At 51.3% G+C, this 281,487-nt stretch overlaps 7 protein-coding genes across 24 annotated transcripts; 3 read left to right on the forward strand and 4 right to left on the reverse strand.

Annotated features, from left to right (window-relative positions):
* Positions 1-5,141: 5,141 nt before the first annotated feature.
* ATL1 (atlastin GTPase 1) lies at positions 5,142-36,427 on the forward strand. Of its 3 annotated transcripts, XM_063333806.1 has the most exons (14): positions 5,147-5,339; positions 16,429-16,676; positions 17,015-17,149; positions 17,996-18,100; positions 18,829-18,879; positions 20,744-20,800; positions 24,888-24,980; positions 25,916-26,054; positions 28,008-28,135; positions 28,815-28,871; positions 29,660-29,731; positions 30,767-31,198; positions 33,569-33,583; positions 35,647-36,427. In XM_063333806.1, exons 1-14 carry the CDS (start codon positions 5,306-5,308, stop codon positions 35,755-35,757), a joined length of 1,677 nt encoding a protein of 558 aa, XP_063189876.1. In that variant the 5' UTR covers positions 5,147-5,305; the 3' UTR covers positions 35,758-36,427. The 3 variants fall into 3 exon arrangements, with proteins under 3 accessions (XP_063189875.1, XP_063189877.1, XP_063189876.1); XM_063333805.1 differs by lacking the exon at positions 35,647-36,427 and having other exon boundaries at positions 5,142-5,339; positions 33,569-33,853; XM_063333807.1 differs by lacking the exon at positions 33,569-33,583 and having other exon boundaries at positions 5,146-5,339.
* Positions 36,428-36,682: 255 nt separating this feature from the next.
* Positions 36,683-58,776, reverse strand: SAV1 (salvador family WW domain containing protein 1). 2 transcript variants are annotated; one of them, XM_063333809.1, is made up of 6 exons: positions 58,494-58,776; positions 56,024-56,470; positions 46,194-46,464; positions 45,085-45,228; positions 43,215-43,271; positions 37,781-37,918 (listed from the first exon to the last, which is right to left on the reverse strand). In XM_063333809.1, the coding sequence occupies exons 1-5, from the start codon at positions 58,585-58,587 to the stop codon at positions 43,259-43,261; spliced, it is 969 nt and encodes a 322-aa protein (XP_063189879.1). In that variant the 5' UTR covers positions 58,588-58,776; the 3' UTR covers positions 37,781-37,918; positions 43,215-43,258. The 2 variants fall into 2 exon arrangements, with proteins under 2 accessions (XP_063189878.1, XP_063189879.1); XM_063333808.1 differs by lacking the exon at positions 43,215-43,271 and having other exon boundaries at positions 36,683-37,918; positions 58,494-58,775.
* A 758-nt stretch (positions 58,777-59,534) lies between these two features.
* On the reverse strand, positions 59,535-126,382 carry NIN (ninein). 9 transcript variants are annotated; one of them, XM_063333820.1, is made up of 30 exons: positions 126,332-126,382; positions 119,084-119,287; positions 112,716-112,797; positions 104,836-105,005; positions 99,121-99,160; positions 97,440-97,630; positions 96,116-96,262; positions 94,782-94,949; positions 93,322-93,458; positions 91,747-91,887; positions 91,395-91,569; positions 90,299-90,409; positions 89,423-89,512; positions 87,892-88,045; positions 87,464-87,585; positions 85,651-86,177; positions 82,847-84,895; positions 81,512-81,637; positions 80,808-80,877; positions 79,627-79,842; positions 79,123-79,236; positions 77,911-78,033; positions 77,212-77,325; positions 76,334-76,480; positions 74,868-75,047; positions 74,167-74,316; positions 73,542-73,640; positions 69,893-70,084; positions 64,485-64,598; positions 59,535-63,497 (listed from the first exon to the last, which is right to left on the reverse strand). In XM_063333820.1, the coding sequence occupies exons 2-30, from the start codon at positions 119,264-119,266 to the stop codon at positions 63,288-63,290; spliced, it is 6,342 nt and encodes a 2,113-aa protein (XP_063189890.1). In that variant the 5' UTR covers positions 119,267-119,287; positions 126,332-126,382; the 3' UTR covers positions 59,535-63,287. The 9 variants fall into 9 exon arrangements, 8 of the variants coding, with proteins under 8 accessions (XP_063189890.1, XP_063189888.1, XP_063189889.1 ...); XM_063333818.1 differs by lacking the exon at positions 126,332-126,382 and adding an exon at positions 126,113-126,183; XM_063333819.1 differs by lacking the exon at positions 126,332-126,382 and adding an exon at positions 122,840-122,926.
* Positions 126,383-131,241: 4,859 nt separating this feature from the next.
* ABHD12B (abhydrolase domain containing 12B) lies at positions 131,242-137,254 on the forward strand. The gene is made up of 13 exons (XM_063333828.1): positions 131,242-131,403; positions 133,201-133,328; positions 133,824-133,926; positions 134,030-134,149; positions 134,490-134,520; positions 134,681-134,726; positions 134,816-134,945; positions 135,186-135,226; positions 135,516-135,595; positions 135,751-135,833; positions 136,401-136,479; positions 136,650-136,774; positions 137,122-137,254. Exons 1-13 carry the CDS (start codon positions 131,324-131,326, stop codon positions 137,141-137,143), a joined length of 1,068 nt encoding a protein of 355 aa, XP_063189898.1. The 5' UTR covers positions 131,242-131,323; the 3' UTR covers positions 137,144-137,254.
* Positions 137,255-137,393: 139 nt separating this feature from the next.
* PYGL (glycogen phosphorylase L) lies at positions 137,394-150,840 on the reverse strand. The gene is made up of 20 exons (XM_063333827.1): positions 150,499-150,840; positions 148,896-148,997; positions 146,014-146,092; positions 145,634-145,737; positions 144,369-144,500; positions 143,538-143,649; positions 143,363-143,445; positions 142,201-142,344; positions 141,924-142,016; positions 141,507-141,653; positions 140,742-140,905; positions 140,521-140,635; positions 140,284-140,385; positions 140,045-140,192; positions 139,873-139,931; positions 139,407-139,548; positions 139,035-139,242; positions 138,821-138,955; positions 138,204-138,270; positions 137,394-137,997 (listed from the first exon to the last, which is right to left on the reverse strand). The coding sequence occupies exons 1-20, from the start codon at positions 150,739-150,741 to the stop codon at positions 137,809-137,811; spliced, it is 2,568 nt and encodes an 855-aa protein (XP_063189897.1). The 5' UTR covers positions 150,742-150,840; the 3' UTR covers positions 137,394-137,808.
* Positions 150,841-154,805: 3,965 nt separating this feature from the next.
* Positions 154,806-220,702, reverse strand: TRIM9 (tripartite motif containing 9). 7 transcript variants are annotated; one of them, XM_063333830.1, is made up of 13 exons: positions 219,792-220,700; positions 184,517-184,612; positions 183,969-184,091; positions 175,542-175,652; positions 174,803-174,956; positions 171,651-171,796; positions 169,504-169,642; positions 163,938-164,126; positions 161,645-161,686; positions 160,954-160,977; positions 159,613-159,916; positions 158,688-158,850; positions 154,806-156,491 (listed from the first exon to the last, which is right to left on the reverse strand). In XM_063333830.1, the coding sequence occupies exons 1-13, from the start codon at positions 220,605-220,607 to the stop codon at positions 156,429-156,431; spliced, it is 2,370 nt and encodes a 789-aa protein (XP_063189900.1). In that variant the 5' UTR covers positions 220,608-220,700; the 3' UTR covers positions 154,806-156,428. The 7 variants fall into 7 exon arrangements, with proteins under 7 accessions (XP_063189900.1, XP_063189899.1, XP_063189901.1 ...); XM_063333829.1 differs by having other exon boundaries at positions 171,651-171,808; XM_063333831.1 differs by lacking the exon at positions 163,938-164,126 and having other exon boundaries at positions 171,651-171,808.
* A 35,628-nt stretch (positions 220,703-256,330) lies between these two features.
* Positions 256,331-265,218, forward strand: TMX1 (thioredoxin related transmembrane protein 1). The gene is made up of 8 exons (XM_063333836.1): positions 256,331-256,505; positions 256,622-256,737; positions 257,529-257,574; positions 258,086-258,214; positions 259,867-259,912; positions 260,000-260,101; positions 261,809-261,878; positions 262,625-265,218. Exons 1-8 carry the CDS (start codon positions 256,363-256,365, stop codon positions 262,801-262,803), a joined length of 831 nt encoding a protein of 276 aa, XP_063189906.1. The 5' UTR covers positions 256,331-256,362; the 3' UTR covers positions 262,804-265,218.
* Positions 265,219-281,487: the final 16,269 nt, after the last annotated feature.

Below are 281,487 nucleotides of genomic sequence, written 5' to 3' on the forward strand. Positions count from 1 at the left end.
AAGAAAGCATCAGTCTCCCGTAGACTGAGGATCTCTCTGGGGGTTGTTGCTGAGATGCTCTGGGAAGAGAGAAAAGACAGTAAGGGAGCACAAAGCCTTTGCAAGCTGTCAGGAGGCTTGTGTCCCTTGCAGGAGCAGGAGAATCAAGTAAGACATAGCTCAGACCCTCACGCCAGCTCTAACGGAGGCCCTTGTGCAAGGATTTGTTTTTCACGGAAGGAACGGGAGCGCTAGCAGCTATACATTATTTTTGTGTCACCCTGTTTACGTAGATGTATCTCGGGGGACTTTGCAGCTGATTGTGCTGTTTGCATTCAAAGGAAGGAAACCAGCTGGATGCCCTTCCCTCCCACGTGCACACGCGGGAGGGCAGAGGTGAAGCAGCTCCGCCGACAGTTACTGCTCAGCATGAGGATGTGGGAAAACGTGACCATTAAATTAAAAACAGCATTAACAAGAGGACTTCAGAGCACCGCCTGGAAACCCGGTGGCTCCCCCTGTTTCCAGGTGCCCGAACCTGGATGGAACATATTGCAAATATCTTGCTGAATCATGCAGGCAGGTGGATTCGGTTGTTTCTGCCAAGATGCAAGAGGAGCTGGAAGCCTTTCCCTGGACAAAGTGTGTCTTCAGGGGGAAATCCTAGAAACAAACTTGGCATGCACAGATTTTTGGCTTGGACTTACTAAAGCCACATTGCAAAAAAAAAAAGAGACTGGCGAGGAAGGATGTTTTGCATATAGCGTCCATCTGCCTGTCAGTGCAGGAGAGCAAGAACAGATCAAAAACAATATTGGAAAGAGGTGGGAAGCTGGGCTTAGAAGAGATCTTCCTGACCTCTGAAGGGAACTAAGAGGAAGTGTCTGTGACAGAAAGGAATAACCTGGGTCTGTGAGGCAGTGAGGCTCCAGAGAAAGCTCCAGGCACACACAGATGGGTCTACAGTATTATGAACCCACAGCTGAGAGTGGGATATTTTATTCAAATCCAGCAAAACCTTGCAAGAGTCCTGAGGATGTTGTTTAGGGTGAGGAACCTACTGGAAACCGGCCTGATAGTCTCATTCAGGTTAGAAAAGTTGCGTTTCTTTATTGCTGGACTTCTGCGATATGTCGTCGTTTCGGTGCAAAGGCAGTACCTGAGGTAAAAACCAGACCTGTCTCAGAATGGATGCTGGGCTTGGCCTGGTTGGTGTATTGGGCTGATGTCCCTTTATCCACCTGGCTTTTTGTATTTTTAGGTAGTTCTTTCAGTTTACAGAGCGTCTTCCAGAAGGAAGGACGTTCGCACAGACTGATTAAACAAGTCATTTAATTAACCGCTGAAATTCTGCCTCCTCTATGAGTGAAATACGATGGCTGTGTTACAGCCATAGCGTGCAATCATGTTTACAGAAGAAGCAAAGCTAATTCTTCTGGTTGCAAACCCCGTGTAAATGTAGGCGGTCATAACACTACTCGGGGTGAGAAATAGGAACAGCAGGAATAGAAGGATTTCCTAAGCAACAAAGATCTGCTTCACTTAAAAATATTTCAGTAAGAAAAAAACCAGAAAGATGTTAGGAAGGCTTCAGCTTTCAAGAAGAGCAGGGAAAAAGCTGCTTCTGTTTTATCACTTTTTGATATTTGCTAAGAATTGTGGCCTCTTAACCCAAGAAAAAGGGTACAGAAATTAAAGTAGTGATGACAAATCACCGCCACAGAGTGTAACTGCTTGGGAGAAGTCCCCTTGCAATGCTCTTCAAACACAGTTGAGATCTATATTCCTTTTACTTTGCCATGCAATTAAGCAGAAGCAGTGAAAGAGTGAAGACGGAGAAGGCAGAAGTGATAATAATAACTGCAGGGAAGAAGCGAACATATTCAAGAACCTTGTATAACCACCGTTAAGAACAGATCTGTCACTCGGGGTTAAGACAGCGCCTTCTCTGTGTTGTGGCAAAGAAAATTCATGGGAATGGCACGGCTTCCCTCAACAGCAAGCCCCGGCAAGTATTTGGTGGCACCTGAGAAAGAGAGGAGATTTTGCAGTGTCCCTTCCCCACCTCTTACATCAGTATCGCACAACGCGGCCGGTTTCTGTTTGCTCAGGGCTGGGGACATGAAAAGCAACTGTAAATGCTGCCTGGGTAAAGTGGGCCAGTCGAATCAAGGTGAATTATGAAACTGCCCCCGCAAGCTTTGTGAGCGGTACACATCATGGATTTAAATCCAGGTTCTCTCCTAATTTTGGGGTTTTTTCAGCTCTCTGTGTCCTGGCGTGGGGGACCCCCAGCTGCGGTTTCTCTCTGCGGAGTATTTTCTCTTTTTGCCTTTCCCCCAGTTAGCATAATTATTCCTCGAGAATCCTTCCATGGCATGCCTGTTCAGCACGTCTGCTGTGAAATTAGCTCTTTGGGGTCTGGCAACTTGGGCAGCAAGAACATAAGGGTACTTCCTAGGAAGGGCTGTTTGCAACTGGAAAAATAAAGGAAGGATGAATCAATCGGTGGAGCGAAGGGATGGATGGTGGGTGAAAATGAACAAATGCTGAGTCACTCCCTGGAAACAAAGTCATCTGCAAAACCATGACTTGGGATCATAGGAAACAATGCTGGAAAAGGCCCTGGGAGTTCATGCAGACAATCTCCCCGGCACAGCACATGATCAAACCTCTCTGCTCCCCTTTCCTTTTGATACCATGTGCCATAATGGAGAGAGAAAGCGAAAAAATGCCAGTAAATGGGGCAGTACGAGCTTGACCTAAGCAGCAATTATAAAATGGAATGAGGAAAACAGGACCTGAGCCCATCTCAGTTTAATTAGACTTTCAAATTAACAGATCTCCTTTTCCATCCTCCTTTTTTTTTCTCCCCTCTCCGTTTCCCAGCTGCTTTTCTTTTAATCTCCTCTTTCAATCTATTTGAACCCCTCTGACACTCTCTAGCATGAGAAATACTCCCTCACGATGCCGGTCGCTTCTCTGCGGCTTCGAAGAAGCAACAGGCACGTGCGACTTCAGGGATTATTTATAAAAATCATAAGCAGCTTCTGCCAAGGCCAGGAGCGGCTGAGCTCCTTGCGGCCGCGGTGCCGGGCCATTGTGGGCAGGAGGATTCAGCTGCCTGCCACGTGAGCTGGCACTTCAGTGAGCTGAAATTATATGTTTCGCCTCCGATGCTGTAAACACGGGGAGGAAGCCAACGGGAGGCAGTCGCCGAGTATTGGAGAAGGCACTTAAAAATTAAGTATCAGCATATCAATGGAAGTGCAGCAACACATGGCTTTGGTGCCGATGAGCTGCCTGGAATGGAAGATCGGTCCACTTTTGAATTTTTTTCCCGCTTTCAGAAATGGAAGAGCAGATCATGCTGGTTCTTGTGCATCCAACAAAGCTGGACGGCCATCGGTTTTCCCTGACCACTGCAGGCCAGCGTGCAGAAACAAGCAGCATTCTCCCAAAATCTCCTCTTGCAGACACAGTCTGGTGGTCAGTTCCCTTCTCACCCTTCCAGATTTCGGCCTGTACAATCCTCTAGTGGCTGCCACATTTCCAGTTTAGAGATCATGCCTCAAGCGCTGTGCTGAGCTTCGTCCAAAGAGCAGCACAGGGCTGTGGCTTCGGAGATGGGTGAACCAGCAGCTTGTTGGCATCAAAAGTGTGGGCAAGCATTAGCCCATTGAGGATGGGTATGCTCACCTACACAGTGGTCTATGGCGTGCGGGTGGGAGTGGGTGAGCTCTCTGCAGTCGGCATTGCATGGACTTCAATGCTCTTCCTGGGTTTGCACAATAAACACAGGCCTGGGATGCTGCAGCTGGCAAGAGAGCAAGGGAAGGCAAAGAAAAAGAGATCAGCACGTGCTCCCTGTGTCCCTCCAGGTGGGATATCTCCACTGAGGGCACAAGGGGCACCTCAGGGCAGTCGGGGAGCGGGACCAGTGTTCCTGCTCCCCTGCCGAAGTGTTATGCCTAGGCGTTCCCATGCACTCAGGTTGAGTCATGGTCTCACGTTGCAGAATGCTGAATCGATCCCAAATACCAGGAGGCAAGCGCTTGCTGGGAGACGGAAATGTGGAGGGAGGATGCATGTTATCAGTCGCGCTGCAGCTAAATTTTCCCCTGAGGTGCCAAACCTCATGTTCTTGAGCTGCATCTTTCGTGCTGCATCTGCACATGTACAACATGTATCTCCTGCTGCCCGCAGATGCTTCTGGCACAGGCAGAATCGGGGCAGCAGGAGCTTGTTGACCCCTGCTCTGGGGCAGGATCCCTCTGGTGATTTCTCAGCCCACGCTTGCCTATGTGCTCGCTGTGTCCCCCAGCCTGTCCCATGCAGGGCAGGCTGCGCGGGGACCTCTGTGCCCAGTACCCCCATGCAGGTATGTGCTCATGGGGGTGCCCCAGATGAGGCTGGTGCCCCAGGTGTGGATGCCTCCCCAGGTGTGGGTGCCCATGAGTGTGCTTAGTGCACCCACACACCCATGTGATGGATGGAGCCCCTCTGCTGTGAGGACAGGCTGAGAGAGTTGGGGGTGTTCAGCCTGGAGAAGAGAAGGCTCCACGGAGACCTTCCAGCCCCTTCCAGTCCCTAAAGGGGCTCCAGAAAAGCTGGGGAGGGACTCTGGATCAGGGAGGGGAGCCCTGGGACGAGGGGGGACAGTTTTAAACTGAAAGAGGGGAGATTTAGATGAGATCTGAGGAAGAAATTATTTATGATGAGGGTGGTGAGCCCCTGGCCCAGGTTGCCCGGGGAAGCTGTGGCTGCCCCATCCCTGGAGGTGTTCAAGGCCAGGTTGGACGGGGTGTGGAGCAACCTGGTCTGGTGGGAGGTGTCCCTGCCCAGGGCAGGGGGGTGGAATGAGGTGGTCTTTAAGGTCCCTTCCCACCCAAACCACTGTGATTCTATGACATTATGTGGGTACCCCTCATGAGCCCAGTGCCCTGGTCAGACTGACCCGGCTGTGGGTGCATCCTGGCTCTGCTGGGTCGCTCTCCCGTGGGTGGGTGCCCGCGGGGGTGCCATGTGCCCTGGCTGTTGTTGCCCCGGCGGTGGATGTCCCCCCGTGCCGGACCCAGGGGTGTCGGTGCCCGATGCCCCACGCCTGGGTGCCCCGGGGCTGCTGCCGCCCGTGGGCGGGTGCGGTGTGGGCGGGTGCCCCGGGGCCCGCCGTGCCGTGCCGTGCCGTGCCGTGCCACGCCGTAGCGGCGGGCGGGGATGCTGCTGCTGCCGCCGCCGCCGGCTCCCCCGCCCGCCCCGCGCCACCGCCGCAGCCGTGCCAGACGCAGCGCGGCTCGGAGCGCGGACGGAGCCTCCCGCAGCCGCCATGGCCCGGAACCGCCGGGAGAGGAGCAGCTGGGGTAGGCGGCTGGGGGCGGCGGAGGTGGAAGGGAGAGGGGGGTTGGATCGAGCCCGGGCGGGGCGGTGGCGAACAATGCCGGGCCTGCGGCGGCCCGCGGCCCGCTCCACGCCGGGGCGGGGCGGGGAGGGGGGAGGCCGCGGGGGGCTCGGCCGCCCGGGGAGGGGGCTGAGGGGCCTGTGGGGGCGGAGGGCCGCCTTCACCCTAGTCCCTCCGTGGGGCCACAGCGGCTTCTTTTACCCCCCTCATCCCTTCTGGGGGTCTGGAGGCGGTGGCGGGGGTGTCCAGCTGCCCCCCCCGGGAGGGGGGTTTGGGGTGGGGGTGCCGGCGGGGCCCTGCGCCCCACTCCGGGCCGGCCACCCCCGTCAGCCACCTCCGTGGGGAGCCCCCCGGCTCTCCTCCAGCCCGCCATGTCGCCCCTCGCCCCATCGCCGCTGTCCCCACGGCACCAGCCCTCAGTCCTGCTGCTGGCAGGGGATGTCACTTCAGCCACCACCCCAGATGGTCACCTCAGCCACCACCCCGGGGGTGTCACGTCTGCCACCACCCCACTTCAGCCGGGGAGCAGGAGTACCGCTCACCCCACCTTCTCCTTCAGACAGGAGCCATCGGCCTTCCCTGGCAGGTCGCTCCTACAGAGGGTTTTTCCACATTTGTGGAGGCTGTGGGGCTGTGTTGATGTGTCGGACCCTCAGAGAGGGGCCATTTTAAATCCGTCCCTTTGCAAACCCCGCCTGAGCCCGGGGGAGCTTGTAGCAGCGTGGCCAGGCAGCGGAGCGGGGAGGAGGAAGTTCTGTGGCGTCTTCCTTCAAGGTTTGCCTTCTCCTCCAGAGCCTGCAGTGGGCCTGGACCCACCGGCAACTGCTGCCAACCCACCGGAGCCAAAGCTGATCCCACGGGAGCCAAAGCTGGTACCGTGGGTGGGCTGCACCAAGCAAGCAAAGGGGCTCCTGGTGCCTTTTAAGCCACGTACAGACAGGGCTGTGGCCAAGCCTTCTGTGTCCAGCGCTCAGCGATGTACCGACTTCCACTGACTCTCTGTCGGTTTTGTGGAAAATCAGGTTTTATACAGCCATTTGTCGTTATTTGAGGTGGCTGAGGAGCATAATTTGTGATTTCCCCTGAGTTGTATTCCATGTGAACTCATCAGTGCTCGCAGTATCTTGTCTCATCAGGCAGAGCAGGTGAGCTGAGCTGTGATGTTTAGATACACAAATTATACTGTAATTTGTATAGATGAGTGTAGTATTTCCCATGGTAATGATTAGCAGTTGAGGGACACGTTTGCGGAAGCATTCGGATAACGGGAGTGTGTTATTTGAGTAAATGGAGCGGATGGTGGTCCTTTTGCAAGAGAGCAGGGAGAAAATGAGCAACGCTCATTTGAACGGTGCCATTTTTAACCGTGGCTCTTGACGAAGGTCGTTAGACCCTTGGGTAAACTGGAGGGAAATCTTCCCAGTGAACATGCTGACGTTCTCAGCTTTGTCTCACAGAGCTGTCAGTCCCGTCTCTCTGTGTGTTGAGTATTGCACACACGTACAGGCGCTGGTGCTTTCCCGTCAGATCTTGATAGCACGAGAAGAAAATGCAAATGATGCCGAAACAGATATAAATGGATAAAACATCATCTTGGAAAGTATAGCCTTGGTCCAGCAAGACAATTAGGCAGATCCCTCATTCTGAACGCGCTGCTAAGCCATACGCGAGTGAAATGTGATGTGTCACTGATTTGCTGAACTCTTCCTTAGATTCTCTGTAAGTTTTGCAAGAATCTGGAACCATCCATGGATCCAAGTGGATCTTGGTGGGATCAGCAGCCTTCCGTTGCAACCCATCCACAGGTCAAAACCATACCCTGTATCTTCCACAGAGGTTTACCTGTTCAAAGAATTATCTCCTGGTGCTTTGCCAGGCTGGTTGACAGTGCAGGTAATGAATTAAAGTGCAAGATGCCTGTATTTTTTACTGGAAAAAACCAACCACCCTTTAATAAAAGTGTGCATTTATACAACAGAACCTCGTTGCCCTGAAAGATGTGTTCACATCCAGTGACTGCAGCATTGTCTGGTGACATCAGTCCGTGGGGTGACTTAGTCCACTGCTACGTTTTTCAGCCTAGCTGGTGAAGGAGGAGTCTCAGGCTCTTACTCAAACTAAGGCAGAAAGTAGAAAGTCCTTGCTGTGTTCTAAAACTGGGCTTATGGGTCATTAAAAATATTACGCTATTTTGAAATGGATCAAACTTTGTCCTAGTTACTCACTGATTAGTCAGGCCTGAAAGCAGGCACCTGCTTAGTGCAACCTTTCTCCTTTGTTTCATAAAGATGATGTGCTTTTTTAAAGATCACAGGGCGAATTAGGGTGAGTGATGTATGGTACCCAGAAGAAACTGCCTCCGGTCAGCTATCGAAGCTGGGTTACTGTCACATACATACATCCCCGGGAGCTCGTGCAGGGGCGTGTAATGCATCAAGCGTAGGATTTAGCCCTGGGCAGAAGGTCAGCATAAGGCTATGCATCATTTAAGGCTCTGTTACTGAACGTGCTAAGTGGTGCATAGACCTCACAACTGCTGCGAGTTGCTGGATGAATGGCTGAGGGAGCTGCAGATGAAAAAGTCATATATAATTTTTGGTAAGAGTAAGGGACCCTGTTTTTCTCGAAATAAGGATTATTAGTCTAAATCCTGATCGGTGCGGTGAAGTCCAGCCAACTTGATGAAGGCTTCCAGTAGGTTACATCGATGTTTTCCTGAAATTCTTTATGCTTGGCAGTTGCGGATGCTCAGCAGCCTGCTCCCTCGTTAGAGTAAAGCCATTAGAGACTTCTGCTCCCAGTCAATCATTTAAATAGGATAGACTGGAACAAATTGTGTGAAATCTCTCATGTTTTCCGTCATGGCCCATGTTGTAATTGGAATGACCCACTCGCCAAGAATTCGGTTTCAAAACCATAGAAGGGATTACAGAGGTTATGTATACTTCTTGGTCAGGATTTTCAAACTGGACGTGAGATTCGTGAGTGGTCTTAAAGGGGCCTGATTGCCAGGAAGGGCTGAGCAACTGTTTTGGGGAGAAGGAGCTCCTCCAGCACAGGCCAGGGTGAGCTCATCAATGCCACACTTTCAGACTGCACAGCAATGGGTTAAACTGAGAAGAAAAGGATAATAGTGGTAGTCCTTTGTGTTTTTTTTAACTAATAGTGCTAACATTCTTTCTGTTTGTCATTTGTTTTCTGACCTATTATGGTGGATTTTCAGATTCCACTTCCTGGCATTTCTTTGTGAGTCTGAATGCTGGGAACCTCCTGAAAAGTGAGAGCTGAGGTGTTTCAGACAGGCAGGCCTTTACACAAAAAGCCACTAGATAGGAGAAGATTCACAACCAAATTACTAGCTTGTAAACGAGAAAAGAAAATGAAGTGTTAGGAATTGAAAGAAGAGACATGACAACAGTGCAAGCTGGAGACCCACATTGCTCTACGTGATGCTTGGCCTTTGTGCCTTTGGTTTTGAGGCAGCAGCATTGTATGAAGAATTTGAATAGCATGCTCCTGCAAGATGAGCAGGAGCAAGATCAGCCTGCCTTTCCCCTTTTGGGGGAAGAACCGAGATGCCCTGAGCCTGCCTCGCAGGGCATGGTACCCTTGCCATGCTTCATGTCATGTCCATGCCGTGAGAGGCTTTGGTGTTGGCTGCCTGCCTGATCAATGGCAGGGGAAAGCCGCATAGGGAGTTGGTTTATCTCGCTGTATTTTCTCCGTTAAGCCCATGGGTGAGAAACAGCATACATAAATATTGTTTAGGACCTAGGTGATGTTCACAGACAGCAGGCCTTATATTGACTCTTGCATCATTGACCAGAACCTTCTCCAGCAGCTGAGTGCAGGTATCAACACGCTCTGGGAGGTTTGTGATGTCCTGTGGATCGCCTCCGAAAGTCACTTCAGACTAGAGGGATCCCAATTCCTTTGGTCCTGGCAGAAACACGCACATTTGTTATCGCTTGAAGGAAGCTTAAGTGTTACAACAGTAAAGTAACTGAACACAAATTTCCCAAATGATGTACATGCTCCAGAGAAGGCACTGAACTCTGCCAAGCCAGTAAAACATATTTAAAGCTCTCTATATACATAAACATTTTCTCCAGAGTGTAACTGCCTTTTATCTCTATCCTAGGATTTCGTGGCACATTTACCAACCTTTATTTTCAGGCAATCGTAACAACGAACGGGTAAAAATAATTTCATGTTAGAAATGACTAAATCAAATACTGGTGGTGGAGGAAGGCTGGCTGCTGACAAACAAGAGCGGATGAAGGACCATGTAGAAAATGCCTGCTGGGGGTGAAGTGAGTTTTGGAGATGTATTCTTGCAAGATGCATTTCAGTCGTCGTGTCACACCTGGGTCTGGCTGGGCTTAATGTGGGTAAGTGAGCAGGCCCAGGATTTGTACCTGACAAATAGATGATGGCCTTTTGGTAGCGCTCCCTTACAACAGTCTTTTGACAAACACAGGTAGGAATAAGATTCCTTCTGAGGGTTGCCCACCTAGCTTTTGAATCGGCCCGTCCTGGCACATGAACTGGCATGGACATAGCCATGTGACCTCTAACTTCCACGTGGACCTCAAACTTCCTGAAAAACTTGTAGAAAATCCTCTGTTTGATCTGCTTTCTTCCCAAGGTAGTTGTGTGCCTGTGTCTCTGAAGCATGCTAATAAACTCAGCCAGGGAATTTCAGAGCCACCTAAGGGACTGTAGCTTCATGTAAGTGGTAGTAGGTGTCGTCTTTAAAAAGTTTCACATTGGATTTTGGCATTTGAGATGTGTCTGTTGTAAACAGATAGGTTTGGTAGCCAGTAATCATCCAAGCTCTTGTTTCTGTCAGCAGTCTTCTATGCAGGAAGGTCCCAAACCACTGGTGTTATCAGCATAATCATTCATCTCCTTCTTTCGGCTGCCAAAGGGAAAAGGGACTGAGTTGGCCACGCTCTAGCTGAAGCTGCTGTGCTGCCAGCTGGATGACTAAGGGCTGGCGGGAAGAAGGTGCTCTCTACATTTTACCACCGCTCCAAAAAAAGCAAAGGATGAGTACCAAGCCTGGCAGCAGTAGCCACCCTACTCAGCTCCCTGCTGCGAGCATCCTGGGGTGCGGAGAAGTGGGGTGCTCGCCAGGAGCACATGGGAGTGCAGATTGCATGGGGCAGAGGTGTTAACGCTGCTGTGCGGCTGGGGTAGAAGCGTTCACCCCAACTTCGGAGAGGGTAGCTTGGGATCTCAAAACAAGACCCCAAATGACTACCAAGTGTGGTCTTTTACCTCCCATACTTGCTTGCCAAAGGACAGGGCTAATTTTTTACATGACAGTTTTCTTCACCTGTTTCTAAGCAGTGCCCTGCAGCTCCCTGGGTGGAGGTTTTCATCGTGGGCTGTGTCATTTACCCATCGTTTCCACAGGTGTTGAGAGCCTGCCTTGCACCTTGGTTCATGGCAGAGCTGTAATTGCATCTGTACATCCAGTTTGGGGACGTGCAAGTGATTTCCCATTTGGGCACGAGAAGGTCTGGCTCTGCCTTCCCTTTCACTGTGCATTTGCCACACCACCAGCCCCAGGCGTGAGGAGGCAGCGAGCCAGACTGGGGCCTGAGGGAGGTACATGTGGACATGTGACACTTCAGCGGGGCTCCGTGGCTCTCCGCAGTGATGGCTAGTGCCTGGTGTTACCCCTCCCCGGGTGTGGGGTCCTCCGACTCCATGGGGCTGCTAAAATCCCAGAAGAGGTGTGAGCAGGGTGGAGGGAGGGCTGTGTGGTCAGCTGGGCCCTGGGTGTAGGAGGCACAGGTAGGATGTAGAAAGGGGCGGTGAACGTGTGTGTGTTGTTAAACCCAACTCAGGAGGCCTTCTGACCTGCTGGCTAGGAACCCTCTGGGAGCGCGGCGCAGGCAAGACCACAGAGCAGCGATGGGCGTAAGAGAGGGCTTTACCTAGCCAGGCTTCCCTGCCTCATCTTCTCAAAGACACTGTCTCCCAGGAGCACCTCAGTCTAGACACCTTATGGCAGCTCTGAGATGAGGGAATTTGCTAACTCATAGGTGACCAGGCCAGGCTGCCCCGGCAGTCTCAGCGCTTCAGGATGCAGCTGTGCCCTGCTGTGCATCCTTTGTGCAGGATCTCATCTGATCCTTTGCGCAGGATCGATACAGGTTATTGCCCTACCACATCCCCTCTGCCCTGGCTGTGCGGTATATGTGCTTTGCTTCAATGCTTTAATTCTCGTCGTTTTGTCCCTCATTAGCTGGATAAGATGCAGAGCTCTGCGCAAGCCCATCTTGGAGAGAAGGAGAGGATGTCTGGTGCATGCTCAAAGCGATGCTGCCTTTCCCAGCCTCCTCAGAGCCTTGCTGATGATTGTTGGCTGGTTGTGCGGCGGAGGTAGTACAGCATGAATAGAGTGAGCAGAACTCCTGTCACAGCAGCAGCCGTGCTGGATGTGATATGCACAAGGGAGACTGCAGCTTGGAGAGAGATGTCTTTCTTTGCCAGCACCGTTTGCGGAGGGCAGATAAGCTTCCTGGAAGCTGAAGCTCTCTGGAGAATGTGCAGAGGGATCAAGCCTGACTGTAAGGGCTGTTCAGCGCTTGGCTCATGGTATCGTCAGCAGCACTGTGATATGTTTGTAATGTAAACAGCTGGGGTGAACACAGCTTCAGAAAGGATCCACACAGCTTCAGAAAGGATCCACACAGCTATCTCTGCTGATCGAATTAATCCCTAGAGGACTGCTGATAAGCAACCCAACGCAGTCGGTACAGGGATGCTCTGTTCCAGGGAAATAAGTTAAAGCTTGCCATCAAACCTCTGTTTTCTCTCTTTGGTAGTTTCTGTTTTCCCATGCAGTAAAGCAACCTGGTTCCAAGACCCTCAGAATAGCAGCACCGCATGACATCTGTGTATTTTAACGGGGGGATCGGGGCCCAGGCTGCAGTCTCTGCTTTTCATGGGCAGTGCTTGGGTAGGTAAGGCTCCTGGGGTCCAAGAGAGCACAAGAGCAGGGCTGACACATTGGCTTTCTCGGGGTCTGGTTAGGCAGCCTGTGTTTGCACAGGTGAAGGGTCATGGCTGCGTTTTGTTCTCTGGAATGAAATGTATTTATTGTGCAAACTCATTTAAGGAAAAAGCTGACTTTATTAGTTGGTCTCTGGAATGCAGTCAGCATTTCTGTGACCTGTTCTTCCATAGCTAAAGGAAGAACAGGCTTAAGCAAGCACTCACCAAAGGTACATTGCATAATTAGTGACATGTAATTTATCTAATTTATTCTTCTGTAGGACCTTAAATACATTAGACATCAGCAGTCAGTCCGTACACAGGCACGATGTGAAATATGCTGGTTTAATTTATTTAATTCTAACCAAAAATAAGTCCTAGAGCAGTTGAGGAATGCTTTATTTTTTCCTTAGATTCTGATATAAAGTGAGCAGTATGTCCTGTACTATGGGGCTGTCTGCGTGAATTGGGCCATTTCCTTGCTGCTGTCTGACAGCCCAGTACGTATGAATGCAAATTCTGATCTCCTTCACCTTTCCACTTTGAATCACCATATGGAAAAGAGACGTGGATTCCACCCTGCTTTAGAGTCATGGAAATGAGCTGTTATGAAATGGGGAAAAGGAACTGTATCCTGGCAGTTTCTGAATGAGCAGCTTGAGAATTGACGTAATTGCAAGGCGCCGGGAGAGAGCCGACAGAAAGGAGGAGTCAAGTTAGAAAATGAGTAAAAACAAAAGTGTGTTTAGGAAAGCTGAGGTCTCCTTCCTTTCTTTTTTGGCCAGATGATGTTTTGTCATTGCCAGGTACAACTTCCTTCAAAGCAGATAACTAATTTGTGACGGAAAGGCTAGTTAAAATAATTGATTTCCAGTAATGCGCAGCCATCTTATAAAATAATCTCTGGCTCTCCAATGTGGTAGATAATCTAATAAACAGAACATGGAAATTTCATCACATGGAAATAAATATGAAAGATAGAGTTGTGTCTGCAGATGGTATACATGAAAGAAGCGGAGATAAAAGGGCTGAAATTAGTTCAGAGACCTGCTTAATATAATGCCTTTTCTCCTGATATCTCCAATGAACTGGGAAATCAACATATCCTGCTCATAATAATTTGTATTTTGCCCTTGTGTTGTGCAAACAGACTGGCTTTCCTGGTGTTCGGGTGATGGAAGCAAGGATGTCCCCTAGGAGACCATGGCTGCTTTGGAGTGCTACTTGGGTCTGGAGATGTTGTCCCAAAATCTGTCAATATCTGCTAAAAAAAAATATGCTCCTTACAGATTCTGATGTTTTGAAGGAACAACACAATCTTTTCTCCTCTGCAGTGGTTGTCACTCTTTCCAGCAGCTGAACCGGAGGGAGAGGAAGACCTGGGAGATCCTGTCCAGGCACCAGCAGCAGCAGGAGGGGGAATCTGGCACTGACTGTCCCTTTGGTAGCAGGACAGGAGGGACTCTCCTCATTCCCCTGACACGGTGCTCGGATCCTTGCCCAGGACTGGCAGTACATTCAGCTGTCTGAGCTGGGGGAATCCATGCTGCCTTTTTCTGTGCTTGAAGCAGGGTTTTGTGCCCGTCTTGGTACCCAGCTGGGCCCTCTGACTGCAGCTCACTGCTAGTGTGGGACAAGTAAAATGCTGGTCCCCCTCGCCCTCTGTCTGCATCCCTGGAGGTGGGACTCATCCAGTCCTTGGAGGTGGCACAGCTATTTCACCTGCACCCCTGATGGCTTGGCTAGAGTCAGAAATGTTCAGATATAATTTAATTTACAAATTTTTTCCTGCCTCTGCCATGACTCACATCCTATACAAGGATCTCTCCACTCTCCTTTCTGTGTAGTTGTAAAAAGAAAAAAAAAATTGGACTCGGTTAGCTGAGCAGGGTGTTGGGAAACGCTGCAGGAGAGGAGGTATTTCCTACCGTAGACTTTATATGGCACTTGCAGCATGGCAGTGCTTAAAAAGAGCACGTGAGCTTATGGGCCTTTGGCATCTGTCCATTTGTATGTGATCTTAATGCTGGAAACGGTATTTGTTGTGTGCAGCAAGAGGACTGGATGCTTTCAGAGGCCTTCATTTTTCAAGTCATTTGGCGATGTGTGCCTGGATCCCGGGAAGGTGTATTTGAAATGGGAAGGTTTTTTTTTTGCTGGAGGCCCCTCAGCAGTGACGCGGGGCAGGGGCTGGTGTTGGAAGGGAGTTGGGTGCTGCTGGGCCCTGGCTGCTGCAGTTTGGTGGAGAATCTAGCTTTTCAGAGTGTTTGGGACTTTTGTTTTGCTAAAAAAACCTCCAAGCATCGGGAAGAAAAGATCTTTGTCTTTCAACTGTGAGCAAAGAAAGCTTGTAGTATATGTCCGAGAGCCACCAGAAATCCCCTAGCAACCAGGCTTAATGATCCCGATATTTCGTTGCAGGATCATAGGAAATCACAAACTCGTACAAAAGCATGCTGTTATTTAAAATACGAAGTTGCTGCTGGAGGCTTCTTTATAAAGAGGCCCAGAATGGGCAAACCCTGTTCCTCTTGGTATTTATAGCTTGCCTTTTAGCATGTGCACACATAGTCCTTGTGCTTTGAAAGAACTGGGACTGGCTGAAAACTGGATTTCCGAGGTCAGGGTCTGAAACGGAGACCGAGGAGTTTTAACTTAAGGCTACCGTGTTTGGAAAGTTGCAGACAGAGCCAACAAACTGGAAAGTTTTTGAGAAAATGCCGAGGAACTTTCCATCACACGCTCCCTTCCCGGCTGGTGAGGAGATTTCACGTGGCCGTAGGTGAGGTGACTGGCATGATTAATCACCTTTGGCATCTCTTTCCTGTGCTGGGAAGTTTGGAGACAATGAAAGGAAAATTACTGGAGCTGGCCTGTTGTTTGCAAACCCCAGGGCTGCCGTCTCTGTGGATGGCAGGTCTTAAAATGCATCTGTCTCCTGTATTGTGGCAGGTACACAAAGCAGCCCAAACGGGCCATGAGGCCATTAAAAGCTGCAGTCATCTCAGCTGCGTTGGCCTGGAGCATCACGCAGGCGATACGTATCTGTCTGGCACCCTGCCATTGCCCAGCGTGGATGCAGTGACCAAACGCTGAGTCCCTCCCCATCCCCTCCAAAGGCTCCTGCTGCAGCGTTGTGCTTGTCGCTTCTCCCCTGTCCCCACGGGGAGGTGAGACCTTCTTGTAAGGCTGCATGAACACTACGCGGCCTGGGCAGCACTCGCCTCTGTGCCGGGAGCAGCTCCACAGGGAACCTTGCCATTTCGAAATGGGAAAATGAGCACTGCCTGCGCTTTGCATATGTTTTCTGCTTGGGAGTGAAGAAGTGGCTTTTATCAGGATGGGCATGTGTCTTCGTGGCCTGGTTCCTGCTGGGGCTGTCTCGGGGGAGGCCGTTGATGGGGTCGATGGCAGAAGCAGCAGATTACACTTGGAGCATTAGTGCAGACTGCAGATGGAGTGGGACTCTGCTGTTGCCACAGAAACAGCAGTTGCACAAGATGCATAAAGGCAGAGTCCTTTGACAGAGACATGAGGTCCTTAGACACCTCAGCTTGAATGCTGCTGCCATTTTTGAGACAGCCTTCAGGAAGGACCTGGTGGGGAGTGTCCAGAGGAGAGCAGTCAGATGCCTAGATGACATGGTAGCAAGGGGTGATTGCAGGGCTTTGGACTTCTCTTTTCTATCAGCGGATAAGCTAAGGGAGGTGTTATGGCAGTCTTTGTGTATGTAAGAAGTTGTTGCAGACAAGAGAGCGATCTGTTGTCCATGTCAACTCTTGGGTGTGTTTTGTCAAAGGAGATTCTATCGGGGAACTCTCTGCCTGCAGGGAAAACGTGGACAGATGGCCTCAAAGTGGCATGGAGTCTCCACTGAGATGTCTGAGAACAGGTTTGACAGACATCTGCTCTGAATGATGCCGTTTTGGAATGGATATTTGGGCTAACTAGCCTGTTACCACCGTGTCCAGCCCTGCTGTCTGTGACTGCACATTGCAGAAGAAGGAACCTAACAGCTCTTGTTTTACTTGTTTATGCAGGTAGTTTTGCAGAGAAGACTTACGAGTGGAGCTCAGAGGAGGAGGAATCCGTGAGGAAGGCAGGACCAGTGCAAGTCCTCATTGTCAAAGATGACCATTCCTTCGAACTGGATGAAGCTGCACTGAACCGCATCCTCCTCTCAGAGGCTGTCAGAGATAAAGAGGTGGTGGCTGTGTCTGTTGCTGGAGCTTTTAGAAAAGGAAAATCATTCCTGATGGACTTCATGCTGCGGTACATGTACAATAAGGTATGGCTCCAGCTCAGGTGGCTCTTCCCAGGGGTATGGTGCTGCTGCTCATTGCTCCCACGTACCGCCCAGGGATGAGCTGGACAGGACATTTGGTGCTCTAGGAATGCTCAAGCCTCTCATTACCATGGGCTTCACAAAATAAAATAGAGCAGATCCTTCCACAGCCCTGGGCACCAGTGACTTTGGAGCAGAGATGTTCACATTTGCTGCCCTGTAGGAAACCTCTCTTATAGGGGCTGCCCCCCTCCAGCACTGGAGTGAAAGCAGCACAGAGGGAAAGTGTAGAACCAAAGTGAGATGAGAACTATAGCAATTTCTTGTGTTCCTGCCTGCAGGAAGCAGTGGACTGGGTTGGAGATTACAATGAGCCTCTGACTGGTTTCTCCTGGCGGGGAGGATCTGAGCGGGAGACAACCGGCATTCAGATATGGAGCGAGGTTTTCCTGGTGGACAAACCCGATGGTAAAAAGGTGAGTGCTTCTCTGTTGCATAGCTGTGTGTCACTAGTCAACTCATTTTTCTCTTCCAGACTCTTCTGCCTTGTCTTAGGTGGCCTGTGCAAGTTTAGAGAAGGTCTTCAACACCGTATCCCTAATCTAGCAGGAATGGGTTTAATGCAATGAATTGATATGATGTCTGGGTGTCCCTGATGTGCTGTCTGGGTGTCCATTCAACACTGGACGTCCCAGAGTTTATTTCTCTGCTGCTACCAGGGATGTTGAATCTGTGGTCCTTGCAAACTACTCCCCTTTCCTAGAGCAGTAGCTGTAAAATGGAGCGTTCTTCATTCAGGGTGGTGAAATACAATGCAAACTGGATTTGGGGGCATCCTGCAAATTCAAGTTATAGCCAGGAATATTTGTATTCATCTCCTCTTTAACGAAGAGCGCAACACCCAAGTGACACTGAATTATTCATGGTGTGATCTCTAATACTGGCTGAATGTATTTTGGGTTAAGGAGGTGTGATATGCTGCTGTGTTTGGCTTCTGTGACGTGAAGCTAATGAAGACTCAGGAAAAGACCCATCCATAGTGACAGCAGGTATTTGAGGAGCAAAGCAGTTCCCTTCTCTGCATTGCATAGCATTTATTTCGCTGCCTGATGGAGTCGTCACGCTGTCAAGAGTGACTGGGCTGTTCTTTTCTTTTGTTCTCCACCAGTTATTAGTCTGAGGCAGAAGCAGCGAGATTCCCACTGCAATAATGCAGCTGACATTCACCCACACACACACTTTTGGCATTTGAGAGTGATTTTGCTTGGATGCAGATGCTGAATGGGTGCACCCAAGCTGACATGGAGCTTTCTGCCTCTCAGGTTGCAGTGTTGCTGATGGACACACAGGGGACCTTTGACAGCCAGTCCACCCTGCGGGATTCGGCCACTGTATTTGCCCTTAGCACAATGATCAGCTCAATACAGGTAAGAAGAGGGATGTCTCCAGGAATCATTTCCTAAAAGGCAGTGGCAAAAACCCAGTAACACTGCAGCTAGCCAGGGCCTTTGGTGGGAGAGAGAAAGGCCATCATGTTGGCTGCACCGAGTGCAGCATTCACACGTGACTCCATCATCACAGGGAACAGTCTCATCTCACCCCAAGAGCAGGGCCAGCAGCAGGTGCACCCCTTTGCTTCCAGCTACCAAAGAGGAAAGGACCTTGGTCTGGGGAACTGGGTGTGCTTTTTGTCTCAGTGCTGCTGGAGAAGCCTCTGGGCTGGAGGTGTTCACACACCAGTAACCACATAGCCTGTTAGGGCTTCCCTTCCTGCCATCTGGCCTTTGCACTTGGAGGACGGTGTGAAGGAGCTGGAAGCTGCATCCTGGTACAGAGCTCAGCACGTCATAAAAATGTAGATAAAGGAACATTACATGGACCCGACGGCTTTGAGGCTGGGGCAAGACTGGTCCTGATGCTCCCATACTGGAGTGTTTTGCTGCACAGGGAGCAGCAATGTCTGTCTGTCTGACAGTGTGAGTCTGTCCAGCGGTACAGCTGTGCTTGGGGCCTGCCTTGTACTGGCACCACGGGCCAGCTGGGACTTTGGCTGTGTCCCCATGGGTAATGTCATAGGCTTTAACTACACTGACCCACGCATTGGCCCAAAGAACAACCATTGCGAGTGCTCTGAAGTTTTTGTTTTCAAATGCAGGTTTATAACTTGTCCCAGAATGTGCAGGAGGATGATCTGCAGCACTTGCAGGTAAGACCCTTGTCCCTGCTGCTCTGCAGCACCGGGGTACCTGGATTACGCTCCACACTTGCAAACTGTTTTGCTCTGGAAAGGCACTTTTGCATTCGGACCCACAAAAGGGTTTTTCAGTTTCCCAACTCTCATATTGTTTCATGGGCATAGAGGAACAGTCATTTGGGTTGAAACCATCTTGCCTATGCTCTCGTAGCATGGCTTCTTGGGGGCCTGGGTCCTCTGGCAGGGCAGTCAGAGAGACACTGCCAGGAGGGACCATTCCTGTCTCTGGGATGCTTGCATTCCTCAAGGCTGATCACCTGTGGAGCTCAAAATGGCCCATGGCTTTGCTTTGTGCTGCAGCGGGAGGCTGGACGGCGCAGAGAGGCTGAAAGAACCAAGCTGTTAAGTCCAGAAAAAAGTAGCCGAGAGGGGAGGTGGTGACATCTTCAGCTGTGTATGACGCCGCTGCAAAGTGGAGGGCAGTATCTCTTCCTATGTCCACAGCGCAGCCAGAGAGGGTTAAGGTGACTTTCTAATGGTGAGGTTAGAGGAGCATCAAACAGACTGTGTAGGGTAGAGTACCCGTCACAGAGCATCTCGGTGCGGAGTACCCATCACAGGTCTGCCAGGAACAGTTTGGATACAGCTGACACTGGCCTGTATGTCCTTCCATGGGATTATACGGGGTTCCCTCGGAGAGCAGAGCCCCATCAGAGGCCAGGACTGACCCATGGGGCTGGAAACACACAATGACTTGCAGAAGGGGCTAAAGTGACTAGTAATAGGGAGGCATCCAGGGTAGTTAACCATGTATTGGCTGTACTCCTGCTGCTGTTACCGTCCGTCCGCTGCTCCATGAGTAGGGGCAGCGAAAGTGCTCATTTGACTTAAGTGATGGGGAAGCTGAAGGTAGAAGTTGCACTGTTCGTGCTGTAGGACGGGATCCTTGGCTTGTTAGGAGAAGCCCAAAGAAATTGGGTAGCAGTTTATAAGCCTGAACATTGACATCTGGTACTGGCTCAGTACAGGTGACCCCGAAGGGTAATTACAGCCCTGACTGTTAGAGAGAAGCAGCTAATTGGATTTTTGTGGCACAGGTGTCCTGCCCATTTCGTGATATTACCTCTAGCTTTTTCTTCTGTTTAGATGGTTGATTTGTTAGGTAGGTTTTTCCATGAGGTTAAGAGAAAGGAAAGTCCATCTGGAAAAATCAGCATTTGAAGAATTCCATATCATTTCAGTCAGTAAATATTTATAACAATAATGTCTTTTTAACGTTGAGCTCATCCAGTGTTACTCTGATCTTCCAGTTTGGGTTTTAAGCCATTATTGTTTAACATGTTGACCCATTTTAAGGCATCTGTGAAATACGTTATTGTGCCTTTGGTTAGAAATTACAGTCCAGAGAGACTGGAGAGCCTTCAAATCTTGCTGGTAGGCTGATCTTACAGTCTTTGCACAGCAGGGGTTTGCAGGGAAAGTACTTATTTCTGAATTCATTTCCGCTTCTTCTTGGAGTGTTTAAAGAGAGCGGGGCTCCAGCAGTCCCCTGCAGCACGTGAAGTTTCTGGTTGGTAGGAAAGCAAGAGCAAGCAGCTGATTTGAGCCATTTTTCACAGATTTGGCAGCCAAAAATTCCAGGCTGAGATCTTTCATGCGAGGGCTCAGAACGGTGATTGTCTGTAACAGCTCTGTGTGCCTTTCAGATGTGAACCAAAAGCACAGCCAGCCAGTTTCTATTCCAGCTCTGCAAATGGTGCTGTTAGCCCTGAGACAACAACCGTCCCTTGCCACTGTGCCTGTGGCCTACAGCCGTCTGTGTGTCCATGAGGACCGGCAAACTAACAGTCCTGTTGTTCTTTGCTTCTCCTTCCAGCTTTTCACCGAGTATGGCCGGCTGGCCATGGAGGAGACATTCTTGAAACCTTTCCAGGTGAGTCCAAGGGTCCTGGCCAGCATACGTCCCCTCTGCCAGAGGTGGCTTGGCCCTGAGCTGATTGGCTTCACCACGAGGTGTCACTGCAGTTTGCAGGACGGGGAGGAGATGGGGATGCCTGGGGACTGGCTCAGCTCTGAGAAGGAAAGGCTTTGTGCTTCCTTGCCCCTGAAGAGGCTTCCAGATACATCCAACATCGCTCTTTCATTCCTCTCTGAACCCTTGCCATCCCGAGAGCTCTGCCGTCTCCTGCCAGACGTCCTGCCAGGCTTGGAAAGCAGTCAGGTTTTGCAGCAGGTTTGTCACACCGTCTTCTCAGGGACTTGGCCCAGCCTTCACTCTGAGAGGTTTGAACCCTCCTGCCCTGGGAATCCCTGCTCCTGGCAAAATGAAAGGATGAGGATTAGCTCAGAGCTCTCGCAAGTGACAGCAGAGCTGTGGGAAGGCTCTGTTTAAGTGGGGTTTTAACTTCAAATAAGGGACATCTGTTCACCCTGCTGCTTCCCAACCCGTGAAAAGCTGGCGTTCAAAAAAAGGAGAACATTGGGCAGGCAAGAGCTTGCTCTGGACACCAAAGCTGTGAGCAGCTGGGAGGATGGAGGGCTGGGACAGCCCCTTCTAGTAGGAAAGCGAACATGAACAAAAAGAGACAAAGCAGAAGGTAGCGGGGCAGAAGGAACCTGTGACATGGCTGAGGCAGCTCACTAAACCTCCTTTAGCAGATCAAGAAATGATTTCATATGGCTTTGATTATGGCTGCACCGAATCCTGTGCACCTGGGAAGGCGGTGGAACAGTTTTTAAAGTTTTCGGGGGTCTGTGGTACCAGGTGTGGGGCAGGGAGCGGGGCCTGAGGGGATGGAGGGAGCAATGCTGCGAGGTCCCCAAGTGTCCTCAAGCCGCAGTGGAGATGGAGGACTCATTGCATGATCAGGGTGGTAAACAGAAGGAAAACACCTTCTGTGGGGCTCTGGCCTTATCCTGTACAAGTTGTTCCTTTAACCAGACGCTCTTTGGCAGTCCCAATGGCTTGGTCCAGCTTCCAGCTGGCATCCATGGGAGGGTTGGTGGCAGCTGGATGGGGGTTTGTGAGCTTCACAAAGTGGAAAACAGCAGAGAACAAAACATGCTGTAAAAACGCACATAGTAATTGGGAATGGATTACAGTTGTTTTACTTTTTCCTTCCAATACAAAAAGAGAATTGCCATCCTCACCACCATCCTGGAAGGCCTAAGGGGTTTATAGAGTGTGTGTGCTCAGGAAGTGGAAATAAAATTGAAAGGTTAAAAAATACAACAAATGGACAAATTGAAATTTCGGGGAGCTTCGAGGGTATATTGGATGCTGGCATGGGCACATGACTGATAAACGATATGAAAGCTACCAGTAAAAATATATGACTTGTAGTAGCAAGAGCTAGGAGAAAAAGTTGTAACATGGTACAGAAAAAAGCCAGACATTAAATAAATATTCCTGTTCCTTATTTAAAAACTATCAGGATAATGTAGACAAATATTTCAGTGAAAGTGAAATACTTCTTACTCCGTCAGTAAAAAGGAGGCTGTAAAGGGAAACTTTTAAGTATGCTTAAGTCATTAGGACTGGATAATAGGCTCTGATTTTACCAAAGACCATAATTGCTGTCAAGTCACCCAGTTTTGTTCCTAGCAAGTCTTGTCAAACAATCCCATTATCAATTTTTAAAAGACCATGAGTTCGGTTGATAAAGGTTACTATCACCATGATATGTTGCCTTCTGTAAGCCTTATCTCCCTACGATGCTGATTAAAAGCAAGTGAACAACATACCGAGTCAGCATTGTCTGTTTTAATCCATTGTAAACGGATTAAAAACTCATTAACTGATAGATGACAGAGCACGCCGAACTAATTTTAATAGGGAATCATCATCCTTCAGAAGTGTTTCCTTGGGGCTACCCCCAGGGTCTCTCTGATTCACTGTCATCTTCATTAATGATCTGGGGGAAAATATCAAACGACTGGTGGAAACCCTTGCAGATGTGATAAAATTTGGTAGAAGGAGCAATGGTGATGTGGCGGGTGAGCAATGGAGACCTCCTGCCCACATCGCAAGGTGGGCTTGTTTCTGCAAAGCACATTTTTAAAGACGTTTGGATTCGGAAGCAGGAGCAGGGCGATGGTAAATAAACTGCTTTTCCAGTGGGGAGGATGAGGCAGCGTGCAGCTCAGTGTCTGCAGCTGGGGCTGGACAAAGTCAGAGGAGCAACGAGGAGCATGCTGTTAATGAGGGGGCAGTTTAATGGTTAGGGTGGCTTAACGAGAGACGCAGGGGCTTCTGTAGCTGCAGGCTTTAAACCGAGACAGCTCTCTTTGCAGAAGAGAGTCTACAGCTTGAGTTTCTTGGGTGAGATTCTAGGCCCGTAAGTCAAACACGCTGAAACTCTTTTGTCCTTAAAATATACAAATCTGTAAGGGAGGCTTTGGAAAACAGCTCCTATAGGAAAACGCTGCCAAGCAGGGAGTGCAGAGAAGGTGTTGATGGCGAGGCAGTTGCATGGATCCTGCTGGGAAGGAAGGAATACTTGGCAGTGAAAAATTAACATTGCCCTTCGGCTCCCTCCTCTCCACGGTGTGTCCTCGCTTTTGTGCTGAAGCGGAACCACCCATTCTGCCCCGTGCGCCCCCACCGGACACCAGTCCCGTTCGTGATGCCTTCACAAAGGCTGGCAGTGTGCTGGGCTGGAGGGGCTGAGGTTGGGTAGGAGGCATGGTAAAGACAGCCCGTCTGGAACAATTTTGCTTAAGAAAAAAAGAAAATCATTCCAGAGTCAAACAGTGCAAGGCACGCGTAATGTGTTTGTGGAAAAGTCCTAAACATGGACATGTCTCTTAAGCATCTCATGGTCTAAGAAAGAACAGCGTGTCCTGAAACAGCTAACTGGGTGCAGTCGCTGTGGCTTGTCAGGCAGTTAGGAATGGCCAACTGACTGTTCTCTCTCTTTTTTTAACCTTTCCTGATGTTTTATGGAAGAGAAGTAAGGAGGGGAAATATTTTCCCTCCCTCCACTAAATCTTTGTTCTAAACATAGACAATTTTTAGGGAAATTCCAGTGAAATGGATTCCACTTGCTGACCTGCTTACTCATGTGCATGAGAGGAACCCTGGCACCCCTGCCAGGCCCTCCTGGGCTTCGGCGGTCAGGGCTTCCCCCTCCAAACCGTGTGCTCGTTACACGGCACATAGGTCCCTTGCACAGACAAGACACTGGGGACAGGATTTTTTTCTGAAAACATTTTTTTTTTTTTTAAAGATTAAAAGTTGACCGTACTGGTATTTATTTATTTATTGCATAGGAACTTTGGTTCTTCAATAAAGATTACAAAAGCCAGTGATTTCTTATTCACCCTCGTTATCCTGCATCTGCTTCTCATTAAAAGTCTGTCTGGAAGGCTGCCCAGTGAAAAAGGCTGAAAAAATGAGCCTGTAAAATTCCCATAGGATGGAACTAAATGTAGCTGGAATTAAAAATCTCGCTGCCTTTTGTCCTGGTTAGCTAAAATCTCTTTCTTGTTTTGCAAGTTTAAATGATTGACGCTATTTTTCAGGCTAGGGAATCAAACTGCTGCCCTGCAAACCTGTACAGCAGTCCTGGGTTTGCTCCCCCCTTCCCCTTGTGGGACACAGCCATACATGCCGTGGGTCTGCATGGTCTCAGCGCCATGGTGGGATGGCCCTGCACAGAGGGGTATTTCTACCAGTAAAGGCGTGAGATGCTGCTGGAGCTGGGCAGAGACTGGGGGCCACGTCTTGTTGTGGCACAAGGGTGGGGACGAGGATACTGGGGGGGGTCCTGCCACCATAGTGGGCTCCAACATCTGCTACGAGTGGTGGTGGCAGGATGGGAGGCCCTGAAATCCTTTGTGATCCCCCTTTTGATAACGTCCAGCAGAATTGGAGGTGTCATGTAGCCAGTCCTGGTCCTACAACTAGCAACACCCTTGAAAAATGAGTTTTTCTGAGCTGGCTCTGGAGCAGCTGCTAACTTTGACTCAGTGGGTGCTGTGTGGCACTGACCCTGTTGTGTTTCTGTCTCTTTTTCTAGTCCCTTATATTCCTTGTTCGTGACTGGAGCTTCCCTTATGAATTTTCCTATGGATCTGATGGTGGTGCAAGATTTCTGGAGAAGCGACTGAAGGTGTGTTCTTTCTGATCTGGGTTCATCTAATGAGCAATGCAAGTCCGGGGGTACGCTCATGAGTGGTGGAGAGTGAGGAGGCAAATCTGGCTGGTGACCCAGGGATGATACACTGCCATCCCCTGCCTGGATGGAGAGTGCACAGGGCGTGAGGGTGAGACCCTGATTTTGGGGACAGCCGGCACTGGCAAGCGTAGTCCTGGGCAGGGAGCAGGGAATGGGGTGCAGAGCACCGGCACCAGAGAGGGTTCACTTGGGGGTGGGCCACAGTGTGAGCTGTTAGGTGTGAACTGTGGTGTACAGAGATGCTCGTGACAGTCACACCCAGTGCCTTAAGATCACAGAAGAGGCATTTTAGGAGGCTGAATTCCCTTGCCACGTTCAGTGGAGGGCTGGGGCCGCCTGTGCTAGGCTTCTGCCCAAGCCCGGGCTCCCTGGGGCTCACTTTCTGGGAGCAGCTGGGAGAGGCGTTAGAGATGGGAGTCAGCAGATTCCCCAGAGATCAGGAGCGATGCTTTAGTAATAGGCAGTTGTACAGTAAAACTGATGGGCGAGGGCTCCGCTGGGATTAATCAGGAAATGCATGGGTGATTTGGTAGTGCAGAGACCTAATTAAAGGGGAGACAAGAAAGGCCCTAGTGGGAAATCTCAAATGTTTTTATATTCCAGTCATACACAGACATACACATTTTCCAAACGATAATAACATGCCCCAGGGCACGTGGTCAGAGATACTCTAGTTCCTTGGTTGCTGGAAGAGCCTTGTCTTTGTCCTTGTATGCCATGCCCCCATGGGATGTCCTTCTGTGTTGCTTTTTCCCGCTGTGAGCAGCCACAGCGCGGAGTACCCTGTGCTCCTGCCAGCACCGCTGCCCCAGTGTTACCAGTGTCCCCATCAGAAGGAAAGCCCCTGATCCCAAACTGGTGTCTCACAGGTCTCGGGAAATCAACATGAGGAGCTGCAGAACGTCAGAAAGCACATCCATTCCTGCTTCACCAAAATCTCCTGCTTCCTCTTACCTCACCCGGGCCTGAAAGTCGCCACCAACCCTAATTTCGATGGAAAACTGAAAGGTAGGAAGGCAAAGGTCTGGTTTTTAAGCAGATACCTTAGATGCCCTCCTAGTTCCTGAAACCTCTCTAAGTATTTTCCATGAAAAACTTCTGAGAGAGGAATTGGATCCTCTTCCCAATGAGGTACACACACTTGGCTCATTCTTCCAAGTCCAGCAGCTGCCTGTTGCCAGTTGCTTTTAACCTAAGAAAGAGGTGGAGGCCGAACAGATGGGAAAGCTGAAAAGGTGTGGGACGCCAAAAAGGTCTCGGAGCTGCTGGCAATAAGCACTATCGGGACAGATGGCTGATAGGCAACCGGGAAAGGGCAGGGCTGAGATAGGAAGTTTATGGACTCGGTGTTAAGCCTGCAATTAACTCCTGTGCCTCATTTGCAGTTCGGCGCAGACGCAGAGTGGTGCAGACTGGTGGCTGCAAGGCAGGCTGGTGCTTGCAGAGGATGGAAGGCCAGTTACACATGCTCTCAGGGGAACGTTATTTCACTTTGAAAAGCTTTCCAAGGAATATTTAATCGTCCTGACTTATCTGATCAGTGGTTTCCCTACAGGGCAGAGTTAGTTCAACAGGTACCGAAAAAAAAAAAAGAGAAAGGAAAAAAAGCCATGGTAACATTCTCCACCCTGAAAGGAGCCACGTGCTGTGGATTTTTTTAGTCGTTTGTAGTGAACGAACTGCTTACCAGCATCGCTGCTTGCAATCTTAGCAATAGAGAAAGTGGCCCATTAGTCACTTAAAATAAATTAGCAGACAGAAAGAAGTTACTTTTTCCCTGGTTTTGTCTGGCTGGTGATCAGAATTGTTCTTCTGGCAAACTCTGTGCTAACCAGCAAGCAGGAGAGCGATGCCGCAGAGGGAGGTGTGCTGGTGGAAACGGAGCTGATCTCTGTTAGTTCCCTCCTTAATTTCAGGTGCTGAGTAGTATTGAACAAGTGGTGTGTGCCAAACTGGCACAGGAGTTGGCAGCGGCTTCTTGACACCGTTTTTCTTGTTCCCTCAGAGCTGTACACAGCTTTTTGTGCCCTGATGGAAGAAATGGGCACATTCCCCTCTCTCCTTACCTTCCAAGTGTGTTGTTTTTTCTGTCTCTGGCCTTGTACAAGTTTAATTTAAATGGCAATAAATGGATGTCAGACACTAAGAAGGCATAAGAATGACTGTTAGGAGATGAGTCTGTCTCTGTTGAAGTGACACAAGCAGCCTGTGGACCCCTCAAACAGTGCCCTGTGCCAGCTCTGTGCTTTGCCAAAGGGGAGAGGCTGGTAGGAGCCGAGATTGTACCTGTTCCTGGTACCTGCACCAAGGGGTGCCCGATGGTGCGATGTAAGCGCACAGGAGTCTTTAGTGTATGTGTACCAAAATGTCTAATGGTTTGCAAAAGCTTTAAAATGCTTTGCAGTGAGAATTTCACATATGGGTTCATAGAGGACCAAGAACTCGGCACAGAAGATCTTACCTGCTGGCACGGGAGGTGGGGGGGTGAGAGCCAGAGAGCCTAAGCCCTGGCAGCAGATTTCTACTACGGGTGCCATAGAGCAATGCAAAGGGAAGGCACAGCACGTGTCTGTGCCCCGTACGCTAAAGGTCATGATTTGCAGAGTGTATGTGTCTAGGCAAGAAGATGATGCTCTCTGGCTGTCAGCGTTGCGTGCACTTTACCCGTGTCATCGGCAAAAGCAGAGCTGTTTTTTTCCCCCGGCAGTCACATTTGTGTTTGCACAAGTATTTTTGAGACCATGAAGCGAGTTTGTGGGTATATGCACAGCTCTACATTCTGTCCGGGGGTTAACTAACAACTTAAATGGGGCCACGATCATTTATGCTTGCTCGCATCACTAAGTTGTAGGGTGTCTGAGTCTCTGGCTTTGACTCTCCTGCTCCTGTTTCACATGAGTGCACACTGAAGCACAAGTCTGACGGATCGCTGGTACTGATGACCTTGGGTTTTGTTTTCAGAAATAGACGATGAATTCATCAAGAACTTGAAGATTTTGATTCCTTGGCTTCTTAGTCCCGAGAGCCTGGACGTTAAGGAGATCAATGGAAACCATATCACCTGTCGAGGCCTTGTGGAGTATTTTAAGGTATTGGCTTATTTGAGAGAAATTTGGTTTATTAATCTGTGGCACGCTTTCACTTTTGCTGTAATTAAAGGGGAAAGCAGCAGCAGGCAGAGGAAACGTTCTTGGTCTAGCTAATAGTCCTGGCTCCCATTGCTGCAGAGAGCAAACACCTTGCAGTCGCATGTTTGGCCGTGCAGTAAGCACAAGAAGAGGGCAGGGTTGTTTCTCCCCATTCCCTGGAGAAATGAGGACCGGGGGAGGTGGGCTGAGGGCCGTATTCCCATTGCCTTTGGAAAAAAGCTTATTTTTGTTGTCATGACTACTGGGACATTTTAATGCAAGACATCAGTGAGTAAGTCTCACCGCCTACTCTCCAGGGCTACCTGACTCTGGCTTCTTCTCCTTCAGTGAAGGACGGAGGTAGGTGCAAATTTGATGGTAGAGATACTCAGCCTAAGTGATGGAATGAGAGCCTTGAGTGACCGACCCAGGCCACCCAAGGAGTCGACCTCGCGCCATGCTACGTAGCATTTTCTGACAGAGCATCCCCTGCTGAAGCCATCTTGTGCCAGGAATATCCTCCTCTTCTGTGTTTTTAACATCCTGTTAAAGCTGTGCCTGGAACTGGGTGGGGGTGTTTGCGTGTTGCTCGTGAATGCCGTATTCAATGTGTTTTCATTTTCTGTGCGCTGTTTTGCAGGCATACATAAAGATCTACCAAGGGGAAGAATTACCACACCCAAAGTCAATGCTGCAGGTACGTGAGTGTGAGCTGGTGGGCATCCAGGCGCTGCAATTGCCGTTGATTTGCAGTTAACTGTCAGAGGTGGCCAGCTAGTGCAGCACATTGGGTCTTCTGTGAACTTAGTTCAAACGCCTTAGTGTAACAACCCAAGAAATGGCCCTTTTGGAAGTATTTGGCAGTCAGGAGGCTGATACGGCTTAGCAATCGCAGCAGCACAGCTCAGGCACCTCGGCCGGAGTGTGGTGTCTCGCTGTCTGTGCACACAGCAGCCAGCTGAGCCGAATTTATTCCCCTGTAGGTGAACAGCATCGTTTTTGGCTGCGGTGGGGCCGCACACGGAGGTGACGCGGCTCCACACACGGGCAGCGGCTGCCGGGCTGCAGCTCTGCTCTCCGAGCCAGACGGCTTTGCGGGAGGTTGCAGCTGTAGCTGTTTACATACGGCTGAGCCTTTTATCTGTTCTCTTGCTGTTTCCCACAGCCAAAGCCAAAGTTTTCGTTGCTCTGGCTTGGAGGGTAGGAATCCTCTCTTCATGCAGCCTTTTGCCTGAGGGGACTGGACATGGAAATACGGGGTGATCTTTTTTGGCACCGGTCAGAGGCTGGGGAGAGTACACTTGGCTAAAACAAGGGAGCTGTTTAATTCTGTACATGTGCACCAGGGCACCGTGCACGTCCTGGCCGCGTACACGTGTGGCCCATGGGTACCCAGGCAGCCAGTGGCTGCTGCTCTCTGCAATTACACTTCTTAACCCTGTCTTTCTGCAGCTGAACTTTGTACCCCTTTTGTCCTTCGTGCAGGCCACAGCAGAAGCCAACAATTTAGCAGCGGTTGCCACTGCCAAAGATACCTACAGCAGGAGAATGGAAGAGGTAGGTGGTGCTGAGCACGTCGTTTCACAGCGCTCATGTCTCCTGGCTCTCCTGTCCTCATGGGGAAGCCTCCCTGCCTGGGTTCTTGGGAGAAAACGTCCTGCATGGACTTGTCCAGGAGCGGTTACATGTCCAGTCCCAGTGTTCATTGGTCCCAAAAAGGGTCTCTCCTATGTTTATGGTGGAAAAGGGGCTTTCTCACAGGGTGGAGCAATGCCTGGTCAGGGTGTCATGACAGGACAAGGGAGGGTGGTTGACAAAGGGTCGCTGTTTCATCCGATGGCAGCTTTTTGCAGACCACGTGGCCTCTGCTGAATTTGCATCCTCTTCCCAGTGTTCCCCAGCACGGGTAGATGGAACCCAAAAATGTGATGTATTGGGGTGGCAACGCTGCTTGACCGTGCAACCCGTGCTATGGCTGGTGCTAATTAGGAGATAAAGTCATTATAACTGGCTTTTCACCTGTGCCCTGCCCTGTCAGCCCATCTCTTTGCTCTGGTGACCCCCAGATGTTGTGATGTTTTAAGTCAAGCTCAGATCCCAGCCTGTCTCCAGCCGCTTCCAGGCCCCCTCTCTGTTCACCAGTATGCGAGATTACTGCCTATTGGCAGGAGAGGGGTGTGGACCGCCCGTGGACTGCTCTGGGCCTTTAAAACTAATGTGTCCGTACTCTGAAGCAGAAGGAAAATGCTGCGGAGTTTCCAGCACTGGAAGATGCTGGGGTTCAGGGTCCTGCCGGTCAGCGTGGCTCAGCCATCGGTGTTGCCCGAGATTCTGGCTAAGGGTATGAGTGAATGGAGTAGGGGAGCTGTGGGACGCAGCTTCACAGTGCAGACACCTGCCGCCCCGTTTTCACCTGCACCTTGCAGAGCTGTCCCAGATGGACAGAATCAATATGGAGGTCTTCCTGCAGGATCTAGCGGTCCGTGCCAAACGGGAGCCTGTGGAGCCCTAATTCCAGTGGTTTGCATGGCAGAGCACAAGAGCTGTGGGTGCTGAGGTTTCTGGAGTGATTGGACTGTGTTTTCCACGCAGGTCTGTGGTGGGGACAAGCCCTTCCTTGCACCTAGTGACCTCCAGACCAAACACATGGAGCTGAAGGAGGAGGCCGTGAAGCTGTTTCGCGGGGTGAAGAAGATGGGTGGGGAGGAGTTCAGCCGTCGCTACCTCCAGCAGCTGGAGAACGAGATAGATGAGCTCTACATCCAGTACATCAAGCACAACGACAGCAAGAACATCTTCCACGCCGCCCGCACCCCCGCCACGCTCTTTGTGGTCATCTTCATCACTTACGTGATAGCTGGAGTGACCGGTTTCATTGGCTTGGACATCATAGCCAGTCTGTGCAACATGATCATGGGCTTGACACTTATCACACTGTGTACCTGGGCATATATCAGATACTCTGGGGAGTACAGAGAACTGGGCGCAGTAATAGACCAAGTGGCCGCAGCGTTATGGGACCAGGTAGGATAAAGAGCTTTTGATTTAAAACAAAAAAAAAAACCACACACCCCTCCCCCTACAAGTTCTGAAGTGTTTGCGTTTCCTGGGACTTTTCCTCCCCTTTGAAATGGCTTTTGCATTTGTATTTAGGGTTGTTAGATGCTCCCTCCTGGCCTGCCTGGGCAGATCCAGCTGCTTGAGCTGGTCGTGGTGTGATCAGAGAGGGGAGACCTGTGCCCTTTCTTCTTCAGGCAGCAGGATGATGAGTTTTAGGCCATTCCTTAGACCTTCTAGATGGGGAAAGCAGGGAGAGAGGAAATCTTCTCAGATCAGTTTGTGGAGCTGATTGTAAGAGGGAGGTGTCGTAGGGACCGGAGATGGGCCTGGGTGGGACTGCGCTGTGGTTGTAGCGCGGGTAGGCAGGAGGAGATGGGTTGGAGAGTAGGAGTGACCAGCAAGGCTGGAGCTGCGTATCAGCCCACCCTGTCCCCTGCTCTGAATCCTGCCCAGTGTGAAAGACAAGCCGTGTAGATCCGGGCTGGGGATGAGAAAACTCACAGCAAGCTATTTTGTTTTGCCTTTTTTTTTTTTAATTCTTGCCTCCCCCATCACCAAATGCCGATCTGTGGAGCCTTAGACCTTGCGGGAACGGGGCAGCTTTGCCTGGGGTCCTACAGGAGCCGGGGCGTGTGGGTTTTGTGTGCACGCCTGTGTATGTCAAACAGAAAGAGCCGTATCGCTGTCCTGGTTCAGGGCAGGGATTTTGGCTCTCCCCGGGTCTGCTGGAGACTGAGGCCAGGTCTCAGCTCTGCCTGTTTTGGCGCTGGGCCCCGCTTTCCCTTTGCAGCCGCGCTGCGCTGGCTCAGTTGGTCTCACCCCCTCTATTTTGATTGATTCATTTTTTTTTTTCCAAACAACATGGGAAGGTCTTGGTTGGACCCTGATGTCCAGAAACACCTCTAAAATCTTAAAAATGGTCAGAGTGAGTAAGCGTGTGTCCCCCCGCACCCCCTGTATTGCTCTGCCGGTGTTCTGAACAGTGCCGTTGCAGCGGCCGGCCCTGGCAGGGTTATCTCACAGCCCACGGCCGCGGTATTTTTAACGCTCGGTCCTTCCTGTTTCCCTTTCTGCAGCAGCATTTTCCTCTCCCCATTGCCGAGCTGCTGGGGAAAGCCCAGACCCTGCAGGTTCCTGCTGATCCCCTTCACCCCGGCCAGGGGAGCAGCCCACCCGAACGCAGCTGCCGCCGTGGGCCCGTGTGCCAAAATAACCTTTAAAGGGCTGCGATGACATCCTGTCCTTCCCGTGGCACAGCCGCGCTGGGCTCGTTGTTCGTTCAGCCCTCAGAAGCCACCAAGCCGCAGTCGTGGGTTTTATTTCTGTAGTGCCTCAAAGGGGAAAGGGCCGTTCTCAACAGCCTTACCTGCTCCTCCCCTGATTTTTATGCACCAGCGACGTTTTTGGCGAAGAGTGACCACGTTTGCCTGGTTCCCGTCGCTGTGCAGAGAGCTGCAGCTGGGGCTAAACACGCAGCTTTGGGCTGGGGGGGAAGGTCAAAAAATAACGAAGCGTTTATTGTTCAGTTCCTTCACCCCAGAGCTGGGTAGAGGTGTTGCTCAGCCGCGCTGCCTTTAAAATAAGGCGGCTTGAGAGCAAGAGCGGCCCCTTGCCTGCGTCCCGGGTGGGTTCATCCTGCCGGCCCTGTCCTCAGCATCCACAGAAAGCCCTGCTGCGCTGCCGACAGTGCCCATGCCGCAGCCTTTTTCTCGGGGATTCTCCCCGGGGGCGGTGGGGGGGATGCTGGTGTGTTTAAGCCCAGCGTTTGCCCATCCCTGGGCAGGACCCAGCCCGGGGGGGTGTTAAGCGAGGACAGGAGGTGGCCAGCAGGAAGCCAGAGATGCTGCCCACTTGCAACCTGCCCAACTGGTTAGAAAAATAAAGAGGTTAAAGTGCCCGCAGCTGCTCGCCGGCCCCCGCGGGCTGTGCGGCACGGCTTTCCAACTGCAGGGAAAGGTCTCCCGAGACGGAGCTGTGCGGCCGGGCAGTGCTGGCCCCCCTGCAGCCACCGGGGCTCGGGCAGCGGGACTCTGCTCGCCACAATGCACAGGGCTGGGTGGCCCAGTGCCCCGGGTGGGTTCAAAGCCCCCGTGGCTCTGTCCTGTGCGAGCGTTCGGTGTCCCGTTATGGTGGGACCGACTGCAGGAGGGGTGGACGGAGCCCTGAGGGGTCCCGCAAGGGCTGGGCGAGGACACAGCCATGTTGGCCCCAGTAAGTGGCTCTGGCCGGAGGCGTGAGCACTGCGCGCTCCCGCGGGCGTGCATGATACACAGAGATGCTTCTTTTTTCCTTTTCCTTTTTCTTTCTCCTCTTTTTCTCAATGCCTCTCCCCAGGGAAGCACGAATGAGGTAAGCGGCTCTCGTTCCCCCCATCTCCTTGGCATGCCATTCCCCTCAGCCCCCCAAGGCCGTGGGCTCCTGGGGGAAAGTGTCTCAGCCCCAGCTGCACGTTTTGGCCACATCGCTGCCTTTGGGCTTGTGGAGGCCGGGGGTGGGGCTACGAGGGCTCTAGGGAGTGTCTGGCATCCTGGCCCTGTACCAGAGGATGAGCTCTGGTTGTTCCCTGTGATCCAGATGCCCGGGGAAGGGGGTTAAATGTGGGCACTGGGCTCCAGGCGGTGCTGGGAGCCAAGCTGGGGCGGGGCGGGGGGTGGGGGGTGGGGGGGGTGCGTGTGTGTGTGTGTTTGTTATGATGGGGATCTTCATCTGTCTCCCATCAGTTCTGGTCGGGGATTTTCCCGTTGTGCTGAGAGGTCAAACCCAGCCACCAGCTTGTTTTGCAGCACCAACGCTGCAGGCGCTGGCGCAGGCAGAGCAGGCAGAGGCCTCTCTATGCTGCTGCGCGTTGTGTTTTGGGCAAAAACACCCCGTACCAGATTGAGTAAGCCGATGGCAGAGCCCGGGAGACATATTTCATCTCCCCAGGCTCTGGCCGGGGCAGCAGGCCGAGTACGGCCCTCGTACGCCGGGCTGGCCTCCGCTCGCCCAGGGGCACAATGCCGGGCTGCTGGCCAGGCCTGCGCCCAGGGCAACGGGAACCTCATTTAGGTAAAGCCTCCTCAGCAGCTAATTAAACCGGTGGGAGCATCCCAGTCTGTATTCCTGCACACATACGTTAATCCTGCGTTGCAGCCGGGTGCCGCCCCAGTCTGGCAGAGGTGCGGGACAAAAGACAGCTCCGTCTTTTAGTGTGTCACCAAAGCCCGACAGCTCCATCAGCCACTGAGTTTTGTGGGCAGTTCCTCTGAAAAGAAAGTTGGAGCAGCTCGCACAGGTCCAAAAGGCCATTTAAAAAAAAAAAAAAAAAAAAAAAAGGTAGTTAAAAATCAACCTCTTCCTTCCCCCGTGGCCGGTTTGGTACTTGCTGTGCCACAAATGCTGAGCAGCTACATGGGCAGCGGCTTCGGGGTCCAGGGGCTTTGCTCTGCCTTGTGCAGCAGCGAGAGGCAGAACTCGGGCTCGTCAAGTAAAAATCAGCTCTTTGAGACTGGTTTGGCACGTGGGGGGAAAAAAAAAAAAAAAAAAAAGCCTAAACTAGCACAATATGCTGCAAGGTCGCTTATGTAGGATTTGAAGGTATATTTTCAAGAAAGAAACCCAGAGAAGCTGCGTGAAGTCTCCTCCGTTGGTCCACTGCATTCCCAAACAATCCCGAAACACTCGCAGGCAAAGCCCCACCTGCGGTTTCCTGCCTCTTCCCACCCTGTCCCCAGCTGATCCTGGCTCACCGCCACTCTGCAGGTCCCCATGGGTGTTTGGGTGGTTTTTATATCCCAGTGACAATTTCATTTGAAATGGAAATGTCAGAGCCGGTCACGGCAGGTCCTCTGCAGCCAGACCCGGATCTTGGCATCTCCTGTGCCATTGGCACTCAGTTTTATACCTGCCGAGGGTGGGGGATGGGGAGGGTTTGCCTTGTTAGACGAGCAAAGGCCGGGCTTTTCTGTCAGACAGGGGAATGTGCACCTGGGTACAAATGGGAAATGGTAAAATTCGAAGAAAACGAAAAAAAATCAATCGGCATTCATACGGAGAAAAAATCATCCAGCCAAGGCAGGTACCTGTCACACAGCAAAGCCGCCGGTGTGGAAAACACGGCGGTGTAAAACAAAATGCTGGCGATGGAGAAATTTAAACTCTGTGTCTGAAACCTGTAAGAAAAACCCAACCCCCCGTAAGTCCCTTATTTGTCCTCCAGGTGGTCCTTGACTGAATACAACTCCAGGGGGCTCCTCCTCAGCTGAGTCGTTTGAAAAATTAGCAAACTATTGATCATTCTTTTCCCCGTTGGACACTTCAAGAGTCGGTGCCCAAAAACAAGCGGCGGCTGGTTTGAAGCACAGCCCGTGGGTGGCACCCGAGCGGGGCCGGGGCCGTCACCGTCCTCTCTCTCTCTCTCTCTTTTTCCCCAGGCTTTGTACAAACTGTACAGCGCGGCGGCGACCCACAGACACTTGTACCATCACGCCTTCCCCGCACAGAGCGCGGAGCCCGCCCCGGGCGCCGAGAGGAAGAAGGTGTAAAGCGGGCACGTTCCCGGCGCCGCAGGAGCCCCCCCCCCCCGGGTTCCTCGCTCCAGTCCTTGCACCCATCGCAAGCTCCTGCTGCCGCCCGGGGAGGGCGAGTCGCCCCCGAGGCCCTTCGGTGTGCAACGGGAAGACGTGGGCACGGTTTTCCTTGTGTTCATATGTACATATTGGTACCGCTGCAACTACAAAGTGCTTTTAATTTGTAATAGCCAGCGTACTTCCCAGCTCGGTTACGAAGCCTTATGTTTCCCTTCTCAATTAGTCACGAATTCACTGAAGAAATCATAATTTACATACGATACTGCAACTAAAAATCTTCCAGACCTTAGCGTTATTCAAAAGCCAACTTCTTTTCAGATACTTGAACGAGTACAATGTAACCAAGTTTTTTCTTCAATTAACTGTTTAATTACATAATTAAAAAAATGTATTAACTTGCTTTATCAGAAACTGTAAGGGCACTTCAGCTGTGGTATGTGAATGATCTCGTAGGGAAAGCGTCCTTCTCTGTCCGTGCCTGATGCACCAGGTGTCACTGTACATGTGTTGGAGAAAGCGTCACTGTATTTCTGTACATATATTCATTATAGTGCATAGAACGCGTGGTCAACGGTTTATTCTTTTATCGTCAGAACTATTAAAGTTTGCTTTCGGTTCCTAAGAAGCTGGTTATACAGGAAGCAATTATTGACTAACGAGGCGAGAGCTTCCCCGCTTGGGTCCTTTACCTTCTTCCTTACCTTCAAAGGGTTCCCTTTGCCCACCCGGACAGTGCTTTGCTTTTAGCTTGATACTCCAAAACCACCAGTTTCCACCACCCCGATCAGATCTTTTTACTGATTATAAGAATATTTTATTTGACATTCTAAAAGGAAAAAAAAAAAAAAAAAAAATAAAAAATCAGCAGGGCAACTTCTGGTTCATTAAACAAAAGGATTTTTATTGAATTAATAGGATTTACAAGAAATGTTTGTTGGTTTTTTTGCCTGCAACAGTGTTTATTGCACTAAAAAGAATCCATAAATAACATTCCAGGACAATCAATGAACCAAATGAAAAATATCGGAGAGGATAACTGTACAATGAAAAATTTTCTCCAAGTAAGGAAGCTTTAATACAAGCCAAAAGCTCATTTAAAAAACAAAACAAACCAGAATTCATCGTTGTTAGATCCCTGAAGGTTTTGCACGGCGCGGCCCAGGCGGCTGCTGGGCTGGAGCTGTCAGACAGGGCTGTCACCTTCCCGCCCGGCTGGGACACGGTTTCTGAACCTGTGACAGTTTGCTCAGAGAGCTTGGTCTTTAAGAAGGCAGAAGTGTTTCCCCTCTGACCGGTTTCTGTGAAAACTAGTAGTAAAACTAAAGCAGTTAACGTGTTAAGAGTAAGAAATAAGGCAACTCAGGCTTCACTTGCACGAAGCGCTTGTTTTAGACTGGTGAAATCCGCTTCTGTCCGCTTACAGCACTGGGAGTTACGGAAAAATCAGCGTTCTGTACATTAAAGCTGTAAACAAAGAGCAGCCCACTCCAGAGAGAGGGATACGGAGTCCCGAGGGAAATACACTGAAATATTCATTTGGATTTTAACAATGTTTTGGATCCAGGCTGTTTCATACAGTTGCATCTATTGCCCTTAAAAAATATATAGTCAGCTTGTTAATAATGCAGCTGACTGCTAGAAAAAGATACCAGAATCAAGTCTCTGATTAAACTCCGCGCTGGTTCTCAGAATAATAAACTAGAAAAAGATTAACAAACATTTTTTTTTTTCATTTTTATAAACAATACATAATACATGTAGAAAAATATTCAAGAGGATAATAACAAAGGTGCAACGTCAAAAAAAATAAGCTGCCTTTTCAACAAAAGCACTTTTTCATAGTTTTTAAGTGTGGAAAAACCTTTTAAAGCTCTTCTGAGTGTCCTCGTACAAGTCCGTTAAAGGGTTGTTAGCTTAAAAATTCTTGCCGTGCTGCTGGGCGTACCACTGCTGCCGCTGCTTGCGATGCTCCAGCTCGGTGAGGAGGGCCTGCCTGTACGCCTCGTACAGCTTCACGATCCGTTCCAGTTCCTTCATGAAGAGCAGCTTCAGCATCCCCTGGTACGTGTCCAGGTCCGCCAGCTGGAAGAGCTCCCACTTCAGAATGTGGTCGTATCTGGTTGGGATAGAAGAGATGATCATCCGCAAGCCGACATCGTGGCATTTTAGGCATTTTTCTTAAGAACCGGCCCCACAGCCACCAATCAGGTTTCTAACAATCGGCATTAGCGTGTTTTACGTGAAGAAATAAGGTAATTAACACCAAAATTGAGCTGTGTCTCTGTGAGCTGGAGACACATCGCTTAAAGCCGAACTGCAGAATCACTCATAACACGCCGAGATAAACTCTAGAAGTACTAAAGATTCTATTAACTGATTATAATAAACCAGTGCAGAAAAATGCATTTTGGAAGCATTAAAACAGCAATTCCATTCACAAGCCTTGAAGATTTAGCAGCAAAACACCTTTTTAAATTTAGAGTAATACACACACAAAAAAAAAAAAATTAATTATTGCAAGAGCTTATCCCACCCGCCCCCAGCAGGTACCTCCCGGAGGCAGAATCCTGCACGTCTTCCCTCCCAACACCCTTCCGCTCCCAAAGCATTCTTGCTCCAGCCTTAGCAAGCGCTCTTGGACACTGTCCCCCTCTTGATTAATTAGCAGCAATAATCTAAGTCAGCGCGTCTCGAACAGCAGGTCACGAACCCACAGGACCACAGAGGCGGGTACTGGAGCCCCAAGGAGGACTGAGGGAGGGGGGAAATCCCATTAGGCCGTAATTAACGACTGGGAGCACTCACACTGGCAAGGGCCGTCCACGCCCCCCGCGGCTCTGGGCAGTGACCTCCCTGCCAGCGGGGGAGCGGGGTGGGTGCAAAGCGGCGATTCAAGCACCAACAGCTACAAATCCTACACGTTCTCACTCCCCATGCTGGAAAAAATGAGCTGCTGTGGACCTGGGAGGTCCCCTGGAGACATGTGCCAAGAGCCTGAAGCACACTGGTGCCACCACGAGCCCCTCGAGGAATATCTGACCTAGCTTCCCACTCGAGATGAGAACAAGCTCAGCTGTGAAGTCCACCAAATAATGCTCTATTTCTTCCCACTTCCACCAGTTACAAGAGCTGCTGGTTGAGCAAGGCAAAATACAGCAGCCTGGGTCATCACCGCGCCATCCCACCGTCCACACGGTTTCCTTGAGGTGGGAAGTGGACACCACTCAGCAGTGCAGAGTGTGAAAGCCCATGAAGAAAATACCAAGGGGTGCAAGAAGGGGGCTACAGACAGACCAGCCTTGTTAGAAGCCACAGAACCCCAGACTGGCAGGGGTTGGAAGGGACCTCTGGAGATCGTCTTGTCCAACCCCCTGCCAGAGCAGGGTCACCCAGAGCAGGTTGGACAGGAACGCGTCCAGGTAGGTTTGGAATGTCTCCAGAGCAGGAGACTCCCACAGCCTCTCTGGACAGCCTGTGCCAGGGCTCTGGCACTGTCAAAAGAAAGAAGTTTTTCCTCACATTGAGATGGAGTTTCCCGTGTTCCAGTCTGTGCCCGTTGCCCCTTGTCCTGTCACTGGGCACCAAGAAGAGTCCTGCCCCATCCTCTTGCCCCCCACCCACATTGCCGAGCACTGATGAGATCCCCCCTCTGTCTGCTCTTCTCCAGGCTGAACAGCCCCAGGGCTCTCAGCCTGTCCTCAGCAGAGAGATGCTCCAGTCCCTGACCACCTTTGTAGCCTCCGCTGGACTCTCTCCAGTAATTCCTTGACCTGGGGAGCCCAGCACTGGCCCCAGCGCTCCAGATGTGCCCTCCCCAGGGCAGAGCAGAGGGGGAGGATGAGCTCCCTCCACCCCCTGGCCACGCTCTTCTTAATGTGCCCCAGGAGCCCATTGGCCTTCTTGTCCGCAAGGGCACATTGTCTGGCTCGTGGGCAACCTGTGGTCCACCAGGACTCCCAGGCCCCTCTCCGCACACATCACTCATCGCTCTCCACAACGGAGAGTGGAGTACATTAAAACAAGTTACAAAGAAAGCAGAAGCACGTCAATCCATAAGGCAGGAGAAGTGACGTAGAAGGAAAGCTGCCGAGTGTCACTAAGCACTGCAGCACCCCCGGGTCAGAGAGCCTATAAACATGCCCCCACGCTCAGCCTTTTGGGATATCAAAGCTGCTGCCACTGGATGGGTACAAACAAGGTCAGATGAGCCTCTTCAAGCCTCCGCTGTCTCACCAGCAGAGCTGAAGAAGCTTCCCGAAAGCTGCACATTATGTTGTAACTGCCAAACCCCTCTTGTGACTAATCAAGGTTATGCCATTTCTCCGGCAAGGAATTTTCCATGATCAGAACTGGCACTCCAAGGGCTGCCAGGGAGCTAGATGGCCGCTCAAACAAAGTCCAGTTTCGTAAGGGAGGTCTGCTCAACCCTGCCTCAATCAGTGACTCACTTTCATGCCACAAATTCTTCAAAGCTAGCACTGACATCCTTTTATACCAAACACATGGTTCAACATTTCCCAAATTTAACGTCTATAGTATTTACCTTTATATATAAGCTATGCAAACTATTCCACGGAAGCAAGCATGTTTCTTCATGACTTTTGTGCCATGAAGTAGGGGAAGTGTTCCAAGATCCTGGTAGAAAAAACAGTATTTCTAACAAAGTTTTTCAACAAGATCATGGTAATTCTAGAGAGCCAGGACTACAGGACTCTGGCTCATGGCCAGATGGCCAGTGCCACCACCACACCTTGTGGGGGAATAGCTGCAGGGTGACATCAAGCAGGAGACACTGGCATTCAGGATGTTCCTCGAGGACCTGATAATTGAAATAATTCAGGCAAAACCCAAGACCCTGAGCCAAGAGCGTGACAACTGCTTTGGTGAGCAACTTACAGGACATGAGCCCAGGCTCCGAAGTCCACATGGACAAACGACTGCCGGCTCGGATCTGGCTCATGTCGCTCAGTCGAGAATTAACAGCCCCCAGTGAGACCTACCCGCACAGGCTGAAATGTAGTAGTACAATGACTTCAGAGAGCTAGAGAGATACCAAAGCTTAAAATAAACAAGCTGTTCTCTTTGATGGTCTCCTTCCACCTCGGTGTGATGACTGGAGACGTCTGGCAGGGGGACAGGAGCTAGCAGCCATGGAGAGACCAGCCGGGTTCCCAAGGCTCAGAGGGAACAAGGGACACAGAAAGAACGCATGACAGAGCTGTAACCAGAGTTCTCATTAGTGGGGACAGCTGCGCTAGCCTGAGCCCACCTAAACTTGGACGGGTTTGTGTGAGAGAACTTCAGGAATATCACCCCAAAAAGAGCAGGGTGCTAATGCTGTCCCTGGAACGGGGACCTGAGCAGCACGGAGCGTCCTGGCCAGCTCCGGAACAGGACAAGCCACAGAACTTCCAAAGCAAGGCGAGGGAACAGCAATCCCTCAACCCAGTTTTAATCTTGATTTTGTCTGATCTGAGTCTTGCTCTGCAATAGGCATTTTAATGCTACTTTATTTTGATTAAAGAAAGCCTTGATGTCCAATACCCCTCATTTCCTGCTTTCTCCCAGTGCTCTAAACATAGGCAATTAATTTGCAATCTAATTTTCTTAACTTGGAAATAGGCAGCTGACTACTATAGTTATCAAAAGAATAGAAGAAACTCATGGAATAAACAGAGTTATTTGATCCATCTGAATTTCATGAGAAAATACATTCACTTGAGTGGAGGCTGAAGCCAAAATATCAGGACGTTTATGGAAATAAACTACATTAGATATTGAAAATATATATTCAGAAGGCTGTATGCATCAGAGAAGCACCAAGACATGCAGACGACTACCAAAGATGCTTTTGAGGAATTTTAAGAACTTAAATAACCACTGCTTCTATAAACTCCCTAAATATCAGCTTCTATATTCAAGTTATCCCAAGTCTTGACAGGGCTGCACTGCTAAAATCACTTTTCCCCAAAAGCAAGAAAAACAAGATTGCAGTTGTTTGTCAATATGGAGATCAGACTCGGAAGAGAGGCCGATGGGAAGCTGCTGCTCTGGAAGGTTTGCCAAGCACAACGATCTTTGTAAGCACTCAATTATTGAGTTTACGCGAACAGCACCTTTCCACCTCTGCTCCTTTTGCACCCATCATGAACTGAAGTGGGTTGCCACAGGATTTCCCCTGGCTTGCCCTGCATGGATGTATCCTTGTTCAAATGTTCTGGGCCAACAGCATCGTTAAAACATACTCCGCAGCAAGGCCAATTCTCAATGGCAGGACTGTTTCTCATTAAGGCGGCGATACAAGCAGGAAAGAAAACAAATCTCCATCCCATGCAGTGATGTGTCTGCAGGTTTTCTGGGGCCTGCAGCTTTTTTTTTTTTTTAAGCATCATCACAGATTGCTAAACCCTCCGTGGTTCTTTAGCTCTTTGAAGCTGTCACTGCTGATAGTTTCTCAAGAAAAGCAGCACATCAGGATTGCTTTGCAATGTGAGGGTTTCGCTTCATCTGCCAAGAGGAGTGCTGAATGAGGGAAGACATCTAATTAAAGATAGAGCCGTATCAGCAGTGCCTCAATGGCAAAGGGCTCGTTCAAATCCAAAAGATCATAGGTCTAGGAACGCTCACCGCACAGATGCCGAGTGGAACAGGACACAGAGTACCTGACCTAAACTCCCCAGGCATTTTTTAGAAGGACAACTAGTCACAGAGCCAGAAATCGATGGGAAAAGGCACAGTAGTACAAAATTCCTGCAGAGCACAAAGCCTTCCCTCCTGGGTGAGAAAGCAGGGGCTTACCAGACAGAACACACAGCCAGAATACCCTCTCTCCAGGGCTTTTCCCAGTAGATAACAAATATTTAATATAAAATAGGACACTTTCAACACAAGAGACCCTGACCTGCCCTGAATATTTACAGCCTGTTGGTTAGGGCTGGAAGAAGAAAGTCCTGGGTTCAGATCCTTGCTCCAAAAGAGGTGGGGGAAGAATTTGTACCATGATCTCATACAAGGGGGGCGGTTTTGGTCTCCTCACCCTCCCAGTCCCACACATACAGCCTGGCATGCTGTGGGAACCTCCACCAGACTGGTCTACCCAACTGGGAGGTGGAGAAACATCCCGTTTTAGAGTCTAGCAAAGGGTTAAATGCAAGCCAGGAGTCTTGATTCCACTGTGCTAAGATTCTGATAGCTGACTTAGGCTCTCAAAACAAACCTTGAGTGGTGGCAGGAGAGAGGGGAAAAGGACGCTTTGAGGTATCAAAAATACCTTGATATTGAAATTTGTTACCTCAAGTTATAGCTAGACATCAAAGCCTCTTCACCATCTAGTGAGCCAAGTACCTTCTTGTTTATCTTAACGGCTTGACCATTTTTCACTGAAACAAGGAAGCATTATGGCTAACACCTACCAAACTCTCCATTAGGCTTTTCCTGTGGCCGGAATTCTTATCCTTTACAGAAACTTGCTGAAACAAAAGCGAACATTATCGATTTTTGCTATCATTATCTACTTTGCTACAGTGTCAGATGTAACAAATCATAATGAAATATACCACAATGATTTCAGTGCAAAACTGTACTGATAATCAACAGATTTTTACAGTAAATTTAAAATAGAAGATTGCAAAAGATATTCCCCTACTACTAGTATGAAAGCATTTTGCCCATTTATGTCCATTTTTGCACCAGAACACAGAGTACGTATACAGTTCTCATACTAAACCTTTGGACAATGCTACTGAAGAACTTACAAGCATTACTGGATGTTTTTCTCAAGCTTTAAGCCAGTTGCTTTGGCAACAGAGAAGAGGTTCATTATGAAAATTACACTGAAAACATATAAGTGATCTTGATTTTAAGAAGTGTGAAAATTATTTATCAATTGTTCCTTAAGAAGCCCTCAAGATGAGGTGACATTAAGCCAGCTGCTACCACTCCTCCTCACTTTCCCAATATAGTATTAGCATAAACCTGAATTTACTTCTTCACAGAAGTGTTTGAGAATTATGGCAATATTCCTATAACCACCAGCACTACTTTAACAGAAGGCTAAAAGGATACTGGAAAATACATGATTTTTGATTCCTCTGAACAAATGTAAATTCTATTCAAACAGCTCGGATGAATTAAACGTTGAGGAGTTTGTGCTGGTTTGTTTTTTTTCCTGATAATCTTAAATTGTTTAAATTGTCTTAATTTTGTTTCTCACGTTTCAAGAGAAGTACCAACAAGAGTCCTCGCAACACAGGCTGAAATATTTAAAACTACATTGTCTGGATGTGCCAGAGACCTAAATAAAGAAATGCAGCTGCAGCCAAAACCTAAAAGTATTTCTAGGAAACAAGTCCTCCCATAGGTTACGGGAACTTAGCACGTCCCTGGTGCATAAATGTACTAGTGGATTTTAGGTCAATTTAAATCCTTCTGGGCTGCTGGCAAGCCCAGGAGCCACAAGAAGTAATAAAACCCATTCAAATCATAGTTACTAGAAGCAGCTAAAAGAAGAGGATTTTTTTTTTAGCTGGAAGTCACTGAACATCATACGCAATCTGAATTTGCAACTACAGGATGAGCTGCTCACTGCTGTAAAACTTAGTTTCTCCATATTCTCCTTATGAAAAAGTACATGATTTCATAATTATTAAAACATATCTGTATTTTAAAATTGCTTTTCTATTTAGCGTTAATCTTCTGCAGAGCTGTATACATTAGAAAATGTAATTTCTCTCATTATGCTGACCCAAATCTTTTCTTGGAGATCGCCTGTTCCTAGAGCATTGTTTCTTTGAAAAATGACTTTTCGCTACTACTTTGTTTTTATTTAAAAGTTCTTGAAAAGAAACACAGATTTCAGTCTGTATTCAAAATTCTGAACTGTGAAGCAGCATTTGTATGTCTTTTTTAAAAAGGAGTAAGACATACAGTAAGAAGTTAACACCCTAAAAATATTTCACATATTTTATAAACCATGTGATACCATTCTCAATAAGACACTGAAATAAATCACATCCTCAGCTCTCTAATATATCATTCTGCAAGTCATGTGAGCTGCAAGAAGTAGTGTGATGATTTCAAGTAAATGCCTAATACAAAGCAAACCAATGTGACGAACATCTGGTACAACTTCCTCGTGTGCTGTCAGCAATAGTTCTCATGTGATTAAGAAACAGATACCAGCTTGAGTCCTACTTTCAGTCATTCAAATTAATTTGTTTTCCTTCCAAGCTAGGCATGCAGAGGAAAAAAAAAGAAAAAGCAGACAAAAAAAACCCATCTCACTTTACAGGAGCCCTGGCATAGACCTGCAGCCAGTCTGGAATCTCTGCTGTGTGGTAGGGGTTTGCAGGGACGAGGAGAGGTTGGCTTCTCTCAGCTTGTTGTGGCTGGTAAGTCACTGGGGGAGGCTGGTCGTAACGGGGAACACTGTACAAAGGAAGACAGACAAAGCCTGTAACCTCCAAGCAATAATTTAGACATACTGATATCAGTAAGTTGTTAACATTAATACACAGATTAATACATGTAAAGGCTGATGATGCAACCACAGACGGAATGTTGCCTCAGCGGGCCTATACTGAAAGCAACTTTCTGTTGCTATTTTTGTGCTTCCCTCCAATCACAAGCACAAGTGTTGCTACTATCTGTTAGCATGCTGTAAAAGTCACCTTAGACTTACGCACCTAGTGCCTGCTACCTGGATACTAAAGCAGAACAAAAAGCAATACCTGTTTTTAAAAGATTAAAAAGGCAAGTATTGCTGCAGCCAAGTAATCCACCATTTAATATGTTAGAACAAATGTATTCAAGGCATCAGCTAATAAGAGTTATTCCATCTATAGCAAAGGACATCCCTGTATGTTTATCTTTTGTGCCACATGTTAAAAAAAAATTCTCTTCCGGGGTAACAGCAAAATAGATTGGGTATCAGAAATTAACTGGTAGATTTGGTGCATACTAACTTTATTTTACCTTTAAATTATGAGTAGCTAAAATATTGATTTTCATTCTAGACAAGACTTAATTCATGTTTCAGATGATACGTGCTATTTGTTCAGACAGCCTCCTGGAACATCAATCAGATCAAGTTTCTGTTCAGTCTACAAGTCAATTCTGTTCTCAGCAACTTTGTCGTTCTACCAACAGTTGAAGAGAATAGCTGCTTTGTTTTAGTGAGTTAAGTTTAGAAACAGGATATTGTTCCTAAGACAGTAACAGATGAGACAAAAACCTAAGAATTACAACTTCTAAAGATCTTAGTCAAGAACTAGTAAAGCTTACTTCTAAAAATAAAAAGGTTTTTGCACATTACGTATGAGACAAGCCCAGTTCCACTTTCTTAACTGGATTAAGGAAAAAAACTATCAGAGAAGAGAAGGCAGATGTCTTACCTGGGAGCACAAGGATGTTTATATTGAGCTCTTTTATTGATGTGATCTACGTAATACACTCCAAATTCTGCTGACTCAACTCTCTCCCATCCCGGAGGCAGCCCCTCGCGCTCAAGTGGATGGCTCCAGTGAGTTGTATTGGTGTTATGATCTATATAGTACTTCCTTCCTCTAATAGTCCAGTCCACCGACCAGCCCGGAGGAAGAGGTAAATCTTCAGAACTATGATTTGTTAAGTTTCCTAGAGATGTAGCAGCAACTCTACCGATGCCTTAAAAAAAAAGAGAAAGCAATGTTTAGCTAAATTGGAAATACCCAAACCCAACAATATGTACAAAGTCAATTCCCCCCCACCAAGGCACTCTGTGAACTCTGAATAATATTTACGGTGTATGCGCTTGTACATCAGTAAAAAAGCGCAATCAAGTCGAAATAGCTATTCCGTTTTAACTCTCACTTGTTCCACTCTCCTCCAACTCCAGCTTCACTAGACAGCTTTGTTCAGAGATAGTTAGAGCATCCTTGCTTTTTCAATGAGACATATATTAGCATACATAACAGGGATGATGCTGCTGTTATTGTCTCAATTTGTTGAGCAGAGAGCTGACATAAGATTACAAATGTTAAAGCTTTCCATAAATGACAGTTTCTGTTAATATGCTATTACAGCTGCATCAAAGCTATCTATCTACCAAAAACCCACAGTTTTCCTAGTTACAGTCAGAAATTACAAATACCTAGAAAAAAATCACTGAATACCAATAAAGTTTTTCAGATGAACCAGTCAAGAACAGTAACGGGACCAGGTAAACCAAGAAAGGAGGGACAAGTAAGGTTAGCATTATACTGTGATGACCATTATTACTGAAGCGTGTGCAATCACGGCCAAAAAGTGTCATCAGTAACCAGAGAAAAGCTGGATCCAAGCAGGATCCTGCACAAGCCCTTTGCTGAACAGTCATCCTGTGCACACTGAAGCTGATGTTGCCACATCTTCTTTGCTAGAACCCTCCACGCTTGCTGGATTGCTGGGTGGGATGGTCAGGCCTTCTGACTGCAATCCAATGAGACCGAGAGACCTTCTGTTCAGAGCGAGTCACAAAATCTCCTGGTCTCCTAGTCCAGTAGGCTGTACGTCTGCTTCCCTACATCTCGGCCTTCTCTAGAACTGAGCACCTACACTTCATAACACTAGAGGCACACGAAAAGGAGTAATTTCTAGCTTTTCTTGGTGGTGCGGGCTGCACAAGGAGAAGGGCTTCTTCAGCAAGAGAACTAAAGGCTAGGTTACGTGTATTTGGGGTAGGAGAGCTGACAGGAAGCAACAGTTGATTAAGTTCCCACCTCTGCCCTAGCAACACAGCACATTTAGGATTTATCACTAAATAGCTGATTTAAGAGGCTGTTTGTTAGCATTTTAAAATACTAGATTTTTTGTAACATACACAGTTTTTGTGTTTTAAAAATGAGCGTGCTGGATGCTGAAAGATGTACTGGAGAAACACAATTCCAACGTCATCTTTTCCTTCCGTCTATATACTACGGATACTTGGGAAGCTAGCTGAAATAAAAGCCATAATAATAACAACAGAAAACTTAAAAAAACAAACCAACCCAAAAAACCCCAACCACAAAACTGAAGTGACATAATCAAGAATTTTGCAGGTTTCTTTCCATTCTTTGGAAGCCTACTACCTACTGGCCATGCTGGCCCAAGTTCAATTCTCTCTTTTAAATCCTTTTAAGTAGTTACCTTCAGTACCCATCGTTCTACAGTTAAACAGCCTCTGGCTTTAAAGGAATTCCAATTATCTTTTCATCCTAATCTAGTCAATCACTGTATGTGATTGCATGTTACTATTTCCCAAGGTCAGAAGAAAGGGTATGGGAGCCACTTTTTCTGCTTAAGTCAGAAAGTGACTCCATCACAAGCACCATGTTTACTGACTGAGGAATACACCCCTTTCCTTCTGTTTTTCAGAAATAACATTTTTGTGCAATTATTTTTGAGAGAATGGAAGGGAAAGGCAGAGTCTATCTCATCTAAAGCATACTGTTAAAAAGGCCTTTCACGTGTGGTCATTAACTCAAAAAGACAACAGGAATACTGAAGTAGCAGCAACACTGTAGTATTTCTCAGGCAGTTTCATACTCTTATTTGCTGACAAAGGCAAAAGTCCTTTCCACCAGAACATACAGAATATAGCATTCTAGCCAAGGGATGTCATCTATTTTAAGCATTAGCTTACATATTAAATGACATAGACTGAAAACTGGATGGGCTCTCATTCTAATACAAGACAGCAGTCGTCAACAATAAAGTAATGGGAAGACTTCAAAGCAATGGAATAAATTAAAAAAAAAATAAATCTCACAAACTTCCTCCTGAGTACTGTTCCTTAAAACATTTGTGCTCATCTACAAATCTTTTTCTAGCCTTGTCATGTTCTGAACTATTTGGCCTTATTTGGCCATATTTCCTCTTGTTATAGTACTTACCTATTTATTAGCTTTACAAAAGAAAGCTGATGGCTGTGTTCATGTGATAGATCCCACCTCTCATTACGATTAGGCAACCTAGACCTTTATTCCCAGTGAGAAGAAGCATCCTGGAGGCTTCCTGACCTTTAGCAGTACTGGGGCAGGGAAACTATTTCAGGCCCTAGCTACAGTTATGTTGCTAGTTTTGTTTTCATTCCAGTGACAAAATACAAACATTTAAGCTTCTAGAAAATACTGCACTTTGGATAAACAAATTCAGTGTTTTCTCCAATTAACTGGACCACCGTGTTGTAATTTCACGTACGTATAAACAGTGACTATTAAATCATCACTACCAGAGGATCTGAACGCACAAACTTGACTGGGGGAAAGAACTTTCACAAAGGCATAAATACATTTTTCTGTTTATTGTTAAAACCAGCACACGTCTGTGTTTTTGTTACAGTTCCTCCTACTTAAATTCTAGCATGATTCCAGCAGCAAATACATATATATTTATTCCTTGGGGTAAAGGTTAATGCTTTCTAACATTTGGAAGTTGGTATTAAAAGTTGCACAAGCTATCCTCGGCACCAGAAGTTCTCTTGACACGTCTATATCCCTTCGTACAAAAGCCTGAGAAGACTGAGAGATGGACTCAGGAAGTGAGGAAAATCAAAATCTCATGACATAGAGAAATCACCTAGAAAGTAGACTAAAAAGCAATGCTGCACCCAATGGAAAGGCAACACTGGCAGTTCTGTGTTCACACAATCATTAAATTCTGGCTATATAGTTTCTCCCAATGCCTGGTTATTCTTTTTTAATTTTCAAGATGAAAGTAATTAGAAAAAGAAAAATAAAAAATATTAGAAAAATAAAAAGAACAAAAATAATTAGACCACAAATACATTATACATTCCTTTTGCCATTTTGCCTTCATATACAAAGAAGCAGAGCCATATTGTTTAGATAAACTTACATAGCTGTATCAGTTACCAGTTTTGAACAGTGTTACAAGCAGCTACAACTAGCAAGCTCTAATTATGAAATCAAAGGCCAGATTTATAAACAGAAGGTTGCAAATATTACAGGTTGTAGACCATAACTTACAGTCTTAATGTGCATTTTTCCCCCTTAAAATCACAGATCATATTGAAATATTCCGTGTGCTGGAAGTTTTAAGACATCAGGTAATATTCATAGTGTCTTACAAACATCAACCCACTATGGCATTCAAATCGGCAATTAGTACAATTTAGGCATTTTATTATATATAACTGGAGTTACTAGAAATCAAAAGAAATTGTATATTGGGTTTCCTTATAAAACTCAGCAGATGCTTCCTCCAAGGGAGAATGGATATACAAGTAAGAGAAATAGCTCCCGCTATGATTTTGAACAACAAGAGAAGATGAAAATTGACTTTCATATATATATATACATACCTGTAATTATCAATAGTAAGACTGAACAGCACTTGGAAGAGTAAATTCGTACGTGATATTTTCCAAAGTATAAACCAAAGAAGAAAGTTACACAACAGCCTAAAACCATCTACTGTGAGCACTACCTTTTCTGGGTCATACTGCCAAAGTATAATACTCTTCTGTGTTTAAATTTCAGGTAAGGTCTTAGCCCTAAAGCATTTTCATAGCTTTGTGTAGAATTTTACTACAGATTTTACTGCACACACCAAGGATATTCCCTGACTCATGGACTGGTACCACATTTACCACATTTAAATACCACAATGCAAAATATCTACAGCAAAAAAGCCAAACTTACAACTTGAACCATTTTTATCAAAACACCTAGGGTAAAACCTCTGATTTTCCTCTTGATGGTGGATATAATCTCTACCATAGGATAATCAAAAACAGGCTTATTGAAACTACCCAGGCTTTTCTTGCTCACACACTGTTTTATCTATGACAAGGCAAAAATTCTCATTTTTGGCGCTTTCCCAAGCTTTTTCCAAATGTTAAAAGTCTCCTTTCCTCTGTTTAAGGACGAGCACTGCTCTTTAAAAACTCCCCTGCGTGGCACTGTCAAATCTCAAGAATGGTCAACAATGAATTTTAAACCCTTTTCAAGTTGCCTCTTTGGATCTCATCTAGCCTCATTTATTAATTCTGTTTTCTAATGGTATATAGAATCATAGAACCATAGGGTTGGAAGGGACCTCTGGAGATCATCTAGTCCAACCCCCTGCCAGAGCAGGGTCACCTTAGAACAGGTTGCACAGGAACGCGTTCAGGCAGGTTTGGAATGTCTCCAGAGCTGGAGACTCCACCACCTCTCTGGGCAGCCTGTGCCAGGGCTCTGCCACCCTCAAAGGAAAGAAGTTCCTCCTCATGTTTAGGTGGAACTTCCTATGCTCAAGTTTGTGCCCATTACCTCTTGTCCTGTCTCCGGGCACCACTGAAAAGAGCCTGGCCCCATCCTCCTGACACCCACCCTTTAAGTATTTATAAGTGTTTGGGGTATACGTTTGGGGTATTTTTTGGTTCAGCTGTTGCTTTTAAAGAACATTAATACTGAACATTATTTGCGGCTTTGCTTTTTCCTTCCCTTGTAAATATAGTCTCTTCAGTTTAAGGTCTCGAATTAACTGTCAACCAGGCCAAAAGACATTATATGCTTTTCCAAAGCAAAAGAAAATCCTGTTCAATGCGGTTTTCTTGCTTAGCAGTATCACTGTCTATGTTCTCGACACTTTGAAAAAAGAAAGTGCAAAGGAATAGCAACCACTTATTACTACTATTAACAAGATTTATGTAAGGCCAGTCCCTATATTCAGTCTTATTCTCAACATCTTCAACAATAGGGTGTTCTACTATCAGAACCCAAACTTTTGAGCACCACATTCTAGTGCACTGTAAGATATCAACGCAGAGTTCCTTCATTTAATAAAGTATCTTCAGCTAATTTCACAGATGTGAAAAATACATAGTATCTTCTTCAATCAAGGAAGTTCTGATTGGTTTGTTCCACTAGTAGGGAACAAAGAAAACTCTAAGTGATATGCATTAATGTTTTCACAGCCCAAAGAAGGGGTTTTATCATAAAAGCAGAAAGTTGTCCAAGTTCTTAAGAGGAAAGGTTTCCAGTTCAGCAAAGGACAGTTCTTTAGTCTACCTTGTAGAAAGCACAGGAGAAAAATCATACCACCGGAGCAGTCCAGCATAAAGGGAAAAGATCAAAATCACTGACGAGAAAGACTCACTTTGTTTATTAGATACAGTGCTTATGTAGGCAGAGAAGTTTTAGAGTTTATGAACTCCCACAACTAGCTTCAACCAAATTTCAAAGTGTTGAAGAACAAATCTAGCCAAACAAAAGTCCTTTATATTTGTTTTTAATTAGGTAAACTGTCTCGAGAGCCTTTTTCCCCATTACCTCAGGATGTCAAAATCCTCTCCCATCCCCTCATCAAACCAGTAGCAAAAAGAATTTCCAATAGCTATCCTGTTTGAATAGGTCTGCAGATTCTAGGCCTTCCTAAGGGGCCTTCCTAACCCATTCCGAAGCATCTGAAGGTACTTCCTAAGCACAAGTACCTCGTTTGTCAGAGGGAATGAGGCATTCCAAGTAAGCATAAATTCACAAATAGGAAATGACAGGAAGTACTTTGAAAGCTTCGAAAAGTATGCTACAAAGAAATTACTGCAAAATCAGCACAAAAGAAGAAAAGGGCAGGAACTGCCATTTGTTCAAAAAAAAAAAAAAAAAAAAAAAAAAAAAAAAGAGTGAAGTGTACACACCTAGAAAGAAAAGCCCTGCTACCTTAGCTCTAAATAGGTTTAATTTAATAATTTGTATTTCTTTATTTTGCTCTTATATTAAACATGAGTACCAGTGTGCAATTTTTAAGGGGTAAAATTTAACACGAGATGAACCTGCTTTCACTAAAGCACACTGCATTCTCTGTTTATAGGATTAATCGTTTTTCTCCTCTGACATCACAGTCAACTGCTTACAATCCACCATCAGAAAGTCCCTTTACACTGTGACTTTAATCTCAGCAATTTTCACATACACGTAAGAATTTTTTAGCTTACCGCTCAAACAGGGACAAATAACTCTGAGGTCTTGGTTACAAGTTAGTTCCAATCTATACTGCAGATATAACTTCAACCACAGACCTCCCCAAACCTTTTAACCTAGAAGAGAGGAAAGAGATGTCGAGGAAAGACAAGTAAAGTCTCTTAAATTTGAAACGGACACCAGAAAAAATTTTAAAGAAGTGCGACAGAGGTAGCTAAACATACAAAACTAGGAAATACCTCAAAACTGAAGACATTTTTCAGGAAAACCAGCAGCACTAGATTGCTAATTAAAAACAAATATAATGAAAATAAGAAAAGGAGGATATGGTAGAATCGAATCATACTGAGAGAGAAAACATGACTTCAAGGAGAAATGCCTATGAAAGAACACATCAAAGCTGTCAACATCTACTGTTGAAAAAATCACGTGACTTTCTTAAATACTTAGCTGAATACTTTTGAGTATGAAGATCTCAATAAGAACATGCTTTCAGCTTATCTCCAAATTACGAAGAGGAGAACCTTTATTTTAAATGAAAGCTGAAATTCACATGCACCTCTCCACTTCCAGACCACTGCTTCTCCAAAGTCATCTCAGTTGTAACCAACACTAAATGAAATATCGCTAACCACTAGCAAGAACACCTTGTGTTCATCAGGCAACATTTACGTTTCAATCAACCCAAACTGTAACTGAACCGACTGAGGGGACCTTCTGAGGGAAGGCGGGAGCAGAGGAAAAGGGTTGAAGGCAGCATTTACAGATTTTGGCTAATAAACATACTTGAACATTGAAACTTGAGGTACTGGGCAATTTTGTCATCAGTAATCTTGCTGAAGAATTTTGATTAGGTGAAACATTTAGAAACAACACTGGAGATGTGTAAGGAAAAAGTAATTCAGACAAAGACAACAAAAGTAAAAGGCCTGCCTCAGTATTCTAGATATGCAAGAAAAAAGGAACTAGAAACTACAGAAATGTTAGTGTAGCTCAAGGAGAACAGTGATGGTTTGAAGACAATGGATGGTTCAAATAAAAAGAAGCTTAATGGTGAGATGAAAGAAGTGAAAAAATCTAAAGTTTTCTTATTTTTGACCACATAATTCTTTTACTGAGAAAAAGTAACAGCAATTCTTGAAAATATGTACAAAAGTTAAGGACACAGGTCAATGTTCTTACTGCAGTGAAACTGAAAAAGGAATTTAAGAATTCATATTCCATGCTGAGATCAAAGCAAAAAAAATTAGAGGAAAAAGGAAACATTTTTGCAGACAAAAGACTCATCTTTCTTTGTCTCTCCCTATAAATGCATGGGATTGAACACTCACCTGTTACAAAATATGTGTAGAATTTGTTCAAACTATTACATGTAAAAATATGAGAGTGAATGGCAAAGACCAAACAAACACGAGCAACTCCTTTATGATTTCTAGTGGCTAAGGGGACATGTAGACAAATGGTGGGGGGACCGGGGGGGGAGTCTTTTTAGGAAGAAATCCAGGTTGCTACAAATATGGCTGTAAAGCCCTACTTTTAGCTTGTTTTAAAAATTTGCTGAATTAAACTCCACTTTCAAACCAATAGCTAGGCTAGAGCTCCATTTCCACTTAACATTATTTCAACTCTACACAGCAGCAGTACCATTTTTTGAAGTCTTCCTCAGCACACGCGGTTACTATAGTAGTTCTGAATGTTAAATTGATGGATTCGTTTATGAAAACCTCCCCTCCTGCCTCTCCTCCCTACAACATCCCAGCACACACTAAGAGGTGCTATCTGGACCAGATAAACGTTTAATGACTGCCGACTGAAAAAACAACTGATGGAGAGCTTTCATGCAAAATCTAGGTAGATCAGATCATAGAATCATTGAATGGTTTAGGCTGAAAGGGACCTTAAAGACTACCTCGTTCCAACTCCCCTTCTCTGGGAAGGGACACCTCCCACTAGACCAGGTCGCTCAAAGCCCCGTCCAGCCAGGCCTTGAACACCTTCAGGGATAGGGCATCCACACAGCTTCTCTAGGCAACATATTAGTATTTAGCAAAATAAATGAGGATTAACGTAGTGAGTCTTAAACCTTAGTATTTCAGAATTTGCTGTCTGACGGCAGTAACACCAGCATTACTCTTTTGTCACTTTTCATTTAAATGTTTCTGGAGTAAAAAACCCCACAAAGCATTGTCAGGTTATAATTCCATGCACAAGGTCAGCAGTCTTAAATGTTGACAGTCTTCCTAGCAGATTTATTTTTCCAGGCAGGATGTTTATTTTACTGGAGACTATTTACTATTTTGTTTACAGATTACATGTAACGATGAACTAACAACTTATTTCACACGGAAGGTACATTATTTACAGGTTTGAATATTTCTATTAAATGTTTGTTTCAAACTCCTCCTTGAACACAGTTTCTGTAGTACATACAGTGCTCGAAGACAGCCCAATTTACTACTTTTAAGGTCACCTTTCTATGGGTAATATTGTAATCCCAGAATTTTTATTCCACCAACAGATTCACAACAGCACGCTGCACCAAAGAATTATTCTTCAGTGTTATCACAGATATAAACAAATATTTCAGAAAGTAATTAATTCTTCTTTCTTATGCTGTTCTTCTGTTAGAAAACAAAGACAAGTTCCAAGTTTCAATTTGAGGGGGAAACAGGCATATTTACAAACAACACTACAAGCTAAAAGAAAAAAATAAAAATATCAAGAACTAGGAAGTCAATTTCAGCACTAACTATATGCCAATTTTCTAATTACACAAAGCAGTCATTCCTCCCTTTGACCATTTATAACAAATTATTTTAATCACTGAGGTCAAATTAACACAATAAAACTAAATAACACCACAATGATAGTTAAAATATAATAAACCAGCAATGCTATAATTTAGAGCTGTTGGTTATTCTCTACGCCACTACAACAGTAGATATCCCCTAGTGAATAAAATTCCTTGCCAGTTAGCAACTGAATCAACTTCGTCATGAGGAGTGGTAGATATGCTTGGCATTAAAAACAACTTGCTCAACTTTACCCCATTATTTAATAAATAAATAAATCATGGTTTAAGTATATTTTTTTCCTTTCTGGATATATGCAATCAAATTTTTAACTCTAAGAAATGTGAACACATAGTGTACTCAGATCACAGCAGTGTTACTAAAAAGAAGCACTGTCCTACACAGCATAATTCCTAAAAACATGACCCTGGTGATCCAGATATACCTCTGCGCCTAAAGTCTTATCAAAAACATATTTTAAAAAAACAGCAGTTAATCAGTACTTACCTGAAGTGTGCCTCCCGTGATTCTGTGACATCCTCTGGAAAAAGTCACTGTTGTGTTCATAATACCTGTAGTCCTCATGCACGCGATCATTTAACGGACGTCTCCTCTGGGCATCATAAAAATGATCGTAATAATAACAACGGGCACCAGCATCTCCATTTTCCAAAACAGAATTGGCTTCTGTTAAAAAGGACTGAGAGGAAGAGCCATATTCTCTAGGGACATCAGCTAAACTTCTTGCAAGATAGGAAGGCGCAGACAGTCTGTTGCTTTCACGTCTCATTATTTCATGAGGTGGTCTCTGCACTGGAGTTCGAAGGAAACTTTGGTTTCTGGAAACAATTCCATCTCCACCAGAAGCATACGCAGAAGATGTTGAGTCAGGAGGACAAATATCAGTTCGTCTTGGAATGGTTGGACCGTGACGGATAAATGAAGGCATCAGATCTGATATATAGCATGAAAGTGAAATAAGAACTTTGGCTGTACTTACACATAAAGCATTTGGCTAGCCACAGTGCTGATTTACACCATGAAATTGAGGAAATTCAAATGCTAGAACCCCTTTAAGGCACCTCTAATGCATATGCAAGTGCAACGGTAATGCTGCAGTTCGTATCGGTGCAACAGAAACCATCACACCTTCCACCAGCAACAAACTATTGCCAAAAGGCTGCAGTTTTGCCACTATAATTGCATCCACAAAAAAAAAAAACAACAAAACACAGCAGACCCAAAACGCATCAAAAAACACACCAAAAGAACCCCCCACACTATACCGTGGCTACATCAGCCAGGCCTCATACCTCTCTACTAGAAGAGTCAAGACAATCCAAGGATCCTGGCTATCACCGTACCACTTAATCAGGACCACTGTCCTTATCAACTCAGAATAACTCAGGATGTTAACGCCTACATGCTCACAGGAATCCATGGCAGAATCAGGAACAGAATTCATACTTTCTCCACTAATCACAACGTTTAGCCAGCAAAATGCTGTCATCCTGCACACGTTAAGTTCTCAAATTACCATGAAGATATTTCTCTTTCTCCTTTACCTAAAGGGGTTTTGCATACCAACAGTGACATCTATGCAAACAATTTCACTGCCTCCCTCCAGTAAATGATACATTACTCCTCTCCCTCCTATTACTTTCAATGTGATATAAGTATTTTCCCTCCAGGTGAGCTAATACGAATTATGACTTTCATTTAGAAAAAAGTTATGCCTATTATTAATTACTTTTTATTAATAAACTCTTATAACTTAGGGTAAAAATTCAGTGCGTCCCAGAACGTGTCATCAGTAAATTTATAATCATTACAAAGCAGTCATGTAACAGCTAGTCATTACATCATGGCAAATAGCACATGCAAAAGGTGTTGACCTCTCAGACACACCTACAGCTAAATATGAAAAAAACTTTGTGGGCTTTTTTTTTTTTAAGACTAAGTCAATGTAATCAGACTAATAAATGATTTTGCCTGTTGACGGGGAAACCAGCTGTTCATGCAGCAAAAACACCCACAAATACTGAGTGCCTGCTCCTGCCAGCAAATCAGTTGTTGCCAGTTGTGATCTCCAAGCTAATCCTGCAATTATAGCACAACACACTTCAGTCTAGGGTTGTTTTCAAAGATTAACAAAATGAAACCTAAGTGCACTTTCAATGTGTGTTTGCTAGTGTTTTGTACAGTCCTAGCAAAACCAGGACTGGGGCATTAGTGTCAGGTTAACCACACAAAGATCAGTGCAACCGAGGTACATAGTGGTGACCTCATCAAGTTGATTCATAGCTTAGAACTGGAGCGCTTGCTTCCGCAGGGATTTTATGCAACTGTCTCGTACAGTTATCTCATTTTCAAAGCACACACCTTTTGGCAGTGCACCTAGCCTAGATCGGGAAAACAACCACTGATGAGATGATCTGTTCCATTCATCTGAAAGATGTCTGTCTGGAGATTGTCTTAACCCCTACCTATTGAAAACTGAACAACCATGGCTAAGAAAAATCACAGGACGGTTGGAATTAGAAGGAACCTTAAAGATCATCTAGTTCCAACCCCCTCGCACGGGTGGGACACCTCCCACTAACCAGGCTGCTCAGAGCCCCGTCCAACCTGGCCTTAAACACCTCCAGGGATGGGGCAGCCACAGCTTCTCTGGGCAACCTGGGCCAGGGGCTCACCACCCTCACAGGCAAGAATTTCAGTCGGTATTTTATAATATAAGAAAAACTAAATACGAGTTTGTTTATTGTGAGCACCTGGTAGTCCAGTAGGTGTAGGGTTCCCTTTTACTTTCACCTCCCTTTCGGGCTTAACGTTCCTCCCTCCCTCAGCCCCCAGGTCTCCCCACAGAAGCCCCCTCCCGCCCCAGGGCCTCCTGGGCCCGCTTCACCCCCCATTCGCACCACACAAAGGACGCCAGGCCTCGGACTGGTCCTCCCGGCCCATCCCCGACACTCACTGCGCAGCAGAGGGCTGGTCTCCTTCTTCACGTACTTGCCCTGCACCTCGCCCGGCTTGGAGAGCTCCGTCCGCGTCTTCTTCCGCGACAGCATCCCACCTCCCGCCCCGCTACCACCCCCCGCATGCCCGGCGCCTCTCCCCGCTCCGCAGAGGCACTGTCCGGCCGCCCCGGCCCCCTCAGGCGCGGCGGCTGCTCCGCGCCCTCATGGCCGCGCACCGGACCGGGGATGAGGGCGCGGGGGGCGGGGGGGGAGAGATTCAGCGCTGAGGGGAGGTGGCGGGGCCACGCGCGGGGGCTTGTGGGTAGAGCGGCCTCCGCCCTCCGGGGGAAGGCCGCGGGGCAGGGGCGGGCGGTCGCGCGCCGCCACAGCGCCCCCGTGCGGCGGGGAGGGCGCAGGCCCGCGGCGTGTGGCGGGAGGGGACGCACCCCCCACCCCCCCAACACCGTCATGGCCGGCCGGGGGCTCCCCGCGCACGCAAACACCGCCCCGTGGGCACCCCGCGGCCGCCCCACACCGTCTCGCCTCCCTGCCGGCAGCGGGGACCCCCCCACACCCGGCGGGGGAGAGCCGAGGGGGGCAGCGCGGCCTCGCTGGCAGGAGAAGCGTAGGCCCCGCGGGGGCTCGGTGACCAAGGGACACAGCAGGTGCCTCTCACAGCGGTGGCAAAAAGAGTTAAGTTTTAGAAGGTTAAACAGGAAAGGCACACAATAAGAAGCACTCCGTATTTTCCATATAAAGGTGAGGAACAGGTGCACAACTTGAGGGCAGAGTGTGCTCGAAAATAAGCTAAGAGGTGTGTTCGATACCCGTCACTTTTTTATACTTTACTCAATTTTATACTTTCATAGTGGAAGAAACTACTTTTATTAGCTGCCAAACTGTCCTTTTTATTATTACAACTTTGTGTATGCATTTGATGAATTTTCAGATACCGCGTGAAGTACCTACAAATTCCATGGGAAGACACTGACATATTTTCATCTTGGCTAAAACCAAAAAAAGCCACAAGTATGGATCATACAGTAATTTATTTATATTTGTTTTTTACATTCATTATAAATAACGTGTAAGTTGGTTCATCTTTCAGTTTTACATGATGTTGTAAGGACAATATATTACACCAGAACAAAACAATAGAAAAAAAAAATACACAATTGTTTTCATTTATACAGAAGTCATTTGTCATGAAATGACAGCATTTGACACTGAACAGGAGACTTAACAGGTAAATGATGGAAAACCTGAGAGACAGCAATGTCATTTGCTGAAAGTAAACAAAAGTATTTTACTCTTGATAGATCCAGACCGTCCCCTGCTCTACCTTACGTATAATCTGGCTAAAATAAAGTATGTTACAAGCTTTTTTTTTTTTTTCAATCAGAATTCAAATAATTCATTTTTCCTTATATTTAAAGTAGTAATTGGAGAATGTGCGACAATGTATACTTTTAAATCATTCTAAACTGACAAGTAGCACTTCAGCTGTGTGAATTCAGTACACATAAATTTAACTTGGGGGGCCTCTCCGCTTCCAAGACTCCCGACCCGAGATACCTGTGTGCCTTTATTTTCACAGTGATTCATAAAGCAAGAGTTGAAACACCTTCTGGTAATAAAGTAGTTAATACCTTAATTGGCAAGACTTGTGTGAACGAGGCCTAGAAATTCAGTGACTTTTGACTGGTACAATACCATTAAATACTTTGGTATCTTTAAAATGCCTATACTGCATAGGAGACACATTCATGCACAAAAGACCGCTAATGCTTAATAACTTACATGTTTATATGCTTATTTTCAGTAGCCTGGACTTTGTAAAACCAGCTGCTTTATCTTTTGAGCTGACACAATGAACCAATTAGCAATGTGACACTCATTTGTAAGCAGCGCTACCTTTCTCTCTGTTCCCTCCATTTGGGAAGGGATTGTCCTGAATTGTCCTGTAGCCACAAAAACAGTACAGTACAGAAAGACTCCAGAATATGTAATTACAAAAGGCACTTCTGAGAATTAATTCATGCAAGTATTCCAGTGAAATTGGAGTTTGGTCTAAAGAATATTTTCCTCCTCCGCCTCCTCCTTCTTTCTTCTGTGGCTGGGTTAATTTTTTGAAGCAAAGTGAAAGAAAAGTAGAGGAAGGTAGAATAGGGCGAGAAAGGGAGAAGTCAAAGTCCCTTTTCTCCGTTTCTCCCTTTTATTCCATCATCTGGGCTCCCTTTTTGGTACTGTGCTCTAGAAATGTCTGTACGTTTGGTTTATAAAAACCTGGTAACTACCAGGAGATTAAAAGAATTAGTTAAGTAGTCTAGCCTTTAAAATGGAGTAATGTGAAATTAATTCCCCAATAGTTTAAGTGCTCATTCCCTCTGTTCAGCATTCAGACTTTGGTCACAGACTGAGCATTAGAAGTAAACCTAGGTCAAGATATGAAGTAGTGTTAAAATGTGCTAGCTAATGATATTTTTCCAAATACCGTTCTGAACCTGATTTACATTGTTTCCTGGAAGTATTTTGAAACTTTGCTCATTTCTGCGGCATAGGCATGGTTTTAGGATGTGCTCAATTACAATATTGCTAACACGCAGCCCTGGTACCCATATATAGAGACTTATTATAACTGATACCACTTACTGATTAATATTAAAAGAAACAAGATATTACTACTTCAGATTTTTAAAACCTCTGATTTATATCAATGCAATTTGTCAATTTGACGCATTTCAAATTGTTGAAAAAATTGTTGCAGCCTCTGAAAAACGGGATAGGTAAATCCTTGAATTTGAGATTACTTAGAGAAATACCCAATACAGCCACTGGGAATAGCATAGCAGTGAAAGAATTTATAAGGACTCTGTGATAACTCCGACATGTTGTTCTTACGTGATTGTATTTCCATTTCCACTATATTGCCTGCAAAAAGCAACAGAGGAGGAGGAGGAGGTCATACCCTCTATGTCTAGTTCAGTCCCTCAACCCTCCAAAATTGGTAAGTAACCATGTGGACATAGATATAGCATCCCCTACAGCCACACGCTAACCAGTACTTGAGAGAAAGTCACTTTCCATAGGTTACTTCACAGTTTGTAGGCAGTATTATCCCGGTTTCTGGGGGACTTTTGGCTCATTATAAATGCTGTCAGAATTGTGACCTTGCTAGCGGTCTCAGAGACAAAACATCTCGCTCTCTTCCTCTGCATTCTCAATTCATGCATATTTAAAGAGGTCCAGTTTCAAGTATTGCCTGTATGGCCCCTTTCACCAGTTTTATTTACATTGTTTAGATGTGTCTTACTGGTCTGAGGGAGGCAAGGCATTTAGACTATTTGCAGCAATAGGTTATATACAAGCATTTGAGCATGGAAGCTCTTACTCAGCCGCTTCTGTCAGACCTGTCTCAGTCCTGAAGGCGTTCCCAGAAAACTTGCATTTCTTTAGCCGCATTGACTGATGAAATAGGAGGCGTTACCTGTCCTTACAAAACTTGATGCTCTTTGACCTTCATGACTGTAGCACTTCTGTATGTTGGTCTAGGAGTACTAAGGTAATAATCATCCAAATACAATTTGGTTTATCCTGCTTTTCCTAATGCGTATTTATCTTCACCTATTGACGTTAATATCCACACTTATAATGTTGAAGGAAGCTAATTTAGGCTGTTATTCCCTGAGTTCTTCATATTCACATTGAATACGTTTCTTCACAATTACAAACTTAGATTATGTACTAGGACCTACTACAAAAGACAGACCTTTCCAAATTATCACTTGGGTCGAGCGATAGTTTTGTTTTGAAATTTTTGAAATGAACACTAAATAGCGCTCATTTTGAACACTGCATTAATGGCAAAGGTCCACATCTGTGAGGCCTAGTGACAGGATTTCACTGAAGAAATCATTCAAGTCCCCCTCTTCATTCTTTTGACAATTGTTTAATAAACATACCCCACTGCTTTACTGAATTTACAAATTATATAAACAAAACTCACATCTTAACTTCTCTTTAGTGGCTCTTCCTTTGTTTAGCATAACTTACTTCCACATACAAAAAAATTAAGGCCTCTACAATTTTTAAGTTGTCTGGCAGCACAGCTTGAAAAAACCCCAAAAACACAGTAGTCTTTATTTGCCAGCGGGGAAATTTCTTCAGATGAAATATTGTTACGCTTAGTTGGAGGCAGTAGTCAATTTACATTTTTTTAAGAAAATTTTTTTCTGAGCTCTGCTCAGAAACAGCCATGATGAATAACCCAAAAGCCTACTGCATAACGTGAAACGTCAGTTTGCAGAGGACAGGCCATATCAAGAAAGTCTTGCTTTCAACAGCAATTATACTGACAGTGTTGAAGACTGACCTATTGCTATTAGTAAGTTCGGACCATGAAGTATCCTAGAAAGCCAAAAGTAGTTTAAAGTTTTGAATTTGGTAATGTAAGTTTGCATTAGACCTCGGCTTCAATCTAGATAGGAGTAATCAATTCAGTACAGTAAACTCAGAATTTATAATTTAAATTAAAACCAAAGTATCAAAATAAGTTAACCTAGAAAAACATATGTCTTTTTTTTTTTTTTAACATAATGAAGATTGCTTTTAGGCAAAACTTAGCAAAAAAACAGTTTGGGAATAAACAAAAGTTCTCTTTTGGCAGTGTCCGGTTTGGGATTTAGCTCTGTCCTCTCCTTGGAGGAATCTGTTAACTAAAATTCATCCATACAAAAAGGCAACACAGTGAAAAGCTGAAATATTAACATTTCAGTAAAGTGCATGGGACTGTGGCAGACTTAATGGCTTTGCTATGACCTTATCTCAGCTGCTGAATTAAACGATGGGGATGCCAGGTTCTTTACTATTCTATTGAGGTTGGCAATTTTTTCTTCTAGTAAATAATTTTTCCTTTCAGCAGTTTTCTGCCGCTGTTCCGTCATCTCCAAAGCCTTCAGCAGTTGTGCGTTCTCAACATAGAGATCCTTGACCATCGCATCTGCTTTAGTGTTCTTGGAAAGCTGAATTGTGAACAGAACATAATTACTCAGCGAATTAAAAGCAAAATAAAAACTAATTAAAAGCAAGAACAGTGCTGGGAAATTAGGTGAATGTGTTTATTGTAATTTAAATATCAAATAAGGACAACCCACCCATTCATCTTATTTTCCTTTGTTGAAAACCTGTACGTTTGTGCAGTCATTATAGATACGATGAATATTTTGAAACTGGGGAGACTTTGTAAGGAGATCAGGCAGATGACAGAGGGCTTCAAATGAATCTTGTCAGATAACTACTGCTTTACAGCATTTGTCCTCTAAGGATAAGTCTAGTTCATGAGAGGATCCACCAGCCCAGTGGTCCCACAGAGATACTTCCTCCGAGGTTTGAACCATCAGCTCCTCCTATAAAACTGGGGAGGAGCAGCCTAGCGCTTCTCTGCGTGGTTTTGGGAACAGCCCTTTGGCAGGAAACTTAGCACGAGAGGAGACTGTATCTCAGCAGAAAACAGATATTGTTACCATGTCACACCTAAGTGTTCAAAAGCCAACTTTTCCTGTGCTATTAGGACTTCTGAAGAAGGCAGACCAGGGCAAGAACAAAATCCCCAAAACCATGTCAAGCAAAGGGTGTGTTGGGGTAGGGGGCGTTGAGAAATCAGTAATTGTACAGAAATCCTGTCTGTGCTCTTCAGGAATTTCTTTTTCCTCCTTTTCTAAGGAGCTTTTCCAGTTAGGATACTTGGCCAGAATTTGATGTTTGTTTCCGGACTTTAAGTGCATCAGCATACCAAACAAGCATAGCTTTTAGGAAATTAATGAGTGGTGGATTCAGTCCCCAATTTAGAATTTTAGGAAGCTTTCGGGCAAATATGCTGTGCTTTAGCTCAGAAGCATTGAAAGAAAACCCTTTAACTTTATTCTAAGCAAGAATAGCTTGGCAGCTTTTGCCCACTTAGTTTACAGAAGTAATGGGGATAATTTGAGGAAGAGAGTAAGAATGCTTACTTGTTCTTTCAGCTGATTTACTTTATCTTGGAGAAGCCTCTTCACAAGTCTTAGTTTCTGTTCAACATCCATCATACGTTCTTCCATCATTTTTAGAAGCTGCTCATGACCCCCCTGGAAAGCAACATTTATGTGAAAATCAGTTAACAAAAATCAGTTCACATTCACCAGTCTCCTTTTTTCAGTTTACACTTAAGGAAATAGCTGTCGCGCCACATTTGAGTCTATTTTAAACAGCTGACTAAATTAATAAACCATTCATGGAAGCACAACGTTATGGCAACATTTAAAGGACACTCACAGCATAGAACTAGTTTTCTAAGTCTAAGTTACTCTTGATATGACCAGGTCTAAGAAAAATTGATATAAAATTCTAGTTCTATCTTGCCTGTGATAGTCAGATCTGGATAGTTTCCTTTTCTTGTTCTTAGGTGCTACCATATTTCTGTTGAATATTGGAAACAAAATACCAATCAAAATCTTAACAATTTTAGAAAAAAAAATTAAGGTGAAGTCATAAGGGCACGTTAGTTTGACAGTATAACTCTCCTATGCCAAAGCCCCCTTGAAATTGAGGAATATCCTAAAGTATGATGCCATTATCCCAAACCTGAATTTTTAATTTTTTTTTAGATTAGTTGTTCAAAATTAATGTTTCCAAATAGTAACTCTTAAATGCTTTTGCTCTTTTTCTTCAGTGAGGTAACAGACAGTCTTACTAAGAGTATAGTAACTCAGTGTCATGAGAGCGCCCGTTACACCAATGGTTGAGTGAAATTTTCCCAAATAAATTAGGAAGACCAGGAGCTAAAACAAAGCTTGTTTGTATTTGTGAACTTTAGACACTGACTGCAGGAAAAGGGATTCTTTGTTTTAATGCTGCCTTGTTACTCTAATTCTAGGAAGTCATCTGAGAAGATTAACTTTGAGAAAGCACTACCCTTCTCCCCAAAACAAAATACCTTCAAAACTGAAGTACCTACACACATGTGGGGGAGTATAAATGAAAAAGCAAGGGAGGAGTGTTTCAGGTAGGTAGTTGCTCACCTAAATACCTATATAAAGATCCCCTGGGGATCAACATTTTATTTGTTGTAACACCAGAAACTCCTTAAGTCTATGTATAGGGCTGTGGAATCACTTAACTTGTGAAAAAATATTGAAAAAAGTTACATTAATTATATAGAAAGCAGTTTTACAGTGTTGCTGGACTGGATGTTTTTCTGGATTGAAAGAATACTACTAAGCAGAACTTGCAGGGAAGTTTTTAGCCAAATTATCTTGAGCTATCTTTTGTAATTTGATTGGAATTCAAAAACATACCTGACTATTACACTTCATATGGGTTGCAGGAGGCCTTGCGTGAGTAGTTAAGTGGAAACTAAGAATTATAGTGGTCTCAATACCTGTGATCTTGGTTTTTTGGCTTAAAGGTGATTTGGGAATGTTCTAACTTCAAATTATCTCATGTTTAATGGGAGAAGTCAGCTCAAGCATTAGCTTTAAGGTCATTAGAAAGATGGGAGCAAAAAGATTTTTGAAAGCCATCAGGAGAAATCGTTCATAGCTCCCAACTAGAAAAATCATTGGCCTTAAAGAGGTGTTTTGCTGACTTTTTAAAGTGTTAGAAATCTAATTTAATCTAGTAATTTGAGACAAAACAAAAACCTAAGGAATGTTATCCAAGAAACAAGCGTGTTAATAATTTTCCCTTTTCTGGCACTGCCTTTTTACTTTATGGCCACAGCGGTAGAATATGCCCATGTACTACACAAATTCTTTTCTTAAATATGCAGGTAGATCTACTAAAAAGAAGCTGAATATCTGTATTTAAGTACATCCTCTATTGCAAATCTTTCCCAGAAGTCCTGATATGACAATCCTCAGCAAGGATGAATATTTTGTCTAAAATTTGTTATTTTTTCTTCATAAAGCTGAAACCGTAAACTATTGGTACTATTAAGACAAGAGACATTATGTTTAAAAAAAATTTTATTTTTCATTTACATCAAAAATGTCATCTTTCCCTGTTAAAAAGTTTATACATCTTATACAAAAATGCAGTATAAATACCCCAGATTTTCTTCAGATCTCATATAAAATTAGTACCATTTGAGAAAAATAGTCTCTTTCCACATTGAACAACTCCACATTTTAAATAACATAAATAAAAAGTATCTGTAACAAATTAAAAAAGACAGCTTATGAACTTTAAACAAAATAGCTTCTAGACAAATAAATAGGAAATAATACTGTGGAGACTTTTTTTTTTTCCTTTTTAGAAAAAGCACAAAATAATTTGATCCTCAAGTTTCTCAGCTTATGCCAGTTCGTGTGTTTGTGTGTGTTTATCATGGTAAGGAATGAGATCATAAGCAGCCAAGCTGTCAGAGGTGCCCGATCCTCCGGTAGGAATCTGCATGCACTGCTCGCTGCTCCGGTAGCAAGGCCTAGAGAAAGAAGGCAAGTGGGATACTTCACCCTGATATCCAGATTTTCTTTTAAATACGTATGTATAAAGTAAACCACCAATACAAGCGAAGCAAGCAACGCAAGACAAAAAAAACCACACACAAAAGAAAACATGCAGAGTATCACGTCTTATATTTCTCTAAATACTAGTATTAGCACTACACATATGCAATTGAGGAGCTATTTGGGATGCATTTTCTAGATGTAAGGACTCTTCAGATGGCTCATTCACGTTTTTGGGGGGATTTAAAAAGATCAGTGGCTTTTTTTTTTTTTTTTTTGCAATTAGCAAAGCAGTTAAGTTTCTTAGATGAAATTATCTGCCATTATATATATAATCTCACAGATTGCCAAATGGTATTGAAAGAACTTATTTGCGTTTCCATTTTAAACCTAGTTATAAGTCTTTTCCTGAGACAGGTGAACAAGCTGTTGGTCAGAGGTGATTTGAATTTTCAAATAAAGAGCTGAAGAAGGGGGAAGCTGAGCAACTGTAAATATTCTGAACAAAAATACCAGTTAGCAGAGGTTCTAAGTGAACTTAGGAAAAGATCATTTAACGTTAACAGGCTCCCAAATCTAGTTATTGAGCAAGGAATACGAGAACAAGTGCAGCGATTGCTACTGTGCAGCAGGTAAGAATCACAGCACTAGACACAGCAGACACAGTCATTTGGAATTCAGAAGAGTCCAGACAGGTTAACACAGTAGAAAAGGCTCAGGAGTTTTAATTTAGTGAAATCTGAATGTACGACAGTAGCCTTTGGAGGACAATCGCTCAAGACTGACTGTAAAATGAATGAGAACATAGGCCACCGTAGCAACGATCAAAAAGCAATGAAAATTGCAAAGCATGATGAACACAAAAAAAATAATTCCAAAAAGGAGGGGGATAACTTTGGATACCTTATTACACAGAAGGACTCGGGATCTAAGAAAGCTGCAAAGTGCAAAGCAGCAGCAGCAAAACTAGGTGATTAAATTTACACAGAAAGCATGGAGATAACCTGACGTTGTACTCACTGGTGAAAAGATGATGAAGAGGGACTAGGATGCAATTTTTCAAGGTGCTAAAGGGGACATTGAAATGGACATAAGCTCAACTAAATGTTAACACTAGAAGTCAGGATGACAAAGAAAAGTCAACAGTGAGAAAGCAAGATGTGCTTACAGAAATGTCAAAGTTGAGACAAACTAAAACAAGTTTGGCCTTGGTTATAGTTGTAGAATGCATGTGCTTAATAAAGATTTTAGTAAGTTATCTAGTAATGCCCATGAAAAAAGCTGTAGGAGATGTTATAAACCAGAATACCCATTCACTTTAAGCAAAAAAAAAACAAGACCCCAAACCAAAACCAAACCAAACCCAACAACAAAGCAACAATAGAAAAAAATTAAAAGGATTAAGTGCATTAGTGCATTGACAGAAAAGTGCAAAGCCTCTCTGAAAGTATTTTTAAATTCATGAAGCCTTCCAGAATAAAAGCTTTTACAGGAAACGTAAAAGTGATTTATCTGTAGAACTACAAGTTCCAGGATGTGACTAGTTTGCAAATTGTTTCTCAGGCTTTCAAAAGCAAAATTACAAAGTCATCACTCCGAATGCAATACAGAGCACATTCATTTGCAGATGCTACTGCTGTTATATGGCCTTTAATGATTTCAAAATTAAACTGCACACTCTACTTTCCATTTTATGTGACCAAGTACATTAGCCTGTGGTAATGCACTTCTCTCAGGACTCAGCTGAAAAGGAGAGCACCTTACAATTGATTTATTTTTACTTATCCTATATTATTTGCCATTAAGTTATTTTTTTGTGTGGAACTTCTAAGTGTTATACCTGTCTTAAAAAAGACTTCTTACTCCAAGTTTTGGAAATTTTAGAAACTGTTACTGCGTGTACTCCGTAATACCTTTTTTCCAGAATACCCTATTAACACGCTCAGAGATTGTTAAGCTTCAAAGTCTTGGCCTTATTGTTTTGTGTTTGGTTGGTTTTTGTTTGTTTGTTGTTTTGGGGGTTGTTTTTTTAAGCGTAACAGCAATCTGAGTTTAAAGTTTTTTTCCTGCTAACAGATTAATAAAAGTGTTAGTATTTTATCTAAGTTATTCAGAGCTTTATCTTTTCTCATAAGATAAAGACCTATGGCCTGAGCCAAAGCTTTAGAGATTTAGAGGTTCGGTTACTTGTTGAAGAAGAGAGTCATTTAGCAAGCCTAGTCCCCAAGCTTAGTTATATACGGGAGGATACAAACTTTTCTACCTATTGCCTATATTTCAGTTTTATATGTTAAAAACCCCAAACACTAAAGATGACTCTGCCCATTATGTGCAGTAGATGTAATTTTCCTTGGAATTAGATTGTTTTTCCTTAGAAGTGCCAATGTTGAAGTTCCTGTATAATGGTAACAGCGTTCTCCAAACAACATCTCTTATGGCCAAATAACAAAGATAGGCTGACTTTATAAAAAGGATTAATTTGTTTGTATTCTGCTCTACTACAGCTGACAGAACTCCATGTGACAGCAACAGCCTAAACTAGTATTTTATGTGTGAGGGGTATGTGCTTGTGCAATATGTGGTGTAGTGTACTTTTTAAAAAACAAATGGTTCCAGACATGGATATTAGGTAAAGAAAACAACACAAAACCTATAAACGCTTACTGCACATTGATCAGAAGGAGAAAAGCCAGTTGAGTGTTTTTTTATTTTGAACAGATTAAGAGGTCTTCAGAATTAAGCTATGGCTCAAGCTAAATATACTAAATAGCAAAGGTTTGCTTTGATGTCTTTGATAGATTGAATTTTCATTTTTGAACTGGCATAAACAGAGAACGGATCTCATCAGAATTGAAAAAAAAAACAAAACAAAAGAAGAAAACTAACCAGATATTCTTTTAAAGTGGTAACCTGCAGAGTAATGAGAGCTTTACCTGTTGCATGTTTGTTTCAGAGGGTCTGCTTTCAAGCTCTTCCTGAAGACGTTGACTCCTCCTCTCTGCTTGTAGTAGCTGGTGTTGGAGCTGCAGGAACTGTTCCTTGGGCACCATAGCACAGCCTTGCTGCGGGAGCTCCCGGGAGTGCGGGGACTGGCTAAGCATCACACTGCCGCTCGAGTGGAGCATCTGAAGAGCAAAGTAAATCAGCCATCAGGGGAAAACAGCAGTGCTGTTCATTCAACTTATCTTTTAGCGATGCTCTAGACATCAGGTTAGTCTTGAACAACTTCTCATATGCAAGAGAAACAAGCCTGAACTCAGTAACAGAAACTAAATAGACCGCCTTTCGCTTTCCAATGAAAGATGATGCTTCTTTATGCGGAGTTCTGAAGTCTAAAGGAATCTGAGCTTTGATTCATAAGCTCATACCCGAGCTATAAATTCACTGAATTTCTGATGAAATCCTGTCAAAGTTAAATGGGCCTGTGGTCAGCTTTAACTTAATAGTCCTTTTTAATTTTAACCTTGACCTCAGCAGCTCTTCTAAAAAATAGTATCCGCTTACAAATAAAAGCACTATCACGAGGCTGAAGAAGTTGTCCACCAGTGCTGATTATTTCTAGTCTTTAATCTAGGATGGAGAGATAACATTCTCAAAAGCAAAACAAGTTTTCAGTGTAATGTATGATGACTTAAGTAATTTGATGCCAGCTGCTATATTACATTCAGAATTCAGTATTTAGAATCCCATATATCTGTCCTTATGTTCACTACTAACTGTAGAAGTTTAACACATTTTATAATTCTTATTTTGAGACGTGCCACAAGCAGAGTTTGATAGCAAGTCTGGAGACCTCCTGAGTGTCTGTGCTGCATAAGCAAAAGTATACTCAGAGGGGCCCTTGAGATATGGACGTGTGTAGTAATCTGAAGTAGTTTAATTCCAAATTCAAGTCTTGCTTTCGCTAAAAAAAGACTACTCAATGCATCAGCCAGTCTATGTAATGTAAAGGTCCCAAATGGTTTAGCTTCCCCACATCGTTTACTCAAGTGCTGCTCCCAAGCAATGCTATGACAGGTACTGGATGAAGGTGGCTAAGAAGAGAGGCATTTCTGGCATTAACTTACTACAGCAGCATCGCAACCACGAGAACATCGCAACCACCAAATTAGATAAACTGGCCCAGCATCAGATGAACTTTCAGACAATATTAAGGGCTAAGATTGTTTCATGTGACTATTTAGCATTTTTCTAGACTGAAGTAAAATCCAGGCATAACTATCTCACAGTTGTAATAGTTTAAAATACTAAAAAAAGACCAGAACTGTACAGTAAAAACCCCTGATGTTGGATTTGCATAAGATTAATACTTTCTTCCCATAAAGTTCAGTTGACCACATCATAAAATTCTCGCCTGTTATCTCAAAACCATTACTCTGTTCCCTTCGGGAAAGGCATATGAGATTATGGTAGTGGTTTTAATTTTCCTTTCACAGGTGGTAGAATTAAGGCCTTAAATTCGTAATCATATTTCAATTATTGAGTTTGTCCATAATGTAAACAACTATAAGCATTTTTCATGATGGTGCAGCTCTTCTGGGCATCTGTACATCTCTGTTGGCCCAGGTAAACAGAAAATAGGTTTGTAAGTATTTTTAAATAAAACTATTTGGTTCTTTTCTTTTTTTTTTAAGCTATCAGGAGATTCTCTTGAATCAACCTGCCAGCAAAGGAGCTATTCTTTTACTGACAATATAAACAGTGAAAATAATGAGCTTTTGGTGGAATTTGTTTAGGTTTTCCTGTACTGTTGTGAAGCACACGAGTACCCGATGAAGGAGCTGAAGAAACAGTCAATTAGTGTTAAGGGCATCTTAAAAAATGAATACCAATTGCATAGCTAATGAAAACTGTATAGTCTTGCTGTATTCATCTGTGGAAGAAAGAGGAATAATAATGAACTTGCTAAACTATTATTAGGGACGACACTGAGTGTGATCATATATCAGTTAATATTAAGGCAACTTTTGAGAAAAAGCATGCAGATATCAGAGGTAAATAAAAAAGCAACTTCAAGCCTCGCAGTCAATGGGTTAGAAGGAAGGGGTTGAGCCACTTTTCATTTTCTTATGATTGATTTAATTTTTTTGAAGGCAATTGGTTATTTCTCTCCATTTTCATGGCAGTGCCTTAGAAGCACGCAACTTCTTGGCCTACAGAATTAAATTGCACACTACAATTAGCGCAGCTGTCAAAGTAAAAATTTTACATTAAAATGAATAGTGGCCTCTTTACTTAGAAGATGCATGGAATAAAAAAAAAAATAAAAAAAAATCCGTAAAAGAAATGTTTTCTCCATGCTATGGGTAGTACATTGAAAATGATTGCTCTACCTTCGCACACTATTTCAGAAAGAGAACTGCACCCTTCTCTGCTAGTTCCAACCACTGAGTTCTAGACAGGTTAGCCATGAACAAAAGGAGAACAGGCACAAAAGAGAAAGTTAGAAGTCATAAAGTGCTAAGTGAATGTTATACACACCTGCTGGGAAAACGTTATTAGGAGTAACACAAGTCCTGCATGTTTGAAATACAAATTCTAGGAGAAAACGCAATTCCATGCCTGGTGTTTATACTAAAGGGTTTAACAGTGTTCGGAGTTTTTCCAAAAATTAATTAAGACTATATAAGTAAAAGCGTGGGGCATATAAACAGTCTTTCAGTAACTTGTCAAAATCTCATCGTTTCTAATCAAGTTTTTACAGTTTTACTAGTTACACAGTATATTCAGCATAACATGTTTCCCATTTGCTTACTTGAGGAAAAACATGAAGTCTTTTAATAAAGAGTGTTGTAAAAGCCTCCTCTAGAAGATGCTTTGATTTATGGAACAAGTCAAAATTGTGGTGGTTGTATTTTATTTTTTTTTTTAATATTATGTTTTGAACTCAAATTCAGGCCATCAAGTTTAGGCAAGACTCCTGACAGACAACTCTGAGGTCTAGCCTGACCTTAAGGGATACACTGATTTAACATCGTTAATCCTGTTAGCAAGGGCCCCTAAGAATTACTCGGTTTTCATAACATCCAGCATGATCTGTCTCCAGCAGCACTGAACAAACATCCACGTTTACAGCAGGCTTCGGAAGAATCTCAATTGAAGTTTTCACTCATGCCTTTAGATTAACAGCAAATTGTGTAAATTGTTAATCTGTCACGAACCAGATAAAATAGCAAGGCTTAAACTCAGCCAATTATTCCCATAGTAAATAAGAACAGGTTTCTACATTAAGAGCAGCGTTACGCAAACATTAGTTAGGAAACTTGAGGTTACATGTTTTAGGAAGGAAGAGGAAAGTGTTAGCCTCGCCTCAAGCACAGAAACAAATTTCTTCGCTATTTGATTTTATATTGGAAACCTTACAATAAACCACAACATGCTTCAGAGAAACGTATTTGTCACACTAACATCTTGATCATGAAAGATGAGATTAGGCACTAGGAGAGATTAATTCTTCCTGTTTCAATTAGTTTCCTCTGTTCCTACGCATCTAGAAGTTGTTTTTAAATAAAGCCACAGATTCAGAGAGACAGTGATAAAGCCCCACGCTACTCAGTACAGTCAACACTTATTGAAAAGTACCTCCATCAACTGATCATCCAGTTTGACTTGCTTTTTTCTTAGCCCTTCATTTTCTGAGCTGGTTTCCAGTTCACGTTCAAGAGAATTCATCTGACTGATCTATTAAAGACAAGAGATTTCCTTAGAAAGGTAGTAGCTTCTTATTTTATCTGCCTTGTTTTCCCAATATGCAAGTCGTGAGTCATTGCATGTCAAGACAATTCAAGATCAAATGACGTAAGTATTTGGACAAGTGCAATGCTTTGCTAAAAGTGATGTCTAAGGCAATGTTATACAGCATCGCTGACACAAGTTTCAAAGAATACACAGGGTTTAATCTAAAAGCAGTAACGCTGGCATATGAGCGCTGAGCGGAGCACTGGAGCAGGCTGCGTGTTGTTTACGGTTCCCATGTTCTACCCCTGAGCTGTTGGTACCGACTAGAAGCCCCGCAGCACGTCGGCACGGACTTCCACCCCGCCAGCTCCGCACGAGCACAGAAATCAGTCAGCTCCCCGCGACAGGGATTTGTAAGAGACAAAGAGCGCAAAGCTCGGAGTGTAAGAAGAAAGTTACAGCTTTCCGTCTCGAAGAGCTAATTTGGCCAGTACTGCATTGAGTCACGTATTTACCATCGAAAACTAACCTTCCTGTTCGCAGATGACAACTCCTTCTGAAGCTGTTCGCACTCTCTCTTCAAGCTTAATTTCTCTTGCTCTATGGCTTTGACGATGCCTGACTGGCTTTGATGCTTTTGGTGCTTCAGGGAAAGGACAGTAGATTCCAGCTGTCTGATCTAAAGGGATCAGAGATAAACAAATGTGGAAAAACATTCCAGGCCATTAAAAAAAATAAAAAAATATATATATACACCAAATTGCACCTACTTAATCTAAAATACGGAATACCAATCAATTTTGGACTCATAGCAGATTCTGGTGTATTTTTGACATTTTAGCTTTGAGCAACAAAAACTCTTTCCCTTCCTCTTCCCCATGATCTGCCTAATGCTGTGGACTAAGAAATCGGACATGAAGAATGCTTGGAATATTAGGAAATTTTTATGAAAGAAAACAATTGAAAGGTGTTAACTGGAAGTTGCACCAGAATCTTAGACAAGCGTTATCAGGATTTTCTTTAAAAAAAATAAATAATTGTTTGAAACATCGTAAGAGCGTCTGTGTAGTCAGTGCGGATAGAAAGGAAAACTATTCCATGATCCATTCTTTCTGCAAACGTTTCTATCCAAAGCTAACGAGCGCCATTCTTCTCCTGTATTACCCACTGCAAAACACAAATCGTGAAGCCTTGGCGTAGCCCCCCAATCCATCCGCTTGCTGAGGTTACCTTCTCCCTGGCGTGCGTCAGGTCTGTTTTACTGCTCTGGACTTCTCTCTGCAGCCTCTCGTTCTCCTGCCTCAGCAGCTGCTGCTCCTGCTTCAGCAGCTGCTCCAGTTCACCCCAGTGGAGTTGCCTCTGTTGGTCCTGCAGCCCTGAGGAAGGCACAGCCAGTTCTAGAACCCGATTCTTAAGACAGACAGAAGTGCAGGGTTAGGCCTTAAACAAAGCAGCAGACATTTTCTCGATGCAGGTGGGTTTCGAGCAGGCTTTCGGTAACTGCAGACTCTGAAGTCGCAGGATTCCCGACTTCCTCCCAGCCTACGCTACGCTCGCCACCGAGAAACCCAACACGCTCATCGCAGCACAAACCCAAAGCGCTTCCCTCTACTCCACGAAAATCACGGATAATAGCCGCGCGCCAGAACGCTCCATACACATGCACAGAGTTCAACACCACACACAAAAAGAAGGCAATTTGCACTCCATTTCACAGCCTCATCAAGCAAATAGGGCTCAGCATTATATATTATTCAGTAATAGCTGTAATTTAGTTCCTGTTGTATGATTCTGAAACAGCCTCTTTTCCATGTGGACATTAAATATTCCTTAATTACATGGCAAACAAGCCAAATTAGTAACTGAGTTCATAATACCAGTCCCAAAAACGCTGTCTACAGCCTCCTTCAGTTACAGCTCCTCATCAGTTGTGAGACTGATACAATACTGTGCCCCTCAAAACCGAGTTTGACCGAAAATTAGATCCCCCATCAGTTACTAGTTTGGCTGTTTACGTGTTTATGGTCTTGCTAAGCGTAAACTCATAAATTGCCCACAGATAATTCGAAATTTTTTCGGTGAAAGATTGAGATTTATGTCGGGGAAGAACAGAGACTCGGGAGATGGACTGATCATTGCCTGTCCTCCCGTTCAAAACTTAAAATAAGGGCTTTTTTAAAAAAAAGTTTATAATCTGCATATTATATACAATCCAACAAGACTGATTATAGTTATACTAAAATGGAAAACTACTAAATACAGAAAGCATCATTAAAATAGGGCTTTTTTGTACCTGCCTCCTTTCAGCTTTTTTTTTTCTTTAATTATTAGCTTTATACCACTTGTTTAAAAAAAAAAAATCAATAGTTGCTTAAGTCAGAGTCTACTTGCTCAGGTTTGCAGCGCTATTTGTGTCCTTTCAGTGGACAAGGCAACGTAAAGAATCGTGGAATGGTTTGGGTTGGAAGGGAACTTAAAGGCCAACCAGTTCCACCCCCCTGCCCTGGGCAGGGACACCTCCCACCAGCCCAGGTTGCTCCAAGCCCCGTCCGGCCTGGCCTTGAACACCTCCAGGGATGGGGCAGCCACAGCTTCTCTGGGCAGAAGAAATGAGTTGGCTACAGAAGAGCGGAGCTGGTGTCCGTAACGCCCGGCATGCAAAGTTGACTGATTCGGAGGCACCTGAAGCCCGTTACCTTTTCATTGGCATTCTGCAGTTGCTTGTGTAAAGACATCACTTCTTGCTTAAGGGTTTCCTTCTCCTGTTGCGTCACCCGTAAATCCGATTTGAGTCGGGACATTTGCAGGGTGGTATTTTGCAGCGTTTCATCCAGACTCTGCACCTGTAAGGAGCAGGAACGCAGCTTGGTGTCTGCTGGACCAAGGTTTCTTGTAACCTTGGTCTGCTGGGATGTGTAAGCGCCACGTCTCACACCAATTTAGGATCTCCAACGGATGGAGTGAAGAAGTTCGAATGCTGACAGCCCCCCTTAAAAATTGCTAAATGATTTTCTGTCCTTCTATTCCAAATTAGCAGCCATCCCCTTTGAATACAGCCACAATACTGCATTCAGCAACGACACAGCTTCCACCCCTCCACATTTATTGTGATATGCCGGGAAGAGAAGACTTCTCTTGAATTATTTATTCTTCCTGGCAGCCCATGGCCAACAATAAACCCCAGGCGTAATTAGCCAAGCCAATAGCCATTTGCTCCCCCGCCCTGTGAGAGATGAGCCACCGCCAGAAGAGCGGGGAGCAACAGCAGAGTCTCCGCAGTATTTTAGGAATAACGGGGCAGAATGGATTGGCAGAAGGATCTTGGCTGTGGATGCAAACCAACGTAGCTTATTCTCGGGGTGGGGGGAAAGTCTCATGGCATTTCACAAGCTTCCTCTTGTCCTTTGAGAACGTCACTTTGAAAGCCCATCAAAGCAGCCATTCTTAGCTGCATGACATCTTTGCGCATGTTACGAGGGGGCTGGTTTTTATGAAAAAAAAAAAAAAGGCACTAGAAAGGGATTTTAAAAAAATTTTTTTTGATCCAGGGCTAGAACAAACCCCGCTGTTCTACCTTCTCCTGCGAAACGGTGAGCTGCGTTTTCAGTGTCTGACTCTGCTGTTCCCAGGACTTCTGCTCCTGCTTCAAGCTGCCGATCGCGCTCTCTAAGCGGCTTACTTGAGCTACCTGCAATAAGATTACATCGGTAAGCCCGAATCAGCCAGGATTTTCTTTAACTCAATTTGACTTTGGGAGTTAAGCTAGAGGGAGTTGCAGCTACGCAAAGAAAATGCAGGAGAGCAAAAAAAAAAAACAAAAAAAACCAACAAAACAAAACACCAACCAGAACCTTAAACCCCTCAGCTCCCAGCCCAAATCTCCACACAATGGGATCATTAGAGCGTGCATATTAGTTACGCCGCTCGAGTTCAGAGTTAAAATATGTCAGAGTTGGAAGAAAAGTGCAAGAACACTGTCTTCCTTGTCCTGCTGCAATAGTTATATCCGGCCCCGTTCCTTGCAATGTTTGGAATTTTCCGCATCATGAAATTACAGTCAAGCTGGGCTCCAGAATTTAAGCTTTAAAACCAGCTGGGGGGGTGGGGGGGGGGGCGGGGAAGAAAGTGACAACTAAGCCTTTATCTGCCTTGAAGGTAAGACAAAAATAAGTCTATAGTTTTACAGCATAGGGTGATACAGGTAATGGTGTAAGAATTTCAACAGCCTGTTAAGGCAGGTAGGTGGTGATGTGGATTCGCAGGTCTTTCTTACCTTATCAATACATCTGTTTAATTCCTCACTCAGGGCTTCTTTTTCTTTCTGCAGCTTCTCATTTTTAGCAATTAAGCTCGAGACTTCATTTTGGAGGTCAGCGAGATCAGGACACCGGGGCAGCTGCGGAAAAACAAACCCCCTTCACAGTTGTATTTCTGGGCCGTTTCAGAATTTTGCATGCACGTGGCTAGGCAAAGCTTTCCCTCCTCCTCCGGACCAAGCATCCCAACTCCAGATGGAGCGGGAGAGAGAGAAGCATTCTCCAATTTGGTAGGAATGACCATACGAGTATCATTGATATGACCCAGGGCATCCTTCCTGCCACACAGGGCAATAAGGATTCCTAATCGCCCTGCAATCCCTCGCATTTGCTTTAGGGCTGGTCTTTCTCTTCTGTCAAACGGCAAAAAAAAAAAAATAATAAAAAATACCGTACTGTGACTTCTGATGCTTTTCCCGTTTAACGTGGTGCTTTAGCTTAACGCCCTGCCTTCTTCTCTGCGGGTCTGTCTTTGCTCGCTCAATCTTCTCTCTTTAATTACACTCGAGCCACAATCCATTCTTTGCTGAATGGGCTTCATCTGCTTTTGCTTTTTAAAACCCTTATCTATCCTAAGCTTTGGGCGCATCAAGCGAGTGCTTTGGCGCTGTAAAGAAAATTACTTTGTGAAGCCCTAATCAGGAGGGGTGACTCATTTGTAGCCTTCATTATCTATGTTTATTAGCATATATTTACAGCCAATTGAACCATGCTCATACAGGCGATAACCAAGCCCTCCAGGAAATTATCCTCGGAAGCTGTGAGACATGGGAGTCTCCAGATGGGTTCAGCACTAGGAATTCTCTCCGAGACGACGTGCCGGAAGAGACCAGTGCTTAAATGGAACTATATGGGTATCACAGGGAAACGTTCCCCCTCTGCCTATCCCGTCTGCCCAAATTAGAAAAGCCCTTGATTAGAGCTTTCAATCTCTGTCTTCATGGTCAAAGCCTGTCTTTGTAGATCCACCGCTCTGGAAGATCTTTTGGCAAAGGTGAAGTGGAACCAACCTTATTCGAACAGTTGTGCATTGTACCCGGAGACTGTTTCCAGAGGATTTATATTCCCCTACTGTTATGCCCTTACTTTAAAGAAATTAACTATTTCCAATTCGGGCTCCTTAAGAGAGAGGCGGCATTACCTGATGGCACTCAAATAGGACGCCATACCTGTTTTGTCTTCTCGAGTTCCTGCTGGAGGATGTGGTTCTCCTGCTCCAATAAGTGAGCTTGAACCTTCATTTTTGAGAGCTCCATCTCCAAGGAAGACACCACATTTGATGACTGCAAAAAAAAGTAAGAAGCTCAGGTTTCAGCTCAGGAGACAGGCAGGGCAGCAAAGATTCACCAGAGGGTGCTGCAGCCAGCGGCACGGGTTAGAGCTGGGATAGCGCTGGAGTGAACAGAATGGGCGGGCCGGAAAAACGCAGGTAAATATTTTGGCATTGCTAAGCTCCGTTTGCAGGACCAACTTGTACAATTCTACCGCCCAGCTTTTGGCTGCTGCCGTGCTTTCCTTCCACCCTCGTACGCACGTACATTTGCGGCTACTACTTAGGAAAATTCATCTTTGAAAGACCACACGCAGCTCGAGAAAGGGATTATGCTAATTCCACCTGTGCATTCCTGAAAGGTCAGTTGTTTGATACCATTAAAGACAGCGTAATCCCATACCTTTATTTTGGAGTTTTCCAGTTCCTCCTTCAGTACCAGTCGCTCCTTTTCCCATTCTTCCAGGGTGCACTTCCCCGTTTCCATCTCCTTTTGCTTCAGCACCCTTGCCAGCTGTTGATTGAGATCCTGCACATCTGCTTGATTTTTGGAGTTCCTCTGGCTAAGTTCGGTGTTTTCAGAGTCCAGCTGCTGGTTTCGGGTCTTCAGATCTGCTACCTGAATCGGGACAGCAGTGTCAGTTATGACCGCTTTTATATTGGGGAAGAGATCATTTTAAACATTTCCTTTCTATTAAGATGATTAAAAAAACCTGACAAGGGTCACTCCAATTCAGTGGTGACTCTGAATGGTGGGGGTACAGCCGTTAACCGTTCTCTACGGAACAGCCTTGACCCCAGTAGCACTGCTTGCTTTATTTCCCTACAGCTGTTTAACTTGCTCCGTGCCCTAATCTGAGGCCAAATCAAGGAGAACCGTATTTAGGAATCCTCCTGATGGCCTGTTGCATGCACGGTCAGCCTCACAAACCGTTAATTTCTCATAATTAGCCTCAATTATATCAGTTACGATATCAGTCATCTGGCACACCACTGTTCCTCCTTCCCTTCGCCAGGTATGTTTTGAGGGTTATGCCACTGAGCGAGTAGATTATTCTGAGCAAGTAGAGTTTTACTAAGCTATACTAAGAGGGACGTGAATGTACGAGCTACTTAAACCTTCTACTTTGCCGAGCATAACAAACTACCCTTGAAATAAAAGCAGCAGTCGCAGGGATACGAGCAAAGGGTCACGGCTGGCAGCGTTCCTAGACCCAGTGAGCTGGGAAGTAAGTAGAGGCTGAGTCACATAACCTCTGCTTCCCCCGGGCTTCTGCAGAGCCATTACCCACAAAGATTACAAAAGATACGCTTTTAACTTTATATTTCTATTAAATAAACTTTCCAAGTTGACTATGGAAAGAGCTCTCAAGTCTGTAAGCCAGACAGTCAGAGTAGCGTTGTGGTTGTCGTTGACCAGGTCAAGAAAAGCCTCTTATCGATCCCAAAGAGTTGGTGAGAACAGTTATCAAAAAGTTGAAATTTATACAACGGTCATTTTCCACAGCCTTTGTGACCATTTAAGGAACAGCTTTCATACAGTGATGATTTCTACGGAGAAGGTTATGGGCTCCGTGCATATACCTGCTTTTTCAGGTTGTCAACCATCTTCTGTACAGCCACCTTCTCCCTTCTCACAGCCTCTATCTTTTGCCTAAGGAAAAAAAAAAAAAAACACAAACAAAACCTCGTTAATGTTAGGGTTACTTGTTAATATACACACCGACAAGAACGGGCTGGTTTGTTCACATCACCAGAAATGGTAATGCTGGATATTTATCGCTTAGCATCGCTGTTTTGTGTGATTGGCGAGTGGTCAACTCCTCAAGGTACCCCATGGATTACTTCTCCAGAATACTCCCTGGATCACGGAGGGTTATCTACTTGCAAAAGACCAAATCACTGAAATACTGTCACTCTGGCCTTTTTCCTGCCTTTTCTAAGGCTACGCCAGCCCAACAAGCTCTGCCTTGGCCGAAGCAAGAATAATTGCACCAGATCGGCTCATAAGTAGGTCCCTGTGTTTGTACGTGTTACTGGATCACCTGAACTCCTGCGGTTGCGCCCCAGCTGTGGCTCTAGGAACGGGCAGGACAAGCTGGGGCAGGTAAAAAAGGCTGAGGAATAGACTGTCAACCTTCTGTATTTCCAACGGCACCATGGAATAAGCCTGTTTCAAGTTTTGTAGAAGGTTTAAGGCATGAAGGAGCTTTGAGAGAAGGGGTGTAACCATTGTGCCTGCCCTACCGCGAGAGCCGGACGTGGCACGTGCCCCATTGAATTCTTACCGCATTTCTTCTCGGGATCCATTTAGCTCCCTCAGTTTCAGGCTGGAAGCGCTACCTTCCTCGTTTAGTAAAGTCACTTCGTTTTTCAGAATAGCATTTTCCTCTCTCAGCTTCTCGGCTTCACACCTGCGGCAGAGAGACGAGACGAGTGAAAACTCTTTCCGCGTATCAGCTCAGCCCACAGGGAGAAAAACCTACTAAAAGCCTAAACTACTCGTAATATTTCAAAACAAAGCTGCAATGCACTTATTTTATGTATGAACTGTCCACGGGTTTTACATTTCATTTGGTAAGAGTGCTTCCCACATCACTGGAAAAAGGGGCTTTTCGTGCGTGTTTTTGTGCAGCTGAAGTTAGTTAAAAACCGAAGATACCTAGTAAGAGTGTCACGCTACTGTTGTACTACACCTTTCAGTCCTTAAGTTAAAAATAACTTTGAACAGCTTAACGCCACAATATGGAGATTTCTAGGAGAGCGAGCTGTTTCCCCAGCTTCTAGAGTCCGGTGTGCTGGGAACAGCAGGTGTTGGAAAGTGCCTTTTCTGTCCTGAGGCCACTGTAGGAAAATAACTTAGCCATGGGTTAGTACCCGAAAAAAACCCAAGTTCCTGCAGGAAGCTGGTGCTGAACAATAATTAAGCCACTCGTAGCCACTTTACGACCTCCAAAAAAAATATAAAATAATCCTTGCTGAAACACAGCGGTTAAAAACAAGTAGGTAACCTATTATGTTCTCTGTGTTATAATGGTATTTACCGTATCAACACACCTGATGGATTCCTAACACTAAGTGCTCCCGCTGGGGGAAAAAAAAAAGTTACCATAATCCTCTAGTATTAACTTAAATATTGAGAAAAACAGAAGCACTTTTAGCATTCCAAACAACATTCAGTACTAGAAGGGAACGAACCGAGTGAAGAGGTGATATTAGTAAAAAGCTAAAAGCATTCTGGAAGTGTTACCATGGTATTTTGGACATAAAAATACGGGGGTTTTTGATGGACCATCAGCTACACACTGCGAAGGCGACTACATCCATAGACACAACAGCCGGCAGGTCGCTCCTGTTCCACCATTCACGTTAGGCCACGCTCAGAGAGGAGTTAAGTCACACACATTTATTTCAACCGTCGTTATCCACAATTAATCAGCCTGCTTGCTAGTCATTAGAGTCCAAGGCAGTGTTTTCTAACCAAAGTTAAACTAGAGTGGTTAACGGCAGGCAGGTGCAGCTAGGAAGCCGTGAGCGGGATGCTAGGTTAGTTTCTAAGCGGCACGTTTGATTACTGGGGGGCCGGCATGGTTCCCCACCAAAGTTTTGCGAGTGTACGTTACCTCAAAAGATCAACTTTTTGCTGCAGCTCAGTGCACGTGCTCTGCAAGCCGTGCGTCACTGCATCCCTCTCCTCCTGGAGATGCGTGTCATCTGGGTTAACCGCAGCAGCAACCTTCTCCTGCAGCTTTCCCTTGGGTTCTTGCGGCTCCCTCTTTTCCCAGGACACCCTGCTGTCCCTTTGGGCAGCCGGGTCCTGCTGAGCTGTAAACGCAGCAGCATGTTCTTCCAGCTTCCCAGGCTGTCTTAACCTGTCATTGCACGCCACTGTGTTTCCTTGAGCATCTTGTTCTTGGTCATCGTCCAGTTCTTGAACTTTTTGGAGGAGCTGCGCCTTTTCCTCTCTAAGCTTACTACTTCCCAGTTGACTTTCTTCTAGTCTGCCGTGAAGGCTTCTCAGCTTACGCAGGTTGTCTTCTAGCACTTTATTTTTTTCAGCTAACTTCATCATTTCGGATTTCAGATCTTCGTTTTCTACCTGAATTTCTTCTTGCAGCGACAGCAGCTCGGCCTGTGCCATTAATCTGTCTTCTAACTCTTCTGCCCTTTTCCAAAGCTGAGCTATTACACTTTTCAGGTCACCACTCATTGACCCAGGAACATGATCAAGCTGGAGAGAGGCTTCACTCAGTTCTTCAGCCTTCTCAAGCTCAACCTGAAGCTTCACAGCGTCAGGAACAAACCCTTTAGTTTGGGGAGTTATTCTGTGATTTAGCAGATGAACCTTCTGCTGTTTAACGTTGTCGTGTAGCACTTTTGGTCTGGGTCGTCTCTCAGGAGTTTTCTCCAGATCTCTCTTGTTTTGCAGCAGAGGCACCCGAGAAAGCAGCTCTTGGTTCTTGTCCCAGTCCTGATGGCCATCAGCTCCCAGTGCTGCTTTGCTTCCTTGGATCTGACACCCCTGCACCTTGAGCGTGTGCCCAGCTGCTCTGGCTTTAACACACGCATTCTCTGAATCGGAATCCATCTCAGTCATTTCTTCCAGGTCTGTAGCATCAGCCTCCAAAAACACAAGGACGTTCGAATCTGTTCCTTTCTCTGCGTCTTTACAATCGCTGGGCAACCCTTCAAAAAGGGGATCTATTTCGTCTGGCAGCTGAGATTGTTCTGAGCCGGACTCGGAGCAGCCAGGACTGGGAGGTGGCACGGGCTCCCGCTCTGTGGCTTCCAGCCTGCGCTGCAGCCTGACGATCTCAGCAGCCATTCTGACGTTTTCCTTCACGGCTTGCTCGTGCACTTTCTGTAGATTGAGGAGAACGTCTGCCTCATCTCCCAGAAGCGCCATGCCACAGGAAGCCGCAATTTTGCTCTTTGCTTTTGCGTATTCATTTTCCAGGACCCTATAGTGATTTTGTAGCACGGAAAAACTGCGGGTCTCCCACTGCAGTTTCTGTATTTTCTCTTGAAGGCTTGAGATTTCCAAACTCATCTCAGCCTTTTCTGATTCTGCTCTTACACAAATGTCTTTGTTTAAACTCTCCAAATCAAGAAGTTTGGAGTTGAGTTCTTCTTTCTCTTGCTTATATTCCTTGTCAAGCCTCTCCAGCTTTTGCCTCGCCAGCTTCCCGTTTTCCTCCACCATGGATATATGCTCTTCCCTGTTCTTTAGCTCTTGCTCGTGGTCATTTTGGAGTTGCGCTATTTTATCATTCAGCTTTTTCTCTTGCTTCTCGGCAGCGTTCCTCAGGTCTCGCAGCTCCTTCTGAAGCTGCTCTCTCTCGCACACGAGCTTGTTCACTTCTTCCTTGAAGTTCTTCTCCAGGAGATCTTTCTCCAGGGTCAGGGCAGAAGAAACGGCCTTTTCGTTTGCCAGACTTTCCTTCAGTTGCTCGTGAGCTTCGGCGACCTCCTGAGCAATCTCATCCTTCTCAAACTCCCACTGAGATTTCTCCTCTCTCTGCTGTTCGGCAAGTTCCTGCAACTCCCGCTGGTAGCGTCCTTCCAGGTTTTGGATTGTTTCTTCATATTTATTCACAAGTGTTTGTGTGTCGGCAGAAAACTGAGTTTCTGCATGAGATGCTCTTCTCTTATAGTCACTTTCCATTTTTGTCCTAAACATGGTTAACATAATACATTACTAAACGCTGGGCTAACTCAGAAGGAGATTCAAATGGCTTTTTAGGCTGAATAAAACAAGCTGAAAAATTACTTTTTCACGGAGTTTTAGAAGAAGTACTATTTGATGGGTGCTTCTGAGAGCCCAAGTTAAATTTGAGGCAATTTTCTGAAGCTTCAAAAATAAAAATCTAATTGCCTTGGAAAAGTATAACTCACAAAAAGTCCTCAGAAGAGTTTTAATGTACAATATAGGCCCTTCTAATTCTTGTGATCAGATTTGTAGGGGCAGATGTTCTTACCCCATCATCTCTCCCTGTCACCCCAGGACAATTTCAGGTTTTTTTGACACTTGATCCTGGATAAAAGCCATCCCTTTACTTCTTTAGGAAAGGAGAACTCTGAAAACCCAAATGCCTTAAAAGTACAAAGCAGGGATTTGTAAAACACAGGGATCCTGAACAGAACTCAAATTAATCACATCTGGTTATGCTTCAACACTGTTGCCTTCAGGTGAGCTAAAAAAAAATAAAATCAAACCAATAGAAATATCTGCTTGAGGAAGGTCAGAAGAAAAAGCCCCTGGGAAGCAGCCCAGTGTTCTGGAGTACAACAGGTACCAGCGCTGTACAGTTAGTACGCTCCAATTAAGCGTGGGGAGCCATTTCTGCACTAGGTTCACCTTGGCCACCAGGCCAAGCCATCACGGTCAGCGCACAGCGCTCCTGTCCCCGCCGACGGTGGCACTCACCTTTCCTCCTCCAGGTCCTGCTGGTGCTTCCTCAGCAGCTCTTGACGGAGCTCTTCCTTCTCCAGGGCATGCACCTCCGCCAGCCTCTTCAGCTGCTCGTGAAAGCTGCGTTCCAGCTCTCCCTTCTCTTCCTGCAGCCTCTGCACTAAAACTCTCATCTTTTCTTCCACCCAGGCACCATTTTGAATCAGTTCTTCCCGTTCTTGGCTAAACTTCTCGTTTACCTGCTCCAGCCTGGCTCTAACATCTTCTTCGTGCTCCTGCCTCAACAGTTCTTGCAGATTGGCTTTTTCCTCATCGAAACTCATTTTTAATTTGGTTTTCTCATCGTTGTATTTACAGTCGAGCTTTTCTTGCTGTTCTCTGAGCACTGCGGCCTCTCCTTGCAGTTCTGCAATTTGATTTTTGAGGCCAGTTATTTGCTTTTCCATGACGTGCATCTCCTCAGTGTACTTCTTCCTCATATCCTCTTGCTCCTTTTCACAGTGGATTTTTGTCTCATCTAGCTGCTTTTCGTAATGGCTCACCTACAAAAAGGAAAACAGATCGGATGGGTTCCTTTTCTACAGAATGTTCTACAGAAACGCTTTTGCAACAATTTGCTGTTATATATCTCCATGCGTTCTACAGAATATTTTGATTTACACGTTGGCATCTTACATTGATTTCCCTTGTAAAGGACGCTAAAGTGCTCAGCTTAACTTCTTACTGGGATAAAGATGATTATTATCTAGAAGACAGGGAAATTAATGCTTTTCCATTAAGCAAATTTATGAAAAGAGAAGCCACTAACAACTTTTAAGTCCCAGGTCAGTTTTGCAAATTGCAATTGGAATTTTTTTTTTTTTTTAAATTTCACTGATTACTTTTTCAAAGCCTTCCCTAAATTAAGAGGCAGGTGAGGCCTTTCCTTTTAAAAAGGCTGGGGTGGCTTTGGCTTGGGTTTTTTAATTTGGTTGGGGTTTTTTGACCGGTGTTTGGGTTTGGTGTTTTGTTCTGCTTTTAAGCACAACTGAGATGGAACCCTTAAGGGAAAGTCAATGATTTTTGGGCAGTATTTTACCAGTCCCCTTTTCCCACTCCCATCCCAGCTTTGTCACAACGCAGTTTCAGTGCACCTGTGTTATCCCATACATGAAGTGAACAGATTATAGTTCTATAACAATTATAACGATACAGCCACCTCTCATCTGGAGGTGGGCACTGGTCTGATGGATGCAGTAGAAGCCTGATAGGACCCCGGACGTCTGGTCCTGAACCAGCTCTTGGAGAAGAGAGCCACGGCCATCTCCACACCAGTGCACCTCAAGATCAATCTGCAGATGGACACCCAAAAGATGGGGAGCTGACGGCCCATTTTCCGTAGCACAGGTATCGCAACAAGCGGAGTTTCCGTACTCCCACGGCGCAGATCACATTTCAACACCACCAGACTGCACAAGGACAGCATTTAGCAACACAGACTCCTGCCAGCAGCCTTTCTAACCCACAATTATCCCATGGCAGCGGGAATGAAGTGGCTAATTTGGATGCAGCAGGCTTTCAAGACGGGAAACGCGATACTGCCTCGGAGAGGCTCGACTGCTCTCTCGTGAGCTGGTGGGTGGCGTGAGGATCTACTGCAGCGTTCATTCAGCCCTCTCCAGCACCTCTCCATCGCATGGCAACGTGCGGAAGGAACAGGGAATGCAGAGGCTCAGATTCACAGAAAAGTTATCATTTGACCAGGAATTAAAAAGTCCTTCTTCAAGACCATTCCCACCTGTATGAAGAGGCTGGAAGAGTTGTGAAGGTTTAACTTAAAGTAGCTTACCGTGTCTTCAAGCTCCTGTTTGAGGTGATGTAGATCCCTGTGATGCTGCTCCTTCATTTGTTCAATAGCCATTTCTGCCTCTATGCTCATATTTAATGGATTGCAGTCTTCTGAACCAAGCCCTTTAAAAACAGTAATTATATACATATTCTGGAAGCCCAGGGAGATACATTCTCAACAAAATTATTGCATCAATTTATATTTTAGGCAGCTACTTGCAGCTCTCAGATTCCCATCGCACAGAGAGACATGAAACTGCGAACATTAATTTCGGTTTTGAATATCCACTTAATGGTAAAGAGCAAAACGGAGGTGGTGTCCGAGTCTCACTGTGAAGGTCTGGGAAAGTTTTTTACGTTAATTGCCTCCACGATGTTACCATCAATACCTACAGCACAGAAGCTGGTCACACAGGAGATGCACTTTACCTTGGTCAGGCTCAATGCCACTGTTGCCGTGGCTTTTCATATCAATGTCGAACTCTTCCGACAGCGAATTTTTCAGCGAAGGCCTGAGCACTTTGCCTTGGGCACGGTACTCCTCCAGCTCCGACTGCAGCTCATCTATCTGGTCTTGCAGCTCCTGAGAAGTCGGGGGGTGGGGGAGGACACGACAAAGAAGCCTGAGTGAAAGCAACCAAGGCAACTGAGCATCTGTACATCAACACAGACCCACAGTGAGACATTTAGGAGGGAATTATAGTAGGTAAAGACTCGTTGATAACCCTGCCGTCATGCCACAGTCATCCTATCCGCAAAACAACGCTCTTCTCCAGGTTCCAACCTGTGCAAACAACAGAGGTGTTTCTCACTAAAAGAGCAGAACCTTCTTCAGACCGACAGCCTGTACATATTCTGCCTCTAAAGCACGTCATGCTCCAGGACCTTTCACTTTATTCCTTCTTCCTACGAAATTTTTTAAACGGCAGCTTAGGCACGTTTTCAAACGGTCAAATACCTCTTCAAACACCATCTACTTGGAAAAAAATAAATCATCAAATCAGAAGCAAAGGATCAAATTAGGAAAGAGATATCCTCATTACTGCGTTTGCCATCTGGTACTTTCTGCTCGCTTGCCAGCGGAATATCCCGCGTGTTTGTGCCAAACGCCATGCGCCCCGCTCAGTGAACGGCGTTTATTGAGGAAAACGAATCCCTGAATGTGTAAACATGCAATTCTGCAGATTTCAGTGGTTCAGAAAGTGAACCTTGAATACTGATTCATATCAGACAGTACCAGAAAAAAAAACAAGCCACCGATTGCATATTCAAGCAACTTATTATCAAGACATACCCATTCAGCAACTATTTCTAGAAAATCTTTGCTTTTAAAAGGCAACTTCCTAAGAGAGCTACCCTGCTGTTTCAGATTAGACTGACTTTTGCCGCGGTAGTCCTTTATTGAATGAAAAGGATGATACAGAGCAGATGAACCGAATGCCCGTAACCATAGTAGTCATCAGAAAGTCAATATGTAAATAGACACTTGTGGGCCCACCTTGAAGAAGTATTTCAGCCATATAAGATTTGGGGAGGAGAAGACAAGCTTCAGATTTTCAGTTTTATTTTAAGAAAACGCTACTGGTTTTGGAAACCACTAAAAACTCGGGTACATCCTATTTCTGCTGTTCTGAACTCAAATTAGGGCAAAGTTTATTTCGTGAATCAAAAACCCGCTAGTGTAGGAGTTGAGCCTGATGTCCAGCTGGGGGATGAAGGATGCTCCATAGACCCTACCCAAGCCCACCCTCGTGGCACCTCCTCCCTCATAGCTTGGCCGATTGCCTTTGTGGCAAGAGTTTCCGTCCTGCAAGAACTTGGGTTAATGGAAAAAAACCATTACACAGGAAAAAAAAAACAACAACAACAAAAAAACCCCAGCAGCATTATATCGCTGCTCTGGGCTGCTGTTTGCAGTGAGGGTGTTCTCAGCGCAGACGGGTGCTGGGTCTCCACTTACTCTGCACTGCCGCTCGTATTCGCTTCTCATCTGTGCCAGCCTCTCCTCCTGCAGGAAAAACTCAGCGCTGCTGGGATCCAGGTCACCAAACTGAAACGGCATGAACGGGATGATCCAGTTAACTCTTCCACCAAACGGCCCGGCCCATCACAGCCCGGGTGCCATTGGCAAGCAGCCTCTGTTTTCGCTTATTTTAAATACAGAAGCTCTGTTTCCATGCTGGTTAGGGGGCAATGAGCAACCTCCCTGACAAATACTAGCTGCTATCTCGCCGTAGCTCTCGTGCTAACTTTAGATTTCAGAGCACAGCTTCCTAGTTTTAGCAGACGCACGTCTCAGTTGGATAAATAATCCCAGCTTTAAAGAAGTCTGGAAAACAGATGCTGGGTGAGAATCCCAGTAGAGGAGGCTTTGTCTATGGATGCAGACACACTGAAATGCCTTTGGAGAAGCTGACGTTGATGAGTTTATTACAATACGACCATCATCAGCTGTTCACCTCGATTTTCGCCTAAGTCCAGCAGAGATGCCAGGTAACACCTAACACCTCGTGTGTCATCTACCCTAGAAAGGACCAGCACGGTGGCTCTATCAAAAACTACGTGCTGGGGAAAAAACGATCCCTGCAGATCTGTGGGATGATTATTTCACCGTGAGGCTCCCCCCTATCAATTAGTGTAAAACTACAGCTAAGGTGGAATATCTTTAGTTTCCTTAACTGGAAGTCAGGCAGGCAGCTCATGCCAACAAGGCAGGCTTGGTCACATCTGGGTAGGGACCCCAAGAGCCTCCGGCTATTACTTAAATTGGCAGCTCGAGTGTAGTAACTGAAAAGCCATTTAATTCTGGAAGCATACCGGGAAAAGGAATATTTACCTTCTCAGCCAGGACGTTTTCCAAGTTCCTCTGCAGTTTGCTTGCCAAACTTTCGTACTCGGCCAGTTTTTCTCCCGTTTCCAACAACTCGCTTTCCAGGCGGCTGTTTTCCTGGACCAAACAAAAATCCCCAACAGCCTCAGCATTTGGAGAAGGAAAACATTAACACGTGGTAACTCCTTAGAAAAGGCTAATCTCCCAGTCACATCAGAGCACAACGCTGTTACAAGCTTCAGCCGAAGAGGAGAATGATGAATCCACGCACACGTAACCCCTCTTCCCGCAGCAAAACAGCGAGTGTGAACTCCAGACCCACAGCCGGCTCAGACTCCACGCTCCTCTGCTCCTCTCACCCTCCAGACGGCTGCTTCAGGAGGAATATTTTACGATTTTCCTGATGCTCACAGGACAGCCACCCCCTTCAAAAGCCGCTTGCCTGAACATCTGCAAGGGTATATTAGCTCCCTCGGACTGGCAGTGCTTTTGATGTCGTTTGTAAGATAATGCTACCATTTATTTATTTATTTTAAACTGAGCAAAAGTTAATTGTATGGTAAGGCAGTGGTCAGATAAAGAGAGTTTCAACTTAAATGTTTTCTAATTAAAAAAAAAATCTAGAAAAAGGATGTGAATCTGTGAGGTCACGGTTGGGTGACACCATTGCATTAGGCAGCGGATAAATCATCGAAATGCGTAACAGCAAGCTTGCTTTAGAGGTGGTTTTTTTTTTTATTATTTGTTTTTAAAGTAGTATTTTAAACTTTGTCAAGACTTATTATCTCCTGTCTGGGCAGCCAAAGAGCCAGCAAGGCAGACGGCCCAGCCAGTAGCTGTACACAACGCACACTCTGCACTTGATGGCAGCAGAGATTTGAACTGGAGCCTTATGAATCCAAGGAGTGACCTATCAAGGTGACCCAAAAAACAGTTCTCAGGGATACGCCTCTGTCTGGCTGCTGAAGTGACTTTGAGCGAGCTCCACGTGCACTGTGACACATCCTCTCACCAAGGACTACGCTGCGAGCCTCGCTCCCCACTTCTGGGCACCCTTGACCTTTGGGGGGGAAAAATGCCAGCTGCTTTGAGTCCCCGTTACCTTCAGGGAAAGGGCCAGGCGGTCCCGGATGTAGTTCTCATCTGTTTTCAGCTTTTCTATCTCCTGCTCCAGCTCCAGCCGCTGTTTGTTTGCCTGCTGCAGGATTTGCTCCTGCTCCCTCTGGAGCTCGTTCTTCAGAGCTGCAGTTCGTTCCTTGTACTCCTCATCCAGCTTCCTATGAAGGCGTCGGAGATAAGAAGAGCTCATAAGCAGCAGCAGGCGGCAGACACCGCTGCGAGCGAAGCTCGGTGACAGTCGGCCAGCACCAAGCCACTATGTCTGTCACCGCGTCCCTGCAATGCCGTGGCAGTGACGCCACAGAGGAGCAGGGGGATGAACCAGGACGCCATACCTGAGGTTGTACTCGTTCCGGCGCTCAATTGCCGCGTGGTGGTCATCCACTTCGGAGGCCATCAGGGATTTCAGCTTTTCGGCTTTTTCCAAGTCCGAGCGCAGCTTCTCTTTCTCTCTGGCCACTTGGTCAACCCTCTCCCTAGGGTAAAACACAGCCCGCCTGGATTAGGTCACCCCTCCTGGCTCCCCCAGAGAAGGTACTTGCAAGGGGCTCATCAGAAAAGAACAGCTCAGAAAGCTCTCCAAGGGCCTCATCAACTGCATTTAGTCACTAGATATGAACTTGCACACATAGCTCTGGACATGTCTTGATACGCACATAGGTCCCAAGACCTCAACGCTTGAACTCCTCAGCTGTGGTCTAGCCCCCCCAAATTGCAGCTCTGTGCCATTTTGCCAGGCCACTTTCTGCCCCATTTACTTGTTCTCATCATTTTCTTACCTTTACCACTTCATCCTTACACTATGTCCAATCTACTAAGATCTGTTACATTGAGCAGCTTCCTTGATGGGAACTTAATAACAAATCTTTCCACTGGGTGAGTGTAAAAATGTATTTAGACGTGTAGACACAAACCATGGGAAGCCTCATCTTGCAGCCACGCAAGTGGAACAGGCAGCTTGCACGTACAAGTGATAAGCCGATAGGTAACAGGACATGTGCAGGACCAGCAAGAGTCACCTATGGTACTGCATGGAGGTGGACGCAGAAGCTGATAAATAATCTAAACTATTCAAAGATTTGCAGTACAATCCAGACACCGCCACCGACTGGAGCTTGTGCTCGTGGCAGATGGATGCAACAGTTACCCAACAGCAATGAACCAAGGCAGAACTGAGGGTGCGACGCTTGGAGTGGGGGTCTCCAGAGGGGTTGGACAAGATGATCCATTGGTGCGTGGAAACAAAGCATTTGAGCTCCAGTAGTACATGTATATAATTTATAAATTAACAAATATACATTCAGGGAGGTGTTTCCCATCTCCCACACTCTCTCAGTAGAGGAGCTGGCATGGCAAGTGCTGTGCCAAGTCAAACTATGTTGACTTTCAAATGAAAAAAAAAAAAAGGGGGTGGGGGGGGTGGGACACCTGGTGGTTTTGTCCCTCACCCATGCCTCTACCACATGGCAAAACCTACGGAACGCTACTGCAAGAAATCAGTTGGGATTAAAGGTCCTGCTTACCAAATGGCACCAGCCTTAAGTTTCGCATTCCTTGGCCATCAACACCCGCTGCAGGTTGCGGTGCCCGTTTCCAGACTGCAGAGTGGGGCTGGAAACAGCCTGCCGCTTTGCCTTTTTTTTTTTTAATTATTTTATTATTTATTTTTATATTTTAAAGTATATTTTTCTGCGATGCTTGGGCTTGAGCGGTTCGCCCACGCAAAATGAGAGAGTTGAAAGTTTCCGACCGAGCTAACGGAGAACCTAACCTTGCGGCGGAGTGGCAGCACCGCACCGATACCCCTCGGAGAGATGCTATGAACCCCCATTAATCGGCTGCTACTTCAGCTCCCGCTCGGCAAAACGGAGAGCGAGGAAGCGGCAGAGCCGGTGATCCTGGTGACTTACAGCAAGTGTCTGATCTCCGTTTTGAAGCTGGCCAGGGCTGCCTGGTGGACTCCATTCTTGGTTATTAAAAGCTCATTTTCTAGCGCCAGCGTCAGCTCCGTCAGGTTCACCTTCCCATCCAAGCTGAAATCCAAAGCCTGCAAAACAGCGCGGCGTCAGAGCAGAACGAGGTTCCCTGCCCTGCAGGAGCCCGGAGACGTTTCTACGTGGAGTGACAGAATAAAATGAGGAGGCTCAGAAGAGATCTTTGCTTGCTGATTAATCTGTCACAAATGCCTTTGGGGCAATAAACCAGACATCTCTGCCACCTTCCTACGTGGAAGAGCTGCTGCCAGCTGCGGGGATGGAAAAAATGTCCTGGTTGTGCTGCAAGACCAACAGGAAATTAAGCTCACGCCTGATTAAAAGTGTTAATTCTCTACGGGACCTAACTACACCGGCCTTTTTACGTATTTAAATGCTGCAAGAAAGTGGTCCGAGACAAACAAAACCAGCTCTTGCAACGGAGAGAGCACAGAAGCAGCCTTGTAGGAGGTATGCGGTAGCAAGGATCCCACCTCTTAGAAATTAAGTTATCGTCAGCAACGGCTTGTCGTTTCCTTCAGCCTAACTCTGCCAGAGCACAAAGCGGAGCGCAGCGGGGCTAGCGGTGGGGCTGAAACACCGGAAAAACCACCCCAGGGCCACCGGTAAAAGCGAGCTATGAGCTAAGGAAAACAACAAGCAGCAGAGGAGGCAAAGACGTACCACGTGAGCCCAGTAAAAGCAGGACCAGGTTATCAAGCTGGTCTGCACGAGCCCAGCCTACAAGTGGGTTTTATTGCCCGAGAGCAACAGCAGAGCTTTGGATCAAGCATTTATGACAACCTGGATTGTTCAAAATCCGCAATTAGATGCCAAGAGAAATCTGCCACCGCTGCTGCAGGGAGCCCAGCGACGCTCTCAGAATACATGTGAAATTCTCTTCTCCCACCCATGGCTTGTAGCGAGAGGGACGGGGATGGGGTTTACTTCAGGTATCTGATTTGCCACCCCCTTACCCTTTTACTCCGTATAATAAAATGCTAACTGCGGGGCAGGATTTCAAGTGCCATCCTCCCACCTCGGCGCGAGCAATAATTCAGCTCATCCCCGTGCTAAAAGGTTTGCGGGTGCAGCTTTTCAGGGAGGTAAAGGAATTAAATTGCTTTCTACAAATATAGGTGACCTCTTTGAGCCGAGCTGGAAGTCACGCTACATTTTTTTTTTTTTTTATCATTAACTTCTAGCTCTCTGGGACGCACCAGTAAGGGAAACGATCAGAAGTTTCCCAGAACGGTCAGACTCGGCACTTAGCACTGGGAAGTTTAAAGAGGGGGGAAAAAAAAAAAATAAAAATAATTCAGCTACAGTCCAGCATCCCACACAGAGGATTAAAAAAATAAGGTAAATAAAAGGGGTGAGGTGGAGGTGTTGGTTACCTTGAGGATCTCCTGGCTGTTCTCTATGCCCTCCTGGTGCCAGCAGTCGAGGACCCCCTCCACGCAGCCGTAGCCCATCCCATCGTCCAAGCTGGAGAAGAGGCAGAAGCCGACGGTGCTGGGCATGGCCGAGGGGGTGGTCGTGCGCCGCCCGCTCTCGTCGAAGGACTGCGGGGAGAGGGGAGAGGGTGAGACGGGGCACGGGCAGAGCCGGGCATCTGGCCACCCCGCGACGGGAAAGGCTTATAAATGTAATTTCGCTAACAGTAGTCTGGAGATTAAGGATTAAGGTCTGCGTTTCCCCACTGCCAAGCAAATAGACGGCAGGAGCCCCGCTGCTGACCTCACGGCACCACAGCGCAACCAGGCGCTTCAGATTTAAAATAAATCCCGAGGAGGAACAGCCTCAGAGCTGTCCTCAATGCTCCAAAAGTGTTTTGCGCTATCCATTCTTGGTTTCAAGCGTCACCTCCCCTAAAAAGCCTGCAGGGAGCGTATGCACTGGCGCTTTTGCTACAGCCCTCAGCCTCCAGGCAAAGATGTCAAACTCTTTCTCTCTCTCAAAAAAAAAAATATTAGAGCAGAAAAAAGAAAAATTAGAGGGACTTTTTACAAGGGCATGTAGTGATAGGACACGGGCTAACGGCTTCAAACTGGAAGAGGGTAGATATAGGTTAGATATTAGGAAGAGATTCTTGGCCATGAGGGTGGTGAGCCCCTGGCCCAGGTTGCCCAGAGAAGCTGTGGCTGCCCCATCCCTGGAGGGGTTCAAGGCCAGGCTGGACCGGGCTTGGAGCAACCTGGTCTGGTGGGAGGTGTCCCTGCCCAGGGCAGGGGTGGGACGAGATGACCTTTAAGGTCCCTTCCAGCCCAAACCATTCTGTGATTCTATGTGGGACCTGCATGCCCACAGCATCCAGCCTACCCCCAGCCACCGCTTCCCCCTGCACCCAGTTTATACCATTTACTTACTGCACTTCAGAGCTTGCAAGAGCCATCTCCACGCCACGGCAAAGGGAAGCCATCTCCCCTTTACCAGGGGCGCGTTTTCTGTTTTATCCCCCCCCACACCCCGAGAAAGCCTGCAGCAGCTTCACCCCATCGCTCTCACTCAGGGCAGAGGCAGATGCCCACGGTGCTGCTGTGCTCACCGGAGCATCCCCGGCTCTGCTCCAATCCCCGAGCTCTGCCACCATCTCCAAAGGGACCTCCGATTTGTCCCCACCACAGGGACAAAGACGGGAGGAAGAGGAGGAGGCAGGTAAGGTGGAATTTTCCCAGCACTTCTCCCCCCTCCTCCTGCTTTTACTCCAAGATCCACCTCGATTTCTCACCTGCATGGAGAGGTGTCGTTTCAGCTGTCTGTACGGAGTAGACGCCGAGGGCGTCAGCGACTTTCCGTTTCTAAACAAGCCATAGAAAAAGTCCTCTATGCTCATGGTGCCATCTTGCTCCAGGTTATGGAGCACCTCTTCAAGGACCTGCAAGCGGCAGAGGACAGAAATCGCACCTGCTATTGCCAAAAGCCCCGCGGTAACGATTTGGCACGATAGAAAACATCCTATTCCCAAGGCTCTACAAAAAAAAAAAAAAAGGCAAAGCAAAAGCTGCCTGGCACATTGCATCAGCCTAACGCTGGGGCACGGCAATCTTTGGATGGAAAACTGCAGAGCCACATACACTATGAAAATCCTGCCTGTCAACGCGTGTAAGCTCCTGGTCATCTCAGCTCGGAGCCTCCACCTTGCGAGGCGGCGCGAAAACCCCTTGTGCCATTCTGCTCCCGAGACGGGGTGACCGCAGGGATTCAGCGCAAGGTAGAGAGAGAGATGCCAAAACCCCAGCAGCTTGAAGCGACCAGGCGAAAACAAACCAAAAACACAGTAAGACACTGCAAGGTTATAATAAATGTGGTTTATGCTCCAGGGCAGTCTGCTTTCTGAAAAGCGAGACGAACCTTGTAAGGACCAGAGATATTAAGATGAATCCCTCGCCATTTCTCTGTCTACGGTTTATTTTTGCATTTTCTGCCTTAATATCCTGAAAACATTTTCTTGCAAAGGAATACCTGCTCAGAAACACGCTTTTATGAAGGAAATGATTACAAGCCATGTTATTTTAAGATGCAAAACAGTCTGGGGTTGGTTTTTTTTGGGGTTTTTTTTTTTTACAAAACTGAATCCTAAATTGATGAGAGACTTTTTGCAAGAGAAATAATTTTCCCGTGGACTCTTCCTACAGGACAGGAACAGCCCGCAGGCCTTCACAAAGTCAAAAGCAACCATCTATGAATATTTTAACCCATACTTGCTGTCTAGCTAGAAGATTTCTGGGATTAAGGAGACATGCTTGGAATCTGGGATATGTTTTGAAATTCCAGTTTACTCCACGATGGCATGAGAGGACACACACGCTACGGTGTCAGCAAGGCTGGCGTCTGCCTTCTGCCAGAACAGCCTCCCATGTCCGATGGTTTGACACTAACAAAATCGCTGGAAAGCCACTGGTTGGAGGTGAAAACCGCCTTCCAAGTAGCAACCTGTTAACCAGCACTTGTGCTTCAGGCTTGGGGTCAACTGCAGGACAGGCTTTGTGGGGGCCACAGCTAAAACCCAGGCTTGTGTGCTGGTGCGTGTGGCTCCGTACGTGGCCACTCACCTCCCCGGCCGCCGTTCGGAGCCCATACTGCTCGCAAATGGAGACGAGCTTTTTCCGGTTCAGGAGGCCGTCCCTGGTGATGCCGAGGTGCTCGCAGACCTCCTGCAGCTTCTCCTCTATCCAGTCTGGGGTAGGCAGCGAGGTGCTGGGGGAGGCATTCAGGTCATCTGGGTTCCAGAAGCGCAGCTGCCCTGAAAATGGGGAAAACTGCTCCGGTTTCTGCCCAACCACTGCATGCAAGTGACCACCAGAAGACCTGGGGGCTCTGCATGTCGCAGGGGACTCACTGCTACAGCAGGCAGAGCCTCCCTCCTTGCGCATCAGACCCCAAGTGTGCCTTACCTCATCCTGCACACTTGTAATTTTGGGGTACCAGCACCAGCATGGCTATCGGACTCTCCCAGAGGGTGCAGATCCTGCTCAGCATTCAACTCGTATGGGGCACCACAGGCGAGGGAACCTCATATCCACAGAATCACAGAATGATAGGGGTTGGAAGGGACCTCTAAGAGAGGAGATCATCTAAGTCCAACCCCCCTGCCCGAGCAGGTTCACCTAGAGCAGGCAGATGCAGGCGCAGGGTGAGCTGCAGCCAGGAGGATCTCTGGGGACATGGATGAGTCCGATGGCCAACATGGGCTGGTGACCAGGGGAAGCGCAGCCCTGCCACCTTGGCTGCTGGCATGGATGGAGAAGGGACCCCTCCTCTTCTGGGCAGTTACAGGATCAAGGGAAAGGACTGTGCGAGTTTCATATCCACATATACCTTGACCAGGTCGAGAACTTCAGTGGTTGCCCGTCTCCATAAACGTCACCCCCCAGGTGGAGCTGCCTAAACTTCCACCCCCTTTGAATGTAAACTGTAGTGTATGTTTTAATCTAATAACTTCCAAACAGCCCTTCAGGGGAAGGAGAAAACCCAACAGCCTTCAGCTGAACACATTTCCTCTACCCCCAGCAAATGCCTGGAGTGCAGTCTCACCCAGCTGGGAACGCTCACTAGACACCAACCAGTAAGAGCTTCCTCAGCTGCCAGGCCACCTCCTTCCACCCGCTACCACTCCCTGGAATAGCAGCTTTTGGAGCAAAAATGAGGTCCCCATGGATGGGGTAGGGGTTAGAGAATGGTTGGAAGATGGACGAGGTGTTGAAGCAGTTATAAGTTGCATGGCTTAGTTATAAACATATCTTTGCATGCTGCAGGTCCGGCTGAGGGTTAGCACCAAAGCCCCACAGTCACCCCGGGGGGAGGGGGGGGTCTTACAGGACAATTAGGACACATTTAATGACTGGTCCGTGCTGACATCTAGTGCCCACCGTGCCCCACTACAGCCAGCAGCCCCCGGGGCAGGAGTGGGGACCAGGACCGGCCCCGGCTGCTGCTCTGGGGGTGCTGGGGCCAGGGACACCGGGGACACCTGCAGCAGGGCAGCCCCCGCGCCGGGCAGGAGGAAGAAAAGAGAGCAGAAAGGGTAAGACACAAGACTGTGCCCTCCAAGGAGCCCTGCTTTAGCTTTCGTGCCCAACTCGGGGCTTGCTTGCCCCACGTGCCCCTTGTCAAGCCAGGCTGGGACCGCTCAGTGCGCCCAGCTGGCCTGAGACCATCCCAAAGTGCTCCTCTCATTCACCTTCAAAGCTAAAGAGACAATTAGCACACACAAGCGCTGCTGTTTGCTCTTACCCTCGGCCTCATACTCCTCGCTGTCTCGCGTCTTCCAGCGCTGGGGAGAAAACGAAAGGTTCCCGGGTTATTACTATTGCAAGACATCACCCGTATGAAAGAGACTCTGCAATCAGCATCAAACAAGCTACAGGGCTCCAGCAACGCCGCCAGGCTTTCATCTCCCCGCTCCCCGCGGGCTGGGCTGGCAATCCACGGCTCTTTGATGCTGCCTTTTGCTGGCACACAAGGTTTTTCGGCAGGGATAAACCCCAGCTGCAGCAAGAGACACCTAATGCCCTGCAAACAACCCACGAGAGGTGACAGATCCGAGTCCAGCAGGTTGATGGGAGAGCGAGGGATTTGCCCTCCAAGCAAACCATGCTGCTTGTCTTAGAGGTATCAATGGTCGAGATGAGGAGACAGGGAAGATCATGGGCTGCATGAGCGCCTGCGGTTGGGTTATCCTCTCCTTCCAGCACCCTCTTTTCCCATTGCAGAAAAGCTACCCCCAGCCCACGTGGATCTCCAGCCTGCAAGCCGGGAGCACAGCACATTTCGAGTCTCGAGCATCCCCATCATGAGTAGCCGTCGGCAGAAACTTGCATGGAATACCACCATCCCTCATCCCGGTTCCCCTCCATGGACAACCATGTCACCCACGCCAGCCGCGGAGCCCGGGTGTCCCAGGCACCAGGGTGGGGGGACATGCACATCCGTGGCAGGTTAATTAAGTTGCAATGAGCCCACGACTGCGATGGGGACATCTGCTTCCAGAGCACGTGCGATGCGGGGAAATGAAGCTTTCGCTGCTTTGTGCTTTCCCCTTTGACAAGGGGCACCCATCTGCCTGCGGAGCTCGAGGGCCAGCAGCCCAAGCTCCGCTCCAAAACGCCTCTGCTAACTGTGGGTCAGGAGACAGAGCCGTGCTGCCAACAAGCTCTATGCTGAGCTAGCTAGAGGGGGGAACAGGAAAAAAAAAAAAAAGAAACCCCCCCCAAAAAACCCCAAACCCACACTCTTTGCTGGTCTTAAGCCATCCTGCTTCCTCAGTGGCGATACCACATCAGCTCAGGCGGCACCGGCAGCAGGGCAGAAGTACGTGATTTAAAATGATTTCCCCGGGTATTACATGTTGTCTTGTCTCTGCCACCCTGGTACCATCTGAGGGTATTTACTCACAGGCGATGCTCAGCAATATTAACTCCTGGTTTAGCAGCAGCAGCGGCAGATGTTGCCTCGCCGCCGCTACAAGTGGATACTCCTGCCTGCACGTGACTGATGGATTTGAAGTCAAAGTCACCCAGGACATAAAGAGGCTCTAAATCATCATATAAAACTTCAATACATCTCATTCAGATTACAGCTAAAAGCCATTAATCTACAACGTTGCCATGGAAACTGGATTAGGTCACCGGACTTTTTTTTTTTAGCTCTTCTGCTTGCTCCCATTTCATCTGCTGGACCGTCCGAGGGCCATACGATCCTGCAGCATCTCGATACCCCTCTGCTTTTGGGGAGGGCCTTGGATGGAGAAGTGTGCGTGTGGGGGGGCTTAACCTTTGCTTTCCCCAGCAGAAATCAGCCTGGCAGAGGCAGATCACAGGCAGGGATGGAACCTGCGGCTCTGCCGGATGTTCCAGACAAAGCCAAGAACACAATATCTAACATCACACTAGAAAGCTGCAGATTTTTGTCCTGCTAGCACCACCGTCGAGGCGCTGGGGTGGCAGGTTGCTGCTTTGCCGGATAAACCATCAGGACAAGCACACAAAAAGCAGGAGCCGAGGCAACAGGTGCCGTCAAATTACTGCCTGCAAAGGCAGACAACAGCCCGTAAACACAAACGTCCCCAACAACGCAAGAGCTGACACCATCCCAGCCCATAAGGGCCTCTACGTATGCCAGTTCGGTGCTGGGAGAAGGTACCTTTGGGTACCAGGCAGAGCTACCACCCTGCAGCCGCTCATCCTTGGGGCCATGCATCCCGGGGGTGGGGGTGGTGGGGGCGCACCGAGGTGAATCCAGGCAGCGATGCTCAGAAACAGGGGGCCACTGCCGCCTCCAAGCCTTTTTCCATAAGCAACATATATATATATTCGATTCCAGAAGCAGATCTAAAGCATTTAGCACCAGCCCCCCTTGCTTCAAGGGCCCGCCTCCAAACCAAGAGCCCCCAAACCACAGCACATGGTAACTCCATAAATACCAAAAGAGGCTGTTGGGGGGTGGTGGTAACCCACTGCCACCCCCCGCCAGGGAGCTCGTGTGACCTCCCTCCCCGTGCCGGGGAGGGCTCGGGGGTCCCTTTGTGTGGCTGGGGCTCGGGGTCGGCCACCGCCAGTGGGAGGACAAAGCCAAGGGTGGTGGTGGGGGTGGCTGGCTCATCCCCATGTCATTGTTCCCCCAGCCCCGGCGGTGCTACAGCTGGATGCAGGTCACACACATCGGCGGGCCGGGAGGGGCGACCCCAGGAATGCGTTGTTATTATGATTATTATTTGGGCAGGCGCGTGCTTGGCCGGGCTTGAGGAGCAGATGGCCACGGCTTTCAATGCTCGCCGCCCTCCAGCTCGGGGCCCGGGCGAGCATCTGCAGCCTCTGCCGTTTGCTCGCCCCGGCCTCTCCCCATAATAAGGCAAGAACCAACCCCCCCGCCATCTGCTTTAGTGAGACAGACCTTTGTTCTCCGCCAGAATATATTGCTAATTAAAATGACGATCAGGAGCGCCCGCTGAGCCTGGGCCGCTCTGCGGGCAGCAAGGTGAGCCTTCGCATCGATGCTGATGGCCCCCCATTCTCCCTCCCTGCTTGACCAGACACCAGCTCCTTGGTCCCAGCAGCCAGGGCAGAGACCCCCGAGAAATGGCAAATCTCCACAACCCACCAAAAAAGCACCAGAATCACATCAATAAATGGACTTTTCGGGGGGTGTTCGCACGATCCTGAGCTGTTATTTGCAGATCCTGGCTTTACAGGACAGCTGCGCTTCAGGGGCCTCACACTTGTACATCGAGAACCAGAAGACAAAGAGTTTCAGCCTGACCCTCCCAGAAGGTTGGGGAGGCGATGCTGGAAACCACTCTATGCAGGAGCAAACACATGGATGTCTGGGGAGCAAGTGGCTCCGTTGGGCACCAAAGGGACAGAGCTGGGACATGACAGCGGTTTCTACAACCTGCAAGTAGGTGGGACCTTTCCCAGAGCAGAGCCAGCAGCTGGGCAAGGGGTGATGACAGATGCCCTACGCTGAGGTTTGGAAGTCAACATGGCCTTAAGACTGGCCACATCTGTGTACCCAGGACTGCACTGCTTGGGGACCCATGAGCCAAAGGGTGCTGCTGCCCCACCACCAGCTTGGGGTTGGTACCCCACGGCCACCAAACCTGCTCCCCATCCCAACCCTGCACCACCACCATTGAGCAGAGCATCATCAACAAGGCAAAAAGGAAACGAAAACAAGGTCACAGCACTTCCCAAGGCCACCAAGACCCACCACCTTTATCAAGAGTTTAGGACAAACAAGCTCGAGTGGCAGCCGGGGCCGGAAACGCAGAGCTTGAACCACCACAAGCTTTCACATTGCATTTCTGGGTGCGTTCATGGCTGCAGCTCCCTTAGCGCCACATCCATAGAGCTGCCAGAGCCACTCGTTTCTCGTCACCCATCAGCCTAATAGCATCCGTGGGGACAAACTCGTGCAGGCCAGAGGGAACCTCAGGATCCCTACAACCACCCTCTGCTCACAGCAAGGTCAACCCTGAATTCAGACCCAGCTGCTCATGACTTCCTCCGGTGGCACCTGGAAAGCCACCAGGGATGGAGGTGGCAGAGCCTCTCTGGGCAACCGATCCCACGCCCAGACCAGCCCTCCGGGCCTCTCCTCTCTTGTTGACAGAGAACGAGAAGGGGACGGAAGCCTCTCAGACAGAGCCTGAGCCCTTTTAATTGGCATGGCTTGAAAGAAAGCACCAATTAAGCCACACTGCCCCAGTTCTCAGGCCAGCACAACACCCTGGGCTGGAGGCAGGCTTGGGGAGCGCAGGCAGCAGCGTGTTTATACACGCAGCAGGAGAAACCCGGGCAAAGGCTGCTAGTTGTACTGAGCCCCAAATAGTCAATGCTTCAGAAATCTCCATCACCACCCAGCACCCCCGGGACCTCCAATGCCTTCAAGCAACTCATTTCTATGCATACTGAAAGGATCTTCTTTTAGAGACAGGAGAGCAACGCTGATAAAGACGGAAAGCGGGGATTTTACAAATTTAGCCTGGGTTTTGCTCAAGTTGCAAGAGAATTAACCATCCCACCCATCCCAAAAGGCGCAAGAAGACATCCCACCAGGAGACTGATGCAGCCACCGGGGAGCACAGCGTGGTTACATCCCAGTTGAGTTAATTGACTGACCTTGGTTATATAGACTAGCTTTTTACACCTCCTTGACAGCTAAAACAGAGGAGTAAGATTAGAGTGGCCTCTCCCATCGAGGGCATCGCCTCCCTGGGGGGTTGTGGGCAGATTAACATTGATTCCAAGGTCAGGGCAGCCCATATGGCCAGCACCAGGAGATGGATGAGCATCCCCATAGCGGTGAGCAGAGGTTACCGAGAACAGGGTAAAGAAGCTGGCTCTAGTGGAAAAGCTTTTATTTGAGTTTTTTCTTTTTTAAAATATCATTTTTAAGCTCTTCTGCATAACACTGGAAATGGGACATTCCTCCTTTGCTTCCCCAGGCAGGGTTGGGCAGCCCCCAATGCAGGTGGTTGCAGAGCCACCCCCCGCCAGCTCTAGGACGGCACAAGTAAAGCCAGGAGACAGGGGAGGGGGGGAAAGCCAGCAGCACTTCTCCTTCCCACTGGAAAACTCCCACCGCGTGCTCCTGAACACTGAATCAACAATACTTGGCAAACGGGGGCAAGGCTGGAACGAGCCCAGCTCCAGGGAAATGCTGCTGCGGCCGTATGCTAACGCAGGCCACCGAACCCGGCCGCCCTTCACCTTTTGCTTTTCTGTTCTGAAGGAGCAAGAGGAGATTCTGGGGTTGAAAGCACTAGCACAGAGCCACTAATTCTGATCCCAAAACCGGGGAGGGGGGGAATAATATACTGATTTTTCAGCAAGTATATGAGCAGGCACACGTGGGGCCATGCAGCTCCAGGGTGGCCAGCCTTTTCCTATGGTGCAGGAGCATGACAGCTTTTTCCTGGGAAAATAAGATGACTGGAAGGAGAAGGGGGTGGCTCTGGATTTAGGGCATCGTTCCAAGGAGCTCTGCCACTCACCACCCCTCTTCCCCATTCCCTCTCCCGGAGAGCGCTGCCGGAGCGCCGGCCCAACTTCTTGCAGATGAGCGCTAATGGATGAGGACGTGCTCCGTCTGCTCGCTGAGCTCCCAAGCCCACACTTCGTTAGCCACGGAGGCAGCGGTACAGCCCTCGCTTAATTGCTGGCCCGCGCCACAGCCAGGAGCGTGGGGAGGCCAGCGGTGCCAGCACACGTCACCGTGCCACCACGTGAGCCCATCTCATCCCAGCTTCCCACAGCAGCCTGCTTGCGGAGCGGGAATTCGAGGCTGGAGCAAGGGAGGTGCCACCTGGCCCGGCTGGGGACAGGCGAGGAGGGTGACCATTGCCTTCACTGGGATGACCCCCATGGACATCCAAACCACCTTAGGGTGGCATGGGGAGCAGTGACATTTGCTGGGGGACAGCCCACCCCCTGGCCCCTTCCCGCTCACCTCCTGGCAGCCGCTGGAAGCGATGTGCGGGGGATGCGCTTCCTCGCTCAGCGGCTCGATGACGGTCACCTCGGCAAAGTCCTCCACCGACTCCTGGAACTCCGGCAGGGAACGCCGGCCGTAGCGTTTGCCACCTTTGATGTACTTGGGCTGGGCTTCTGGGGAAGAATCTGGGAAATTCAAGAACAAAAGCACATCGGTAACGTGATTTTTGCAGATCCAGCTCTCGGGTCATCGCAACGCACAAGGGCAGGTTTGGCTGAAAGGTTTCGAGCACCAAATTGCCACTACCATCCCCCTGGGCAGGAACCGGCTCCTTTCCAGGACCACTACCCTCGCCGTGGCATTGGGCCTGACGGGTTGGAATCGGTCCTGCTCCAAAAAGAAAAGAAAAAGAGAGAGGCTGGTGCAAAGTGGAATCAGGGCTCCATCTTCCTCACCCTTCCCCAGTTCCCAAGTCAAGTTTGCTCTGATAACAAGATGGGGAAAAACCCCCTCAACCTTGCAAAGGCAGCCTTGGATGGGAAGTCAATTAGGTCTCTCCTCCTCGCACTAATCTTCATTACCGGCGACGGGCAGGTTTAATTAGGGACAGCGCAGCACTTGAGCAGCTCAAGCCTCCAGATTATGCAGACACCTGGGCGACCGCCACTGCTTTGGGTGGATTGAAAATCACAGCTCCATTAAAAGCGTGAAAACAACCAGGAGAGTGGGAAAAAAAAAAAAAAAAAAGGGCAAGTTTGGAGGCGAACGTCTCTCCGGGGGCCAACGGGAGCAGCTGATGCGGGCGACGGCGGGGCAGGTCCCGGCTTGCGCCGCGCAACTACCACCAACTGCAAGATCTAAATAACCCTTTGGAGTCATCGTCATCTAATTACAGGGGGCTCCGCGGCTGCTCCACTCGCATTCCCCGGCTCCAGCTCCCCGCAGCAACCTCCTGCCTTCGGGGACTGAATTATCCGGGAGCGCTCATGGACAGGCATCAAAACCGAGAAATAAATAAGCACATTTTAGGGCTGTTTTCAGCAAGAGTCATCCGATGTCTGGAGCAGGGGGGCAAATTAAACGGAGGACCAAATTAACCAGGGATTCAATTAGGGAAAGGCTCTCCAGCACGCTTTGTTTCAGTGTTTGCTGACCTTACCATCGAAACCTCCCCCAGGACTCGATCATCTTTATTTTCCGCCACTTGCAGCGCGCCGAGGCAGCGGCAAGAGCAGCAGCTTTTTAAAATTTTATTTGCAGAGGGCTCTGGTACAAAATAAATGCAAGAGCGCAATACTAATAAGGAGCAGGGAAGCCGCTCCATCATTGACAAACGGTACACAGAAAGCAGCAGGTCTCTAAACCCTCCCCCCCACCCAAATGCCTCCTTGGGTAATATTCCTTTAGATACGGAAGGCAGCTTCAAGCTTGTTAGAGGAAAAATATTCCGCAACTTAGCTATGCAATGAATTATAAAATACACAGGACTAGGAGTCCTTTGATTCCTCCAGCCTCGTGCTCCATCCATCCATATTGCAGCTCTAGGGAACAAACCCGGCGCCCGTGTTTGAACAAGGCCATTTTAACAAGATTTGCTGCAGCTGGGACTCGCACATGAAAGTTGGGTGATGAAGTGCGCCGATAGAAAAATCGCAACGAGACAGGCTGATTAAGTAAGAGCCCGAGAACAAAAGCAAACCTTATCACTCCTATTAAAGCCTGCCCGGTGGTGAACAATCTCCATCCAGCAGCTCTCTCTGAAATGCTAATATTTGTGGCTACTCATTCACCCATTTATTTTCTCCCCGCCATTTCCCCCGCCCTCGCAGAAGAGGGCTGGGGGGCTTTGTTTTGTTTGGGTTTGGTTTTGTTTTGGGTTTTTTTTTTTTTTTTTGAGAAATAATTTTCCTTCCTCTAAGCCAGAAACGCACCTCCATGCCCATCTGTCTTTAGAAAGATGTGGGGGGAAGAGAAGGGGTGATTTAGCAACAATGAAGCGATGGCTTAATTTCCTTCTGGATTTCCCAATGCGCAGAAAAGCCCTGTTTCCACCTCCCCCCCGCAACAGTGTGTTTAAGCACCACTGCTATGAAAATGCAGCTGTATATGGAAACACAGGTGCCTTCACCCCGCGCCACCCTCTCAGTGCTTTAACAGCAAGCAGGGAAAGAGGAGCATCTCCCCGTTTTTGTGTTTTAAGCATTTGGAGGCCGGCAGCTGATTTCTCTCTCTCCTCTGGCCTGAGGTGCTTGTTTTTCCTTTGCCATTAAAAAATTGCGAAGCCCGAAAACCACCCTGGGAGGGAAAGGTGACCCTTCACAGGTTGGGAGGAGCAGAAAGTTCGCTCCTGCCTGGCAAAGCTCCGGCTGCGAAATAGGCTGTGCCCGAGCCCAGCTGCCGAGGGGATCCCAGCTCAGGCACCCTGAAATCCCGTTTCCAGAGCCAGGCTGCTCTCCTTAACGCTGGCAGGGGGGTTGGACTAGATGATCTCCAAAGGTCCCTTCCAACCCTACGATTCTGTGAGACAGAGCTTTTCCCCTGCAAGCCCCCGTGGCACCGTCGTGCTGTTGGCTGCCAGGTGCACGGTGCAGAAGAAAACCCTCGTGCCACAGGGCGACAGGCACCGCACCACCATCAGGGACCGCATCCTGCAGCCCCATCCTTGGCAGCACTAAAAGGACCCATCGCCTTTACAGAAAGCCCCACGGACCACCATCTCTGGACCATCTCATGGGTGTGCATGGATACCTCCAGACGCGCAGCATCCTCTAAGCCCCTCTGCCCTCCCAAACCCCCAGCACGGAAGCTGGTGCCCTCGGTGCTCCCACTATCCTCAGTATTTCAGGAAAGCTGAGCACACGCGCCACCAAAAAACTAGCAACCCGTGCTCCCCGAGCGCAGAGAGCTCGCTGACGAGCCGAACCGCGTTTCCCATTTCCAGCCAAAAACGAAGGAGGAAGGATGAATGGAAAGAGCTGCTTGCTCCATACATGCTTTCAGAGACGCGTGAAGAAGACAGGAAGGAAATGTCAAAAAATCGATGCTTCCCGTGAGACAGAGGCGCACGAGACAGCCCTGTCTGCTATTTACCCCAAACGCTGTAAAATATACCCCGGTATTGAGCACCGAGGGGAGGCTGCTCTGGCTCCAGTCTGACCTCTGGTACCCAGTTCGATACCCAGCGGCGAGGTGAGATGCTGCTCCTCCCAGACCCTTGCTGCGGGGCGGGGGGTGGGGGGAAAGTGAGAGAAAAAGAAAATAGGTCGAACCCTCCCTGCTTCCTACAGCCCTCGGCAACGTGCGGGCTTAGTAAAACACACACTCCGGAGCCAGCGCCTAATTAGACACTGGGGTCTCATCTGGCCCCCCTGAACCACCCCCAGGCTTGGGATGGGGAGAGCAGGAAGAGAGCAAGCCTCTCGCCCGGCTGCCCCTGGCGGGGGGGGTGGTTTGTGGCCCCCAAAGTGCCCTCCTAAAAAAAAAAAAAAAAAAGAAAACAACCAAAATCAAAACCCCACACCCTAAATCTGCATTTCACAAGACACCCCCACCCCCGATTCCAGTGCTGCAGACAGAAACCATCAATTCCCCAGCTCGCTTCCCCCCGCTCCCCCCTCCATCTCGGTGGTTAAACGTCTGCATGGTTAGAGATTTACACTTGATTTTCTGCCTTTCTGCGCTAGATAAGTCATTTCAAAATCCTGCTCTGCCCTCAGAGGCAGGGGGGGCTCCCCTTGATGGCGAGCAGCATTTTCCTGGGCCCAGCATCAAAGCCGCCGAGCGCAGACAAAAGGGGGTTTAGAGGAGGAAGACCCTCGCCCCACGTTTAGAGGCAAAATTAATTTCTTTGCTGCTTAAGATGCGGACAGGAGGGATCCTCCTGGCAGCAAAGCCCATCGCAGCAAGGATCTGCTAAATCCCAACCCCTGGGACACCAGGAACTGGGATAAACTCCTCCCAGTCCCTATTTCACACTTCAGGCTCAGCAGCGGAGGTGGAGAGGAGCGGCGGCTGGGTCAGCACAGCCCAAAAATCAACATATTTCAGCCCAAAGGCATTGCCTGTACCTAAATCATCCCCGTCGGGACAGTTTTATACCTGTCCCCTCCCATCGCTGCTTGCGGAGCCGGAGCTTCGCAGCCACGCGAGCAGCCTTTCCCCCACGGGTGGGATTCCTGCAAGAGCATTATCCCCACCAGCTCCTCTTTGGGAGGGCATCTCTGTCGTCTCCATGTGATGGGAAGAAGGAAAAAAAAAAAAAAAAAAAAAACAAACCCCAACAGCCCCTCATGACCACAAGGAGGAGGAGGAGGATGGCGTCAAACTGCTCTTTAATTTGTCCTGGGTGTTCCTTTAATCCTGCGCTCCACCCCAGTAATCCCTCCCTATCCGGGCTTCTGACACACAGACCTGACTTTTTATTCACAATAACGGGGAGGAAAAAAGCCTGATTTTATTTATTTATTTTTTTTACCCCTTAATCACCTACATACTGATTTTTACTTTTTTTCCCCACCTCCTTAAACCTATTTTCTTGCCCCCCCGGCCCTTCCTCACTGCTACAGTGACCCAGGGACAAAGAGCATCAGTGGCAGCAGCGCCCAGCCCGGGAGCCCCAGGCTCAGCCCCCGGCCCCACAGCAGCATCTCTCCAGAGCATCAAACCCTGGTAATTCGGGCTACAATTTATCCACACACACCACCTTGGTCAGGCAGCTCCGCAAACCCCGAGGTGCTGCTGCTGGGGGTGACGGGTCCCCCCAACAGTCACACTCCTGCTTGCAGGAGCTCAAATAACCCTTATTTTAAGACACGTTCAAGCCTTTTTCTGCTTTTCCTGTTCCTCTGCCCAGCCACGCCACTTCCAGACAGAGCTGGGGTTTTCCCGGCAGGGTGATGCTCCGGTTCGCGGCCGGCTCTGTGTCCCCACACCAACGTCCTGGAGGGGACAGAGCTGACAGCCGCGGCGCCGGGAGCTCTGCCCGCCTCGCTTTTCAGGGCTGCTTCCCGGGCAAAGTGCCCACAGCACGCCAGGACCATCCTCCGTGCCAGTCTTCCCTTTGGAAAGGGAATTTAGCTTCTTTGCTGAGAAATTAAATAAATATATCAGCTGCTCCCTGCAAGCCTGAGTGCCTCTCCCACCTGCTGCTTCCCCCCGAAAATGGGGAAACCCCCACCAGCCACTGGTTCCGCAGGAACTGCTTTTGCATCCCACGCCAGTTTGGGTTCCTTCTCCCCCCAGCCCCTGGGTCCCGCTGTGACCCTGGTGGGGGGGTGCTGCCCTGTCACCCCCAGGGCTCCTTGTGCCAAACCATCCTCCCTGAGCTCGGGCTGCGCTGCGCCCTTGGGGACAACGGTGCCGTCCCCTGCCGGGTCCCCTTGGCCACGTAGCATGGGCTGTCTGGGGGCTGCTGGGGAGCAGCTGGTTCCGAGAACGAAGCCACAAGCCCTCCAGCTGCTCGCAGACCCAGGGGACCTTCCCATCACCCAAGTCCCCGGGTAAAACCACAGCGTCAAGGCACACGGCCGCTTCCTCACAGAGAAAACTCTCCAGATGCAGCAAACAGCCTTAAAAACTGCATTGGGTTTTTTTTTCCCTCCCCCCCCCCCCCCCCCCCCCCCCCCGCTAAATTAAATTTTCATTTAAATGATATGATTTGGAGCTCTTAACTCAATTTTTCCCAAGCCCGGGGCGGGCTGTAACACCAGCACTTCCACAGCCCCTGACAGTTCGACACCAACAGCGCAAAGCAGCTTGTTCTCCCAATCGCGAGTTTGATCTAAATTAAAAGCAGCAAAGACTTTGGCGTTAACCGGCCTGTCAAAACGCATTAAAAAAAATAAAAATAAATGCCTCCCAGGGCTGCCGGGTGTCAGGCTCCCTACCTGCACCCCGTGCCCTTTGATTACCTGCCACGCAAACCCCAGCTGACAAACGCGTCCCCAAGGAGGGTTCTCCGGCTCCGACGCAGTCTCTTGCCGGCTGCATTTGTAATTTCCCCTGCGATAACCCCGAATTTAGCCCTTTTCTAGAAGATTTATTTATATTTAAATCAAGCCGGAGCTTCTCAGCCGTATAGGTTTTCCCCAATAAACGTGGAGCGCCGGATTAGTTCTGGTTGGCCAGGGCTGCGTCCAGCTCCGTGCCAGCTCCGATCCGAGGTGGGTGGAAGGGATGGCCGAACAAATGACTCCTCACCAGGCACCGTCCAGGCTCCCCCCTTCGCTCCCGAGCACCCACTGTCCTGTGGGAAAACTACATTGAGGGACGCTGGGTGCAAGAAGTGTCATCGCCGATCTCCCTCTAAGCATTAAGAGCTTTGGAAACGAGGGGTGGGGGGGAATAACCACCCCATCAATTGCGTCTCTTGCAGTTTTTGCAGCCTATTTAAGGGGGAAAAGTTGGAATTTTGCAGACTTGCTGCGCTCTCCGGCATGGGATGCTCCAGCTGAGGCTGATGCTCCCGGAGAGGAAATCTGGAGTTTCCCCCTCTTCCCCCCTTGCTAAACTGTTTTCTCCTTGGGGGATTTTGTGCCCCCGCTGCTGCTCCCGAGGCAGGATTAGGGATTTACATACAGGTGTGACCCAGGCAGACCTCAGCACCCCCCTCCCCCCCGGCTCCAGCTGGAGCCCTCCCCCGGCTCCACACCTCCCCAGTGCTCCCAGCACCACCAGCCCCTTCTGCACAGGGAGGGGGGGGCCACACCGAAGCTGTGACCCTATTCCCTGCCGAGGGTCTAAAAAGCCACATTTTAAAGGCTCGCCGAAACAAAGGGAAGGAGAAAACAGGACAGCGAGGACTCGCAGCACCCGCTGCTTCCCTCTGACCAGCCCCAGGTTGATTTGTCAGAGGGCTTGTCTTCTTCGGAAGCGTCTTTGGGCCAGACTGACTGTCCCCTGGGAGAAACAGAATCACCTTTAAGAAAAATTTCTCCACCCGAAAGGGTTGTCAAGCATTGCAACAGGCTGCCCAGGGCAGTGGTGGAGTCGCCATCCCTGGAGGTATTTAAAAGCCGGGCAGATGCGGTGCTGAGGGACGTGGTTTAGTGGTGGGTTGGGCAGTGTTGGGTTGATGGTTGGACTCGATGATCTGAAAGATGCCTTCCAACCCAGACAATTCTATGATTCTACCTCCAAGTAGCTTCTGACAGGACCAAGCTCACCCCACTCATCCCAGACACAAGGAAAGAGAATGGACTTTAAAAAAAAAAACTAATAAATCAAAACCAGTGCTAGACAGGAGGAGTGTTTCTACCTCCAGCAGCCCATCTCCAGGAGGAGCTCTTGCAGAGAGCTTCCCCTTCTAACCTTCACAAACCCACAGCAGCATCCACAGCCAGCACGGGTTTTCCGTAAGGCACTGCTGTCCCCCCGGGACAAATCCCACTGCCGGCCCCTTCAGCGGCACCAGCAGCCAGCTCAGCCCAGAACGAAGGCTCCCCCCGAGGCAGAGCTCACAAACCCAGCTGGGATGAAGCAGCAGCACTAAAGCAGCCATTTGATCGCCCGCCCGTAGCTATCTGCTGCAGCTGGAGACCTCCTAAAGCATCCCTTGGCCACCAGAAGCCTTGTGGGATAGAGAGACCTCAGCCCATTTAGCAGCCTTTGGGCATTCCAAGCATCTAAAGTGCTGTTAGTTGTCTACACGCAGACATCACGTGCCTTTCCGGGCATTTAGATCATGGTAATGGGATATAAATATCTAATAGCTCAGAAAACGCTTTTATACAAGGCTCCACAACAGACCTTAACTCTCCCTTCTCCCTAGGCATCCAAGCAGAAGAGCTTATCTCAGCACCTAAAAAGCGCTTTCTCTTCTAAGATCCTCTGCAAGATCCACCCAAATCCACTTTGCCAAAGAAAACGTACTATTTTTGAGGATTTTTAGTATTTACCTGGTTCTTGGAAGTGCTCTTCATTTGACAGGGTTCTGGATAGGATGAGGATAAGTGCTTCTTTAAATTGGTCAAAGTGGACCTGTGGGGGGGGGGGTGAAAGGAAGAAAGGAAGAAATTAAGTGATACAGATAATTAAAAATTGGGCCAATAATCCAGCAGGAAGATGGGCAGCAACGCAAACCTCCCAGATTACCACACTGTGCCCGCCAAGAGCCTCGGCGAGGGGCACAAGTGAACCTCATCGTTCAGTTTTGGGGCCTGGAAACAGGACAGCAAGCAACCTAAAGACACAGTTCGTGTCTTTGAACATGTGAAAAAAAAAAAAAAGATTGTTACCACAATGACCTAAAACTGCTGCTTTAGTGCATTAGTTGGGTTTTTTCCAATCAAGAAAGAAGGCGAAATAGCGTGTCCAGAGGACCAGGGAGCATCTCCATCACTTGAGGTGACCTCCCCAAGGTTGATGGCTCCTACAGCAAGATACCAGTCCCGACCAGTGTTGAGAGGCTCGCTTGTGGAAATGCTCCACTGCTCTAATTAAGCTTCAGAAAACACTTTCCAAAGCGGACAGCAGAAAGTCACACCCTTTCCAGGCCAGTCCCAGCTCCCACCAGCCGCAGCTCCGCGAGGGCTGGACTGGAAATACCAGGTCAATGGGAAAAACAAGGATCCTACCACTGGGTTTTGGGTCTGGTTTCCCCCCCCCCCACCCCTGCTTTTCCATCTGCGTGTTCCTGGAAAGCCTCCTGTCTCACCGCCACAGACAGTTGCTAAGGGGCTAGAGCATCCTTCGCAGCCGCGCCGGGGAATGCCAGCAATTCCAGCCGCGGGGGACAGAAACCCGGGGACAGCTGGGGAAGCTATTTGACATGGGTGAGCGGCGAGGCAGAGCTGGCTGCTGCGATTTCTCCCGGCTAAATAAATGTTAGGAGAATTTTTAGCACTGAACAAGATCCTTCGTATTTAAAGGACCCACCGAGGTTGCTCTTGCAGGTCCGGTCATTGGGAATCTGGCACAAAGGGCAGGAGCCGCAGTCAGAGGGGATTTTTAACACCGCTGGGGGAGGTCTGAAGTTTGCCAGCTTGTTTTTGGGGTCAAACCAGACCAAAAAAGAGAAACGTGCTCCCCAATAGGCTTGGGGACGACAGCGGAGCTGGGGGCTCAGCCACAAGCCCCCCCCCCTCCATGCAGGGATGAGCCCTGATCCCCAGCTCGGGCGATACAAATCGCTGCCGTGGTTTTAAACACAGGCTCCCCGAGTAATTAAACAGTTAGAAATACATCCAGCAAAGAAACTTGTCAGGGATGCCTTCATCTGAATACTAATTGCTGCTGCCATTCGTTTCCAAGGGCTGGTGTACTTCAAAAGGACAGTTTACAGAGATAGGAGAATTTGCCTGATTAAAAAAACAAAAAAGAACAAAAAAAACTTGACATTTAGACTAAATGAGGATGAATAAAAGATGAGGGTGTTCGAATAACAGGTCCCCTTTCCCCATGGGATCTCTCGGCAAGGGAACGGTAACAACAGCCACGGGGACAGAGAGAGCCGGTCCCTCCGATGGGTGCTGGGGACAGGTTTGGACAGATCTCACAGCAGCAGGAAAATAAAATAAAAAAAAAAAAAGAAAAAACACAAAACAAAACCCACTTTGCATCACTCTTGCAAACACGTTGAATGAGAAGGTGGAGTAAAACCACCCGGGCAGGTGCGGGGAGCACCACTGCCCTGGACCCTGCCCTGCCTAACGAGCCCCGGAACTTGTGATTGCCAAGAAGCACTAACGAAGGGGAGGAAGGGAGCAGGGGGCTGAGCCCTTGCTGCCGCAGCTGTGCGGGGGGACAGATGGCCCAGGCGCCGCAGCCACCCGGCGATTTTACCATGACTACCACGTCCAAAGGAACCCGGGGAAGATTAGGCTGTGGGGCAGGGGGAGGCCATCCCTCCAGCCTCCCCCCTCCCCGTGCCAGCACAGCAGGATTTCGACATTTAAAATGCAAATCAGCAGCACAGAGACACACGGCGAGCGCTGGCACAGGCTCAGAAGGGTCCTGAAACGCTTCGGAGCAGCAGTTTGTACTCTACAGGTGTAGCCCAAGCTGGCAGAGGGAGGGATATTTCTTTTCAGGGAAACCTCTGGCCCATCCCGACACCAGACAACCAGGAAAACCAGCATCTGTTCATGGTGCGCATTTGACATCGGATGCCGCATGCCTGTATGCGGCATGTCTGTACACCAAGGAGTACTTGGAGAAATGCAACTGTTCAAAGTGGAGCTGTGCTCAGGTCCAAGCCCGGCAGGCAGCCTGCGGGACAGCAAAGCCACAAATGCTGTAATATCTCGCATTTTAAAGAAAGCGATCCTTCACCACTGCTCCCCAGCGGTGCCCCCGCTCTGTATCTCCATCCGGTTTAAAAGCCAGTGGGCATGCAGGGGGGATGTGCACCCCCAGGAGATATTGAGCAAACGATGCTCACGGCATCCAGCACCCGCCATGTCCGTCCTCAGTATCCAGACGCCCCCAGCACCCATCTGCTGTGATAGAAGGGCACTGTCCTGCCAGGAAAGCCCATGCCATGGAGGCTGTGGGCTCCCCGCAAGCACGAGGGGCACTTCCAGGGATGTGACAGCCCATGTGGGCAGGTACAAGTCTGCAGCAACAGCCTTTGGCTTTCGCTTAGAGAACATTCCCAGCAAAAGAATGGGCTCAAAGCACCATCCGCTTCTGGGAAGTAGCCCCAGACACTGAAGCCAACCCAAGAAATTCTTTATGATGAGGGTGGTGAGCCCCTGGCCCAGGTTGCCCAGAGAAGCTGTGGCTGCCCCATCCCTGGAGGTGTTCAAGGCCAGGCTGGACGGGGCTTGGAGCAACCTGGGCTGGTGGGAGGTGTCCCTGCCCGGGGCAGGGGGGGTGGAACGAGATGATCTTTAAAGGTCCCTTCCAACCCAAACCCATTCTGTGATTTATGATAAAAACAGTGTTGGGGTGTTTAAAGTTTAACGCTCTTTTCAATGGGGTCGATTAATTTTGGAAGCACCAACTTGTGCATCCGCTCACAGGATTCTCAAACAGCAACCCGAGGGCTGATCCAAACCATCCCGAACACGCAGAGTTTGGGAGGCAGCGGCAGGGCGCATGCTCGTGTCGTCCCCCCGCCCCAGATCAGGGACAGGACACGCATCCCTGCAAACCCCACAGGGAGACCAGGGCCCTGCGCACCAATGGGGGCATGTTAAGCCCCCGGTGAGGAGAGTTTTCCCAGAACGAGTAAATCAGAGGCAAACAAGACTAACATGCTGCACAGACGCAGCCAGCCCAGCCTCCCCACGGTAATCGGGGACCAACCAAGCTGCCGGCTGCTGAGCAACCCCAGCGCCCTTGAGAAATCTCGATGCCAGCTTTAAAGCAAGTTTCCTATGAAGCTGTGACTTATTAGCACTAGAAAGAGAGCACGCATGTGCCAAGCTACCTGCTGCTTCGTGCTGTTTGTCCCTGCAATGCAAAGCAGGAGCCTGAAAATCCCTGTCTCTCTGGGGCAGACCAACATCGGTGGCTCCTTCCACCTCCCTTCGCCTTGATCTTGGACTGGAGTCCTGTTCCCAAAGCCCTGGCCTGCCTGCAAACTCCTTCCAGCAGCAGCCAGAAGGTTGCAGAGGGAAATAATCAAGGTGGGGAAGGCATAGGGCAACTTTGCAACCAAGTCTCCTCCTGGGATGTAAAAAGCCACTGGGCATTAAGGGGAGCAGCGTCACAGGGGGCTCGGAGGGGGTATATTTGCAAGAGGTGACCAACCAAAGCACGGAAAGAAGCTGATGAGCGAAACCCCATGCTGCAGTGTCCTCGCTGCAGGATTGCTAATGCCATAGCAAGGTGAAACCTGAACTCCCCGTCCTTGCTCAAGGACAGCCACCAAGGACGGTCCTTGCGCGGGGTCCGGAGGTGCCCGACTTACCCCCAACCCTGCAAATCGTCTAACCACAGCCCCTGTGTGCTGCTGCCATGGTGTCCCCAGGATAGCTAATTAAACTGCCTCTTGGAGGCCGGGCGAGAAAGGCATGCATCCTCTCAAGTGCGAGAGGGCCCGGGGGAACAGCCTTCCCAAGGAATCCCAGGAATTGCTGTGAGCATCGCCTCCGCACGCAATCGCGTGAGAAGAGCGGTTTCTGGGATGGTTTGGCTCTGCTGGGGCAGGATTTCCACCCCCCTGAGCCAGACCCCAGAGATAACGTGTACCCATTAATCCCCAAAGCATTGCACAGAGGGAGGCAGCACGCGTGGCCCCTGGCAGGGACGTCAGCTCAGCTCCCGCTCCAACCCAGCATCCCCATCCTGCCACATTCATCCCCCCGGAGCGCAGCCCCTGGCACAAAAGCCAAGCACGTGGCCCCACTGAGGAATCACCCCTCGGCAGACAAAACGCGTCCCCCCCTCCCTGCCCCTTCCCCGGTGCCCTCCCATAAATCCCGGCCCCTGGAAGCGCAGGGAACAAAGGCTGCTCCCGCCGCCCGGAGGGACCATCTGCGGCAAGGAGCCGACGGGGCAGGTGCAAGAAGCCGGCGCTCAGGGAGCAACGTGTTTGCTGCTATTCTCCCGATGAGCTCCCTTGGAAACCCAGAGGATTCGAGAGCTATTAAATCAGGCTCGCGCTTAGACATGGGCCATTGCCGCTGCTAACGAGCACAAATGCCGGGGAGACGGGAGGAAACACAGGAGACAAAGATCATCCTGACGTTCGAGTCGCAGGTTGGAAGCGAGAACCGTCCCCGAAGACAAAGGGAGGCAACGAAATAAAAATGCTCCTCGGGATGCCTCCTGCCCTGGGCTGGAGCTCCTGGCTGGAACATAGCATTGTCTAGGTTGGAAGGGACCTTTCAGATTGAGTCCAACCGTCACCAAGGTTGGACAGGAACAGGGCGAGCATGACCCGGCACTCGGGATGCTTTAGCAGGGAATTTTTGGTGCCACCGGGCTGAGCGTTACTGCCTTGAACTTGGCTTTTCAGCCACTCTGAGCAGGCCACAGGGTTGAGCTCTGCTGCTTTAGCCTTGGCCACCTGTGACCACCACACCTTTAGTCCTGCTCTTCCTTTCCCTCTATCCCACCACCCCGCGAGCGGCAAAAGCCAGATAAGAGCATCCGAGCAGCGGGAGCTCAAGACGGACGAGCAGCACGGAGTCTCCAGTGCTGGAGCAAATGCCACACTGCAATTCCCAAAGGTCAGAAACCTCCGGCTGGATCCGTCCGTCTGCTGTCAGCAGAAGAGCTATGGCCCAGGGGGAGGTGAGGAAGAGGAGGCTTTGCTCGTTAAAGGAATTATTTCATTACGTGAAAACTGCAGCCTGATAGGAAATTGGAGTCGGGACGGCTGCTTAGCTCATGTCTATGGAGAGCCCTGGCCGCCCTGCTCTGCGTTTTCTGATTTTAATGAGCAGTGGTGGGATTTCAGGGTGATTTTAAGGAAGCATCTGATGCAATCCGAGCACAGCGTGCTGGGAAGGAGGTAATGCAGGAGCACAAGGACATCCATGCTGAACACAGAGGTCTCCCAAAGGGCGAGCAGCTTTTGCTCAACACCCTGGCATTTAACGCTAGAAACGTACAACCACAACTGGAAAAATCTCTTTGGAAAACGCGGTGTGCTCACCCACCACAGCTCCCCTCCACAGGGACGCTGCAGCCCCGCAGAAGGAATGAGACATTTGTCCCCAAAAACCTATTCCAGGTGGGTCTGTGAGAAGATCAGCAGCGTGTGGACACTGACACCAGGTAACGTGGACGAAGGCGGCACAGCCAGCGACGGCTGGAGTCAGACAATATTCTCTACTTTAGAGAAGCGTGCAGGGCTGCGTGCGGCCCCACCAGTTTAACTACAGCTTAAGCCAAGGTAAATCACAGGCTCGAGCCCTGGCTTTAGGTCCCCATCACACCCCAAGCACCCGGGGAGCTGGTTTGGGGGAACACGACCCAGGCACTACCAGGTGCTGAGGGACACGTGTGCTGTGTGAGCCAGCGTGGGCTCAGCCGAGCATCGGTGTGAGGGCATCCTGGATGCTAGGAAAACATGCCCGGCATCAGCGCAGTGCCAGCTGAGGGTGAAGTGGCGGTTTCTGAGAGTTTGGGGCTGCCTCCAGTCAGGGAGGACACAGCGAGAAGCAGTTTCCTTCCCCGTTATCACTCTTAAAACCCGCCCTGCGCCCACTCTGAACAAAACAACAGACCTCGCCAGTCCCGCAGCCCCAGGGATGTTGGATACTCACAAATGACAGACATCCAGCCTCTTTCCGTCACCCTCCCGCACACACAGCCCAGCACTGCCTTGCTCCCAAGCCCCGGACCAACCCCGCCATCGCCCCAGCCTTACCCTGCCTAGGAGGTTGCCTTGGAGGAGGGTCTGCTGCAGCGCCGGGGCCACCTCCTCCAGGTGCAGCATGTGGCAGAGGTCGGTGAGCTCCTCCTGCCCCAGGGACCCTGTGCCCGTGCTGTCGAAGCTGTCGAAGAGCTCCTTGAGGCGAGCTTCATACTGGTCCTGCTCAGCTTCATCCATCCCATAGCCTGCCACGCTCACCTGCAGGGAGACACGGGGACAGTAAGCATCAACCGCAGCAGGGCATGCCGAGGCGGAAAAACCCCAAGGGCTGGGGGTGCAGGGACAGCCCGCCAGGCTCTTTGGTGCGGTTTTTGTTCACATGAAGTGAGCCTGGTTGCTCTGCCACCCCCTCCCTCCAGCCTCTCGCATCCCACTTGGTGAAACCACAAGTCACACAGCAGAAAGACCAAAGGAAAAAAAAAAAAAAGCTGCAGAGCCAAACCTTCAGGGTGGGGAAAGCCCAGGCAGGGACAGCCCCAGGTGGCACGTCCCTACCTGCCACCTTGTACTGGCTCCACGAGCAGCTCACTCAGCTCAGCTGGAGCAGCTGAGGTGCTGCAGGGGAAAATTGTTCCCTTGAGCTCTGCTGGTTCCCAGGTGTTGCAGGTGATGCTTTGCCCACCCTTAGCAAGAACACAAACAACCCCTTATGAAATTCAATGAGGGCAAGTGTAGGGTGCTGCACCTGGGGAGGAATAACCCCCTGCACCAGGACAGGTTGGGGGTGACCTGCTGGAAAGAGACCTGGGAGTCCTGCTGGACAACAGGATGACCATGAGCCAGCAATGTGCCCTCGTAGCCAAGAAGGCCAATGGCATCCTGGGGGGCATCAAGAAGAATGTGGCCAGCAGGTGGAGGGAGGTCATCCTCCCCCTCTGCTCTGCCCTGGTGAGGCTGCACCTGGAGTGCCATGTCCAGTTCTGGGCTCCCCGGTTCCAGAGGGACAGGGAACTGCTGGAGAGGGTGCAGCAAAGGGCTACCAAGATGCTGAGGGGACTGGAACACCTCTCTTATGGAGAAAGGCTGAGGGATTTGGGTCTCTTCAGTCTGGAAGAAAGATGGCTGAGGGGGGACCTTATCAACACTTAAAAACACTTAAAGGGTGGGTGTCAGGAGGATGGGGCCAGGCTCTTCCCAGTGGTGCCTGGAGACAGGACAAGAGGTAATGGGCACAAACCTGAGCATAGGAAGTTCCACCTAAACATGAGGAGGAACTTCTTTCCTTTGAGGGTGGCAGAGCCCTGGCACAGGCTGCCCAGAGAGGTGGTGGAGTCTCCAACTCTGGAGACATTCCAAACCCGCCTGGACACATTCCTGTGCAACCTGCTCTGGGTGACCCTGCTGTGGCAGGGGGTTGGACGAGGTGATCTCCAGAGGTCCCTTCCAACCCTATGATTCTATGAACCACCTCGGCAGCAACAGCCCACCAGCAGCAGGGAGCAAAGCGTGGGGCTCTGCCTGCACTGGGGAGGGCAGGAGACCCCAACCGCTGCCTCTCCCCCCACCCAGCCACCGCACACACCCCCCTTCATGAACCAAACCCACATCCCTCTGCCAAATATGCTCCTTTTGATGCTGGCCTGGCTGCAGGGAGACCCAGGTACCACCAGCCCTGTTGATGCCGGCGTGCAGCATCTCTGCTTTCCTCCACAGCCCTGGCACAAAGCCGTACGGTGCCCTGTGCTTGGGGACGACACGTCCCCGCTGGGTCACTGCCCTCCTTTAGGTACTTCAGGTCAAACCCCCTCTGAAGGCAGACGCGTTTGGCAGGGGATATCGCTAAGGTGGCAGCAAACCCAGCGCTGGCGCAGAGCTGACCCCAGCAAAGAAAGCCCAGGTGGTTTCCCCACCACTTGCCCCAGGGATTCATCTTCCTCTCCAGGCCAACAATTTTTCATCTCTCCCATTCCAGCGCTATTCAGAGCATTGCAGCCCCCAGAATTGTGTCGGCAGGGGAGCAGGGAGGCAAATTTCTTGTCTGAAATGAAGGATTTGGCTGGCAGCCTGGCTGCAGGGCTCCCCGCCGTCTCAGGGCCACAGCAGCATAACCCAGTGCAACGACACCACAGGGGGACATGCCACCACCCCAGGGGGCACAACAGGCACCACAGCCGTCATTGCCAGGACGCACCAAATGGCAATGGCATTGTAGGGACCTGATGCCCCAAGGACACAATCCCAGGATGCTCAGTCAGCCTCAGAGCATCCCCCATCTCCATGTGAATTTTGTTGTCCCCACACCGCTGCAGGCTGTCTCAGCCAGATTTCCCAAGGTGTGTGTGTGGGGGGGTCCTATCCAAACCCCCTCGCCATCCAGCCCTGCTACGGAGCAGCCACCTCCCCTCCTGGCTCTCGGCATCGCCGCCTGCGGACAGATATCCCAGAACAGGCGGAGCTGCCCCAAATGCACGGTGCACCCCGATCTCAGCCCCCTGCCCACCACCGCGGCCTCAAGGACCACTCTGATCTCCAAGAGCCATCACGAGCCACCACACCAGCTCGCGCAAGCGCCCCGCGGCAGAGGGACCATCAGAAAAGCCTGTCCCACCAACGCAGCTGGGTAACTGGGAAAGCTCCGGCCGGGGCAGACACTGCAGCAGCTGTGTCCTTGATTTCTCTGGCCGCAGGATGCAGATGCCAACGCGGAGCAGCATCGGGCTCCCGCGCCTGCCGAGGGATGCGGGGCCGGTGCCAAGCAGGGTCCACGGGACAGAAATAGCCCAGCCCAGCTGTCCTTCCTCCCGCACTGACACTGACAAGGACATCGCCAGACCTCTCGAGAGAACGGACGCAATCCCTCCCCATCCCCACATCGCTCTACCTGAGTTTCATATCCTCAGTGCCCCCTGGGTTGTTTTTCCCATCCCCCCAGATGCTTCTTGAGCTGCTTTAGCAAAGAACGAAGCGCTGCTACGGGGAGGAGCGAGGGTGCAGAAGCGTTCGCCTTCAACCCGGGGTGCAACGGAGGAGTCAGCACCCGAAAACTCAGGTGCCTGCAAGCAGAAGGAAGGCAGCGAACTAGTTCCCTGGTTCTCACGCCAAAAACCCCCATTTCCCACCCGCGCCCCCGGTCCAGCACACACAGATGGTGGCTGGTGCCGGGTACCAGCATGGGGAGAGCCCTGCACACCCCGGCAGCCCCAAAACTCACAGCCAAGCCCACAGCAAAGGCGACTCCGACCTGTGGGAGCTCCCCAGGCATCTTTGAGCTTCTTATCTTCAGGGTCAGCCACCTCCTGCCCCCCTCTCCCCTCCCCCCGAGGCCTCTCCAGCACCCGACCCTCCTTCCACACCACCAGAACCAGTTCCCCCAGTCAGACAGCACAGAGAGCTAAATGCCACCTCCCAACGTGTCCCCTAGCACCCGGAGTATTGGGGTCAAACCCCCCCTCTCGGTGCCATACCACCAGGCAGCCCCAAAAACTTACCCCCGATGAGTCTGGATGGGCTGAGGGAGGAGGCACCGGGGAGCCCATAAAACCAGCAAGAAAAATATGATCCCCAAAGGAGAGGAGCGTTGGGTGCGCGGTCCCTGCCCGGGGCCAGCCCTGCCCTACAGCCCGGGGGATGTTTTGGTGAGGGACCGTAGCTCTGGTGGCCTCGCATGTCCCCACAGCGAGGGATGGTGGGGGCTCACCGGGCTCCACACCAGCTCAGTGAGACCCAGCCACCCCCACGCAGCCCAGGGAGGGGATTTCGTGCTTTCCAGCATAAAAAGCACCAGAAATAAAGAAAGAAGGGCAACGCTACCTGCAAGTCAGTCAACGATGGCGAGCTGCCGGCAGCGAGGCGATCCCGCACGCATCCTGCACAACCTCCATCTTAGGAAGCCAGCTCCGGCACGCAGCCGGCTGCGCAAGGTGACCCAAGATGCCTACTCCCGGCTGAATTATTCAGCAAGTGCTTGGAGAGAAGAGGAGGGGCTGGGGGGGGGGAAATAAAACCAAAAAAAAAAACCCAAAAACCCACACAACAACAAACCAAACCCTCCTACCTGACGAGCTCGCCAGGCTGCCTGGCATCACCCAGCAGTCAAAATAATGAGGTCAGTGGCATCAGGGACCCGGGGCGCAGAGCCACCCTCGGCAGCCGGGGTCGGGGATGGGAGACTGACAGCAGAGAAAGGGAGAAGAGGGGAGGAGGAGGAGGAGGAGGAGAGAGAAAACACAAGAGGCACACAAAGCCCAAATTAAACCCCAGCCTTTCATCTCCGCTCCAGATGGGCCAGCAGCTGAGATGCAGGAGGGCGGCCCGGAGCTGGCAGGATAATGATGGGGGGGGGAACGGGGGGGCGGCAGCTGAGCAGGGGCTCCCCTGTCCCCTGTGAGGAGGAGAGGGGCCATTCCCCGCATCGGGCACCACTGTGTTCAGATTTATAGCCATCCTTCTGTGTCAAGTCCCCCAGAATGACCGGCTTGAGCCGAGAGCGCAGAAAAGCGTGGGTTCAGAACAACTTGGAGAGTCGCCACCACATTAGTCTGATTTCTCTTCTCCCTACAACAAGCCCTGGGAAGCAAAGCGCTCCAGGATGATGAGAAGAGGAAGTTTTCACCGGCGTTTCTTTCCTTCCTTTAAATCCACCCCCGCTTGAGAGCCAGATAACCTTCACAGCGCACAATGTAGAGGCCTGATATGACTAAATTCTCAGCTAAATTTAACTCAAACAATATAGGCTTAAATAGTAATTACCGCTTCGCATATTAATTGCCTGGAATCAATATTAACCTCCAAGCTTTAGCCTCAAACTAATGAAGACATAGATTACCTGGTCAATCAATGGCACCATCAAGTAAAAACACTATAATTAGCACAATGCCTTTTTTTTTTGGGGGGGGGTGCAAAACAGTATAAATGCAAACAGGGCGTTTGCCGCTGCGCAGCAGCACAAGGTGGAGGTTTCGGGGATGCTCTGCCCAGATGCCCCCATGGGGTGCATCACCAGCCTCCCCTCTTCAGGGCTATGGGCTATGCCGGCTCCGTCCCAACCTCCGCAGAAGGTTGGTGGTGACCTCCAGCAAGTCATCTCCTTCGAGGGACAGCAAGGAGAATGTTGCTTTCAACGCTGCTCTTGATTGCCTCAACCCAAAGGAGGGCCAGGCAATTAGCAACGTGTAAGCATCATGTGGCCATCGCCAAAACACGAGCACCCGCTCCTCGAGACGTAGGGTCCACCCCACGCTGAAGGGCAAGGCCACGCATGGGCAGGTTAAAAGCAACATGCCCTTCCCTCCATGCTTGGGACAACCAGGACTATGTGAATACAGCCAGCAAAAACCACCAGGACCCTGGTTTTTAATGGCAGGGTTTATAACAAGATGCTCAGCAGCCACTGAAACCAGCCCCTAGAGCCCTGGCTGCAAAGCCAGAGCTGGGGTTGTCTCATCTAACTCGTTATCTCCTTTCCCTAAAGAACCGCCTCATCCATGGCAGCTGTGGCTAAGCTGCCACAATTCGCTGCGGACACCCCCAAACCCCCACGCCACTCCCCGTGTCAGGGCGATTTCTGAGCTCAGGCCACCCCAGAACACCTTTGGGCCTCAAAGGGTCCCACCGAGAAACCAAAGGGAAGGGGTTGGGGGGGAACCCATAAGGACAATGAAGCACCCAAATATCAGTAAATCACTTGACAGCACGCCCGGCTCTTCAAGGGTCACCACCAAAGTCAGCTTTACAGCTGGCGGTTCCTCCTCCCCATTGAGCATGGTCATAATTTCTGCAGCCCAGCTGCTTTGCACCTCAATGCCACCTCTCCCCGTGTTCCCCAAAACACCGCCAAACCCTCCCAAATTGGCAGAGAAAGAGAGATCCTGTTAACCAAGCTCCGCTCCAGCTTAGCCAAGCAGCGATGGCATATAAAGCGCTATAAATTTATGTAAAGTGCTTCAAAAGCAGTGCAGCGTTTTGAATATTCACGCCACCCCGGTATTTGCATTGTAATAGGGCTTTTCAACCCGCAGCCTTCCCCTCAATAAGGAAAAACAAAGCGCCCATCTGTTTTGATTTTGCAAATCGGGCAGGAGTCGGGCTGCAATAACTCGGGGAGCCCTGGGTGCGATAAAGCCCAAGGTAGAGGCACAAAGCTGATTATTTCAGAAGTAAACAAAGCGAGGCGGCAATTTATCCAGCGACGCCTCGCGCGCTGGGAAAGAAGGGATGCGGTAATTCCTGCGGAGCTCGGCCCTGCGCCGGCACCGATAAACGCCGGCCGTGCTGAATCACGGCGATAACGCCGCGCATCCATCGCGCCGCGGGGACCCTCTTGCCGTCACCCCCGCTTCGAGGAGCGAGTGAGGACGACAGGCAGGATACAGGCACCCACCCAAACTGACACCCACTTGCACGGCAAACCCCCCAGTGCACCCAGCTCCGGTGGCTGAGCCTCCAGGGCTGCGGATTCGGGTTTTCCTGGCTCATCCCGGATGCACCAGACCGAGGTGACGGGCCCACGGTCTGCAACCAGACAGCAGATGCTGTCTGCCACCCTGGTGACAGCAAGGACTTCACCAATGACAAAACAACTGCTGTTATTAATTCCTCCAGCCCCAGCCTGCTGCTTCCTCAACTCGGCTGCTCCAGAACCTGCTCCAGCCCCCACATTTGGAGTATCTCACTGGGGATGGGACAGGGATGGGGTTGCCCTTGGCAGGGGGGCAAGCAGCACCCAGCAGCACTCGCCCTGCCAGCCCGCTGCCACCAGCGGACGCTTTTTTACAGGCTGCCCCCTCCCCATGCAGACACCCCTCAGCACCCCAAAACCCTCACTGCACCCTCTGGCTACAAGATTTCCCCCCCCCGCCCCAGCATCCCACTTCCTCCAGCATCCTCCCGCTTCTTCCAGCGCCCTCTTCCTCCTCTCCAGCATCTCCTGCTTCCTCCAGCACCCTCTTCCTCCTCTCCAGCATCTTCCCCTTCATCCAGCATCCCCCTCTTCCTCCTCTCTAGCACCCCCCCCAGCACCCCCTTTCCTCCAGCATCCCGCTCCTCCTCTCCAGCCCCCCCCCCCAGCTTCCTCCGCGCACCCACCTCTCCGGCTGCGCCCCGTCCCTGCCGCCCCGCACACGCGGCCGCCCGCACCGGGAAGGGGCGGGCTGCGCCCGGGCACCGCCCGCGGAGGAGGGACCGGCGGCGGCCTCAGCCTCTCCACCCCCACCCCCGTCCTCCCCGGTAATTCCTCCTCCCCCCCGCCCCCTCTCCCTCCCCGCGGTGCTCGGCGCTGCATCCCCGTTCCCCTGCCGGGCTCACCCGGCGCGGCTGCCGGTGCGGCGGAGCGTCGCGTCGCGGAGCGTTGCGGGACCGGGGGAGGCGCCGCGTTCAAATGCGGCGGCGTTTATTGGGCCGCGGCTCGGGGGCGGCCCCTGGGGTGCGGGGGCGGCCCCGGGGCGGGGGCGACCGGAGGCCTTTGTGCGGCGGGGCCCCGCTGGCACCGCCCGGGACCGCCCCCCGACCGGCGGCGGCAGCAGCGGCCGCACAGCTGCGTGGGGGCCGCCACGCTGTCCCGCACCCCCGCTGGCACCACAGTGGTCCCCGCCATCCCGCACCCCAGGGTGGCATCACCCCGGCTCCCCACCGTCCCTCACCCCAGGGTGGCATCACCCCGGCTTCCCACCATCCTGCATCCCACGATGGCATCACCCCGGCTTCCCACCATCCTGCACCCCAGGGTGGCATCACTCTGGTCCCCAGCTGTCCTGTCCCCCGGGTGGCATCACCTTGGTTCCCACCATCCCACACCCCAGGGTGGCATCACCCCAGCTCCCTGCTGTCCTGTCCCCTTGGTGGCACCACCGTGGTTATCATCCCGTACCCAGGGTGGCATCACCCCGGCTCCACGCTGTCCTGCACCCCAAGGTGGCATCGCCCCAGCTCCCCACTGTCCTGCGCCCCAGGTGGCATCACCTTGGTTTTCACCACCCTGCACCCCAGGGTGGCATCACTCTGGCTACCCACTGTCCTGTCCTCTCTGTGGCATCACCTTGGTTCCCACCCTCCTGCATCCCAGGGTGGTATCACCCCGGCTCCCCACTGTCCTGCACCCCTAGGGACATGGCCCTGCAGCGCTTCATCGTCCCAAAAAAACAATGGCACATCACCTGGGCTGCCTCATGCTGGAAGGTCATGGCACCATGTCACCTCACTGTTCCCCGCCCTGGGGACATGACACCTTGTCTCCCTGCCATGCCAGGGCCTGCAGGGTCGGCATTCCCCCGGGGTCTCCTTGTGTCACCCATGCTGTGCCCTGTGGCACCCAGCCCCTCCACCCGCCCCTCCATCCATGGTGGTTCAGCACACTGTCCCCCCGCCACTTGCTTTGGGGGGGACACAAGCGGGGACAACCCTGTGCCCCATGAGCCGTCCCGCAGTGGGGCTCTGGGGCGCTGACACAGCGACCACGGGCCTCAGCAAAACTCAAACCCTCACTTAAACCTCGTCAGCCCTCATTAGAGGCTGGAGCTCAGCACCAGCAGGCGTGGGCTGAGCGGCAGGGAGCCGGCTGTCCCTGAGGGTTGTGGCTTGTGGATTCTCTGGTGGCTAATAAAGGGTTCAGCTCACACTGCAATCTGCTTTCGCACAATTGCATGGGCTTATTTTGCTTCTTTTTGCAAAAACACTGGGGACATCATAACTTTTAAGCCTTCTTCCCTTTTTTAAGGCAACTCAAATTGCCCTGCAGGTTCAAAGTATTTATGGGGAAGGAGCAAGGGAAACACGAAAGCGGCGCAGCACGGACTCGCAGCGGGTTGTGTAAGCCTTGCTTTGAGAGGAAACCGGGCTTAAAACCCCACGAGCTCCTGCAGCGGGGACACAGGGCGGTTTGCCACAGGGTCCCACCGGCTGTGAAGGGGACACCCGGGACACCACACGGGAGCTAAAAAGCGTAATAAAATATTTATCCCGCTGCAGCAGCTGGGGTAGCTGGGCTGCCCGAGTGCACCGGCTTGGCGTGTCACTGCCGTCTGCCATGGTGCCAGCACCAGGGACATGGGACATAGCAGAGCAGGTCCCCCAGTGCCAAGCAAAGCCCCGTCCAGGGACAGGGCCATGTCCCTGTAATGACGGAGACGAGGAAAGGTGACTTTAAAGGGAAGGGGGCCTTAGCGAGAGGCTTTGCTGGACAGATGTTACAGCCACGGCTTTGTGCCGGGGAGGGCTTTTTGTTTGGGTTTTTAACATTTGCCATTTTTCTCCGCCGCTTTCTTCTGTTCTGACACTTGCTGAGGGTTTTTCTTTCTTTTCTTTCTCTCTCTCTCTCTCTTTCTGCCTTTGCCGTTTCAGCCCTGGTTCAAACACTTTTTCACCGCGCATTATGCCGAAGTCGAAACCATCTGGTGCTTTGTTTTGTTGCGAGCCCGGCGAGTGCCAGGACCTTTATCCCTCCTCACCCTCCTCCTCGCCGCTGCCTCGCTAATCCAAGCGACAGCCCCCAAAAAATCTCCGCCGTCACCCAACAAAGCCACCCTGGCGTGTGTTTGCATGCGTGCAGGCAGACGGGCGATGGGGACAGGCAGCACGCCGGGTGTCCCCGTGTCCCCAGCCAGCCCAGGGGGGACGCATAGACCCCCGTCAGTGCCAGGCTGTACCACCGCCATGCAAATTCCTGACTCATTTTTAGGACCGGCTGTTAGCACAGGCATCCTGATTTTATTTTTTCCCCCCTTTTTTCCTCCCCCTGCAGGAGGAAAACATATTTCTAGGAGCCGCGGAGCCCCGCCAGACAGGGAGCCTGCCAGCCTATTTTCGGAGCCCCCTTCCACAAGCAGCTGTGTTTTGAGGCCAGCATTTGCAGCGAGCGCCTTGAGAGCCACCTCAGGGGAAAGAAACCTTTGCTCGCCCCACACCGTCACGTGCGACACACGCCACACGAAAAAAAATAATAAATAAGGGGCATGTGGGAAAAAAAAAATCCATGACGGCTGGACGTGAGCTGCCTCCCCCGGCCCGGACGGACCCAGAGCCACGGGGGCTGGCACGGAGCCACCCGAAAAAGGGGGTCAGCAGCCGCGAGCGCCTGCGCAGGAGGTGGGTGACCCCTCTGCGAGGCCATGGGTGCCCCCACCCTGAAGAAACACCCTCCCGGCCCGGCTCTCGCTGCCCCGTCACGCTTTCCTTCCCATTTTCCCCGCACAATGGGGTGCTTTGTTCTGCCAGGGCGAGGGAAGGTCCGGCCACGGCCCTGGGAGCCCGCGGAGGGGGGGAGCCAAGAGCTGCTCCTGCCGTCCAGGGGTCCCTTCCCACCTCGCTGTGCTGGGTGAGACACCCTTCGCCCCAGCCTCCTGCCGGGCCAGGGGACAGCAAAAAAAAAAAAAAAAAATTCCAAAAAAATTAGCAAAACAGACTATGAAACCGTCAGCAAAAAAATAAACAAAGGGGGCATTTAGGAAAAGACGCGGTAGGAAAAACCAGCTGGAAGCCTCCCCGCCTCCCAGCCGGTGCGGGGAGAAGTTTGGAAGGAAATAAGCCCAAAGTTCGATTTTTTTTTTTTTTTAATTAATTATTTTTTTTGCATAAAACAATGGCGGTGCCGTGCCTCCCCCGGCTGTGGCTCATTGCTGCCATCGCACGTCCAGCCCCCGCTACACAAGTTGCATTTCTGCCGCGGCTGCTTGGGCCCGATCCTGCGCACCGCCCCGGCCGCTGTGCCTGTCCCCATCCGCTCCGGGATCTTCCCCCCCAGCCCAGGAAAGCCTCAGGTTCGCTGGGCCAGCTCCTTATTGCGAGAAGCACTTGCAGGGCGGCTCCAGCCCGGTGTCACACCTCGATGTCATCGCCTCTGCCATAACTCCGTGCCCGATCCCCTCTGGCTCTCGCTGCCTAATAAAGTCCCCACAGGCAGCGCCAGCCACGTCCTGCCCATCCCTGCCAGCAGCGAAGTCCTGGGAGTGATTTCTCCCATCACCTTCGTGGCAATGCACTGCTGTGGGCCCCGGCACCCACTGGAAAGGGGGAAAAATTGGGGGTGGAAGGAAAAAGCCCTTGCGTGTAAAACCAGCTGGACCTGCCGGTCGCTTCTGCCGCCCTCCTGCCCCCATGGCACGGGAAAAGCAGCTTGCGGGTGGCTTGTGCCGCCTTATTGCATCGTCTGCTGACAGGGAACGCGCACCTGCCTGTCCACGGCCCCGGTGGCCCCGGTTTGACCGGATCTGTTTGGCTTTGGATTTGCATTTGGGGCTTGGAGCAGAACGTGTCCACATAAACCTCACCGGTTCCCGTAGCCGCGCAGGATCACCCTGCCAAGCCCCGGGGTTTGGTGGCCAGTCGCCCACCGTGGGTGCTGGAGGGGCTTGGGGCCACGGGCCCAGCTCCTGCCACCTCTCAGCAGCTTGTCCCACCATCCCGTCCCACCTTGGATCTTGGTTAAAATAGCAGGAGCAGCCTGGTGTGGGCTGCAAACTCCAGAAAAGCCGCACAGATCCTGCTTTTGAGGGGAAGTGACATGGGAGCAGCTTGGAACGCCAGCGTGGGCTGGGAAATCCTCTGCAGAAAGGGCGCACTCCCACCTCTCCCGTCCTGTATTTAAGGAATCCCGCTCGGTTGCAGGCCCCGTTGGCAGGCACGGCGAGGCAGGCGATGGCCCAGCCACGTGTGCTGGTGTCCGGGCAGCGCATCCCCCAAGTTCTGTGGGGAATGACGGGGAAACTGGGAATATTTCTTTCCTGCTGGGAAGTTTCAGCCCGTAAAGTTCCGGCTGAGTCACCCTGACTGAGCCGCGGGCGGGAGTCGCAGCTTAGAGGGGAACCGGCAGCAGGTTTCCACCCTTCCAGCTGAAGCCAGGAGATGCCAGCTTTGGTGTTAAACCTTTATTTTTTATTAATTTGGTGGTTTTTTTTTTTTTAACCTGGAAGCTTTGCCTGGGCGCTCCTGGCTGATTTTCCCGCCGGGTCACCCTGCTGTGGCCCCCAAAGCCTGGCCTTGGGGGACAGGGGGCGCAGTCCCTGGGGGTCCCCGAGACCCCGGGGTTCCCCTGGGACCCCGGGGGTCCCCGAGTCTGCGGGGAGGGCGCGCCGGCCCCGCCCCCGAGGCCCAAAGGGGAGGCGGGGGCGTGGCTTGGTGGGCCGAGGGGGCGTGGCCTGAGGCAGGAGGGCGGCAGCGATAGGCGGGCTGTGCTTTGGGGTGGGCGTGGCCTGCGGACGCGGGGCGTGGTCTGGCCGGGAGGGGCGTGTCCTGGCTGTGACGGGGCGTGTTCTGTCGGCGCGGGCGCGGCGGCGGCGGCGGCGGCGCGGGCAGTCTGCGGACGCGATGAGGCGTCGCGGCGAGCGGGGCGGCGGCGGCGACAGCGGCCCGGCGGAGGGCAAGGCCGGCGGGGCACGGCGGGAGCGGTGAGTAGCCGCCGCGGGGGAGGGCAGCACGGGCTGCCGGGCCGGCCTGGGGGCGCTGCCGGGCGCCCGGCTGCCGCTCGGGGCCGCACAGCGCCGCGCCGCGCCGCGTTCTCCCGGATCGTGTCCTCGTCCCCCGGCGGTGTTTCTCCGCGTGTTCCTTACCGCAGCCACGCTCTGTCCCTCCCTCCTGTGACCACGTGCCACCGCTGTGCCGTAGGTCTGTCCCCGTGCCGTGGCCGTGCTGCTCTGCCGAGGCTGTCATCCCATGCTCTGGCCGTGCCCCTATGTCCCCACGCCGTGGCTTTGTCACCTTGCTGGGGCCGTGACCCCATGTGTGCCAGCCTGCCACAGCCGTCATGCTGTACCACGGCTACGTCCCCATGTCACCCTGCGATGACCATGATCCTGTGCTGTGACCGCGTCCCCATGTCACCCTGCCATGACCATGATTCTGTACCATCACCACGTCCCCATGTCACCCTGCCATGGCCGTGATTCCGTATTATGGCTATTTCCCCCCCCCCCCCCCTTATGATTCCATGCTGTGGCTGTGTCCCCATGTCACCTTGGTGCTATGCAGCGGCCTGTTGCCGTGCCGGCTGTCAGAGGTGCCCCTCGGTGGGCATGTCCCCCCGCCCTGGTCCGGACCCATCAGTTCTCACCTGCAGCAGGTATTGTGCAAGAGTGGGTGTGAACCCTCGCCCCTGCACTTGAATATTAGGTGTAGACCACGAGCAGCACCTACTAATTAACTGCAGTGCCTGTGAGGGCATTGCTGGCCCGTTGCTGCCGCCGTACAGCGGGACTGCTCGGCCCAAAGTCTCGGCGGGGCGACTGGAGTTTGAGGAACTCCGTCATAGCTCATACCTTCCAGGAAGGGTGCCTGTGCCCGGGGGAGACCATGCCACCTTGCCCTGACACCCCCTTTCTCACCATCTTGCAGCACTCCCCGGGGCAGGCAGTAGACTTAATCCGCTTCTGCATTAGTGATGGTGACCCCAGGCATGCGCTGGCAGGGAGCGAGCCGTGCTTGGACGCCTGTCAGAAGCCTCTGCCCTAAATCCCCTGCTGCCAGGACTGGTTTCCCCATTGCCCAGCACCGTCAGCCCACAAGAGACGTTGCTGCCGAGCAGTCTGCAGCTCTTGGCGTTCCCTTTCCCTCTCAGAGGCTGGGGCTCACTGCAGAGGGCAAGGGCTGGGGTGGCTGGGTGCGTCCCCCAGCCCTTCGGGACAGGATGCTGTTGGAGGTGGTCTCACTTCCCGCCCTTTGCTGGTGGCACTGGGGGACATCAGCCTGGGGACTGGTTTCTCCCATGGCGCTGCAGGCTCTCTGAACCCCTTTTCCAACTTTCCTCCTTGTCCCTGGGGAATTGCAGAGGCTCTCGGTGCCGGGCTTGGGGACACTGCTGTGACTGTGTCCCACCAGCCACAGCTCAGGGTGTTGCCGTGGAGTATCGGTTGCTCCTTATTGCCAGTTTGTCTTGCAGCTCCCGCTCTGGCACGTGCCCTGCCCTTCCTGCCTACCTGCGTCCTGTGGGAGGCTGCGGGGACCGGATCATGGCCTTTCATGACGCCGTGTCATGGTGGTGCTGCTCTGACACCTTGGCTCCATCCCCAAAAGCCAAACACAGCGTGGGGAGCCAGTTCCTGGTCCCAGGGACACACACACGGCAGCTCCAGGGAAAAGCTGCTGTATCCAACCATTACAGCTGGGGTTGGGAACGGGGACTTGGCTTTGCTGTGCCCCAAAACCCTTGGGGCGGGAGGGGACGTGCTAAGGGGGTGTCTGCCTTGCAGGGGCCGGCTGGCCTGGTGCCCCCGGCTGCGCACCCTCCTCCTGGACCTGCTCCTCATCTACATCTCCGTGCCCTTCCTCATCCGCCTCTTCCCCGTCCTGCTCACCAAATTCGTCTTCCTGAACTTCCGTGAGTGTCCTGGGGGGTGTCCCAACAAGGAGACACCGCCCCCCCCCCCCCCCCAGGATTCAGCAGGCAAGGGACTGTGGGGGGTGTCCCCAAAGCATGTGTTGGACGCACCCATCGCCTGGGTGGCACCAGGAGAGCACTCATCCAACCTCCCCCTTTGCCATGGGCTTGCAGAGGAGGCACGGAGGGACCTTTTTCTGTTGTTGCCTTGTGTTTTGCAAGCTGTAATAACACAGTGCCACCAACCCTGTTTACTGCCTGAAATTGCAACACATCTGGGCACGCACAGCATCAATGGGGCTAGAAATGGGGTGGGAGGAGATGGCAGAGGGCTGTGCTCGCCTACCCGCTCCCCGACCTGGCCGTAGCGCGGCCCTTGGCTTCCAGACAAATTATTTCCAAAAAAATAACGTGTTGCTTTGGAAAAACGTGCAAGAGCAGCAGGGTATGTGGGTTCATGGGGTGCCTGTGTGATGGCTGACATTTCTCCGTCAGTGGCTTTCCCCTTCTTCGTGGACCTTCGGCGGCCGGAGCTGCTGCTGAACAACACCATCAGCCTGTACCTCCCCACCGAGCCGGGCGTCACAGTCGGCATCTGGTGAGCGGGACAACCCCGGCATCCCGGGTGGGCACAGCCTGGCTAAACTGGGTGAATTCCGCCCCCCGCGGGTAACCCCACTCTGACCCCCCCACCCCCCTAGGCACACGGTGCCGGGCAGCAGAGGGGCCGAGGCGCAGGGCAAGGACCAGCGCTGGTATGAGGAGGCTCTTGGTGACGCTCACCCCGTGATCATCTACCTGCACGGCAACGGGGGGACCAGGCGAGTACCCGTGAGAACGTGTGTGCCCTCTCCCAGGGGAGGATGCTGCGGGGGAGGGCTGCGGCTGCTCCAGCACAGCAGCTCTGCGTGGGCTGAGAACTAGCAAACTCAGCGCAGCAGCAGGGTGCTGGGGGAACCAGGGCTGCTGCGGCGGTTTCCCACCCCACGGGTGGAGGAAAAATCCCTTTGAGTTAAAGGGAAATGTCAAAACCCACCCACCCCAGGGCATCCAGCTCTCCCCTCCCGGGAAAAGGTGGCCCTGTCCCTCGCCTGGGCCGGCGCTGGAGGGGAGGGTTCCTTGAGGGCCCTTCCTGAGCTCTAACTTCATTTTCCCCATCAGGGCTGCGAGCCACCGCGTCCAGTTCTTGAAGGTAAGCCGTCCCCTGTGGTGACCTGCTGGGGATAAGGCTCACGCTGGCTCCCGGGACCCAAGAGGGATTCCCCCGGGCAGAGCGAAGCCGGCCACGCTGGGAGGTGTTGGGGGTCTCCCCCCACATCCCAGGACATAAAGCGGTGCCGCTCCTCTGACAGACAATGGGGGCTGCTGACTTCCACATCCTAGCGCTCGACTACAGAGGTAAAGTCACCTCCTGCCTCTCGCTGAGTGACCCTCCCCTGGGGCTGTCCTACCCCTGGGGTCATGACACTGAGCCGTGTCCCCCGCAGGCTATGGGGACTCCAGCGGGCACCCCACGGAGAGCGGCTTCACCACAGACGTCCTGGCGCTCTACGACTGGGCCAAAGCGCGGAGCGGGAACAGCAGCATCCTCTTCTGGGGACACTCCTTGGGGACAGGGTAGGCGCGGGGCCGGGTGACGAGGGTGGGTGACACTGACACCGAAGCCCACAGCCTGTCCCCGGGCTGTGACACTGCTGCCACACCGGTGCCACCGGGGGATGGACCAAGGAGTTGGACCGGCTCCTTGGGGGAGGCACCTGCAAAACAAAACCCAGCAGGGAAGGGGGGGTGAGGGTGCTGTGCACCCCACTGGGGCATCGTGGCCGCTCCCCCTCGTTGTCACCTCTCTTCTCACAGGATTGCCACGAACACAGCAAGGAAACTGCAGGAGGAGCGAGGTAAGGGTTGGCCACAATGCGGTGTGTGTCCCCCCCGCCCCCAGGGCTCTGAACATCTCGGGACAGATTTCGGGGGGGCTGCAGAAGAGCTGGGGAGCCCCCTCACTCTCTGCTCGAGCATCGGGCTTGGCCCCCACGGCGGGGACGAGTGGCCGTCCCCATTCTCCGTCATGGGCATCCTGGCCTCAGGGCTACTGCCTGGGACGGGAGCGTGGCAGCAGCCCGGGGAGGGGGACAGTCCCGTCCGCCCCCCCGCCCCGAGCCTGCTCCCACCCGGCTCTGCCCTCAGGGGTCCAGGTTGATGCTGTCGTCCTGGAGTCGCCCTACACCAACATCCGCGAGGCGGCCGCCCACATCCCCATCACCACGGTGAGCCCAGGGGCTCCGTACATAGGGTCCCCCCTGTGTCCCCCGCAGCGGTGGCAGCCCTGGCGTCCCAGGGCTCCCTATCCCCCGGCAGGGGAAAAGTGCATCAATCAAAGCCACAACTTGAGCAACCTCCCCCTCAACTCTTGCCCTGGCAGATCTACCGCCAGTTCCCGGGTTTCGGCTACTTCATCCTGGACTCGTTAGCCCTGGGCGACATGTTCTTCGCCAGCGACGAGAAGTGAGTGGCCGGAGGGAAGGGGCGCAGCCAGCCCCGCGGGGCTGATGCTGGGACCAGTGCTGGGACCCCCTGGCCCAGGAGGAAGGGAGGGGGAGGGGGTTTGGACACGTCCCACCACGCAGCCCCTGCCCTGGTATCTGTGTTTGCCCAAACTTATGCTTTGAGTGGCTTTTTATTTGCGTAACTTCACACATCAATATTACTATTGAGCAAAGCCCACAAGCCAACATCCGATTTTTTTTTTTTTTTTTGAGCCCTCCAAGTCCCCCCCACCCCCGCCCCGCATTGCCACATACACACGCTGTGGGGGCCGGGTCCTTCTCCCCTCTCTCTTTGTGGGTCCCTTTGCTAAAAACCACCTGGTTCACGGGTGCTGTTGAAGCCTGAGCACCCTGGGGTGGGTGTTTATTAGGGTGCTCGGAGCTGAACTGCCCTTAGCTACTGCTGGGCAGTGCCTGGGAGGGGTCAGGGTTGCTGCAGGAGGGTGGGTTTAGCAGCACCGAGGGAGGCTCCTGTGGGTCCGTGGGCTCTAGGGTGACTCCTGGGTGCTGCGCTTGCTGCCTGCAGCGTGAAGGTGCTGGCCTGCCCCCTCCTCATCCTGCACGCCGAAGATGATGCCGTGCTGCCTCCGCACCTGGGTCGCAAGGTGGGGACCACCATCACACTCCGTGGGGGCTTTAATGGGGGCGGGCGCTGGTTTAGCCTGTTTGCGGGGGGGCTGAAGTGGCTGGAGAGGGGGTGACCAGCCCCAGGGTGCCAGGAGGGGTTTTGGGGTCCCCTGCGTGTGCCCCTAACCGTGCTCCCACCCCACGGCAGCTCTTTGAAACCGCACGCAACGCCTACAAGGACAAAACCAAGGTGAAGTTCATTACCTTTCCCGAAAAGCTGGGCCTGGGCCACGACTACATCTCGTTTAACCCGGAGCTGCCCGTCCTGGTCAAGTAAGTGCTGCAGAAACAGGAGAGGCACGAAAGGAGCCTTGGCCTCTTCTTCCCTGGGTGCATCCTCCCTTGCTGCAACCATGCAGGTCCCTTCCCTTCCCTGCAGCAGTTGCTGGCATCAATTTTTGAGCTCCAGTCACTCCTCGCTGCCCTGCGCCTGCCCTCGTCCCGGGGGTCACGGGGAGGGGGCCCCGGGGACAGCCCCGGCTTCCTCCTTGCCCTGGGTGCAGAGAGGCAGCTTCACTCCGTACCCAGCTCCGACCCGCGCCCAGGGGTGGGAAATCAGGCTCTGGAGCAGCACAGGGTGGTCAGTGATACAGCGTGAGATTTATTGCATCTTGTCGCAGAGACTTCTTGAAGATGAAGTGATGGCGGCTGCTGCCTGTAGCAAGCACGAGCGCTCCCTCCTCCCACCCCCCGGGAACCCCCTCCTTGCACTGAATTTACTGCTGTACGTAATAAAAACTACTGAGAAACTTTCTAATTCGCCCCCCTCCTGCTGAGGATGCTGCCGGTTACTGCGGGAGGGGGCAGGGGAGAGATGCTGCTGCCAGCTGGGTGCCGCTCCTGCCAGGAGCAGCATAGGGGGCAGTGATGGGGTACACGAGCCTGATTGCAAACACCCCTTAACTCCACCCCCCCCAAAACACTGATGCCTTGGGGCTGGCGAGAGCTGCACCCCCCCAAGTCCTGCTTCAGCGTCGCCCGCCAGGGCTCAGAGAGCTGGGGCCAGCTGTGCTTCCCCCCTCACCGTCGTGCACTGAGCCCCAGCAGCTCCCCCTCCGCCCTCTCTCTTTCTCCGTCAGCGGAGAAATTTATGCCCTAATTTTAGGCCCTTTGGCCCCCAAGGGCACTTTTATTTTTAGCACCTATGCAAGCAACCGGGTGATGTGTTTTCGCTTTCCAAATGACACTTACGTTATAAAAATCCCCCCCCTTCCCCATCCGTAGGAAAGCCAGCGGCAGCAACACAGAGACTAGACAGCAGAGACAATTTTACAGCGCACGTGCCCACGGCCCCCAGCTCCATGTCCCTACGCCGCCGTGCCGTTGGGGGTCTTGTCCTCGACCGCATCCCGGGGCTCGTTGGGTGGTGGGATCTTCAGGTCGGAGGGTTCCACGTGCCAGATGTCCCGGGCATATTCCTTAATGGTGCGGTCGCTGGAGAACTTGCCGGCCGCCGCGATGTTCCTGATGACCATCTTGGTCCATGCCTTGGAGTTCTGCAAGGAGAGTGGTGGGATGCTGCGGCCAGACTTGCACCCATGGGTGCCATAGTGGTCGCGAAAGCGGCTTTCAACCAGGGACCCCCTGCAGCAGCACAGCCGGGAGGCCATCTACATACACAGCCCCACCAGATCCCTTTCTCTGGATGGGATGTTGTGCCCCCATCGCAGCTCCCCAGCCTTGTCCCCCTGCTGGTACTCACCAGGTACAGCTCGCTGACCTTCTCCTGGCATTTCACATAAGCCTCGTAGTCTGCAAAGACTTTAAACCTGCATCGGTGGAGAAAGGGGGAGTCAGTGACAGCAGAAACGCGTGTGTGGGAGTGCGGTGGTGGCCAGTGGCTGCGGGGCATGGGGCTCCAGCTGCCAGATCTGGGGCTTCCTCCAACACAAACGCTTTGGAGGAATTCATCCTCCCCAAGCCCAGGAGCTGCGTCCCGGGCTGGACAGGTGCCTCAGGAGGGCACATCCTGCATCAGTTCACCGGGAAAACATCTCCCGCTGCAAATGCCCGTGGCTGCTTAGTGCTCTGGCCAAGAAAGCCTTTGAGATACCCTAGAAGCAGCTATCACCTGGCAAGGGCTGTGCACCCAAACGTGTCTCGGCCTTAATGTACCCCAGGCTTTAATGTGGCAAGCGTGAAATGCTGTACACGGAGAACCTCTTGTACCCGTGGAGCATCAATTGCTCTTCCACATGCACAACATCAGGGCCAGAAGATGGGACCTTATCAGCCCGCGGGTGGACAGTTGGTGCACAGGCACCAGGAGTTTGGTGGAGAGACCCAACCCAGGGGGGTGGATGACATCCCAGGCCTCACCGGTCATGGTGGAAGAGCATGTTGACCACGTCTTTGAAGAGGTCGGGCTCCTTTGGGGAGAAGAAGCCACTTTCAATCTGGTCAACAGCTTGCTGCAACTCAGGGAGCTCATTGTAGTATTTCTGGGCGTTGTACCTGGTGGGGAAGGGTTGGTATGAGACGGTGCTGCTAAAGCTGCCCGTGGCAGCACCCCCAGGGCATACCCAGCCCTCACCCTTCCCTATCCAGCTCCGCAACGTCCTCCACCCTCATGCCAAAGATGAACAGGTTTTCCTCTCCAGCCTCCTCAGCCATTTCCACGTTGGCTCCATCCATGGTGCCGATGGTCAGAGCCCCGTTCAGCATGAACTTCATGTTCCCTGTACCCGATGCCTCGGTGCCCGCCGTGGAGATCTGCTCCGACAGGTCGGTAGCAGGGATCACTGCCAACAAAACACACCGACACAAAGGGCTCATGGTGACCAGATTTGGGCTTGTATCAGGCCGAAGGATGTTAGATCTGCTGCCTCACAATGATGGAGCCATGGGCTGGTGGACAGCCATGGGGCAGACATCCCCTCCCCACAGCGTGCCCCACGTGGGCTACCTTTCTCTGCCAGCGAGACCCTGTAGTTCTCTAGGAAGATGACCTTCAGCTTGCTCCCCACAACAGGGTCGTTGTTCACCACATGAGCCACAGCGTTAATGAGCTTGATGATCATTTTAGCCATGTGATACCCTGGGGCAGCCTAGGAGAAAAGCCACAGGTGAGCCCGGAGGGGTGGTGCCAGGGGCAGGTGAGGATGACCCAGCTTCCACATGCCCAGGGAAGCACTGGCTCAGCCCTGATCCCATCCCTCATCGAACTCGTGTTGTGCCTCCAAGTTTTTGTGGGCTTGCATGCCCAAGGTTCTGGCAGGAGAACCTTGCTTGGGTTGAAGCCAACAAGTGCTGCCTCAGGGCTTCCCAGAGGCCTTCAGGGACACAACCCCATAAGAACATCTGCACCCAAATCCCCTAGGCCATCTTCAAGGACTTCCTCCAAAACGCCCAAAACTCCTGGCCCAACTTGCCTTGCCCCCGATGATCACTGTCCTCGGCACAAACAGCTTTGCAGGATCCCTCCTGATGACTGGAGAAGACAGCAGCGTGGTGTCACCCTCTGTTTTGGCTGCAGCCCCGGGGGAAAGGGATGCTCGTGCACTCCCAGGGCAGCCTGTCCCCTCGGGGCATGCGGTAGCTTACGGTTGTACATGGTGATGATGTGGAGGCAGTTCATCAGCTGCCGCTTGTACTCGTGGATCCTCTTCACGTGCACGTCGAACATGGAGGAAGGGTTGATCTTCACCTTGTACTCCTTCTCCAGGTAGAGCGCGAACTTCACCTTGTTCTCCTGGGCAAGGGCAGGGACCGTTGTCAGCCCCCGGCCTGTGCTCCCCCGGCCTGTGTCCCGCCCCCCACCTCCCCCTGCCTACACCCCTCACCTGCTTCACTTTGGCCACCTCCCGGATGAAGAGGTCGTCGTCCACAAACTCATGCAGCTTTGTCAGCTGGCTCAGGTCCCGCACGTAGTCCTCCCCGATTTTCTGCAACAGGAGCACGGGCACTTGCTGACCATGGGGGATGGGGATGGCCACCTTCATCAGGCAATGCTGCTCCCGCCCGGCAAGGAGGAGTGGGGGGACTCAGGTGACTCGGGAAAGGTTGGGGGCCAGCGTTACCTCTGCGATGAGCTCTGCCAGCCCCGGGTTGCAGAGCAGGAGCCAGCGCCGCGGGGTGATGCCGTTGGTCTTGTTCTGAAACTTCTCCGGCTCCAGCGCTGCAAAGTCCTCGAAGCTGCGAGGATGAGGAGGGGACGGCTTCAGGCTCGCCCACCTGGGGGCACCACCACCACTTCCAAGCCAAAGGTGACCCCACCACCACCTCCCTCCCCCATGCTTACACTTGCGTCTTGACTATTTCGGAGTGGATTTTCGCCACGCCGTTGACAGCGTGGGAGCCGACGATGCAGAGGTGGGCCATGTTGATCCTCTTGGTGCCTCCCTCCTCTATCAGGGACATCCTCCGCAGCCGGTCCATGTCGTTAGGGAAGAGGGACGCGATGTGCTGCCGGTGGAGGCCGGAGAGGTGGTGAGCGGTGCTGGCATTTAGCTATGTCCCACACCATGGCTCCCAAAGAGGGTGCCACAGCGATGTCCCCAGTGCATTCAACACCAGCCAGAGGGGTGGCTTTTACTTCAGAGTGAGGGTGCAAATCCCCTCCAAAGGGTGCCCTTCCCCAGCATGGACATCTCTGGACAGGACGCCCCAAGCCCCCAAAGAGAGGGGCTTGTGGACACACGCTTGGCCAGCGAGGCCGTTTTGGCAAAAGCCTTGTGCTGCCAAACCCGGAGGCCAAACCACCATCTCCTTTGTACCCTCAACCTCATCCTTCTCCAGGATAAATTTAGCACTTGGAGAGCAAAGAAATGCCAACAGGTAAGTCCCTGGAGCAACCAGTGAAGCCTTTAGAACAGCCACTAACTGTGGGATGGCGATACACTGGTGGGAAGGGCGTTCCTACACACCAGCCTCCCAAAATAGCAGCCAGAACTACCCAGTCACGCACCCGACATCATCCCTTTGTGCATCCCCCTGATCCCGACAGCACAATGTGTGTCCCGACAGCACAACGTCCCCCTCTCCAGAGCCACACCAAGGCACTTACATCCAGGTGTCTCTGATTGATCTCGTAGATGATCTGCAGGTGTCTGGGGAGCAGCTTCTCCACCAGGTCCACCGGCCAGCGCTCCAGGGCTTCGGGGAGCACTGTGTGGTTGGTGTAGGCGAAGGTCCTCTTGGTGATGTCCCAGGCCTGCCGGGGAGGTGGCGGGGGTGGGGGGGAGCTGGTGCTGAGTGGCCAGGGTGGAGGCAGCCCCAGGTGGGTGCCAGCACCCACGTGTGGTCCTCCCACCATGACCTGCAGCATGGCCGAGCCGGCTCCTCCAAGTCCATACCGGTTAAACCCAACCCAACTGCTCCCCATCGCTCCCCAGGCCACCAGCAGCTACAAAACTGGTTCCCCAGCTCCTCCGCTGCGGGTGCAGGTGGAGGGGGCCCAGGGGCCAGGTCGGGTTCTCCTTACCGTGTTCCATGGCAGCTTCTCGATATCCACAAAAATCCTCATCAGCTCAGGGATGGCCATGGCGGGGTGCGTGTCATTCAGCTGGATGGCAACCTGTGGGGAGAGCAGGGGTGGCACATGGGGGACGTGTGGGGGGCATGCGGGCATCCCACCGCGCAAGCCAGCCAGGCACAGGCACCCACGGAGGGTCCACAGAACCCCTCCAGCCCCTGGGTGCGCATCTGGGAGGCATCGAAACGAGCTCCAAGGCACATGTCAGAGCAACCCTGGCTTGTACCTGGTCAGGGAAGGAATCAAACACGGTTCGGACACTGTCCGTGCTCCCGAATTTGGATGCTTTGAAGCGACGTATGATGTCCTGGAGGGTGGCAGCCACGACGAAGTACTCCTGCTTCAGCCGCAGCTCCTTCCCCTCGAAGAACTGTGAGCAGAGGAGCGGGACACTGCAGGGTGGCACCGCCGGGGACCCATCCACCACAGTGTGACTTCCCCAGTGCTTCCCCCAGCCCCGGTGCCGGCAGCAGCTCTAACTCCAACATCTTCTCACTTTCCAGATTCCACTACCAGGGTTTGAGATGTGCTGGTACAAACAGAGGTGTAAATCCGCTCCCCCGCAAAGCATTGTCAAAACCTGTTCTCCCTGGTTTGAATGTTTCAGCCGCGAGGAAAGGTACCAGGGCAACGGGAAAGGACTGTAACACCTAGGAGCTATTTCTAAGACATGAATTAAAACCCCCATTCAAGCAGCACAAAACATCAACCCACTGGTCTGCCAGGAGGACCCGCAGGAAGCGACCTCACCGCGGGAGCTGCGGAGCCCCCAGCTCTCCTCACCAGCTGGGAAGGCTGGAGTAGGATTTTATATAGGGAAAAAAAAACCCAACCCACCGGGGCCAGCCCAAAACAGGCTGCAGAGCAAGGAGAGCCGCTCTCTGCCTTCTTCCCCAGCTCCGCAGCTTGTTTTTTAGCCAGGGAAGGGCTGTACCTCCCACTGCACCTCCGTGCCTGCCAGCGTGCAGCACGGCAGGGACACCCGCAAGAGCTTTGGGGTGTTAAAGGGCAATTTGAGGCGCAAACTCCGGTGCCAGGGCTGCAAGGGAAATGTCAGCAGCGTTCACCAGTTCGCCTTCATGTTCTAGTCTGAGACTCAAGGAACATTTCTGCAGCAGGACGTGCTCACCCCCTTCCCCTCACTCCTTCCCCTCGCCGTGCTGAGCACCGGATTTGCCTGGGAGCGAGCCCGTCTCCGCTGCAGCCCCAGGCAGCGCTGGCGAGAGGCAGCAATCCCCACCCAAGCACTACAGGCAGCTTCAAACACAACCTAAAGCATCTCTGCAACATCCTGGGGCGAGGGGCCGCTCCACTTCACGCCCCGCCTGCGCAACCTTTAGCCACCCCCAAAAGCGGGGACATCCCCCCAGCTTTGCGTCGTGACTCACGTTGTCGTTGGGGTAGAGGACGCGGGATATGTTCTCCGCCAGGTTTCTGTCCAGCACGGCCTGGATGTAGTCTCCGACGTTGACTGGGAAAGAGCAGAGGGGTAAGGTGGGTGTGGGACCCCCCCTCCGCCGCCTCTGCCCCGTCCCGGGTGGCACCCCACCAGCACCCACTTACAGTCCCGCAGGTTGAAGTCGTTGGGTGCCCGAGCCGACCACAGGCGCATGGTGTTGACGGTGTTGTTCATGTACCCGGGCACGGGGGTATCGTAGGGCAGCGCCAGCACCACCTAGGACATCGGCAGGGCAGCTGGAGCCAGGCTGTGCCCCCGGCTGGCGTCCCGCCACCCCCCTGCCATCCCACACACCCTCCCGCAGGAGTGAACTCGGGGTTGCATCCACCTTCACAGGGTGACATGCATGGGGACGTGCTTGGTACCCCCCAGCCCCTGCCCCGGGGACACCCCAGCTCCCCCGGGTCTGTCTGGTGGCTGGTGCTCACCAGAAGCTCTCAGGGGATGGAGAGAGGCTTGAGAGGGTCAGGAGAACCTTAATTTAAGCTGTCATGCCGGGCTGCGCATTGCAACGCAGACCTGCTGGGGGTACTTGAGGGCATAGAATGGTTTGGGTTGGAAGGGACCTTTAAAGATCAATCCACGATCCCATGGGCAGGAACACCTCCCACCAGACCAGGTTGCTCCAAACCCCGTCCAGCCTGGCCTTGAACCCCTCCAGGGATGGGGCAGCCACAGCTTCTCTGGGCAACCTGGGCCAGGGGCTCACCACCCTCACAGCCAAGAATTTCAGAGGTTGGCTGCCCCCATCCCTATGTCCATCTCCTCCCCAGTTTCCTCCACTGCTGCCTCTTCCACACCAGCAAAGGAGCCGCACCAGTGCAACCCTCCCCAGCAGGACCCACGCCTGGGTCTCTGCCCCAGCGAGAGCCCCCCAGGCGATGGGACAAGCCACACGCATGGGGAGTTCCCCACACGCCGGCCCCAGCCCATACCTGGGTGTCAACCCACTTGGCACCGGTGGCACCATGCTCCACCCGGCCGTAGAAGTGCACAGGCAGCATGTACTCGGGACGGGCTTTCTCCCAGGGGTTGCCGTGCCGGAGCCAGTCATCCGCTTCTTCCACCTGCCAGAGGGAGGGAGAGCGGTGACGGGGCGACCCAGCCCCAGGGACCTCCCTGGGTAGCGCCACGTGGAGGATGGCCGGGAAAGGCTCTGGCTGCTCGTGGTAAAGGGGATGATGCTTCAGACCCTGCCCTAAACCTGGATTTCAGCGCTCCAAGACTGGAGGCAGGGCCCTGACCACCCTGAATCCCAGGGGGCATCCCTGCTGGAGGGGCGATGGATGGGGACAAGGAGGTGGGGATGCCCCCTTAGTTAGAGTTTCAATCTCAGCCTACAGGCTGGCTAACGAAGCAGGCTCATTCCCTACCCCGACAGGGCTGCAACAGGGGAGACCCTGGGTGAGACACCGCCTTTGGCACAGCCAGGTCACAGCGCTGGGTGGCAGGGACATTGCGCGAGGGCTGGGGGGAGACCAGCCCCATTAAGACGCAGCAGCCGGGGAATGCGATTTCACAGTGCCGGCTGTAGGTACAGCTTTTGGGAGATGCTCGCAGGGGCCCACCGGGTGTTTGGGGTTATCTCCCACCAAGGGTTTTGCCGACCCACGCCACATTTCCCATCGCATTTACGAAACAGCCCCTTCCACCCTCTGATGCTTTAACCCTGGCGTCCAGCAGCAGAAGCCAGGCTGAGGGAGAGGGGCTGGATCTGGTCTCCCCCGGACTTCCCCCCACCATCCCCACCTGGCCAGGAGCAGGGATGTGACATGGGCAGGCTTCCGCACAAGCCCCGCTCAGGAGGAGAGGCTGTCACGCTGATGATTCATGGCTTTTTGCTAATTAACGGGGAGGATCCGCTCCCCCCTCCACACTGCTGCACCGGGCCACTAACGGGCTGGAGTGGGAACTGTGACGGATCCCCAGCTCCGCATGCTGGAGCCAGCCAGGATGAAGGATGAGCACCCCCACCACAGGGAGGGATGCTGTGTGCTCGCACTGATTTAAGAGGTTTAAACTCGTTGGAGAAAACATCTGACAAGTTTTAAATATCGCAGCACCAACTCCGGCTCCAGCAGTCTCTGAGCTACGGGAGCGCATCTGTACGCCCCGATCTCGGCCAGACCTAAGTGGGAGGCTGGACTGGGGGCTTCGGCTGTGCCGGGGGAAGAAAAGGGCTGCACGCCTCTGTCCATACCTGCCACCCGTCCCGGATCTTCTGGTTGAAGATGCCGTACTCATAGCGGATGCCGTAGCCGTAGGCTGCCAGCCCCAGCGTGGCCATGGAGTCGAGGAAGCAGGCTGGAGGGAGCGAGAAGAGTGGTGAGCTGCACTTCCACCACGAGTCCTCCTCCCCCATGGAGAGCCTGTGGCTGCAAGCAGCTACCCCGCAGGGCCACGAGCCAGGGCCACCGGCCGCCACCGCTCACTTGCCAGCCCCCCAGCACCTCTCCCGCTGTGCAAGGAAAGGCTGGAACAATAACCCCCCCGCCAGGGTTAGGTACCCCCTGCAGTGGATGCAAAGGCTCTAGGGTGCCACCACCCAGGCGAGACCCTTTTTTGGGGAGACTCACTCACCGGCAAGCCTGCCGAGACCGCCGTTGCCAAGACCGGCATCCTCCTCGATTTCCTCCAGCTCTTCCATGTCCAGCCCAAGCTACAGATGAGAAGGAGAAGGTGATGGGCTGGGGGCTCTCAGGCTGCCCAGCCCTATGGGGGGAGGCACTGCTGGCACACACCCCTGAGTGCTGCTCAATGCCCGCCACCGCCGTCCCCCCGTGCAGGTGGGCTCCAGGAGGGGTGGAAAGGCATCCAAGCCTGCAAGACTCATCCCTGCAGGTGGGACGCTGTGATTTGCACCCAAAGCAGCCCCTCTCCCCTTCCACTGCCGCTCCACATTGTGACAGGGACCAGCTGTGGTGTTTAAGTCACTCCACCAGCCTTTACAAGGGACACATGTGACATGGTTTGGGTGGGAAGGGATCTTAAAGACCATCCAGTGCCACCCCCTGCCCTGGGCAGGGACACCTCCCACCAGACCAGGTTGCTCCAAGCCCCGTCCAACCTGGCCTTGAACACCTCCAGGGATGGGGCAGCCACAGCTTCTCTGGGCAACCTGGGCCAGGGGCTCACCACCCTCACAGCCAAGAATTTCTTCCTCACATCTCACCTAAATCTCCCCTCTTCCAGTTTAATACTATTCCCCCTCGTCCCATGGCTCCCCTCCCTGATCCAGAGTCCCTCCCCAGCTTTCCTGGAGCCCCTTTAGGGACTGGAAGGGGCTGGAAGGTCTCCGCGGAGCCTTTTCTTCTCCAGGCTGAACCCCCCCAGCTCTCTCAGCCTGTCCTCCCAGCAGAGGGGCTCCAGCCCTCCCAGCATCTCCATGATCCAGCATGTGGGTGGCTTTCCACCTTGCCGTGGACAAGCTCTTGGGGGTGCCCCCACACAGGCATAACCAGGGAGCTGCTCTCGTGGACCCAGACATTTCCTGCAGGTCTCCCAGGGATCATTCCCTCCCTCCACACCCCAGCGCCCTGTTCCTGCTCCCCTAGCACCCCCCCGTCCCTGGGGCAGGCACCCCCATGCCCATCCCCCTGGCTCCAGGCATCGCCCTTTAGCAGAGACGCCCAGAGAAGCAGCTACACCACTTTTAGGAGGAAATTTAAAAGTTTCCAGCCTGGGATGCTGTGGGAAGAAGAGGTTTTGCCTATGCAAAGCTCCCCGGGGCAGCTCAGTGGGAAACAACACGGTGCCTTGTTAAGGCTGAGCCACCTTTTCCCGTGGAAACCCCTCAGTCTGACATCCCCGCCCCAATGTCCCATGGTCACAGCAAGCGGGGACGGCTCCAGTCCCAGCGCCACCCTCGCGGGAGGGCAGGACCCTGCACCGCTCCTGTGTAAGCGGGCAGCGGCTTCTCCCGAACTGGCCGGACACAAACACCAGCACCGGTGGCAGCCTCGCCGGTGTTCCGTGGCACCGGGCTGCACAGCTCCGAATTTCACCAACAGCCCCGAATGTCTACAGAAACATCTTAAATGACTTATATTATGCCAAGCCTCTTATTTTAGAAAGATTTGGCATTTACGTCCCGGGGGGGCCCCAGCGTAGGCAGTAAGGAGGATTTCCCCTCCAGAGCTTTACCTGCCATGGCTGCAAAACAAGATTTCCAAATGACCTCGCACCTTCCGCGTCCCCGGGGCTGCCACCGGCAAGCATCCCCGGCTCTCCCCCTCTGCCCTGGCCCCGCTGCCCTCGCTGCCAGGTGGACAGATAAAAATATAACTTCCTCTCCTTTGAATGCGTTTGCTCAAAAGCTGCTCCAGCTGTTGTGCGACCCCAGCCACGCACCGTGGTGTTGGTCACGAGGGATGGAAGCGCAGGGCCCGGGGGAAGCAGCCACCCCAAAACCTTTGATAACCCAAGTGCCACACGGTGCCAGCGTCACGCCGGGGTTGAGTTAGGACAAGGTTTTAATCCCCTCTGCCACTGATGATAGCTATTAACGGCCTCGTCTATACAACCAGGAGCTTCCCTGCAGGTTACAGGCTTGGCCTCGGTTGATGAGAAACTCAACACGAGCCGGCACCGTGCGCTGGCAGCCCAGAAAGTCCCCTGCATCCCCAGGAGCGTGGGCAGCAGGGTGAGGGGGGGGATTCTGCCCCTCTGCTCTGGGGAGACCCCCCTGCAGTGCTGCCTCCAGCGCTGGGGCACCAACAGCAGAAGGACACGGAGCTGTTGGAGCGGGGCCAGAGGAGGCCCCGGAGATGCTGGGAGGGCTGGAGCCCCTCTGCTGTGAGGACAGGCTGAGAGAGCTGGGGGGGTTCAGCCTGGAGAAGAGAAGGCTCCGCGGAGACCTTCCAGCCCCTTCCAGTCCCTAAAGGGGCTCCAGGAAAGCTGGGGAGGGACTCTGGATCAGGGAGGGGAGCCATGGGACGAGGGGGAGTGGTTTTAAACTGAAAGAGGGGAGATTTAGATGAGATGTGAGGAAGAAATTCTTGGCTGTGAGGGTGGTGGGCCCCTGGCCCAGGTTGCCCAGAGAGGTGGGAGATGCCCTGTCCCTGGGAGCATTCCAAGCCAGGTTGGACGGGGCTTGGAGCAACCTGGTCTGGTGGGAGGTGTCCCTGCCCAGGGCAGGGGGTGGCACTGGATGGTCTTTAAGGTTCCTTCCAACCCCAACCATTCTCTGATGCTACGACCTTCCATCTCACCGGTACTCGGCAGCACCCTGCCGCATCCCTCGGTACACAGCCGCCGGGCTGGGCAGCCCCGACAGGCTGCAAGCACTGGCTGCAGCCCCAGGCCTTTCCAGAGCTGGTTCTGGAGCAGCATTTTCCTGCTAAGGCATCGCCTGCGGCTCGGGGAGCGTTTTGCAGCCAACGTGATAAAACACGAACATCTCCAGGAGCCAGAGAGCACGGAGCCTCCCGGTCTGGGTCCCCGCCAACCCCTGGGATGCTCACCTGGTAGACGGCTTCGTCGCAGGCATTCTGCAGCCCCAGGTTAATCATGGTGTTCTGCAGCGTCCGCCCCATGTAAAACTCCAGGGAGAGGTAGTAAATTCTCTGAAAGAGAAAACCATCCCCTCGTCACCTTCTCCAGGGCTGGAGGAGGCTCCCCTGGACCCCAGAAGCTGGTATTGGGCGTTACCTCAAAACAAGATGGGAAAAACCCTGACGCTCAACACAGCAGGGTGGTTTGCACCGGGAATTCGAGGGCTGGGGCTCCTTGGAGGTGGCCGTGCCCCGCAGCCCCCGCCCCGCTCTCCCACCGTTGCTATTTCCCAAGCCGGGAAGAGGGGAACGCCGAGGCCGTTTTGTTTGGAGAAGCCCCGTCCGAGAGCAGGGCGAGCCCTGGGAGGGTGACCCCGAGCATGCCGGCGGCAGTACAAAGTTAAACTTTAAAGAGGAGCCGTTTCCTAACGTCACCCCGATCTGCAAAGCAACCGGAAAACCCAGCAAGCCACCATGGCCAGGCGCAGGCGGCGACAGCCTTGGGGACACAGGCTTCCTCCGCTGTCCCCGGGGGGCTCGGGAGCACGTAGCTGACAGGATGGGTGCAGGATGCGGCCAGTAACACTGAGGCTTGTGTAAGCCGCTGCCCGGCGTCAGCACCGGCAGGTTTTAAGGAAGGATTTAGGCTGGAGGACATCGCTGACTTGACAGGTTCCCCCAGGACCTGCGCGGGAGCAGGGCGATGGCAACCCACAGCGACGGGGTGCACTGGGAGGGATCTGTTGGGCTTACTGGTTTGGTCCCAGCAGAGCTGGAGGCAGCAGCACCGGGCAGACGGGACCCAGCGTGGCTCAGCTGTACCAAAGAGCCTTCAAATTCAAGCCCTGGAAGAGCCTCATCTCTTTTTTTTTCCTTCCCCCTACATGACAGAGCGGGAGGGTTGAGCTACCAGGGCCTGGCATGGTCCCAGAAGGTGTTGGCAGGGCCACCCTCCCAGGGAGAAAATTGGAGGTGACGGGGCCGTCCAGGTGTCAGGAGGGGATTATTCCTTAATCCTGCGGCAGCCAGAGCCCCGGCGCAGGACAGAAGCTCCTGCACAAACCGGACTTTTCCCCCCGCCCCCCGGCTCGGGATGGTGGTCTGGAACAAGACCTGCTTGTGGCTGGCTCCAGCTTCGTTTAAGCCCTTTGACTAATTGCCCTTAGAAGGCTTTGTGGCTGCTTTGGGCAGACCGCACCCACGCCAGCGCCGCGGGACAACACACGCTGTCCCCATGCCCTGCGCCCCGCTGCTCTGTTTGTTTTGCAAAGCAAAGGACAGTGGCCTCGCTTGTGAAAGTCCAGTCCCCCGCCCCACGCTTGGCAAACTTAGTGGGGGAAATATCCCCAATCCCAAGAAAAACCGAGCCCCCCCCCCGTTTTCTGTGCGTTCACAGAGGGAGGGTTTGCACCCGAAGGGCTTACGGTGGTTGTGCAAATTCCCACCCCAGCCATAACGCAAAGACCCACTTTGGGGAAGCCAAAGGGGGGCTCCCGCCACCCTCCACCCCCTCCCCTGCAAGGAGGGGTGTCCCGTGTGTCGTGTCCCCCCCCCAGCATCCCCCGGCTCCCACCTTGGGGTCCTTCTCATAGTAGTACTGCTGGGTGCGGATCCAGCGGCCCACCAGGTGGTCCCGCACGGTGTGGGCCAGGGCGAAGTAGTAGTCGCGGGGGGTGGCCACATTGCGGTCCTTGACCAGGGTGAAGTGGAGGTGGCGGTTGAAGCCCCGCTTCAGCTCGGCCACGCTCTCGGCGCCCACGATCCCGCGGATGCTGATCTGCTTTCGCCGCTCCTGGTCCGACAGCGGCCGCGACATCGCGGCGGGGCTGCAGGGCACACGGGGACGGGGTGGGACACACACACACACACACACACACACAGACCGCCGCGGCGGGGATGGGCACCGGGTTCCGCCTCCGCCCCGGGGCCGAGCTACCGGCGGGACGGGGAGGGGACGCGGAGGGGCCGCCCACGCGTGGGGCGGGAGCGGAGCCCCGTCACCCGGCGGGGGGGAGCGGGGGGGGTGTCCGAGGCGGCGTCCCAGGGACTGCCACCCGGGGCTACGACAAGGCGGGGTGCCCCCGGGGGCGCGACAAGGGGAGGGGGGTGTGTGTGCCCCGGGGACCGCCACCCGGGGCTGCGACAAGGGGAGGGGGGGGGTGTGTGCCCCGGGGACTGCCACCCGGGGGCGCGACAAGGGGGAGCGGGGGGGGTGTCCCGGGGACCGCCACCCGGGGCTGCGACAAGGGAAGGGTAGAAAAGGGGGGGTGTCCCGGGGACCGCCACCCGGGGGCGCGACAAGGGGGGCTACAGAGCGGAGAGACCCCAGGAAGGTGCAAAGGGGGTACCCCGGGGGCCGTCAGCCATGGGTGCGACAAGGGGGAGGGTGTCCTGGGGATAACCGCCTTGGGGATGCACACGCCTCGGGGAGGGTACAAAGAGGGGAGTACCCTGAGGACCCCCACCCCCAGGGATGCACAGAGGGGCATGCAAAAGGCGGGGGGGGGGGGGGATACAAAGTGGGGAGACCCCAGGAAGGTGCAATGGGGGTACCCTGAGGACTTCCACCCCGGGCATGCACAAAGGGGTGGGTACCAAGGGGGGCTACCCCGGGGACCGCTACCCGGCGATGCACAAAAGAGGTGGGGGGGGAGAAAGAGGGGGTATCCTGGGGACCGCCACCCCGGGGGGTGCACAGAGGGGCGGGTACAAAGAGGGGGGCACCCTGGGAAAAGCCACCCGGGGGTGCGCAAAGGGGAAGGACAAAGCGGGGAGGTCCCAGGAAGGTACAAAGGGGGGGTGCCCTGGGGACCCCCACCCCGGGGCAAAGGTTTGGGGGGGGGGGGGCCTACCCTGAGTTTGCACAGGAAGCCGGGGGGCGAGCACGGGTCTTTCCCCCCCACCAGGAGCACCTGCACCGGACGGGGCGGAGCGGTCTCGGGAGGGGCCACCCCCCCCACCCGGCATTTCTGGGGCGGTGGCGGCGGGGGGAGCGCGGAGCCGCCCCCGCAGGGCCCCGCCCCGGGCCGTGCCGGGCGCCGCGCAAGGGCCCCCCCCGCCGGGCACGGAGGGAAATGCCGCTCCCACGGCCCAGGCGGAAAGTGTCAGGATCTCACCCCCGCCCGGCTGCTGCCCTGCACCCCCCCTCCCCCCCTTCCCTTGCACCCCCCTTTCCTTTGCACCCCTTCCCTTGCACCCCTTCTGCACCCCCCTTCCCTTCCGCACCCCCCTTTCCTTTGCAACCCTTCCCTTGCACCCCTTCTGCACCCCCCCTTCCCTTCCACCCCTTCTGCACCCCCCTTCCCTTCCGCACTCCCCTTTCCTTTGCACCCCTTCCCTTCCACCCCTTCTGCACCCCCCCTTCCCTTCCACCCCCCTTTCCTTTGCACCCCTTTCCCTTTCACCCCCTCCGTACCCTTCTTTCCCTTGCACCCCTTCTGCATCCCCCTTTCCTTTGCACCCCCTTCCCTTGCACCCCCCCTTCCCTTACCCTCCTTTCCCTTACACCCCCCTTTCCTTTGCACCCCTTCCCTTGCACCCCCTTTGCACCCCCTTCCCTCGCACCCCTTCTGCACCCCCCTTTCTTTTGCACCCCTCTTCCCTTGCACCCCTCTTTCCTTTGCACCCCCTCTGTACCCTCCTTTCCCTTGCACCCCCTTTTCCCTTGCACCACTTGCACCCCCCTTTCCCTTGCACCCCCTTCCCTTGCACCCCCTATGTACCCCCCTTTCCCTCACACCCCTTCTGCACCCCCCTTTTCTTTTGCACCCCCTTCCCTTGCACACCCTCTGCGCCCTCCTTTCCCTTGCACCCCCTTTTCCTTGCACCCCCCCTTTCCCTTGCACCCCTTCCCCTGCACCCCTTCCTCTGTAGCCCCTCCCCTGCAGCCATCTCCCCTCTCCCGTCGCCTCCTCACCTTTCTCTGCCCGCTCCGCGATCCCTCTGGAAATGGCGTGGGATCCCTTCTGCCCACGGCGGGCAGGGCTCGGTGGCTGCCTGCCCTGCGGAGTCCTGCCTGGCTCCCGGTTCCTCCGGAGGGCAAGAACAGCCGAAGCACACAACGCAACACCTCTTCCTCTTCCTCCAGCCATGCCTGCGCAGGCTTCCCAGCCTCCCGCGTTTTTCCTGCCCTGTTCCGTAAACCTGAACCACACGCAACCCAAGAGCAAGCCAACTTGACCCGACTGCTGGCCTTGCGGGCTGGCTGGGCCACCGGCTTGACCCGGCCACCCCGAGTGTCCCCGCAGCTGGGACCCAGGGGCAGGAGGCTGCGGGCTGAGCCAGGTCCCGGCGAAGGGCTGCAGCTGCTCCCCAGAGGCTGAGGAACCATCCCAAACTGCACGAGCAACGTGGGGAGGGGGGGAAAAGAAAGGAATTCGACCCATTTTCCCGATTTTTCCCAGGGCACATTGAAGAATTGTCGTCTGGGTGGCAGCCTGGGCATGGTTTCATGCCGGTAGATGCCAGAGAGAGCAGAGTGGGTGCCGAGAGCAGGTATTTCATGTCCCGGACCTGCCCTCCATCCACCGCGGGCGGAAATTGCCGCCGTGCAAATGGTGCCACGCAAAGAGCTGCCAAGTGCGGGGCAGAGCCCCGGAGACGGGGGGTAGGGGGGGGGGTTGGGCAGCCGGGAGCCACCTCCGGCACTGATCCCTTGGAAGCGGGAGCAGGGATGCAGCTGGCGAGCGGCTCTGCCCTCGCCCCCGGGCGGTGGGTTGGTGTGTGGGGGTGTCCTCTGGCCCTGGGTTGTTCCCCCCCTCTGCCGCCGCATGCGTGACTTACAGGCCGGGGTTTACATGCTGCAGGGAGGATGCCATTTCCCTCTCTGGAAGGGATGAGCATCGTCCCGAGACGTGAACGCACTTAACACAACGCATTAGCGGCTTTTCTCTATCCCTGGGCTGGAGCTCAGAGGCCTCACATTGCAAAACCTCTCCCGAGAAAAGGCAGAGCGGGCACTAACGCCCCAACAGCGAGCCCTTTCCCAGGCCCATGGGAGAACTGTCCCTGCCTTTCCTTTGGAAATGGTCCCAACACCGCTCATCCCTTAAGGTCTGCGGTTATTTCTGGAAGAAAGACACCCCCCCCCTCCCGGCCCCAAGGGATTTTGAATGTTGCCAGCGCCGCATCACAACCACGCCGGGCTCTTTCACTTCTGGACATCTCCTGATTTTTATCCTTTTATCCCTTCCCCACCTGGCTCTCGCCACCATCCTGGGGCCCCGGGCCCCGGGGGGTGTTGGGGTGGCTGCGCTGGGCTGGATGCAGCAGCTTTCCGCTCCCCCTCCTCAGGGAGACGCTGCTCTGTATCCAGCCTAGGAAATTCCTCCTTCCTTCCTTCCATCCTGGCTCCTCGGCACCCAGGAACTTCCCTCGGCCCCCCAAAACTCCCCTGCTGATGGCTGCAGGCGGAGCGGGGACCCCCATGTGGCTGTGGGGCACCGAAGCAGGGAGCTGCCCCCTCTCCCGCTGTCCCAGCTCAGCGCCCACCCTGGGAGCCGAGAATTGCTGCCGCTCCTCCTGCACATAAAGAAGGGCAGCGGGATTTGCTCAGGAAGGGAAAAGGTCAGGAAAAGGCTGGGTAGGATGAGGGGCTGCTGGGGCGCTGCCGGGGAAGGGGACAAGGTGCCATGGGCTTCTCCCCCCCACCCGCCCCAGTCATCTCATGGTGCTGCCACAGCCCTGGGTTTCATCTGGCTCCCGTGCTCCCCCCCCCTCCCATGAACCGAGGTCTGTCCGTTCTCTGCCGCCGTCTCCCGATGATGACAGTGAGGGACACGCAGCGTGGTGCAGTGACCCACAGCCGGGGGGACGAGATGGGAACCAAAGCCAGGGGCTGTGTCGGCGCAGAGATGCTCCGGGAAGCTCTGCCTTTCTCTCATAAAAGTCCTTTATTAGAACAGCAAACATGACACTTCTCTTCAGTACAGCGGCTGTATGCAGCTATCATCGCGGTACAGGGGGGGCGACGTCTTACAATCACTGGGGGTCTAATAAGCACCATGAACATCCTAAAGAACCGGGGGGTAACGGCTGAGAGAGGAGCCCCGGGTGAGCCGGCCACGGGGGCTCGTCAGGAATTCACCGAGGAGCTGCTCGGCGTTGTCCCGCAACACGGCTCTCCTGCAGCGGAGAGAAACTCCTCGGTGTGAGTCAACGAGATAGCACCCATCCAATAAATTAGGTAAAATTAATACTAGAGCAACAAGGGAACGAGTGGACCGTCCTAGAGGAGGGCACGCTGGAAGGGAATGGTCTATTTACACTGGTCTTTCTGCCGGACCGGTATTCCCGTCGCTCCCCCCGGCCCCGGTTGGATGAGACGCAGCTCTCCGGTCGGGCTGGCGCCCAGCCGGCAACGACACCGCTGTCTCCCCGAGCCCAGGGGACTGCGAGGGGACCGAAAAGCCAAGCTTTGGGGACATGCGCATGCAGGCGCCCTCGGCACGGGAACGGGGGCTGGCACCGGGCACGGCGCCCACCACCTCCCGCTCCTCTCCTGCCTCCGGATTACCAGAAAGTCGGGGTAGGGAGCGGAGGCTGAGGGGGGACCGCTGCCAGCAGCAGGGCAGCGGGCACGGATTCCTGAGTGCGTGGCAGGGCTGTGGCCAGCTCTTCTTCCTCCCCATCCTCATTCCCATCCTCATCCCCATCCCCAAGCCCGGGTTCCCCGTCAGACCCTCGCTGCAGAACGAATTCTCCTGTGAACGGAAGGACACTATCAGGTAGTATTTAAGGCTAGGCTTTACACGGCAACTATAAAAAAATAAATGCTAATCTCCGAAGAGCCGGGCAAGGGCTCTCCAGCGTATGGCTGTGGCGCGCGTGCCAGCGCCAGGGAGAGCTCGGTGCCAGACCGAGGGCCCGCCAGCACCCAGAGCACCCGGGGACAGGGTGGTCCCCTGCCCTGCCCCACCGCTGCGCCCCACAGAAATGCTTCGGGGGGAAACAAGGGAGAGGGTCGGGCATTTTGGTAAGGACACGGAGACTGACTGGTAATCCAGGACCCACCTCTACACGTGACTGAGGGCGCTCTGCAAGAAAAGGCCACAGGGGAAAGAAATATCCTGCAAAATAACGGGGCTGGCGTGGGCGAAAGCTTTCCCGTGGCGGGGGGGTCCCTCCGGCCAGCCCCACGGGAGGGGAAAGCGCTCTGCCGAATGAGATGAAACTGCCATCCCCCCCCCCCCCCCAACCCCACACCCCAACTCAAATTGACAAAACCAAAAACTAAAAGCGGACACAGAGGAACATCTCAGGCTACCTAGGTACTTCATCAGCCAAAAAGAGCTAAACAGCAAAGCGCGCACACACACAGGACAGCGAAGGAGGGTGGAGATCAGAGACGGCCAAAAGCCAGGGTCTTCCTTCCCATTTTGCCTCCCCGTCTCCGGCCAGTGGCCGAGCAGGGACCCGGTGGCTTGGTGGCTGGCCTCGTCCCGCGGGAAGGAACGAGCTGGCTCCTCTCATCCCGAGAAGAGGCAGCCGGCTCCGGGAGCATCCTCACGGCATGGCCGAGCGTGAAGTGTAGAATTCGGGGACCGGCAGGCCGGTGTGCAGAGTCACCTGCAACGAGAGACAAAGGGCTCAGCTGCATCCCTCCGAGCCTGGCGGGACAGCCTTCGGCACGGCAGCAGCCGGGAAGAGGTAGGATGCAGCCCAAGGCACTGCTGGGAGCCCACAGCACCTCCTGCCCTGCCACGCATCCCCCCCGCTGCGGTGGGGCTGGGGAGGGGTGGGAAAGGCTGTCCCCAGGACCACGGCGGTGGCTTCATCTCGCTGCTTCACGACTCGTTGGTACTGCAGGAGCCCCCACACAGCTCCAGCGTGAAGTGGTGGGATCGCTGGTACCAGCGGTGTCAAGCCCCAAATATTCTTCCCAGCTGGCTGCGGAAAGATGGGACACGGCAGCAGTTGGGTCTTTCCGCAGATGGGATGGACAAAAGGGTCTGGAGGGGGCTGAAGGACAGCAAAGCTGCTCAGTCCAGAAGGAGACCTCCGAGAAGCCAACGGGCCGTACAGTGGAGGGGACGCGGCCGAGAACCGGTGGGAGGAAGGACCTTGGCAGCGGTGTGGGGGCAGGACCATGCTGTGGCGTGGGGGGGATGCTCAAGTGCAACCTTCAGTGCCCCCTTCCAACCCAAACCACTCTGTGCGAATGGGCGCCAGGCACTCGGCCCGGGATGGGGAGTGACGTGGTGGAGACTCCAACCCAGGGACAAAGGGAAAGCGAAGCAATACCGGAGACCCGATGCTCGCTGTGCCTGGGAAAACCCCGGTGCGTGGGAAAGGATACGGGCAGGTTCCGCTTAAACCGACCGTCCGACTGGGCAAGGGACCAGGTCCTGCAAATACCCACACGCGCGCCAAGGAGCTGCGCATGGGGAATTCAGTTCCTTCCACAAATACTTCAGTTGGGGAGGGAGGAAAGCACAATTCCTTCTTTTATTGGGAACAGCCGCATTTTCCCCTTCAGATACAGACTTACAGAAAACTTTGTCTAAAATACAACTATTCCCCTCCTAATTAGAGTCACTTTTAATTACTCGCACACCTCTGAAGAAGGATAAGGAACGGCTTGGGTTTATAAGCAGCCTTTTATCGGCATCCCATGGGATTTCTCTGTTAGGGGGTTTAAGCTCTGCCTTGCCCAGTGAACCGTCAGAAAGCAGAGGGGCTCTGGAAACGCACTCGTCTTTTAGGGCTGCGTAGAAGATCGTGGTAGGAATTCAACCCATCACAGAGCAGGATGTTTTTACCCCACCGAATTGATACAGCGACCCCTAAAAACAAGATGTGCTTCTTTAATGTCTCCTCATTAAACACTGGGACACTCCGGCAGGGATGCTCCCAGGGTTTGGGATGGTACCGACCAACCTCCGCTCCAGAGCTGCTGGAAAACTGTCACTGCCTTGGTACCAGAGCCCAGCGCACCCTGTATCCCAACAGACACCATCCTAATTCATGGATCTCGAATTTAGGGAGGCCACTTGGTGCCTCTGCCCTCGCACAGAGGTGATGCCTTTGACACCCACTGCAGAAGACGGTGCCAAAGTGCTCAACACCCTGAAGTCATCCGTTCCACGCCATGTGTCCTAGGATGTGCCTGGGCGCTTGTGCAGTGCTGGAGGTGGAAGCGGTGGGTAGGGTGGATGTGCCCAAGCCAGGTTCGGTGAACAGGGGGCACTTGTTGGGGGGAGAGGATAGCAGGGATGAGGTCAGTGAGAAGAAAAATGAAAGCTGGAAATACCGGATTGGCCCAAGGAGCCACCACTTGGTGACGTTCAGGAGAGCTGAGAGCTTGGGAGAGAGGGAGAGAAGAGGAGTTTGAAATTCCCCAGAGGAAAATAGGGTTTAAAAGGTGTCCTTCTCCTTGGTAATGCTCCTGTCTGGGTTCTGGGAATGCTGGAAGAACTGGTGAGGCTCTCATGGGGTAGCATAATGGAGTTGTCAAACGCCATCAGCCAGGGAGGGCTGGAGAGCCCTGGTGCTTCATCAGCCCTGACGGAGAAACCCGGAGCACGGAGCTGGAGGAAGGGAAGGCCTGTCCCTGTTTTAGAGACCCGCAGGTGGTTTAAGGTGTGAGTTTAGCTCTTTCCAAGCCACCCCTGTTGCAGAAGAACCCTCCCCGCTCCACAAAGTCCCCACGCTGCTGCGCATCGACGCCCAGTGCAGTGACAGTAGCACGAGAGGCAGTCTGCCAGCACGCTCAGCCGCAGGCTCTGCGGTTGTGCTGCTCCAGAGCATGGCCAAAGCACGTACCTGCACGTTCCTGTTGAGGCTGACCGCGGGGAAGAAAAGGCCTTCCAGGTTCTCGAAGGCGACAGGCCCTTGCTGGTCCTCGTTGATGGAGAACGTCAAGGTTCTCCTGGTCAAATCCAGCAGCACTCCCACCGTGGCACCTTTCGTTATCCCACCCTCGGTTCTGCAGGGGGTGAGAAGAAGATCAGAACGTCTCTGTGGCTCAACGTCCCTCTTGCTCCCGGCTCAGGGTTCAGGCGATAAACCTCAAAGGCTGATGATGCTGAACTTCACAGCTCAGCCAGGAGCCAGGCCATGACCTGCATCCACCCCAGCCACGCTCACAAATCCCTGGGCACCTCCTCAAGCCTCCCCCAGAGGTGCTCTCCACATGCCATCATGTCCCTGAGGGCAAAGCTACCACCGACCAGAGCAGCCCCGGCTACACAACCATGGGGGAAAAGCAAGTGGACCTGGGGAGCAAAGCATTTCAAAACCTGCTGACCCACCAGGGAACGGCCCTTGAGGCTGTGGGAAGGTGACACCAGGCTCTCCCCAAGCTACCCCAAGCTTCAGAGCCGCCGGCCCCACCGTTCCCATGGGGAAGGCGAGCGTTAGCTGTGGCAGGGGGATAAAGGCAAACGCTATTTTCTCGTTGGACGAGTTGCAAGGCCTTGGGCGTTCATGGGAAGGGGGTGTACACAGGCGCGGTGCCGTGCGTGCTCGGGGGGAAGTTGGTGTGGAAAGAGTTGCGGTAGGCAGGGAAGGAAGACCGGAGCGAGGCAGAACCAGGGAGGCAGGGACTGTCCTTCCCTTCACCTCTAATGGAGGTGATCATGAGCGATGTCACCCTTCCCGTGGATGCCTGTATGTGCCACTGGAAAAGCCCCAGGCTCCTCCTTGGGCTGTGGTCTCTGGGAGGAAGACCCCGTTGCAGACCACGTACCTGTTGGTGTGTGAATTGTTGTGCATGAACCAGCTCCGGTTATTGTCCACGTACATGGCCCAGGCCTTGTCGTCCTTGCCCAGCATGGCATCCTTCAGGACATCAATGCGTGCCACGCCAAAGGCCGGGTCAGGGTGGTTATCGTAACGATCAATTGACAGCTCCCAGTAATGGAGCCCTTTGGAAAAGCCCGTTTTCCCCAGCACAACCCTGTCATCATAGCTGTTGCAGGTGACAGTCAGGTTGTCGTTAGAAAAGATGATGTCGGCGTGGGCAGAGGCAGGATCGAAAGAAAACCAAGCAACTGGAACACAAACAACATCAGGTTAGTCTGGCGGGACCCGGCGGTGGGGCAGGGAGCCACGCGGAGCGGACACGGAACAGCACATGCTGCATGCAGGGCCGACACGCAGGGCGAAGGCACGGCGGGGGCTCGGGCTGCTGCCCGCTGCGGCGGCCGGCAGAAGCGGGCAGGGAGCTGCCGAGCGGAGGGGGCTGATGGAGAGCACCTTCCATCACGGAGGGATGCTTGGAGCTCGTGCAGCTGCAGCCTGCCAGCGTGGCTGAGGTTATACAGACGGGGCTCAGACCTGAGATTTGTTCTTGCCGCTCCCTGGTAGCCTGTCTGTCTCCGTCCCCTCCCGCTGTCTGTCTGTCTCAGCTCCTGAGCCCGCGGGATCCTCGCCATCTCCTAAAATTTGGCTCTAGCAGAAGGAGACGTGTGATCCCGGCCAGCTCTCCAGGCTCTACCTGACATCATTTACTCTTACGACCAAGGGTTACTCATGCAAGCAATGGTTTGCAGGGTCAGGCCCAGCGTGGGACGGGGACTGAGGGTCAGCGGATAAACCGTGCGTGTGTATTTGAGGGCCGGCGGTCCTGGGAACCAAAGTACACACAAAGGCCTACATTGACAGAAACGCTACGTCACACTGAGAAACCTCCCTGCGGAGCAACCGGCCACAGGGAAGACAAGAGTTAGGCTCATGGGAAGGCTGGAAAATGCCCCAAAACCTCCACGACTCGGTACAGCTGCTGGTTTAAATGCACGGGACTCGGTCACTGAAAATCTGACAGACACAGTGTCACGTCCTCGACAAGACAGAGGCACAGGGTGTCACAAGGCACCAGCCCGGTTCCCCAGGTGGTTTTCTCCAGCCGTCACTGAAACGTGAACTGACACATCCACAAAACACTCTCACGCCTGCAGGAGTAAATAACGGCTTGAAAAATAAAAGACTCGGGTGAGATTTAATCATCGGTTTATTGGATCGTTTGACAAGACAGCTCACATGCACGCGGGCGCCCCGGTTTTGCAACTTGATGGAGGTGATTCCGTACCTGCCACCATTTTTTTAATGTCAACTGCGGTGATTCCCAAGGAAAGGCATGCAGGAGAGAAAACAGCACGTCAAGTTGGGTCGACAAAGGAACGAGAAACCATTTCTGCTTGCCTGCTTCTCCAGCGAGCGCACGGACCTCTCGGCCTTTTGCATAAAGGTGGGGAGAGATGGAGCGAGGATGGGCTCGGGCTGCCCGAGGAGGGAATCCCGCTGGATGGGGGATTCCCATCTCCCAGGGGGATAAACGGACCTGACCCTGCAGGCATCTGCATGGGGACAGGTGAGCAGGTACCACCAGCGCTCACTCCAATTAGCTGCAGAGGGGCTAATCACCTCCTCGGCATTTGGCCCACGTTAATGAACTGGAATACGTATTGCTTTGAGCAGGAGGATCAGTTCTTAATTACGGGGCCACTTCCAGAGCACTGACTTCAGGCTTCTCTTTAAAACCATATCGGGGGGAAACTTAAAATGCCTTTACATCACATGGCAATCACCATTCCTCCTCCAAATTTGCCAACCGCCGTGACGTCCGAGAGCGCCCCGCAAGCAGGGTACGCACAAGAAACGCTCCTCGCTCGCCAAAGAAAAGTTAAAGATTTAAAAGAGGGGGGAAAAAAAAAAAAAAGGAAGATAAAAGGATGAGCAACACGGAGTAGGTGCCAGTTAATGGTAATAAATATACTTGCCTAATTGAGAGTAAGGCGATCCTTGCGTCTCAAAATTGCATCCTATAAAGAGATACTACATTTCACACATCACAGCTAAGAAACAACAACCGCCTGAAAAACACTCGTGAGCACTGAACCTTTAACTAAGCATCCAGCCAGCCGCGGGAGGCCTGATTCATTAAAAGCCAGAGAGAAACGGAGAGGGGCTGCAAAAATGACCCGTGAGATTGACTGTCGGCCGTTTTGGCGAGTCTCAGCCTCTGGGACTTGTGGATTATCTGCTCTTTCACAGCCAGATCCCGTCACAGCCTTCAAGAGCATCAAGTCTGATTGCTACTTGCTCGGGATGCCAAATCATTGAACTTTTAGCCCAAGGCAGGAAATTTTAGCCTTGGCAGAATATCTTGGCCGCTTGATAAGTATTCTCTAGATTGACCCTCAGTTGGATCACTTAAAAAAACCCCCCACCACTCCTTAGAGGACAGGGACTGATGAAAGACGAGCAGCCACTGGTGTGTCCAGGGAATAGGGACCACCGAGCACCCAAAGGGCACTGGGCTGTCGGTCTGATGGTGGATGCACTGGCAGGATGCCTCGGGGCGCCCTTCATCCTCCTGCCACCGGGTTGTGCCTGGCCGCTGGCCGCAAACACCTCCTGGGAGCCGCACTGCAGCTGGGGACCGATCCAGGAGCTTGTCCCCACCAGGAGGAGAGGGCAACATGAAGTCCCGTGTTGGCACTGCAGGGGAGGGCATTCACGAAAGGCGCTGGATTTTAAGGAAACCCCTGTCTAGCTCTGTGACTGGTTTTTTCACCTCTCCTCTGGCAAGGAAACAGGTTTTTCACCCCGCTGAGGTGGGTGTTGGTGGGAAAGCGTCCGTCTGCAGTCGTGCTCCACGGCCAGGGCCAAGCAGCACCTCCTGAGGCTGTTTTAATGAATCGCGCCCCGGGCCCCTATTCAAAAAGTGGTTTTCCAGGTCTCTGTGCATCGCTACGGCACAAGTTCACCCGAGTGACACATGGGCATATTCCGGACCCCGTTTTGCGTTGCCCCACCACCCCGGACCGCGGCTGCAGAGGTCCGTACCGCACACACAAGTATTGCTCATGGCCATCGCAGCGGATCTGACACTGGACACAAAGTAAGAAACGTCCGTAACAGAACAGAGTTCAAGCCATTAGCGCACAGCAGTACGATGAGGAAAAAAAAACAAACATAAAAAGCACAAAGAAAAGAAAGTTGCAGGGCCCCCGGTTATTCTGGCAAGGGTCATGCTGCAGCATTCCTCATTCCGGGTTATGGGATGGAAATCAAACAATCGGGGGCCCCCATTCTTCCTGGGCTTACACCAGAGGAAGCCGTGAATTACTCCATTGGAGCCCATGGAGTGGTGTAAATCCCGAGTGGCGGAAGAATCAGGGCCCAGGATCTTTAGCAACGGAAGATGCGCAAAGACTGGTTAGAAAACAGCTCTGAGAGAGGCACTGTGCCCGCGGCTCCTTCGCCGGCTGCCCGACACCGTCACTCATTCTGCCTCTACTGCCTACGTCCCACCACAGCCCCCAAGGACCGGGCTCAAAGCGCCTGTGGGTGCTGCCAGGGGAGCGAGGTACCACGGGAGTGGTTTCCTCCGCTCTGCAGAAAACAAGACTCCGATAGGATCAGGTCTGGTTTTGCAAAAGCCGAGCCCAGCGCTCGAAGCCGAGCAGACGAGAGCCCACAACTTCTGGGTCTTGGGAAGCCAGATCGCAAGGGGTGGGTGAGCCGGCCTTAGTAGACCTTGCTTGCATCTAGACTTGCTTCTTTCTTAAGAGAGGTCTAGATTGAATCGAGCAAACTAATTTCACAGAACAAATCTCACAGCAGAGGCTGCGTTTTCTGGCTGTATAGGGAAAGGAAACCATCGAGACGTCCCCACAGGTTTCTCCCAGGGAGGCTCTGTTCTTCTGCCTGTCCCTAGACACAAGATCGATGCAAACTGGAGATGAGGGATCCGCTCTGCCGGCTGGCTGGGCAAAATGGTTCAGCCCCAATGAGAACAGCACCCACATAAGGAGTTATACTGTGCTGCTCCGTCACCCCACGCCTGGAACTGCCCGTGCTGGGACGTAGAGATGAACACACACCACGAGAACTACGCCACCGAAAAGTCCCTTCCGCGGCAGGAGCAGGCCACTGACAAACAGAAGGAGTTCCCCCTGCCATCCGCATGTCATGGGAAAAACAAACACAACGGAACAAAACAAACAAATACTTTGAAGATGCCCAGAAGCACAGACGAAGAGGAAATGCCAGAGGCACTCGGCTCACCAGCTGAATTCAGGGACTGTAAAGAAGAATGCAAGCTCAGCTGGTGGGCCGAAGATCTTAGCTCAAAGTAGGATCTCCCCGGAAAGCTGGGTTGTAGATTAAGGGTGGAGGAGAAAGGACTCATTCTACGAAGCTGCGATCTTTCCAAAGGCACTGGAAAAGGGAGGGTCTGTTCTTCTGACTGCGTGTCTAAACGTAAGATCAATGCAAACTCGAGATCAGGAATCGGGTCTGCTGGAGGCTGTCACTCCATCGCCCGAGACCAGACCTCGGAGCAGAGCACAGACGCTCCGGCACGCACGGACCCTGCTTCGCCACAGCGAGCGTGCGCGGACGGTGCGTGGAGCGGAAACGCCTGGTGCTGTGCAACCCAGCCAGACCCTTCAGGAAAGCCTCGCCTCTGCCAGTATCGGCAACAAACACATTTTTCATCTTCCGAAACGTTCCCACGTCACCGTGACAAATGCAATACGCTTTTAATTACAGGGAGTCCCGCACCTCTTCGCAGTAACGCACCTAAAAAAATGCACAAGTTACCATGCACACTTCCCATCGCTCTTTATGATTAATCTCATACCTTTTTGTGCACAATAATCAGTGGTGTAAAAGCTAGTTGGCTGGTAACGCTGAAAGGCCTTTGGCAGGGCTGTACTAACCTATTTCACCCTACATACCACCAAGCACCCACCTTACTCAAAGGTTGGTCGGGATGTTGTGTTCTTGGTATCCCTTTGTACCTGTCAAAACACATCTGAGCCTTACAGTAAGAATTTAACTCATGCGATTCACAGCAAAACGTCCCGGGTCATCGGGTTCCGTTCCCCGCTACCGCAAATGGTCACCTCCTGCAATTTCTTCCCTAGCCTCGTCAAGGGGAATGTTAACAGGAAAATGTAGAATCCACCATCCTCCACACGTTCCGATCAGATAAACACCCGAACACTGTATCCCCAGCCTTCCTGTCTCAGCTGGGAATACGGACTGAGCTGGAAATCCCGTTAAAACAGATAAAAGGAAGCATTTCTCTGCGCAGCGGACTGTAACTTCTGCAACTTGCTGCTGCGCGAGGCTGTGGAAGCAAAGAGTGTCAGTGGGTTCACACAGGGGTTAGCGAAATTATTGCACAACAGGTCAGTAAACGGAGCTCCAGGTTAGGGAAGGACATGCCCTCCAACACCTACCAAGAGTGAGAGGAACTACGACCAAGAGTAGCCGGGCTCATGGCTCTCCCTAACTGGCATCTCATGTCCCTGTAGCTCCTTGCAGCCTGTCTCCCCTCGCTCACCCCCTTCCAAAAACCGCTGGTTAAAAAGCCCTGGTTGCTGCTGAGGGTCACTCCATGGCTGGCGAGGAACTTCTAGCTGGGCCCCAGATGAGAAACTGGGCTTGAAAGAGGAGAAAAGCTTCTGGTGCTCAATTAGGCTGGGGAAGGGCTCTCAGGCTGCGGTGCCCAAGCCCCTTTGCCCCATCCCAGGGGGGCAGAGGTGGCCGGGAGTTGCTGCTCCTGGTGTTGGTAGAGCCGGCCAAGTTTAGGAACCCAGGAGAGGGGACAGCAGGGCACAGAGTGTGACAACCCGGGTTTTCCTCCCTGATCCTCTGCTCCTAGGCTTGTGCCTCATCAAAGAAACAAGAAATCAAGGGGAAGTGGAGATGTGGCTCTTCCCCATGCATGGCTGCAGGCAGCATGGGCAGCACACGGCCAGGACAACATGGCTGAAGGCACAAAGCAGCCCAATGGAAGGGCCAAGGTATGGGCAGTCAGAGACACCTCAGAAAGGGAGAGAATGGAGCAGCAGGTTTTGGCAGGAGGGAGGTCGAACATCTGCCCCAGCCAGGAGCACAGATCTGGGCTTGGGGAGCCGGCAAGGACGGTCCCCTCCAGCATTGCCCAGCTCCTCTTCTGCATCTCCACCTGGGGCGAGCTGGTCCTTCATCCCACCATCCAGCTCGCTGGACAGTCCATGGAAAGAAACAACACTGGAGGGACTCAGAAGCCATCTCAGAAATCCTTGTAGAGAAAAGCAGCCCAGCGGCCAGCTCACCCGCAGACTCTAATCCCACTGCAACTGGGAGGTCTCCTCCTCTGTTCCTTGTCACCGTGCTTTAAGTGCCTGTTCCTGGGGGTGGCCATCTGCATCCCACCATGACCAGCAGACCTGAGCCGGGGGTTTCTGCAAAGCCCCTCAGAGGCTGCTCTTGCTGCAGCCATGAATGCACCAAGCAACCCAACCTACTGGCTGTGGGTAGGGTGAAAATGGGAACGTGCCAGGATGAAAACAGATCGGGTCCTGAAGTCAGGAGGAGACCGGCCAGAGGCTGGAAAATCTGCTGGATGAGGAAAGACCAGGAGAGCTGGGGCTGCCCAGCCAGGGAGGAGGAGGCTGGGGGGAGACCCGAGGTCTCCCAGGGGAGACTACAGCTGAGCAGTGCCGCTAGCGGCCAAGCTTTGGGAGCTGCGTGGGCCTTGGGACAGGGTCACCTTGCAAACTTTCTCCCAGACTGATTTCCAAGCCTACAGCTGAACTTCATTCAGATGCTGAAGAAACAGAGAGGTTAGGCCAGGCCCCACATCGAGCCCGCAGAGGTCCCGGGAGGCACTGGCTAAGATGTGACAGGCCAAGAGATCCTCCTAGGTGAAACAGCCCGACACCAGCTAGGGAGAGGACACAGTTCAAGGCAAGGACCACTTCCTTCAGCCCTTGCTGCCACTTGGCTGTGCTGATGATGAGGATCTTCGTCCCTGGGAAGCACCAGAGGCCCCAGCAGGTGGGAAGGGCTCTGGGGCACAGACCTTCTCCCAGCCAGGAGCCACCTTGACCTGCTGGTGGCACCAAGCACCAGCTTTAAAGAGTGAACTACAATTTCCTCAGCTGAAAATGTCGTTTCCTTTGGGATGAGCAGGAGAAGATGTGCCACACCATGGGCTGGGAAGGTGCTCAGCAGCTTGCTGTAGGCTTGTGTGTGTGTGCTGACTTCACGCCGGACATTCCTGTTGGTGCTGGCTGGCTCATCTTGGCTGGGCAGGAGCAGAAAGGCATGCCTGCAGAGGCCCAGACACAATTTTACCCACTTCTCATGCTTATTCTCGTCAGATGCTGAGACCCTGCAAAATGTTTCACTCCCCGATAGCCTCTACAGCCCATATCACCGCTCACCGAAGGCAGAAGAAAGACTCCAGTTCACCTCCACGGGCCGTGGATGAGGATCTTGTATGCTAGGACCAGAAGACAGCTTTTAAATAACAGCCTCTAAGCAGAATTTCTCATAACCGCTTCCAGCAGGACAGCTGTGTTCGGAGAGATGTTCTCTTCATATCGAGCCTGTCTCTTCTTTTGTCCCCTCTTCCCGCATGAACGCTTTGCGGCGAGCTGCGGAGCATGGCTGAAGGGGAAAGCTAAGCCTCCTTCAGACGAAATAGCACTTAAAGGCCTGATGCTGCTGTAAAGGCCAGAAATAAAAGCCTAAGCAGGAGCTGTGATGTGCGAGGCGGCTCTATTCAACAAGTCACTCGGATATCCGGAAGCTGCACAGAGATGTAATTTATTTCACTTTGAGTCCAAAAAGCTCAGACGGCCTCTAAAAGCGGAAGATGCTCCAGGCCCATCTGACTTTTTCTCCTTCTTTCTTTCGGGCTGGAGTAAACAAAATGCAAAAGCCCGTTCAGCGAAAAGGCTGGATGCGGCAAACTTTCACCCGATGCTCAGGAGATGCAATGTCTGTTTGCTGGCACAGAGCAAGGCATCAGCCCCAAGCACAGCCTGGGACCAGCAACAGCTATTTTCTCCCAGGTGCCTTCATATTTCGGAGCTGTGGAATAGGCAAGCTTGGCTCAACAGTGAAAGCACCTAGGAGAGGAAAGCAGAGCTGGAAAGATTATAGCGGGGACGCTGCAAGCTCCTGGCTGGGACAACTCAAAAGCCCAACTGGTTTTGGTTAGGGAGCTGTGTCTCAGATGGGTCTTACGGGACACAAATGTCATGAGAAGCCAAAGCTCTGCTGTCTCCTGCACAAGCTGCTGAAGCCGGGTAGTGAAGTGGGTGAGAACTGCTGACCTTCAGGCTTTGGGAGAGGTCCTGGCCGCCCCCTGCCCAGCATGGGGCTGGATCCGGGTTGTCCCATCCCTGGATCTCCAGAGGAACCCTGCAGCTTCCTTGTCGCTGGTGCCCAGCTTTGCAAACAGGCTCACAGCTCTCAGACGGGTGTGCCAAGGCCTTTGTGGCCTGTGATTTGGGTTTTCTGTCTCTTGTACGAGAAGGGTTTGTCCCAGGTTTGCTCTCCACTCTACCTCTGTCACATGTGAGTCCCGTCCCTTGCCGACCTGTCCTGCTCACGCATCCAGACCTGGTACATGCCCTTTCCGAACTGGAACCATTATCTCCTGCCGAGGAGTGCAGGCAAGCAAGTGCAATTGCTCTGCGTAGCCTTGCTCTGCTTTTGTCTTCTCTTCTTTCAGCAGAAATCCCTTTTTTCCTCCTTGCTCAAAGCCACCAGAGATGCTCTGTGGCAAGAAGGCTCTCACCCTCCTTCCACCCCACCAGCAGCCCCAGGAGCTGTGTGTGTTCCCCCCCAACCCCAGCCTGCATCTGCCGGCAGCTGCTGGGGCTGCAGGGATGCGCTGCTGCTCTCGAGCCAGCTGCCAGCCAGGTCTGGCAACGCTGCCAGGAAACAAAACCTTCACACGGCTTGGAAAAGAGAGATTTTAGTCTGGGAGTAAGGAAAAGGGATTCCACCAAGTGTGGAAAACTCCCCAGGAGGGGTTTCTCGCCTGGCAGCAAGGCTACGGGGCGGCAGACGTGCTGGTGGGGGCTGATTCCTTCCTTCATGGCTGCGTCACCCGCTGCTTCTGACTCCCACCTCATTTCTCGGAGCCAGCCTTACGACTCTCCACCTGCACGGCAGAAGCAAGTCAATTTTCCATGACGGATTAAGTGCCTGGTGTGACAAATGTACTTAAAGTCAGGCGGGGAGACTCCTCCACAACCTGCAAGATGGGTGTTTAACATTCTGACTGAGCGCCTGGCCGTGCAGGGGTGATGGAGACGATGCCCGCGTGGCTGTACACCCCCAGGTCGGCAAGGACATCCGTGTGGCTCCACGGTCCCTCTGTCGTGCACTGCCAGGGGCTGCCATTGTGCAGTTACGGCACTGTGCAGCCATGCACAGCCCTTAGTGTCTCAGGAGCAACGTTGACAGCGTTGTTTTGTTTTAAATGGAATTAACGTAAACACCTGAGCTTCCCTTTGTGTCATACAAACCCTGCTGCAACCCAATTTTAAATACCTCCCTGCGGGATGCCTCTCGCTGTACCCACACTGCTCCTCCCCAAAGAACACCGTCTACAAAGGGGAGGGGTGAGAGAGAAATTCTGGCCCTGTTCAAGGCTCCTGACACGACCTTTCCTCTCCCCGTCAGCGCCGGCTTTCCCCCAATGATCGCCGAGGGACTGGAGGACCAGAGGAGCGGTTCCCCCCATCGCAATGCTAAGCTGGGGTGTGCTGGCTGGGCCCCAGGCGTGCGTGTGAGCGGTGTCCGAGCGCGGCGGGCTGGAGCCGGTGCGATGCCTTACCCTCAGACGTCTGGAGGACCAGGGTCTTGCTGTACGGGCTGACTCCTGTTTTGTTGAAGGCTTTGACACGCGCGCTGTACGTGCTGTTGAAGTGAAGCCCGTCCACCGTGCACATGGTCTCCTTGCCCACGTACACCTCCTGCAAAACAAGCACAGTTAGTGCCCAGAGCACAGAGTCCTGGCGGGGGGGAAACAGCTCCCGGTGGTCGTGACACCCAGGGCTCAGCCACGCTCTGCTACCTGGGGCACGCTTACGAGCACTGGATATGGACAAAGCAGAGCAAAATGGCCCTATGATTTGCTCCTTGAGAATACTGAGCCATAAAACTAGCTTCTGTAGGGGAAGGAGATGCTACTCATACACGACCAGCTCATAAGGCGTCAATCCCAGCCAAACTCCCACCGAATCCTGGAGGAGCTCTGCCAAAGAGAGGAATTTACACAGACTGAGCCCAGGACACAGAAACATCCTGGCAGAAAACAATTTTCCATGCTCTCGGGTGGCAGAATCAAAGCGTTCCTTGAAAGCAAACAAGGTGGTCACACTGAATGGGCACTGACTCACCGGTGTGTCACCCTTCTGCTGACATAGCCCCGCTCAAAGGAACGGAGCTGTGCCAGCAGGACAGCGGTGAACAGGCCTACGGGCGACCCAAACACACGGCTCATAAAAACATAGACTTGCAATTAGCAGATCCCACGACAAACCCCTGTCTGCTGCCCTTGGCAGCGCAGATGGAGGCTCTGTGCAGGCTCCCACTCCAGAGCCCTCCGCCCTTCGCTGCCCGAGCTGCCGGGCGACGCGGGGCTGCTGCTTCCAGAGCCAACGCTTGAATCCGGCCCCTTTCCTTGCAGGTGGGTGATGATGTTAAAAGGTCTCCTCTAACCAAAACCATTCTATGTCCCCAGAGCGTATAAGGGTGCTGCACTGCAGAGCAGAGATGATGGTTTCCACCCCTCCTGAGACCCTGACCGGGGCTGGGAGCAGCCCAAGCCACAGTGGATCTGGGAATAGTGACGGATTGAGGAAGATTGGTGATGGGACGCTAAGGTGGCCCTGATCTACCTGGGCTCCAGCACCCACAGAGCTCTCCTGTGGCTGGCCCGGCTCCCAGTTCACCACCCCAGGCTCACTGCAAGGAGCCCCTTTGTGGCCTGATGCCCAAAAGCAGAGTCCTCTTGCCTCAGGACACCGTCCCAGTCTCTCCTGCCTGTTTGTGTGGGAAGTAACTAACAGGCTGGGCGACACACTGACCTGTTCTCGGCAGGGACTGTCACCTGTGTGACATTCAGCATCCCCAGCTCGCTGGGCAAATCGCTGCCTGACGCGGTCAGCTCGCTGCTTTCAGGCAGGAGAACGGCTCAGTGACTTCCCCTTCATGGCACCAGCCGTGTCCCATCGGCTGGAGCAGCCCTCTATAACCCCAGCAGCAGGAATACCACGCACATCCAAGCCCCTTCCCACTGCTGGTGGGATGAGAGAAGACCGGTGTACTGGGGAATCGCCCTCACCTTGCCAGGGTGGCTGTGCTGAGCCTTGGTCACCCCAGACCCAGCCTCCTGCTCCCTTCTCTCTCCAGATGCCACCCACGTCACCTCTCTTCTGCCTTGACTCTGCTCTGGCTCCTGCCTGCCTGACTTTCTTGTGGATGAACTCAGAAAACGCGATGGGCTGGTCCCTGCGCCTGCTCTCAGTGGATGCGAACACGCCAGGATAATTATCAGCGTGTCGGATCAGAGAAAAATCATATTTTAATTGTGTAATTACAGCAATTTAAAAGCCCTCAGGCCTTAAACACCTCTGCTTGCTGGCAGCTGGCAAACCATGAGTCTTTCACGGCAATTAGCATACCTTGCATGGAATATTCAGCAACCTAAAAAGATGGAGCTTCCAATACGTTCTTTGCATTTGCAAGTCATATTGGTCACTGGAAAGGTATTTCCAGCCCCTCAAATAACCTTGGCCCCCAAAAGAACCTGCAGCTTGTCTGCACCCTCAGCTTCCCCGGGTATCTCAGCAGTGAGTCTTGTGTATCCAGGGAATAAGGGGACTTGCAATAAAGCCCGGGGAACTTTTTGGTAGGGTAATATCGGAGCCGGGAGCAACATCTTGCTACCAGGAGTGGCTTCGTGCTCCGAGCACTTACCCTGAACTGGCCGCCGTTGCCGTCATCGAGCTCCAGGATGTAGCCTTCCACCTGCACCGTGGACAAGGGGGGCTGCTTCCAGGACAAGGTGGCACTGTTGTTGTGGGTGCAACACTCCTCTAGCTGCAGGATGGGGGGGGCCGGCACTGGGGAGGAAACTAAACACAAATTAGGGTAACCCTGGCTGCTAGCACCACAGAGGAGGAGCAGGGGGATAGCGGCAGCCCGTGCGTTTCAGCTGGAGCGTGGAGGATGCATTTATTGCCTTGGAAGGCGGCACGGCATGAGGGATGTTAACTGCGATCTCGGGGGCGTGAGGTGGGGGGAGCAGAAAGGACCATTCTCCAAACAAGCTCCACCAAATTCCTTCACTCCGCAGCCCGGTGAAGCTGAGATTTCCCCAGCGCGTCTCTGCTTTCTTCCCGTTTTCTAAAGCATTTTGGTGAAATATGGCAGTGCAATAAGGTACCTGGTATAAAACTGCCTGGACTCTTGGCAGAAGCCGGTCCCAAACCTGGGACGCGCTCCCACAGGCTCTGCAGAGCTGGCCTTATCTACATCCCAGCAGCAAGCGCTGCGCGGCTCTTCCAAAAACAAATTCACTGCAACAAAACAAGAGATACGAGAGCAGCAGAGACGAGCCTCGGGACCTGCAGAACAGGGAGTACCTGATCTTTGTGCCGTGGTAGAGTCTGTTCTAAAAGGACCGTCAGGGCTTTTTCTGCTCAGACTGCTGAATAAGACTAGAAAATTAGCATTAATAACACTAAAGAACCAATATTGATCCTGATGCCAATATAAAATAGACAAGGATTATGCTCAGCCCGTTCTATCATAGGAGGCCGCGCTCCCAGCAGGGGACGGCCAATGTGGGACACTGCGAGCGCTGCGGCTTCCGGAGGAAGGGAAGGGCTCAGGGCTCCGGCACCAGGGCAAGGAGTGCTCAGGATCCCAGACATCAAGGAAGAGAGAGAAAGAGAGAACTCAGCAAATTTTGTAATTTCTACTGAATGTGCCTGAAATAATGGTCTGAAGTAATCCCATCGGCAGTTTGGGTCAAGTGCCCGGGTCTCGCTCCTCCTCATCCCTGCACCTGGTGAGCTGGAAAACACTGAGACCTTGAAACCTGCATCCCAGAGCTGTCTATGAAGTAAATATTTTCATAAATTCAGACTCTAAAGTCTTCTAAAAGTGCGGTCTTCCCACGCATTAGAAGAGACCTTACTGAAAAGTAAAATTACTGAAAGAGAAATCAATCCTGTGTTGCTCAAACCAGGACACGGGAACAGCCCTCCCAAACCTCCTCTCAGCAGAGCAGCTCGTCCTCCCTGCCCAAAGCCTGACAAGAGCCAGTGAAAAAAAGACGTGGAGAATCCAGACAAGATGTGGAGGAGCCACGGATTGCCGGGAGAGAAAAGACGGGACTCACTGGCAAAGGTTCACCATTCACCACCTCCCTCTGCGACTCCTTCACCTCCTGGGTTGGATCCTCAGCAACGACCAGGCTGAGGGCCTGGAGAAACTGAGCAGAGAAAAGGCCTCGCGTTACAGCTAATACGGCAGAAGGGATGCTGCCCGTGCCCAGCACGTGCTGGCAATGGATGCGGGACACCCTGTACCTATTGCTCACCTCTGCTCTTTATCGAGACCTCTGGTGTTGACCTGTCTCCCCTGGTGCTGCGACACGAGTTTGGGATCCAACCTCAAACCTTCTGCAACGTCTACAAAATGCAACAACTTATTTCCCCAGCGAGGGTGAGAGGAGAGAAGAGCCTCCACCAGCTCTGCCCCGCCTCCACAGGGGAGGGCGGGCAGCTGAACTAGCAGCAGATTTGCTCTTATTAATTAAAAATAACCCTCTGGGCTAAATCGAATGAAGGGAGGGCAGGACCACACTCACGTCTCCACGACTGGTGTGTAAGCCTCCCTGGGTTTGGCTCCTCTTGCGAACAAGAAGTGTTATTGACACTTCAAATTAACTGCCTGGCTAACGATGAGCAGCTACGAGCGCTCCCGGCAGCCATGCCCAATGCAGCCTTCTCACCGCGGCAAATACCGGCGGGGCCATTAACCGAAGATGCTCGTTATCGTTACAGAGGAAGCGTCTGGTCAACAGCCTTCCTGCGTCTGACCACTGAGAAATGCTGGTGTGTGCAAACGGTTCCCGAGTCAGGAAACCCAGCCGTGCTGGCAATGAAGAGCCGTGCCGGCAATGAAGAGCCGTGCCAGACCCGTAGCTGGTGGCCTTTTCCTCCAGGCAGCTCATTTGCACCAGCTGAAGGTACGGGCCTACGTTCAATGTTCTCCTGAGCTTCCCTGCGTCACAGCCCCATCTTCCGTCAGCTTCCCAGGGCTTGCCAAATTGCTCACAGGTCGCAGCGGCTCTCTGCTTCCTGCAAAGCGATGCAAATGCTGTGGCCCTCCGTGGTACGGGAGAGTGAGCGCAGAGGGACCGGAGAACGAGGAGGAAATTAAAACTGAAGCTCTAAAACAACAGGGAGGGAGAAGGGAGGGAGGGAAGACCCCCCCCCCCCCCAAGCTAAGTGGCGTGGCTCTGTGCCTTTGTGTTTGGAGGGACAGAGTGGCTGCCTGCAGCAGGCAGCGCGCTCGCTGGCCCCTGCCAGACGCTGCTTGGCGCTGAGCAAGGGAGCGTGTGTGAGCAGAGGTCTGGCAAGTGCCTTGTGCTGCTCCCGAGACCCTGCTCCCAATCTGCAGAGTGCTTTCTAATGCACTGCCAGGCAAAAGCAAGCTCCCGGCACCTTGACTGAGGATGCCCCATCCCTGGAGGTGTTCAAGGCCAGGTTGGACGGGGCTTGGAGCAACCTGGTCTGCTGGGAGGTGTCCCTGCCCAGGGCAGGGGTGTGGAACGAGATGGGCTTTAAAGGTCCCTTCCAACCCAAACCCATTCTGTGATTCTATGATCTGGCACACAGGTGCCCAGGGATCCGAGACAGGGAGGCAGTTGGCTGGTGCAAGGGTGCAAAATACACAGGAACGGGCATAACTCTGGGTCTGTGTTGTGGTCAACTCCCAATCTTGCTGGGAGATGATGAGAAACTCTCCCTCTGCTGCCCCTTCCCTGTGATGAGTTGCATGGAAGCACTCAGCATGAGCAGAGACAGGTTTTTGAAAAGCACTGGAAATATTCCTACCTTTCATCTGCACGAAGTCGAGCTGATGGATGGACTGCAGCAGAGGGGCGTTGTCAAGGTTCAAGTCGAAGTCCGTGGTCATCCGGGGTGTGAGCGTCCCCTTTCCCCACTGGTCCTCGGTTAAGTGCACTCTCCTGATGAGAGCGTCGGAGATCTGGGGGCAAAGAGCAGCCTCAGCTACCAAGAGCCACCGGGGCCGTGCGCTGGGCCTTGTCCCTACTCTGCTCTCCTCCTTCCCTGCGCCTCCCAGGCTGCCACTTCTGTCCGTGACTGCCACAGGCTGGGACATCACACGTGGTTTCTAGCATCACTCCTTGCTGCAGTCTTGGATTGGCAGAGGGACCCCGGGAGCTTTAGGGACTATTTTAGAGGTAGGGTCTAGTACCAAAGGGACCAACCCAGGAACGAACAGTGGGACGCCGTTCTCAAGTGCTGTTATGTCCGTCTCTCACTGGAGAGCCACGAGACAGCACGTTATGATGACTGCTCCAGAGATACACCACCGCCTGCTGCAACCCTCTGGTCAGAATAAGAAATGCCTCCCGGCCCAGTTCTGCTTCTCTCCTGCCATGAACCTGGAGGTGATGAGAGGTTGGCCCTTGATTTTGTGTCTGGAAAAGCTGAGGACATCATCCTTGGTGGAACTCCCCCAGCTCTGTGGCATTACCCCAGGGCCCTCAGCTGTGCAATGCCTTTCCCGCTCCCCTCGCAGCGCCGACGTGGCCAGATCCCCACCAACCTGCAGGAAGCCGCTGGGGTCGTTCTCCTTGATGACCTCCAGGCAGTACTCCATCAGGCCCGTGGTCTGGCGTAGCTTGACCGTGCAGTGAGAAATCTGGTCTCGCACCACCTGCAGTGGGACAAGGAGAGCGCCTTTGCTTGGAGCGGTGGGGTTTGGGCAGATGGGGAGCAAACGGGCTTTGGTGCTGCGTGGGCACAGCGACAGGGACAGGGCAACGCGAAGGGAGACAGAGACTCAAGGGAGGAGAAAAAGGCAGAACTTGTCAAGATTCATACGCCGAATTCCAGATCCTTGAGAACCTGGCGAACAACAAGCCTTGTTTAGCGCAAAATTATTAACCCACGTAATTATTCCAAGCAGTAGGGCAGTTTCTTGCCCTGCCTTTAATTAAGACAGCTTCCAAATGGCAGCTTATGAACTCCATGGAAAGCAAATGCCTACCTCCATAGATACACAGCTGCTGCCACAGCCTCCGTGGGGCTGCCCCTATCCATTCTCAGCGCGGAGCCGGGATGCGGGGCTGGCTCTGGGGCAGCTGCATCCAACGGCCCTGGGTGAGGAGCGAGCCTGATATTTTGGTATTTCCAAGAGGAAGGAACACACCGCCTCCCCCAGCTTCGCAATCTGTTTGAGATGCTCGTGTTTCAGCATCCCGGCACTGGAGCACAAGCAAGCCTGTGGTTTAGCCAGTGCCTGCGGGCTCTGCTGACCTTCCCTAAAACACAGCGGAGAGGATGGGATTCGGGATGTGATACTGCGAGGGTGTATTTGAAGGCTGGCTGGTCCCTCATGCTGAATCCCTGCCGGAGACAGCGCAGGTCTGCGCCCGGTGTAAGCGAGACTTCTGTCATGGGAGATTGGCAGAGCAGCTCAGGAAGAGAGATTTATGCGTTAGAAGAACGTGCCCACAGCAGATAATTTTCTTTTTTTTTTTTTCCGGAAGAGCTTTAAAGCTGTGTAAAGTTCTCCACCAGGACCGAACAGAGCTATTGCAGCTCCGGAGACCGCAGCTATTCAGGATGTTAGACTGTAAAGACAAGCTTCCCATCAGCATCTGCACCTGCAGTGCGATGGAAAAGGCTGCAATGAGCAGCGATTAACATTTCTGAAGGCACGGTTGTGTCCTCAGCACTGCACTCGGTGAATCCCAGCGCCTGTGGGCCCACTGGTCGACCCCCCCTGGGCTGAGGAGCATCTCCGCTTTGTGAGCATCCCGACGGTCTGAGGGATGGGGAGGAGAAACGAAGCACATGTCAGCCCCCTGCGGCAAACGAACCTGGGTTTCCAGGGGGATGATGGCTCCTGTAGGGCAATCAATCACATCATGTGTTGCTTACTTATAATTTAATCACCTCTACTTAATCACCTAACAGGAAGAAAAGAATCACCAGTCTTCCAACTTAGGACAATATATCTGCTTCTGTGAAATGCCAGGAAACACCCTCCGAGCCGGCTCCTGATTTTCCGGCAGTAGCCATTCCTTGCTGCTTTTAGCAAGCCCAGCCCAATGTCTCCAGCCTGCATCCCGGATGGCTCTGAGACTGGGCTAGCGAGCAGCACGATCAGCACACACCAGTTTTGGCCTCAAACACTGTCATTAGAGGGAAGACTTCGCTCAGTGCCAGTTTCTAACACTTGAGTGCACTGGAATGACTCTGCTGGGATGGACCTTTTCTGGATAAGCCCCTGGACTTCCTTTCTCTGCGGGGATGGTCAGTCCTTTGGGGTGGGATCCAGAAGGTGCAGTGGGGGTGCAAAGCATTGCAGCAACCTGCAGCCCCTTGTTTAGCTGCAACATAAAGCAGCCCCTTGCGCTAATTAAAGCTGTTCTGCCCAGAGAGCGATGCTGAGGGGTTGTTCTGCTCTTGCAAGGGTTTGTCGGCCGTGCGGATGTTGGGTCTCTCAGCCGCAGACCATGGTGCTACCACTGAGTGTGAGATGAGCCCAGCCTGTAGGCTCCAACCTTGCTGTTAGAGCGTATCCCGACCGCACCGACCGAGCCAGAGCAAAGGTTTTGCATTCCCCACCTGCTGGGCTGCAGATGGGCAAGTGGGGATCCCCCGCCTTGGTCACCCAAGAAAGCAGCCTCCTCCTTTCGTTCCTCTGCGGGGAAATGCACACGCCATCAGGAAGACAGCGAAGATGGGATCGGTAAAACAATCTTCTTATCTTCTTTGCAGCTCAAATCTCTGTCTGGTTTGCCCAGGATAATGAATCTGTGAGCCTCTCCCTGCCCCAGTAGACGCTTTCGAAGTATTACCATCAGAATTGCCATCTGCTACCGCCAGCCAGACACGAGCCCCCCAAGAAACAGCATTTGCTGAGTGAGGACAGGGACAGTGTCCCTGGACACGCCGCTGGCTCCCCGGCACCCGCTTGGCCAAGAGATGGGGCTACCAGCGAGGTGAGGGGACACGCCACCACTGCGCCGGTGGCAGCGTGAGACCTGCGGGGCTTTGTGGCACTGGCTGCCAGGAGGGAGCTGGGACGCGGAGATGCCAGTCCCGGCTTTGCCCCTCTACCCTGCGTGTTCCCCGGCGGCAGGGTGAGGTGAGGGCAGCGCCAGGCAGCTCTGGGCTGATTAATTACCAAGCTTCCTGGCAGATTATCCCTGCTAATAAAGGTCTGGGCGGGAGTGGAAGTGTTTGCTGCAGGCTGCCACCGAGGCTACGTAAATCTTTACGCACGTGGGTGCAAACTGAGATACAAGAAATTCCATTTAGACCTAAGTGAAAGCTTTTCTTTTCCTTAAAGGTGGTCAGAGACCAAAATAGAGAGGCTGTGGAGTCTCCAGCCTTGGAGACATCCAAGCCCTTCCTGGAGGCGGCCCAGGGCTCTACGTGCTCAGACGCTGCACCCAAAGCAGTGGCTGCGGCTCTGTCCCAGGCCACACCTTCAGCCCCAGCGCTCCTGCCCTTCTCTAGCTCTGCCATGCCCTTCGGGGACCCAGCATCTATTCATCTGGAGAACTAGAGCATGAAACAGCAGTTTAATTGCAGCATCGACACAGCAGGCAAGCCGACAGCGGAAATCCACGTCCCCATCACCACCGACAAACTGTTTTTGAGGCAAGAAGAGGGATCTTTGGTTGGGAGCTAGTGGGGCTTCATGCCTTTACAGCTTCTGCGCTACATCCAAGAGAAATGGGATGTAGACAGGAACAGTGGGACTCCACGAATCGCTTTGATTAGGGAAATCAAAGGTTTTAAAAATAAGCATCCCCCACAATCAAAGGTTTTAAAAATAAGCATCCCCCACACCATTGAAGGCACGGTTTAAACTCAGTGGGGCCAGTGAAGCCGAAAAGTTTTCCATATGGCCTTAAGCATCCCATGGTTCTCCTTGTGCATCTGGGATTTCCAGTCCCTGGGGTTCCTCAGCTCCCTGTTACCCCAGTAATGAAGAGTATTTTGATGAAGAGAGCTGGAAGTGAAATCTGGAAGTTCCTTAAGCCTTTGACTCACATAATTAAAGGAGGCTGTGTTGGGCTGAGGGGCGGCCTCAGGAGGCCTCAAAGGGCCAGGAAAACCAGGCTGCCAGGAATTCTGCATGGAGGGAGCCAGCTTACAAACCTCTCCTTGAAACCACGCGGGTAGCACACCTCACTGAGTGGCGGCATCTTCTGGGAAAGGGCTAATGGCTCAGCTGCTGAGGGGATTTGGGCAGCTCCAAACACTTTTCTTTGTGGTCGTTTTTTATCAAATGCCTTTTTTTTCCCTTTAGGTGCCAAAGGAGGCAACAGCCAGCACCCGGCTGCTAATTACAGCCTATAAAAAGGACTTTTGCTGCGCACTCGCAGCAGTTCACTACTACCTTAAAATAGCAAATTTATTTCAAGAGCTTTACTTCCCTGTAAGATGACATTAGCTATAATTTACATTTTAATACAGCTCCTAGAAGGCAGTAACATCTGCACTCATCTCTACTTAAATGTCTTCCTCACCTTCCTCCTCGTTTTAGTACTCGGCTAGATAATCGGTTTTCAAGGCACTCAACCTCACTTGAACCTTGGCTCCTCACGCCCGGGACAAGTCCTGCCGCGGATGTCACATGGAGGACAGGGAGCCTCCTCATCCCGGGCACACCATGGGGACTGGGGTACGGTCACCTGCGTGGCCGTGGGGACAATGTTACGGGGAGCAGCGCGGCAGCGCTTCACCGCAGGGCTGCAAACCCAGACAGAAAAATCCCCGACGGAAAAATCCCTGGGACAGATCCCGAGGGCTTCACTCTGCTGAATGCCATAACTATGCGTCCTCCGAGCAGAACATTTCCAGGTGGATGTTTCCATGGTGACTTGCCTCTTCCTATTGGGAGAGGAGGCTCCGGCTGGAGCTGGGAAAAGCAGAGCTGCTGCGTTAACGGCCCTGTGCGATGCTGGCGGCGGCACGACCTGGAGGCTTGCACAGCCTGTTCTGATCAAAGGCTTCTGCACGACACCAACAAGTGTGGGAAGCTGCAATAGGGAGACCTGGTCTCCAGTGCAGAGCCGCTGGAGAACATGGAGCATAGATTCATAGAATCATAGAATGGTTTGGGTTGGAAGGAACCTTAAAGATCATCCAGTTCCACGCCCTGCCATGGGGAGGGACACCTCCCACCAGACCAGTTCCTGATCACCAGTGACCTAATCCAATGGAGTACACCAAGATCCCTTGGGCTTCCTGGAAAATTCTGACCGTAACCCCTAAAGAAGGGTCATGGACCAGCATTTCATCTCTGGAGATCCAGCGCTACGGACAGGAGCCCTTGGTGAGTGTTTCCTATATAATTAGCTCCCCTGGGAAATGTGACAACCGCTGTTGGCAAAGACATCCTATGACTTGAAGGCCAGAAGGCCAAAATGGTCCACCACACTGCTGAGGGCTTAAAAGGAGGAGCTCAGTTCATGTGTGCTGTGGACTGAGAAATTTCTTCCTAGGACAACACTGCAGGGAAGCCTCTGTGTCCCCTGCACAAACCAGCTCGTGCTGTAGGGCATCTTCCCTTGGGGAAGACCATACCGGTCCTCTGAAAACCAGGGTCGGCAATGAGGAGCCGGACAGACAAGGAGGTCTATCCAGGAGGTGCAGCAGGCACCTGGCCCCACTGCTCCTCCAGATGTTATTTTTTTAAAGCCTGGGTTCTTAATCTGAATGCAAACGTAGGGGGAGGGTGGGGAAAGGCAGGGAAATGTCCCTTGCAAGTTCATTTCCTCCCAAACCTCTCCCCGTTCTGGAGTAATTAGTGTTGGCCCACAGGCAAACCTGGATTTGTGCCTGCCTCCATGAAATTTGTGTCAAGCCAAAGTAGGTCAGTCCTGAAACCGAGCTGACCCCGACTCTGGGCACTGCACGGGAATGGGAACTTGGGCTCTCCGGTGAAAGGTGCCTGTGGTACTGTGCCAGCCGGCAGGCTCTGTCCCTCCGTGCTCCTCCTCCTCGCTCACACGGTGCCACATCGTGCCATGCTGGCCAACCTCCCAGCAGGCAGGAGGGGCAGCCCATGGAGAGATGGGCTGCAGCCAGGGCGCTGAGGCTCCATGCCGGCTGCTGGAGCAACTAGTTAGGATCTGAAAGGGCTCCTGGGTGGCACAGGTAAGTCCCACTGGTCAATCTATCTGCTCATCTCCTCCTCAGCAGAGATGTTCTGGGGACATGGCAGTGGCAAGTGGACACGCAGGGCAGGCCAGGATGCTCTGGACTGGTCTCCCATGGGAAGGGGTGAAGCTATCACCACCAAGTCAGCAGCCAGCTGTCCTAACGTGAACATCAACCAGGACAAGCCCCACAGTCCTGCAGAAGGACCCACCACGGGTCCAAATTCAGCACAAAGCACATGCCAGGGCATGTGTAGGACGGTGCCGAGCATGCAGCATGCCGCTGTGGATGGGGCCGGTGGAGGCAGGGAGGTGGCCCCTCTGCTGCACAGTTTCACCCCCTCCATACTGTCCTTCCTGACACCCTGGAAGTGCTCCAGAGCCTCGGAGAAAGAGCTGGGGGCTTTGTTATCCACCCACAACCAGCCCCAGCCTCGGGCAGTGGGGGGAATGTCCCATCGTGAGGCAGCTGCTCCAGGCACAATGCTGCTTTCATGTCTCATTCTGTTCCCCTGACCCTTTGAGCGAGGCCAGCCCAGCCCGTGCCCAGCTGGAGCTGCAGGTGCTGCCTTTGTCCAGGGGTTTCCTTGGAGGAGGCAAAGGGGAAGCTGCCCCATGCGGCGATGATCCGGGCAGCCCCTTCCCCGGGGTGGGAGCGCACGCGGGGACAGTGGCAGCGCTGGGGAAGGGGGCGCAGGGGGACAGGCTGCAGGGTGGGTGGCAAACGCTTGCCTCAGTGGCCTGGTGTGGCCAGGGGACCCTGCGCATGAAGAACGGGGACAGAAAGGACTCTGAACTCTGAGGGCTGAGACTCTCTCGCACCCCCTGTCCCGTCTGCAGCTTGTGAAAGCAGGCAAGGCCCTCTCCGTCCCCAAGCCAGAGGGGAAGGACGTGTGATCACCAGGGCTGCGCGCCAAGGCTGCGTGTCCCCGCCTGGTGATGCTGAAGCCTTGGGAAGCAAATCTCAGCGCGCAGGACTCTTGCTGGCGCTCGGCGGGGGGGGTCAAGGCTGCACAACTCTCCCCGTAAGAGGCTAAGGCCAAGGCAGCACAGCTGCATTTACTACCTACCTCCCCGCTCCCCGCCCCTGCAAGAACAGAAAGGGAAAATCAAATGATTTCAGGCTAAAAATCTGACCACCACTGAGCAGGCTGCAGGGCGGAGGGGAGCACCTTCTGGATTTTAAACACCAGCTGCCGTGATGCTATCGGTAACCGGACAAAGGCTCGTGCGCCGCGTGTGCCGGGGCAGGCAGGGACACGGAGCCCTTCCTGCACGGCACGTGGGGAGCTGCCAGAGCTCCCTCCTTCGGGGAGGGAGGCTCGAGGGCTGATTTTAACAGAGATCAGTCTGAAACCCAGGGGCTGTTTATTCTTTTAAGGGCCAGGCCTGCCTCACGACAAAGCCCAGCTGATAGCAAGGGTGGATGGGGGTGGGATGTACACGCTGGGGGGACAGGCGGTAAGAACAAGCGGTGGGAAGCAGTTCCCTTCCTCCGGCCAATAAGTGAAAGGCCTCCGCGGGTTGTGCTGAGGAGGGAAATTGCTTTATGCTGCCCGGCTTTGTGAGGGTTTAATCAACCATGCTGAAGGGGAAGAGGGAAAGAGAGTCCACCAGGCAGTGGGGGTCCCCTCTGCGCCTAGAAGACAGGCTGGCGGGGTGGCATCACTGTTTGGGGACGTGCTTTACACCGAGCACTGATGCTCAGTCCCACAAAGCTGCTATTGTCCATCTCCCGACGGGAATGGTGACGAGCCCTCGTGTTGCAGCGCCCATCGCCTGCAGGCAGACCACAGACCGGTGGCCTCCTCCCTCACTTTAGGCAGGTTCCGGAATCCCTTTGGGAGCCTCCTTGGGTGGCCCAAAGCAAGACCAGGGAGGATGCAAGTGAAGAAGAGAAGAGATGCAGATGTTTGTAGCCCAAAAACTGAAATGCCCTTGGAAGAGGGGCCGTGGATGCACAAAGTGATGTTGGTGTGAAATGCTGGCCCATATCAGTGATGGCCAGGGTGCAATGACCTTGTCCAACAGATACTGGGCACTGCTTCACCTGCTCCACTGCTCCCAGGTGAGATTTGGCCCTTTGCTTCCCTTCTCAGCCCCACACCAGCTGAAAAGGCACAGCGTAGTGACTTCAGGAATGACACAAGGCCAGTTTTCACAGCTGACCTCAATGCTCACGTTGAGAGCTGCACCTCAGTTCCCTCAGGGCCAACAATTCATCTCTCAGTGAAAGCTGAAGCCACGAGGTGCTCGACAAGCACAGAACAGAGAACGGAGCAATTCCTGCTCCTGCCTCATGACAAAAGTGGCAACTCGTGATACCAAGCGCCCCACAACTTCAGATGAAGCCAGTACAAATTACAGGCACTCAGCACCCTGCAGGGCCATGCTAGTAGCTCAGAAGCAACATGGGGCGTGAACAAGGTCCTTTTCCAGCCTGTGGATGCTGCGCACATGGCTCTGCTGACCTAATGACTAGTAGTTGGCCCAGTAACGGAGTAATTCAGTGGGAACCACTCCCTGGAGGAAGCAGCACTTTGCTCAGTGCCTGCCACGCTGGAAGCGAGCTGGGCATCTGCAGCGAAACCAAATTCAGCTAATGTGAAAAGCAAGAAGAGCGGCTTCCCAGTGACCTCCCCGTTCCTCCCGCAGCGCTTCACCCCAACAAACAGCACAGAATCATAGAATTGCCTAGGCTGGAAGGGACCTTTCAGATCACCTAGTCCAATCATCCACCTAACTCTGACAAAAAACATCACTAAACCGCCACAGTCCTCGTCCTCATCTAGTACCAACCCTGCAGAAAGCTCTCTGACCGTCCAGGCTGGTGCGTAGGGGCTCACCTTCAGCTTGTGTTCGTGCTCCTTGTTGACCCGGGACAGCAGCTGGGCTTTCCTTCTGTTGAGGGCATCGATGAGGGCGTCACACTGGGCCACGAGGCAGGCCTCGAACTCCACGCTGTTCTCCTGCGGGTCAGAGCAGAGCATCACAGCCCTTGGGAAACCTAATTTTTTTTACGATACCACATGGGCCATTTTTCTATATGCAGCACACAAATCCGTATCATTAGCACGTGGGGTGCTTACACCTTTGCCTCATGGCAAATGTGGTGGTGGCAGGTGAGGAACAGGTTTGATCCATCCTGCTACATCCTTGGATCTGCCTATGGCAGAGAGGACAAGGGCTGGGGTCTCTGCTGCTCGCTCCGTGACACGGGCAGCTTTGGGAGGAGCAGTTTTTAGCAGGGCTGCAGGCGGATAATATGAAAAAGTCAGGTGTGGACCCCTTTGGGAGAGCACCCACCAAACCAAGCTGGGGAGATGGGACAGAGGGTGTCAGAACAGCGCATCCTGGTGCGAAGGGGCTGTTCCTCGGCCAGGAGACACAGTACCTGGATTTGCTGCACCATGTTGCGGAGTTGGACCAGGAACTCTTTTGCTTCCTTGGCTCTGTCTGACAACCCGTTGAGGGCCTGGGAAAGTTGGCTCTGCAGGGGAAGAAAGAGAGAGGTCATTTCCATGTCTTGGACTCAACCTTGTGCTGGGGGAGCTGATGCGTGTGCAATTTGGGCTGGGGATGGACTGCAGCAACCCACCGAGGTGTCCTTCTGCCCCTGCTGCCCTGAGTGTAAGGAGAGGAAAAGGAGGGTTAGCCATCACCATGGATGCCCTAGCCTTGGGAAGCAGATAGCGAGTATCACAGAATCATAGAATGGTTTGGGTTGGAAGGGACCTTTAAAGATCACGCACTGCCCCCTGCCCTGGGCAGGGACACCTCCCACCAGACCAGGTTGCTCCAAGCCCCGTCCAGCCTGGCCTTGAACACCTCCAGGGATGGGGCAGCCACAGCTTCTCTGGGCAACCTGGGTATCCACCTCCGCCACAGGCTTCTCTGGGTGATCAGAGGCAAGCCACATCTACCCTGGGTCTCAAAGCGAGCCAGTGGCTACCTCCCCTGAATCTGTGCTCTCCAGGGAGCCAGACACCCCAAATCCTGTAGGATCTGCCCCGTGTCTTCTGAGGATGATCAGCAAAAGGGCGCAGGTCAGGCCACTCGAATTGGGCTGAAAATTCCCCAATCTCCCCAGGAAAGCCAAGGTAAAGCAGGGTCCTCCCCCACCATCCAAAATACCAACTGCTCCTTCCTCCTGCGGTGCTAAGGAGGTGGAGCGCACACCCACAGCCTGCTCCGGCCGAAGCTGAGCTGAGCTGCATAACAGAGTAATAGTAACGATCAGGCCTTGTGCTTTTTCATTTTCATGCCGCTTTCCAAACATTAACTCTGGAATCTTCCCCTTTTGTCGGGATTTCAGTAGGAGTTATTATCTCCAGAGCTGGGCAAATCACCCGCGATAATTTACCTCTGGGAGAGATTTTGCCTCTCTCGTGGGCTGCAAAATGCCTGCAAACACCACACAGGATTTGAGGTGCGATCTTTCTTTGTGGCAGACACAGAAGGGGGCCCAGAAGATGGCTGATGCCCCCAAATCTCCAAAAACCTACTGTGACTGTCCCTCCTGTGATCAGGACGCTGGCACTGGGCTGGCACCGGCCCCGTCATGCCGTGCCCACCCCACCCCCCTCCCCGGACACCGGTGCGGGGAGAGGGAGCACCTGCTGAGAACGGCGCTGGGCTGACATCGAGAAAAAAAAAGAATTGCTATTGAAGAGACAAGGTAGCAAACAAACGGCGACCATTTAATGGCCCATAAAATGACCTTACTGCAGCTTCCCCTGGAGATGTTAATATAACCCTAGCGATTTCTGCTTTTCCTTTGTAATTGATCGTGCCGGAGTCATTAGGATGTGGAGCTAATCAGCGAATGCATCTCTACTAAAAATGGGATTGCTAAATCAGCTCAGCAGGTCTCCCCATCCCTCCTCCCTCCCCTTCCCCGAGCAAAGGCTGGCGGAGAGCCAAGGTCGGAGCCCGAGATGCTCCCCGTGGCGCTGGCAGCCCCAGGCACCGCAGGGACAACCCAGCCCTGCTTCGTCCTCCGCCCCGCGCCCTTGCAAAAGCCTCCATCCTCCTGCCCCACGCTCACCCTCCGCAGCCCACGCACGGCTCCAGCCCCCCCAAGATTTAGGGAGATGTCTTAAGCCCGGCAACCGAGCGCTGCAAGGCCCTGGTCTTCCATAATGCAGGCAATTAATAGAGAAAATCAGCGGGAGACTGTTATGTTTACAAGCTCCTCATTAAAACTGCAGCATGGTGGGTTTTTTCCTTTAATAAAGTCCTTTTTTTTTTTTTTTCTATCAACGTACATTTCAGAAAGGGGATCTTTGTATCAACATAACTCTTTGAGGCTTTCCCAATGGGAAAGCATTTTAAATGCGCTCTTAAAATTTAATAAGAGCTCTGTGACGCCAGTCTGCACTGTCCACGTGCAGCTCCTTCACCCCGCACACCCCCAGCCCCGCGGCACAAGGGCTCCCACGGCGCAGAGATCTTTGAGCCTATCCACAAAAAGAAAAAAGATGGTCCATCGCCTTCAGAGCATCCCTCCCCGCTGTCTTAACGCTGCATCCCCGTTCTCAGCTCAGCCTTTTCGAGATGTTCTCAATGCCACCAATGCCGGCAGGCCAGGGGCATGAACTAGTCAAGTGACCGTATTTTTTCCATAATTGTTAAGGTTTTTCCATAACTGTGAAATGCGCAGTGGACACTCTGCCCTGTCCCTCGCCTCTGGCATGGAGAATGGGGTGCCAACACCAGCATGCCCAGCTCACAGCGACGTGCGGTAAGAGCATCGCCTGTGCAAAGCTGGTGATGCCAGCTCCTATGTATGGGTGGCCACAGGCTCCTCGCTGGACACGGGAGCTCGAAGATTTGGTTTTTCATTGGCATGAGCTTCGTGCCGATCTCCAGGAAGGGTCCCCACCACAATAAGCCTTTTCCAGAGCGGGAACACGTTCCTGGACGCGTCGCCGTTGAAACAAACATCTGCCCAGCTCCCCCGCCGGATCCCTGCTGCTTATGGCAAGAGTCACCCCCCTGGGGACTCAGAAATGCGAACCATCGCAGTTAGCCCATTAAACAAGGTTAATTAATGCTATACGACAACGGTGCGCTTATGGGAAATGTGCGCAGGGACTCGCGGGCATGCCTGAGTGTACTCATTAAGGGCAGCGCCGCAGGCGCAGTGACAACGTGATTCATAACCGTCCACCACAGAAAAACAAAGTCCTTCTGGTTTCTGTTATTACGTTAATAAGTCAGAGGCCGCGGAGAGAAATTAAATGACTGATCGGGTCTGTAAATTCTACAGGTACCTTCCATGACCCTTGGAGGAAACCCAAGCTTTAATGCAGTCTGTCACTTTGGAGAAGGATTTAATCACCGGACACGGAAGGCAGAGTCACAGGTTGCCCACAAACGTGTGATCTACACGCAGGGAGTAGGAGATGGAGACTCAGGAGCAGTTCTCTGCGTGGGAGCAGGGGGTCAGAAGGACCTGAGGCCTCGTCTCCCGTGGGTGCTGTACCAGATCACAGGAAACAAGATGCCGTTAATATTTCTGACACACGCTGGAGCCATTTCCCCTCCCTGCAAAAAGCCGGGACGTTGCACTTGGCATCTCCATATGGAAATAAAATATTTGGGACTTTTCTGGGCCGGGAACCCTGCTCTGGGGACCACTGTCCCCCTGCGGAGCAGGGGCCGGTGGATGGAGTGGGCTGGCCAGCTCGCACGTGCTGGACCGGAGCAGAGTCCCACCCCCAGCTAGCACAGGCAGGGGAATTAATGAGTGTGAAATGAAGAAAAATCCCATTTAGCGCCGTCTTAAAATCAAGCGAATTTGTTCTTTGCAGAAAGCTGGCCTCTTTTTCAATGCTCTTGTTTCAAGGCAGTAAGAAGAGGCCTCTGTAATTCACATTAGCATTAATGGGAGCTAAGCATTTAAATCTCTGTCCCCGGAGCACTTAGGAGAGAATCCGTCCCCTCTTTGTGCTCGCTAATAGCTCTGTAACCCTCCTTCCCAGGCAGGGCTGACAAAGGGATTTCTGTCACTCTGATTCTCCCTCGTCCCAGCGCAGGGCTGAGCGCAGTCAGTGCAGAAGGCTGGTGGCTCGGGAGGGCTGAGCAGGCTTCAAGAAATGGAGAAAAGCATCATTTCAAACTCCGCGTCATCTCTCCGATGGAGCTGCTCTGGTTCTCCTCCCGTATAACCCAGCTGCCAGTGATGGAGCTCCTCCAGATTTACCTTGAGGCGAGGAGGGAGCTGGGACTATTATTTTAGGGTCCGGCTTGGCGTTGGATGCTGGATTAGCAGAGCTGGCTCCGTGTGACAGCTCCATCTGGCATACTGGGAAAAGTCTGACGTTAGCTAGCGTTGGCCACCAACAAGAGCAAGAACAGTTGGCTCTCGTCTCAAACCCCAATTCACTTGCAGGCTCTGACACCACAGAAAGTGGCTGGAGTGCTCAGGAAAGAAGCCATTCTCCTTCTCTGCTCCATGGAGAGCAGGGCAAGCCAAAACCCAACTGCTAGTCCAGGTCCCTTGGCCAGCTGGAAGCCCCTTCCCCACGTCCCTGCCCGCCCAGGAGCTGTGCAGCTCTGTGCTGCCCATCCCTAGCCCACGTGCAGGAACGCAAGCTTGTGTGTGACAGTGAAAGGTGACAAATTCAAACGAGATCAAGAAAAGACATTTCTGTTCATGGTCAGGCCAAATGTACGCCCCAGCACAGCATCTTCCAGCTCTTCCAGCCTCCAACAGTTCACCACTCAGGAACCTCATGAGGTGGGCATGGCTTTCACGTAGCCTGTGTAACCCCCCTTGGATTTCTCTTCTACAGAACCATCCTGTCTCCTTGTGGACCAACATAAGCTTTTATCCCTCACGAGGTCCTTTAGCAAGGAGCTCACAGCTTAAGGTTAGGTTTATGGTCGGACTCGATGATCTTAAAGGTCTTTTCCAACCCAAATTATTCTATGATTCTACTATTCCGAGCGCATGTCCTGTGAAAGCCACCTCCTCTGGGCTGCTGCAGTCCATGCCTGCTTCAAAGGCCATTTGAACCTGAGACTTCAGGTGACTGCACCTCCTTACAAGCCACAGACAGACTAGGTGCTCCCTGTCACTCCAGGACAGAAAACTCACCCCAAAAGAGCTCTTGGCATTACGCTGAGAGCCCAGTACCTGCTCTGACATCCCAAGTGTCGCAACCAGCTCCTGTTTCTTCTCTCCTTCCAACCAAATCATCCTGCACCCAGTTCCTACACTGGAGCATCCATACGGATGTAAAAGAGACGAGGAACAAGCCACGGCAAGAAAAGATGCTGTTCCCAGCTGTTCCGCTTGTGCCCTCGAAAGGATGAGGAGCTGTCACAGATGTTGGAGTGGAAGTCATGTGCTTCTTTCTTTTAATTAAAGGACAGGACCTACAGCCTTTGAATCTTGAGGCAAACTTACTGCATGTGATGCCTGACTAATTAAAACGGGATGTTTAATTAAAAGTTGCATTCAATCAGGAAGCTGATGAAGCTAAACCGCTGCTAATTGGCTTTCGGCTCCAGTCACGAGAGCCTGACTTTTGGATTCAACGCTGCCTAAGAAGAGAAACCAGGGGCTCTGCCTGGAGCTGCAGTCCAAGCTGAACCTGCCCCTCGAGACACCGTGGGGCGAGGGGAGACCAGACGGGGCAGAACCATGTCCCAGGGTCCGAACCGGCTCTATTTGATCGCACCTCACAGACAGCAGCATCTGGAGCTCCAGCAGCCCCCCAGCTCCTAACGCACACGGTGTGACGTGACACCACGCAGGGCTAGGCACTTACGACCTGGAGGAGGCCTCTTACCAAAAACGCCTTACACCTCTGCAGCTACAGCTGAACCTCACAAACCTGAACCTCCTCAAAGGTCCTCTTCTCTTCATCTCCCTTCTGCTCTGCTAAGCCCGGAGGGTGAGCTGAAACGGTTCTGGAATATTCCCCTGAAAGGGCACTGGAAATGCAGGTGTACGGTAGACGGTAGGTTACATCCTGAGACAACCTCATCCCAAGGCAACCTCATCCGGAGCCTGCGTGCCCAAAAGGTGGGTGGAGAGCAGCGATTTCCTTGCAGCCCATTTGATCTCTGCCTGCTGAGCTCCTCGGCATCTTCGGAGAGCAATCAGGCACCAAGCAGGCTTGAAAGCTGGAGACGGCACCCACTCCCAGGCCCACCTTGGCATGCCTCTGGCAGGGATGCAGAGTAGATACAGGTGACTGGTGCTCCATGTCTGCAGGGTGAGCGAAGCCAGATCATCTTAGTTGCTAATAACTAACTTTGAGCCAAGGCAGAAGACAGGAACAGAGCGTGGGTCTGAATTACCCTTCCCCAAACACAGCACCGTTCTTCTGCTGCGCGTTTGACATGGGTCCAGCTCAGGTTTTGCTGGCTTCCCATGAGAAGGATGTGCTCTCAGCCTGGCATCAAGCTGCAAATAAAGTAACAGACGGAAGAGTCTACGCTTGCCAGCAGGACACGCATACAAACACAGAGCCAGGTTTGCGAGCAGAGCTCCGGGTGCAAACTGCAGGCTGGAAACGAACCTGAGAAATGGAACCCTAGGAACCCTCCTGCTCCCCTGCTGCAGACAACGGGGCAGCAAGGGATGGGAAGGCAAACTGCTCTGTATCGGGGGCCTTGGTTCTCCTCCTTCATTGCAGTTATGTTAGGGAAACTGGGGTATGGAGGAGGGAGATGAAATGTAAACGAGTAAGACACAGCAGCCCCTGGGAGAGGAGCTCCCTGTGGCGAGCGTGTCTGAGGGGGGGCTTCTCCTGCTGCCCCTGCAGCAACCCGGGGGGGGCAGCTGGGGTCTGCAAAGCAGATGATCCTCCGCACGTGCAAGACAGGCTGGCTCTCGGGGATGGAAAGGCATCCGCCGAGCGGATTATCTCTGGGGCAATTTGTATCAGAGTTAATTCCAGGGCTTGCGGCAGGGGCCCTGTGTCACTGGAAGAGGCAGAGATGCCATTACGCCCACTACTATGAATCCAAGGCCCTGGTGAGTCCTCCTCATGTGGAGGCAAAGCACGCAGACCTTTGCCACTGCAACACTGGGAAAACCCCAGGCAGAACCTGAGAAGGGAAGACCCCCGAGATGGGGACACTTTGGGGTGTCTCGCCTCCACGGTGGTGGCAACCACGCGCAGCTCCACAAGGATTCCCCAGCCCTGGCTGGAGCACGGGTGAGTTACAGCTTTTTCAGTGCAAACTGAGAGGGATGCGAGGGGTTTGGGATGCCCAAAGATCCAACCCAGCATGGCTGTATCCATCTGCGCGGAGCAGGAGAGCACCCAGCCCTCGATCCCTCCACAGTGCTGAGAGCACCCAATGCCCATGGACACCAGTAGGTGCTGAGGGTGCTCAGCATCCCCAGGGACACGGACCATGTTTTCCTCCTGCAAGCCTTCTCCTTTCTCTCATCTTCTATTGTTTTCCCCTGTCTCCGTGCAGCAGCACAGCAGATTCATGTGTGCCACCCAAAGCTGGCAGGGGGAAGCCCCACTTCCAGAAGGGACTGTGGACCAGCCCAGGATGGAGGCAGTGGAGAATTCATCCAGGACAACCTTCTCCTGTCCCCTCTGCCAGGCAGACAGGCTGCCTGCAGCCCTCTTGCGAGCTGGGGGTGCTGATGCAGTGGGTTTTTCCCCATGCCAAGCCCCGAAGCGGGGCTGCTGCCAGCCAGCCGGTAGGATTTTTGTAATAGCCACTTAGTTTTTTGATAGCGTTGATAACAGAGCAGCAAAGCCGTTCTGGTTGCTGCAGCACAGAGCAGAAATCACTGCCAATCCTGGCAGTGTCAGAGTTGGAGGCCTTATCAGCTCAGCCCAGGTTGTTCTCATTTATTCCTGTTCACCCCGAGTCACTGCGTATCAAGGTAAAATTTTGCAGATGGACGCGCATCTGTCCTCCCCTGCAACACGGAGCTGCCGCAGGGTTACGGGTGTTCGCTGGGTCTGGGGAAGGCCGGGCACGGCAGGATCCCCAGGGATATCCCCTCGAAGGGCAAGCCCTGAGAGCTCAGGTCAGACACTGCGGACAGACGCCCACCCCTGCGAGCCTGGATGTCACCGTGCTGCCTGCCTGCTGTGACACCGTGCTGGCCTGACCGACCCCTTCGGCACGCAGCTAAGCCTGTGTCTGTGCCATTTCTGGGTCCAAACCCCGGGGTCGGGAGATCACTTGCTTCTTCAGAATCCCCATCCTTCAGCATCCTCTCCCCCCATGAGATGATGACTGCAATAACCAGCCAGGAGCCGAAGCCCCCAGTAGCGACGTGCTGTCACTTGGGCGCACAGATGGCCCCGGCCGCTGGCTTTGTTCACGCAGACACTAGGGCAGTGTATTTTCCTCAGCAGGCAGAACTGATTCAAAGGCTCCAGCGTGGAAATAAAACAAGGATATATTCTTTTCAAGCGTGATCTTGCTAAAACCCTTTCATTGCCTCCCGTGTGGCCCCGGGATTTCCTGGCGCCCTGCAGGAACACTGCTCTGCCTCCTCCCAGCCTTGCTGTGGGCAACTGAATTCATGCTGAGTTTCTCGCACGTTTTATTTAGCCCGGTCCCAGTATAACCTGCAGCAGCAGTGGCAACGTCACCCCTCGCCCTGCAGGTGTGGCAGAAAGGGATGGGGTTCTCTGCCCTGACCAGCCCCAGCCTTCAGGAGTCCTCTCCAAAAGGAGAATTCTAATGTTTTGAAAACAACCTGCTGCGACTTGGTCTCCAAGCCCTGGAACTGAGCATTAGCCGGCACTGGGGACGCTGCCAGAAGCAAGAGACCTAGGGTAAAACCATCGATTATTCTTGTTGCGTGGATTTTAATGCATGCAATTGTTACGCCAAAATTGCTGAAGAATAATTCCGACCTCCAGACACCCTGCTGGGAGCAGCGTGCATGAGCAGCCTAGCTGGGACGCCGCGGCTGTGGGTGCCTGGGGGGACAGGTCACACTCTGCTTCTTCCACTCCGAAACAGCGGAGCACTTTGCTCCTGCTGCGAATAATCCACGTGCTGGCTTGAACCTGCTGCTTCCCTGTTCACAGGCCTTCTGTGGCCAGGACAGCTGGTGTTGCACTGCCTGCAATGACTTCTCAGCAGCCTTTGGGAGAAGCTCCTACAAAGAGGAGGACTTGAACCCCCAACTTCCAGCATCCTTGCAATTTAACCCCACTTCTGCAAGGGGCAAGCAACCAGGCATGCAAAACTCTCCAGCAGAAGATAAGGCTGCCAAGTGGCCTGAGATAATATGCCAGTGGCTCGCTTCCAAAAACGTGAGGACACCAGATGAAGTTGTTAGACGCCACTGGAGCCACAGTGACCTTCTATGCCCCAGTGCTGTAGGATCACCCTTGGTTTAGCTTAGCCCCCTGAAGAGGGTAGACCTGGGACGATTCCTCGCAGCCTGACATGGGCCAGCTCTGCGCACAGGGACACTCAGTGTGGATCAGTTCACGCGTGGCAACTTGCTTGTCCGTCCCTAGTCCTTGGATTAAACAAATACAAGAGGTATGTCCTGGTCTGCTCCTTGCTGACAGTTCCTTGCTGTGAGGATGCGTTGAAGATGCTCTGCCCTTGCTTTGATATAGGATGTAGTCCTTGCTTTGATTTTTAGGGAGAAGAAATGGGAGCACTAAGATGAGAGTAATAGCCCCTTTGATATTGTCCAATTAATTCCTGTTTTGCTTCATTAGTACTCAACAACAAATCATCTTAGCCTTTTACTGGCAAAACCTAATGCACGTCTCTCTGAAATCACACAGATAAATACCAGCTCCGCTACAGGGATGCTGAGAAAAACACAAGCTAAGCGAGGATCTGCTGCCTGCTCACGGGGTACGCAGAGGGGCAAACAAGGCGAGGGCGAAAAGCTATTTTAAAAGCTCAGATCTGTAGAGTGAGTTGATGCTGAGGTCCATGTTGCGCATTTCAGGAGGAGAAACACTTTGGACTTGCCCTTGCCTGGTCCTGCTTCAGCGGCGCCATGTTAGGTGTGCTCCTGGAGAACACCTCCCAGGTAGTGTCCTTCAGAGGAGGCCAGCTCCTGCCGCAGCTCTGCACAGACATCAGGGTGGAAACGCAGGTCGAGAGCACTGCAAATACATGTCGCAGCCGTTCACTGCAGGCTGCTTTTCTGCGCTTTTTCTTCTTTTTATTTTTCTGCCTTTTCTTTTTCCTGGCCTGGGTGGCAGTCTCCCTTGGAGTCTTCTTACCAAGATGATACTGATTGAGTTTGGCTTCTTCCGGGATCCGAATCCCGGCAAGAAGGCCAGGAACTTTGCTAGTGGCTGGTTCACACAAGCAAGACTAGAATAAATTCCTCCCTCTTGTCCCTCGGGAGGCAGCCCAGGGCACGGCAGGCAGCAAGAAACAGCCTGCTCTATGCCTACAGACTCTATGATTCTGTGATTCTACAGGCAGCTGCCCAGGGCAGGGGGTTGGAACGAGGTGATCTTTAAGGTCCCTTCCCACCCAAACCATTCTGTGATTCTGTGAGTCTATGACATGTGCCAGCAACAAAAGTATGGGCAGCTCCGTAAGGCTGCCGGGAGGAAGCCAAGAGATGCTTTGGCCAGAAAAGGGAAGGTGAAGATCCTGGTGCAAGCCAGTCTGCCCAGTGCAACGGCAGCACGTAGCTCCCTTTGATGACTGTACCGAGCCCTGTCTTGAAGAGTGCAATAGGAATGACGGCTGATGACTGTCACTTGTGACCCAGCTGGGAGCGCACTGATCTATAGTTGCTGTCACGCAGCCGGTGGCATTTCCAAACCACCGCGGAAGCACGGGGCTCGTTTGCTGTGTGTCAGTGTTGTTGTGTTTTGAGAGATGAATGAGGCTGGCGAGAGGCAGAGGACAGCTCGAAGCTGAGCAATGACTTCTCCAGGCTCCCTCCCCTCCCTGCAGGCTATGGTCCACCAACTACAGCGTCCCGAGCGGGTGGAACTGCTCATAGATCTCCTGGGTCAGCACTTACAGCCCCATCCCTGAGCAAATGGGCTGGTTCTTTGCTAGAGGTGCAACTTCCAGGCAGAATAAGCACCCAACTACACCTATGCTCCTCTCTGGAGAAGCTGGGAACACACCATCTTGCAAACACTCTTCCTATGTTTGTGGAAAAAGGAGGTTAAAGCACCCTTTGCTGTGCCCCAGCCCTCAGAGGGCTGAGTGCTGGAGCAAAACCCTACATGGCGAAGGGCAGCCTTGCAGGGACTGTAGGTTGTTTGTTTGTGCTGGGTTTTTTTTTTTGTTTTTGGTTGGTTTTTTTTCTTTTGGTGTGTGTATGGTTGGACTCGATGATCTCAAGGGTCCTTTCCGACCACGAAGATCCTATGATTCTATGACTGTCACTGCAGCCAGCAGGGCTGTTCCATGGGCCCCAACCCCTGGGCCATACCCTGCTCCTCCTGGGTTGGCAAAGGTCTTTCTTGGACAGGAATCAGTCAGGCGAGAGTGTAAGAGTATAGCTGTTGACCTCCTAACGTCACTGGGGCTGCCTGCTGAAATCAGGCACGTTCTGGCCTGATCAACAGATGTCCCTTCCCTAGGGAGGACAAAGAGCAGAACACATTGCAGACGGACTACTAGGAAAAAAATACCAAGAAAATAAGTCTGTGCTGAAGGGAAACCACAGGAATTTGGCTTCCAAGTACCCTGGAAAGCAAGATCCGTGCTACACAGAGCTGCTGTTAAAGCTGCTCTCCTTTGCTACCCTTACCAACGTAGAACCAGCCCCGAATGAGCATCCAGGAGGGAAACCATGAGAGATGGCTTATTGACACAGAGTTACCCACCGGTCTGCTGCACAGCTGTTGAAGAAGTCAGTGCACGGCAAATATTGAGAGTAATAACGTTTGGCAGCGTAAGGTAGTCAAGGCAACTGATCTAGTTATAATGAGCCTCGGCAAGCACCGAGTTGAGCTTCTGGAGGAGTACTCCGCAGGTCAGAAGGAACTGGCTCATCAAGCAAGGTCTTCTGCATCGCAGGCAGACACCGAAATCGCCATTATTATTGTTTTAAAAGCTAATAAATTCATCGCACAGCCTTAATTAGAGAGAAAGGCAGTTAATAAAACCAGACATTGCATTTCCTGAGAAGACTGCTCAGCAGCTATTCTTTAGGGCAGCCGATCCCTCCTTAACTGCTCCTTGTGGCATTTTCCCTTCACTCTGAATAAGCCTCCGAGCCCTGAATAAATCCTGGATTCCCCTTCCCACAGTGCAGAAGACGTAAGGGAACAGCACTCAACTTGTTCCACCAAAGAAAATCCCCATTGTTCAGCACAGACAGAACCTGAGATATGTTCTTTAACGTGCCTATAAACGTATTTACATGAGCAAAAGTTGCCGCAAGGTAGAAGCCTGGCCATCAGGCCACCTTCTGACCCACAACGCTGCTGTGACCAAGAACAGCCCCCGTTCTCTAGGAATGATACTTTGGGATGTAAAAGACTGCACCAAGAACATCCTCCAAGAGAAGGTTCCTCTGCACCATCCCTCTCACAAGCTAGTGGAAGACCTCAGAAGAGACAACAGAGCCTCTTACGGAGGTGGAAGGCTGTACATCCATCATAGCACCAGAGGTACAGTCACCGTACGACCAAGATGCCACTGTTGCTGTCCTATGAGCGTGGCTATGAATTCCCACCAAAGTTCTAGAGAGAGAGAAGCAGCCACCCTGGTCAATGGCAAACATCAAAGCAGGCCTCCACATGATGCTCAGGGAACACCTAGCTATGGTCAAGCTTGTCAGCCCTTCCCAAGGACTCCCATGTGCCCATGACTTGAAAAGCACGATGTGAAACAGTGATGATGTTATGGCCAGCGTTAATTACATACAGAAAGCAAACCCCTCTCCCTGCTCCAGCTCACTGCTGTGAAAGGCTCAAGGTGTGATGCGTTGAGGACAGGTCGATCACCAGGGCTGCATGCCTACTGAGAAAAACCTCCCAAGCTTTGGTCTACATTTTCCTGTGAAGCTCCTCTCACTGTTTTTCCTGCAGAATTCCTTAAACCCAGACGTGCATTGTGCAAATACCCAGCAAACGGCCTATTTCCCACAGGTCGGACTCAGGTTTGTTGGTGGAACGGTCAGGACAGAGGTTCAGTATCTCTCACAATGAAGGAAGAGCAACGCAGCAGCAAGCTGCTGCCATCTACCTAACAAACACCCCCCAGGCCAATGGTCCACTTGACCTCCCTTCTCCTTCAGGCTCGAGGAGTGCCAGAGGGCTTGAGTCCATCCAGAAGAAAATGAGCTCCCCAGGGATTGCTATGAAATGCTGTTACTTATGCAGAACAAATGAGCAGCAGGGGAAGGACTGCCAGAAAAGGTCAAGGAGCTTTAAAACACTTCAAATCAGGTGAGTAATGGGGAAAGGTTTGGGTCTGGCTAGGTTGGAACGGCACAAACCACTGCTGCATCTTTTTATTCAAAAAGTCTGGGGGGCATTCCTGTAAATGCTGAGGAATCATAGAATCATAGAACAGTTTGGGTGGGAAGGGACCTTTAAAGGCCATCTAGTCCAACCCCCTGCCATGAGCAGGGACATCTTCGACTAGATCAGGTTTCTCAGAGCCCCGTCCAGGCAGACCTGGAATGTTGGGTAGGTGGTGGGATGGGGCATCTCCCACCTCTCTGGGCAACCTGGGCCAGTGTCTCACCACCCTCAGTGTAAAAAATGTCTTCCTCTCTCTAGTCTAAATCTTCCCTCTTTCAGTTTAAAGCCATTACCCCTTGTCCTATCACTACAGGCCCTGCTAAAAAGGTCATCCCCATCTTTCCTGTAGGCCCTCTTTACGTACTGAAAGGCCATGATAAGTTCTCCCTGGAGCCTTCTCTTCTCCAGGCTGAGCAACCCCAAGAGAAGCTGCCAGAAGATCAGGGCACCCACTTTTGGGGGGACAGTCACCACAAGAGTACACAGCATCTTCGAGCACCAAGCATCTTCCCCTGCAGTCATCCAGGCAGTGCATGTGGTCCTGGCATTGCCCAGCATCCGGGAAGATGCACACTGCAGATCTTAACGCTTTCTGCCTTAAAATTATGCTCTGTCTGCCTTCAATCCAATTACGCCTTCCCACTCAGCCTGCCTCCGCGGTTACTCACACTTTAGCTCTTCCATCCCATTATTGCATTAAGTCTTTAAATCTGATTACTTTGTTTGGAGTTAAATTTAAACCTGATTAACTGCATAAACAATGATTTTTACCAGTCCTAGCTCAAACACAGGAGAAAAGAGGCTGAAAGCCCCATGGGGCAATTCCTCCTTCCGCAGTGAGCGTATTGACCATCCTTTTGTCCTGTCCTGTAGCCTTTAATAACCATCTGTGTGCTGTAGTCTGGCACAGTCATAAACAGGCTTGACAGCTAGCCAACATCTTGACTTTGCTTTGACATTTAATTGCCTAGAAATGCAAATTGTACTGCACTCTTCAGCTCTGAGCCATATTCACTGAGGCACGAAGGTAGAGGAATACACCCCACCGTGGCCACGGGCTGGCATTCAGTGCACTCACTGGGGTGGCAGAAGAAGAGCAGCAGCTCATCAGCACCACCGCTGATGACCACACAGTCCCACCACAGAGGGCAGCCCAATGAAAACACCCTCCTACTGAACCTGGTCCTGGTACGGCATCCAGGAGGCCTGGAGTCCAAGCCCTGCTCCACCGTTAGGTGACCAGCGGGACACTGGGCAAGTCCACTTCTCCCATCTCCTGCCAGTGTAGACCAGAAAGCCCTGGGGCAGTTGAGTGGGTGGTGGGCACTTGGTCTAAGGAGCCTCATGTGCTTCATACAAAGGTAAAAGCACGACTTTCAAACAAAACCAGTATGCAGGCTGACACCAAACAGGTCACACAGCCTTAGCGTCCTCGTGGCTCTGTGTGTCGTCAGTCCCGTGCAGTATCTCACTGTCCATCTGAACCCAGCTGGCAACCCGCCGTGGCCTTCAGAGATCCCGTCCCGGTGCCTTAGCAGCAGCTTCTCATTTCACAGCCCTTTGCCTCTTTGGCTGCTGACCAAAACTGGGATTTTACAGAACATCAGCAAGCACTTGTGGACTTAGCTGAAGGGAGGTTTTCAAAGGCACAGATGGGAGATGGCATCTCATTCCCTTTGGCTATCAACACCCAGGCCTTCCCTTCGATGGGAGGAAGCACATACATCCCCCCAGCATCTCCATAAAGCAGGGCTGCATCATGGCCTTGCAGATAACCCGTCTGCTGGCATTTCCTAATGAATCCTTGATGCTGCAGCCTCTGAGGATGGGCCGGCGTACCCAAATGCTTGTCTGCCTTTCCCAACTGAATTAACGTAGCAAAAGCTATCTCCTCTCCCACTCACATCTTACCTTGGGCACATCCAAAGTCCAACAAAACTACAAGACTGTTGCTTTTCTGTTTATGGTCTTCTGGCTATTTGCTCTTAACCATCTGCCCCTGCGGAAGGCAGTCTGGCATGTGCTGAAGTGAAACAGCATCAGCACTAGATGACCTTTAAAGGTCCCTTCCAACCCAAACCATTCTACGGTTCTACGACTACAGCCCGCAGTCGGTCTTTTCCATCACTGTCTCAAATCTAAACGCTCTCAGCCTTAGGCCATCTTTCCCAATCTGATACTCCCTGATGGGATACTGGCTAATACCAGTTGAAGGAGACGGTATTTGTGGTCATTAGCAGTTATTCTGGCCATCGCCCATTTGCCAAAACTCCCAAACACAAAGCCTACTCTGGGACAAGGGTAAATTTAACCACATTTCCACTACTACAATTTAAGCGCCAAACTTCTTGCTGCATTCATGAAAACACAAAGCCTGCAACAGCCCCACTATAGGCTTGAAGACCACGACAGTCCCCCTCTCCAACCTCCTCTTCCCCTCTCCGCGCACGCCCGGCTCATTCGTTCTTTCCCCGGCGGTCACCCCAGCTGCTCTCCCCATGGCTCGCAACTGCCTCGATGCCTGGGTGCTCCACGCCGTCACCGTCCTCCAGCCGAGGCTGTGCCGGCAGGACTTTCCCCTGCACGCAGGACAGCTCACAGCCCCCTTTTGGAGTGTTTCTTGTGCTCTTCTCCAAGGTCTTTGATTGACTGTGCTGTGTACAGGACTTGACCAAATAAATCACTGCAGACTACCATCTCTGCGGGCAAATACACCGCTACCTACCTAACCTCGGAGTACACAACAAACCCCTTTCTCTCTGTTTCTCTAGCATATTTTTAAAAGAACGTGGGGTTTTTGTTGCTGTTTTTTTTTCTAAATGTTGCCCTTGGCTACTGCTTTAAAGCTTGTGTTTAACGGTGAGCGCCTGATGAGCACAAAAGCGAAACATTAAATCTCCCAGGATGTTCTGTGTATCCAGGATGCCCAGAGCCATCAGCGAAACACACTTCGGGGACCTGAGCATTTCCATTCCTGACACACTGGGCTGCAAGGTACGACTGCTCAGGAGCTGCTTTGCCGTCCCAGCCGAGCCCCTGTGCAGCAGGACCGCTCTCCTGGGGACACGGAGAGGGGACGGCCACACATCTGACTTACCCAGCCCGTCTGCGCCAGCAGCGACAGGATCAACGCTGGGAGACCTCTGCTTTGCTAGCAGCCACTGGCAGGCAAGACTCCACTACCAACAGAACAGCAGCCAATTATTACTAATTTTATGCTTTCTGCTTTTAATAAGATTGCTGCTATCACATGGCAGCAGAAGGAGGAGGGGGGGAAATGCAATCAAGATGCGTACGGATCGACTGGCCTTCCTGCTCCATCCCTTCCCTCTCCAACAGGATGGGGAACTGCTCTCTGCAGACATCTCTTTGGATCAGCCATGAGCCTCTTCCAGACTCCCGCCAGCCCAGGTGAGAGACGAGGAGCTCTCGGCAGCACCGAAGCGTTTCTTGTGCCTGGGAAGCTGCAGGGATTGTAGCTTTGGCATCGCTTCTCCTGTCTCTTGGAAGAAGCAGAGGCCAGAGGGACTCAATCCATGTTGAGCTTACAAGAGAAACTGCCTCCTTCAGTTATTGCTGCTGCCTCGGGGCAGAAGGCTGGACTTGAGCTCTCTGCGGTCCCTTCTCACTTGAAGTTTTCTATGACCAAAGCTGTATTACTCCAAAAAAAAAAAGAGCTTTTGGTCGCCATGAACGTCCCTGCCTGGACAGAGAAGCTTCCACCTGGTCACTCACTGGGGTTTCAGCGTGGGGGCAGAGCAGCTCCAGGCTCTTCAGCAGAGCAAGGCCACTTGGGCTTCATGTAGTCCTACCTCTACGCATGTGATTTCTGCGCAAGCAGTTCTTCTTTCCCCTCTGGGCAGAGGGGAGGCTCTGCAGGCATGCCCTGAGCTCCTGCTCACTTAAACCAAAGCCTGTTGCCACTGCTGGGCGTAGGGGAGGGCTCTTTCTCCTCTCCAAGGAGAAAACCCCAGGTTGCAGGTGCAGCAGAGATCAAAGGGCAGGTCCAAGGATCAGGATTTTGTATTTCCTTTGAAGCACCACTTTAGAAATACTTCCCATCACCATGGATACTGGAGCACTGGGAACACAACGCTCACCACAGCAGCAGCATCAGAGATGCTCGGGTGGCTGCTGCCAGGAAAGCACTTAGAGCCGAGCAAGGAAACTCAGATCTCACCTCAAGTGCAGGAAAAACACAGTAAATGCAGCTTTTCTCCTCTGTTAACTCCTTCTTCCAGGCACTGGAGTCTGAGCCCCTGCATCTGGAAGCCCCCCAAGTTGGAAAGGGTTGGATTTGGGATTCCTCCCAAAATGCGATAGCAACCAGATTGCATTTAGTGCGGCAGATACCCCAAGAGCCAGTCTGGATTCCAGAGACTTCAAAACATGGAGGGAAAAGGACTTACGGGGAAGGACAGAGATGGGAAAGCATCTCATTCCCAGACTAAGAAAACCCAAAAGTCCTACTTCATACAAGGAACAGGCTGTGTGTGCGCTGGATGCTCCATCCCCATACGGGATGTGCGCAGGGGGCACTTCGCAGCCCCTCTGGAGACGGCCTCAGGCAGACAACCTGGGCAGTACTGCAATCCCCAGGCTCCCTAGTAGCCATTTGCTCCCAGCAGCAAGGCCAGACTGGTCGGCATTTCTCCAGTAAGCTCAGGACACACTCCAGTGGCTGCAGCACTTTGCTCCATTAAATCAATCCCTTGGGACACACGATGCTTTTTTACCCAGGCACGAGCATCGCCCCGAGGTCCTCAAGGCCTCCCCGGCTGCGCAGAGGACACCACAGTGAAACCAACGGAGCAGCTCTGCGGGGGTCCCATGTGCTCAGGAGCACTGAAAGGGGACTGAGAGGCAGAAGACCCAGACCTCTGGTATCCTCGCTTTCCAGCCTGAAATCCTTTTTGGAAGCAGGGCAATGTGGCACAGCATGAGGGAGGAAGGAGCAAGCAGCCAGTGGAAGAGGTTTAACGCCAGGTCCTCCGGGAAGGAGCCCACCAAAGCCAGCGACGTGGCCAGAGCGCAGGCAGGTGTGAATTCAGCAAGCACAAAGATTTAAAACCTCTGAGGATTTCAACTTCCATCTCTCCTAATGCAATCCAGGAACGAGCTCTTTGGAAACCCCACTCCCTCGAGCTCAGAAGACACGTTTGAAGTGGTCTCTTGAGAGCCCACGCTAAGATTTTTCAAGGAAAATCAACGGCAGAGAGAGGCAGAGAGTGACAAAAGCACTTGAAGGCAGTACGAGGCTCGGAAGGGTGTAGGCAGGGGAAGATGAGAGTCGTTACCGGGAAGGCTAACCAAATGAACGGGATGGATTATGAGAAGATCGTAGACCCATTAATAAAAAAGGAGAGAGAATAAATCAATAATTCTGGAAGAGCTGAGATAATGTGCGCCTTTCAAAAAATTATTCTGTAATAAGAAAGGACGTATGGCTAATTAGGAAGTAATGAAGAACTTGTCAGTGTATCTACAGAGAGCGAGGAGGTGAAGGGGCTCCGTACCCAGAACCGAAGGATATCGGAATCACCGGAGCTGAGCCATACATCTTAGTGTCACAAGGAAAGCAGTTAATGGACTCACTGAATCATTCATGATTATTTATGAAGAAGTGAAGAATCCAGGAAGTACCAAGGGATGGGAGGGGGGAATAATTCACATTTACTTCAGTAATAGTTGTGGTTTTGTTTTTTTTTTAGGGGAAAGAAAGAAGTGCTCCCAAGACCTTAAAGAAAAACCAGCTTAAGGAGAAAAGGAGTTACAAATACCTCTAAAAGTCTCTAGAGAATAATACCCCGTCTCAGCATGGGGAGGATACACCTGGATGTTGGACTCCTGCAACCCCCCGCAGCAAAGGCATCACCAGCAAGGCCAGGGCTCACTCCGCAGGGAGCCCAAACCTCGCCAACCTGGCCTTGGAGGACCTGGAGGACTATCAAGGTGAAGGAAAACACTGGAGAAACTCTCCTAATCTAAATATGTGAGCAGGGAAGGGGGGGAAATAGAGAGATGGGTTTAGTTCACAGAAGGCACATCAAATGGTTGTCTTAAATTGTAAGCTGCCTTGTAAAGAGCTGCGTCCGGGGTTAGCAGGTGGTATCTCCAATCTCAGATGAGGCTGCGCAGTTCTTTATCTTTACACGCAAAAGGCCTTTTATACCACAAAAGTGCAAACATGGCTGGAAGTGATAAACGTGATCTCTTCCACAGCAAAACTTTTTTTTCCCTTTTTTCAAAGAGTCTCCAGAGACCTTATGCAATCTGTATCTGACAGGGAGTAGGAGATCCCTCTCGTTCTGCAAAGTCAGCAAAAGCCCCACTCTTTCCACTTCGGTAAAGGGTTTGTTTTAAGTCACTGGTTTAACTTAGGGGGGAAAAGAAGTCTCTTGCAACGTGATCGCTGGGGGTTTGAAGCTCTTGGGGAGATGGGTACTTTAGCAATATTTATAAGCTCAGCTTCAAACCCAGCACAAAGCTGGCCAGCTTGCAGCAGCGCTCCCCAGCGCCTCCAGAGCTCTGCTATTCCAGTCTCCAGCTCCGCCGCGACACCACCCAACGTGAAAGAGAACGGGAGAAAATCTCCCAGGTGCGGAAGGCAAACACACCACGACGTGCTGGCAGGGGCTGGACGCAGCTTGTTAAAATGCCCTTTATCCTCCCCGCTGCTGGGTTTACGTGGATGAGCAGCAGCAGAAGTGAACCTCAGCTGAGTTTCACCCCTCCTGCTACGCAACTCTGGTCTGGTGCAGCAAGGACCTCATCGGTAAGCAAAGAGAAGCTGCTCAGGACAAAAGGTATCTGGGCAGCAGTCCGTACACAAAGCAGAGGGGCTTCATGCAGCCTGACAGCGTTCAAAGGTGCTCTGATGGGTATTGGTTTAATTAGGTACATTAACGTGGTGCAGAAGAGAAGGGTGCAGGGACTCCCATGGGCGCCTGAGCTGGGATGTCCACCCTGCAGAGCTGGATGAACGACAGACCTACTCTAGTGGGATCAGCCCAGTGCTCCGCCTGAGCTCATTAGACTCTTAATTAGCTCCCATGCGATCAGCTTGGGTGTCCCTGCTGTGACCCCCTGGTTTCACAACCCATATGCAGAGGATGAGCCTGGGTTCGTCTCCTGGCTGCCGCGAGCTCTTTGGGCTGCGGGGCAGCACCCGAGCTCCCCCTCCCCTCTGGCACCACCGGCTTCAAGGCTCGAGGGCTGCGAAGAGGCTGCAGCTGCTTCCAATGACAGCTTGGAAGTAATGACGGACAAAGACTCCTGTCCTGGTTTGAGCAACACAGGACTAATTTCTCTTCTAATGCTTGGGAAAAGTGCACCTTTAGAAGACTCTAGTGTCTGAATTGGTGAAAATATTTACTTTACAGCCAGCTCTGATGTGAAGGTTTCAAGGTCTCAGTGTTTTCCAGCTCACCAGGTGCAGGGATGAGGAGGAGCGAGACCTGGGCACTTGCCCCAAGCTGCCAATGGGATTATTTCAGACCATGAATGGCACATTCAACAGATATTAGAAAGTTTGGTGAGGAGTTCTCTCTCTCTCTCCCCCTTGATGGCGGTGGTCCAGAGAACTCCTTGCCCTGGTGCCGGAGCCCTGAGCCCTTCCCTTCCTCCCGAACCTGCAGTGCTCGCAGTGTCCCACATTGGCTGTCCCTGCTGGGTGTGCAGCTTCCTGCTGAGAGAACGGGCTGAGCATAATCCTTGTCTATTTTATATTGGTATTGGGATCAATGTTGACTGTTTAGTGTTATTAATGTTAATTATCTAGTCTTATTCTATTAAATCTGCATATATCCCAACCCTCAGGTTTCCTTGTTCTTCTCCGATTCCCCTTCCCTCCCAGGAAGGGGTCATCGGGTGAGGGAATAATGGCCTAAACGGCAATAAATTGTTGTGTGTTCCTCAAACCATAACAACTCTGAACACAAATGTCACATAAACCCAGGGTTTCTAATACCACTCTAAAACGTGACGTTTGGGCTTTTTTCAGTGGCAAATTGCAAGGCAGGGGGGTAAGTTACAGAAGTGCCAGGACCTGGTTCCTTCGGGTTGCAGCTTTGATCCTTGAAGATTTTGCCTTACTCAAACACATTTCTATTTAAACTTATGACCAACTTTGAATCCGGCAGGGAAAACCAGCTCATTCCGCAAAGCTTGCCCAGGCCCGTCATTCCCTTCCCTCTCCCTAGCACAGGGAGGGGGCTCGGGAGGCTCCCGGCAAAGCAGCAGCAGCCACAGGCGCTCGCTGCGAACACACGAGGAGCAAAGAGCACCGTAGGCACTGCCACCGTGGAAAGCCACCAAGGAGGCACCCATGGGGGCGTCCTTAAGGACGAGCCCTTAAAAGGAGGAATGTATTTCATGCTGCTGGGTGTAACAGCCCCGAAATAAAATCTCAGTTTTGCAAGGCAGATAAATCAGTGCCGCTTTGAGGGCTTGCTGAAGGGCGCACGTGTAAAGCCCTGCTCCGAGGGGCACACGAGCAGGTCCTACTGCTTCCCCGCTTTGGGGACATCAGCATGGCCACAGCGTTCCCTGCATGGACCCCGTCTCTCCGGACACGGGAGGGCCCAGCTGGATGACCCAGGCCACTGGGAACCAGCCACCCGCGGTGGGCTGTGCCAACCTGGGGACAAACCACTTCCCAGCAGAACAAGAGAGCCTTCTCCCACATCCATTCCTCCTCTGCCTGCCACATTCGCACCCTATCAACTCCATATCCCTTGTCTAGGGCCAGGGATGTTAACTGGTATTTAATTACAGACTACATCATCTGCCACTCCAAACACAGACATTAAAAATAATCATCTACGCTATCAGCTCTGTCTCAGAATAAATAGTGACGCTTTATTGCAGAGCTGTGCAGCCGCTGAGGCTACCTGCTTTTAAAATATTCTCCGTAACGAGAAGGTAGATTAATGTATTTATGCCCATGCGAAATGGTGAATGCAATAAGTCATTACATAAACTGTTACATAAATTACCAGCCAATCGCATACACATTTTCAGAGTCAAATTCCCTCAACCTCACGCGGAAGGAGTAAATCACTTCAAGCTACGACGGTTATTCCTGACGGCGGGGACCACTCTGCACTAACGAAGGAGGCAGAATGTGGCCTTAAATTACACACTCGACACGTATTTGTGGTATTACTTGTATTCAGAGGTCGCTTGGCTCCTTCCAACTGTATCTGCAAATCAACGTGGAGACCTCAAACCGAGTAAACTGTCTATTTAAACAAAGCGACGGCAACATAATAAATATTGATTTTGTAAACATTTTGCCGGGGTTAAAAGCTTTTCACAGAGATGGCCATTAGGCACATAACTCTCCTCCAGATCCCTGGTAAGCACGTTTATTAATAGGTCACATATTACAGCGGAGTCTCAGGCAGTCTAAACCAGCACAGCTCCCCTGAACTCGACGCTGCAGCACACGCTCTCACCAGGTGGTAACGTTGGTCCTGTAAGATTCCTTATATTTAATTTAAATCAAATGTAGTTTGGGGCAGGTATAAGTAAAGCGGATGTTTTCTTGGGTTCCGGAACCCTGCTGCGATGTAAACTCTTCTGGAATGGCTTAACACTTGGCGACTGCATAAATACAAACTCTACTTGTACGTTTTTGTTTGAAATTACAGTCATGTTGCTGTTTATAACATACAAGGTGAGGAAACACATTCACTAGTTCCACTCACCAGAAACACTTCTGGTTCCATTCACTGGAAGGGAACTGTTCCATGAGGACAACTCTGAATAAATCACACTGCCCAGCCTTGGCGATCTCTGCTGGACACCACCAGTGCCCACGCTGGGTGAGGAATAACTCCAGTATCCCACCCTTCCAATCCCAGCCTCCTGATTAAATATGAGCTCAACTGGTTTATTTTCTGGCTAGCGCTTTGCTGTCACTTGACAATGTGATCGCTCTCTGCGGTAGGGAATCATCACCAATTCAGGATAAACCCCCAAGCTGCCCTTGCAGGACTGGGGGATGATGAAGCCCTCAGATGTGTTCTGCTGACACGCGGCCTCTATCGGCTGCTGGGGAGGACCACTGCGGGCAGTTCACATCACGCACCCAGTACCAGCCAGGTGCCATATCCGGAGCTGGGCAACTCCCAGTTACAGGCAAACCCCTCCAGTTTTGCAAGACTAAGTCGATTGTTGGGTTTCTGTCAACTCTTATCACGCGCATGGAATGGAGGTGGTCAATGATTGCAGTCAATGGCATTCGATAGCACAATCTACACAAGGCCTTAGCCATACATTAAGACTATCGAGTTGCGGAATCACAGATCGGTTTGGGTAGGAAGGGACTTTTAAAAGACATCTAGTCCAACACCCTGCCATGAGCAGGGACATCTTCCACTAGATCAGGTTGCTCAGAGCCCCGTCCAACCTGGCCTGGAATGTTTCCAGGGATGGGGCATCTCCCACCTCTCTGGGCAACCTGGGCCAGTGTCTCACCACTCTCAGCATAATAAAATTCCCGCCTTAGATCTAGTCTAAGTCTACCCTCTTTTAATTTAAAAACAACCCTTGTCCTATCACAATAGGCCCTACTAAAAAAAGTCTGTCCCTCCCTCCCAGACCTCTCTGAGGCCACAGGCTGGTTTGTAAAACCGAGACTCCTGGACCTGACATGACAAGTGCAACAATTCACAAATTTATTGAAGCCAGATCAGTGGCATATGGCAGGAAGGGCTTTTATCCTACCATACACCGCCTGCTGCAGTCATGGCATAAATTATTCCCCCAACTTTCCTTTTGATGCATCACGAGATGAACCGAGATGCCAAATGCTGAGTGCATGCGCTCCCGCGGAAAGGCGCTCTGGGCTAATTGCCACAAATGACCTTGCGCAGTGCTGTTCTCCTGACATTGCCTCTGCCGAGTTGTGAACAATCCCAGGAACCGAAACAGCCCCACAGAAGTGTCCCACTTTCCCCACTCGGAAGAAACATCGCCTAATTGCAGGAGGTATTCCCCCAGGTCACGCTCATATCTGAGGAAGGCTTTGTATTCCCCTTGTTTCTCCAGGAGACACAGGGAAAAGATCATGCTCAGGGAGGGAGACACTTAAGTTGATCAATCAATGTCGATTTACTCCAGCTGAGACACGGGGCAGGAGCCTGGGGTAAAGAGCAGCTGCTTATAAATCTGGCCTCGCCACTTCCACTGCTTTCTGAGACCCTGAGCGCAGCCAGGCTTCGCTTCCCAACGTTGCCCGCTCTCAGGTGAAGACCGACCACGTGGCTACCAGCACCCAGACAGCTACAAAACCCTGGAACTCAAACCTGGGAGGCACAAGCTAAAAGCCAGCTAAAACTTATAGCTCCACGAGCTTTGGCATTTTTCTCCATGATAACCTACTCAGGCAAGCCTCAGGATACCACCGAGAAGACGTGGCTTTCTCGTTCTTCCCCCTGCTGCACTGTTCCTATGCACCGAGAACTGAACAAAATATCTTTTGCCCTAGCGGAAACATGGCTGTTTTAAACAAAAATCCACCTGCATTGGTGCTCACAGCATCCTGGAGCCTGCTGACTCGCTCAGATCATAAAATGGCTCTAGTTCAACCACAAAGAAGTTTCAAATGAGTTTTCAGTCCCATCAGTTAGAGCTTCTTACGCTCCCTCTGCAAGGCAGGGACGGAGAAAGCAGCTGAGACCACAGGGTGGGATTCTGCTCCCCTCCCTCCTCTCATCTTTCTTCCCAGGAACAGATGAATTCCTCCAGGCTTCACGCGACAATGAGACATCCCAGCAGCAGAGCATCGTGGTGGCCTTCCTCTGGCACCTACCTCCCACTCACAGCTCATCCAGGGATCACATGTCAGGCCCATTGGCCACATCTGCCGAAAGCAAACACCTGGGGTATGGCAACACGAGCCAGAAACCCGCAGGGTGTGCCCAGCAGAGACGTGCCAGCCAGAAAGGGAGGAAGGATCCTCCTCCGAGCTGCTTGCAGGGTGTCCTTCACCATCTGACAACCCAGCGCCGCGGTAGGAAATCAATAAAGAGCCTAACCATTGCCCGAGTCACAGACGGATCGACTGATGGGTCATCTGCTTCATAGCTCCAGGAGCACCGCACGATACACTCACTCGATACGATCAAATAACCTCCTTACCTCTCGATCTGGCTGTCACCTGCCATTGGCAGAGCCGAGGGGAAGGAGCAGCGCTCGTTCCCCTCCGTCCTGCCGAGCAGCCAAATTTAAAATGACACAAAACCCCAACTCTTTGCGGGTACAGGATTTTTATTTTATTATTTTTATTTTTTTTTGTAGCCAATAACAGATTTTAACTGCTGTGTGCCAGGGGAGGTGAGAAACAATCTCATAGGTGAGAAACTGTGTCTACGCACTTGCTCTGATTCAGCAAGCTGTGGGTTGGTGGCAGCACAGGCCTCAGCAAACGCCCCTTCAAGTCCTCATTTCCAGGGGATTCAACGTCAAGATGGAAGAAGTGTTGCTGTGGGATGGATGCAGGATAAACTCGTCCATGTCTGAGCTGCAGAGCCGAGTGGGTTTTTGCAACAGCGTGACTTGAACCACTGCTGCTCCTCCCAGAAAAGACCCTCAGGAAGAGCTGGCTGTAGATTAAAAAATGGCACAAGAAAGAGGCAGTCGGCAGAACTACAAAGGGGCACCGATAAAATATACGTCGGGACAATCAGAGAGGCATTTTGACTGCTTCCTCAGACAGCGAGACTAAGACTTCACTGGCTTTGCAATGAAAGTCGAGGCTTGTTTTACACTTCTGTCTTGTACCCTGCCAAAGAAAGAGCGCTGTGTTCCCAGGAAACGGTGGCATCTGTCACCGCGCCAAGGGACAACGCCAGCTCTCAGCCAGCACGCAGTTAATCCGCCACCGTTTGCACATCAAGGGCTCTCCCCAGTTTACCATTTTAAGATGCCCCAACTCAAGAAAGCATTTAAAATCATGCCCTTAAATCTCTGTGACTTCAATGGACGGCTGAGCATGCATGGGAGCGCTTTCCCAGGCAGGGAGGCTGACGCTCTCACTGTGTCCTCGCATGGGATTTCACCCACGACAGCCCTGACAGCTCCGATGCCCTCTGCGGTGTTGGAAGCTCCCAGCACATCTCCACGTGTGGCAGAAGGCGCTTGGTTATCAATTTGCATTACACCACGATCAGGTCGCTGGGCTGGAGGAAGGGAGCTGTGCCAAATAGCCATTTCTAAGAGGCAGCTTTGGACAAGCGAGGGCAGCCCGAGGCAGGGCAGGCAGGGAGGCTAAGCAATTATTTACCCAGGAGCACAAGGCAAAACCCTTGGCAGGGAAAACTGACCTCCAGTCACAGCCGTGAGCCCACCCTTTCTTTTTCCAGCATCTTCAGGGAATTGCTGCCAACAGTTCCCTTCCTCGCTGCACTATAAACAGCCGGAGCTGCGTTTTCCAGTATCTTCCCACTCCTCCCCGGCTCCAGGATGAATCACCAGCTGCTTTGGGTAACACAGCCCAGCCCCCCCCCCGGAAGGGGAGCAAGGGGAAGGTAGCTCTGACTCCAAGGGAGTACCTCCGTGTCTTGAAATCAATAAATACGCCTTGTAAGAAATGAACCACGTCAAAGCTCAGCACAACCCCCTCTTCTCCCAGCTTTACATACTCCAACGGAGAGACCACGGCGTAAAATCAGAGAGAAAACTTGTTTGGAAAGGGATGCTTTCCTAACCACTCCCTGGAGTCAAAACCAAACCTCTGAGACTGCCTCTACAGACAGAAAGGTCCTTCCCAAGCAGAAAGTCCCAGTGGGACGGCGAAGTCCCCAGCTAGCAAAGGGACCGAGGCCCCGGACAGCCTGCACCCAACAGTTCTCTGCACCGCCTACAGCTGACGCCTGCAAAGGTCAAGAGGTAAAGAGCAGGGAGGAGGTGAAGCGAAAAGAGTCAGGGAATGAACCCCTCTTGAATCGAGGGGCATTGGTTATGTGGGAGGCCAGAGGGATTTTGTCAGAGAAGACCCCAGGAGCTGCAGGTGGAAGGAAGGCAGCTGCAATTCCGCGGCAAAGGCTTAAACATCTGATGCTAAGGATGCATTATGCACCCCTGAGCTCAAAGCATCATCATTAATTCACGCACACTAAACAATCCGGCCGCAGGGCACCGCGACAAGAGAAGGGAACTGACGGCGCAAATCCAGAAGGACCAGTCGGCGGAAACAGAAACAAATGGAACTAAACACAAGGGCCTGACCCCCAGGAGGAAAATAAAGGGATCGCTGGTTGAAAGATGCGCCAGCCACGGTTCCAGAATTCACACAAATAATTTAACTGATATTTGCCCAGGTATTTAGGCATTACAGCTCCTCTCCATGCTGGAAGCAGCAGCCCAGTGTGGGCACCCAGGCTGGGATCTCGGCATGAGACATTCCAAGGTGCAAACACCATCTCCCACTCAAAGGGCTGGGTTCTGCCCCATTTACGCCAGCCGTGGGTCTGGCCTCCTGCTGAGGGGCACTGCCACCTGCGGCTCCAGCCCACAGCACTCCCAGCAACAAACACGCACGCCTTACGGCCATCCAGTTCCCATCCTTTTCTTAAATCCATCAACTAATACAAGGTTAGTAAAGGGGAAGGGGTAATTAACACTGATGGGAAATCCCTCGACTGTTAGATCGCTTCCAGAGCGATTTCTGCTGACTCTGATACGGAGCTGAGCGTGCACCTATTAACACCCCTGTATTTCTGTAATGCGGGGAATCTAACGGTGAATCAAATGCAAAAAATGTAACCCAAAACCCAGTCCATGCTGCGCCTACTGTGTTGTAGTTTTGTATCACCCCTCACAGCCAAGGACCTCTCTGCTCTCACCTGCTGCCAGCTCATGAAAATTTCAAAATGAACTCGGTCTTACTCTTTCCAGCTAGAAATTATGCTCTTAGCAGAAAACGTGAGCCTCCACCGAGCTTCTCCAGCCAGCTCCAGGTCAGGCTGTCCCCAAAAGCTGCACCCAGTTCTGAAGGCAAAATGTGAGTTAGTTCACACCGCCAACAAAATTTCCCTTTGAACAGGAAAGCTGAATCATAGAGTCATAGAATCATAGGGTTGGAAGGGACCTCTGTAGATCACGGAAGGGACCTCTGGAGATCATCTAGTCCAACCCCCTGCCACAGCAGGGTCACCCAGAGCAGGTGGCACAGGAACATGTCCAGGTGGGTTTGGAATGTCTCCAGAGTTGGAGACTCCACCGCCTCTCTGGGAAGCCTGTTCCAGTGCTCCGCCACCCTCAAAGGAAAGAAGTTCCTCCTCATGTTTAGGTGGAACTTCCTATGCTCAAGTTTGTGCCCATTACCTCTTGTCCTGTCTCCGGGCACCACTGAAAAGAGCCTGGCCCCATCCTCCTGACACCCACCCTTTAAGTATTTATAAGTGTTGATCAGGTCCCCCCTCAGCCGTCTTTTTTCCAGACTGAAGAGACCCAAACCCCTCAGCCTTTCTCCATAAGAGAGGTGTTCCAGTCCCCTCAGCATCTTGGTAGCCCTTTGCTGCACCCTCTCCAGCAGTTCCCTGTCCCTCTGGAACCGGGGAGCCCAGAACTGGACACAGCACTCCAGGTGTGGCCTCACCAGGGCAGAGCAGAGGGGGAGGATGACCCTCCACCTGCTGGCCACATTCTTCTTGATGCCCCCCAGGATGCCATTGGCCTTCTTGGCCACGAGGGCACATTGCTGGCTCATGGTCATCCTGTTGTTCACCAGGACTCCCAGGTCTCTTTCCACTGAGCTGCTCTCCAGCAGGTCACCCCCAACCTGTCCTGGTGCAGGGGGTTATTCCTCCCCAGGTGCAGCACCCTACACTTGCCCTCATTGAATTTCATAATCCTTTGACGCGCTGTTCTCAGCTCTGCTCTCTTTTGTGTTATAAACTGGCATATCTCCTTTCTGCATTCATCAGCGAAGAGCCACTGGTACGGGGGAGAGTCGGGTGAGGTTTCTATATACATACATCTCCTCATTAGAAGGTTTAATAGCTTTCCTTTTTATGACTGCCTGGTAGGACCCCATCCAGTAAACCACCCCTCAATGGCAGTCCCAGAGCACCAGTTTACCAAACCATCCCATTTGCACAGGCAAGTTACAACTTGGATGGGCCATGAGAATTTGAGAAACTTTCATCCAGAGCACTTTGGTACCATCAGTTGACTCCTCACAGTAATCAGGCTTCGGCCACACCAGCCTTTGCTGGTCCTTCTAGGACACTACCTGAGCTAAGGGTCACCAGAGATTTATACCATGAGCTCTCTTTGGCTTATGCGCTTGCTCTAAATAGGTATTTATCCAATTCATCCCAGTAGGACTATCTGAACGAACAGGGAATGAGCTGTCTTATTTATAAGCCAATTTAACAGGTAAAACGCATACCAGAGCCACACACAACGCCTAGCTCCAAGAACAAACAAAGCCGGGAACAAGGCTGTCAGAAGAGGATTTTGAAGAGTTGGGGAGTTGCAATGTTCCAACGGGGTTGTTTTTTTTTTTTAAATTATTCTGTGATACAGCTGGGAAGAGCACACGCAATTCAAAAGCACTGTGAATCATCCAAGTTAATCAAGGCATGCAGAAAATTCCTTCAAACTTTAGGAAAGAAACCAAAAATATCTCCAAACGGTATGTGGTGGATCTCTAGAAAGTACACTGCAAGACCCCTTAATAGGATTTCGTGGTCATATGTGAACAGGTTCTACCAAGTGACACCAAGCAAAGTTCTCCCTCTAAAAACCTGAACTTTTGGGTGCTGGTTTATTTAGAAGAGCAGGAATAAGCAACGCAGAGCAGCCCCATAAGCCTCTAGAGCACATGTTCCCGACCAAGACCCACCCTGTGCTGCTGGCAGCTCTCTGACTGCATCTTGGGGAAACCTGGCAAATAAGCAATGCCTTTTTTCTCGCTTTCATGTCATTTACTTAACACCAGATGCAGTGTCTACTCTGTTTGCTGATTCTCCTGGTTTTTCAGGCTAGGGGCGTGATGGCAGGAGAATCTCTGGGTGACACACTGACACCTGCTGAGATTTCCACGAAAGAGAGACAAGAATGAGTCCATGGGCTGATTTTTCACCCATCTCAGCTGCGATGCTCCATGGTAAACGCAGCAAGAAATATCAAGCCAGTGGGATCCTTCATTCGTAAAGCAGCCAAGAGAAGAGAAAAATCTGATACAACTGTGTGGGGAGAATGAAAGAGGTTTGATATTTACAGAGCTGCAGGAGCCTTCTGGATGAAGACAGATCCCACCAGACACCAGTCCGCACACTGGAGAGCCTGAGCACTGATGGTGCAACACAGCAGCACCCCTGTCAGGTCGCTGGTTTTTTTTCGGACTTCCCACCAGAACTGATGAAGCTGCAGTGATTTACACCCACCCTGGGACAACCCTGGGCCCATTTCCATTTGTAAATAACCAAGAGAACCTCCGCCGACATCAAGTGCCACACGGGCTCCACGAACACCTCATAGAACTTGCTGTACCGCATTACCTTTGATTAACGTGATATTCATGGTTGCTCCTTACTGCATTAACTGTGGGAGGCGCAGAGGAAAGAGCCACCTGACAGAGAGCCATTTTCTAAATAAATTAACAGAAGCAATCAGCATCACCTCTGGATCCTGGGCAGACACAAGCTGGTCTCAATCCCCTGACCTCAGTGACATTTCTTTGCTTTTTTCCCCACTTCAAAGCATCTCGGCCTGTTTGCTGCTCTCAGGATTTGGCCACAGGCAAATGGAGCAGTTGGGAAGGCTGTTTGGCATTGCCAGAGAGGGACAGAAGGGACCCTGCCACTGCAGATGGCAGGCGATGGAGCAAGTGCGGTGGGATTCGGGAACGTGGGATTCAAACCAAGGCTTGGGAAAGTGCATTACTTGCAACAGGAAAACATTAAGGATTCTCGCTGCTTCTGTTTTAGCAGCAAATATTTTACTTCGCGAAGGCAAACAGATCTCTTGTCACGCAGCAGCTCCTGGGATACCTCCCACAAGTGCTGTGGGCTACAGGAATTTCCACAGAGCCAACAGCAGGATGTTCACTGTGCCTCGAGAAAGCGACTCCCCACAAAAGTTCCTCCGGCAGCTAACGGAGAGGCCCAGCCAAGGAAGCTAATAACAATGCCGTCGGCTTGTCCCTTTCTTGGCTCTGACGCCCGCTGTCCCCCGAGTAGAAACTAAGAAGCACTGGTGGTGTTTTCCACCCTTTAGTTCACCCCAGATGTGCAAACCGCTGGAACAAAGTCATGCCTAGGGTACACAGGATTTATGATTCTTAAAAGAAGGGCTCCCCCCGCATCCCTCATCCCATCTGCGCTAGCGACAGACTCGATGAGCTGAGGTCTACGGCGTACCTCTGCTAATTAGCCTCTGACTGCCAACAGTCATTACAGCTGATTCAACAGAGCGCGTAGCATCAGTTCAAGCCGCAGAGATGCTGTAGGGGTTTGCAATCCGAGGACAGTTTGTGTCTTCAGCCTGGGCAATCCCATGCCGGGCAGTTAAATCCCATGTGAAAGCATAACTCAGAGCATTATTTGCCTTTCACTGAAGTCGAGACCTGTTTCTGCCTCTGCACAAGAGGAACTGCACAGGCTGCCTAACCTGCTCCCCTTTCGGTGTCAAGGCAGAGCCACCCCAGAGTCTTGGTTTAAGGCAAAGGGACCATGAGAGCGATGCTAATGGAGAAAAGAAACGGCGCCCCATGAGCCGCTGTAAAGGAAACCCACGATCCAACCCAAGAGCAGAGGGAAGCTTCTTGCTTGACTGCCAAAAAAAGAGAGCAGAACCTCGCATCACCATTCACCGTGGGACCTCTGAGCTCTTCAGCTTATTTTTGCGCGTGGGAAATCCAGGTTCCCGTTTGCTGCAGTCGGGATACCCATCCCAAAGGCAAAAGCAGCCTCTGGCAGGCACGACCCACCCCAGGGAGGGTGTCCGGCCACAGGGCGAGGAGTACCAGGGACTCTGCAGAGGACAGTCAGGTATAACAGCACCGGGCAACAACCCGACACCCCATGAGAGCAGGAGTAACTACTCTACATCCCTGTCTCTCCGTTGCCTAACCCAGAAAGCTTTCAAACCTGCTTAAAAGCTACTATCAGAAACCATCAGCTTCCGGGAGACCTTTCCAACATGGATTGGCAAGCGTAAAATGCTTTTAAGACAGAGCTTGGTCAGATGATGGATGGGATTTCAGGGCTGTCAGAGATAGCGGGGGACTGGACTGTGTGACCCTGGAGATCCCTTCCAGCCTCTATGTACATGTATATATGTATATATCTATCTATAAAAAAACATGAGCAAGCTGCTGGGCCTGCACTCACCACACGCTTCCCGGCAAAAGCAAGAGGGACTTGAATGCGCAAAGAATAAATGATTCAGCTCCATCTTGTGTTTCTGCTTTTGACATGCCAAGCGGCACTCCGGCTTGTCAGGATAAAATCCAGACAGCTGCAATATACGTACAAAACTGGGACAATTCAGATTAAAAACCCATTTCCCCCTATGTTTTCGCTGAATATTTACCCCCTCTTCCAACAGCTGTCCTGAAAGGAAGACAGGAAAAGAGAGGATTTCCCATGATTTGCATCCGGCTTAGAAATCTTAGCTCCCTGAATTATGTTTGATTGTGCCTCAGCACAGATTATTTTGAAACCATCATCTGTGAGAAGCACACAATCAGTGCTCTATCAGAGGAAAGGAAAAACGGGGACAGTTTCCGAAGAGGTCTGTAAAAAGCCCTTTGGTCTCCTTTCCAAAGCAAAGCACGCTGCACTTAACAGCGATTGCCCAGGGCCCGGCAATCACGTACTGACGCGTGAACACCGCTTTCAAGAACAACAGCTCATCAAGGCACTCTTGGGTCACCGCAGACTGCGGCGAGAATCACAGTCTCCTCAGGTCAGAAATGAAGAGCGTGGATGTAGCCCTAAGAATATTTCGCACTGAGCGGCGTTGTAATCGTGGAAGAGAAGTCAAGCGCTGACGACTCCCGTCTTTTCCTACGAGCTGTAGGAACTCATTGCAACCCACTCGTCGCGGCGAAAAAGATGAGGCAAAAAGGAACAGTCACCCTCTTGGCAAGTTTGTCTTGCTGCCAGAGGCCCATCCCTTCAAATAACGACACGCAGGTGTTTTTGCAGGAGGTTCACCGCTCAAATCCACAGGTGGTTTGGTTCCCAATGCCCAGACCCAAGCAGGATAAAGCCTGAAATGTCTATAGCCTCCCCCCGTCATTTCATCATGTGGCTTCTCAAAGAGCGATTCTGAAATCATTCCTTCGATTATACTGTACTGCCACATGTGACTCAACAGACTCTTTTCCCTCCCCTAACAAGCAAACATCACGAATTAGCAATAAATCCCTGCAGAAATGCAGGCTCACTCAAGGCAGGTGTGACTTCACATTACGATTTCCGAAAACTGGAGAGAAACCGCATGAAAATCATCATTTCAAATAACGCTGGCTACGTCAGCGAAACACTGCATTGCTAAAGCTCTCCTCCGTGCAAAGGTATTTTGAAAGACAAGCTAAGCATTCAAGGAAGAATAAGCCGCTCTAATCAAGAACACAAGGACTGAACCTGAAGTATCTTGGTACTTGCATACGACACTGTCCAGATGCTCACGCATGTATCTAACCAAGAGCCTTGCCGCACCCGAATCAAAGCAGAAAGGTGAAGCCAAAACCTTACAAAAAGGCCTGGTACCCATTAGATTTCTCTTGTTTTGCAGAACAACACTGAGAGATGGACCCACCTCCGCTCCTGCTCTTCTGAGTCAGCATAGACCGAATGGGTTCATCCTCCACCAAGAGCTGGGCCAGGAGGACCACCAGACTCTGGAGACCAGGCACAGTGAGTGCTTCCTGGGTTTCATAACAGGCAAGAGGAACGAGATGCTCCCAGCACCTGATGGCTCATGTCACACCAACACGCTGGTGAAGAGACCCCACGCTCCTGTGAGAAGGTCAGCTCTGTGCCATGGTGCACCCCCAGGAGCCCCACACCAGGTGTGAGGACAAGGGCATGGGGTGCCAAAACTGGGCTTCATCTTTATAAGAGCCCCTTTGCAAAAGGGGGTCAGGACAAGCACCTTCCAGCAGCAACAGGCACCGCCGTACTCTTTCCTCCCACACCACAACATAAATGGGTTACCCTCTTCTCCCAGCCCTCCCGAGGAGCGTCACGACAAGTGATGGCGTGTCCCTGCATGCACCCACTGACCCAACATGGGGCGCAGAGTTGCAGCCCAGCGGTCTGCATCCTCCACGCGGCCACGCTCCGCCACACAGCCTGCCAAAGTGTGACAGGGACATTCCTGGAAAGCGATACGGCCAAGTCCCTTTCAGCAGGGGGGGTCATGCACCTCCCCATCTCTCCAACTCCCCATCGCAAGTCCTCCCACCTGCTCCTGCCAGCACCGATTTGCCAATGGGGACAATTGTTTCAATGTTCATCCAAGAAGTGATGCCCATCCCCTTGTGCCCTGTCCGCCCGCGTCTCCGTCACTTCTGCCCCAGTTCCCTCGGCAAAGGGGTCACCAGCACAAGGAGGGAGGGAGGCAGCGGGGTGGATGGAGCTGAGCTGAAGCTATTGATGGCTGCGTCCCTGCCCTCAAGCACTGGGACACCCTCCTCCAGCGAGGACGTGTGTGGGAGTGAGTATGCTCAAGGGGAGCCGATCAGTATTCAGCAAAAGGCTCTGCTACCGCGCTGCCCGCTGCCGTCCCTCCTCCTCCTGGTGACTCGGTGTGCAGGAGGAGGCAGCAGCCCTTCCTCAGCAGCCCCCCAGGGCACCCCGCTGCCACGTCCCCACCCTCCCCCGTGGCGGATTTCACACCTCCCTCCTCGCAAAAGCATCGCTCCCCATCGCTTTTCCAGCTCTGCAGCGCAGGTGTCCCCGATCCACCCCCAGCCATCGCCCACAGACCCCGACAGCTCCTTCAGCGGAGCCTTGGCTCATGGGGAGCCAGCTATCACAATCTGGGGACCCACGGGGAGCATCATCTGCCCAACGCCAGCCTCCCCGTGCCTGGGGGCAACACTCTTCCCAAGCAAGGGTGCAAAATGCAGCCTGAGTGTGGGCAGCGATGCTCCCGATGGAAGTTGGGCCATGCAGGACAAGATGTACTGGACAGGTGGCCCTCCGTGGCCATCTCCTATTGCAGGGCTCAGCGGGGGCTGCTGGCGGAAGCCACCACGGAGCCAGGGCTCACCTTGTGGAGCTTCCACATGGCACCCAGGGCCTTGACTTCGTGGCTGGAGTGCTTGCCCTCCTCCAGGCACTGGTAGCAGACGGGGCTCTTGCACTGCACGCAGTACATGCTGTGGTTCTCCAGCTCGTGGTCGGTGCAGGTGGAGATCTTACGGGGGCTGAGGCGGCGGCTGACGCGGCCCTGGGCCGGCGGCACCAGGCGATGCTTGGCCAGCGGTCCCCGGGGCGGGTGGCACCGCAGGCGGCAGGGATCGCAGTAGAAGACGTCGCACTGCTCGCACATGACGGCCGCCTCCTTGGGCGCCTTCTCGCAGAGCTGGCAGCGCAGGGCCGCCGCCCGGCCTTGCTGGTAGCGGTCGATGACGCCCTCCAGCAGCCGGTTGCGGGGGAAACCCCGCAACCCGCGCTCGTCCAGCACCAGGCTGCGGTGGCACTGCGGGCAGGTGAGGCAGGCGTTGCGGGGCGGCGGCGGCGGGGCCAGGGCGGCGGGGGGCGGCGGGGCGGCCGGCGGGAAGACGCGGACGCCGTTGGGGGATTTCTGGCAAGGGGTGGTGGGAGCGCTGGCGAAGCCGCCGTAGGAGCCGTAGCCGCTGTCCGCCTCGCTGTACAGGCTCATCTTATCCAGGTCCAGGTAGTCATAGTCGGAGACGGCCGAGCCCGAAGCCCGGCGGCTCTGCGGCGACTCCGACTCCGGCGTCTGCACCAGGATGTTGCGGGCGCACGCCTGGCAGAGGTTGTGGGAGCACGGCAGGATGATGGGCTCCCGGTAAAAGGAGCCGCACACCGGGCATTTCAGCTCCTCTTCCATCTCTTCCATAAGGGAGGGAGGGAGGGCGGCGGCGCGGCGGCCGCGGTGGACCGAGAGGAGCGACCCGCACCGCACCGCGCCTCGGCGCCGACTGCCGCCCGCCCGCCGCGCGCCCCGCCCCGCCCCGCCCCTCCACTCGCCATTGGCCCGCCCGCCGCCGGGGGGGCGGGCTGTGCGCTGCGATTGGCTCCGCCGCCTGCCCGTCCGCCCGCCCGCCCGCCCGCCCGCCGGCGGCTCTGCGGGGAGCGGGGGGGGGTCTCTCCGCGCAGGGCTGCGGTGCGGAGCGGCGGGGTCTGGGGTCTGTGGTCTGTGTCCCCGGGCCCCTCCCGGGCCCTCCCCGCCGCGGCTCCCCCCGCCCTGGCTCCCCTTCCCCTGGAGCCCGAGGGGAGCGGTCCCTACCGCCACCGGCTTCTCGCCTTCCTCGCGGGCAGCCCGCGGTGCCCGCAGCAGCCTGCCCCAAGGCCCAGGGGTGCCCCCCAAGATGGCGACTTCCCCCGGCTCCCTACACCGCGGTGTCCCCAGGCCCGCAGCCTGGCCTGAGAGGGGTTTCGGGGGGGCTCGCTGCCGGCAGGAGGAGGCCAGCGGTGCCCCTCTGTGAGCTGCCGGCGTGGCAGGACCCTGTGCTGGGGGTCACCGCAGTGAGAGTCAGGTCCCAGCCTTCAGGGGGGCTGCTGGAGGGAAGGTGACCCGGGCTCCTTGCAGAAGAGCCCGGTTCGATGGCCGCAGGGTGGTTTGCAGCCTCTCCCCTGCCTGTTTTCTAAGGGGAGCCGGAGGGTGAGGCTCCGCTGCAGCCCCCGAGCCTGGGATGTCCCCGTGGGGTGGCAGAGCGGGGAGGGGGCCTGCGGCTGGCTTGTCAACCAGGCTCGCTCTGAAGGTCGTCTAAGGTCTTTAAAATACCCTGGCGACGTGCCGTGCGGCATAGCGCTTCCTTTTCAGCCAATGGGAAAATAAGATTACTTGGAATGTCTCTGTGTTATCTCTCCCCGTGCAGCCGTTTGGGGGCTGCCTGTTAGCACGGGTGCCCTGTGCCTCCCGCGACGGTGTCTTTGGGCATCTCGGGAGAGGAGCCATGATGTGAGAAGCTCGGTATGGGAGCCTGGGGACGGAATGTCCAGCCTAGGGCTCGGGACTGGAGCTCAGAGGGGCTGCAGAGTGTCTGTGAAGCCGCTGCGGGGGTTGGCTTTTGATCCCGCGTGTGGGGCACGAGGCCCTGGACCTGAGGAAAGAATGAGCCCTCGCCACCATTGACGGGCAGTTACTACGTCTGCGGGGAGACTGGCTTGGGGATCCTGATGCCCTAAGCCATGGGGTGACACAGGGGGACTGATGGCAAAAGTGGGGAAACTGAGGCAGGTTCACAGCGACCCCAGTAACTGTAAGGGGTGAGGGCTGGCTGCTAACTGACCCCTGTGACGGAGGGTTTGGCCAGTTTGGGGCCAAGGGCCAAGACCTGAGCTTAGCCGGAGCTGTGGGACCCTGGGCAGAGGGGTGGGGGCGCCCCCCCGGTGAGGCTCATCAGGGCAATTAAATGCCCTCAGAACCCTGACACGGCGTGTGGCAGTCCCTGCTGGTGGGGGTGATCTCGCAGCATCCCGGAGAGGCAGTGATCTGCTTCGTGCTGGAAATGTCCAGGCAAAATGGGACAGTCGCCGGTGCTCTCTCCTCTGGCTGCTCCTACGTGCCCATGCAGAGTGCTAGGAACTGGCGGGGATCCCGCCACCCCAGAAATCGAGGTTATTTGCTGAAATAGTCAAGCCACATAGTGCACTTGCCACCACTCTCGCGCGCACCAGTTTCCATGGTGGGGAGGTGGCAGAAGCACTGGGGACACCCGGGGGCTGTCTGTCCCCTACTCGAGGACTGTGTGCCCCCAATGCAGGTCTGCCTGCCCCCTTCTTGAGGAACCACTTGTTGCTGAGTGTTATGGTTTGAAGAACCCACAACAATTTATTGCCGTTTAGACAATTATTCTCTCACCCCTCCCCACCTGGGAATGGGAATCGGGAAAAACAAGGAAACCCAAGGGTTGAAATATAAACAGATTTAATAGGATAAGACTAAATAACTAACATTAATAACACTAAAGAACCCATATTGATCCCGATACCAATATAAAATAGACAAGGATTATGCTCAGCCCATTCTCTCAGCAGGAAGCTGCACTCCCAGCAGGGGACAGCCAATGTGGGACACTGCGAGCGCTGCGGCTTCGGGAGGAAGGGAAGGGCTCAGGGCTCCGGCACCGGGACAAGGAGTGCTCAGGATCCCAGACATCAAGGGAGAGAAAAAAAACTCCGCAGGAAACTTTGTAATTTCTATTGAATGTGCCGTTCATGGTCTGAAATAATTCTGTTGGCAGCTTGGGGCAAATGCCTGGGTCTCGCTCCTCCTCATCCCTGCACCTGGCTAAACTCGAAAACACTGAAACCTTGAAACCCCCCCACCAGAGCTGGCTGTAAAGTAAATATTTTCACCAACTTGGACACTAAAGTCTTCTGAAAGTGCAGTTTTCCCAAGCATTAGAAGAGAAATTAGTCCTGTGTTGCTTGAACCAGGACACTGAGCCATGCTGTGCATCTGACTCTTGGGCAGATTAAAGGGCTATGGTGCAAGCGGCCACGTGCCAGGGACCTGCCACCACCTGCTGAGTTCATCCCTCTGTGGGGACATGGGTGAATCCACAGCCCCCAGGACCGCTGAGCCTGAGCTGTGGTGTTGCGTGGGTGAGCACGGGAATGGATAGCGGAGGAGCGGGATCCCGCCGGAGCAGAGCATCGCTTCCCGCACAGCTGTGCGTTACCCCGCAGCTGGGGTGGGTACGGAAGAGATTCGGGTGGGATTTACCAGGTTGAGCCTTGAAAGGTCCAGCCCCTCATGGGTACAGCTTTGGGCAGGGACACTGAGGGGCTCTTTCCATCCCCAGTAGGTTTGTGTGGTTCCCAGTATCTGGGAGCGGGTACGATTTCCAGCTCCCACGCTGGTGGGAGAAGGGGGAGAACCCCAGAGCTGAGATGCAGAAGGCACGCACTGCCGTTCCTCAGCCTGATAAGGAGGGACAAGTAATAAGGAGAAAAAGGCCTTTCCGAGCCTGTCTCCCTCCTGCTCCGTGCCGGGGTAGAGCAGGGTGATTTGTACTTTCTTTTCTGCTTCTCCAGGCTCCTGCTGGCTCCAGATCGACCACTGACACCCTGCCTTCCCCTGGGCTCTTCTGAGCTCTCCTCTTCTGCTCCCTTTTGGTGTCCGCTCAGAGTTCCATTTTTTTCCTGCTCTCATTCCTCTGGCTGCCCTTTTGCCGGAGTAAAACCATCATTCCTTGTCTGCTCTGCCTCTTGTTTCCCGTGGCCATTTGGTAGATGGTGCCATTCCCGCTGTAGGGATATGCTGATCATGTAAATAGGCGGAAAGAGGAAAAAAGCCCTACAAAGAGGAATGCAGCCAGTGGATTTGGAAGTGACCCTTGGCCATAAACACTTAGCTCTTTTCTCCTTGGCGCAGCAGCTTGTGCCTTCGCTTTCATCTCAGCAAGAGGGAAGCATCCCCGTGCTCTGGCTTCATATTATTTACAATTGTCAGACTCGTTACTGCCCCGAGAACTGTGCAGCGTGCAGCTATGAACCTGCAATAATTACTTGACCCAGCTTCAACATTCATTTGTTGAATGTCGCTGTGATCAGCGATTACGAGTTAAAGGATCAAGAAGTTGTCTTGTTCCAAGCTGGCTCTTGCTTTTCTCATGTGCCTCTTGCCAGGAGCCCCAGCTTTAGAAGTGGCCCCGGCTCCCGCCATGGGAATGGTCCATCTCCGTTTCTGTTGTAACCAGGCTCTGCTCTGGGGGATGCAGAAGACACCGCTGGGCTGAGATAAATTAAAGTCGTTGGGACTCTGTGTAAGCGCTGTTGCATCCCCTTGGTGATTTGTAATAACAAGAAGGGCTGTTATCATGAACACAAATTGCCCGCTCCTGGCCGTTCCCCTCTGTGCCCCGCCAGCCTGAAGTTGTGTTTGCTTTGTCTGCTGGAAACACAGATTAGAAATCAGGATCAAGCCTGGAGATACCAGCAGGAGCAAGATGGGGCGGTGAGTGATGCTGTTTGAATCATATGTGGTGTGTTACCCCCCAAAAAGATCACACCACCACTGTGGTGCTGTTAAACCCATTGGAAACCCACACTAATTGGTGTGTGACACAGGGAACGGAGGTGGCACACGGTGTCAGGACCTGCTCCCACATCCCCTTCCAAGCTCCATGCCAGCCACCTCCTTTGGCTCATGGCACCCACCAGCTGCGTTGTGTCGCTGAGTTGTTCCTTGAGAAATAAGAATATGGGGAAAGAGAAGATGGGCAGATGTCACAAGGGCCACAAGGGACCACGAGTCGAGAGAGGAAAAGGGATGGAGAGGATGAGAGCCCCTAGTCCCCCGAGGATGGAAGTAAGGGTTGGTGTAACGGCCAGGACTTGCCCAGCGCTGGCAGCTGGAGGGAAGGAACAAGTGTGATGTCCTGGAGTTATCCCAGGGAAGACAAAATCTTCATCGCAAACTGGGGAGAAAGTTCTGAACCTCAACAATTCTCCATGGAAATCCCGCAATATTTTGTTCTGTGAAATCCCCGTGGGAGGAAGTGGTTGGTGACGGTGACACAAAGGTGGAGGTGGGCAGCTGGGAGCAGGTCCAAGGCCCACCCCAGGGGGACCTGTGGGGGATCCCAGGCTCCTGGGCAGGGGGAACACTGCATGTCAAGACACCGCAGGCATGGAGGGCTGTAAATCCTTCTTGGGAGGCAGGGGCTGTTTCTTCCATTTAGAGAACTAAATATTTTCTTCATGTTAATATTACCTTGATGACAAATAGCCTGAATTTCACTTAGTTTGGGCAACAGTGGTTTCTTAAACCTCCACTGTTTTATATTTATGCATGTGTATGTGCAAACACACGTCTGCTACAAATTTTTCTGCCGAGATCCCCACCAGCGAAAGGATTACAGGGCAGAAGGAAGGCGGGACTCGGGAAATCAATAGCATTCATGTCTTAGGCTGGAGCGAGGAGCAGTGGGACACAAAGCTGAAGGCTGTTTGTCGCTAATTAATCTGCCAGCATCATCCCTGCGATGCCGATCGATCTCCATCCCTCCGGGCAGAGAGCGAGCCCGCCTGGATCTCCCCGCAGGTGGGTTGCCGGCAGGGTCTTGGGAAGGTGATCGATTGTCTGGCTCCCACCTTCGCTCCCCTGTCTCTGCACAGGGGTGAGATTTCAAGGGGAGAGGTGGACTGGACAGATGACGGCGCGCCAGGACACAGGCACGTGTGTGCAGGTAATGGGTATCCGGGAGGGTGAGTTTGGGTTGATTTATGAGGACCTGAGCCAGGCTAGAGCTAATAAATAAAAGAGAGGAATGAGCTGAGACAAAGAGCTCTGCAGTCTCCTTTACTCATCGCACTCCCGTGACACCTTGAAGGGATAAATAAGAGAGCAGACGAGGGCTCGGGGCTCCCCTCCAGAGAGGAGGGGGCTGGGAGGTGCCTGGCGTGCCCCGGGGCCTTCCCAGAGGTCCCCCCATGCTGCTGGAGAGGCCTCGGGTGTCTGATGCAAGCAGATGATCTTTCCACTGCCATGCGGGAAACCTGCTTCAGGCTTTGGAAATGTGGTCTCCTCTCGTGCCCGGAGGTCCCAGGCATGGTACCTCATTGCTACATGGGGCCCCTCCAGCCCTTTGTGCAGGAACACTCGTGTTCCCCTCTGTCCACTGGGAACCCTGTCCCCTGGAAACATCCCAGCAGATGCAGTTTAGGATTAGTCGCCTTTTTATGACTTTAAGACGTTGGCAGCTCATAATTCATCGCGTGATCAACCAATACACCCTGATCCGCCTTCTCCTCAGTCATTTTGAAGGGATGAGCTCTTGGCTGACAGCAGAAATCCTTGTTCATTAGTCCCTACATGCATGCATGACCTTGACATCCATATCCCTGCTGTCATTCTACCCTCCTGGGTCATTCAGAGTTTCCAACATACCCTTCTTCTGCTCTCCACTGATGACACCTCCTGGCTTTGTGTTGTTAGCATGTTTGCTGAGGTGACTCTCCTCTGGCTCAAAGATCATCAGCAGAAATGCTAGGTGAGATGTCTAACAGCATCCCAGGTCTCAAACTCCCAGGGCTCCATCAGTAGCTGCCTCCCAGCACAGTTTTCAGGTCTTCTTACTAGTTATATCATTTGCTCCAAGCACCATTTTAGGTCCACTGAAGCAGCTCCGAAAGTTGAAACCACCTCCCATTTGTTTCCAAGGTTTCTTCTTTGCAAAGAAAAGTGCCCAATTATTGTGGATGATTGACCTTCATTGAGCGCAGGTGGCATCTTTCCCCATTTTATCTCAGTGTCACCAACTTGCCTGAACACAAAGCATCCACTTTGTGCCTGTAGACAAACTGTCCTGGTTTGATGGTTACACAAAGGTGGAGGTGGATTTTAGTGTCCAGCCCAAACTGTGACAAGAAATCTTCAAGTTTTGGAATGTTTTGATGCCTAGTTCTCAGAATCAATCTCCCCTTGCCCGGCCAGGACAGGTTGCTTTCCATCGCTCAGAGCCTGCTGCAGTCTGACGGCCGTTGCCAGCTCTTTTCCCTAACTTCTGGCAGCGAATAGCAGCTTCCTGGGATAGCGGTGCAGTTTCCTGGGACTAGATGGATTTGGGAAGCTAGAGAAGAGCTTCCCAATGGTAAAACACTGGAAGACAGAATTTTATGTGTTGTGTTGGAGATAGGCAAAGCTTCTGGGAAGGAGCAACTGGGAAGTCTTCCCTACCTAGGTGATGGCACGAGTGCCATCGAATTGCAGAGCTGTTTGTTACACCTATTTCAGACAGGCAGCGCTCATCAAATCACAGGAGATCCACCCATTTTTGAGCCTGGGGCTGAACCAGCATCGGGAAGAGACTTTCCACTGACCTCAGTGGGCTCTGAGTCAGGAGCTGCTTGAGTCACAGTCCAAGTCAGCATCTCACTGCTTCCCTCTCGCCCTTGCTCCCCAAACGACACTCCGGGCTTCTTTGGCTGATGAGCAACCTCTCTAGACTTACTGAATCTTTCTCTTACTGAGAAAGTTATTCACTGCCACCCACACAGGGTGGGTCTTAAATAAACCCCTGCTCCGTACGTTCTGAAACCCCGCTGAAGCACCTGTGGGAGGTGGCCGGGGCCGCCGTGTGACGGGGGCTTGCTCTGGGCAGCCGAGTCTCTTTGCTGGGGAGGCCAGGTCCTGAGAAACACTAACGAGAACATTAACAGTGTAACCGTTTTAAATATTTAATGATCTTTTCCTTTAACAGACTTTAATTACAATCGCTGAGCACACACTTTCCTTATTAAAACCAGCACCGAAGCGGTAGCACAGTGTAAGGGTAAAAACCCAGAGGCTGAAGAACCGCTGCTGCTCTCCAAGGACTTTTCATCCGCGATGCCCGCAGTGACCGTGGGCATCAGCGAGTGGCTGAGCCCCAGGGTGGCAGTGCCTCTCTGTCACCTCCTGGAAACGCCTTCTGAAAATCGCTTCTGAAAATAAGATGGCAAAATCGCTCCACGAAGTAGCTCCCAGCCTGGCGATGCGCCAGGACCTGGGGATGTCTCACTGCTGCAGGAGGACTGCGAAAGAGGAGCTAAATGCTTAAATGATGCCTCAGAGTGAGATGTATTGCAAAATCTGCAAATTTGAATTTGCTGATTACTCTCAAAGGTGACATCATTTATTTTTAATTTTTTACTGTGGGGAGCTCGTGGAAAATTTCTGTTTTTAATCAAGTGGTGGCTAATACATGGGAAGAGCTGAGCTGCAGGTATAAATTTTGATGCTCCTTTGACCACTGCCTTCGCATGCTGCCCACTTACTCATCTCCCCCGAGATTAATGCCCCACTTCTCCGACCTGTGACTCATTTCGGAGAACAGCAATATTCAACTCATCCCACCAGAGAAATCTGTCCTTCCTCCCACGGGCTGGGTTTGTCGTCTTCCTCCTTTCTCTACAGCCCAAAGGCTCAGCTGGGGAACATTTAGTGGTGCAGAAGATGTGCTGAAGGTGTGATATTCCCTGCGTCTTCAGCATTGAAAAGGAATCTCTCTCCCACTGAAATTTATTGGCTTCATAAACAATCCAACGCTTCTTTAACCATAATAGGGTCCAGCCATGGGGAACCTTAACACCAATTCGCATGGGTTTTTTTTGGCTGTGGTGAACCAATCTGCGTTTGGTTTCTCCAGCAGCGATCCAAGTGATGGAGGTGCGTGTGCCGGTACAGCACTCAGAGGCTTGGTGGGGCGTTCAGGTCACCCCATCCGACACTGGCACAGCAGGCAAGCCACCGCTGGGAAAAGGGAGGAGAAACCTCAAGCAGGGGACTTGTCCCCAGGAGGCTGGTTTTGGGGGATGTTCCACAAATATAACCTCACCTCCAGTCTCTTCTGTGCCCTTCACTGCAACCCAGAAGACAGCAGCCAGGCACCTGGGTACACTCGGAGAGGTGATGTAGATGTCACCATAGATAAGGCAGTGGGGATCTAAGGGGGTTTGAGGGTATCACAAGAGAGATGCTGAGGGAAGCAGAAGCCCGTGGCCATGCCCTCCCCAGCGGGAGCTGCAAGGAGAGGAGAAGGGGAAGAACACAAAGGTCTCGGCAAAAGGGCCCAGAGCGCATCAGTCTACACTGGCCAAGGCAGAGGAGGCTCAGGGCAACCCTGAATTTCCTGAGCTCCCAGGCGGTGACAGATCCTGTGATGTCTGCAATGAATTCCCACATTTTGCTGGAAAACAACTGGAAGGCTGATGGGATCGTTTTCTCCCCCAGTAGTATTTAGCACACGTACACTCCAGACTGGATTCCCATTAAGCTTCACCCTTGCTTCTCACTGGGGAGATTATCCTCAGCAACAGCCCAACCCCAAACCCCCATCTCTGGGGAGGCTGGTGGCAGGGCCAGGTCTGTCCCAACACTATCCCTGTGTGGTGGCCGATCGGGTGCCTTACACCCCTCCCTTTCTGCTTTGCCTCCTCCCGCCAGAGATCGGGCTGTCCCCTACCAGAGGAAGGGGTGAAGCGATCTGCTCCTAACCCCTGCGGATGCAATCCAGGGTCCTTCCTTTGCCTCTGCAGTGCTCCTGCTCCGGAGGTTTTCAAGGAGTTAAATCGCTGTTGCTGGAAGCCAACCCCAGCCGCAGCTCAGCGGGTGCCGCAGCATGGCGAGCTCGCAGCACCCGGAGGTATTTCATCAAACGGAGCATGGGAGCGATGCAGTGCCGACGGGCAGTTATTTATCACCGCCCACCCCCCCCATCATCTCTGTCTGTGCTAATGGCTGAGAGGCTCCGGAGGGCAGCGAAGGCATTTTGTTTCTTGCTTCCCAATTAGGAGAGCTGTAAAAGCCACCCTTTCGTGGTGCACTAGGGTCACGTCCCTGCTGGTGAACTCCCATGGCTCTGTTCACGGCTCCCACGGCACCCGGGGTGGGGAACGGGACCCCAGATATTTTCAAGATATTCCCGTTTTCAGACAATTCTTGCTTGCTTTGAGCAGAACGCGCCTCATTCATTATGATCTAAACCCCTTCAATCTCTACTAGCCTGCTTCGTTGAGATATCTAAATAAGCAAAACTTGATCTGCTAATGAGTGCCTGGCATTAGAGGGGGGCTTCGGGAATAGCTTCCCCATTAAAGAGCCGCATGTGGGCTATTTTCAAGCCTCCTTCCACCCATCGCGGCTTACGGCTGACAATTTTGGGGAAAGGGGTTGCAAAGCTTTTTGGATGTATCAAGTGGGAGGCCAAAATCCAATGTATAGCTGCGTCGAGTGCAGATTTCTCCTCACTGCCATGGTAACCAAACTAACTAAAAATAAAAAGTATTCCCATAAATGTCAAAACACACCATGCTTCTATGACGTATGGAGTATCTGACCTGAAATCTGCAGTCATTATGTAACGACGTTTAGCATTACAGTAATTACATGGGAAAACTGTCTGCAGGTTAGACGTTTTGCATAACTTTGGTAGTCAATCTGCTTCCCTGTATTCTTTCATATTTATGTTGTTAATGTGATAATTAGATGCTTAGCGTCGCTGTTTAACATCTGCTATGATGTGTTGCACGCGAAGGGAGACCTTGGACTCAAGAAATCGGTGCCGTTGTCCATCTTCTCTAAGCAACCACTAAATAAACCACTATCCGGGGCTTGGCAAAATCTGGAGTTTTGTAAAACCTGCCTACGCAGGTGAGAATGTGGCATGGACTCGGACAACCAGCCTGCGGGGAAGACTCCATGGACATGCAAAGTGCATTTTAGCTGCTTACTCCCAGATGTGCCGATGTTTCACCAGCTTGTAGCCCACAGGAAGAGGCGCCTCTGTCTGGTGGCTCTGTCCAAGGACTCGGATTCATCTCTTCCTAAATTAGACATCTGAAATACGGCAGGGGTTTGGAAAGGGAGCCTGGGGAGACTTGCTCAGATGTGGATGTCTTCACGGAGGACATCTAATGTTAGGCAGGATGAGATAGATGGGCTGATACCCACATGCTGAGTTTTTCTGTTGCTCTAAGTGGCCTTCAGATGAAAGCCACGACTCCAGGACACTCACCCTTCTTTAGAGTCTGCACAAGAGGCTGGACTTATCTCTGCCAAGGTCAGCAGAAGGTGCCACCATGCCTCACTGTGGGAGTTTGCTGATGCTCATGCCGTGGTGGCCTTGATCCCACACTACCCTCCACAAAGGAGTCGCTGCTTCAAGCTCCTCAGCAAGTCTCCCTTTCCTCCCGCCGCGGATAACGCGGCGTGGGTGTTCCCACCAGCCTGTTGCCATGCAGTGACACAGTCAGATGAATCAAGGAGGTGGTGGAAGCGCTGAGGAGATGTGAGGGAAGCAAACTAGGCATGTTCCCAGCCCTGACAGCCAGCCCACTCCTCATGAAGACTCACCTCTGGCTGGCAAAATCACATTTTTAGTCTCAATTAAAGGGCAACACAGTGAGAGGATGCAGAGAGAAACCAGTGTCCCCTCACAGGTGGCAGCTGGGCTCAGGGACGATGTGGAGAGAAAATATCTCATGGGGCGTCTCACTGGAAGCTGAACTGTCCTCACTGCACCTTCTCTGTGATGCGCTGACACTTCTCCTCTGGAGGGTCCTTGCTGTCCTGGCAACGCAGCAGGATCTCATGAAAGAAGAGATGTGTAAACACCTTGCCTGGGGCATCGCTCTGGGCAGACATACCTCAGGGCCTTGTGATTGTAGCCAAGAGCGGACGAGAGAATACCACCTTCCCATCCCCCGAGGTAGGGACCAACTCCTCTCCAAGCAAAAGCCTCTTTCTTCTTTTTTCCCTGTTTATTTTTAAGGGCCGTAGGGCACCAGAGTAGATGCAATGTGCATGGCTGGGTGGGAGATGGTTTACAGCCTTACAGCCCTTACAACATGCCTGTTCTGTCCCCAGGGGCAGGACCAAGGCCACCACGCGCAGAGCAGAAGTTTGCTGCAGGGACACTTCTTTGGTATGTTCCCACCCAGCTCTGCCATCCATCCAGTGCATGGGCTGCCCGGGCAGGAGCAGAGACGTCGCAGACTGGACGTTTGGAGATGAGGGTTGTGGATGTGGTGGGGGAAATCCTGAGCTGGAGCAGATGTGGGGCTCAGACCACCTTTTCCATGCCAGAGCTAAGAGGCAGCTTCCAGCCTGAACCTCCTAAGGGAGCTCGTGGGAAAAGAGACATCTGGACCACGGGAAGAGGAAAGGGTGGACACCAGGACATTGGTGCTCCATGTCTGCTCCACAGTAGGTCACTTCGGGCTCATAACCTTCAAGAGCCAAGAAGATACCCATGGGTTCACCAGCAGCCAGGTAAGACTGTCTCCTGGCTGAAAGGAGAGCACTGCCCAGCCATGGTCCTGTTCCCAGCATGGATGAATTGTAGAGGGCCAGGACCTGCTAGCTCTGAAGCTCTTGCCCGTAACTCATGACTCCCCATGATTTTTGCTTTGATTTTTTAGCAGAGAAACATCGAAGGCTCTTTCCAGGAAAGCAAAAAGGGCATAGTTTGTACCAAGCTTCAGCCTCCCACTTGCCACAACCATACAATTTGAAAGGGCTGCTAAAATGTCAGCAAAATGAAAGGTTTGGGGCGTTGTGTTTGTGCCTTAGGGCAGAGCAGTTGGGAGCAGAGAGGTGTGGGGAACAGGACTGGAGAAAATCAACCTATGAAAGAAAAGGAGGAGAATTAAAATGAGTCAGTCTAGTCCTCCTGGACCTGGGAAACGCCCAGGCGAGGAACAAATCTGCTTTGATGGGCTCTTGCAACCTCTGGACATCCTGGAGACAGTGGCAAGTGCCAGCTGCCAGGTCCCTGGGGCTCCAGCATGAGGCACGAGGGATTGGGACAGGACAAGGAAACACTGAAGCATTTTCATACGTAAGAAAGGGAACTTATCTGAATGTATGGGCTGTGCAGCACCTCTACCTGATCCCAGTGTCCCGTAAGGCTCTGAAAGGCTTTTTTCCCCCCAAGGAGAGGGATGTACTTGTAATGCTGGTCCCAGCTTCCTCCTCCTCCTCCCATGACTGCTCTGCGTCCATCCATGACCCATCCCCTCTTTTCTGCATGCCTGAGGTGCTGATGGGCGACTCTATGGCACTGGGTGCTGCTGCTGTCACCTAACGGCCCTGCACACAAGGCAGCACACAACCAGGACTGCAGCTGGCGGCTGCTCAGCTTTTGGTTACTCAGGGTGACCCATGGGACCCAGGAGCTTCCACCAGGTCTGTGTTGGCACTGAGATGCTGTTGGCTTTTTAATTTTTTGAGATCCCTTCTCCCATACCTATTACTCACTTTTTTTTTTCCTTTTTTTTCCCGTTTTTTTCCCCTGCTGCCATGGCAACCTAGATAGATTCTGGTCACGGCTTTGGCCTCCCGGGCTGCAGATGGCCACAGAAACATCAATCAACAAGTGACACACCTCCCTGGGGACCAGCATAGCTGGGGATGTCCCCTGCAGCCAGGGACCTCGCTGGATCCCCAGCAAAGAGCAGAGCTCACCCTCCTGGGACGAGATCCCTCTTCCCTCCTCCCTCTGCCTGTGGCTCCTCCAGGACCAGGCACTGGAAGTCTACAAGGGGTCTATTTTGGGCAATGGCCACCTGGGATGGCTCCTCTGCCCTCGCTCCTGTCCCAGGAGCTGGGGCGTGCACAGTGATTCCACTTTACAGACCCTCATTTAGGGGGGCTGGTTAATAGGGTTCGATGCTGCCCCATATGCTGTCCCTCCCCTCGTCTGCCTCCCCAGGCAGCCTCGGCACCTGCAGCCATTGCCCCAGGGCTCCCGCACACCCAGCACCAGTTGCCGTCCTTCATTCTCCCCAACTCCGCTCTCAGCTCGCCTCTGAGACCAAACCAACCCCTGGGGAAGCCCTGGGGAATTTTTCGAGGGATACTTTCAGGTTGCAGGGATGGAAATCCTGCCTCCAGATTCCTGTGGCACCCTAATGGAAGGGTGTGAGATGGGTGCTACTCCGAGGCTGGTGGTCCCTGGTGCGATGTAGCCTTGCTCAGAGGCAGAGAGAGAAGGAAAGCTGTGAATCTGCAGACTGTTCCCCTCTGAGCTCTGGGGTTAATTCCTCCCTCCCTCCTCATCATCACCAGCAGCTGCTTCCAGCTCCCCTAGAAGGCAATTCATGTCCATTCCCACCCCCTGCTCAGCCTGTTGGATATCGAAACCACTGGGCTGCCTTAGCCACGGATGGGGAGGAGAATCACAGAATCACAGAGATGTGCCCACCTTTCCTGTCCTGAGTTCCTGGATCTGTAGCATCCATGAGCTCCTTCAATATTTTAATCCCCCAGGGTTGTGGATGTTGAGTGTTGCCTTGCCTGTGTGGCAAGGACATGGTGGGTCTTCTCTGGCAAAGCCCAAGGAGAGGGATTGTGTTTGAGTGGCAGTGGGTGATGTCTGAGGGGTCTGGGACTTCCCAGAGCATGTCAGTTGGCATGCTTGTCCTGAAGCCTTTGCCACAAAGCTGAAGTACAGCAGCAAGGACGAGGCTTGGTGACCACCATTCATCTGGGATGGGTACTCCATGGCATCTTCAGCCGAGGACTGCTGAGATCAGGGAACATCCCCACTCCAGCTGCTCCCAAGGAGCAGCTCCAGGTTCCGTGGGACTTGGCATGTGGGGAGCCCCAGGTAGACTCGAGGTGTGCAGGGAGACCGTCTCTTCCAGGAGACCTTCCCAGACACCATCCATGCTCAGCACAAGCAGGTGCCATTGCTACAAATTTAGCAAGTCTCTGGAGAGTCCTCTTACACGGACTTGTCCACCATCCCCTGCAGCCCTTGGAAATGTTTTGTGGCCAAACACCGTGTGAAGTCTGGGGGATTTCAGAGCCTCCCTGCTGGGCTTGAGAGGTGCCTGCTCAGCCCATCAGGCCAGCGGTGTTTCAGATGTGGTCAGGCATGATGAGAAGCCCAGCCTGGACTCAAGATCTACTCAGTCCAGAGCCCGCAGGCAGGGGTGGATGTCCCAGGACATTCAAGAAAAGGTCCTTGTGAACTTTGCAACATGTCACTTTCAGTGACAGTTTTTACTGCTGGATTCTCCTCAGCCTGATATTTTACTTAATGTTTTAGCTTTTAGTTCTTCCTCAAAAGTGGCTGCCCTGCTCTGGCTGAACTTTTCCGAAAAGACAGGTAAGAGACCTGGCCTGGGAGATGTCAGCTCTGGCTGCTCAGAGCTTGGGGTGATGCCATAAACCCCCGATAAAGGTCTCTCAGTGGGAAGAGGTGGGCAGCGTTTGTGATGGGGGATGATGTTGGCTCCCCTCAGAAAAGAATTTCTGCTCTTCAGTTCTTCTTGGGACCAAATTTAATATTTTCTGTTGATGTATGTGATTTTCAATGCTCAAATGGACCTTCAGTCTCAAGTTTATTTGCATTTTAATAAACTGCCTTTGATGGAGAAAACCCTTCTCTATTCATCACCCACAAAAGAAGAGTGAATTGAAAATTATGCAGGAACTTAACGCATCTGAAAGGAAATTGCAGGCTGTGACTTGACTTCACTGAGAAATCTGAAGATGAAATGATCCCATCTGCAACGGACATCAAAAACGAGCAGCATCTGCTTATGCCGAGACTGCAGAAGGGAACGGCTTTCATGAAAGGGTGCTCTTGAACGAAAGGTGCATATGTTTAAGAACATAAGGCTGTCCGTATGTGCTGGACTCTGGGCTGGGAGCTTCTCCAGCAGTGGTCAACAGTGAACATGCAGGGGAAAAGTGTAGGGCTGAGCCCAGGGTAGTCTTTCTCCAAGCTACCTCCTCTCATGGTTCAGGGACTCAGATCTGAGTTGAGATGTTTTCTTGAGGACCCCGCAGAGGCTGTGGGCTTGGGTGGGATGCGGTGGGGGCTGCGGAAGGAATGAGATGGAGCAGAAAGGCCCCACAGGGTGGTGGGGAGCACAGGAGGGTGTGCGATGTCCCATCATGCTGCAAGGCTCAGTGCAAACGGCTTCCATCAGAGCAGCCTGCTTTGCAGGATGAGGCCCAGGAGGGATGCTCAGCCGAAGGCAGAAGTTGTCTCTTCCCAGCTCCCTTTCTCAGATAATCCTCTTTGGGGGATGCTGCAGCTACATCTGTGCCCGGGGGTGGAGGTTTGCCAGAGGAGGAGCAGGAGGTGGGCAGACAAAATTACCAAGGCGAAGGCAGTCAGAGAATAGGATCAGAGCATCTGAGATCTTCATTGTCTTCTCCGCTATTGAGCTCAGGAAAATTTAGCACCATCCGAGCAGAGCAAAGCCATCTCTGCAGCTCTGCCATTTGCAGTTGGAAACAGACTTTCCAAGCTCACTATTTATAGCTGTTTAGCAACTGCTTCACTGAACCTTCGCAACGACATGGGACGATGGGCATGTTGGGGAGTCTTGGCTGTGGTTTCCCAAGCTGATCCGAGAGGATTTAAATCTCTCCACGTGGTATTGATGGAAGAGGTCTGTGTCAGTCCCGGGCTGGCCTGGGAACATCCACTGCGCCTATGCAGTCCCGCAGGCAGTGCCAGGCTGGCTTTGCAACCCTTGCAATGCTGTCTGGGTCACCTCCAGGGAGAGGAGGTGGGTGGCAGGGATGTCCCCATGCCACGCTCTGGGTCTCACCTTCCTGCAAGAGGGGAACCCACCTCTGCGCTTCCCAGCCACATCCTGGGGCATGAAATATCCCAAACACAGAAGCATGAGGAACATAAACAGGAAAAATGCATATTATTATGGCTAGGAGGAAAAGATCAGTGGAGAGAGGAGGGGAAGGAATGAATCATTTATGGCAGATGTCCCCACAATGCAAATACCACCCGGCTGTGGAAAAAGATCATGTAAGCTAAGGCGAGTCTCACTGCTTATCTAAAGAGTTATAACAGAGCAAAAATGGAAAAGGTTTGTTACATCCCATGGCAGCAAAGAGAGGATGCAAACGCATCCAAAAAGCCTTGAAACTCAAAGCATCCCCAAAGAGTGTTCTGGAGAGCTGGATCAGTGAACACAGCATCTCTGTGCTGCAGAGCCAATCCTGCTGCCCTTGCCTGCCGATGCCAACTCCTGGGGTGCCCACCACACAGTCCAGCTTGCCCGAGGGACGCAGGCAGGCCCTCAAACTGCAAGTGCAAGAGGGATCCACGCCAGCCCGTTGGTGGGGATAAGGTGCTGTCAGGGCACTAAACCCCCAGCCAGACTGGGCCATTTAAGGCAGGATGCTGCAGGTCACCCCTACCTGGCGCTTCATGTAGAGGGTTTATGGTTTTGAAAAGGCTAGGGAGGCTTTGCAAGTTGCCCTCATTTTGTCTGTATTTCAAAAATATTTTCCAGGGTCTGGCAAGGCTTTGTGGGAAGCCAAGCTCTGCATCAAATGGCTCCTTACACTGGTTTTTGAAATAAGTCCTTAAAATTCAATTTTTAGAGTTGTTCTTTAGCCCTGCATAGCCCTGGTGAGGACTTTCTCTTCGGGTGCTCATTGCAGCTGTGGTTCTGCCTTTGTGCTGCAAGAAAGCTGCTTGAGGATTGCATACAATTCATTAATTCTCAATTAATGGCTGTAATTATCTCTCCTTACATAAATAACCAGTTGTAGCATGACACAACCTTACAGTGTCTGTACAAGGTGCCCTGACTCACAAAGCAGTAGCAGGAAATAATATATGCTAAAGAAAAATCTTTATCCAAGTAGGGAATAAATAAGACATTTGCCTTTTAGAACGATGATGACTCTAGAAGAAAACTCTTCCCAAGCATCACTGAGTCATTATATTTATAGGAGAAATTATTTGCCATGGGAAAATTTCAAGCAGCCATAGGAAGCTTTAATCCACCAGACCCCTCTGGTGCTGGTCTTAATTCCCACACATTGCTCTTTCCATCCACATTTGCCCTTCCCCAGGCTGACGGCCTGAGCCAGCCTCCAGGGCAGCTTGGCTGATCGCTTCCCCACCATGCCTTTAAAAGTATATGGCAATATACTGCTGGCAAGGAGGGGTGCCCGGGAGAAGGTGCCATCTCCAGAGATGCTCTGAAAGGGCAGCAGGGAAAGCTAGAGCCTGGCAGAAGTCACGGGTGGCCCTTCAGAGCCTGGCCAATATGCCTGAGGGTTTTATAAGTGAAGGGAGGCCCTCAGGGAACAGTGACCCCTTCCCGATCCATATGGAGCTCCTGCCAAGCTCCCCTCCAAAATGGTCATTGCAGAGGGAAACAATACAACTTCTAAAGGTTTCAAGCACCAGAAGGTGCTTCTTTCCCCTAACACATGGCAGCGAGGGAGTGCAATGCTCTTGGTCCCCCACAGACTCTTGCCAAGCTCCCTGCATCCCCCTCATCGGGTGGGGGAACAAGGGACTGCAGGGCATGGGACATGGGGGCACAAGGGCTGCCAGATGGTGGGGACACCAGCATGGTGCTTAGTTGAGGTCTGTACAGGCAGGCTCCGTTGCGTAAGCCAGCTGGGTACCCAAAGATGCGCTCCCAAACTGCAACAGATAAAAATATCCAGGGAATACGTGTTGCTCTGACTAAAGCACTGCTAAAATAGAAGAGTGCGCAAATCTCTTTTTTAGCTGCTCCCTCCCAGCCTCCTGCCTTCTCCCCTGCTGGGCTCTTACCCGCACATCGCGGGTGGGTTGATGTCTCACAGCCCTCGTCACTCCCTTTCACCGTGGACGTGGTCCCTGCATGTTACCTGAGTCTGGGTGGGCGCTTTTCTTGCTGGGATGTTGCTTTGCACTCACTGGGGAGGGCATAAAGAGTGAGGATAGCATATCATTTTGCCGGAATTAATGAATTAGTTGTAAAAGCTTTTTTTCTTAGAAGCTCCTCAGCTTGGGGCAAACTGTGGATATGCCATTTCCTCAGGAGCTGGTTACGGTCCCCTGGCTCTGGTGCAGACCTGCAATATTTACACTGTAAAATCTTCTCTTGTAGGATGTTAAAATAAAATCCCATTTTCTTGATGCCTTTCTGTTTGAAATCCAGTCCTCCAGGTCTGCTGCTGATCGGATCTGGCCATTAGACAAATTCTGCCATCCCTGCACATAGAATCACAGAATGGTTTGAGTGGGAAGGGACCTTTAAAGGCCATCTTGTCCAACCCCCCCACCATAACCAGGGACATCTTCAACTACATCAACCTGGCCTGGGCTGGAGGAGCACCTGGAGGAGTTTTCCTGCCTGGAACAGACAGAGAGACCCCCCTGAGAACATGTAGGCTGTCACCTGCATGCTCCAACAATGCTAACAGGTGCCTGCTGCGTTGCCCATCCCTGGGCACGTGCCTGTTTCTTGTCCATGTTGTGTGAACCCCTTCTCTATTTCTTCTAGCAGGTAACTATGACACACAGCTCCCTGTGGCTGTACACCCTCCTGCACGGATGGCTTTGGAGCAAAGCTGCTTCCCAAGGCTGCAGCAGAGCCCTGCAGAGCCCCAGAGGAGCTGGAAACCCACCCCAAATACTAGCAGAGCCCCAGTGACACCCATCTGGTGGCTCAGATGCTTGAGCTACAAAGTGTGGAATTCCACACCAGTTGCTCATGGGCAACAGGAGGCAGCGCTGGAGAGGAACCTGCCAGGAGAAGGATGGAGGGGAACCGGGCACCCCGCCAGGTCGGGGAAGGGGCCATGCTCTGCCGTCTGCATGGTGAAAAGGGGTGAGCCACCTTGGCAGGTTAATCCTTTTGTATCCTGCAATAAGTATATGTCACCCTGTCCTTTCGCACGCTTCCGCTGACAACAACAAAACATGCACGCATTGTTAACAGCTGATTAAAATTCATTGGGAGCTGCCACTGCAGGCTGCTAAAATAGAGGCTGCTCTTGATGCTAAGCCAAATAATTTGAGTTTTTCATCTCGGTGATCATGTAAACAAACTGTCAGACATCCAGATGCAGGCATGGAGAAACATCCATGGACTGGAACAGTGACGGGGCTCGGCATATATTCATTTACAAATGTGATTGTTGTGAATAAATCAAAGGACAGTTGTTAGAAGGATATTCCCTGGGCCTGTGTTCTGCTATATTAAGATGTGATGAGCGTGCATCTTGGGTCACTGAGCAAAGAGAGATGTGTCTCAGTGGTCAACTGAACCAAAGCCAGATATGCGCAGCCCCTTATTTTCAAGTCAGAAAGTGTGGGGTGATATGCTGGTATCTGCTCTCTGTTGTGGGGAGCCAGGAAAAGCATTAGGGAAACAGACATGCAAATAAAGTATGAAAAAAGTAATGGCTTTGTAGCTCTCTCCCTCAGATGTAGGACCATTTTCCGTTGGAAAATGCATACCCCAGATTGCAAGGCAGAGGCACCATGCTGTGCAGCAGTTTTGATCTGCCACGCATGGGCTGACAATGGCCAGCGGTTCCGCACGGCACAGTGCTGCGATGGCAGAACGTCACCCTCCAAGAGCCAGATGCAACTGCGGGGCTCGGCGTGACGGGGAGTTTATCCCGTCCCCCAGCAATCTGTTACAGTGATTCATTACCTTCCGTTAAAAATGTGCATCTTATTTCCAGCTTGAATTTTTCCGACTTGAGCTTCTAGCCATTGAATATCATTATGCACCGGTTTTATTAGATCAAAAAGGTCTCCAACACATACGTCTTCCCCCTGGGAATGGCACAGTGGGATTGCATTGCCTCTGCACTGTCTGATAGCATGTGGATTAAGCTTTCTGTTTTCCTGTGAATTTTCCATCAGTTCACTTCTAGGAGCCCCTTTTGAAAAATTTCTACTGCCAAACACCATGAAAGGGGGTGAGAAGATCGGAGAAAGAGCTGTGCTGCTCAAACCATGGTCCACGTAGCCCATAGAACCATTTAGGTTAGAAAAGACCTTTAAGATCATCGAGTCCAACCATCAACCTAACACTGCCAAGTCCCACTAACCCATGTCCCTCAGCACCAGGTCTACCTGTCTTTTAAATACCTCCAGGGATGGTGACTCCACCACTGCCCTGGCCAGCCTGTTCCAATGCTTGACAACCCTTTTGGTGAAGAAATTTTTCCTAATATCCAATCTAAACCACCCCTAGCACAACTTTAGGCCATTTCCTCTTGTCCTATCACTTGTTATCTGTCTCCGACTTAAGAGGATGCTGTCCCAGCAGGGCAATATATATGATTTATTCTCCGGGTGTTCTCCCAGCACCTGCATGGTTTGTCTGTTCGCAGTCTCTCAAGAAGTCTCCCTTACTAGAAGTCACCCCGTCTCCCCAACTTTTGGCTTTCCTAAAGGCCTTCAGCAAAGATTTCCCCAGATTTGCTCTATATCATTCAGAGGCACGCCGTGTATATAGTGCACTGGCAAGAGAGCTCAGCCATCGCCTCTCCTAATGCAGGCACTCCATGCTGTGACCTGGGCACACTGCTCCAGCAGTGGCTTGGAGCCCAGATTTCTTCAAAGACTCCTCCTGGCATCCATGCATTGCCTCTTGGCAGCTTGAATCCAGCCCCAGTTCCCGATCCCATCTGCGTTGTGGTGGGGAGGCAGGCAGCTCTGCCAGGGGCAGCGTGGGTGAGCCTGTCTGCCCATCCTTGCTGCAACGGCATGTGGGGCCGGTGGAGGGGACAGGGACGGGCACAGGAGACCCAATCCGGGGCTATGGTGTGGCTGTACCCTGCCTTGTCAGGGCATTGGGCATCCTGGAGCCCCAGTAATGGGGACACAGCTCCTGGTCTCTGGGTTGCTCCTTCTCAGTGTTAAAAATGGGCTTGGGCAGCCCCAAAACCCATCCAAAACACTAAAATCTCCCAGGCAGCACTTTCTGGGGGCTGGCACTGCTTCCCTCTGGTGCTGCTTTTACAGGAGTGAGCCCTGGCTCTGCACCAGCTCCGCAGGGACACGGTCCTTCGCAGCACTGGGTTGGAGATGAAATAAATTGTCTGTCTCCTCTGGCGCCACAGAGTTTGTGAAGCTCCTGCCGGCTGCCAGCTGGCCGTGCGTGGGGTTTCTGCTCTGCCCGCTGGCCTCCGGCCACAAGTACACAAGGGGACTCCCCCGGCAGGCTGGGGAGAAGGCAGGTGATCCCAGAGCTGGGGCTGGAACCCGGCTGTGCCAGCGCTGAGCTGCTTGCTGCCTTCCTGGGAACTGGTATCGGCACTGGGAGGAAAAGGGGCTCTGGCATAAGGGTTCTGCAAGGAAGAGAGGGGACCAGCTTAGCCTGGGGACATAAGGACAGCTTGGAGCAGAAACAAAGTTTCCCCGGTGCCTTTTTTCCCACCGCGGCCAGCCGTCTGCGCTGCAGGCAAAGGATGTAAGAGAGAAGGCAGCTCTGATCTGATGCTTTCCTGGCTGTGCCCTGGCAGCAGGGACCTGTGGAGCTGGCAGTGGCTTGTGGACCATTATGTTCAGTAGCCACCAAGGAGCCCGTCTTTCTAATCCCTTCTTGGCCTCATTGATGTGTTTGGCCTCAGCTGCACCTTGCAGCCCTTTAATGATGCTGCGTGAGCGTCAGTGAGGTCCCTTTGCCAGCCTGGTTCAGCATAAGTCCAGAGGGGTTCAGGAGGACAGAGACAAGTGCTCCCACAGGGACAGTGTGGCTGCACAAGCGTCGCACTATATAAATACAGAATAAAAGTCTGCCGAAGCAGAGCAATGCCTCTGTATCTTTTAGCTGGACACATGGTCCGTGGCAGCAAAAGGCAGCACACAGGGAGCAAAGCCCTGGTGTAGCTCCTGATCAATGTCTTTCATCAGCTGCACCACCCATCACAATAAATTCTCACTAGAAAGAAATGAGGTATAAATGCAAATCGATATTTCTCAGTTGTTTAAACCGATAATTTTCACTTGTTGATTTAAATGACGATTCAAATCACTAATTTAGATTTGTTTTACTTCATCTGTCCCCAGTTCAACCAGGCATCTTGGTCTCAAAAGGTTGTTTGTCTTCTGTTTCCCATTGTGCATCTTTGTTTGGCCTAGCAGCACTGCTAAGTGAGCCCTGTCTCCTGAGACCTGCCGAAAGCATTTCGGTCGCAGCCAATCTGAAAAGTAACCTTGGAACTGCAGTTTTATTTTTCTTTTCACTTGGGCTTTTGGTTTTGTTCTGTGAGTTTTTTATAGTGTGACATTTTCCTGTATGACTAAAGAACCTTAAAAACAAAAGCGGGGGGAGATGGCACAGGCAGTGAGTTGCTGTTGATCGAACCATGATGACAAAGCCCCGCTCAAGCCCCAGCTTGAATTGTGGGTGTTCCCAGAGCATCCTGAAATTGCCTTCATCTCTTTTTCCTTGATGGCACCAGATCAGCCCATGTCTCCAAAGCCAGCAAGCTCTGTGGAGACCTCAGAGAGGAACTCGTGTCTGATCCCACCTCTGCTGCTGCCACACTTCTTCGGTACGTACCCTTCCCCTGCTTCTTCTCCCACGTTTTATCCCTGTAGACTGGAGACCTCTGCATTCCCAATGCTGGACACAACCATCCCGTCACTGAGCAGCTCTCCAGCCACAGACTGGGAAGTGCCTGTCACTCAGCCTGGACAGGGAGGGCACGCCGTGACCAGGAATACCACCACACCTGAGACACGCTGCTGGAAAGTCCCCTGGCCACCACACAAATCACTTTACAGCCTCTCCCCTGCCCATTTTTTGGAGCAGATCCGTGAGCATTTGGAGCCATGTGGCCACCTTGACCTCGCACACGCCGGCCCCTGCTCTCCCACGGAGGGAAATGCCCCTGCTTGGCTCCCCGCTGCAGAGATATGTAAATGGGTCCACCAGCCAGAGCTACCACTCACTGGCATTGTCTCATCTTCAAAAGCGCAAGGACAATCAGCATAATTACTTCGTTTACAGTGGAAATCCAATTACTGCAGGGAAGCATTTCATTAGGGTGGATTTTCTCTGTGGCCGCCACACATTCATCCGCCTGCCAAATAACTGGCTCGCTGATACTGGTGCCAGAACTGGGGACCAGCTCCATGTGCCCGGGCACGCATGGCAGTGACAAGGTGTGCAAAGCAGGACGTCGCACCTCAGCTGTGGCCCTGGGCTCCGCTCTTCTATGACCTGTGCCAGTCCAACAGCTGCGTCCCAGTTGTCTGCTCTCCCCCTTCTCATTCCTGTGGTCTCCAGCTGCAATCCGGCAGGCACTGCCCGCCTTGAGCCCCCCCTGTCAGGGCATGCAGGGGGATTTTGTTCCCATGCCAGCCCAAGGCCCCGCAGGGGAGATGAGAGCAGGTCCCACAGACAGCAGCTCTGCGCAGACACCCTTTGAACCATGTCCCCACCACACCAGGGATGCGGTCCACCCCTCCTCTGCTGCAGCCCCTCCGGAGGGGAGGCTGTCTTGCTGCCAACGCTACCTATTCTTTCTGTCCCAGCTCCTTTCCCAGCCCCTGTAAATCTGGCTGGCTAAAGCAAGCCTGGCCTGCCCTCCCTGCAGAGAACTTGTGGTGGTTTTGTTCTCTAGCAAAACACCCTTAAACTGTTCCCCTTATTAAGCACATTATCTGCTGAGAGTTTGCTGCCAGCTCATACCTGTTTTGAACTTGGTGAAATTGGTCCCTTTAAAGAGTTCAGTATGTACAATACCGGTCCGCAGCATATTTCTGCTGAAACACAACAAACGCTGTATGAGTAACACTTGGAATTGATCAAGCCTGACATTACCATAATGCAACCGGCAGACAAGCAAGGCGAGTAGGTGACGCTGCTGCGGAAGATGTGGTAGCAAGCAGCATGAGACACGTCTGTGCCTCCAGGAGGTGGCAGATTCATGGGACTGCGGCTCAGGCACTGCAAGAGAAGGAAAGGCAGTTATGATAAATTTTGCTAAAGAGCGGAGTTCACCTTCGTGGCAATGACAGAGCGCCTCCCTGCTATCGCTCCATCGCATTATGTTACCAAGAAAATTAAACAGTTTCTGTTGGGGAGTATTTTATTGTCTGTTTATTCGCTTGTTTGGAGATTCAGTTTTGATTCTAACAGCGTGCAGCACACTGGGTGATTGTTGATATGGGAGAAAAGCATAAATATATGAAAATGAGAAGGAAGACTGCTCCTTTATGGACCCATTTTATCAAAATCCCCTGTCTCTTCGGACTCCAATTTAGATGCTGTGATAGAAACCCCTGGGTCCCACTTTTCCCGTGTTTGGTGTTCGACCTTCAGATTCTCCCCCATCACTTGCGGCTTTTGCTCTTGCAGGGCGGGGGTCACACATTCAGCAGCAGAATCACGCTGATCTACTGCGTGTAACGAAATGTCCCCATGCTTTTCCTTTGAAAGGCAAACAAGTAGCCCAGCACTTTTCAAACTAATTCAGCAGCAGAGACGGGATTGTACAGCAGCCTTCTCAGCCCCCCTCAAGCTGCGCATCCCAGTTGGGCTGCACAAGAAGCCAGCTTGTGTCTGTGGGCATCAGAGACCTGCATGTTGCTGCCTAGCCCATCCCAACACCAAGATAACCAAAAAATGACTCTGGTAGTGCTCTCCAGGAGTGCTCAAGTAAATGTTTAAGCGTGATAACCACCACCTCCCTGCCGGGTTTCTGATTCATCCTATGACGTTTAGTTTTACTCAGCGTATTCTGGCTGAAGAAAGTGTTTGTGATGATTGCAGCGAAAGCTTCTTCATGCCCACTTAGATATCCCTCTTCCCCCATTTAGTAAACTGAGCTCTATGAGAGAAGTCTGCTTTGCTCTAGGAAGTTTTTTGCTCTAGGATATTTTTTGGATAGTTGCTCTAGGATCTTTTTTCTGGCCCAGAGTTACCTTTGCTGCCTGCAGGTGAGCGGGTACATGCTGGAGTGGACTCCTAGGAGAGAAGCTTCTCTAATAAGCACTGTTTGATGGTTGGTTTCTCGGTTGGTTTCTCAATGACATTTTAAGGCAGAGGCAGGCAGGGATCTGTGGGTGAAGGAACATTTTGCATCAGCCTACACAGCAGTTACAGCACCCTTGGAAAGCAGCATGTAGGCAAGTCGTACAGGGCTCTTCACAACAGAAATGCAGATACGTGTGCCAGAGAGAACACCCTCTGAGGAACAGAGGGCAGAGCTCTTCGTACAGAATCATTGACTCAGTTATTCCCTGAAAGCATATTAAAATGACTCTGTTTTTTATTGCAAAGGGAAGAATAAATCCATATTTTGTTAGTGAAAATAGGTTTCCAGTTGAATTTACAGAGGGCATGCAAGATCAGCCAGCTCCTGCTCTGAGGGTAGTCCAGGGCAACCCCTCAGGCAGTGGAGGAAAGTAAATGTGACAAGGAAGAGGTCCCGCGAGTGACCCAGCACACCCATCCTTATCAGAGCCTGTCCGCCACAGCTCCCCGTGGCTTGGCTGTGTGTGTACCTGCTGAGCGTGTTGGGAGCTCTGCACCTGGGATTGCAATTTCCAAAGCGAAAAAAAAGTTAGTTATAAAAATAATATGGGAGGTTTTTAAAAAACCTTACAAGATGTCTGTTAGAACGAGTGTGGCAAATGCACGCCCCCTGTATAACGGCATTATCATCAAGCAAAAATATGAAGATGACACATTTCCACAACCAATAGGCTAAGCGTACAGCACGAATTACATTGCTACCACTACGTCCCTGTGCTGGTTTGAGTGACAGGATTAATTTCTCATTCCATAATTTTACTTTTCAGTACAGTTTCTTCTAATGTTTGGGAAAACTGCACTTTTAGAAGACTCTAGTGTCTGAATTTGTGAAAATGTTTACTTTATAGACAGATATGGGATGCAGGTTTCAAGGTTGCAGTGTTTTCCAGCTCACCAGGTGCAGGGATGAGGCGGAGTGAGACCCGGGCACTTGACCCAAACTGCCAACAGGATTATTTCATACCACGAACATCGCATGCAATATAAATTAGAAAAGTTTGCTGAGGAGTTCTCTCTGTCTCTCCCTTGATGGCCAGGATCCTGAGAACTTCTTGCCCCAGTGCCAGACCCCTGAGCCCTTCCTTTTGGGTTTGCAATTAGAGACTGACCAAATCTAGGCTTTTTGTGGCCATAAAAAGAAAGTGTAAATAATAAAGTCCAGAGTGAGATCCAAACTCTTCCAATCTCAGGGAATGTGGATCTCAAATTTTATCTTGGGTTCCATGAAAGTTCTTGCCAACCTAATCCCAGCCGAGGACAGCAACTACTCATCAGCACCAGCCAGCAACAGGGTACTCACAGAAAGACTTTATGGGGACACAAGCGGAGGAGAGATGGTGCTAAATGCAAAATCATGATGTGCCATTCGTACTCTTGTGGGCCTGATTCAGAGCCAACCAGTATCAACGAGAAGCTATTTGGCTAGGATGGTTCCTTCTGGAAGAACAGGTTTTGTTCTATTGCCATACTACCATTGTGCTTCTCCCTTTGCTGGAAAATAGAAAAGTCATAAGGAGAAATATTTCCCTGTCCTCAGAGATGACTTTGGAAGTGCTGTCTCCCTTGATAGCTTCACCAGGGTCAGGAGTCTTCTTCTCTGCCTTGTTAGATGCTCTTGCTGCTATTTCTGTGCCGCTCTGCTTGATTCTTTGATGCTAAGCACTCCATTTGAGATGCCTTGCTTAAAGAAAAAATACCAACTTGATTTAAAACTGTTTTTCCAATTAACTAGCAATGGGCTTTCTGCCAACAGCCAGCCCGTCTCCTTCTGAACACAGAAATGCCTCCCGCTTTCAAGGTGCTGCAACGCTGTTTGTGGCACTGCCTGGGAGAGAGCGTGGCTTCATCTCAATAGCAAGGACATGACTAGAAAGAGGCTGGCATCAATAACCTCGCAGGGCAGGCTGAGGTAAATGAAAAAGGGACGTAAAGAAAATGAGGAGTGGTGTGATCACCCCCAAAGAATACATGGATGCCTGGGGATATGCAGAAAATCAGACTATCTCCCCCTCTCCCCATGGCCCTTCCGACCTCAATACCCAGGCAGATATCTGACCTAATCTGATCTAATAATCCAACATAATCTTCTAGTGTGTCATGAACTGCGTCTCGCCACCATTATCTGATAGCAGTGAAGTGCTGGGCCTGATACAGATTATGTTGTCTATCTGAAAGAATTATTTTTGGCTTCAAAAACAACATTACTTCCTCACCGGCTGTGCAGGAAAACTCTTCCAGCCTCAGAGACCGCAGTGAAAATGCATGTTGGATCTTTATAGCCTGTGCAAGTCTGGGGCTGGGCAGCTCTGCTGCAGGGGCTGGTGAATGGGAATAGGTTCACGTGCAGCACTGGCCACAATAAACACCTTCGGGTTCTCATTGCCTGCTTCCAGCTTCTCACGTTACACAGGATTCACTTCCCATAGTGATAAGAAAAATGCACGCTACACTGACATCTCTCCTGCCTCACAAATTTTTTACAGATAGAAACTGGGCCTGAACTGGAATGTTTTCACTGACTGAGGGCAGTGAGTTAGATACATCCTGTTTTTTGTCTTGCCTGAACCAGCCCTGTGCACGTAGCATCTCCTGGAGCTCCTAAATCAGTACAAGAATATCTGCACAGACCTCTTGCAAAAGTGACATTTTACAGGAAAATGGTTTTAATATAATTTTCCCCTGTATGTCTTCGGGCACCCTTAGGCAGACTGCTGTGCTGGCCTGAGGGCAACAGGCTTCTTGTCACTAAAATACAGCAAATGGGTTTCAATCAGCGTAACATTCACCGTGTCCTGGAAGCAAGAGCAACTCTCAGGTTGGTGCTAAGTGATGTAAAACCAGCAAGTCAGTAGGGATTTACATCCATATCATTCTGGAGTAAATAAATACTTGGAGGGGAAGAGTTCGTCGTCTTGTCCCTGGCTTGAACGTGCAAGAGAGTACTCGGCCCAGCTGTCCCTTTACACACTCAGGCTTTGCTCTGTTCTCTGAGCCTTGGTTTCTGGATCTTTTGCAGCAAAATGCAGAGGAAGTAGCAACACTTACATTTCTGGCTGCCCAACATTTCCCACTGCAAGCCCCTGCTTTAAGCCTCTTCTCATCCTCCCAAGATGAAATCTTGCCCGCTGATGTATTCCAGGCCGCCTAGCTGCCTCGGAGCAAACATTCTGGAAGGTTTCTGCTAAAATCAGTTCAGCAGTCTGAGACTGAAGCTAGGGAAAACAGGAGGCTTGCCTCACACAACACTAATTCTCACCCACGTTTCTCTGAGGTTATCTCATTCTTCCCTGATTTTCTTCAGAGACTGGAAATTTGGTAGTTCGGCCATCTTTGCCTCAGAAATATGGCTTTTGCTAGTCCCGTCAAAGCTTGCCGAACCGTGGCTGCACAATGCTCTTGTGAAAATAGGTATGATGGTGGAAGAGAAAGAGTCTATTTTAGGGTGGGAGGGCCGGAGCAGCTGCTATGGCACAGCCCTGTGATCTGAACAGCACTCTGAAAATGAACTGGCTTCTACGCTGAACGCAACTTTCCTCGCCATACCTCCGACAGGGGACAGAAATGCTATTTGTTTGTGAAGAACTGAAAGAACAGCGTGATGGATCAGCCCCCAAGGAAATGAGTAATCCTATATCCAGTGCAGCGGAAGGAGGTCAGCAGTACAACAGGGGATGGGGCTGAGGAGCCGCCGGTTTTTAAATACGGGAATATTGAATTCCCTTGGTGGGGGAATTCCTTCTGTATACAGAGTCAGGCAGAGGTCTGGAGGAAAATTAGGACACTGCTTTCTTACTTATTATCTCCTGGAGGCGTGCTCACAACAAAACTCTGCTTATGTCCTGGAGGTGTGCTCACAACAAAACTCTGCTCTGAGAAACGCTGTACTAATGCAGGACAAAACCTTGCCCCAGAAAGCCCATGAATGCAGGGGACGGCAGCACGAAGGCAACAGTGGACAGTGAGAAAGGCAATGCTGTTAGTATGGTGGCAGCCGAGTATAGTGATGGCCTCCTGACATCTTGGATGTGAAGGAGAGAAAGACAAATGGAAACTAGTGGAGCAGGAAATGGGTATCTGGCATAATGCTAATTATTTTTTAAGATGTGATAGACTGTTTGTGCTGTGATGGGAGAGCCAGAGGATTGCAAGATGCTAGGGAGAGAGCTGAGGGCAGGGGAGAGAGAAATCAAGAGACAGGATAGGGTCAGGTTGCTGGAGAAAGAGGAGGGTTTGGAAAGAGAGGAGGGCAGAGGGACAGCTACTGACACTTGGGCAGTTTATCAGCTGCTCTTCCCTAAAGTGTCAAACATAGAACTAGAAGAATTGCAGGTTTAAGGAGTCCTAGGTGTTAGAAAAGACAGCAGTGGTTTGTGCGGGAGAAGCAGGGACAGCAGCTCAGCTTACTCGCCAGCGCACCGTGATCTACCAGAGCTCTCTGGGGTCCACTGACCGGACAGGAGCTTTGACACTTCTCCCTACCCATGAATCGCAATCCCAAACCGAATCTCACCGGAAGCCCCCAGAGATATCCCCAGACCAAAGAGGCAAAGCAGAAGAGGAAGATGAACCTAACCAGGGCTGCAAGGTGGCCTTGCAAGAGAAGAGAGGGGTGAATCCTCGAGGCAACAGAATCTCTTTGACGCAGCATTTGGTACCAAAAACCAGATAAAACCTATTTCAGATTAGTGCAAGAAAGAGTTAAAGCAAATGAATAAATACGTGAGACAATGTTAATTGTCTGAAACACAATCTGTTTGACTTTTGGTTTATAAAGATCTCTCCACTTTGGTTCCCATGGTAACTATTGCGCAAAAACACACTTTTCCTAATCATCTCCACAGAGTTTAAAGCAATTTTGTAATCCAATCAAATGTAAAGAACAGAATTTGTTTTTGTGTTGAGAAAACTGCTACCTAATGAGCAAACAGTGACTGGGAGACGCCAGATTTACAATTATGACCCTAGAGAGACACTTAATTACTGAATAATTAGCAGTACCGAAGTTTCTTAGCACATAGAGGAGAGGCTGATGGATAGTGGTTGTGAGAAGGGCTGTTCTAATTCTGAGGTCTTCCAAGTAGTCTTCCAAAGTGAGAAGCAGCAAACCTTGCTGTGCATAGCATTTTCACCAGCTGACGCAAACTGCAGTCGGGCACGGATTGCATAATGGCAGAAGCCGAGACAGCGAAACTCTTTGCTCACACCAAAGCTGAAGCTCTCGAGAATCCGAACACCCAACACAGGGTCTTCTGGACCCTGTGCTGAAGCAGCTCAGATAAGTGGGGAGCAGAAAGACTGGGCTGTTGGATGGGAATGTGCTTTCCAGTGGGGCTTCTTCGAGCACAGTCCCCTGTGGAAGGCATGTTCTGCTAATCCTCCTCAACTGTGCACAGAGTGAAAGCCACGCTTGCAGGCACCAAGCCCAGTCCGGCTTCTGGGAAGTCAGTGGCACCTTCTGCGGGCTTCACTTTAGGCAGGTAGGGTTGAATTATTTCTCCTAATATGGAAGATCTTTCTGTAGGAGGAAGCATTCACGCATGGATTGTCTTCCTGGAATTAAATCCAGAGCTATAGAAAAGTAATTAGCTCTTGACTTTAATTCTTCTAATGCCGAAGCCCAGAAAACTGTTCTGAGTGGAATTCTAAATGCCAACTTTCCCAAAAGGCTGAAGCCAGAAAACAGCCAAGGAAATTAGACAGGATCAGTTTTTCTTCCTACAGCAGTACAAAATGCAGCCCAAGGCCTGCCTGGGACATTCAGGGTCAGTCTGATTTCACCTTGGGCTTTAGGACAATGACTTCATGTCTCCTGCCCCAAATGATTATACGCAGAAGAGCTCTCTGCATAATCTCTTGGCGTTTCATAAATGCAGACGCTAAATGAGGTCAGGGCTCTGATGCTGTACCTCATCCAGGGACTGCAGAGCTTGGTCCGTGTTTGGAAATAATTACCTGGCCAGCACTCTGCTCTTTCAGAGTGGTCCTTCAAAAGGTCAGCCCTGGGCAGACAGCCTCTGTGCTCCTACTGCTCATTTGTCTGGTTTAATGTTCAGTTCATCATCAGAACACATAAGGGTACTCTAAAAAATAAAATAATAATAATAATAAAAAAAAAACCCAGAGGAAATACGTGAAAATAGAGCTGGTTCAACTTGTTCACGTTTCAAATATAGATGAATTAACATTCTGCAAAAAAAAAAAAAAAAGAGTGGGTGAATTTGTGTGGAATTTTTTTTATGTTTTTGACCACTTACAGAACTGGCTGAATTGGGAAAATTTGTTCATCTCTGCGACTTTAACTTTGGGGAAAATGTTGAGGCATTCAAGCGTTTTAGTCTTTTTTTTCATGTTCAGCTCAAAAGAAAACAAAATGCAAAGGAAGCGGAGTCTTTCTACTCCCACTCCTAGCTGTGGCATCTGATTTTCTGAGGCACAGATGTCATCAAGAAAAGGATGATTTCTTGATTACACAGGCATTTTTCGCTTTATCATCTTTCATCCTGCATCAAAACCAAAGAGCTCTGTGGGCAGGAGAATGTATCGGCCTTGTTGCCTGGGCTCAGTGCCTCACGGCTGAATGTCCCCTTGTCTGACAAGTGTTCTTGCCAACTGAAGCTCTCCCTGTGGTTAAGACACTCACATAATTCCTTTTCCCTCTGTCAAGCGGTAATCTGAGCTTGTGCTTCAGCCTCTTTCTGTGCATCAGTAGTACTCTAACGGGACAACTGTCTTCATGAAACTTATAGAGACTTGATATTCTTGTAACTCCAACCTTGGCCAAAATGATGACCAGCACTGTGGTTGTCTGTTGGGGGGAAGGACTGTAGACTGACCACAAAATCCCCTTGATCTCAGCTCCTGAGAAAAACGACCTAAAAACACGAGTAAGATTGGACAAGGAAAAAGCCCTCCATGCTAACATCTTGAAAGATGACAGGGCGTCCCTAGCAGGAGAACCAGGTAATGCCTACCCTCAGAGGATTTTCTTCTGAACCCTCAGCCTCTTCCCAGTTTAGAAGCAGCCTCAACTCTGCCGCTGTGTGGCAGCGCTGAAAAAGAACATGAAAAAAAAATCACTCGGTGAAAAAATCACTCGGCAGAGCAGAGCTCACGCCAGCGGGCAGGAAAGACCCCGCTCCACACTGTGGGGTCGATTTTACAAACAGGCGTTTTCTGACCTCCACAACCAGAACTTTTTCCCACCAGAACCGCTTGGGGCTTTCTTGGAGGATGTGGACAGTTATCAGGGTTTGCTGAAAGGAAGGCTGTGGCAGTCTTGACAGTGGTCCCTGGGGCTCGGGAGAGTTTTTACCAGTGATCGTACTTTCACCTTTGAGTGGCGGTGCAATTGGAGGCCGATGTTGGTTGTAAAGGCAGGATACACTGCTTCAGCACAGATCTCAGCAGACAAACCTCTTCCTGTGAATACCAGCACCAAATTTTAACAGTTCAGCAGGCAGGACTGCATTTTTCTCACTTCTGTACATGAGGAGGTGTGGACAAATTCTGCAATAAGAGAGGACATCAAGGATCTGCAGTAAAACTTATTTAATGTGTGTTGGCCCATAATTTAACTCCTGCCACCTATGTAGGGGAAGAGGCATGCCTAGAAGCCTGAGGATCCCCCTTTAGATTCAGGACTAAGCAGAGGGGGGCAGTGCCAGGATGGTCTTGGAGACACCTCAAGTTGGTCAAGATCAGAGTGACGGGGCTCTGGAGCCTCATGAACATAAAAGTATCTGGCGTTGCTCCCATGGAGGAGTATCAAACCTCTAGAGAAGCATGAGCGTAAGAAGGGAGTCGGGCTATGGTGACGGATTAAATCAACGCTGTCCTTCCACCCTCTGCACATTTCTCAATGTGCAGTCATTGTCTCAAAGTAAGTCATAAAGCAACATTTTTTTGCAAATCTCACATCACAATAACAGAGCAGGCACAGAGAAAGGAAAAAGGGATAGCACTAGGAGCTATCTTCATTTCTTAAGGCCACTCAGAGACATCTGATGTTTGTTTGGTTATTAATTCTCTTCATTCTACTGTCAACCTTGAAAGATGAAGCAGACATTTCTCCATACAGCCTGGGATGGCCGAAGTGAATAGGCTGGAGGAAGAAGGCATAAAAGATACAGTCAAGGCTTTCTTGTTCTCAAATGCCTCAAAATTTTACAAAGAAATAAGACAATGTCAATGTAATAATAATGGAGATAAAAAGTAATTCACAGCACTTATTACCCTTAAAATAATTACTGGAACAAAGCGAAGGAGGAATGAAGTCATGCTTTTCAAGGTCTTTCAAGCTGTTTCCACAGGGAGCTTGGTGTGCCTTTGAGGCTACTATTTATTTATAGTGAATGTCTACCAGCTCCTTCTCCTTAAGCCTAGAAGCACTAAATAGCAAAATCATTTTTCTTGCCTCACAGTTCCCCTGTGCCCTTCCAGGTGGGACTTGGTCCTGGAAGAGCTCTCCCATGGTGTCATCTAAAGGTGGTGTTGCAATTGCTTCTGTTGTTGCCTGTACAGCATCATGTTTTTTATCTTTTGTTGACCTGCACATGGATTAAATCAAATTCATCCTCCATGGAGTCATCTGTTTGGATGTGCTGAAGAAAGGAACATTCAGTTATCCTCTTACTCTGCATGAATAAAAGGTGGGATCATGCTTCTAGCCACTTTCCCCAGAATGTAGATCAAAGCAAGCAGTCACCCAGCCTCCGCTCCACATGGTAACGCAACACATTTGTTTGTGCACTTATTCTTCAATACATCTTAAATTATCAGGATGTGTACTGCTACCCTAAAGAACTGAAGACAGCTCTTCGCATCTCATCTCATTACTGATGCAGAACAAAGGTATTCTTGGATTATCAACAACAAATTTCAAAAATTCAATTATGACTAAAATGGAATGGTGATGAGCAGGGAGAGTGCTGCAAGCAGTGATTTATTACTGAACCCTGAATCAATGAATAACAAGCTTCATCAAGTCCTTAGTAATGCCTTAGTGTTCTTCTACAGAAAGGAACATACACATTGTACTGTAGAAAAGTTGCCAAAATTGAAAAAAAACCAAACCCCAAATGCTGATTTATTCTTTTTCCTGCACTGCTCTAATGGCCGCTGCAGACCAGTTCTCTCCAGCTGCCAAGGCTCTAAATTGTGGGATATGAAATTATGGCAAAGGCTCCTTTGAAAGATGCTGGGAAAGGAGCAATCCAGGCAGAAAAGGACAGGTGATGTTACCGCAGCCACTCCTGACCAAGAGTGGGATAAAACCTTGCGGCAGAGAAAGTACGTGCATATGGAAAGAAGAGGTTCCTTGCCTTGAAAATCTTAAGGTGCTGACAGACTGCAGTGAAATTATATGGGATTTGTCTGCTTGTTACCAGTGACCTTTTTCCTGACTTTTGCTTGAGAACTAAGTTACTCTTAAGGGTAATGGGTTTAAACTGAAAGAGGGGAGATTTAGATGAGATCTGAGGAAGAAATTCTTGACTGTGAGGGTGGTGAGCCCCTGGCCCTGGTTGCCCAGAGAAGCTGTGGCTGCCCCATCCCTGGAGGTGTTCAAGGCCAGGTTGGACGGGGCTTGGAGCAACCTGGTCTGGTGGGAGGTGTCCCTGCCCAGGGTAGGGGGTGGCACTGGGTGGTCTTTAAGGTCCCTTCCAACCTAAACCATTCTATGATTGTCTCCCATAAGTAACTAAAGATGTGGGAGGGAAGCAGTGGTCGAAGTGAGGGAAATCTGTTCTCCCTGTGACCTCGTACAGCAGTTTCTTCACCTCACTGTGAGCCACAACCTGCCCTGAGTACCCAGAGCACTCTGAAGGAAGGAAACGAAGCAGAGAAGACTAACACAGCTGTAGTATTTCCTGTGGCTGGTTTTGTTCCTGTTCACATGTTTGCTGTTGGGGTGTGCATTGCATGCACCACATGCACCCTGCGCCGGCCCCCTTGCTGTCCAGCTGCAGGGCTGGGCTCCTGTGGTGATGCCACCCGTCACAGCAGCAGGGGGAAGCAGCGGCTCTCCTCCATGTCCCCGGGTGATGGTGGCAGTGGGGTTTGCCACAGAAAGAGGCCAGCGAAGCTGCCCTTCCCTCCCCACACTGCCTGTGATTAACATGGCGGGGCGTCCTCGCTGTGTGAGGCAGCGGTGGGGGAACCGGCGCCCCCGATTGGCCGAGCTCCGTGTCCACGAGCCGCATAACTCGACGTCCTATAGGTTGCCGCGCACCCTGAGCCCGCCCCCAGGCCGTCTCTGCCCCTCCCAAGCAAGCGGCCGCTGCGCGCGCCCCCCCCAGTGCGCATGCGCAGCCCGTGCCGGTGCCCCTCCCCTTCTCGCTCGCCGTCGCGGGAAGGCGGAAGCGCGCGCGGTGCGGTGGGGCAAGATGGCGGCCGCCGGGCGGCTGCGAGTCCTGCTGTGGTTGGCGCTGGTGGCCGGCGCGGCCGCGCTGGGGAAGCGGAGCTCGGTGAAGGTGCTGTCGGACGGCATGTGGCGGGAGCTGCTGCAGGGCGAGTGGATGGTGGAGTTGTGAGTCGGGAGGGGGCTGCCGGGGAGGTGGGGGGGGGGTTTCCTCTCAGCGGCCCGCTCTGTGGCCGCGGGGCGCCGAGCCGTGCCCGTTCGTGACAGAGTTGTGCTGCCCACAGCTATGCCCCGTGGTGTCCCGCCTGCCAGAACCTGCAGCCCGAGTGGGAGAAGTTTGCCGAGTGGGGCGAGGACCTGGAAGTGAACATTGCCAAAGTGGATGTCACGGAGCAGCCGGGTGAGAGGCCGGTGGGGCCGGCGGCGGGCTCTGAGCGCCCTCCCCGGGCCCCTGGGCGCTCGGGGGAGGGGTCCGGTGCTTTTCGAAAATACACAGAATTAGTAGGAATAATAAAGATCTTTTCTTGATTTCTACCGAAGGCAGATTGCTGTATGTAGACTGAATACCCTAATCTTCCTTAATAGATAAAGGGAACAAGAGGATTTCTCTAGAGAGTGATTTGGAGGATTTCAAGCAGATTTTTGGCCATATTACCTAAGCATTATACAGAGCAAAAAATGTGGTTTTAGCTTTCCCTGTAGCAATACCTGTCTCTGTTGGCAAAAGGGAGTGCAGGCAGTCCGGTCTCCCTCAGCTGAAGCTCACTTCTCTTTATTGCCCTCATGCCTGTGTGGCGTTTGTAAAAATCCTTCTCCATATTGATACTTTTCTACAGAGTCACATAAGAACTTTTGAAACTTGCCTCGCTTGGGTTATTTTCTGCTAGTGATGGAGGTTGTGGATCATGTGGGAAAAGGAGAGCATCTCTCTCTGAACAGCTACAGCCAAAATAGTCCAGTAGAGCAGTTATCCCTGGACATCTCCATTTCCCCATGCGGAAACATTCTTGCTCTTTGTCCAGGGTGACCTTTAGACAGTGTGCAGTACTTTCATATGCATAAGTTTGTGTTTGATCGCAATTAGAAAATTGATATCTGGGAGCTGCTGTTTGTATTTCGGTGTATAATAACATTTCATGCCTTTTCTTACATGAGTGCTCTACTATTCTGAAAATAACTGTCTTCTTACAGGATTAAGTGGACGATTTATCATAACAGCTCTTCCTACCATCTATCAGTAAGTATGCAATGCAGTCGGATTTCTTTTGGAGGAGAGAGGACATTTTTTTTTCCTTTTTTGGGGCAAATGAATGAGATTTACTGTGCCCTTTAAGAATGTTAATTACTTTACACAGGGGCAACCACTGCCTTACCCGCTGTGAATTTACAGTAATGCCTGTTGATTTGTTTTTTTTTTCCCTTCGGGCCTTATTTATTTTATCTTTTCATGGGTGTTTCTATTTTGCAATCTTTTCTTTGTAGGTTGATCTTAATGCCATTGTGTGGCAAGTCATTAGAAAGATCATTATCTTTTTATGGAATGGCAACCTAAAGCTAGACAAGATTCCAGAAATACTTGTAGCCAAGATTCTCGGAAAACATTTTAGACCGATATCATGTAATGCAAAGTACAACTTAAAAAAAAATAAAAATAGGCAAAGTGATGGGAGGGAAAGATGTTGAGTGGAAGCAAATGCTGCACTCTTGGACTGTCTAAAATGAAGGGCTTCTTTTTGTTTGTTTTACAGCTGTAAAGATGGAGAGTTCAGGAGATACCAGGGTGCAAGAACTAAAAGTGATTTCATAAATTTCATCAGCGACCAGGAATGGAAATCTATTGAACCGGTTTCATCATGGTTTGGTCCTTCTTCTTTCCTGTAAGTTTTGGTATGATTTTTATAATAATTTGTTGTCAAACATGGACACTTTAAGGACGTGCTGGGACAGGTCCTTAGGTGTGCCACACCTGGTGCTGCCTCCTTGGTAACAGCTCATGCAACAGCTCTGTGCTGGTAAGAAGTATGTGAGTGTGATGGGTGGGTGTTCATTCCTTCTTCATCAGGTGTGGGAGGATTATGTGCACCAGAATAGCAAAGGTGTCCTGAGCAGAGTTTACTTTAAGGCTTCAAATAGTTATAGGTGGGTGTATTGTGTTACTAAACTCTTGTAGGTAACTTACTGACACTTGAAGTTCTTCTGATAGTGCAGCAGAAAGATGTTTTGCCCAGCTACGTTCTAGGAAATGAGCAGTAAAAACTGGAAAATAAGGTAGCAACGTAGTTGTGAGATATGGGCTGGCCATTTAAGAAGGCACATCTGGAGCAAAGTTAAAAGCAGTGTGGAAGGGTGAAGGTTCCTTTGTTGAAGGAAAAGTGAAGTGAGGAGACTCTGTAGTCTGAGAAGAAATATGCCCTTTGCAATACTTTCTAGTTTTGTGGCTTTGAAGTACTTTTAGTTGATGCTGCCTGTGCTGCGTGGTGGTTTTAGAGTAGTTGAGTAACTGAGTGATAAAGCATGTTGGGGACACCGTTGTTTGAAGCAAATGAGCCCAATTGTTCGTGGTTTTCTGTTAGAGCATTGCTGGCTGAAACAAACACCTCTGTGCTAACTGCTCTATGCTGTAACAGTGTTCAGTGTATGAAGTGGACTGAAATGTTACATTTTTTGTGGCTCTTCTAGGACACTCAGCATTGTTACTTTGTCTACTCACAATGCCCTTTGAATCTTCAAACTGTGTGGTTGATCTCCTACAAAGTATTAGCCCACACCAAGGAATATGTGAAACGGTACTAATTTTAGGATCGGGAAGTTTTCTATTAGAAGTGTACAGTACTGGCTCCATTTTTTGTGCATAATGAAGCAGTGTGCAGGCTTCTTCTATAGCTCACTCAGTAGCAACTTACATTGGCTTAATGTTTCAAATTCTCCTTTCCTTTACAGGTAGTGAATACTTAATGCTGAAGTTTCACAATAACAGGGAAATATTAGAATTGGCAGGATGATATACATGGCAGATAGCCTGGTCTTTTTCACTAGTATGTAATTATGGCTAAACTTAAGTGTCCGAAGATCTTTCAGTTCTTATATAATCTGATTATTTTAATAGGCTAATTTTTTGTTTTAATAAAATGTCCAGATGCTTAATTCTTAATATCTTGAATAGAGTTCCATCTGGCTTCTTGTAAACTGTTGGTCCAAACATAACTTAGAACATAAACAAAACAGAAATTCATATGTCAGCAGATCCAAGTCAAGGAAGTCTGTAAGTTCGTAGTTGTCTGTATGTGGAATATCATGCAAACTGGTGTTGGTACCGAAGGTGGCTTCATGGGGAAACAAGTGTTTATTGAAGTAAAAGACAAAACAGGAGATAAAAATCAAAGTAGTTAGAAGGGAAACTAGATGTGAGCAGAAAGTTGTTAAACGTGGGACTCGATAATGACCGGTCAGGCAAATCAGAAGATACAGGTATGTGACTGGCTTAAAGATGTTTTCAGTTACCTTTTTTTCTTTTCCTGCTTTGTTTCAGGATGAGCAGTATGTCAGCTTTGTTTCAGTTGTCAATGTGGATTAGGGTATGTACTTAGATCTCTACTTTATTTTATCTTAACAGACATGCCATTCAACTGTTCTTGAAATGATTCTCTTGTCTTTTCTTCCAGCACTGCCATGGTTATTTAACAGAAAATGTCGGAATACCGGTCTGGGGCTCATATGCTGTTTTTGCATTGGCAACTCTATTCTCGGGTCTGATACTGGGACTTGTAAGTGAAGCACTAATGCCTTCTTTGCCTCAGTCACTAAAGACTGAGTAAGACCAGATGTTCTGTTGGTACCCAGCCCGCTGAGCTGGAAGACACAGGGAGCAGAATGAAGCCCCCATAATCCAAGGGGAAATAGTTAGTGACCTGCTACAGTCCTTAGACACACACAAGTCTCTGGGGCCAGATGGGATCCAGCTAAGGCTACTGCGGGAGCTGGTGGAAGTGCTCACCAAGCAACTTGCCATCATTTATCAGCAGTCCTGGCTAACTGGGGAGGTCCCAGTTGTCTGGAGACTAGCAAATGTGACACCTATCCACAAGAAGGGCCGGAAGGAGAATCCGGGGAACTACAGGCCTGTCAGTCTGACCTCGGTGTGGGGGAAGGTTATGGTGCAATCATCTTGAGTGCCATCATGCAGCACGTAGAGGACAACCAGGCAATCAGGCCTAGTCAGTGTGGCTTTATGAAAGACAGGTCCTTCTTGACTAACCTGATCTTCTGTGACAAGATTAGTGGACAAGGGAAAGGTTGTAGATTTTGTCTGCCTGGACTTTGCTAAAGCATTTGACACCGTTTTCCACGGCATTCTCCTGGAGAAACTGGCCGCCCATGGCTTGGGACAGGAGTACTCTTTGCTGGATGAAAAACTGGCTGGGTGGCCGGGCCCAGAGAGTGGTTGTGAATGGAGTTAAATCCAGCTGGTGGACGGTCACAAGTGGTGTTGCCCAGGGCTCGGTAGTGGGGCCAGTTCTGTTTAATATCTTTATCAATGATCTGGACAAGGGGATTGAGTGCCTGCTCAGTAAGCCTGCAGACAACACCAAGTTGAGTGGGAGTGTCGACCAGCTTGAGGGTAGGGTGACTCTGCAGAGGGATCTGGACAGGCTGGATCGATGGGCCGAGGCCAATGGTGTGAGGTTCAACAAGGCCAAGTGCCTGGTCCTGCACTTGGGTCACACCAACCCCATGAACGTTACAGACTTGGGGCAGAGTGGCTGGAGAGCTGCCTGGCAGAAAAGGACCTCAGGGTGTTGGGAACAGCTGGCCGAATATGAGCCAGCAGCGTGCCCAGGTGGCCAAGCAAACCGACAGCATCCTGGCCTGTATCAGCAACGGTGTGGCTGGCAGGACTGGGGCAGTGATCATCCCCCTGAACTTGGCACTGGTGAGGCCCCACCTCGAATACACTGTCCAGTTTTGGGCCCCTCACCACAAGAAAGACATGGAGATTCTGGAGCGTGTCCAGTCAAGGGCAATGAAGCTGGTGAGGGGTCTGGAGCACAGGTCTTGTGAGGAGCGGCTGAGGGGGCTGGTGTTGTTCAGCCTGGAGAAAAGGAGGCTGAGGGGAGGCCTTATCACTCTACAGCTACCTGAAAGAAGGTTTAGAGAGGTGGGGGGTGGTCTCTTCTCCCAAGTAACAAGCGATAGGACAAGAGGAAATGGCCCCAATTTGTGCCAGGGCAGATTTAGATTGGATATTAGGAAAAATTTCTGCATTGAAAAGCATTATTGAGCACTGAAACAAGCTGCCTGGGGAAGTAGTTGAGTCACCATCCCTGGAGGTATTTAAAAGACATGGTGTTTAGGGATGTGGTTTAGTGGTGGACTTGGTAGTGTTAGGCTTACAGTTGGATTCGATGTTCTTAAGGGTCTTTTCTAATGTGCAGGATGTTTGGAGGTATAAACTTGTCCGTCTTTGGTTTCAGATAATGGTGTTCTTAGCAGACTGTATCTGTCCATCCAAAAGGCACAGACCGCCACAGTACCCTTATTCAAGTAAGTCCGCTGTATACTTCTAATTCAGTGAAGCTGTTTGGTAAATCTTACTTAATAAATATTGGTATGTAACTTGTGTCTGCAGGACATGAGATTCAGTGTAGAAGTTTATGTTTGTGATTGATGCTGTGCTTTACCTGCAGCTGTGTGCCCTTGGGGTTTATAGTGGGTTTGTAGTTTGTATTTATTAAAGCTGAACTATTTTTAAAAAGCCTTTTTAGGAGATGAAAAATGTTTTTACAGCATTTCCATACCTGCAAGATATGAAATTCCATATGTGCAGGGAGATAAAAGTTTTGAGTGGACCGTAGTGTTGCTAAGTTGGGGGTTTACAGAAGTTTTAGGGGCAAAGTGAGGATTAAAAGTGAATTCGCGTTTCTGTGGATAGTAAGGGATTCAATTTGGGTTTAGTCTCTGGAATTTTTCAAGGTAATCTTAAAAAGTCATGTAAGAACATTTGAATGCTGGTTTATGGTTTGTAGGAACCAGAGTCGTTTTTTCAAAGGTGGAGGAAGTTTTATATTAACTTGTCTCGGTAGTTTGTAATCTGTTAACACTTAACCTGTGGGTCAGTTCATGGTAGCAACAATTCTACCTAAGATAGCAGCTTCAGTGACTGACATGGAAAGTGCTACCTGGATTAAATTAATTTAAAATTCTGTGCTAGCCCATGATGTAAAAAAAAAAAAGTATTTCACATGGTAATGATATTTATTTGTGTATGCATGTTTTCCTTTCTCCTTAAGGAAAGCTAGCTCCAGAGTCAGCTCAGCTGCTGAAAAAGCTGGATGAAGAGCAAGAAGCAGATGAGGAAGACGTCTCAGATGATGAAACGGAGGGTAAAGAGGTGTCCAATGGAAACTCGTCACCGAACACTGTGAGGCAGCGCCCAGTGAATCCTGCTGCTGCAGTGGATAAATCTTAGCTTTATTTGCATGCAGGATTAGTGTTTAAGTCACCAGCTCAAAAGGAGATAAGTGTCAAATCCTTCAGCTTCAAGAGAAGAATGACTCCTGTCATGGTAATATTGATGCATTTCATGAATTCAGAAAAAAATAAAAGAAAGCATCTTTGGCATCGGGTATTCAAAACTAAAACATGCTGTTGCAAATGGCTGGAACTTCTCCTGTCTGTGTGCAGAGAAGTGCCAAGAAATAATTTACGTGGCTTCTTGAACGACTTGTTCTGTAGGGATTTTTTTTTTTTTTTTAACAGAGTGTAAACCGGTGTACTTGTTGCGTTAGGGAACATTAGCAAGGAAAATGCACTAACCTGTTTGCTGTTAAAGCATTCAGAAGGGTTCCTCAGTATAAATCTATCTAGTTGTGCTCTGAAGAAATGCTGAGGGGGAAAAAGTTCCTTCACTTATGGGACATATTCCAGGCTTTTTATGTGACAAAAACTGTGTTCTGCTGTGACAATGAGTGCTACAAACCCCCCCAGTCTTTCTTCCGAAGAGATTAAGGTTGCTGTCTTCATTTAGAGGAACAGAAATTGCCCTCTGAACAAAAGCTAGAGAGCTTATCTTTGCTGTCCTCCCAGGTGGAAGATACTACAAGCGCTCTGTGTAGCGTGGGTTCTCTGGCTGACCAGAAACCTATTTACATCGATTTCTTTTAGAAAAGGCTGTAGAAAGCTATATGAGCTTCTTGGTGAAGTAATTCTCTAGAAAAAAATTACAAGTAGGACCGTGAAGTCTTGTTTGTCTCAATGACTCCGATTCAGATGGGAATAGTTTACACGCAGGGTTCTCTGCTGAGTGCAAATCCCTTCATCCTGCCGGATGGCAGTAGAACTCTGCTTATTTTTAATACATCATCAGTAATTTCTGTTTAATCAAATTTTACTGCAAATCTAATCAGGCTGTACCTGGTCTGAAGTTGAAATAACTGCTTCTTAATTTCTTTTACAGAAAGTCATCTTTTCTGTTTTCACAAAACCATCCTGAAACAATTTACCCTAGTTCTTTCTTTAAAAAACCTGTAGTCTACTGTTTTCTGTACGGTATTTGTTTTCACTCTGTAGAAATAAAAAGAATGCGCATGCACATCGGGCCAGTGTTATCTTGCATCGCTTGTGAAGAATTTTCCATATTCTTTCAGTTAATTTCCAAAGTATTTGCAAGGGAAGGGTTAGCCTAATGCTGAGCACGCTTAGGTTTTTGGACAAGCCTGTTCTTGCTGGATTTTTTGTTTTATTTTTTGTTCTTAAGTTTGGTTTGTTTTTTTTTTCATTTTTCATTGGAGTGGGTTTGCAGGACTGGCAGTTGATAAATCTGTGTCAATAGTACACTTGGTTGTGAGTAATTAAGATTGTAAACATAGAAACGCTCTTGACATATTCGCTGTTGCCTGGTGCTCTGAAGCCAGACTCTCTTGGTGATTATTAAGAAGGCAGAGCATCAGACGAGGAGCTCGTAATGAACTCTGTGGGATATGAAAGAAATCTTGGGAGAAACAAAATTCAGAGCTCTTGCAGGTGAATTGGCTTCTAAAGCTGTTGAGAATAGTCCAGGGTTTTTGTCAGTCTTGAACTCTTCTTCCTAAGTAGATCGTTATTCATCCTCCATGTTATGAATGGAATGAAGTGATTCAGCTATCCAAATATCTGAGTTCTTCGATGAGTAAGAATGAATTATTATGTAAGATGTCCTGGAACTTCCTACTTTGACATTTTCTTTCTTTTTCTTTTTTTTTTTTTTTTTAGTTTTTCTGAACACTGGTGCTCTGAAATGACTTCCAGCTTGAGTGCTAGGTTACGTGTTTAGGAAGATAATAACTAATGCTTGAAAGGGTCCATTTGGTTAAAATTGGAGTGTTCCTGTCATTTTTAAATATCAAACATTTCCTGGTGTTCGAATGAAGACCGCTGTGTGCCGTAAATGCCCTTAAGGTGTTGGTCTTGTGGGTTTGCCTTAAATTCTCTAGAAGTTTAGATCTTAGCCTTTGTCACTAGTCAAATAAAGCAATAAATCTGTGATATACTAAGGAGAACTAGTAGCGCTAGTCTTTGGTAAATGGTGCATTTTGTTAGTTTGGAGAGGGCTTGAGAAGACAGTGGACACAAAAATGCTGGATGCTGTTAGGGAAAAATGTTGGATTGTTTTAAAAGCTGAACCATATGGGCTAACTCCACTTGGAATATATTTAAATGTAGCTGTACTGAATGCAGGGTTTTCTAATTTTTCAGTTACTTTAAAACTGTTTGTGCAATAGAGAAAGTATATACTGATAACTTTTGGCTAACTTTTCATTTTAAAAGAACAAACAACCTTTTTTTTTTTTTTTCCTTCTTGCTGTACTTTTAGACTCCTGGTTTAACAAGAACTTCTAGCACTGATTTACCTTGCCTTTGCCTTCTGTGCTCCTACCTTTTCTTACTGCCTCCCTGCCTTAGGCGAGTAACCAAATTCCCAAACTGCCTCCTGGCCCTCGGTGTTCCCAGTTGCTGGAATCCAGGCTCTGCGTGGCAGACCTGTCCTTGTCATTGGTGTCACTTCTGCCCGTTCTGTTCTGATTATCCATAGCCAGCCTGTGTTTACCGATCTCTGTAAATCTCGCTGTTCATATTTTTAATGATGTTATGGTTTTGTCCTGTGAATATTTAAGTTTCTTGATATATATATTTTTTTTAAACCTATATTCCAAAGATGTTTACTGAAGCTGAGCGAAGGTTGCAATGTAACAAATGTGCGTAAGAGCCTGTCCTTTGTGTGTATTGATGATGCTTGAATATCAGTTTTGTAAAAATCAGACTGCCCTTTCCATATCATTGCCTTGACCAAGCATGTCCCGTTTCATCCCAGAAGGAATTAATTAATTGTAACAATACTTTTTTTTAACGTTTCAGAGAGTCTTCAAGTAAAAAATAACCACCAGCTTTGGATTCCTGTGTTTGTGTCTTTTTTCTAAGACAGCATCTTGCAGTTCAGCAGTGAAGCAAAGCTGCGGCTATTTCAATGTTGCAAAAGGAATGTAGGCGGAGTTGACAAATTACATTTAAAATTCGTTTCTTTAACTATTTTCTGTATTTGCGTAAAATGCATGCAAATCGTATTTCAGCTGCAGATGGACTCCTCCCCTCTTCCACCTACACACTGTGTAGCAAATCTTAACAGCTGAAGGGGTCAACGTTGATGAATTTATCTTGGAGTGGGAAGCTTAATTCAGAATTGTGTGAGCTCTGAAATGAAAGAGGCTTCTTGAGGAGGAAACAAATCCGAGAAGGTATTGCTCAAAGCACGACTGAGTAACAGCTGGCCCAGTGCAAAACTGGCCGTCAGAGAGCCTGTCTTGCCCCTTCCCTTGCTCTTTCCACCATCTCTTAGCAGTGAGCATTGAGAATGCGGTTGCTCTGAATGTGCCGGGTTTTTTGGGAAAGTGCAATAATATTCTTGCGGCTCCTCCCCAAGAGGAATAAGGAATATATATTGCCTGGGGAATTAAGGGGATGCTCATACAAGCTGAACTTCCCTACTCTTCCACTCAATGTATTACATATAACAGAAAATAACAGCCAGTCCGAAGGAAAAAACAAGCAAAATGTCAAACTGAACTATATTTGGATAATTAAAATTGTTGGGAGTAGCCTGATGAGAATCAAAAAAGCTATGATTCTATGATCTAGTATGCTTAGCTGGCAATCGGTGTTTGCCAGATTACCAAAATCAGGCGTAGGTTTGTTTTTGAAACTAGAATAGTTTCCGTTATGACAAAGATTGATGGGGAAGGAGAAACTTCAGTATGCTATAGCACTGTGTCAGTGTCCAGAAGCACCAAAGTACAATGTCAACAGTAATGTTATGGCTTTGTTTTAAAGGAGAGGGAATCTGACTCCTGCAGCTGCCTTATCTCCTCGCTTGCATCAGCTGAAGTTCTTGGTTTGACCCAAAAGGCGTCACCTTTGCCTCTTCCCTGAATTTTATTTCTGACCACTGTTCTGACTAGTACCACACGGTCCACTCTTGGGTCAGCTTTTCTTTACCTTGCTGAACTCCTTGTCTTGCTGTGGGCTTTATCAACTTCAGTAACTTCGTAGAAGAGGAGATTCTGCCCTTTTTCCTCACTTTTTCATATTTACCTCTTTAAAACTTTCCAGATAGGAGTTTAATTTCTATTTAGCATTGCTTATAGAAATTCTCTTCACTGCGAGGCAGAACCAAAAGCCAACTCTGAGGAATGCATCTGCTGTTTAATAGCCATCTTGAATCTGCGAAAGGAACAAATACATTTCCTTTATCTGGTGAGTATATACGTACCCCTGTTGTAGCACTTCTTGTATTTGACCTTAACTTCTTGCGCACAAAGATGACCTTCCGAAAAGCCCCTAGAACCTTATTCCTGGCAATTCTATAGCCTGCACACTGGTGGCACAGCTCTGGCCAGAGACAAAAGTGCCGAAGGATCTGCTGTGAGTGGCGATACGAGAACACGAGAGCTGCTCAATGAAATCCTGTGTGAAGATGAATAAAAGCAAAGCGTTTCCAAAATAGCTCTTGTTCGGGGAGAACGATCCACGTGTAACCTCTGCTATGGTTTATTTTTAAATACAGTAGTTTGTAGTCAGTTTGATGTGCGTGGTAGGCGTCATCATCACAGATTTCAGAAGGAACTGTCTGGTTTAATGCATCACTTGTCAGAGCCCTAGACGAGGATTATCCATCCCCTTCTAGATCCATTGAGGCTACAGCCAGCTGTCAGCCCAGCCATCGCTGAAGCTGTCCCAGCCCCACCCCAAGTGGGATCTGAGTTTTTCTTGGAGGTTTCTGTATGTTTTCTTAAGTGAGCGAGTCGGCAAGAACAAACACCACTAGGAGCTGTCGGACCTGGGGGAAGAGCTGTTTGTCTTGATGCTCTGCTAAAGTTCTGCAGCGATGACTAAAACTCCAACCACCATGGGGTGGTGTAGCGAGACATCGCTGGGCTGCTGGAGGCTGTCAGGACAGCACAAACGTCCTTTTTCATGATTATTTTTGCAGGATGTGCAGACTGAAGTTGCTCTCGGCTTGTCTGTGATATCTTGATGTCGTATGGTCGCCCTTGAAAACGCCTCGTTTATCTTCTGCACGCCCAGGAAATCGAGAACCCGTCTGTAGTTGCTACAGGGGTTCCAGCTGCTGGTGAGATTGGGGCTGGATCGGGCTCAGGGCGGTATGGGGAGCGTGCAGGTGGGGTTCCCCTGCCTCAGGAGGAGCTCAAAGGCACAGAATCATGGAATGGTTTGGGTTGGAAGGGACCTTAAAGATCATCCAGTCCCACCCCCCTGCCCTGGGCAGGGACACCTCCCACCAGCCCAGGTTGCTCCAAGCCCCCTCCAACCTGGCCTTGAACCCCTCCAGGGATGGGGCAGCCACAGCTTCTCTGGGCAGCCTGGGCCACCCTCACTCTTTGCTTCTGTTTATTATAATCAGGTAGTTGACCAAGAGCTAATGCTCCTCGTGCTGCTCTAAGAACCTCAAAAGCTCCAAACTGAGATCTGCGCCATTCTAGGTATGTATATATAGATACAAAATTTTTTTAATATACTTTTTTAAAGGGTTTTGGAACATGTCTCACAGGGTCGCTCTAACTTTACTCCAGCGAGTTACGGAAGAAGTTGCATGGCCAAAAGGAGAGGAAGCGAAAGGAGCCAGCTGACCACGTGGTGGCAACATGGAGATGCTACAGTAAGATTGCTTGGACCCGTGTTACCACTGGAAGACAAGCAAGTTACTTCTACAGAGCTGAAGTAAATTCATAACCTTAAAAGAGGACGGCAAAAGCATGAAATGTAAATATTTTTGGTTGTTCTAAAAGGAGGCAATAGGTATGGGAACAATACGTACCCGTCACCTGTGTCACCTTATGCGGTGGATGCCTGTGGATACATAGCGTGGAGCAAACACGTGGGAAAAGCAGGTTACAGATCAGCGAGAACTTTCTGAATGAAAGGACGTTAGGAAATGAACAATTAACACGGAGCTAGAGGAAGTCACCTTGGAGCAATATGGGGATTAGCTGGAGGTAATGATAGAAAAGGACAACGTCTAACTCCTGCTTTGCGCTTTGGACGGATGGACTCATTTTGGGGTAATTGGGATCATCACTGGAACATTGAACAGATTTTGCTCTCTTCCATAATAATGTAAGTGTCACATATGTGAGCTGTATGTACCTACCCTTTGGATGTCATCCCCAGCGGGTCAGTGCCTTGCTGGGGGGAAGCGACAGGACAAGAGGAAATGGCATGAAGTTGTGCCAGGGGAGGGTTAAGATGGATATTAGGAAAAATTTCTTCACTGAAAGGGTTGTCAAGCATTGGAAGAGGCTGCCCAGGGAAGTGGTGGAGTTTCCATCTGTGGAGGGATTTAAAAGCCGAGCGGACGTGGTGCTGAGGGACATGGGGTAGTGGTTTTGTCAGAGTTAGGTTGATGGTTGGACTTGATGATCTGAAGGTCCCTTCCAACACAGATGATTCTATGATCTGCTCCTGTAGGCAGATGGGTCACAGCACCCTTAGGAACACGTCCCCAGCACTGTGGCGCTTCTCTTAGCTACCCAGAGCACTCCATCTTCAATGGGAGGTCGTACGCCAGCAAGCGTGTCCTCAAGAGCTGGTTCCCATTTGCCCTTCCAGCTTTCCCACGCTCCTTTTTTCAGCTGCGTGTCGTACTTGGTGAAGAAGAGGGAGCCGGTGGAGAAGAGAGCCTGGGTGCAGCGAAGGTGGCTGGTGCTGTAGCTGGGAACCCCAGGGCAGGAGCAGCGTTTGGGCAGCTACGGGGAGAGCCGGGCTTGTTGGTGTGTGCTCCTTGCCGGGGCTCCGTGGCCGCAGGGCTTGGAGGGGAAGAAAGGCTCTGGAACGGGCAGGTGGTGAGCAGAGCCGCGGTCCTGCCCCGGGGCTCCTGCCTGAGCTGCAGCTGCGCCCCATCTAGATTTTCTGCCCCGTGAATGAGGATAAAAAAAACACCCCAGTTTTGTCTTTAGGGCAGGAAATGTCAGGGTTTTTCCCCCTCTGTAAGCCAAACGAGCTCTACGCCTACACCTGGTGTGCGTGTCCCAGCGGCATCCGTGCCGGAGCTGCCGGTGAGGCCAGGTTCTGCTCTCAGAGGTGCTGGGGGAGCGCAGCCGTGTGTTGGTGCCATGGCGGGTCTGATCCGTGGGGCTGCTGCCCTGGAAGTGTAACTCCTGCTGCAGAAAATGCATACGCCGTTTACGCGGCCACGTGAGTCAGATCCAGGAGCATACAGACTAATCCTGCCCCTAAAGAAGAATATGGGAACGCGGCCTCGTTACTCAAATCCCTAATTTCCAAGCTTTGGGATAAGGTCTGCTCCATGGTGTCTTTTGTTTGAATTAAATATATTGATAATCTGTTTGCTTCGATAGCTGTCAATAGGGAGAACCGTGTAACAAACCAGTTCAGCATCACTTCCCATAAGGAACAGAAAGACATTTTTTAGGATATTTTTCTAGAGCCCCGTAAGCTGCGGGAGGAGCTTGCTGGTCCCCGCATGCCGGGTGGCTCCAGCATGGAGCTTTTTCCAGATCCCGCTTCATCCAGGAGGAACAGAAGCAGGGATGCAGGATCCTGGTTTGGAGACTTCCCCTTTCTGGTACCATTAACTCTACTGGGGCTGGCCGCCCGCCCGAACCCTGCCTCCGCTCCGGGGTATTTTGCCAGCTGCGCTGATTAGTCATTCCCTGTCCCCTTATTCGCTTTGCTGTCTCTCCTCAATCCCTTCAATCCTGACATGTATTTCTATTAATCAGGCCCTTCCCTTCCCTGTTTTTTCTGGCTGGATTTGCAGAAGTGGTTTATTTACAAACCTCTCCAGAAGTTGGCCTCTTGACAGTTAAAAGTGACGCGGGTGTTGTTTGAAGGAAAGCTGATTTTTGACAAACTCAGCAGGAGAATGAGAACAGATGGGGACTTTGCTGAATTAGATATTGCTAAATGTTGTCCTCCTGCAAATCAGCTTGGTTTTCCCTATTAGCATAAGAAGCAGGGAAAAGGATTTAATTTCTCTAAACATTTCCCCTTAATGATCTACCTCTCCAGCTTAGAGATTTATATTGCTGCTTATCAGCAAAGGAGCTGAATTCCTTCCACAGAGAATCGACTGCAATTTCAAGTTGATTTCTGGCACTTCTCCCTCCCCAGGATGAGAACTGTGCTTAGGAGATGGTGGTTGCTGTTTTTAAATGGTATCAGATCAGGGGTTTTTATGTTTTTAGGCTGATTTAACTGAGTAATTGTTTTATTAGGGTTTGGGGTTTTTTTCCCCATTTTTTTAAAGGGTCGAGAGGAGGCACCAGCACGTTCTGCAGACTTTTTAGGCTCTTTGCCCCCATCTGGCAGTGCTGCTGGCTCTCCAGCGCCCTGATGCCTCTGCCACGGTGAGTTGCAGCACGCAGGGTCCCTGGGTGGGATGGAGGGTGGCACTCCTCACTGTCCCCGTGCTCGGGGACCCGACCCACGGCACCCTGCCAGCACCCACTGCATCCCGCACTGATGAGGGCATCACTTGCGAGGGTTGATGGGCGTCGTGGTAGGTGTTGTCCCACCTGCTGCCCATCTCTGTTACCTTTTCTGGGCTTCTTGGGTGGAGGTCTTGTGTTACGGGGTATGAAGAGCTCCTGTGCTTGCACCATGCTTCATACTCAGCCTGGATTTATAGCCTGGCCAGGCAGGATGCAAAAAGCCCAGCCTGCATGGCCATGGGTGTGCAGTGGGGCCGAAGCCAGCGGCAAACATCTCTATCGGGAAAGGGATGCAATGCCAGCGGCTTTTTGCTCTTCCCTCGTGGTACCCGTTTTCCTTTCCATCACAGAAACGCAGTCCTAAGGGCGAGTGGTGAGCAGGCGTGCGGGTCTCCTGAGATCTGTGGTTCACCTCCATGCGCTCAGACACTAACCTCGCTGCGCCTGTAGTGTCTGGGGGTAGTTCAGCTTGTCTGGATGGAGTGGGGGGCCGCGAGGTGGGACAGGGGCTCTGCCACACTCGGGGCTGGAGGAAGGCTGTTGTAGGCGCTCTGGGATTTATCCGCTCTGTAGGCAGAGGGAAAGATGGAGCGGGGGCAGCCCCTGGGGCTTTGCCAGGGCCGCTCGCCGCGTGGAGCCCTGCCGGGTTTTGCTGCAGGCTGTTGGCAAAGGATGGAGCGAGCACGTTGTGGGTGCTCTAGCGCTTGATGCTGAATGCTGTTTTGTACTCTCTCCAGCCCAAAGGTTGGCAAACACTATTTGCCTTTTCTGCTTCCACCTCTGAGCTTCTCGCATCTCCTCCTGCCCTGCCTGCCACCCAAGGGCCAAAGAGATGCTGCTCTTTGGATGCCAGATACAGGTGCCGGGTTTGCCAGCGACACCGGGGATGGCAGAAATGACCCCGTTTAACTTCTCCGCAAGGACTGTGGAGTACCGAGGGAGCCAGGACCCTGTGCTGTTTCACCATCCCCTTCAGAGGGAGGGAGTCTGCAGGGAGGCTTTTTAACAGCTCAGCCTGAATTATCCCTTCTCCACTGGTAGGTCTGAGCCTGGATGGTGAGATAAGGCACCCACTTGCTGATCCCTTGAAGGGAACGGCTTGGCAGTTTAGCAGCACTGCAGGGATGGTGCGAGCAGCTGAGGACTTGCACGCACAGCGAGTGGTGGCTTGTGCGTGGGGACAGGGGTAAAACCTGTGCACCCTGGAGGTCCTGTCTGCCCCGGGGGCTGCAAGCAGGGACCACCCAAGGGCTCAGCCTTCCCAAGGAGGTCACTGCCTGGGGCTAAAAGCTATAAACCTTGATTTTCTGTTATTTCCTCCACCCTCCCCCCCCCCAACTCCTCTGTTCCCCTGAAGCCGCACAGCTCTGATTCATCACATTGGTCACACTGTCTTTAGCGTTGTCTATTAGTTTGAAATTACTGTCATCTTCTGCAGCGTATGAGGTACCGCAGTGTCTCCTTCTATAAGTGCTGTTCTTACCGTGTCAGAGCCGCTGGATAAATGGAGGCTGAAGCAAAGCTTCTGTGGACAACTGTCGGGTAAGCACTTTAATTTCCCACGCTGTAGGCTGCGGTGAGCATAGGAAGCCTGTGCTGGGGACGCGAGGAGCTGGCAGGGCCCCGGCAGGGAGCCGAAACTTTCCCCAGCTGGCTGTTACGAGGGACTGGTGTAAGCCCTTGGCATCTCCCATCCTGCCTTCCCGTGGCACCCCGGTGATGGGGCTGGTGGGGACCCAGCGCCTCGTCCCTGGCTGGTGCACGGGCAAAATTCTGCTCCGTGCTTTTATCTTCTGCTCCGCAGGCTGTTGTAAAGCCTGGGACAACGCTGCCTGTGAAGAGCCCACTCACCCAAACCTGTGCCTTCCTCCGTGGCAGAGTGGGCAGGGTCTGCCACGGCAGCCCCTCCAGATGAGGTTGGTGGCAGTAGCCCCTCTGGACACCCAGCCCTGTGAGGGCCGCTCCATGTAAAGGTCCATAGACCGGTGGCTGCTCTTCTTTAGGGAAAGGCAGCTCTTTTTGCTGTTAAGTGCAAGGTTTCGGTGGCTCCAGAGAACAGCTGGGCAGCAAGTCCCGCTTCGGAGGCTGCACCAGCAGCAAATCCCTGCTGCGACCACAGGCTTCCCAAGCTGATGGCTGGAGAGGGAGGGAGCGAGGGGCTCCTAACCCCATCAGACCTGTTCACAGCTCCAGAGAGGGACTTCGAAGTGTTAGACGAGACCTTCTTAATTGATTTTCTTTTCCATTTAATTTCCCCCAGCGAGAAGTAATAGGAAGGGGTCTAGGCGTAGACTAATAGCCTTGGTGCCCACGGTGGCATGCATTGCTTGCAGAGAGGTGAGTCACAGCTTTGCATGAGGACGGGTTATCCGCAGGCACCAAAGCTTGGCTTTGCTGTTGCCTAAGAGCCCTGGTTGTTCTCCTCCTAAGGGAAAAAGCCCGGCTCCAGAGGTCTGATGTCTCTAACCTCAGCTTGTCTCCGACGATGGCCGCAATGTCCCCAGGGCTGATCTCGACACCCGGCCTCCTCGCCGCAGAGCGATCTTCCCAGGCTCTCCTCGCTGTTGCAGACGGGGTTGGAGACTGCTATCAGAGATGCTTGGGGACAGAGAAGTAATCCTGGAAAGTTGAAAAGTCAATCTTTTGGGTTACGTGTTTTCAGCTTAGCCTGCACGTGTTGCTGGCACCAGCCAAGCAATGGGGAATTTGCCCTCAAGAAGTCTTCTCCAAACCACCGTAGTCCTATCTTTCGCCCTCTGCCTTGCTCAAACCATCGCGGAGAGCACCCTGCTGTCCCACAGAGGGATGCTTCCCACTCTTCCGCGGAAGGATTTCTGAAGCGATGTGTTGAAAAATGCAGGTAAATAGAGAAATGGAGGCACATCGCCCTGGGAGAGATGTGCCAATAAATCCATGGGAGACAGATCCACCTGGGTTGGATCGAGGAGCTCTCCACTGCTGTTTGGCTTGGTTTCAAAGAAAAAGCCAGCCTCCAAGATTAAAGGTTTAGTCAATGACTGCACAGATGTCTCGGACATCTGAGATGGTTCATCCACGCCGTGGTTGTGGAGCTTCCCGGTGACAACTGGGAAGGGGCAGATCGTCTTTCGTCTCTCACACGGTGCCTAATTTAGTCACAAAAGGACACTTGTGCCTCTTTGGAGCCGTAAATCACTCTAATGGTTAGGTTTTAATCGGAGATGGCAGGCTCGTGTGCTGGGATCCTATCACGTACGCAGATGATTGTCTCTTCAGTAGGAAATGAGGCATTTGTGCATGGGTATTGTGTGTGTGTGCAGGATAAATGAGTCAAATGGGCTCTTGCGAAGAAATTATGCTGTTTTAGTCCCGAGCTTTGTGCATCACAGTTGCTATTCTGTGCCAGATAAATGGGAGCAGCAACCAGCTTGTACTTCGAACGGGGGAGTAAGCGAGTCTTGATCAAGACTTCAGAGCGCGATCTGTATTCACAGCGGCTTGTCTGGCCCCCTCTCCTCGGGTTTGATGTCTGCTTTTCCCTTTTAATCATTTAATTGTATTGGATTTTCTGGAAGGAGAAAGAGTCTCTTTATATGAACTCCTCCTATAAGACTGAAATATGGAGTTTAATTATCTCCCCTTTTATTTATTTGTTTAAATGCCAAGGGCTTGCAATCCTTAGCAGGTGCTTCTGCAAAGCCGCTCTCCTCGACAGGATGCTAAAAGGAGAAGCTTCCCGGGGACGTGACTCATTTGCAGCGTGAGTTACTCGTTCTGCTCTGCTGAGAGCGCGAGCGATACCAGAGGAGCCGCGATTACTCACGGCGGCTCTTTCAGGCGGCGGCGAGCTTAGAAACCGCGCAGGCAGCACAGGCGCCATGCGGAGCGTGGCTGCGCCGTCAATTATTGATAAGGGAATAACAACCACAGGAGATAATCGCTCTTGCGGAATACGGGGAACGAATCTTCTCTCCTGTGCGGGGAATAAGGCTCCCGGTTAGAAGGACTTTTCCCAGCCAGGGGAATAACGGCGGCAGGAGGTTTTGCTTGACCGAAGAGCGTAGAAAGAGGCCCTGGGAACTACATGCAGCATTGCAGGGAAGGGATTTGGCTGCGAGAGAGACTATTTTACTCTTCGTTTGGGAAATTCAATATACTTGGCCAAGAGCCGCAGGTATTCCAGGAGAAAAGAGGTCATTTAAGCTTTGGAAATAAAACCGGCATCCCCTTACCTGTCAGGGCAGGCAGAGAGAAGCGGGTGCCCAAATTAGAAATGGGTAAACGGGGATTCTCTGGACTAACCTCGTCTGAGCCGGCGGGTCGGCCAGCCCGGGGTTAGCCCGGTGGTGTGCTTCCAGCGGCGACCATCAGCCATCCCGGAGGCCCGGCTGCATGCTGCCTTGCGTTGAGTGCTCTGCCACGGCAGATGGGCAAAGAGCAGCGGGGTTTTGCAGTGTCCCCAAGCCCATCCTTTGCTTCCCAGCTCTGCTGCGGGGAGGGGGAGACCGTCCCCTGCCCCATGCAGCCTCCGATGGCCAGGGACTTGTGATGGGGCAAGTGTGAAAGGCCTTTTTGGTTCATCTCACCGGGGATTTAAATGCTAGGTAAACTCATCTCTTCCCAGATGGATGGGAGAGGTGTCCACTGGCCCGTTTTAGTGGCCTTTTAAGATATAAGAAATAGAGATGTGTGGTGTCTGGGCAGCTGGAGCAGAGCTGCAATGCTGGGGGGACGTCGCTGGCTGGCCAGGGAGGCAGAAGGGACTGCTACCAGCTGGCAGGTAACGGTTTTGCTCCCAGCTTAAATAATGCAAGCATGTCTTCTGGTTTCAGTACATTTTTCTCCCAGAGTGGTTCACCACACACGGCGAGGAGAGGGGAATGTCTCATTACGCCCCGTAAAGGATGAAAGAAGCCTCTTGGGGCTCCGAGGCAGGAGCTGCCGTGCCTCAGATATGCGTGGGGCCTGTGGATGTGCAGAGCAATCTCTCTGCAGAAAACACACGGGTAGGGCAAGGCTGGGCAAATAACTCTTGGCGAAAGGACCATCTGTCAAAAACCATGTGATTTGCACCAACCTGATGGTGTTTGGAGAAGCAGTCTAGCTTTACTGGTTAGCCATCTGGTTTCTACAGCCTGAGTTTGCGCCAGAGGGGAGGGAGGAACTTTTTTTTTCCCCCCTCTAACCCCAGGGTTACGTTCTTCATGTTCAAGATTGGAGTAGAAAGCGCAGGGCTGTGATTTGGGGAGGGTACGTTCCCCAGCTCCATACGGACCTCTGGCTCTCCCCACGGCAGACCGCGGCCTGCCTGGTTGGGTTTGCTCTCGCGTCTAAGGGCAGCTGAGACTGGGCGTAGAATCACAGAATTGTTCGGGTTGGAAGAGACCTTAAAGATCATCTAGTTCCAACCGGCTTCTCGCCATCCCCATCATTTCCCATTTCCTCAGCCAGAGGACGGAGAGGGTCACGTTGCCTTTGCTGCCGCCTCCAGCTCAGCTGCTCTGCTAGGGGGGGGGAACCTGCGGCAAAGGTGGGGTGAGTCGGTGCCTGGGGAAAACTGAGCAAGCATGAGATGACTGCCTGGCCTTGGGGAAAGGGAGAGGTGTCTGCTGTAGTGAGAGGACAAGGGGTAATGCTTTTAAACTAAAACAGGGAAGGTTCAGGCTAGATGTAAGGAAGGAATTTTTTATGCTGAGGGTGGTGAGATGCTCGCCCAGGTTGCCCAGAGAGGTGGGAGATGCCCCATCCCTGGAAACATTCCAGGTCAGGCCGGACGGGGCTCTGAGCTCTGTGTGGATCAAATGAGTTTGCTTCCAGTATTCCTGCTGCAGACCTTCAACATCAGGGACTGGTAGGGCCCCTCCAGGCTCTGTTGCCAACCCTGTGTTTTCTCAAGGCTTTGGCCGGGTGTTGTTCAGGGCATCGCCTGTCGCTGTGCGTGGCTGGAAGGGGCGCTGGGGAAGTTTCCCCGTCTCAGAGATAGTCATTTTGGGGATTGTGGCTTGGCTGCATCACCGTGGCAAGCCACATCTGGACCGTATTTCTGGGAACCCATAGAGCTGAGCTCTGTGTTCTCCCTCAATTACAGTGGGACACTTGTCAGCAATTTCTTGTTTTTATTTCCTGTGACTTTCCAAACTTTTTTTTTTTTTTTTTAAAAAAAAAAGCAGAAGGGGGGGAAAAAAAAACCCAACAAAAACTCCAAAGCACATTACATGGGTCTGAAGTGCACCAGGAATGGACTTTTTTCTGGGCAGGAATGACTACACTTCTGCTGCGGTGGAGTGCGTGCAGGGAGAACAGGCTTCCTAGAGAGATGGTCCATGCCCCAAGCCTGTCAGTGTTTGAGAGGCATGTGGACAATGTTCTCAGTAATTTGCTTTAACTTTTGGTCAGCCCTGAAAGTGGGTCAGGCAGTTGGACTAGATGATTGCTGTGGGTCCCTTCCAACTGAAATATTCCATTCCATTCCTGCTGTGGATAAGAGACGCTCAGTGACCTGTCTGTGGGGCAGAGCCCAGGAGCATCTTCAGACCTTTCAGGGCAAAAGTGGCCACAGAGTGATGCAGAATCCTCCCCCCGGTACCCTGGTCCCTGCCTGTGCTCTGCATCACCCTCCTGGTACGGGCACCGGAGATGGGACAATGCCAGACCTGTGCAACACAGAACAAAGGTCCTCTTCCAGCAATCTCTGTCTAAAAGCACGTAATTAATTCTGAGACATTGAGATGGGAACTTTAAATTGATTTAATGGCAAGTGTAAAAGAAGAATACTCAAGGGTTGCCGACATCTGCAGTTTTCACTGCCCTACGCGCATAAGAGCTCTTAAATAATTACATTTGTTATTAACATCAACACTAACACGTACATTTAAAACAGACTAGTGCTGAGTTGCTTTATTTATTTATTTATTAAACCAAAGCGATCACAGTTGGAGATTTCCTTGTTTTGGGAAGAAACTGTTGAACCAACAGAGCTTGTCACCCTATGTCTCTCGTCCCGTAAGGCTTCATTTCATCATCTCTTCCAAAAAGAGACCTGCTCATAGTGCGTAGCGTTAACAGGGCTCACAAATGTCACGGAGTAATGATTGTCAGTGTTGGACCTTAATTTTCCCCCCAATTCGACACCTGTTGATGCGCTTTGTTGGAACGAGGGCTGCGCAGTCACTGAATCTGGCTTTTGCCAACACATTATCTTTGTGCGTGGGCATTGGATCAAATCCCGTTTATCAATGCAAGATCACGATCGCGTGGCTCCAATGGAGAGAAAAATCCCTCCCGGCCTGAAAAACCTTGGCAGCAGGTTGGCAGAGCAGGCGGCCGGGCAGCTTTCAGCCCTCCTCCTGTGTCGAGCCTTGGCTCCGATGCCATCGGTCTGTCACTGGAAAGCTCTTGCCCGGTTGGCGGAGTCAGCCAAAAACATCAATACGCCCTGATTTCTAGGGCTTTTCCTAAGCATTTGGCATGAATGTGCCTCCTGCTGAAATCTCTCGAGTGTCTTTTCTGTATTTGTATGGGGATGAGCACCTTCGGTGCAGACCTGGATCGGTGATCTTGTTCCTCAGGAAGGCTGGCAGGAGACCAGGCTATCCAAAAGTGTTTCCCAGCCCCTCTGAGCAGGTACCAGGAGCGTTTTTCTCTGCCTGGGAGGACAGTTGAGAGCAGACCTTGCCGACAAAAAAGGTCTAGTCTGCTGCTGTAACCAGATCGTTTGGGCATTTGCCTTCAGGTGATGCTACTCAAGGCCATCTTAGGCCGGCCAAAGCACGAGCCTGTTGTGGGATGGAGACTGGGATGTTCTTACTTTCTTCATGGGATAGCTGCAAATTGGCATATCCCAACCTTGTTCCCATATTTTTGTCTTCCTTTTAGCACCATCACCAACAGAGCAGGCTTTCTGCTCCAGGCTAAGCATGCCCTGGGTCTGATAAAAAGCCCCTGTAGGTGAGCATCTTCTCTCGGGCAATAAGGGATGCAGCAAACAGCTATGAGACCCCTATGTTCGCAGCCTGGCCATCGACGAGGTCTGTGGTGTCACAGCATCTCCTGGGCTGGCGGAGCTGCACCAGGAACCTTGCGCTTAAAGGCTACGGGTAGAACTAGAGTTTGTGAACTTCTCTTTTTCCTTTTTGCATTTATGAATATTTTTGCTCTCCACAGTATCCTGCTGAGCAAATTCCACAGTTTAGCGATGAGTCTGTCCTTTGGTCAGTTTTAAATCGGCCACCTGGTAACTTCTCTGGCTGCCTCTTAGTTCTTGCCTTGTGAGAAACCCCAAATCCACAGCTCTGGTGTCCCCTCGCTGGTCTCTGCCGTGTGCTAGTCCTGGTCTTTACAGCATCTCCTGCCTCCACGCCTCTGTGCCTTGGCCATTTCCAAACCGCTTGTGGACTATTTTGCTCTACAGCCCTTCTCCCATGTTGTGGAGGGACATCTGCAAAGGAAAATCAAGGCTCTCCTGCAATATTTATCACACAGGAAGGTTCAGCATCTGCTGCCTCCTCTGAAGCTCCCCAAGACCAGCTTTCAGCTGCTTTTCCAGGTCACCTGTGTGACTTCAGAGCTGGTGCTCTGCTGAGCTTCAGGGCTGCCCAAACAGAGGGTGACAGCAGCACCTCTGAGAGCCGGTCTGCATCCTGGGGCTGTCCCTTGTCGCCATGGTAGTGCAAAAAAAGTGTCAATGGGGCTAGACTTCTCTACTGTGATTTATTTTTTTGTTTTCTTCATCTGCCTTACAAAACCCCCTACCCAAACCCCTCACAAATTCAGGGTTTTGGAGCCCCTGTGTTGTCTCTTCTTTCATGTTTGTGGTTTCTGCACAGGAGCAGCTTTTCGCTGCTCGTATGGCTCTGGGGAGCATAAACAGTGGGAACCACTGCTAGTATTTGGATGAAAACTTGCCTCAAATCTCTCTCTGGTGGGTCTGTTTGTCATTTCACTCACACTTAAGGTCGTCGATACTTCTAACCTTCTTCTCACCTCATTAGAGCTCAGCCCTTGTACTTTATCTCCCAAGTTAATTTGTCCTGTGTCATCTGCTCTCTCCTAGCTCTTGACACACAATTATTTTCTTCAAGGCTGAGGAGAAAGCACCTGACAGGAATCCTTTGCCATCTGGGTACCTGCAGACTGTGTCTGAACCATCTCTTCATCAGTAAACCCAAAAAAGCACCATCAGATGGAGCTTCTGGAGCCTTGTTTTATCAGGAAGGTTTTGTGGCTTGCCAGTGCTGCTGTCTCTGACTCCCCAGATCCACCCAAGTGCTCCAGCATCCCATGGGATTGCTCAATGGGGCTGGAGCTTGATCTCAGAGAAGGTCTTCCACCCTTGTGCATCCCCTCCATCTTTGCAGCATCCCATGAGGCACCTGCATCCACCATGAGGTGGTTAGGTTGATGGTTGGACTAGATGATCTGAAAGGTCCCTTCCAACCTAGGCAATTCTATGACTCTACGGTGCTGTGTAGGTCCTGTGTGTGGTCTGGGGGGGGTCCAGTGTCCTCCTGAGCCCACAGACCTCGCCTGGGGACGCATGGCTCTTCTTCTGCTGTGCCACATCTCCTCTCCAAGGCTCCAGCAATTTAGCAGATGTGTCAGTCAGGAATGCAAAGGAGATGGGGAAAGCTGTTTCCCCACAGGTCAGAGGGGGTTTGGTATGGACCATCAGCCAGGCAGGCTGCACAGACCTGGGGGTGAGGAGAAGGGAGGCAAAAGCAGACCCCCCCATTCAGCCCAACCCTTCTCCAGGAGCAACTCAGATGTTTCAAGCTCCTGGCCGGGAGGTGCAGGCTGCTGCTTGCCCCACCAGACCCCAGCTTATCTGTAGCAAGGGTCATCTTAAGCCCCTGTTGATAGCCATCTGATTTATCTGTAAAGCCCAGGGAGGAAAGCAGAGGCAAGCCAGTCTGGAAACAAGACACGGCAAGTCTCGCAGCAGAGTCCCAAAAATCCTCTGATCCGTGTCGGGGCAAGAATTACAGAGGCAAACAGCTTCGGGTCAGGAGCAGCAAGAGTCCCTCGTGGGTGCTGAGATGCTCTGCAGGAGCAGAGGTTGGCCTGGGCTGGGAGGAGAGGAGACGTGAAAATGGGGACATGGGGGGTTCCTGTGTTCCTGCTTGCAAAAATCCAGAGGAGGTACAGCTCCTTTGAGGCTTTGCTTCATTCCCCCC

The sequence above is a fragment of the Chroicocephalus ridibundus genome, chromosome 4 (assembly GCF_963924245.1).
Source record: "Chroicocephalus ridibundus chromosome 4, bChrRid1.1, whole genome shotgun sequence".
NCBI lineage: Eukaryota > Metazoa > Chordata > Aves > Charadriiformes > Laridae > Chroicocephalus > Chroicocephalus ridibundus.

Coding starts and splice junctions, on each gene's coding strand:
- ATL1 (XM_063333805.1), top strand. CDS start 5,306: ATGGCCCGGAACCGCCGGGAGAGGAGCAGCTGGG. Junction 26,055..28,007: donor TTTCGATGGAAAACTGAAAG/GTAGGAAGGCAA, acceptor TTTTGTTTTCAG/AAATAGACGATGAATTCATC. Junction 29,732..30,766: donor ACAGCAGGAGAATGGAAGAG/GTAGGTGGTGCT, acceptor TTTTCCACGCAG/GTCTGTGGTGGGGACAAGCC.
- SAV1 (XM_063333808.1), bottom strand. CDS start 58,587: ATGCTGTCGCGGAAGAAGACGCGGACGGAGCTCTCCAAGCCGGGCGAG. Junction 56,471..58,493: donor GACCAGCCCTCTGCTGCGCA/GTGAGTGTCGGG, acceptor GCTATATATCAG/ATCTGATGCCTTCATTTATC. Junction 46,465..56,023: donor TCACGGGAGGCACACTTCAG/GTAAGTACTGAT, acceptor TTTTTTTTTAAG/GCATCGGTAGAGTTGCTGCT.
- NIN (XM_063333820.1), bottom strand. CDS start 119,266: ATGGATGAAGCTGAGCAGGACCAGTATGAAGCTCGCCTCAAGGAGCTC. Junction 89,513..90,298: donor AAAACGTCCTGGCTGAGAAG/GTAAATATTCCT, acceptor ATGCCGTTTCAG/TTTGGTGACCTGGATCCCAG. Junction 73,641..74,166: donor TGTCATCTGCGAACAGGAAG/GTTAGTTTTCGA, acceptor TGTCTTTAATAG/ATCAGTCAGATGAATTCTCT.
- ABHD12B (XM_063333828.1), top strand. CDS start 131,324: ATGAGGCGTCGCGGCGAGCGGGGCGGCGGCGGCGACAGCGGCCCGGCG. Junction 133,927..134,029: donor GGCGTCACAGTCGGCATCTG/GTGAGCGGGACA, acceptor CCACCCCCCTAG/GCACACGGTGCCGGGCAGCA. Junction 134,150..134,489: donor CACGGCAACGGGGGGACCAG/GCGAGTACCCGT, acceptor TTTCCCCATCAG/GGCTGCGAGCCACCGCGTCC.
- PYGL (XM_063333827.1), bottom strand. CDS start 150,741: ATGTCGCGGCCGCTGTCGGACCAGGAGCGGCGAAAGCAGATCAGCATC. Junction 138,271..138,820: donor ATGCTCTTCCACCATGACCG/GTGAGGCCTGGG, acceptor CCACCGATGCAG/GTTTAAAGTCTTTGCAGACT. Junction 137,998..138,203: donor AGGTCAGCGAGCTGTACCTG/GTGAGTACCAGC, acceptor CTCTCCTTGCAG/AACTCCAAGGCATGGACCAA.
- TRIM9 (XM_063333829.1), bottom strand. CDS start 220,607: ATGGAAGAGATGGAAGAGGAGCTGAAATGCCCGGTGTGCGGCTCCTTT. Junction 184,092..184,516: donor ACATGGTGCAGCAAATCCAG/GTACTGTGTCTC, acceptor TCTGACCCGCAG/GAGAACAGCGTGGAGTTCGA. Junction 164,127..169,503: donor GGTCCTCCAGACGTCTGAGG/GTAAGGCATCGC, acceptor TCTTACGTTTAG/ACACGCAGTCAGAAGAACAG.
- TMX1 (XM_063333836.1), top strand. CDS start 256,363: ATGGCGGCCGCCGGGCGGCTGCGAGTCCTGCTGTGGTTGGCGCTGGTG. Junction 257,575..258,085: donor GCTCTTCCTACCATCTATCA/GTAAGTATGCAA, acceptor TTTGTTTTACAG/CTGTAAAGATGGAGAGTTCA. Junction 260,102..261,808: donor CGGGTCTGATACTGGGACTT/GTAAGTGAAGCA, acceptor CTTTGGTTTCAG/ATAATGGTGTTCTTAGCAGA.